Source organism: Schistocerca serialis, chromosome 8 (genome assembly GCF_023864345.2).
Source record: "Schistocerca serialis cubense isolate TAMUIC-IGC-003099 chromosome 8, iqSchSeri2.2, whole genome shotgun sequence".
Classification (NCBI taxonomy): domain Eukaryota; kingdom Metazoa; phylum Arthropoda; class Insecta; order Orthoptera; family Acrididae; genus Schistocerca; species Schistocerca serialis.
Genome location: NC_064645.1, coordinates 394,712,638 through 395,000,995, shown reverse-complemented (window position 1 = coordinate 395,000,995; position 288,358 = coordinate 394,712,638). Strand labels below are relative to the sequence as shown.

At 42.8% G+C, this 288,358-nt stretch overlaps 1 protein-coding gene across 1 annotated transcript; it reads right to left on the bottom strand.

Annotated features, from left to right (window-relative positions):
• Positions 1 to 49,270: 49,270 nt before the first annotated feature.
• On the bottom strand, positions 49,271 to 257,080 carry LOC126417031 (uncharacterized). Its single transcript, XM_050084922.1, has 7 exons — positions 257,014 to 257,080; positions 256,753 to 256,905; positions 250,807 to 251,012; positions 180,699 to 180,834; positions 112,665 to 112,798; positions 92,517 to 92,781; positions 49,271 to 50,595 (listed from the first exon to the last, which is right to left on the bottom strand). The coding sequence occupies exons 1-7, from the start codon at positions 257,078 to 257,080 to the stop codon at positions 50,489 to 50,491; spliced, it is 1,068 nt and encodes a 355-aa protein (XP_049940879.1). The 3' UTR covers positions 49,271 to 50,488.
• Positions 257,081 to 288,358: the final 31,278 nt, after the last annotated feature.

The following is a 288,358-nucleotide window of genomic DNA, read 5'->3' as shown; positions in this document are numbered from 1 at the left end:
CTTGTGGAATGGGTGTTGTACTTATTATCATTTCGTCCTCATCATCGGCTAAATGTCGTCCAATGAAATAAGACTTGCACTTGGCGGCCGAGCGCGAATAGGACATCCTGGCCAACTATGTCATACGATCATTTCATTTTTCATTTCAAATACTGTCATTGTTTAGAACTATACAAGTCGAAAGTTTCGCACGGGGCGCCTGGTGTGACCTTAATACAGAAGTGGTGCTTTCAACAGACCAACTTGCACTGTAGGTCTGTGCTACAAATCTTTTTGCAGACTCGGTAGGCGTCTCCAGTTGTCTGTTGCGTATTCCTTAGTGCCATCTATGTTTGTAGCCAATGGTATTCAGCGCTTACATATTTACTATTTGTTCATGAGCGCTGACTCTAATTACAACAAATTACGGATGTCCTGTCGTATAGGCATTCCATTGACATAGTCACTGTTATCACATTAAGCGAATATGCAAGCACGTGTTTCAATAATGTTTTGTATGAACATGTGGTTGCATAAGCAAGATCGATAAAATATCTTAAACAAGATCGTCAGGGACTGTGATGCACTATTTGTTGTAATTAGGATCAGCACGTATGAAGACCTAATAAATTTGTAAGTGATGAATACTATTGGCTACCGACGTTGACGGTGTACACGATTACGCGGTCGTCTCTCTTTTAACACATTTGTAGTACCGACCTTCAGTGTATACTGGTTCATTGAAAGTACCACTTCTATATCATGGTCATACCACATTTGTTATGTGGATCTGTGTTACATAGATATCGTGGAGATTTATCAATGGATCTGTACTCTGACACTTTAATTATTCTGTATTGGCACTACAACGGGCTGCACACATTGCTTATTGATAATTTTTGTAATATTTTTCATTCTGTGTCATTAATAATATTAAAACTTCTGTAGGCAGTAGTTTCAGAATGAACGTTAACATTCGAAAGCAGTCACCACCAAGAAAATATACAGAACTGAATAAACAATGATCAACTTTAAGTTGTGGTCCTTTGACAAAAAATTAAGTTGCTGGTCCTTTCTTTTAAAAAAATTTGAAATTTCATGCGAACGTCAAATTAACTTGAAATGGGCTACCAACACAACCATTCAAAGTAAATGGGAGTAATCCCATCTACATTCTGTGTACTGAATGTGCATAAACTGCTGCTGTCATTTCAGGTAATCATAAATATTATTACACATAGAGAGCTTTGTTTTGTTGAAAAACGTTAAAAACCGCTAAATTTTTTCCCTATGTTATTTGTTGTAGATTTGACTTGGAGTGCATGGACATAGCCACAAGCCAGGAAAAGGCGTAATGTGTCATTTGGTATGGAGAATCCAAAACTGTGACGACCCTATTCCAGAATTGTCGGTGCCAGAACGGCAGGGAACCAAGCGAAGAAAGAAGCTCGATAAGGTGGTTCAGAAACTTTAAAGATACAATAACTATGGAAGACATCCCTCGAAATGAAAGTCCCATGAGTTTCAAGCCATGATGACAAAGTGAAAGTTACATTCCAAGCCACATCCCAAAGTGAATTCGTTGTGCACCACGTAAATTGCAGGAAACAAAATAAACTGTGCATAATGTGTCACATACGTGATTACGTCTTTCACGTGGAAAGTGCCAGTGGTCCAAGCATTGGACTCAAAAGATCGACCTCTGCTGTATGCATTCACGTGTTCCATGCTAGTTCCGATAGATGGTGACAATGGCAATCTGAAAAAGTGTCTGTTCCACATGAAGCAACACCCACAGTTCTGGACATGCGAATCACCACAACATTAGGGTTTGGGGCTCCAAAAACCCTCAGACGACACGTGAAGACATACTTGATAGCCCGAAGCTTAATGTTTGATAAGGCCTAATGTGCGAGAGGGTAATAGGCCTATTTTCTTGGTAGACAAAACCGTAACGGAAAATGTTTACCTGGGCATGGTGGAACAGTTTCTCATGCTGTAGAGCGATTAACCGTAGTCGTTCAATAACGACGGTTCTGGAGTTCCAACATGCGGTATGTGCTGAAGGATATAGTTCCTGAGACGTGGATGGGTTATTTGAGCCCTTTATATGGCCCCCATGCACTCCCAATGTCATGTTATAAGACTTCTTTTTGTGCGGTTAGGTCAAGCACTGCATGTACACAACACCAGTCACAGACATTCCTACTCTTTTTGCACTAATCAAAGAAACCGTGATGTTGACATCATGGACATAATACGAATATCAACTTCATGTTCTACGAGCGGCGAATAAGGCATACAGTGAAATTCTTTCATAACAAAAGAAACCTCTGAAACCTGCTAAATGTTTCACAACAAAACAAGAAACTCTATCTCTAATAGTTCCCAAATTTACGAGTTTTTAAATGATATTGTTTCTTTTTTGACAATCTATAGAGGTAAACATTACTGTTAGGACTTCTCGTTAAGAAAGTTCACTTTAATGTAGAGTATATGAGAGATGGTCGTGTTATGTCTCTTTAAGAGCGAGGGACCTCTTTCTGCACGTATTGGTAATCGACAATGGCGTGACCGTGTCCCAGCAAGACTGAAGCTCACCCTCACACAATATTGCTTCTCTCCTTCCTCGGGATGCAACGACTCTCATGCGAGTATGATACAGATCGGTTCAGGAGTGCGATACGCGATGCTGGATTTCTTCAGCCCTACGCGACTAGCACCCGAGGGGAAAGACGTGTTGTTCTCTCAGCCATGCTGGACTGTAGAGACACGTCAAGTAACTTGAACCACGAAATGAGCTTGTTAAAAGTAAAGCCAGTATCCACCTGGATTGTCAGACTGGCGACCACTGTCTTGGTTTTTCTTGACGCAGGATCAGAGAGAGGCGCGCTGACATCTGTGCGGCGAACGACGTCTCTCAGCATGGCAGTAACACTACGTCACCATATCAGACGAGTGCCGGTTCTGCATGTCCGAAGGATATTGTAACGTGAAGATACGTGCGCCATATAAAAACAGACATTGTAACCATCCATAACAAAATGAAGTAAAATATTAGGCTCTCCCTCTACGGAGACCATGAAATGTGCGAGCATAAAGCTTGAGGACTTCGTGACATATCAAATTAAGGTCGGTCCTGGGGGCGAGCTCGGGTAGTCAAAGTGGTTAAGGAAACGGCTCGCGACAATCGGGAAATCCTCGTTTCGAGACACGGCCCATCACAAATTGTCATACATCGAGAACAGCTGACGTCAATCCAAGTTTGCAAAATGCGAATCCATTTCGTAATAGTTATTTGTAGGGAAAGCAGATGCAGTATGCTGCCAAAGAGACGCCTGGACACAGCACCCTTACATCCAAAGGGCCTTCATGCAATCACAGATATAGTCAACCCAACCGAATAATAAGGCTAAGATTACAAGCTAGTGGGGTATTAATTAATGGTGCCACCCGTGATATAGCAGGAACTACTTTCCTTCTCGCTGCATCGTTGCAACTATCGTAACACATTCAACACAGTCCTCTTTCTACTGACTAGAAAAACCATTTGAAGTACTACCAATCCAGAGTCCAGCTTACACAAACAACACCATGAAACCTGTAGTGACGTAACAAGACTGTTACGCCACTTGAGGTAGCCGCTAGCTAGGCACGCGTACACACACGCCGACTGGCGTCAATTCTGGAACAGGATAACTATTGAATGGTAGCAAGAAAAGTACGTAGCTGCTTTATACTTAACTTTTATTTTGTGATGAATACAGCGTTCTTCTTGAGACATTTATACTATAACTCTCAAAGTAGGTAAGGCTAATGGCGCCTTGCTAGGTCGTAGCCATGGACTAAGCAGAAGGCTATTCTAACTGTCTCTCGGCAAATGAAAGGAAGGCTTCGTCCGTATTGTCTCTAGCAATGTCGTCGTACAACTGGGGCGAGTGCTCTATCGTATCTCGAGACCTGCCTTGTGGTGGCGCTAGGTCTGCGATCACACAGTGGCGACACGCGGGTCCGACATGTACTAAATGGACCGCGGCCGATTTAAGCTACCACCTAGCAAGTGTGGTGTCTGGCGGTGACACCACAAAACCTGACTTTCATTCGCTGTAAGAACTAACACCTATACAAAAATAGCTAGTTAGCACTGAAGCGATGCTCCAGTATATAGGACAATACCATGATAAGTAACATGGTGCAGTCACAGCAATGAGTATCTTGGTTTCTAGAACTGCTGTGGTTCTGACTCACTTTTGTGTAACCTGTTGTAAGTAGGCTATTTAGGTTTTCTTATTGGTAACTCCACGTAGCGCTCTGTATGAAAATCACTGGCAGTGCTGTGTGCAGCCTGTGGCTAGTTTGCATTGTTGTCTGCCATTGTTGTGTTGGGCAGCTGGATGTGAACAGCGCGTAGCGTTGCGCAGTTGGAGGTGAGCCTCCAGCAGTGGTGGATGTGGGGAGTGAGATGGCGGAGTTTTGAAATTTGTAAGACTGAATGTCATGATCCGCTATGTATATTATGACTTTTCAACACTATTAAGGTAAATACATTGTTTGTTCTCTATCAAAATATTTCATTTGCTAACTATGCCTATCAGTAGTTAGAATCTTTTATTTAGTTGGCAGTAGTGGAGCTCGCTGTATTGCAGTAGTGCGAATAACGAAGATTTTTGGAAGAAAAATTTTTTCAAATCTGTATTGGCCACTGCCCAAAACAATTTGTAAAATTTTTTATGGGGAGCATGGGGGCTATGTTAGTAGGCTGTTTAGGTTTTCTTATTGGTAACTCCACGTAGCGCTCTGTATGAAAATCACTGGCTGTGCTGTGTGCAGTCTGTGGCTAGTTTGCATTGTTGTCTGCCATTGTTGTGTTGGGCAGCTGGATGTGAACAGCGCGTAGCGTTGCGCAGTTGGAGGTGAGCCGCCAGCAGAGGTGGATGTTGGGAGTGAGATGGTGGGGTTTTGAAATTTGTAAGACCGAATGTCATGATCCGCTATGTATATTATGATTTTTCAACACTTTTAAGGTAAATACATTGTTTCTTCTGTATCAAATTCTTTCATTTGCTAACTATGCCTATCAGTAGCTAGTGCCTTCAGTAGTTTGAATCTTTTATTTAGCTGGCAGTAGTGGAGCTCACTGTATTGCAGTAGTGCGAGTAACGAAGATTTTTGGTGAGGTAAGTGGTTTGTGAAACGCATAGGTTAATGTTAGTCAGGGCCATTTTTTTGTAGGGATTTTTGAAAGTCAGATTGCGTTGCGCTAAAAGTATTGTGTGTCAATTTAGGCCCAGTCACGTATATAATTTTTCAAAAGGGGACGTTTCACTGTAACTACTTTAGTTGTAAAACGCCCTAATCAGTTGCACTCTCAATGCCCCAGTTACCTACAGACTGGATTAGTCTTAGGAAACAGCATTTTACGTTAGTAAGCAGCCAATGCACCTTTTTTCGTTTTCTCTGAATTGGAGCATGAAGAGGTGAAGATTAGTTATGTCAACCATTGTAACATGTGTTAAGATTCTTTTTTTCAGCAATGGAAACAGTTCACCATCTGGAGATCGGATGTCTTGAAGGAGGGAGGAATACTGCACGATTGCTTTTCTGGGGTGACGAAATGCTCCTGCGCTCAATCAGCAGACTGACACTGTGGGAGGAGAAGCGCCCATCAACCTGACGGCCAGGCGCTATGGAGCAAGAGAGTGTGATCAAGAGGCACGAACACTCAAGCAGTACCCTGACACCTTGGAATATGCCTGTTAGTGAAATTTAAAGTCGAAGTTGTGACCTACTACAGCTCCAGCAGGACCTCTGAAAGAGCTGACCAGACGGGGAAACCAGGGAAAATGACAGCATTGTTGTCCAATGCTGACACCAGGCCTCTTCAGCATGTTAAGATTTCTGGGCTTGAAGTGCTACTGTTGGACAAATACTAGCCAGCGGGCTCACATATATACCTTCCAAATCAAGCCCACATTCTCATTGTGCCAAGTGGTGTCCAGGTGTGCACAATATTCCCAACGACGCGGTCTATGTCTGCTATTATCCACTAGAAGAAGACAGCTTGCAGTTACAGATGAAGCAGCCAGTCATCATCGACAGACTTTACTGTCAATAGCTGCACTCCTCCACCTAACTCCGTATGCACACTGTCCACCAGCCCACATAGGCCTATGTTGTTGCTATCTGACACCCAGAGTAGGTGCATTGCATCGTCAGAAGCTGTGGGTTAGCTCTGTTTGATACAGTGTTATGTATGCTGCCAAGCGGCCAAGCAACCAGGGCTGCCTTATGTCATGTGTGGCTGGTGACACGGCACCTCGTGTCTGTTCTCAACAGCTGCACTGACACCAGCCTGTGTCACTTTCCTACTGGGCCACCGCTGACGTCGGCACTCTCCAGCGACCATCGCCCACTACATCACAAAAACCACCGACCATCTGTCCAGCTACGATTCTGTCTCCGTAACTGTAATGAATGAAAGACTTCCTTTACCAGGAATATTTTAGTGATGGTCCACTGTTCTGTTCCAGTCCCCTACACCACTTTAGTCCACATCTCAGCAGGGGATCAGCAACCCAATTCAGCTGCCACAATAGACGTCACGTCCCGATCACTATAGTGCTGACGATTGCTCATGTACTTACATGCTTTGTTTGTCAACATTCATTAGAACTCGAGGGACAAAGGTTCAAATGTGTTTCTGATTCTACAATTTTATGATAAACAATATGGTTGTACTAATAGTAAATAGAATATCAAGTCCAAAAAAATGGCACTGAGCACTATGGGACTCAACTGCTGAGGTCATTAGTCCCCTAGAACTTAGAACTAGTTAAACTTAACTAACCCAAGGACATCACAAACATCCATGCCCGACGCAGGATTCGACTCTGCGACCGTAGCGGTCTTGCGGTTCCAGACTGCAGCGCCTTTTAACCGCACGGCCACTTCGGCCGGCAATATCAAGTCCAATTACAGAGTATTGTAGAAGATACAGAACAAAGATAGAAATAGTTGCTGAACATGTTTTAAATGTATTAGGCAACAGCAGAGTTTTTAACTGTCTCTAAATGTAACTGATAAAACCTGAGAAGTTCTTGATCCATCATTTATTTCTGTTCGTTTGTTCCCTAAACGTTAGCAATTCCGTGTGGGATCTTTCGTTGTCAGCGCTACTTAGTCACACAGGAATCATGGCTTCTTAAAGCACAGGGAATATCCACATCTACAGTAATATTGCCCTCAGTCTCATTATTCAGAGGACACAGTAACACAATATGATCTGATGTACCAATGTTATGCAGATAGGTAGGGCACTATCAATATCCCGTAAAGAAATGGAGCCAGCCGTTGTGACCGAGCGGTTCTAGGCGCTTCAGTCTGGAACCGCGCAACCGCTACGGTCGCAGGTTCGAATCCTGCCTCGGGTGTGGATGTGTGTGATGTCCTTAGGTTAGTTAGGTTTAAGTAGCCCTAAGTTCTAGGGGACTGATGACCTCAGATTTTAAGTCCCATAGTGCTCAGAGCCATTTGAATCATTTTTTGAATGAAATGGACCGTGCCCCTGAACTAGATTTTTCCTTTCGTCAATGTCTGGGAATGATTTTTTAGCATAACGGCCCATGTCCTTAGTGTCCCAAAACCTTTGGCACAAACTGTTTCTTCAGTAGTTAGAAATTTTATTTTTTTAGGGATATGGTGCCTCTTTCTGAATGTCCTCTTTCATTAATCAACAGAACCAAGCTCTATACCCGACGATCATATCGGCAGGATGAATTCCAAAATTTACAAACAGTGCTTGTGCTTTTGTATTAAATGGCCTTATCGCAAATACACGTCTTTGTATCATCTCGCCTGTTCTAAAGCGCGGTGACAGAAAACTGCTGGGCCCATACTTTTACTGCGAATCCTACAGTGCTAGTAAAAAGATACAATGATATTATCTTACAGCTGACAGTGGTAACGTAGCCACTTTGCTGACTCCTGATAATGAAAATGGATCTTTCGTCTCCTTCTTTATTATTGCTCTTTCTGTTTCCCAGGGAGTACTCTGGCTTAAGTAAGTCACTGTGAAACGATATGAAAGAAGACACTATAATGCAGAGCTGCTTGATCTCTGGGTAAATATTTACTGTATCAGGAGCTGTTTCTTTCTTCATCCCGTAGATGACTGAAGCTGCCTCTTTCTCTGCAGAAACAATACTCTTGATTGGATAACAAATATCGATTTAATTTCCAAGACGAGTGTGGTTCTTGTTCGTATACGAAAAGGAGGAAGTGTTACGCTGAATCCCCTAACCCACAGTCTTGGCTCCATCGTCTCTTCCAAAAATTTGAAACGGCTACATAAGATTTGATTTTTTTCTGAAAGCCGGTTGTGTTGATGTATTCAGGTACTGAACTGTGACTTGTTATGTAGTTCTTGACTGAGAATGATAATTTCTACCTTGCAATCCGTTTGTGTTCTGCTGTAATTCTCCATGTTTGTATATGTGTCTTTCGTCTTCCCAGTTATCATTGGTGAATACTCACGTTTCGTAACGTTCTTCCCAAATTAGCAAATTCTTAATTGAATGTGGTTTTTGAAGTATTTAATGATCTCTTGGTTGGTAATATTGCGAGTAACTTCACGCCTCTTGTAACAGTAGTGATAATTTTGCGCTCCCTAATCATCTTAATGCTGTGAGGCTAATTTCAGTTCAGAAGCCGTTCCCTTGGAGTTCGTTTGGTTCACTTAATACATGGAATAAGTAGATCACATTTAATGACAGTGGTCACACACGTAGTGACACTGTGGTTTATAGTTCAAACATGGGTCGCCGCCATGACCTATACGATCGCCAGCGTTACGTCACGACCTATAACTACGTCTGCCATTTTCCTTTAAATGTGCTGTTGACCAACTGTATTCCTTAGTTTAGCTCTCCTAAGTTTATTCGTTTAGGGATTCACTGTATTTAAAAAAAAACTGATGTATTTGAACATAACTATCCACCTTGCAACAGCCACCGTTGACGTCACGGTAACCATATATTCGAATCTAGATCACTGTAGCTGTAGTTTTGAAATTTTGTTTTCCCCATTTTTCTAATAAATTACATTTACGCATAACACATTCCCCTTAGCTCTACCAATTCGCTGTGTCCCACCATAACCAGCGAATTCATCTAGGCATTAAGTTGCATACGTTACATGCAGTTAAAGCTTCCTACAATGAATGACAGATTCAGGTAAGAGCTGTGAGGGGTCACAACATGTACGACCTTGCATCTTCACGAAGTCAGTTTTCTGCGTGCGACACCTCCCGCCTCCGATTGTATACCTGTCTGGACAGGTCGCAAAGATCTTCCTCGTCAGGAGGTAAATTGTGACACTGAAGTAAAATGCGATCTAAAATCTGAGTCGTAAGAAAAGTTATTGGAAAACCATTTCCGTTTACTAAACTTACAAGAGCACACAGTGCGGTTAATGTATAATATCGTCGTCGAGTCTACTGTATTTCACTGCTGGTGGAAATCTATTGGTTTAGACGAATCATATATAGAGTGATACAGCCTGGTATCCGTTGTTGAGAGTATGCTTTTGATGGGCTTCTTGCTTTTTCCTGGGTTTCGTAAGATTTTGAAGCTAGGCTTAATGTAATGCACATAGATAGTACATACTTACCGGAAGAGGAGGTCAATTCAGATTCTGACTGAGTATTCCGCGTCACGTGATCTTATCATCATGTTAATAGGAACGTGAGACGATTCTTCTTTAATGTTGTACTTTGGCTCTAAACTATGTCGCAGCTGGTATGTATTTCGGACAGATGCGAATGGCTACACAGCTGAAACTGCACCGTAGTAGAGAATCCCGAACACAGGGATATTTTAACACAACTGACGACAGTCAGGGCCACGGGTTGTTCTGATCGAGAAAAATTATTTCGGAGTACATTGCAATCGTTATTACTTCGTTCCTGCTTCCCTTAATCTAATCCCCCACATGTCCACATATACGCTGAAAGTGAAAACGTTCACTAGTACTTCATCTTATATTTTTATTTTATTTTACTTTCAGTTATGAATCATTCAGTTATAATGTATTCTGCTATATACGAGGATCATTCCACGAGTTGAGAGTGTTTGTTTCTCCAGACAGTGCTATTCACGACTATGAAGGAAAACTTGTTTTATAAAATGGTTTGATATTTAAGTTATTTTTCTACGTAGAAGCCATTCAACTTTAAAAATGTGTATTAGAGCTCTACGAACGTCCCCATGACTTCTGCGCACTTAGTTGCCAGCAATTACTTGAACCGTCACTAACGCCCTATTTCAGCTCGAGTGCTTTCCTTTTAAAAGTTCTTAAATTTCGGAAAAAAGATGGTAATCGCTCGGGACCAAGTGCCGATTATAATGTGGATATTCAAAAACTTCCCACATAAATTGCCGAGGCAAATTTTTTGACCAAAAAAATCGTTTGATTTCTTCACTCGCAATTGAAGCTAGGCATGATCGTTCTTCTTCATGAATGATCGTTAAATATGAAGCACCATTTTCGAGCTGAAGCCTCATCATTGCACCTGTACTACTTTCGGTTGTCAATCTGTAAATTTCGGTAGGACGCACCTGTTCTGCCCTGAAAAAATAGAGTCGTTCAGTCTTTTTAACTGTCTTCACCCAACAGAAACGATACAAATATAACTGTATTTAAAGAAATGAATCAATAGAAATAAGGCACTGTGGTGGAAAGAATTAGCACTCTAACCTTACCTCCAAAGTATCAACTCAACTGAAATCTTTTCATCATCTTGCTTTTATTTGGCCCAAATCGTTTTATTAATTACTCTGTCTTCTTCGTTCCTCTGACGCCCTACTGTTCAGATGTACGTGTCATGTAAGAAACTTTACGTTAACAAATACAGCATTTTGATTTAAATGTGTTGAAAGATAGTCATTGAAGAAACTCATTTTCTTCATTGCATGACAAATGTCCTGTTAATGTATTCAAAATTCTCGGCCGTGTTAAATATTGGGATCGGGTTGTTTAGTTGTCAAAAAGATCGTGTTCGAGTCGCGCACTATCGTAAAAAATCTCTTATTTTCATAATGAACACTAGGCAGGTTCGTTAATTTCTTTACCATTTTAAAATCATTCACATAATAGTAAACGACCGTTCCAGCCCTGACATGACGGCGGAGGTGGAGCGAGAAGTGCGTGTCACATCGAAACGTACCTTATTTTTAGAACGACCTTCGTACTAAGGATGTACTTCTGTTGTGCCCCGAGGGTGCACTTCTGTTGTGCCCCGAAGGTGCATTGCTAGTGGCGTCAGCTACTTACCAGTTCTCATTATTGTTTAAGTTCAAGCGGATATTCTATGAATGCGAGTTGCTCTACTCATGGCGCTCGCCACACACAGAAACAGTTTCCCCCATATTAAGCCAATGCAACAAATAAAAAAATGCAATTGCGTTTTATTGAGCAATTGGTTCCAAGAAGTGTACGTCTGGGTTACAGCAGTGCATGTAAATGAAAATCATCGGAGGTCCGGAGTCAAAGAAACTAGATGCATTTGAAATGTGCTGCTATCGAAGAATGTTAAAAAGTTAATAGATGAAGAAAATACGAAATGAAGTACCACATATAAGTAGTACCAACAACTAATAGATGAGGAAACAAGTTGGCAGTAACTATTATGCCACAAAAATTTCTGTTTGCATGTCTTGAGGGATCTTTTACTTCATTTTCTACTTAATCGACCCTTTAGTACCTTGTAAGTTCCTTCACCTACCCTCTACGGAGATAATGAGAGTGCTTTCTTTGAGAATATAAGTGTCAGTCAAATGAAAGCTAGACAGTTGACATAAAGGAAAGTAAACTTCTTATAATTTCAAAAGTAATTGCCATAACTGTAATGCATTTATCATATTTTGAGACAAAATCGTCAGTGCCTAGATACAAAAATGTTTACGGTTGCCTACGAAATTATGACTGCACCCAGCTGTACACCTTTTCGTCTGAAGCAAACTGACGACCACGAATCCCTTTTTTCGCCATCATCATCATTTTGTAGGGTCTTTGTCCCACTTCAACACTGGCGGCCTTTTTATTATGGATTTGGCGATGTTAGTGTCGCAGGGCGGCGTGATGCCCTTCCTGTCGCCACCCCATTCCCCCTGGAACGGAATTAATGTATCCCAGCTGTCTGCGTCTAGTGTAAGCGAACGTTTTCAAATGTCTGCGACTCGTGTAACTCAGGTGGGACATGGGTATCAGCTCAGTATTCACCTAGTGGGATGTGGAAAACCGTCTAAAAACCACAGCCAGGCTGGCTGGGCCACCGGCCCCGCCATTAATCCACCGATTCGAAGCCCAGGAGGGCGCGCCTACCCGAGTACAGGAAGCAGAGTATTAGCGCTCTCGGCTAATCTGGCGGGTAATGTCTTTTCTCACAGCTATAAACATATGGGCATCACGTGGGGAGTGATCGGGCTTGTAAGGAGGATGTGTAAGGGCTTCTCCACGAAATCTCTGCAGTTTAGTCGCCACATTTGTGGCGATTTGTTGCAGGCGGAGACGTGAACGCCTCGGTGCAGTCACGGCTCTGCTGGCAACGGCAAACATTTTACTTGAGGTCAACGATCGTCTTGTCTTACAGTGCGATAAATGCGTTAACAATTATGGTGATTATTTTTGAAATATTAAACAGACTACCTGCTTCTTCCAATATTTCTCGTTTTACTTCACTGATCCTTTTAGTTTGTGTGACATGCTTGAATATGTACGACAAAGCACGCACTTTACGATGGAGTTCAAGGACGCATCCCGTGAATGCAGTTGCCCCACATTCACCGCTTTTACTCCCAACGCTCCCTTTCCCGTCGAAAAACTAATCGTCGCAACTGAATTCAAATCGCGATCCGAAGACAGACAGACAGACGGTCGTATCAACTCTGTATCAGTTTGATGAAAATCGAAACAAATAGTGGGTCCTGACCAGCAGCAAATGTACCCAGAACCATCTATCGTGAAATCTCAAAATTAGACACCACGAAACTAATATGACTATCTCCTCCCTACCCTTTTTCTGTAACTCAGATCCTGGATACATACGCTATGTGATCAAAAGTATCCGGACACCTCCAAAAACATACGTTTTTCATATTTGGTGCATTGTACTGCCACCTACTGCCAGGTAGTCCATAACGCGACCCCAGTAGTCATTAGACATCGTGAGAGAGCAGATTGCGGCTCTCAGCGGAATTCACGAACCACGAACGTGGTCAGGTGTTTGGGTGTCACTTGTGTGAGACGTGTGTGCGCGAGATTTACACACTCCTAAACATCCCTTGGTCCACTGTTTCCGATGTGATTGTGAAGTGGAAACGTGAAGGGACACGTTCAACACATGGGCGTAGAGGCAGACCTCGTCTGTTGACTGACAGAGTCCGCCGACAATTGAAGAGGGTCGTAATATGTAATAGGCAGACATCTATCCAGACTATCACACAAGAATTGCAAACTGCATCAGCATCCACTACAATTACTATGACAATTAGGTGGAAGGTGAGAAAACTTGTATTTCATTATCGAGCGGCTGCTCATAAGCCACACATCACGCCGGTAAATGCCAAACGAAGACTCGCTTTGTGTAAGGAGCGTAAACATTGGACGATTGAAGAGTGTAAAAACGTTGTGTGGAGTGACGAATCACGGTACGCATTGTGGCGATCCGATGGCAGGATGTGGGTACTGGGACTGCCCGGTGAACGTCATTTGCCAACGTGTGTAGGGCCAACTATAAAATTCGGAGAGGACTTGCACTACATGCTTTTTGCGTGGCACTATCACAGCACAGGTCTACATTGATGTTTTAAGCACCTTCTTGCTTCCCACTGTAGAAGAGTAATTCGGGTATGGCGATTGAATCTTTCAACACGATCGAGCACCTGTTCATAATGCACGGAGTGTGGCGGAGTGGGTACACGACAATAACGTCCCCGTAATGAACTGGCCTGCAGAGAGAACTGATCTGAATCCTATAGAAGATCTTTGGGATGTTTCGGAACTCCTAGTTCGTGCCAGTTCTCGCCAACCGACATCGATGCCTCTCCTCAATGCAGCACTCCGTGGAGAATGGTCTGCCATCCCCCAAGAAAATGTTCAAATGTGTGTGAAATCTTATGGGACTTAATTGCTAAGGTCATCAGTCCCTAAGCTTACACACTACTTAACCTAAATTATCCTAAGGAGAAACACACACACCCATGCCCGAGGGAGGACTCGAACCTCCGCCAGGACCATTCCCCTAGAAATCTTCCAGCACCTGACTGAACGTATGCCTGCGACAGTGGAAGCTGTCATTAAGGCAAAGGGTGGGTCAATACTATACTGAATTCCAGCATTACCGATGCAGGGCGCCACGAATTTATAAGTCATTTTCAGCCAGGTGTCCGGATACTTTTGATCACAAAGTGTACGTGATTACCGCGTTAATGTCCTCCAGCCCGTTAATTTCCAGTTCTTAGGTGTATCGCCAGTGTTCTTAGAACCAGGGTTAAAGACCATCTAGGAGGACAGTCTCTCACATCTGCTAGAAGATGTGTTCTTGTAAGAGAAGAAAACGTATTTCATTCAGGGCGCTCTATTTCATTTCCGTGTCAACGATCACCGGGTACAGTATAAGATTCCGCTACAGATGAATAGTGAAAGATGGACTACTGCCTCTGCCTTCATGTTCTGCAGACTTTAACTCACAAAATTTTTATGTGTGGACCCATTTGGAAGCCACAACACTCAGAGAGAGTGGTTCTATGTGTCTGTAAACAAAACAATGCAGAGATATAGCAGCGCGTCCGGAAATCATTTTGAACATTTAATGTAAGAACGAGTTTTAGGAGATATGCTGGTACATTCTGTTACTGCATATTTCCCATGTTTAATGTAGTATGAAGAGTTGTAGGAAATTATGTACAACGTAGGACCCATGTCTTCGATCCATGTCTTCCATCATCTATTGAAGAGTAGATTTTGGCTGTGCAAACATATTTGTCTCTCTTCTGCAGAGCGTTTAAAGTCAGCGTACTGTCTGAATTTGTCTGTCCATCAAGGAATCCAAATGATTCTTTCGCGGTCTCCCCCTTCCTTTCTTCCCCCAGTCGTTTCCTTCCGATATGGTAGTCGGGAATTCGTTGTGGCTTAGCGTGTCTCCAGGGAATTTCGTTTTCCTCTTTTTTATGGTAGTAATCAATTCCCTTGTTTCCTTGAGAACCCACTCGATCGGATTCTTCTCTCTCCAGAATATTTTCAGCAGTCTTCTACAGATCCACATTTCGGTGGCTTGGAGCCGCTGTCATCCCGTTTCATTAGTTTCCACGTTTCACAGTCATATTAAAAACACATATTTCGATGAATTCATCACTAGTACGGACATATATGTGCCTCCTTGTCAGATGCTGCTTCTAGTTTCTGAGTGCCTGTCTAGCGAGAGCAGTTCTCCTTCTGATTTCAGTGTTACGCCTACTGTCTTAAATGATAATGCTCCTACGTAGCAGAACTGATTGTATTGTTGCATGGTTTGATTGTCTTGATATCTGCCTGTCTCTCTTCATTGGAGTTTTTGAAGTGTCATGTTCAAATTTTGCTTTCTCTAGTGCCGATGATAAAACTCGCCGCATTTCCCTAGGCCTTTCTCCGAGTCTGTACCTCATTCAGTGTCATCTGCAACCTTTGTTCAATGGATTTCCTGTCCGTTGAATTTGTTGTTTTTGCCTTTTGTTTATATTTGGATATGGCCTCCCCAATGAACGTGTCGAACAAGTACAGGAATATGGCTCTGAGCACTATGGGACTTAACTTCTGAGGTCATCAGTCCCCTAGAACTTAGAACTACTTAAACCTAACTAACCTAAGGACATCACACACATCCATGCCCGAGGCAGGATTCGAACCTGCGACCGTAGCGGTCGCGCGGTTCCAGACTGTAGCGCCTAGAACCGCTCGGCCACCGAAGCCGGCACAGGAATATAGCACAACCTTAACTCACTCTCCTTCTAGTGGATGCAGTCTTTACATTTACAACCACATATACTGCACTGGTTTGATGATTGTACAGAAATAGAATCAGTTTTCCATCTACCAGTCCAGTCCTATTTTCTTCATGATCTATATAACATTTGTCTCCTTGCGTATGTGAGGTGTATGCTGAAAGAGAAGCCGCCTCATTTTTTACAGCCTGTGAATCGGTCACCATGTGAAACGCTGATGCATTCAGGTCTAGGAAGAATATTCATGTTACATCATCAATGAATACGACGTGTCACGTGATTTTACACTTCGAGCTTACAGGTAAACTCGTGATTTTATTCATCGATACCAAGTTTATGATTTATAAGCCGTACAAGAGACTATGGACGAGAAGTACATGATAAGAAGTTTTCTCCCGCGCAGAAATGAAATGACCAGTTTAATTGCCAGAGCTTCACTGTAGCCTTCTTTCTGATATCTCTCGGTGCGTTGGAGATATGTTACAAGATTCCTTAGCGCGCTCTGACGGTGCGGCCGCCTTATCCATCACGCGACAAAGGCCGGCGAGCAGAGCGGAACTGAGCTTCGTCGTTTGTCACGTCGGGGCGGTCTTCTTGCTAACAGCCGCTAGCCTCGTTAAAGCCATTGTTCATCGGCGGTCGGCGAGCGCTGTTCTCACAAAAGGGCCCATTTATTTCTCCGCCAGAATTCCACCGATTATTTTGAGCTAAGACGTAACATTATCGCAATAAATCAAATCTTTCAGCTGATACACAGAGATGTACATTACTTTCAACTTACTGATATTTCTCACTGCTCAAAGGCTATGGAAGTTATTAATTATTGTTGACGAAGTTGATATCTAGAGAGACATGTATCTGAATTCAAGCCTCGTGTCCATAATGTACTACCGTACCGTTACAAGGACTTCGATTTTCTAAAAATTTAGTCTTGGTACGAATTGTCATTTTTGTGATCGGATGTTAGTGGCGCGTTTTAACGGAATGTACACTGATATTGGCCGATTGTAAGTGTATATTGAGCGAAGACTCAAACAAGAATATTAGATTTTGGAAAGGAAGACTTTCTCAGTTGCCGGCCGTAGTGGCCAAGAGGTTCTAGGTGCTACTGGTCGCAGGTTCGAATACTGCCTCGGGCATGGATGTGTGTGATGTCCTTAGGTTAGTTAGGTTTAACTAGTTCTAAGTTCTAGGGGACTGATGACCTCAGCAGTTAAGTCCCATAGTGCTCAGAGCCATTTGAACCATTTTTTGAACTTTGTCAGTTGAAGAAAAATGTTAAGGTTTCGTCGAGGGCAAGGTCATCTTCTTAAGCTCGGCTTTTCCCGCTACATCTGCCTTATTTCGTCGACAGATTTGCGAGAAAAAATTGTTAACCCCAGCTAGTGGGATTTCAAGCTTGTTAGATTCTCGTAGACAGTTATTTTCGTACCATAAATTTCTGTCGTCATCTAACTTGTATCTAATCAGTAAAGAGAAGAATAAAAAACATGTTACGACTAAATGTAAGTAATCCCCACGCCTTTATTGTCATCTAGCCTTCCAGGCCGAATTGCATCGACAAACACGCCACAAGTGCAGCTGCTCGAAATGTAGAAAAATGGCTACAACTTCTATGTTTGGCGTAGCGATGTCAGAAGAAAGGGATTACACTGCCTTACTCCTATATTCGCCGTACATAGATGAAACAGAAATGTAAATTTAAGGCTGTGCGCCGACGACATTCCAAACCGGAATGTTTGCAGAGATCACGGGTTTGAGTCCAGATCTGACTCACATTTTTAATCTCCTGGGTTGTGTCGTATCATTGCACACTGCGCTGCAAAGTGAAAAATTAACTGAACAGGCTAAAACTCTTTTTTTTTTCAAGTTTCATTCCTCCATCGGATGGGTGGTGCTGCCTTGTAGAGGGCTTAGCGTCACTTTGAAGCCTTAGTTCAGACTTAAATTTTACTGTGTTGCCACATTTTATTTTTCGTTTTGGGAAGAGATCTAATTTGTCATTTAGTTTTCTGCTGGTATTTTTGTATTCATTACACAAGGCAACTTTTTTTCTTTTTAATGAAACTCCATCTACGTCGTGTACCTGTTTGACGTTCTTCCAACAGCCTTCCCGTGTGCGTGTGTGTGTGTGAGAGAGAGAAAGTGGCAGTGCAAACTCGACATTTTATAAGAAAATATTAATAGTAAAACGCCTTTTTTGAGTTGGCAAGGCGTACCCAGTCTCTATATGTGATACACGCGAGTTGTCGTTGAAGACGCGCAAATCCGTCATATCTCGAGGTTTTCCTGAAATTCACTAACCTTACATCTTCATAGACGGCCCAATCGCTGCAGTGAAAATACTCAATTGCGCTCTCCTATGGACGTTAAGGATGTAGCGCTATAATGGTGATATTCGGAGGAAGTTCTTAGGTTCTTGGATTGCAATAAATAACAGAAAGCTTAGATTTTTCAAAAGATATCATTTAATGATTCTTGTGGCTTTAATCATAACATAGTTTACTGTACACTTACTACTTTGCACAAAACATTAATATAATTTTGCAGTTGTGGTCAGATAAGAGTTTAATTACTTCCAAAGCACGTGCGCGACCGCACAATGAAATTGTCTGGTACTATGCAATCATAAATAACATTTATAATGATATTTCTCAACAACTGACAAGAACCAATACCGATCTGACCGTCTACAGTGACCTCCTTTCCCAGGATGCAGTAATCACGAGCCACTACCATTACAACTATTCACTGTCGTGCCTGCTACCGATCTGACGCTACCAGCCCTTACCTACAAGTTCGTGATGACATAAAAGTAGCTTCAGTGTCAGTCGTTTCAGCAAATACCAGGCACGAAAATTCTGTGTTACTTCACATGCGGTGGCCTGACTAAGCCAATGGCAAGCTTCTGACATGGGTGGCACCATGACACCAGGCCATGTCACCCAGCTGCCACACTGGAAATCCTAAGTTATTCCTACTCCATATTGTCCATCTACGCAGACAGTAGGCTCTGCGCAGTCTCGCATAATTTTATTAAGTCGTAGAGACCAATTGTCTGGCATAAATGTTACAGCAGAAAGGCTAACTTCTTTTAACACACCAATTACTGTTTGGCGTACTGTATTCCATTACACGTGGGATGTTGTCTCAGAAAGAAATACTATGATCGCTAGGTAGCTGACTAGGAGCAACATAACTCGCTTTGGTGTGTGATTATCATCTTAAGCAAAATAATTGGACATAAATGGATTGATTCGTGCAGTTACATGTAATCGTTCAGCTCGTTGATTGGTTGAACGCTCTTAATGTCAATAAAAAAACCTACGTCGAGGAAAACAGAAGTACCGAACTTACTAGCGGCACAGTGCTGTTGCAGAATACATATTGCGTAAACATGTCTATCGATGTGTTTAGAACTTGAATACGTGTTAAGAGCACCTGCACTTATTAAACAACTATTCAGACTAAGTAGCTTACATTTTGAAGACAGATCGAAGTGGTTTAACTTTTGTTCAGCATCAGATTTTGATGTACTGTTTCTGAATGTGAAAAATTGGGTTAAAATAGTATGAGACAATTAGAAATATACAAATGTTAAGAGAACAATTCAGATATATGTCGATATGTTGTGGAACGCGACGAGTTAAACTAACTTGTTTAATGAAAAGAATCTGCACAAGTAATGTAACATCACAGACAATGTTTACATGATATGTACAAACATATTCAGAAAAAGGGCTGTATTTTCTGTTCGCGATTTATTATATTTCATCATTCAGCAAGTCTCTTTGATGAAAATCTACATCGCATGCACATACTTGCTTGAATGTTTGATTTCAGTAGAAACAGTCCTAGACTAAAACAGTCATCATGCAAAATTACTCTAGATTAACTCGCTTTGAAAGAATGTTATCATTTACGCCCTCTATGTGTAGCAAGTTAGGATAGTTGTGCTAGATTGCGTTATTTGTCTAAAATATCACCATTCAGAAATTTAGAATGTTTCCTAGAAGGGTACTTACAGGTAATTATTACAATAAAGTGACTACCAATAAGCATGGAATAACCGTGTCCGTCTGGTGTACAAAATCTCTTTTTCTGAATTTTATTGTTCATTTATTTACAAAATGTCACATTACAACATCTGTATTGTGTGTGTAGTGTATAGTGTTTCGTTTGTGTTGTACAATGATGATAAGAGAAGAGAGAGTATGAAACCTGGTGTCAAGCATGGCCTACTAACCTCTGGGGTAAGACCAACAGGCGTCCGAGCTTAACGTCCTTATCCGATGAACAGATAACCATCATCTACAGTATCACGTGCCCTCACCTCATGAGACACGGCTCAGAGGTTTGGTATTTAAACCACGGCATTGGTGCCTAGTCTGCTCATCAGGAACCTTACGGCACCGCTTCTCCTCTCCTTGCCGACTATATACTGGCAGGATTCAAAACAGATCGAACGCCGGGGCACAAGCGTTCGTTAGTGACCTCTACCACGGAGGCGGCTCTCTCTTTCTGTCTATATTATGTTTGAACGTAAGAGAAAGTTCTATGTGTGAAGTGGTAAAATTGAACCCCAACAAGATCATAGCTAAACAGAAACGCGAGAATATTTTGCAGCAAAAAAGTTCAAAGAAGTTTCCAATTATGTTGTTATTGCTTTTCTTGTTGTTTTCGTATGTGCAAGCCGTTTGGCCAGTCCCTTTTCCCTTACATTTGGTAAGGAATCCGACTGTTTAAGAATTGAGCTAGAAAGGGTACTGATTAACACGATTACAGTGAATGTATTTCATCTCCTCTAGTTAACGATATGTAATGTAATGTGAGCTATAAATTAAAGTGCGCTGGGATACGGTACAGGAGAGAAGAAAAGCCAAAACGGCCAACTGCGGGTGATGAGAACACATCCTTCACAGAATTGCTAGCTGGGAGGTAATCAGGTAGTTTCTGTCCTCTGTCTTGGGGAATGTCGCCCAGCCTATTGTGCAGTTGACTGAATGTATCCCCTTTGGATGGCTGAGCTGAAAGCATTTTTTCCGGTTGACTGAAATTTGCTGGCAAGAGGTGGGGGTCCGGGACTTGCTAAGAAAAGGACGTTCACTTGGGAAACTTCTACCAGCTGTCCAAAAAGCATTGAAAGGTAGCTGTTACCTATGTAGTGTTCCGAGGTTACTGCAGAGTTGCCTGGAAGCCACTAGCACAGCTTTCTAGCTTTTCCCACAGCCTGTGGTGTGGTGCTGGCTGCTGGCTGCGAAAGCATTGATTGGTGTAACTGTTGTGACGTCAAATGTTGGTAAGAAATTCTGGTTGAGCGCTTTGTCTCCTGTTGCGGGACATTTTGTTGCAAGGGAACAATTACGCCACTGGGGGACCTATGTAACTTTAAGATGGTTGCTTGCTGAGATTCTTGGCGGGAGTAAGTGAACAAATAACTGAACAATCAGTTCTTTACCGACTACAAATTAACGACATCGTCTCAGAACTCGGCGCTGAACATATCGATACTCGACTCACAACTGCACTCCATTTCCAGAGAGTGCACCATGCTGGAGTCCTCGGTAGTGGAGTTCTGGTGTAGTACTTTGTGGTAACCAGAGACGGAGTCACCGATCTGCTTATATGATACCGACGATAATGATGAGCGTAACTAGCACCTTCAGCATGTTAGTACCAACGCGAGCTAGAAATTCAGAATCGTGTTAGGATTCACTTTCCCACATTCTTCAGCACGTTCTCAGTTTCATGGGTTTCTTCATTGCCCCAATCAGACAAAAAATCTTTCTAAGTGATGCGTAGGACGGTTAGGATAAATGTAATCAACTGAAGTATATAGTTTTGAGCTAATTTCGACCCCCACTAAGTTTCTTTACCAAATATTAATTCACTTATCCACTTCTGATGGTTAATATCCTATGTAAGTAACATTCGCGATTTCATTATTTATTTAGATCCTTGTTCGTTCTTACGCTTTTTATGATAAACTGAAGAGTTTAGTTTAATCATGTCTTTTATTTGGGCAGTGTTGCCTCCCTGATCACAATTAATAATTTTCAGTTGTGAAGTATACAGGGTGAGTCACCTAACGTTACCGCTGGATACATTTCGTAAACCGCATCAAATACTGACGAACCGATTCCACAAACCGAACGTGAGGAGAAGGGCTAGTGTAATTGTTTAATACAAACCATACAAAAATGCACGGAAGTATGTTTTTTTAACACAAACCTACGTTTTTTTTAATGCAACCACGTTAGTTTTGTTAGCACATCTGAACATATAAACAAATACGTAATCAGTGCCATTTGTTGCATTGTAAAATGTTAATTACATCCGGAGATATTGTAACCTAAAGTTGACGCTTGAAACCTCCGACGTTCAGTTGCGTGTTGTAACAAGCACGGGCCACGGTCGGCGAGCAGCATCTGCAAGGACATGTTTACGATGACGAGCGTGTTTACGAGTGTGGCTGTAGTGCATCGTTGTGGTTTGGTGCTGCTGTCTTAGTGTCCGCATGTAGCGCTTGCTGCTATTGTTATTCTGCATTCGTCTCCGCACGCAGACCATCTGTGATACACTGTGTTATCAGACCTCTGTGATAGTTTAGTGTTGTAGGAACTGTGACCATGGTGTATTCGAACTCTGAAAAGGCGGAGATGATACTCATCTATGGCGAGTGTCGACGAAATGCAGCTGAAGCCTGCAGGGTGTATGCAGAACGGTACCCGGACAGAGAGCATCCAACGTGCCGCACATTGCAAAACACCTACCGTCAAGTGTATGCAACAGGTATGGTCGTAGCATGCAAACGGGTCCGTAACAGGCCCGTCACAGGAGAAGCGGGTGCAGTTGGTGTGTTAGCTGCTGTTGCCATGAACCCACACGTGAGTATACGGGACATTGAGAGAGCCGGTGGTCTGAGTCAAAGTAGTGTCATGCGCATACTGCATCGTCACCGCTTTCACCCGTTTCATGTGTCGCTACATCAGCAATTACATGGTGATGACTTTAATCATCGAGTGCAATTCTGTCAATGGGCATTAACAGAGAATGCGTTGCAGTTCTACCTGTTTACCAATGAAGCGGGTTTCACAAACCACGGGGCAGTGAATCTACGGAACATGCATTACTGGTCCGTGGACAATCCTCGCTGGCTCAGACAGGTAGAGCGACAGCGACCGTGTACTGTAAATGTATGGTGCGGAATCATTGGCGAGCACCTCATTCGTCCTCACTTCATTGCAGGGGCCCAAAAAGCTGCAACATACATCGCGTTTCTACAGAATGATCTGCCAACGTTGCTCGAAAATGTCCAACTGGAAACGCGTGGACGTATGTGGTATCAGCATGATGGTGCACCTGCACATTCCGCAATTAACACTAGGCTGACCCTTGACAGGATGTTCGACGGGCGTTTCATAGGACGTGGAGGACGCATAAATTGACCAGCCCGTTCTCTTGATCTTACACCTCTGGACTTCTTTCTGTGGGGTGCGTTAAAGGATAATGTGTACCGTGATGTGCCTACAACCCCAGAGGATATGAAACAACGTATTGTGGCAGCCTGCGGCGACATTACACCAGATGTACTGCGGCGTGTACGACATTCATTACGCCAGATATTGCAATTGTGTGCAGCAAATGATGGCCACCACATTGAACATCTATTGGCCTGGCATGTCGGGACACACTCTATTCCACTCCGTAATTGAAAACGGAAACCACGTGTGTACGTGTACCTCACCCCTCATGGTAATGTACATGTGCGTCAGTGTAAAAGACCAATAAAAAGGTGTTAGCATGTGGACGTAATGTGCTGTTTCAGTCTCTTCTGTACCTAAGGTCCATCACCGTTCCCTTTCGATCCCTACGTAATTCGGTGCTCTCCGATACACACGATGGAACAGCGGAGGAGTGGTACTCAAGCGTCAACTTTAGGTTACAATATCTCCGGATGTAATTAACATTTTACAATGCATCAAACGGCAATGATTACGTATTTGTTTATAAATTCAGATGTGCTAACAAAACTAACGGGGTTCCATTTAAGAAAACGTAGGTTTGTGTTAAAAAACATACTTCCGTGCATTTTTTTATGGTTTGTATTAACCAGTTACACTAGCCCCTCTCCCCACGTTCGGTCTGTGGAATCGATTCGTCAGTATTTGATGTGGTTTACGGAATACATCCAGCGGTAATGTTAGGTGACTCACCCTGTATATTGCTCACCTTAAGGTGCCAGGATCGTTCATAGCCTTAATGATTCCTTTGTGTATATTTATTCTGAATTAAGTCTTAAAGTGTGACTGCATCAGGATTATTTATCATTCAGTTAACTTTATTCACATGCGTGTGACGTTTCACGTAAGTTGGCCGACCCTGGCAAGACCGAATTGAAGTGTAGCCAGAGCTGAGAGGAGGTCTGCGCCTGTACTACGAGGGTAATCCCAAAGGTAAGGTCTCCTATTTTTTTTATAAGTAGATAGACCTGTTTATTTCTGCAATGGTTTACATCAGTTTACAGCTTGTACATTTAGCTATTTTTCGACATAATCACCATTTCTGTCCATGCATTTTTGTAGACGCTGTGGCAGTTTTTGTATGCCCATGTCATACTAGCTCCCCGCCATGCAGTTCAGGAAGTTATAAACCTCTTCTTTCACCTCGTCGTCGGAGCTGAATCGCTTTCCGGCCAAATGTCACCCGTGACAATTGAGTCCAGAAAGGTGTCCTGTTCAGTTGCAAGGCGGTGAAGAAATTGCGCGGGAAGCATCAACTCGTTGCCTCATGTGGTCTTCAGTCAACATGCGTGGCACCCATCTTGCGCACACCTTCCGGTAGTTCAAAGTTTCCGTTAAAATTCTGTGAGTGGTGCTTCGGGAAACCTCAGGACCCAACGTACAGAGATCATCCAGTGTGATCCGCCTATCTTCACGCATGCTTTGCTCAACCTTCAACACTCTCTCCTAAGAAATGACGGCTTCCCGCTCCTTTGTTCGTCGTGAATTTCGGTCCGACCAGCTGCAAACTCTCTACAGCACTTACGAACATTTTTGACATCCATGCACGACTCCCCATACACTTCCATCAATTGACTATGGATTTCAATCGGCGCAGTGCCCTTTGCGTTCAAAAACCGAATAACTACGCGCAGTTCGCACTTGGCGGTAACATCCAACGGGAGCTCCATTCTCAACGGCTGCCAAGCCAAGACCGAACGCCTCAGCGCGGCGTGCGCATGTTTACACAGAGCGCGCGAAGCACACTTCATAACAGTGTGACCAACTGCCACACAAACAGAGTTCTGTACTTGTAAAAAAATATAAGACCCTACTTTAGGGAGTACCCTCGTAGTTTGTCTGATACACAATAATATAGTTTAGTAACAGTCCCTTACGTATTTCCGTGACGAAGGGAACTGTATGTAATTTACTGTGTAGACTAGCATTTACAAACTTACTCTAAGATTTTTTTGCATAAATATTATTGAGTATCAGTGTGAGGCGACTGCTGTCTGTAAACCCATGTCGCGTGCCTCCGTTACATTTCATTACATTAATACTTGGACCATAGATCATGAGCACGATATTTCGTAATGATGTGCAAAGTGTCAGTTTAACGTAAGTTTTCTTTACACGATAAAATTATTATTTAATTACAGTTACTATTTCATATCTAAAAAGTCATCTATTGAGTATAGGGAGTTGTCATTCAAAATTTTTTAAATTTGTTTTTAAATGCTGGTTGGCTTTCTCTCAGGCTTTTAATGCTATCTGGTGAATGACTAAATATTTTTGTGGCAGCATAATTCACCGCTTTCTGTGCCAAGTCCAAATTTAACCCTGAATGGTAAAGATCATCCTTTCTTCTAGTGTTTTATCTACTTACTTTGCTATTGTTTTCGGATTGTGATGGGTTATTAACAACAAATTTCATAAGTTAATATTTGTATTGTGAAGGTACTGTGAATGTCCAGAGTTCTTTAATAAATGTGTGCAAAGTGATCTTGCATTGGCTCGAGGCATTATTTTAGTTTAACATTTTTGCGCAATGAATACTTTTTCTCTTAATGATGAATTACCACAAAATATGATGCCATATGAAAGCAGCGGATGAAAAGAGGCAGAGTACGCTAACTTACTGCTATGTTTATCACCAGAATTTGCAGTAATACTAATACGGAGAGACACCTGACTGTGTGCAGTATTGCCTTGCTGGACGTACGCCGTGTCGCTGACTTGCATCCTGTGCTTCTACCTTCACAACATCTGCCGTCCGTGGTAAGCCGTTGTTCCCCGCCAAGACCGCGCTCTTCCTTGAGAGTTCTGATGCTGTCAGCACTAGGTGCCGGTGAGTCGCGATGAACTGACACCTCCTACTCTCTCCCAACCACCTGCACGACACACCGCCGCTGGGTCCTTAGCAGCACTACGGCGACAACCGACGAAGCGTTGTGTCCGCACTCCTTGCCCCCCCTCCCCCAACCCCTCCATGACTGTGCGAAACAACATACCTCCCAACGCGCTGGAGAAGACTGACCGTACTGTAAATTATTCGTAATTAACAGTATTACAAACAAAGCTGTTTCACTGCAACATTACGGCTTATGACAACCATCCACATACGCTCTCAATTTCAGCCTCTTGCACCAGTAGCGTCACCTCCTCACCTGCTCATTTTCGATACCCACTAAAAATCCTGACCCGAGGGTTGACCTTTAGACTTTAATGGAAAAATATTTTATATTACCTACAGAACCATGATTGTACCCTGGCCTGCACCTCTTCATTTGAGGCAAATAGATGTCCACGAAAGTCTTTCCGCAGGGCTCCAAAAATGTGGAAATCGCATAGGGGGATATCGGAGCTGTATGGAAGATTTAGAAGCGTCGCCCATCGAAATTTCAGAAATATAGTCGAAACAGTCTTGGGCACATATGGCAGACATTATTCTGCAACATATGGTACCGCTCATCAACATATCTGGGCATTTGGACTTGATGGCGTGCTTAAAATTTCCAAATTATCCACTTGTACCTTACACATCCTCCATACACTTCCGATCCCTCCCCATGTAATTTCCACATTTTTGTAACCCTGAAGACAGTTATTCATCGTCGCAGACTAACTTCGGACGTAGACGTGCATACCTGAGTACAATTAAGGTTCCATAGATGCCCGCAAACATTTTTCCATGAGGACACTGATCGTCTTGTCTAATAATTACATATATATGTTAACAGTTATGCCGATTGCTTTTGAAATAATAAACAATTTACTTACTATTTTCCCGCTGTCTCGTTTACATTTAACTGCCCCTCATAGATAAAAATTTTTTTGTGCCTTTTATTTAACCATTATGTTCGTTTGTAGCAACCTGCAGCTAACCATTACCATTCGGTAACAGAGCGGGCTACCCTCTCGCCTTTGTAATTTTTCCAGACGCACATGTGCAAGATTTCAGGGATAGCAGATTGCTTGTGTGCTCCTTCCCCTCCAAACCACTTTATCCCAAATCTATCATACAACATGAACACATGTGAAGCTTTCTTTAATGATTTGTCTACAGCCGATAAATATTTGAAAGAAATCACTTTTTGTTTCAACTGATGTACAGTTTTATTTATTCTCTTTTCAGTACATCTTGGTGTATTGCTTAGTAACGTACATAAATCGGAGAGAATGGTGGCAAATGTGTACAGGAAAAAACCATTTTTGTGCCAACAGCTGTGCAGTTTTATTTAATACCTACCGGTTTCGGTACCTGCTATCATCCTCACATGAGACAATAATGCACATCAATTGAAAGAAAGTACAGCTGTGCCAAATACGGCAACATCAGGCATAAAATGTGACTGATCATCATGATTATTGTTTCACTGAAATTTCACTGCAGTAGATTGACGTAAACGATGTATGATAACAAGTACACGTTTAATATTTACATCAGATAACAAACACGGGCTCCATCACAAAATGATCTATACAAGAGAATGCTAATCCATCGCTATATAGTACACAGGTCATAACACAGTTCAAAGATAAAACTACAGTACTGAAAGAAGAAAGCCACCGTAAGGTGGCTCGCGGAGTATAGATGTAGATGTAGATGTAGATGTATTATATGTTGATCAAAGAACATGAGGCTATAGTTACGTACTGCAGGTATATGTACTGTAATGCAGTACATATATACCCAAAAGACATAACTATAGCTTGGTGGTCAACGTGTAATGTCTACTTCTTTCAGTACTGTAACATTATCTTTGAATTGTAATATGACCTGTGTACTATGCAGCGATGGATTAACGCCTTCTTGTACGGATCTTGTTCTGACTGAGCCTGTACTAGTTATTTGATGTGACGTTTAAGCGTGCGCATATTACCACACTTCGACTGTGTAAATGTACTACAGTGGAAATTCACTGAGACTGTTATCGTGATAATCGGTCATATTTTATACTTCATGTTTCCGTGTTTGGCACACATGTATTTTTTACCAATTGATGTACATTATCTCCTGTGAGGATGGTGGCCAGTACCGAAACCGATAAGGAACGAATAAAATTGCACAGCTGTTGAAATAAAATAAGTTTTTTTCCCTGCACACATGTGCCACCATTCTCACCGATTTACTTATGTTACTTGACAGTGCACCACGTGACTTATCGTGGCTAGGGTTTCCCGATGCTACGAGCCAGGTTTCTCTATTTTAATTGCCGATAAGTATACTTAATCTCCAGTTACGGAGCTTAAATGCACGAATTAACGCACAATAAATTCTGCGTAATACCTCAATGGAAGTGTGAGGTGTTTTCTAGGTACAGATCCCATAGTAGAAACTTCGTTTTCTCAGAATACTCAATTAATGATACAAATTACCTTGGACTTAAAGATGTATAAATGACGGACTTGTGATTCATTGGGGTGCGATGACTCCTGACAAATCCCTTTCCTGCAAGTTCGATTGATAGAAACGACCCAAGCTCCAGAACACCTACGTCACTGAACTTCTGTCTACATCTACATCCACATCCATACTCCGCAAGCCACCCGCCGGTGTGTAGCGGAGGGTACTTTGAGTACCTCTATCGGTTCTCCCTTCTATTCCAGTCTCGTATTGTTCATGGAAAGAAAGATTGTCGGTATGCCTCTGTGTGGGCTCTAATCTCTCTGATTTTATCCTCATGGTCTCTTCGCGAGATATACGTAGGAGGGAGCAATATACTGCTTGACTCCTCGGTGAAGGTATGTTCTCTTAACTTCGACAAAAGCCCGTATCTAGCTACTGAGCGTCTCTCCTGCAGAGTCTTCCACCGGAGTATATCTATAATCTCTGTAACGCTTTCGCGATTACTAAATGATCCTGTAACGAAGCGCGCTGCTCTCCGTTAGATCTTCTCTCTCTCTTCTATCTACCCTATCTGGTACGGATCCCACACTGGTGAGCAATATTCAAGCAGTGGGCGACCAAATGTACTGTAACCTACTTCCTTTGTTTTCGGATTGCATTTCCTTAGGATTCTTCCAATGAATCTCAGTCTGGCATCTGCTTTACCGATGATCAACTTTATATTATCATTCCATTTTAAATCACTCCTAATGCCTACTCCCAGATAATTTATGGAATTCTGCTTCCAGTTGCTGACCTGATATATTGTAGCAAAATGATAAAGGATCATTCTTTCTATGTATTCGCAGCACTTTACACTTGTCTCCATTAAGATTCAATTGCCATTCCCTGCACCATGCGTCAATTCGTTGCAGATCCTCCTGCAATGACACTAAAAGGATTGTTTGTGACATTCACTCAAAAAAGACCAATAATCTGACTGTCAGACTTACCTGTATTACGTCATTTTCCTCCGAGTATGGGTCAATTTAGAATACAAATAAAAGAAAACTAGTTGACATTGCAAGGGAAGTGCATTAAGACGTTCGAGTGAGTGATGTGAAAAATTTTGAGTTGATGGACCGTGCTTCATTATACCTCACTAACCTGAAAGCATATCACCACGTTCTGGAGCCGACAAAAATCCTTTCTGACTCCCTGAACAATGATTACGAACGACTGCGTGCTTTTGTTGGTCTCCGTATTAACAAAAAACACTGTCACCGATGTTTTTAGAGTGTAGACACGGCGGGTAGGTCATGATCGCGAATATCGAACAACAGGCGTTCCGGTTGCCACTGCACGGATCCCTAACGCTCTGGCGGGCTCCCGCTTCAGCAGACAGCTTAGCGGTCGTGCCGCCGTATCAAAAGGAATTCGAGATCAAAGGCCCCGTGGGGCCGCCAGGCCTCGAGTATCGCGTCGTCCCTTCAGCTGAGCAACTGTCGCGGCAAGTTGGCCGCGTCAACCATCGACCACTCGCCACCTCCTCTTCCGGTTGCGCCGCAGACGTGGACTGAAGCAGGTCGCCCACGTGGCACCGCCCCAGCGAGGGTCAGCTTCACCTCCGACGTACGTTTTCATTTTTTATCTTCAAGAGGGTACCACCTATAAACTTCTCTCTCTCTCTCCTCCCTTTCAATATAGTCGCCTGGGGACCTACTGCCAACTTCAGTTCCTCCATATTTCCTGCTGATTTTACTCCAAACTAAATCTTTATATTTCTTTCTTTCTTCTCGTCGAATGAGCCGACTAAGGATCACGTGACAGTTTCAAATTCCTTTTGGTTTTCTTTTCATCTGGTACCGTCTCATGTATTCACTATGTTTTTCTTCCTGTCTTCTCACCACTTAAGGGGGGGTAGGACGTCAAACGGGCCGACTTGGAGCAGAAGAGGTACCACAGGACATTTTATTTTCTATTGTCTATACTTTTACAAATAAATTCATAAAACTTTGTCAGCATGACCAGGAAAGATTCAGGATTCACACCATAGCACTGGAAGTGCAAAAGCATAACAAAATAATTTTTTTAGATATGAAATTTCATCATTTTTTCACTTACTGTGGGCTGCATTTGTTTCTATAGGTACATTTTTCTTCACAAGTAAGAGAGATTCTTTGATGAATTTTGCACGGCATACAAACCATAATCACAGGTGTATGAAAACCTAGAATTTTCCAAATCTATTAAAAACTGCGGAAAAAATTGAGATAATTAACTACAAATTTGATTTTTTTCTAAACAAAAAGTTTAAAACGTAACAACTCATTCATTTTTCATAAATTAAATAGATTCTAGAGTTTCAGTCACCTGTAAGTATGGTTTGTAAGCTGTGCAAAATTCATCGAACAGTCTATCTTACTTATGAAGAAAAGTACCTATAGCAACAAATGCAGCCAATAGTAAGTGAAAAAATGATGAAATTTCATATGTAAAAAAATTATTTTGTTATGTTTTTGAACTTCCGCTGCTACGAGTGTGAGTGTGAATCCTGAATCCTTCCTGGTCATGCTGACAAAGTTTTATGAATTTACTTATAAAAGTATAGGCAGTGGAAATTAAAATGTCCTGTGGTGCCTCTCCTGCTCCAAGTCGGCCCGTTTGACGTCCTACCCCTCTTAAGACAAGTTTTTTTCACTTTCCTACCTTGGCGTCCTCCCATAATGAATACTTACTTCTTAATCACTTCCCTGTAAGTTGTTCCTTCAGCGTAAGTATTGCTACTTTCTTGTAAATCATATATTACTTCGTGTAACCAAATTTTTGCTGACTTCTTGTCCCACTTTTTTTTATTCTTTTTGTTAACCTACAGTCTTGTAATTGATATCCGTGTCCAGAAAATACCAGTCTTCTTTTTCTCCTTACTTCAGACATGTTTCCTGCTTTCGATAAATTTCATCTTTAGTACAGAATTTCCAAACTTCCATAGTTTCTCGAGGGCCTAATTTTTTTCTAATGAATTGCCTTTTGAATATTTCTAATTAATCTATGTTATAGATTAATGCTATACATTCGCTTGCTTATTGACATTCAGCCTTTGCTGTTGCGTAGGGCATGTCAAAAAGGACATTTCAACGTCGAAAACTCGTATTGTCTATTCATTTAACGTACCGACATGGTTTTGGTGTCATTTTGTAGAAAAATAAATTTTTTTACCATATACCTAAATAGGTTAAAAGTGACTTCAGTTGTTTATGGGGCACACATCCCATTTAACGTCGATTTCTTGCCTAGCTCGCTGCATTGTGTCAGGTGTGACTTGCTCAATTGCAAGGCATATTGTAACTCTGAGCTCTGATACGGAAGCTGGTAATGGTGGAACAAACTACATACCCTTGATGATTCCCCCAGAAGAAAACGACAAGATGCATCACGTCCAGTGAAAGTTGAACGTGGGGCCCATGCCACTGGTGCACCTCAAAACTGTCACTTAGATGGAAAGTGGACTATTGGGAAATTCCGGACGTCTTACCAAACAGTATAAACTTGATCCATTTTCCTTCGAGATGACGGCAAGACTAATTCTGTAAGTCGTATGAATCATTTTCAACGAGTTTTCAAAGTTGTAAATTCCTTGTTGATACACCTTACAGTGTAAAGCTTTATTTTTACTTTTTTAGTCATTATTCCGTATGCCCTTCCTGTTTTATATTTCCTTTCATCTGTACTATCATTTTCAAACCACTTGCTTGGATTGTCTCCCCAAAGTATTTACATTTTTTTAAATTTCTGTATTTGGCCAATGGTTTCAGAAGTTTCGATGTGCTTTTAATGTTTGTTAATTTTTTTCTGTAGAATTCTTAATCTGGTCCTACTACATGTTTCCTCTAAAGGATTAATTTGTGTTAAAAAAGGTGTCACATATTCATAATGTATAGGAAAGTTTATTTGAACATTTTAGATTCATCTTCCCAGTCTTATTGCTGAAAGCTTACAATCACCCAGGTTTTCATTCAATGTTATTACTGTTAAACAGAATTAATAAAAACTGGGGCTAGGCTATCACCTTGCCGTATATCTGTGTCTACTTCGGGCGGCTATAATGTTCCACTTTAGATACTATCACTGTAAGTGCTTTACGAATTAAATTTACTAATCTAGGCTTCACACCAGCTCTCGGATTATTTTATCCATAGTTTCCCTATCAGCAGAGTGAAAGGCCGTTTTGAAATCAATAAACATCACTATAATATCTTGCGAATCCAGTTATCTGTGCTGCATGTCTGCCTTCCGATGAAATATATGTGCAGGACGTAATCAGCATTGCCATGTGAGAAGGAATCATTAATGTCAATGCTGAAATTCAGTCGACATCCACAGAAAACACATGGTCCGTCGACGAGTGCGGTAGCAGCAGTGTTCTTGACAGGAATCCTGTTCTTGCCAGCTGCTGTTGCGAATTCGATGTTTTCAATAGTCTTGTACACAGTCTGAGCATGTGTATATGCAATACATTTAATAAAGCATACCCATGGAAACCACACCACTGCTCATGGTAGCAACAGCCTGTTCCATGTTAAAGTTCTTATCGATTGGACTTTGACCCCCATCTTACGCAACGTGGCAGCGCGCCAGCGGGGGACTTAGCGCACATTACAAAATATTTTTCTTACATATTTCATTCTTAGACGAATTGCATCACAACTGATTTCCACATTCTATCTACTCATCCTTAGATAATTTTTCCAACTCAAGAAGCACAGAGAATTACTACGGAACGTACTAAAATTATCTGAGTAAGACTAGGTATTCAAAACCATTTCCTTATTTACACAATTAAAAACTACTTTGCCTTTTCAACAGTTTACTTCTGAAAACATGTCTTCTTCTTTTTTCGATCCAATTTCTTTCTTCAGTGCATATCGGTTTTGCTAGCCTATTGTCTTTCATTCCGTCACAAAAAAAAAATCCGTCTTCCTTTCACATTTATTTCAATTATATTTCGTATGTGTTTCATCATTACTTCCTCCTTTATGAACAACAGTCTAGATTACGGTGCATGTAGATGTTAAGACCGATTTCTGGCTAAATCAGCCGTTTTAATATTTAGTATTGTGACACAGGACTTCGAGGTATCAGTGTCAGTGGTTGTGCATCGTTAAAGCTTATTTCTCAATCTAAAGCCTCTTGTGCCTGGAGCTTAAATTTCCTTCACAATTACCTTTTCTAATACTTCCAGTCTGTGTAATTTCCGGATTGTGCTAAGTATGTACTTGTGTAGCATTCTCGTTTCACTACCCTGTTGTAACGGGTATTACACTTAATATTGGAGAGCAAAATGCACTGAAATTATTTGAAGTATTCAAACGCGATTTAGTTATGAGATCCAGAATATAATAACAAGAATTAGCTATACAGATACTTTTTTTTTCCATCACCGTATATACCTTACGATTACGAAACAATGCTTTTTAATTTGTATAAATTATGTAAGCTTACCAAACAAACTGTTAGTCAAGCACGTAACCCTAGATTACTCAATCCTTGTAAAATTTACGGTTTCAGTAGGCTATAAAACAGAACATTTCGTACTTAATTTTGCATGTAACATACCATTGGTGATCAAATAATGGTAATTAACTACTGCATAATCTATGAATAATTTGAAGTAGCAAAATTTACAGTAATTTTTTAGCTATGAAACGGTTTCCTCCCTTTAGTACTGTAGGGTGGAAGGAACCTACTGGTCCGTCGTAGCTCGGAGAACCTGCACGAATCGGTCACGCCACGTCACCTCCACCGACGACGTATGTCGTGGCAGTGAAATGGTTTTGTATATGCTAGTTGGTTGAATGGAATTAGCGCAGTGACGTGGGCCGGCGTGGAGTCGTGACGGATTACCAGAAAGGAGCTACCGTGTTGTGGAAGTTCCCATGGCAACATCACCAAAGAAGTTGCTCGATTTTTTGGTGCATCAACGGTCTACAAGGAATGGTGTATCTTTCACAGCATTGTAACACGGACTGAGAACAAAGGTAGGTAAAAGATGTTACAGGGCAGGAAATGAAGGAGTTTGTCACTGCATGTCAATGACAATCGGTTTGAAGCATGATAGGAAAAAATGTTGCTCTCAGTGAATGCTGATCTATCTCAACCAGTCCTCAAACGAACATAAAAGGAAGGCAGGAAGATGAAAGTTTAGCATTCCGTAGATATCGAGATAATTAGAGAGGCATGAGATTTAAACATGTCACACATAGTTCTGAAATGATGTTTCAGTATTTTGTCTTTGGGTAAAACCTTTTCGATTAGGTCCTACTGTAGCTCCAACTGAAGGTGAGGTCAATGACCGACACCAAAATGGCGAAACAATAAACTATTCCAACTGCGCAGACTCTCCCTGGTGGTCTAGTGGTAAAGCGCATGCTTGCAGACCGAAAGCACGTGAGATTGAATCCTAGTTTGACCACGGAATATGTGTCTGCTTTAGCCTAGCCTTCACCCCTCACTGGTATGAATGTTTGACAGGAACCACAAGTGGTTCGGATTCCACGTTGAACTGTTCGTCTCTCTTCCCTGTTAGGGTTACTAGGGTACGTTATGGATACTCAAGGCGATGGAGCGACGTCCAGTTGGGAGAGATATGCGGGGCCTCTTAGGCACGATGGATTACTATCATTTTCAGTCACTTTTAAGTAACTGCCTGTCGATACCCTGAACAACCACCTCTTGCAGCGCGGAAGAGGAAGTGGAAGAGGAAGAGGAAGAGGAAGATTAAGAGGAAGACGAAGAAGAACAGGAAGAGGAAGAGAGTGAGGTTCTGGAAGGTACCAACAGGGATGTGGAATCATGCCGACTACAGTGCCGCGGCAGGCTGCGCTGAGTTTCTCAGTTGAGGAGCCACGACGCAAACGCTACGATAAGGTGGTCCTACAGAAACTTTATTGCGTTTAAATCCAAGGAGTTTCGTGGCCAGGAGCTTACGCTGAACTCATCCTCGTGCTCTCTGAACCACGCACATACATTGCGAACTGGGTGATACGTTGAATTGTCCTGCTGGTAGATGCCATTGTGCCCAGGAGAAACAACCTGTGTGTGGCAGTGGACATTGTCCCCAAGGATAGATACATAATTCTGCCGAACCATCATGCCTTCCAGAATGATGAGTTCGTCCAGGAAATGCCACGAAAACATTCCCCGTACCAAAATGATCCCTCCTCCGACCTAGACCGTTCGGTAGCTGCATTTGTTTGTTTTCAGACGACCGTTTGTCCAGTATAGCTTAAAACGTGGTTCATCTGAAAAGCTACCTGTTACCACTTAGTGGACGTGCAGTTACTGAACTGGCGTGCAAATTCTAGCCTTCGTCGCTCATGAACAGCAGTCAGCATGGGTGCATGGAACCGGCGCCTGTTGCGGTGGCCCATATGCAGCAACGTTCGCTTATTGGTCGTTGGAGAGCCCCTTGGTTCATCTGGGTGCTCAGTTGTTCAGGAGCTGTATGTCTGTTCGCCAGTACACATCTCCGAAGCTATTGTTCACCCGTGCAACCTGTGGCCCGTGGCACCCCACAGCTACCTCGACACCGATTTTGGATAGCCCCATTTTCTCATGCTCGGTGTACTTTAACCATGGCGTTACGTGACCATATCACGAAAGTTTCGGAGGTGCTTTTATCCATGTCCCGACATCCAATAATCATCTACATCTACATGGTTACTCTGCAATTCAAACTTAAGTGCCTGGCAGAGGGTTCATCAAACCATTTTCATACTACTTCTCTACCGTTCCACTCTCGAATGGTACGTGGGAGAAAGGAACATCTAAATATTTCCGTTCGAGGTCTAATTTTCCCTTATTTTACTATGATAATCATGTCTCCCTACGTATTTGGGTGTCAACAAAATATTTACGCATTCGGAAGAGAAAGTTGGTGACTGAAATTTCGTAAATAGCTTTCGCCGCAAAGAAAACCGCCTTTATTTCATTGACTGCCACCCCAAATCGCTTATCATATCAGTGACACTCTCATCCCTATTGCCCGATAACACGAAACGAGCTCCCCTTCTTTGCACTTTTTTGATGTCCTCCGTCAATCCTGCATGGTAAGGATCCTATACTGCGCAGCAATATTCCAGCAGAGGACGGGCAAGTCTATTGTAGAGTGTCTAATGGGTTTGTCGCATCTTCTAAGTGTTCAGCCAACAAAGCGCAGTTTTTGTTTAGCCTTCAACACAATATTATCTGCGTGGTCTTTCCAGTTTAAGTTGCTCGCAATTGTAATTCCTACGTATTTAGTCGTATTGATAGCCCTTAGGTTTGTGCGATTTATCGTATACCCAAAATTTATCGGATTTCTTTCAGTACCCATGTGGATGACCTCGCACTTTTCTATGTTTAGTGCTAATTGCCACTTTTCGCCCCGTACAGAAATTCTCTCTAGATTATTTTGTAATTGGAATTGATCGTCTGATGATTTTACTAGACGGTAAATTACAGCGTCATCTGCAAACAATCTGAGGGGGCTGCTCAGGTAAATCATGAACAGCAGAGGGCCTATGACACTACCTTGCGGAACGCCAGATATCACTTATGTTCTACTCGGTGATTTACCCTCTGTCACTACAAACTGTGACCTCTCTGAGAGGAAATCACGAATCCAGTCACACAACTGAGACGATACTCCATATGCACGCAATTTGATTAATAGTCGCTTGTGAGGAACGGTATCAAAAGCCCTCTGGAAATCTAGGAATATGGAATTGATCTGAGATCCCTTGTCGACAGCACTCACTACTTCATGGGAATAAAGAGCTAGCTGTGTTGCATAAGAACGATATTTTCTGAATCCGTGTTCGTTACGCTCAATAAGTCATTTTCTTCAAGGCGATTCATAATGTTCGAGTACAGCATATGCTCCAAAATGATACTGCAATTTGACGTCAGTGATATGGGTCTGTAATCATGTCGTGCTGGACGTCAGATAAATCGTCCCGTTTCCGCATTACGACAACGACTGCATCGTTTTCAGTGTTTCCCCAACACGCTTTACATATCCTCCACTGGTATTGCTGCAAATGTCGTTTGTGAGTGGTTACTGTATGTTGACATCGAACGTAGGTCGTGGTCACATGAATGTAAGTAGACCGTGTATCATACCACATCTGATAAATATTTGCAGTTAAAATTTGCTTAAGGAAATATTTTCGGTTTCCCATAATATTTTGGCGAGCATCGGGGATGTTGTTATTTCTTGTTCTATATTCGCAAGTTGAGTGACTTTCCAGTTTTTAAAATCACTCCTTTCGAAAGTAAGGTCATATCGATAGCGAAATGAAAGCAACAGTGAAAATTTTTTACCCTCTGTAGTTAGCCAATCTTCCAGCTACCTCTCTAAATAGCGATCGCTCCAACTTAGCCATTTCTCGCGGCGATGCACAAACTTTCCAGTACCCTCGTCACAGGAAGCCGCGGCCTGTGCTATCCGCCATTTCTCTATCCTGGTCTGCCTTTCGTTGTTTGTGCCAAAATGTTGTCTTCGTACCCAGCGGTTCCTATGAGCAGAGATGAGCAACGGAGAGAGCTGTATTGTGGGTGATCAAATGCACTACTAGCCATTAAAATTGCTACAGCACGAAGATGACGTGCTACATACGCGAAATTTAACCGACAGGAAGAAGATGCTGTGATTTGCAAATGATTATCTTTTCAGAGCATTCACACAAGATTGGCGCCGGTGGCGACACCTACAACGTGCTGACATGAGGAAAGTTTCCAACCGATTTCCCATACACAAACTGCAGTTGACCGTCGTTGTCTGGTGAAACGTTGTTGTGATGCCTCGTGTAAGAAGGAGAAATGCGTTCCATAACGTTTCCGACAGGTGGGATTGTAGCCAATCGCGATTCCGGTTTATCGTATCGCGACATTGGTGCTCGCGTTCGTCGAGATCCAATGACTGTTAGCAGAATATGGAATCGGTGGATTCAGGAGGGTAATACGGAACGCCGTGCTGGATCCCAATGGCCTCGTATCACTAGCAGTCGAGATGACAGGCATCTTGTCCGCATGGCTGTAACGGATCGTGCAGCCACGTCTCGATCCCTGAGTTAACAGATGGGGACGTTTGCAGGACAACACCCATCTGCACGAACAGTTCGACGATGTTTGCAGCAGCATGCACTATCAGCTCGGAGACCATGGCTGCGGTTACCCTTGACGCTGCATCACAGACAGGAGCGCCTGCGATGGTGTACTTAACGACGAAGCTGGGTGCACGAATGGCAAAACGTCATTTTTTCGGATGAATGGAGATTCTGTTTACAGCATCATGACGGTCGCATCCGTGCTTGGCGACATCGCGATGAACGTCCATTGGAAGCGTGTATTCGTCATCGCCATACTGGCGTATCACCCGGCGAGATGGTATAGGGTGCCGTTGGTTACACATCTCGGTCACCTCTTGTTCGCATTGACGGCACTTTGAACAGCGGACGTTACATTTCAGATGTGTTACGGCCCGTAGCTCTACCCTTCATTCGATCCCTGCGAAACTCTACATTTCAGCACGATAAAGCACGACCGCATATTGCAGGTCCTGTACGGGCCTTTCTGGATACAGAATATGTTCGATTGCTGCCCTGGCCAGCACATTCTCCAGATCTTTCACCAATTGAAAACGTCTGGTCAATGGTGGCCGAGCAACTGGCTCGTCACAATACGCCAGTCACAACTCTTGGTGAACTGTGGTATCGTGTTGAAGCTGCATGGGCAGCTGTACCTGTACACGCCATCCAAGCTCTGTTTGACTCAATGCCCAGGCGTACCAAGGGCGTTATTACGGCCAGAGTTGGTTGTTCTGGGTACTGATTTCTCAGGATCTATGCACCCCAATTGCGTGAAAATGTAATCACATGTCAGTTCTAGTATATTTGTCCAATGAATACCAGTTTATCATCTGCATTTCTTCTTGGTGTAGCAGTTATAATGGCCAGTAGTGTACTTTCCATTGAAAACGCAGCAGGATCGTCTTCATTGCCCCTGCAGAATGCAGCGGAAAATTGTCGTGAAGAAAGGAACACATGACACATATTATGTGGACTGCATAGCTGCAGGCAAAATCTATCAACAGATCCACATACTTGGCGAGAGACATTGTCTTTTTAGGAATTTTTACGTGATCACTTTGCGCTCTGAACTGGAAAGAGCGACGAGAAGCGATCGACAGGCACACTAAAGACACTGCCCAACACATCTGGGCCACGTTCCATGGGTTGTTTACAGTGGTTTCCACTTCGAGACTAATCGGACCGTACTTTCCGAATACGCCTTTATTCTGTTGAGTAATGGTGCTTGCGTTAGAGATACCACTGTTGGTAACGAGCATGGAGGTGTGATAACACGAGAATCAGTCATAGAAAAAATTTTACGCTTATAAGAATAAAACAAAGCAAGAGCAGAGACAGTAAATCCACAATGAATACGAAGCATTGCGTGACAATGATCGCAAATGTTGAAATGCTATGCAGTGTAGACTTATAACAACACTCAAATTGCCTGTTGTCCATGATTTTTCGAGTTGGAAACCAATCCCTTCAGTTGATTAGGTTGTGTCCTAATTCTATTTCCACATATGGCTTGAGTACTGAATCCCAGTAGGACATGAGGGTGGTCAGTATCTTAATTTTCCCGTATACCATGGAATGGCCAGTGGAAACACTATGTTCAGTCACTGCAAGAGATTCACCTTGGGAATGGCTGGAAGTCTGTCAGCCAAAATATCGGAACAAAAATTAATTTCATCCCGAATGCAAGCCTAAAAGATGATGGAATATTCGGTCCGCCAGCGAAACTTCAGGAAATGTTTTCAGTATCTTTACTGATGACAGAAGGAAGACGGCTGACGTTGTCAATATGCCCACAAGTAGACATAATTTAGTAAACTTTAAGAAGGTAGAAAGAGGCTAACGACGATTTTTTTTAAAAGTAAATAGTGTACAGGTTCAATACAACCGCCAAACTGTACATATTTTGACTATTTTATTCTTATCAGATACAGATTATTCCTTTTAGAACAATTTATTAGTCAATATCTTGCATTTTCGATGGAAAACGTTATGCAACAAATTATATGTCGTTCAATTACACCGAAAAAAGATTTCAACCGTATCAACTCGCTTCAAAACATTTTAAAAAAGATTATCTAGGTGTTACTATGAAATCAGGAGAGACCAATGCAGAAAAAAATAAACTGTGTTCTGTTCTTTGCAGTGAGCGAGTCTCTGTATAACGGTATTACTCCTGACAGTTTTAAATATGCTGACATGAAGACACTTCACTAAAGAGAATGTAAAACAAGAGTGAAAAACTGACGTCTCATCCTATCACAGTAAAAACTTTAAATAATTCATGAAAAGAGTGCTAAAAATATTGTTTGTGAATACTTTATTCAGCAAAACGTTGTCAGTGGCATATCGTTTCTATTGTAGAAATAGGTAGCGGACAACTGGACAGAGTTCAAATGGTTCAAATGGCTCTGAGTACTATGGGACTTAACTGCTGTGATCATCAGTCCCCTAGAACTTTGTCAGTGGCATATCGTTTCTATTGTAGAAAAAATTGGCGGACAACTGGACAGAGTCCAAATGGTTCAAATGGCTCTGAATACTATGGGACTTAACTGCTGTGGTCATCAGTCCCCTAGAACTTTGTCAGTGGCATACCGTTTCTACTGTAGAAAAAGGTGGCGGACAACTAGACAGAGTTCAAATGGTTCAAATGGCTCTGAATACTATGGGACTTAACTGCTGTGGTCATCAGTCCCCTAGAACTTAGAACTACTTAAACCTAACTTAAGGATATCACACACATCCATGTCCGAGGCAGGATTCGAACCTGCGACCGGCGCGGTCGAGCGTTTCCAGACTGTAGCGCCTAGAACCGCTCGGCTACTCCGGCCGGCCAACTGGACAGAGTGTTTTCACCTAGACATGCAATGAATTGCTGCACGTAAACCAAAAACTTTTACAAATGGAAACAAATTATGGCTCAGGAAAGGTGTTTGGTTTTGTGAACCATACAACGGTTGAATTATTATGGGAACAAATTACGAGTACAGACATATAATCAAATTACAATGATTACGATATAATTAACTATTTGATTATTTTGTTTCTCTTGGTGCACCTGATGATGGGGTATGTCTGATCGCCGAAATATATTGCCCGCTGAATACCATCGGCAGTACAGCTGCGGACTGTTAGATATATGAAATCAAATTGCAGTGAAGGCATATATCCAGTCAAGGTTTAACACTATGTCTTAAAAGGGATATACATATGAGAAACAGACATTACATTAGGATTAACACTTTATCGCACCATCCGTTATGGATGAAACTAACATCCATGCGTAACTCTCAGACTAAGGAAAACATGACAGTTCACCATGAGACGGTGAATTAAGTAAAATGAATTTTCATCTTTAAAAATTAAAACTGTGTGTAGAGGTGCATCAACAAACTGAAAGCATGACTTGAAATAGATAACAACATGATACGGAGAATGAGCAGTATACGTACTAAATTAGTACAATGCACCTGCTTTTCCAGTATGTGTGATTAAAACTGTGAAGTCAAAATGAAAAGTAAGTCAATTCGGCATATTTATATCCACTAATGTGATATGAAATCAGTTTTTAGGGAAACTCAGTTACGGAGAAATCAGTTGTAAGTTATAGAACTCTGTAGGCTAGTGGTGTTGCGCTTAGATCGTCCTGTAAAACTTGTTTAAAAAATACTATTTTGATAACAGATTCACAACAGATACACTATCTAATGCGGTTAGTTGTTAACAATAGTTCTGTTTTCTGAAAAGATAGGTTAAAGAAAGACTAACTGCAAAATATTGTAAAAAGACTTTGAGGCATAACATTGGAGAAGAATGTGGTCTGCTATACGAATATGAGAATGTTCAACAACCTACTAAAGCATACTAACATTTTGTGGCTACTACAGAGGAGTTTTAAACTGATTCAGGATCCTTAATTCGGTGTCTCCTTATATGCTATGACGATGGTTCTCACATTCTCTTAAATTCCTTCAACAGATCCTAGCATCCTAGAAACCCTGCAGTAGCTTTTAGTATGATTCGTATAATGTGACATAATTATGTGAAATTGCGAGCCGTGCTGTGATTTGGTTTTTTCATTTAGTGGTTACTGTGGTTCGTTGACGCGAAAACTGTGTAAGCCTGCTTCATGATACAGGTGACTTCATCTTTACTGAAGAACTGATTTTCCTTATGGTAATGAATGAAAGTGACAAAGTAGCAACTAATATTGGGTTCATAAAGTAATTTATTACTTATTTACTTTCCATGGTTTCTTCAGGCGATTTGTGTACTATTTTCTGTGTTACTTTTGTTGTTGGTACTTAATTGTTCTGTGCCTTAAAAGTTTACAAAGAATTTATACGAAATAGTAACTAGTAGCTGCTTCGAGCATGCATGTAATATGCTCACCCACCGTTGAATGTTCTGTGAGCTTGAAACTATTTTCATTCCATGCTTTCGGTGAACAGTTTTACATCATATACTATCAGAAATTTAATACTTTAACTACGCATCTCTACATGGCACTTAACTGCTTGAGTTCTAGCTTGAAATGTTTATGGAAGGCAGCCCATTTCAACTTATCCTAAAGCTTTTTAGACTACAGCGTTTTGTGTTGTGTATGCACCATCTTATGAACTTTTTATTTTTGTGTTGTGTAGTGAGCTTATACTTCTCTCTCTCTCTCTCTTCGCTGTGTGTGTGTGTGTGGGGGGGGGGGGGGGGGTGTTGAAGCATTTCTTCGGCTGGAACACATCATAAGAAGAAATTTTGTGTTTTATTTGACGTTACTACTTCAAGTGTTTCTAAAATGATTACGTAAAAACTTGGAGCTGTTTCCATGCCATCAGCCTGCTAATGGTTTTAAATAGTCTACCAGAAATCTGTTACAGGTTGAAGTGAAAAGGTACAACGTTTCCTGGAAATATAGGTTCCGTTTCTATTGTCTCTTTTTCAAAATCCTAATCAGGAAATATAATTATTAAACCAAGAAAAGTAAAAGCAGGTCTTCCAGTTTCACTACAGGATGACTGCGATCTGTTTAAAGCTCTTTCCTTCCTCTCCAAGCATCAGCCTTGACGCTGCCATTCATTATTTTCTATCGTGTACTACCCTTTTCATCTCTGTGTACCGAATATTCTCAACATCCTACACATCCTACATAAACAGTTTTGCATATTCTGTTTTTTTTCTATCCCTGTTGTTCCCCTACCTCTTGTATTGTGATTCTTCAAGCACCTAGCAGACAGTTGCTTTGGTGCTGTAGCTGCTGTTCAGCTATCCTGGCCCTCTGTGGGATTCTGGGTATTAATGGCAGCAGAGCTCACATTCTTCATGCCACCGGCATTACTTTCCCAAGGATAGGTGTTATGGCACATGTAAATCCTCCGAGATCAGTAACGTGTAGCAGGGTACTGGCGCCAATCCTTGCCCGCCTGTCGTTACCCCTACGCTCACCACTGACGTTCCCACTCGTCGCGATTGAACCGACACCACTCTCTTCCTGCCGTTACCAGATTCGCTGTCTCCGTATTGTACATTAACTTTCACCTAGCTTCACTGTGGCTCAGTTCTTCCTTGTGTTACCATTGAGTACGTATTTGGTTGGTTCAAATGGCTCTGAGCACTATGCGACTTAACTTCTGAGGTCATCAGTCGCCTAGAACTTAGAACTAATTAAACCTAACTAACCTAAGGACATCACATACATCCATGCCCGAGGCAGGATTCGAACCTGCGACCGGAGCGGTCGCTCGGCTCCAGACTGTAGCGCCTAGAACCGCACGGCCACTCCGGCCGGCAGTACGTATTTGCATAGTGTACACAGATCCCATTTCGTTACGAGGGACACATATCTAGCACAATCACATTTTTTGATAGGCATAAGGACATTTTTTAGGCTTTGTAGTGTCAATAAAGGTCTTTCATTCGAAAACGCTTGTGTTTTTATAGTCGATTTGAAATATGAAAAACTGAAATGATCGTATGGCATGGTTGGCCGGGAGTCTCTTCCCCCACCCCCCCACCCTTGCCAGGTAAGCTCGGCCGCCGAGTGCCAGTCTTAGTTCTGTCGACGTCACATTGGGCGACCTGTGTGCCGGTGATGACAGTGAAATAGTATGAGGACAACCCAACACCAAGTCCACGAGAGGAGAAAATCTCCAATCGGGCCGCGAATGAAACACTGGCTCGCTGCATGGGAGGCAAGTGCGTTACTACTCAGCTAAACAGGCGGACGATATGAGATATGAGATCAGTTTAGTCAATAAGTAAAGCAGGGAAAAATCGACGAGGATAAGCAGAACTAATAATACGCGTGAAAATAGAGATACGGTGTTGTGAGAAAAACGTTGCACTAAATATGTGATCTAAATAAATAAAGTTACTAAGTGATTTAAATAAATAAAATCAGCAGCCGCATATGACTGAGAAGCTGTGACTTGTCCTACACGACGTTTCAACTAAATTTCATGGGTTTTACTGTACATGTTTAAATTAAGTCGAACAATAACTCTCTGTTTTGAGCTCATAGATCGGACACCCCGCCTAGTACGCGTCCACCGCAGCGTTCGGAGGCCACAGCACCAAGTTGCGAAACCCGAAGATGGACTTATAATACCCCGAAACCGGTCCTGTGACAATAAAAGAACATTACAACTGAGCCGGTATTTTCAACCTCTGATAGAACAATAAGTTTTTTTTTTCTTATTGAATTCATTACGAAGAACAAAACAGAATGGCGTTAACAATAGAAAAGCAGGGTGAGTGCAGTGTAAAAGGAGTGTCGAGTGAGAGTGTAAATTTGAATTATTATAACCATATGTTTACCTAACGAACAGAGCTGCAATAATTTAATTTTATCGTTCAGAAATGTGGATTATAGACTTTTCCCAAAATTTTACGATTTCAATTAAATGAATGATTTTCCAACAGTATTTAAAAGGAAACAAGTACGTGGGAAGAGTACCAGCCACAATGTGACAGATTTAAACTTCCTCTAGGTGATTTCTACCTTCCAAAGAACCAGCCTGGATAAAATTTATGACCTGTAACATTCTTCAAACATAAGACTATTGTGGTGATTCAAGCTTAAAAACTGTCTAGTGAATTTACCTCCAAATTCTATACGTTCCGAAAAATAATAGGCAGTGGGAACCATATTATGTCCAGAGGACTGAGATCACAGGATACACTGTTTTCCTACTTTTCCCTTTGCTATTCAGTCAGTTTGCGCTGTAAAATGGTGAAATAGATGTCCAAGTTATCCAAATCTTGGCCGATGATGCCGTTAATACTATTCTTGTTGCAGTTATCCAATTCCTACATCAGCATGAGAGACGGTCGCTGATTTTATGCCACCATCTCACAGACTAGTTTAACGTAGCCTGTTTCAGCTCAGTGTGGTGGACACTAGCTGGCACTCACCGTCGTGTCTCAGCACCAGTTACACGTGTCATAACGAATGTAAAGGTAAATCTTTCCTGAGTAATGAGTAATTAAATGCATAAATACCTCAAAGTCTCCTGGACCAATATTAGCAACAACTTGAATGAAAATGGATGAGAATGGAGAACCAAATAGATGTTGCCCAGAACCAATTTTAGTTCCGAAACTAATTCTCAGGCATCAAAATACTTCCGCTAAGAAAGTAATTTGTATCTACACTGAAATTAGAAGAGAGTGACGACTCAGTAATTACCTATACCATATTCTGAACCTACCAGGTCAGGACCCGAAATCCACTGCAATTATTAGTAAAATGCTAAACGTTGCGCAGTCTACTACCCAGTGGAGAAATTTCTGCACATTTTTAAATGGAAACAAGTGTGAGACAAGGTGATGGGCTGTCTCCATTGCTGTTCGAATTTGGCTAAGAAAAATTGATAGAGGAATGGCATAAACTAAAATCAGAGCTAAATATCGACGAACGAGTCACATTAGGAAGAACCAGTATTAGGATACACTTCTTAGCTCTTGCACATGACCTAGCATTTCTATGTCAGGCCATTCAAACAGCACAACAACATACGGAAATTCTTAAAGTCACAGCAGAGAGAGTGGGGCTTCTAATATCTTTTGAAGAAACAAAATACATGTTTAGAAATAATGTGACACAAAAATTCTAAAAACCATAAATGGAAAAATCGGAAGACTTTTCCAGTTTATACATTGAGGCAAAACTATTCAGGAAATTTGTCTGAAACTGATAGGGTTTAAAATTCGTTGTTGCAGAACGGAATCAGCTTTCAGACCTGTAAGAGACACCCACAACAAAAAATGCATTCTGAAATACAGCAAATGGAGGTATTACAGCACAAAAAGCGAAGCATAGTGTTTTTATGGGTTTGGGACGCTTATTTTAAAGAGACAGAGACCTTGAAGAAATACAAAAGAGAGAACAGAAAGTAATCAGCAAAATTTTATGCGCAAACTGTATGAGGAAGGACTGTACAGGCTTCGAGCAAATAAAGAAATTAAAAAGTGTAGCAACGTATATTCGAATATGAAAATTCCCGCTATTGCTTAATTGTGCCCATCAGAGAGTAATAAATGAATAAACGAATGGAACAAAAATGTGAAGTTTGGAATAAGACTATGTTGCCTAACTAGCTGAGTCAAAATCAACTTTGCAGGTGATTCGGTCGCGTTTGTTGAAACAATGGCGGCAGGAAAGAATCCAGGCCTTCAACTAGACACGCAAGCAGCTCAAATAGGTCTTAAGTCTTTCTTCTAAGGAAATGAAATAATGACAAACAATAAACAACCAAATAAACACCTAGAGATCCAAAACAGAAAATAGAAAAGATAAAAGAATATATCAGGGGGAATGGATTAATTGCAATGCTACAGAACGCAAGGCAATAGAATCCAGAAAAACATCTCAATTGGTCTTCCAGTTGACAAGAGACATACAAAAAGGAATCTCTTTCACGGGGGTCAAAAATTAAGCATTACGAAACAGTGATCAAGCTACAAATATAGTACGCGGCAGCAACCCTAACCATGAATCACAGTGGCTAAAAAGGACAATCAGTACTAAATGAAAGGTAAACAACATTTCAGGATAATCAAATAGGATACATTAAGAATGTAACTCTCTCCACAAATGCAAACGTCTCAGATGCTACGCGAAAGAGAAGACTAAATTTTTACGGACATCTTCTCAGAATGAACTCCAATAGACCAGTTAAACGTATTTTTGATTTCTTCCTCAACCGTATAACGAAGACTAATCGCACAAAACGGTTGAGGCTTTCGTGGTCACTTGTTGACAAATTTCCACTTGGCTTCTGTCTAGGGTTCTTCGGCCGACACTTGTTTAATATTTTTTCTGACATTTCGCCAGCGGGAATGGCTGGCATTTTTAAAGCTTCATCTTCCATTACTGGTGGTGGACTGGGATCGATCTCTCGGTTGCAGATTGTGTACTTGGCGCACCAATGACCAAGGGTTTTCTCCCGTGGTCATAACCTCTGCGGTTGCATGTATCAAGGGGAGAACCGCAGCGCAAATGGCCTGGAAAAACTCCTTGGACGTTGGTTCGCTAGGTACGCATAATCTGCGACCGTGAGGTCGATCCCAGTTCACCACCAGCAATTGCGGGTGAAGCTTTGAAAATGCCAAGCACCCCTGCTGGCGAAAGGTCAGAAAAATTATTAAACAAATATCGGCCGAAGAAACCCAGACAGAAGCCAAAAGGCAATTTCAAACCTACATTTTTTACGGAAACTGAAAAAGACGTAAGGGAATTAAACTATCAGGGAAGTCATTACTCGATTGAACAGTTCACATAAGTACTGAGGACGAAAAAATAAGTTTTCAAGACGAATATAAATTAAAGTCTAAATTCATCATCTCGGAGGAGGAGATAAGGAGGAGGTTAGAGAGAACGAAGAAATACCGTGCACAAAGGAGAGAACACCACTCCAAGAAATGACTAATTCAGCGTACTCCAAAGGCGGTGAAATGAAAGATGAAAAATAAATAAGTAAAAGTAAGGAACTTTTTAGCCACACTTTATATGTGGTAACAAAACAGTGTGTCGGGCAGAAAATACAACTTATCATAAGTTTAATATTGCTTGGAAGTGCTGCCTTTACACCTTACCTGATGCCGAAGAACTCAGAGAAAGGAGTGCTTCCTCAGAAATTTAAATTTCCGAGACACAGCATTTGAGAACTATTTCGCTGTAAGAAAGGTGGACCTCATTGTTGCTTTCAATTTTATTACAGCTCCCTTTCTTTAAAGTCACACCATTGTCTACATTCATATATATATTTTTATACTTTATCGTAATATCACAATGTAGGAAGTAATAGTTGTCGAAAAGAGACTTAAATAATAAGAACTAAGGGAATTAGTAACATCAAACAGGTGAACAAATAAAATAGTTTGTGCATTCGAATATATGCATATAATCACAATATCTGATAAATGACTAGTGGAACAATCTCACGAGTTAACTAAATATATTAGAAATTTAAATTTATTTACATTACAGTTCTCAGAAACTTTTTATCAGCGTCCTTTGCGCGCCAAACACTCGATTGAAACATAAATGAAGCTGTCCATCTTGGGAAAATGTTCACAGAGACCACCATTCGCGTATCATTAACCTATCAAGTAAACGATACTCTAACAGAAACCTTACTTCAGGCTATAATTGCGAATTACTTCACAAGCAAAAATATTTACGAGGCAGCGCTAGAAATGGGTACCTTCCAGAGGACTTCTGCTCTCCAAAATCAATTGCTTTGGCATATAAATATCACCATCATTATAAGCGACCTGGAATTGAATATTTTGTGGCTAGTAAACTTTTCGACCAGTTTTGAAAGATACACTTTTTCTTTGGTCTGTTTGCGAAGTCATGCATTTGTTTCTTCAGCGATTAACTGTAGGATCTTCACACCTTTTTTTTGTCAGTTTACAATTTACAATTCCATTTTTTTGTGTGACTGAAGAAATGGCTAGTACAGCATTATTACCGACAAACTAAAACTTGGATTCTATTTAAAATCTGTTCATTGACTCGTAGAAACTTTGGTATTGGTTTTGAGTTAGTGAACGCTTTTCTGTCGTGTGGATGTTTTAGTAGAGGCCTTATTGTGTTTTTCAGTCCTTCTCGTTAAACACTTTCACAGCAGTTATTTGAAACGACTAGGAGCAGTGGTAAATTTCCTTTAAGTCACATTCCTGTTGATTTCGGACAGAGCCAAGTAGACATTGGCAAGTACGCATGACTCGTCGTGTGATACCCGTCGCAACCTGCATTGGCGTCATCTTTGTAATAACGGTGCAAAGTAGGGTCCAGTGTTTACGTACAGAAAGGAAAATCAAAGTGGGAGGGTTCGCCGAACTGTTCCGCTTTTGCGCGTCGCCGCCTATGGAGTTCCCGCGACGCCGCCGCCGCCGCCGCTGCGCCGTAGTCGCTTCGCCGCTCAGCCGCGGACGTCGGGCTCGGCCGCCTCAGGGGCGGGGGGCGACAGCGCAGCGCCTTCTGGAGGCCTCGCCGGAGGCGGAAGGCCGCTACCTGCTGGAGGCTCCAGTGCCTACCGCCAGCGTCGACGTCGCCAGACACAGCGCTACCAGCAGCTGTAGGTTCGGAGGCCGTACTGCCGGACTGGCGCCTATGGCTGCAACACGTGAGGAACTCTGCGTTAGACTCGAAGGATAGCCCCAGCCTAAGACAGAAAATTCATCTCCTTCTCTCTCTCTCTATGTCTGTCTGTCTGTCTGTCTCTCTTTCTATCTACTGAGCTCATGGCCGTCAAAATATTTTTACAGTATCGTGCAAAAGGTTGAAGTAAAGCGGTCAAGGACTTACGGCCAAGAACGTTTGGAGATGATTTTAAAAATCATCGGTCAAGAACGTTTCGAGATGATTTTCAAAATCATCTCGAAACGTCTTAACCGAAAGTCATTGACCTCTTTACTTCAAATTTTCGCACGATACTTTAAAAATATTTTGACGGCGATGAACAAAATTTGAGCCGTGTATCTTGCTACACCTTGTGTTTAGATTTTATTGGTTTTCCTTGTCTTCCCCTGACATGTTTGTTTTATATGTTGTCTGTCATTAAGTGGCTGCTTGGTTGTCTTTTCGCTCTGCTATCGATGTCTGCATTTTGGCTCTCGGGAAACTGCTAGCGAGGAAGTGAGATCTTTGACCGGTGGTTACCTCGTGTGGTGGCGCGGAAGTGGGTTTGTGCGCTCAGAGAGTCTGGTGGACACGGGAGGGCAGTGTGGCTCGCCAGCGGGGACCAGGCGTGGTCGGTTGTACCGAGTCGCCTCGTGATGTATGTTGGTTGTATGTAACGTGCGGGAGGAGTTGATGGAAGAGCTCCCCTCGGATTGGTTGTAGACAGAATCGTCCCATGAGTAGTTGCTGTTCATTTCACTTTTGTGGGACGTTAACAAGCTTCTTTAAGTCCTCCGTTTCAACACTGTAGTTTAAACAGGAGACACTTAACATGAAGGAGCGGTCACTACCCGCCAACGTTGCAGAGAAGACGTGAACTCCGGTGACAGAGCGTGTTGTAGCGTGACCGTGGCGTGGTGGGTACACTGGCGACGCGTGCGCGGTCGGATGTGTGGATCCTTGCATTCGGAAGTCGTGTACTGCCTGTTCGAGCATAATTGCAAGTTAAGGTAGTCCAAAGTTTAATCATTAAATCATTAAGTAATAAGTTTGCGTAACCAATGTATCTTCTGCCTTGTGGCCTCCGACGATCGGGTTTCCTGTCCCCAGCACCGGTGTAATTGAAGACAGTGATCTTTCTTCCTACTCTCGTTACTGCCCGATCGGAGGTGTAGCTTTGGCAGTTTAATTGTTTCGCTATTCTGTCGTGTGTTATGAGTAAATTCATGCTTTTTGTTGGTTGATCATATGATCACTCATTCAGGACTGTGTGGAGTAATATTTCCTTGCACGAGGTTAACTCTAATTCTGTCAGAAAGTTAAGCCATCTTATTACAAGTTTTCGCTAGCTAAAAGTCGGTGCAGTGACCAGCCTGAGAGTGGCAATTGTGTTTACGGGCGTATTTAAATTGGTCAGTATTCTGCCTAGCCTGAGCATCCCTGAGTGGGTGATTTGTGGCCGCCCTTACACGGGTCCGTCATATCTGTTACGTTCTAATGATATTCCAGGACACTTTTGTTTAAAACCATTTTTTAAATTCCTCCATTCTTATTGCCATTAATCGTGTGTTTGCTGAGACCTTTGATTTTTTTTAAATGGCGGTGTTGGTAGCTACACTACCTCACAGTCCTTTATTAACAAAGTTCTGTTTTTACTTTAGCAGCCTGTTTACTAATGTTCTTTAAATCTTTTTAAAATTGTTGTATTGCTATAAATTACTTGATTGCCGTTAGCAGCGTGTTTTGAAAGGCTGTTATTGCCATACTGCTAGCTTCTGTTTTTATTTATAAAAAGATTTTTTTAAAAATTGTGGTATTGCTATAAATTACTTGATTGCCGTTAGTGGCTTGTTTTGAAAGGCTGTTATTGCCGTAATGGTAGCTTTGCGTTTTCCTTTAAAAAAATGTTTTAAACTGTTGTATTGCTATAAATGCCTTCATTGTTTTTAAAAGAAATTTTTAAACTGTTGCATTGCTGTTTATTACTTGATTGCCGTCATCGACGAATGAAGGTTCAGTACGGTGATGCATGTTTGTCACGGCAGCAAGTCTACGAATGTAATAGGAAGTTCGCAAATGGTGTGACTTCAGTGGAAGATGCTCCTCGTCCAGGTCAGGCACAACGAGTTGTGACTCTACAGAACACTGCTGCAGTTGAAGCCATAGTGAAGGAAAACCACCGAGTGACGCTGAATGACAATGCAGCATGTTTACAGATTAGTTATGGGTCAGCACACCACATTGTGGCCGGCTGGTGTGGCCGAGCGGTTCTAGACGCTTCAGTCTGGAACCGCGCGACCGCTACGGTTGCAGGTTCGAATCCTGCCTCGGGCATGGATGTGTGTGATGTCCTTAGGTTAGTTAGGTTGAAGTAGTTCTAAGTTCTAGGGGACTGATGACCTCAGAAGTTAAGTCCCATCGTGCTGAGAGCCATTTGAACCATTTTTGAACCACATTATGCATGATTTGCTCCAGTTTCACAAAGTGTCTGCAAATGGATGCCACTGCAGCTGACTCCTGAAATGAGACAGCGACGTGTTGATGCTTCTGAGAACTTCTTCGGCGATTTGAACGAGAAGGTGATGGCTTCCTTGCAAGGCCGCACACTGCCCCTACAACAGTTGCAACAATCACAGACCTGCATTTTAAGTGTCTTCCTCATCCACCATACTCACCAGACCTTGCCCCAAGTGATTTCCATATGTCTGGACCACTCAAAGACGCAATGGGAGGAAAGAAGTTCCGTTCTGATGAAGAGGTTCGCCACGCGGTGCATGAATGGTTGCGCGGACTACCAAAAGAATTTTTTTTCTTAACGTATTTATGCACTTTGTAAGCGCTGGAGGACTTTCATTGAGCGTGGGGGAGATTATGTTGAAAAGTGATACAGCTTTGTACCACTTCTGCACAACAAATAATATAAAAAAAAATTTAAGGTTTTCATTAGACTCACCCTCGTATATTCCTTCTCCTTATACGCAATTTAAAAAAAGTGTATACCTGTACACATTTATCGGCTCTTTTGTTTTCTGCCTCACACTCGGTGTTAACAAAAAAACTGGAAGAGTGGTAATTATGGATTATCGGTTTATGGTGAGAATACTGTTACGCAGTCTGAATCATCCGAAACTTTGTAACCCTACCCGTCTGCAGATGAAAACTATTCCAAATACTGGCACTGAAGCTACTATCCTGACACATTCAGTAGCAAGAGAGGTCTGTCATACCCCATACACCAATGAGTCCAACCGATTTTCCAATTTACTTTAAGCTACTTCAAATCCCAATCACTCTTTCGTTCGCTTTGAAAATAAACAAGATTGGAGGTCAGCGAAAGGGAGGGCGAAGGAGGAAGAGGAAATGGACAGAGATTGGATATGGACGTAGGGAGGAGGAGGGAGGAACTGGACAGAGAAACGGGGAGGATGAGATACGCGGAGAGAGGGGAGAGGTGGTGACGGACAGAGTGAGGGGAAGAAGGACAGAGGGAGAGAAGGAGAAGAAGATCAATACGTACGTCCAATTCTCATACGTATTTAAAATTGATCTAGTAATAATAGAATTACAAGCATAAGTGGAATCAAGTTGAATCACAAGCGGCCAAAGACACTACTAGCTAGGGCATAGCTATGGTAAACTAACATACACCAACAAGCGACAAACGTCGGCAAGCCCCAGCATATCAGCAACCTTGGTTGGAAATTACCAGCTGCTATTAGAGCCAACCAACAGGCCACAGCTGGGAAACCGAAGAGCTCGCCCACTGACGCACAAACAATTCGTCAACATCACCCTACACTGTGCATCGGATATATGACCTATCGGACACAAACACGATGATAAACCTAATTGTTGCAGGTTGCTGACACTGATCGAGAGCTTAACACCGGCACCCAGCGGCAGCCGCCGAGCAACACCACCGCACAACGTCCAAGGTATCGACATGCATGATATCCACTACTAACAAAACCTACCCTTGCACGACCTATCGCAGGCTACTGCTCTTACCACCCGACCTAACTATCGTAGAGGTTTTTTTCCCTTGGCTCTTGCCTTGGCGCTTTTATTCCTCTGCCCTTCAAACCACTACCCGTTATTTGACTTCGACGCAATCTATCTCCAGATGAGCGCTTATGATTGGTTAACCTTAACCAGACGTACGCAAACATCGCTGTACCCACATCCTGCGACAACTCACTTTAGTGAAAACTAACCCTTATGCAGAGATGGCAGTAGACCTTTTGAGCCGGCGGGTGTGGCCAAGTGGCTCTAGGCGCTTCACTCTGGAACCGCGCGGCCGCTACGGAGCAGGTTCGAATTCTGCCTCAGGCATGGATGTGTGTGATGTCCTTAGGTTAGTAAGGTTTAAGTAGTTCTAAGTTCTAGGAGACTGATGACCTCAGATGTTAAGTCCCATAGTGCTCAGAGCCATTTGAACCATTGAAGACCTTTTGAGTTGGCCATCACGCCGGTGTGAGCGTGGAGTGGCTCCTACTCTTTAAAAAAAAAGTAATAATGTATGTGGGATATGTTAATTAGAATCTCATCATAATACGAGCTTATATCCAGTATAGAAACATGTCACTCCTACAGATAAAATATGGTCTCGGTATATGACAGCTACTTTTAATGACACCATTAAATCAAGACACTAACATACATTCAACAAACACTTTTACAAAACATAGAGACTCAACATAAGTTAGTTTCTTTTGTGTGTCAATTTGATTTAATAATTCAGTCTCAAATAATTCGATGTGTATACAAATATTCTGTGAATGTAATCCGTTTGAGGCAGAGAGAATTATTTATGTAAAGATATTTACAGTTTTGTTCTGTGCAACGTTCAAATTTTCTTCAAAGTTATTTGTATGGTACTGAATAGTATTGGGGAGAAGAGGAATTTGTGGCACAATTCGACTAGAAGAAGGGATCGGTTGGTACGACATGTTCTGAGGCATCAAGGGATCAATCGTAGAGCGAGACCAAGAGATGAATACACTAAACAGATTCAGAAGGGTGTAGGCTGCAACAGTTATTCGGAGATGGAGAGGTTTACACAGGATACAGTAGAACGAGGAGCTGCATCAAACCAGTCCCTGGACTGAAGACCACAGCAGCAACAACAAAAACGTATGGAGCATTTCCATAGAATCTCAAATGACTTAGCGAAGGCAGAATATAAAGTGAGAAATGAAAGATATGTGTGAATAATTTTGTAAACCTGTCTAAGAGAACTCCATTGAGTAGACGTAAGAGTTAGTTCAAAAAAATGGTTCAAATGGCTCTGAGCACTATGGGACTTAACTTCTGAGGTCATCAGTCCCCTAGAACTTAGAACTACTTAAACCTAACTAACCTAAGGACATCACACACATCCATGCCCGGGGCAGGATTCGAACCTGCAAGAGTTTGTTGTTGTGTAAAGAGTAGGGTGTCTATAGCTGACAGTCGGCTTGTGAGAAAGAAGCAATGAGCTGGTACATTCAGTGTATATGTATATACTGTCCTGAAAACGGGTTGCGAATAGAGTTAGTAGCGAAGAGGTGATAAAATAAAACGCCATAACTGATGCTGAAATTTTACTGCATGAATAGCCAAAGTGTACAAGAGATATTCCGAAAGTAAGGTCCGATCGATCGCGAAATTGAAACCGCAGTGAAAATCCGATGAAACTTAAACAGATGTGTCGGACGGTGTCTCTAGTATGCCAGTCGATCGCGTCACGTCCCTCTTTTTAAGATCTGAGCGCTCAAGGAGCAAGTGAAGACGCCTATAAAATGGCATCTCCCGCCTTGAATGGGTGCCTGCGAGAGATTTCGCCTGATTTCACGCAGTCCACGCAACATAACTGACATGTATATCCTTCTTTATTACAATTGTCGGCCGCACACTGGAGGGGAACGGGAAGCCCAGCAATGCTTTTAACTACCATTCAATCCGAAACTGGTTCCCTTCCATTTTCATCTCTGGTCATATGAACCGCTGCCTATGAAGACATTTTGGCATAGACAACAAGCTACAGGTCAGCGTAGAGAATTGGCAAAAAACAGGCCTCTGCCTTCTATGACAAGGGTATTGGAAAGCTGGTGCAGTGTTACCAAAAATGCGTCACCCTGAGCGGCGAATATGTAGAGAAGCAGCAGGAAGATATAGCTGACTGCTACAAACGAAACATTTGCGATTTTCACGTGGTTTCCATTTCGCGACCATACTTTCCGAGTAGCCCTCTTACAAGGGAACCTCCCCATCGTACGCACCTCAGATTTAGTTGTAAGTTGGCACAGTGGATAGGCCTTGAAGAAAACTGAACACAGATCAATCGAGAAAACAGGAAGAAGTTGTGTGGAACTATGAAAAAATATGCAAAATATACAAACTGAGCAGTCCATGCCTAACATACGCAACATCAAGGACAATGTGTGATCAGGAGCGCCGTGGTCCCGTAGTTAGCGTGAGCCGCTGCGGAACGAGACGTCCATAGTTCAAGTCTTCCCTCGAGTGAAGAGTTTAATTTCTTTATTTTCGCAAAGTTATGATCTGTCCGTTCCTTCATTAACGTCTCTGTTCACTGTAATAAGTTTAGTGTCTGTGTTTTGCTACCGAACCGCAAAACCGTGCGATTAGTAGACGAAAGGACGTGCCTCTCCAATGGGAACCGAAAACATTTGATCGCAAGGTCATAGGTCAACCGATTCCTCCACAGCAAAACACGTCTCATTTATTCTATACGACACTGGTGACGGCATGTGCGTCACATGACAGGAATATGTTGTCGACCCACCTAACTTGTACACTTCGCGAATGGGTAAAAAGATTCTTCTACCTTGCCCGATTTAGCTGAGATCTCGAGCTGCCATGCATCGTTCACGGTCTGAAGCCTGAGTTAACTTAAACACTGAATGGTACTTATTGGTGTTCAGCAATGATTCTCGCTTCTTGGGGAAGTGGTGAGACCAATAGCAAAGTGTCTGTAGACGGTGAAAGGTCACAGGAAGCTGCAATTCATGACATCCAAGCCTCACCAGCTCCTGAAATCATGGCGTGGGCAGCTAGTGTATATGACAACAGGAGTTAGTTGGTAATTGTTGAACTGAGGCCGAATGACTACCAATTTATGACAAGACTGGTCAACCCTGAAGTCATACACTTGACGAACGTGCCAAATAGCATATTCCAGTTCACATTGCAGACGTGTCGAGAAATGTATCGACCCTACACGGATTTGCCTGGTTCTCTGTGTTGTCACCTATAGAGCATGTCTGGAACGCAGTGATAGGAACGTATGACCTCAACAGTTAGGTCCCTTAGGAATTCACAGACACATTTTTGAACGCAGTGAAAAGGCATATATTCTCATACTAGCCACCAGCTAGCAATCCTAATGGACTGACACTGCTTGAGTTTGAACCATGTCAATGAATTCCTTAAGATGACATTTGGAGAGTTTTAATCTCCATGCTACAACGAACAGAAAATTGTATTTCTTCAAAGGATTACATTTCATACTGATTTCAGTGATGGGCGTTAGTTGCAGATGGAATGAAAACTCGATCGTTTAAGACTAGTCATGCGACTCTACTCATAAACTGAAATTTCAAGCTACCGGCTCTCCAGAGGACGTACCTTGCAGCGAAAGGGCACAGGCAGCACCTAAACGACTGTTTCCGCAAACTGTGTTAGAACGGTTGGCAGACGGAGTGGAGCGGAATTAGGAACATCATCCAGATGCGAGCAATATGAAGATGAGATCTGTTCTTTCGGACAGATACCATCCGTGACCATGAAACGCTCTAGAATTAAATGATAATCAAAGAAAGACCCTACTCTGTCGACAGGCGTTGATATATATCAACGGGGACAGGTGAAAATGTGTGCTCCGACAGGGAGTCGAACCCGGGATCTCCTGCTTACATGGCAGACGCTCTATCCAGCTGAGCCACCGAGGGCACAGAGGATAGTGCGACTGCAGTTTTCCGAAATTCCTTCACCAGGGAAGACGAATGGAATATTCCAGAATTTGAAACACGAACAGCTGCTAGCATGAGTTTTTTAGAAGTGGATACCTTAGGGGTTGCGAAGCAACTGAAATCACTTGATATGGGCAAGTCTTCAGGTCCAGATTGTACACCGATTAGGTTCCTTTCAGATTACGCTAATACAATAGCTCCCTAGTTAGCAATCATATACAACCAATCGCTCACCGATAGATCTGTACCTACAGATTGGAAAATTGCGCAGGTCGCACCAGTGTTTAAGAAGGGTAGTAGGAGTAATCCATCGAACTACAGACCTACATCATTGACGTCGGTTTGCAGTAGGGTTTTGGAGCATATACTGTATTCAAACATTATGTATCTCCTCGAAGGGAACGATCTATTGATACGTAATCAGCATGGCTTCAGAAAACATCGTTCTTGTGCAACGCAGCTAGCTCTTTATTCGCACGAAGTAATGGCCGCTATCGACAGGGGATCTCAAATTGATTCCGTATTTCTAGATTTCCGGAAAGCATTTGACACCGTTCCTCACAAGCGACTTCTAATCAAGCTGCGGGCCTACGGGGTATCGTCTCAGTTGTGCGACTGGATTCGTGATTTCCTGTTAGGAAGGTCGCAGTTCGTAGTAATAGACGGCAAATCATCGAGTAAAACTGATGTGATATCAGGTGTTCCCCAGGGAAGCGTCCTGGGACCTCTGCTGTTCCTGATCTATATAAATGACCTGAGGGACAATCTGAGCAGTTCTGTTAGGTTGTTCATCTACATCTACATCTACATTTATACTCCGCAAGCCAACCAACGGTGTGTGGCGGAGGGCACTTTACGTGCCACTGTCATTATCTGCCTTTTCTGTTCCAGTCGCGTACGGTTCGCGGGAAGAACGACTGCCGGCAAGCCTCCGTGCGCGCTCGCATCTCTCTAATTTTACAATCGTGATCTCCTCGGGAGGGATAAGTAGGGGGAAGCAATATATTTGATACCTCATCCAGAAACGCACCCTCTCGAAACCTGGCGAGCAAGCTACACCGCGATGCAGAGCGCCTCTCTTGCAGAGTCTGCCATTTGAGTTTGCTAAACATTTCCGTAACGCTATCACGCTTACCAAATAACCCTGTGACGAAACGCGCCGCTCTTCTTTGGATCTTCTCTATCTCCTCCGTCAACCCGATCTGGTACGGATCCCACACTGATGAGCAATACTCAATTATAGGTCGAACGAGTGTTTTGTAAGCCACCTCCTTTGTGGATGGACTACATTTTCTAAGGACTCTCCCAATGAATCTCAACCTGGCACCCGCCGTACCAACAATTAATTTAATATGATCATTCCACTTCAAATCGATCCGCACGCATACTCCCAGATATTTTACAGAAGTAACTGCTACCAGTGTTTGTTCCGCTGTCATGTAATCATACAATAAAGGATCCTTCTTTCTATGTATTCGCAATACATTACATTCGTCTATGTTAAGGGTCAGTTGCCACTTCCTGCACCAGGCGCCTATCCGCTGCAGATCTTCCTGTATTTCGATACAATTTTCTAATGCTGCAACTTCGCTGTATACTACAGCACCATCCGCGAAAAGCCGCATGGGACTTCCGACACTATCTACTAGGTCATTTATATATATTGTGATAAGCAATGGACCCATAACACTCCCCTGTGGCACACCAGAGGTTACTTTAACGTCTGTAGACGTCTCTCTATTGATAACAACATGCTATGTTCTGTTTGCTAAAAACTCTTCAATCCAGCCACACAGCTGGTCTGACATTCCGTAGGCTCTTACTTTGTTTATCAGACAACAGTGCGGAACTGTATCGAACGCCTTCCAGAAGTCAAGGAAAATAGAATCTACCTGGGAGCCTGTATCTAATATTTTCTGGGTCTCATGAACAAATAAAGCGAGTTGGGTCTCACACGATCGCTGTTTTCGGAATCCATGTAGATTTCTACACAGTAGATTCTGGGTTTCCAAAAACGACATGATGCTAGAGAAAAAACATGTTCTAAAATTCTACAACAGATCGACGTCAGAGATATAGGTCTATAGTTTTGCGCATCTGCTCGACGACCCTTCTTGAAGACTGGGACTACCTGTGCTCTTTTCCAATCATTTGGAACCTTCCGTTCCTCTAGAGATTTGCGGTACACGGCTGTTAGAAGGGGGCCAAGTTCTTTCGCGTACTCTGTGCAGAATCGAATTGGTATCCCGTCAGGTCCAGTGGACTATCCTCTGATAAGTGATAACAGTTGCTTTTCTATTCCTTGGACAGTTATTTCGATGTCAGCTATTTTTTCGTTTGTGCGAGGATTTAGAGAAGGAACTCCAGTGCGGTCTTCCTCTGTGAAACAGCTTTGGAAAAAGGTGTTTAGTATTTCAGCTTTACGCTTGTCATCCTCTGTTTCAATGCCATCATCATCCCGGAGTGTCTGTATATGCTGTTTCGAGCCACTTACTGACTTAACGTAAGACCAGAACTTCCTAGGATTTTCTGTCAAGTCGGTAGATAGAATTTTACTTTCGAATTCACTGAACGCTTCACGCATAGCCCTTCTTACGCTAACTTTGACAACGTTTAGCTTCTGTTTGTCTGAGAGGTTTTGGCTGCGTTTAAACTTGGAGTGAAGCTCTCTTTGCTTTCGCAGTAGTTTCCGAACTTTGTTGTTGTACCACGGTGGGTTTTTCCCGTCCCTCACAATTTTACTCGGCACGTACCTGTCTAAAACGCAGTTTACGATTGCCTTGAAATTTTGTCCATAAACACCCAACATTGTCAGTGTCCGAAAAGAAATTTTCGTTTTGATCTGTTAGGTAGTCTGAAATCTGCCTTCTATTACTCTTGCTAAACAGATAAACTTTCCTCCCTTTTTTTATAATGCTATTAACTTCCATATTCAGGGATGCTGCAACGGCCTTATGATCACTGATTCCCTGTTCTGCAGTTAAAGAGTCGAAAAGTTCGGGTCTGTTTGTTATCAGTAGGTCCAAGATGTTATCTCCACGAGTCGGTTCTCTGTTTTTTGCTCGAGGTAATTTTCGGATAGTGCACTCAGTAGAATGTCACTCGATGCCCTGTCCCTACCACCCGTCCTAAACATTTGAGTGTCCCAGTCTATATCTGGTAAATTGAAATCTCCACCTAAGACTATAACATGCTGAGAAAATTTATGTGAAATGTATTCCAAATTTTCTCTCAGTTGTTCTGCCACTAATGCTGCTGAGTCGGGTGGTCGGTAAAAGGAGCCAATTATTAACCTAGCTCGGTTGTTGAGTGTAACCTCCACCCATAATAATTCACAGGAACTATCCACTTCTACTTCACTACAGGATAAACTACTACTAACAGCGACGAACACTCCACCACCGGTTGCATGCAATCTATCCTTTCTAAACACCGTCTGTACCTTTGTAAAAATTTCGGCAGAATTTATCTCTGGCTTCAGCCAGCTTTCTGCCAGATGATGCTGTAATTCACCGTCTAGTAAGGTCATCCAAAGACCAGTATCAGTTGCAAAGCGATGTAGAAAAGATTGCTGTATGGTGTGCCAGGTGGCAGTTGACACTAAATAACGAAAAGTGCTAGGTGATCCACATGAATTCCAAAAGAAATACGTTGTAATTCGATTACTCGATAAATAGTACAATTCTCAAGGCTGTCAATTCAACTAAGTACCCGGGTGTTCAAATTACGAACAACTTCAGTTGGAAAGACCACATAGAAAATACTGTGGGGAAGGCGAGCCAAAGGTTGCGTTTCATTGGCAGGACACTTAGAATATGCAACAAGTCCATTAAAGAGACATCTTACACTACACTCCTTCGTCCTCTGTTAGAATATTGCTGCGCGGTGTGGGATCCTTACCAGGTGGGATTGACGGAGGACATCGAAAGGGTGCAAAAAAGGGCAGCTCGTTTTGTATTATCACGTAATAGGGGAGAGAGTGTGGCAGATATGATGCGCGAGTTGGGATGGAAGTCATTAAAGCAAAGACGTTTTTCGTCGCGGCGAGATCTATTTACGAAATTTCAGTCACCAACTTTCTCTTCCGAATGCGAAAATATTTTGTTCAGCCCAACCTACGTAGGTAGGAATGATCATCAAAATAAAATAAGAGAAATCAGAGCTCGAACAGAAAGGTTTAGGTGTTTGTTTTTCCCGAGCGCTGTTCGGGAGTGGAATGTTAGAGAGTTACTATGATTGTGGTTCGATGAACCCTCTGCCAAGCACTTCAATGTGAATTGCAGAGTAATCATGTAGATGTAGATGTAAATGTAGACTTATCCATTGCACGCTCCGCGTGAGACTCACATTCCCAACTTAATGTCCACACACTACATTCGCAGTGCCCCTGCACTTTACACTCATTACTCGCGGCAGAAAATCTTACCGAGTCCCGTAAGAGTTCGGGTAATACGTGTGCATCCGTACAGAAGAAGAAGGTCAATGGCTGGTTAACCTTAACTATGCGAAGATGGTATCTGTTCTTTCGGACGTTTATCATTTCATTCTAAGATAGCTGCATGGTCACCGATGGTATCTGTTCTTTCGGACAAGATACCATCTTCATATTGTTAAGGCTAACCGGCCATTGACCTTCTGCTTCTGTTTGGATGCACACATATGGTTCCAACTCTCACAGGACTCGGTAAGATTGTCTGCCGTAAGTAATGAGTGTATAGGGCAGGGGCACTACGAATGTAGTGTGTAGACATTAAGTTGGGAATGTCAGCCTCACGGGGAGCGTGCAAGGGGTAAATCCCTGCAGTCGCGCTGTCCTCTGTGCCCTCGGTGGCGTATGCCATGTAAGCGGGAGATCCCGGGTCCGTGTCCCGGTCGGGGCACACATTTTCTACTGTTTCAGTTGATGTATATCAACTCCTGTCGACAGCGTAGGGGTTTTCATTTCATTATCATTTCATAAATGCGAGCCCACGAACCTACTATGCTGTCACAGTAGGAGGAGAGGTGATACTCCTACGTGGCGCGTCTCAGGTGGCGGATAGGGAAGTCCTCACCGGTTTACTGGCGGACTTGAATGAAATAAAATAGCTCTCGCGGACCAAACACATCCTCTGCGGTTAACAACCAGAGTTGTAAATCGGAGCTTGCTCCAACTAAGGTTGACAACCTTCGACAGTCAAAAATGGAAAGGTCTTTTAGGAAAAAAATTCCACCGTCCTGCTCAAAAAGGCAGGAAAAGGCTACATCGGATTCGGTGGGTAGTCAACTAGAAGACAACAACGAATCGGAGCGTTTGCAACCATCCAAATGCACACTAAAACACAAAAAGAAGATTAAACATGAGCAATTAAATTATATAGCAACACACAACATAAACTCACTACTTCAGACCGGAAAACTCAAGGAGCTCACAGATGAACTAAATAAACAAAAAATTTTAATAACAGGGATCCAAGAAATGAGAAACATCATACAGGACCCATTCGAATCACAAGGATACAGAATTTATAATGGGAAACCAGGACCGAGGGCAATGAAACAATGTCCCCAGTTTGGAACAGGGTTTTTAGTAAACATGAAAATAATAGATTCAGTAACGGATTTCCAAGCAGTATCACCAAGAATTGCGACTCTAAGCTTTAAAACAATGAATAAAACCAATACAATAATAAATGCTCATGCCCCAACAAATGAAAAAAATTGTCTAACAAAAACAAAGGAAGAGGTAGATAAATTTTGGAACCTTCTAGAACAAACTGTGAACAGAGTAAATAAAAAGAATGTAAAAATCTTATTGGGAGATTTCAATGCTCAGTTGGGAAAAGAAAGAAAATATAAAGATATAATTGGAAAATGGAGTTCACATAAATTTACAAACAAAAACGGTCAAAGACTTGTAGAACTCTGCAGAGAACACAACCTTATATCTAAATCAACATACTTTAAGAGGAAGCCAAGTAAACTTAAAACATGGAAACATCCAGACTGGAGGAAGGGTGAGTGGCAGCTAGACCATGTCTGTATGGACAAAAATTTTCATAAGGAGATCCACGATGTTAAAGTACTGAGAGGAGTAGACACAGGCTCAGACCATTATATGGTTAAAATTAAAATCAAATTCACACCGTTGAAGAAGAGGACCGGAAAAACTAATAAAATAAAAAGTAGGTTTGACCCACATCAGCTAATTAAAAATAATAAGTACCAACAAATAACACAAACCATCAAATTAACAGATGACCTAGAACAACTAGTGCCTAATCTTAAAAAAGAAGCAGAGAATCTAGCTCCCTTGAACTCACGAAGTAAACATTCATGGTGGACATCAGAATGTGACGAATTCCATGAAGATAGACACCAAGCATGGTTAATGTTTCAAACACATAAAACTGAAGAAAATGCCATCAACCTAAAGAATGAAAGAAAAAAATTCACTCAAAATATTAGAAGAATCAAGAGAGGATTTCATAACGATATTATAAAGTCTATAGCAGGTAATTATCATAAAACCAACTCCAGGAACTACTACAAAATCTTTGGGAAACAACTACAACAATATGAGGCCCCTACACTAATACTGAAAGATGAAGATGGAAGAATGACACACAGTAACAAGGAAAATGCAGAAATCATGGCAAAAGCATTTTACAAACTTCTGAATGCGAGGAACCCAAAGAACCCTTACAAATCAACATAAATAACCCAATAAAAACCAAACCTAACAAACTAGACCCTCCAACTTTCCAAGAAGTAGAAGAAATTCTTAAAGAACAAAAAAATTATAAGGCATGTGGAGAAGATCAGGTTTTTGTTGAAATGTGGAAATATGCAAGTGACACACAGTCTAGACCTCCTTACAGATGGCTCTAACAAAAATTTGGGTAACAGAACAATTTCCCGAACATTGGACCACAGCTATCATCCACCCACTCCGCAAAAAGGGAGATAAGAGCAACCCAGACAACTACAGAGGAATCTCTCTCCTTGATTGCACATATAAAATTCTATCCAAGATCCTATATGAAAGAATCAAGGAGCAATTAGAACAGGAGTTAGGGGAATATCAGGGAGGTTTCAGACCATGGAGAAGCTGTGCAGAGCAGATAATTAGTTTAAAATTGATTATGGCATACTACAAGAAACGGAACAAACCTTTGGCAATAACATTTGTAGATTTTAAGAAGGCATATGACTGTCTCCACAGACCTTCAGTATTAAAAATTTTAAGAAATCTAGGACTCCATCCAAAACTAATTAAAATATTACAACTCACTCTATCCAACACCAAATCAAAAGTGAAGTTTAGAGGAGAAATTTCAGAACCATTCCTCATAAAAACAGGCTTAAGACAAGGTGACTGCCTATCACCATTACTTTTCAACGGTGCACTGGAATACATAATGAGAGAATGGTACAAGGACAATCCAAAGAGGATAAGAATTGGAAGTGCCAAAAATGATGTTAGCTTAAACTGCTCGGGATTCGCTGATGATCTTGCTCTCCTAGCCAACACCGTTCAAGAAGCCAGGCAACAAGTGAAATCACTACAAGAAATAGCAGAGAAAGTAGGCCATAGAATATCATTTGAAAAAACGGAGATTATGCTAACTGATCCACCACTTGCAAACAAAATTACAATAGGAGAACAGGAAATCAAAGTTGTTGATAAATTTAAATATTTAGGTGAAATAATAACATACAATCTAAATGAGAAGCCATCATGGAAAAATAGAATAAAAAAACTGAACTATGCAAATTACATTACCAAAACTACATACAACAAAAAAGCCTATCTATAGATGCAAAATTAAAACACTATAAAACAGTTACACAACCAGAAATAACGTATGCAGCTGAAACTATCTTCAAAACAACTAATACAGCAGGAATTGACAGAATACTAGAAATAGAAAGAAGAATAACTAGGACATGTATAAATAAACAGTATAAAATAAATGGACATTGGAGAATAGCATCAAATGAAACAGTATATAAGAAAATAGAACCAGTCATGAGCACAATCAGGAAGAAACGCATCTCATTCTTTGGACATCTGATGAGAACTCCAGAAAACAGAATTAGTAAAAAAAAAATACAAAAATTGTGGAATAGCAAGAGCGACATTAAATGGATCACAGAAATTAAGGACGATATAAAACAACTTCAAATTACAGTAGATGACCTAAAAAACAAGACAGAGAAAACCAGAATACTGCAGGACCTGCAAACCAGACTACAAATGAAAATCAATAAAAGGAGTACAGGAAGAGTTGTCTCAGATGAAGAAAGAAAGAAAATATCTGAAAGAATGAAGAAATATTGGGCAGACAGAAGTGCAAAACACCTTTCATATAAGAATAGCCTCTAATAATTATATTACCTAAACATATTAAGTTATTGTCGAACCAAATTGTATCCATGTGTAACAACTCGTTTAGAACTTTGTATTTTTGACTACAATGGTCCAATGAAGGCCATAAAATAAATAATAATAATAGTAATAATAATAAATATGGGCAAAGTTGCCACATGCGGAAGGGGATGACATTACAGCCGTGCGTCACTGGGATCCGAGCATCGGCAGCGTGGCTATGGTGGTTTAAAATGAGCGGGCTGGCCCAGCATATGCCAAGTTGGAGCTAGTCCACAATACAGAGCGAAAGTGGCGATCTTAGTCTGAACCAGCACCCGAGACCTGTGTGGGCAGTAGGTAACAAGTCATGGGTGGAAACAGCGCCTTGTTTGGTGAATGTCCCAAGGTGATGTCCAGTGGGGAAAGGGGGGGGGGGGGGGGTTTACTTCAGTGTAAAGGAGCAGGCGCGAAGTTCATTGACAGCCACCAACGAAAGCAGACCTCGGAGAAGAGTGCGCCGTTGAGCCAAGAGCAGCGTGAAAGCACAAATAGTACACTGCAACAGCCAGCGCAGAGCCGGGTATCTTTCTTCCTGCGTCCAGAACATGATGACAGGTCATAGAGAGGGAGCAGAGTTTTGTTTACGGGGACACACTGCAGAACATAAGGCGACGTATGCTTCTCGTGTGCCGTAATTGTAGTTATCGTGTATTAGTAGTTACCAGAGTTTTGACCACCACACATACAGTGAGGTGGCATGCACTGGGTTCGGTAAAGTAGCCCCGGTATTGTTTGTTGTTGTTAAGGATCACGACGAGGCAATGAGGAATCTGATTGCACCATATCTGTACTTAAGTGTACTTGCAAGGTTCGGCGAGCTGTTTTCGGAGTGTACCACTACTATTTTGAATTTGCAAATATGACATAGCCGTTGTGAGAGAATTGTGTATTTGCGATGAGTCATTGTAGACACTATAGTAGGTTACACGTCTGTGTAGACCGTCTTGCCTTCTCTGTTGCCCCTCTGCGAAACGTCCTAGGTGTTAGTGGTTGTCGAGTTTACATCATTTTAGCGAGCTTTTCTTCTTCTCGCTATTTTGTTTAGGTGTTCTCTTGTTAAGTCATATCAGGACAGAATCAGTGTTGTTTTATGTATATAATGTAATTCTATGTCAGCGAAAGTTTTTGCCATACATTTCTGTTACCCACTTTAGAAATCAGTATATTTTATTTTTGTGGGGCAAATAACTGTTTCTTTTACACTCCATTTACTACCTGAAGTTAATTGTTGCAAGGGATTAAATGTAAATCTCTCCCTATTCGTATGTGCTCTGGTATTGTGAATGGTCCATTAGTAAAACAAAGATTGATCAAAAGCCCAGGTTTGTACAACCCACAACCAAACTCCACTACTGCCCAAACCCTGTGTCACACGACAAACGCCTCTCAAAGCTCTGATAATCATAGGATCTGTGTGTAACAGTGTAGCACTTTCCAGTCAGTGTACTTGTTAGTTAATTTTCCAAGTTCTGGGACTTCGATCCCTCTGCGGGACACGCGAGCTGCTTGCCATTACCGATACATTACAGCAGAGTGTCGGTTCACTAGCGGTCCTCAAGTAGTGCTGTATACATGTGTTCAATTGTGGCCGGTCACTTTCTGCTCCAGTTGGCTGCGCACTCCCTGTTGTCCGAATTATAAATGAGGCGCAGCTGACACAAGCTGGCAATGCTGCAGCACCACATGACAAACGTCTAGGAGCAAAATTAATTTAATCAAAGTGTCGGTATGACAATTCAGCGTAGCTCAACTCCGCCCATCCCAGTATACCCATATATGAAACCGTCAGTCTGCTAATAGAGAGCCCGAAACAGGCATCAACAGGAAAAAGTCTCGCGATTGACTCAAGGAAAACCTACGACAATCGCAGTTGTCTTGGAACTAAGATGGGCAAGCGCTGAGCTTCAACATACCAAAGATTTATCATACCAATGCTTGCCTGTATAACAAGTTATGTAAACAAGATTTCCAGAAATTGGGGAGCACATGCAATCGGATTCGTCATTTCATCTCTAGCTCTCACTTCTTCTGAGTCGGCGTTATGGATTCGTAACTACACTATTGGCCATTACACCACGAAGATGACGTGCTACAGACGCGAAATTTAACCGTCAGGAAGAAGATGCTGCAATATGCAAATGATTAGCTTTTCAGAGCATTCACGCAAGATTGGCGCCGGTGGCGACACCGACAACGTGCTGACATGAGGAAAGTTTCCAACCGATTTCTCATACACAAACAGCAGTTGACCGGCGTTGCCTGGTGAAACGTTGTTGTGATGCCTCGTGTAAGGAGGAGAAATGCGTACCATCACGTTTCCGACTTTGATAAAGGTCGGATTGTAATCTATCGCGATTGCAGTTTGTCGTATCGCGACATTGCTGCTCGCGTTGGTCGAAATCCAATGACTGTTAGCAGAATATGGAATCGGCGGGTTCAGGAGGGTAAACGGACCGCAGTGCTGGATCCCAACGGCCTCGTATCACTAGCAGTCGAAATGACAGGCATCTTACCTGCACGACTGTAGCGGATCGTGCAGCCATGTCTCGATTCCTGAGTCAACAGATGGGGACGTTTGCAAGACAACAACCATCTGCACGAACAGTTCGACGACGTTTGCAGCAGCATGGAATATCTGCTCGGAGACCGTGGTTGCGGTTACCCTTGGGAAGCGTGTATTCGTCATCGCCATACTGGCGTATCACCCGGTGTCATATTATGGGGTGCCACTGGTTACACGTCTCGGTCACCTCTTGTTTGCACTGATGGCACTTTGAAAGTGGACGCTATATTTCAGATGTGTTACGACCTGTGGCTCTACCCTTCATTCGATCCCTACGAAACCCTACATTTCAGCAGGATAATGCACGACCGCATGTTGCAAGTCCTGTACAGACCTTTCGGGATACAGAAAATGTTCGACTGCTGTCCTGGCCAGCACATTCTCCAGTACTATCAGCAATTGAAAAGTCTGGTCAATGGTGGCCGAGCAACTGGCTCGTCACATAACGCCAATCACTATTCTTGATGAACTGTGATATCGTGTTGAAGCTGCATGGGCAGCTGTACCTGTACACGCCATCCAAGTTCTGTTTGAGAACGAAGTTTTTCGCGGCGGCACTTTAACCGCGATAGCGGATACCATCTGAGCTGTGCGTGGAAACGAGCGCTTGATGCAGAGAAGCAGCAGAGACGTTCCTTCCAAGGTTTACGTTTAAACGGAAGCGGTGGCGCCACCGGCGCACACAGTGACACCGTCTGAGACAGCAGCACGTAATCGCCGACCAATCAGAATCCGACCAATTAGAAGCCGTCTTCGGGCTATATAGAGGCTACCATAGCAGCAGTAGAGACAGTCAGCTCCTGACGATGACGATGGAGGTAATCGTCGAAAGCTCGAGATTTTATCTAGAACTGACGCGGCAAGAATACCGAGAATATTTTATACACAAGTTCTGTTTGACTGAATGCCCAGGCGTATCAAGGCCGTTTTTACGGCCAGAGGTGGTAGTTCTGGGTACTGATTTCTCAGGATCTAGGCACCAAGTTGCGTGAGAATGTAATCACATGTTCTGTTTACAGCATCATGATGGTGGCATCCGAAGCAGAAAGGTTTGTCAGAAAAAAAAACACTAGTGCCTTAGGAGTCGTGAAATTCTGTAGCAAGCCACTGTCCACAGGACGGTAGTAATAGAATCGTGAATGTGGTTATTGCAGGCAGAGATGAAGACGAAATGTGAGCATGAGTTACCCTGCTGACGAGTAAATTAGCAGCCGAGTGCTACAGCGTGTCTAGTATTAGTGTAGGTTAGGAAGCAACTGCAGTATACAGTAGTGTAGATGATGACGAAGTACTTATTAGAACAGTTCGATTTGGGTCGGCTAATACTTTTGGTTCATATTACCTGAATTAGGATTCCCGCAAGATTGGCATAACGCATATGGCGAAGGGTATGCGAAATACGAAATTCATTTCCCTCCCTACCTCTTCCACACCCGAATTTCTGGATAGAAACATTCGTGTTTGGTGAGATGGAAACTCAGGAAGGGTGGAGCTCTTTTTTGGATGATCTCTATTTCTTCAGTTAAACTCGTTTGATAACGATCCCAACCGTTGTACAACACTCACTTAGTAATTGGATGCACGGGATTCTGGACAGCGACTTCAGCCCTACCTGGTGATTAATCCTATAAATTTTACTCTCGTCTACATTTATGAGACTGTTAGATGACTCGGGAAAATTGCTCCAAGTTTTTAACTGATTATTGATTCCAGTGAGTGATCGCCGATCTCACAGTCATATGTCTTCATTTACTCACGCTCCTTATATTCCCTCTCTTTAAGCTGAGTGTCAGCTGCCAGTCTCTACATCAAGTACTGATATCTTCAAATCTTCCTGAAAATCGTAATAATTTTCAAATGGCAGGCTCTCTTGTCAAAAACTGTGACAGCCTCGGTGAGAACACTGACTGTGAGTTCACACTGTTGGTAAAAATAATAATAAAAAATAACTTTAAATGCGAACATTTTTAGGTTAGGCTTTACCGTGACTGTTACTGACATTAAATGAAACAACAATTTCACTGTTACCAGTCACGGTGACTGGTAACAGTGAAATTGTTGTTTCATTTAATAAAAAATAAAAAAAATACTACGTTAGGAAGAATACTAAATTAAGAAATTATTTTTACAACACAAAGGAATCACAGACATCGGCTGCCAGTGAGCATTGATTCAAATCAACGGGGAAAGCTGAAAATTTCTGCCAAACCAGGATTAGAACCAGGTTCTCCTGCTTAATAGGCAGATGTGCTGACAACTGCGCCATCCGGAGACAGTGGATATCGCAACTGCACGGACTACTAGGACGTCTCCCTTTATACTGAAATTCTCAACTCATCCGAACACTACTAATGCACTTCCCCTGTTCATTATTTTCATTATTCCCTCCATTCTACCGATTCCTGTAAGGGTTCGAGCCTAGCGTGCAACCGCACTGAAGAGATGAATGGCCGATGTGTGTGTGTGATGTCCGTTCTTTAGGATAAATCAGGAAGACCAGACACCACATGTTTATGAAATTATACTTGTTGTGTCTACACAGCACAGTAGGAAGACTATGTTATTAAGTTTGTAGGTGATGTGGGGATACACAGGATGAGAGATACAGTGCACGTGGCTGACAGCTGTGGTAGCAACGATAGCTCTAAGCTAGCTGGGCATAGAGTGCAACTGAGCTGGGAGGACCTATACCGGTACGTTATTCCGTGCTCTTTTCTCTCCATGCAATAGTTCATTAATCGTAGTAGCTGGTGAGCAGTGGTGTGACAGTCTTTACAACAAATGAAGAGATGATTTCACTTATTGAGAGATCTGGAAAACGTGTTTTCCAGTCGAACAGCCATTCAACGTGCTGCTGTTAGCACACCAGGACTAGTCTGTAAAGGTGACTTGGTGCCTCTCCTGCGTCCATTGTCGTCGTGCACACCATCGTCGGTGCGTATCCCACTGCTGCCCCGTCAAGGAGTGCCGCCACATTGGTAGACATGCCGACCGTCCATGACGCTCCAGAAGCAGTCGAACAGTTTATGGGAACAGGAGCTCCAGAGGTTGTCGGACAGCTTAGGTGAATACTGGACTTGTTGCAGTCAAACTCATTTCCCGACTCGAGGTAAGTGATGTGGATATGCGATCCTGTCCAGACGGCGAACAATATGTCGTTCCACTCGGGCGCTAGTCGCGTGGGGCTTTTGAATCTGGCATAGCGTTGTGTCTGGCGCTCTTGAAATCATTGTGTCCATATTTGAATACGAATGGTGATATCTCGACCAACGAGGACAGCAATAACGCACAACGCCAATTTGCAGCCTCAATACTCCATGACCCCTCTGCATTCGAACTGCTGTACATCCTGAAAGACAGCTCTTCTTGCACGTGGCATAACAGAATCTCGTTATTTCTGAACGAGATAGCCACAGTCAAAAAATGGCTCTAAGCACTATGGGACTTAACATCTGAGGTGATCAATCACCTAGACATAGAACTTCTTAAACCTAACTAACCTAAGGACATCACACACATCCATGCCCGAGGCAGGATTCGAACCTGCGACCGTAGCAGCAGCGCGGTTCCGGACTGAAGCATCTAGAACCTCTCGACCACAGCGATAGCTACAGTCTAAAGCTTCGTTGTAGATGGTGTCCCGGGAGGGAAGGTCAATATTTACGGATTAATATGCACAGTTTCACAGACAGAACACATTTAATGCAAATTGTTATTTACTTTCTATGTCACTCAGTACATTGTCATGTTTACACTGGCACACAAATGCCACGGTTAGCTAACCTTACAGCGTGCGTTATAAAGGGATAAATTGAAAAATACGTTCTTTTAACGCACTGAACTCTAAGTATTGTCCTACACGTCGTAATACAGCGGTCGTACAGTTCACACTAAATATTTTAATATCCCACCGTCAATTTCAATAAACTTGTGCACTCTTTGGAGAACGTGTTGTGTTACTCGTCCAAGTACCTCTGTACGTTCCCTAATGAGGGCAGCAGCATCGGTGAAGCTACCAAGAAATTCATTTCGCGTATTCACGTTTCGTTTTTACATCTCTGCCTACATGAAACACACTACACAAAAATTTAATTGTGCAATGTCTGGCAAACTCAGTGGCCGGATAACTGCACCATTACGACCCATCCGACAATCAGAGCCAGTTTGGTTGAGACGTCCCCTCACACGGCCGGTAAAATGTGGCGGGTCTCCGTCTAGCTGGAACTACACTGCACCTAACTAACCTAAGGACATCACACACATCCATGCCCGAGGCAGGATTCGAACCTGCAACCGTAGCAGCACCGCGGTTCAGAACTGAAGAGCCTTGAACCGGTCGGCCACAGCGGCCGACTAGGTAGATTGAGGCAGAATAAAACGTTAAAGAGGTTGGGTGGGTTAGTGGCATATGTACGCGCCACCAAACCAGAAACGAAAGTGCAGTAAATGAATTCTATCTCGGAAAGAATCAGATATAGGGCAAATATTCGTAATAAGTGTTTTGCTTCAAATGAGCGTGACATGTTGGTGCAGTCCGCCTGTACTGTCGGCAATCCATCTGGCACAACAACGGCGTGGGTTGCCTAAATCCCACGCAGCCGCCCTTCACCAGGAAACAGTTTTGCAGCAGTTCTACTAGGTGGCCCTAGCAGCACCTCCAGCGGTCACCGACCGGGTTTTGTTTTTCTGGTAGTGTTGTTTGTACATTAATAGCTGTGTGGAAGGGTTTAATGATTGAGAGTTGGCCGACTTGTACCTCGCGCAGAGGATCACTGAATGCAATGGGAGAGCGCCACAACGACAATTTGCCGAGGTGTCCCAACAGCGACAACAGCCACAGACCACATCACAGGAGAGTGTTTCGTCCGACGGTTCTCGCATTACCCTGTGTTGGTGTTGTGCGGATTACGTTCTGAGTATTGCATATTCCAGGCTTCTTCGCTGTAGTGAAGGTAATTTCACAAAAACAGGAGTGAAAGCGATAACATTCAGAACCACATTATTTTTTGTACAATGTAATGAGCAGCCGAAGACCGTGGGTCTCTTGTAACTGAATACTCAGAAGGTATCCTTGAACAACATCTAGCTCACGCTGTATACTTTGAATATTAACGATCATAGTGAAATGTCCCCTTAGAAAAATTTATGAATTACTGTGCTGATAAACCTCTTACGTGATTTGATTTTCAAACAGCTGAGCAGAACTGAACGTACTCAGACATTTCTCGCTTTACTTATTCTGATCGACACTAAACTGACACACAACATTTTTTGCGCAACGCAATCTGACTTTCAATAATCCCTACCAAAGAATGGCACCGACTAACAATAACCTATACCTTTCATGAATCACTTACCTCACAAAAATCTTCGTTACTCAAACTACTGCAATACAGGGAGCGCCAATACTTCCAGCTAAATAAAATAATCTAACTACTGAAGGCACTAACTACTGATAGGCATAGTTAGCAAATGAAAGATTTTGATAGAGAACCAAACAATGTGTTTACCTGAATAGTGTTCAAAAGTCATAATATATATATCAGTTCATGACATCCAGTCTTACAAATGTGCTCTGTCTGATGGACACACGTCCAGATCATCCGCTCACAAAACTCCGCCATCTCTCTCCCCACATCCACCACTGCTAGCGGCTCACCTCCAACTGTGCAACGCTACGCGCTGTTCACATCCAACTGCCCAACACTACAATAGCAAATTACAACAATCAAAACCAGCCACAGACTGCACACAGCACAGTCAGTGATTTTCATACAGAGGGCTACGTTGCATTACCAACATAAAAATCTAAACTGCCTACTTACATAGCACCCACGCTCCTCACAAACAAATTTACAAGTTGTTTTGGGCAGTGGCCAATACAGATTTGAAATTTTTTTTCATAATTGAGCCGCCAGCTGTGGTGGATGTGGGGAGAGAGATGGCGGAGTTTTGAGAGCGGATGATCTGGACGTGTGTCCATGAGAGAGAGTAAATTTGTAAGGCTGGATGTCATGAACTGATATATATATTATGACTTTTGAACTCTATTAAAGTAAATACATTGTTTGTTCTCTACCAAAATCTTTCATTTGCTAACTATGCCTATCAGTAGTTAGTACCTTCAGTAGTTAGAATCTTTTACTTAGCTGGAAGTATTGGCACTCGTTGTATTGCAGTAGTTCGAGTAACGATGATTATTGTCAGTTAAGTGATTCATGAAAGGTATAGGTTATTGTTAGTCGGGGCCATTCTTTTGTAGCGATTATTGAAAGTCAGACTGCTTTGCTCTAAAAATGTTGTGTGTCAGTTTAGTGTTGATCAGAATAAGTAAAGAGAAAATTGTCTGAGTACGTTCAGTTCTGCTCAGCTGTTTGAGAATCAAATAACTTAAGGGATTTATCAGTACAGTCATTCATAAATTTTTCTAAGGGGACGTTTCAATAGCTCGAACATAAACGTGTACGGTTACTGTGGGTGAAATGATATTTCAGCATCGCACAAAACGAGATGGCAGACCAATCGGTGAGTGAGAATGCGATTGCACATTTGCGTTTCTATACTAGATTACGTATTGCAGATGTCGAAACCTTGGCTACGTACACATTTACATGGGTAAATTGTGCCACGCAGAGGCCGGATAAATCATACACCTTTACATACACCGTGCACCTGTGTCCCATCTGAAGATAACTGCTTATTTTTGAGAATTTCGCGAGAAACTACCCACTCTTCTTCTTAGTGGTGTCCCAATATAGTATCAGAAACGTGTAGCTTTGCATGAGCTCTTCAGCCTGGCAGAAAATACTGTCGCCCACTTACAGGAACGCTTCCTGTTACCTATACGCACTCCATAACTTTCGGAACACATTTACAAAGCACGCGAAATGTGTTGTGCGCTCACTAATTCTTCTGAATCTCCAGTAATGTGATGTAATTCAGCACGGCAGGAGTAGTGAAAACTCTCGACAGTAAGAGTTAACTGTGAATGCTTGTGAACGTCACAACCACAACATCGTTGCATTTCGCCTTGTGAGGGTTTCATGCATCCTCTTAGGATGGTAGTGACCTGACAAGCTAAATGACTACCATACGCTGTGTTTACTTCATCGGCTCCTCAGTTCCTACACACCCCAGGCACCTCACAGTAGGCATTACGTATCTGTCGTCTCGTCATAACCGAAACACAAAATCTCACTTATCGAGCATCTTGACTGGGAAACAAAATCATCCGCAAACATCTCCTCCGTTACTTCTATCCGGCTCCAGAACAAGCTATCCAGCACTCTGCACTGTTCATCCCCCTATTCCATTTAAGAAACAGCTGAAAAGTTTCTCTCTACCAAAACCGTAGAACTAATATTCCGACGTTATCACAGTAACGAATGCTTCTCTTTTCATTTCTGTATGTCACATCCCCTATCATCATTAGTTGTCTTTCACTGCGTTTATCTTCCTTCGTTGCACCTTTCTTCTGATGTCCACTTACACCTGATTGTTATTTGGATTTATTGTTTTGGTCGCCATGAATTAACATAAGCTGTGTTATCCTACATTATTTATATCATAATTACTTAATTAATTATAATTAATTTTTTATTCTGTATTAAATTGAATATTTAACAAGCCTGTCTTAACGCAGTTAATATGAAATACCTAGACTGCCTGATAAAAGTGTGCCTGATGGCTGTACTACTTCCACGTTACATAAATAAAAAATACACTAATTAATAATGCTGTACCGAAGCTGTCTCATCTTCAGTTTTGTAGCATTCCTGTTTACATTCTCAGTAAGTGTGTATTTTATTTGCTAGGTGACTGTACATGACTATAACGATGTCTTTCCCTATCTCAAGAAGCAAGAGAAGAAATTCGTTCTCAAGAACTCAAGCCGCTGAGCGTTTCACGGTCTGTAATTGCGGCGCTTTTTGTCTCCGAAAACATAGATGAACACGAAATCTCTACTATTTACAGAAATTTGAAGGCAGTGTAACAGACTTAACTCCTATCCATGATATCGTTCTTGGTTTCTCGACGAATCTGGAAGGAGATAGATAGATAGACAGAGAGAGGGAGAGAGAGAGAGAGAGAGAGAGAGAGACAGACAGAGACAGAGAGAGAGAGAGACAGAGAGATGCGGTAATATTCTGTGAAAAAACTCTTGCCACCTTTAGAATCGTGAGACTATGTGATTGAAAGCTCATTTGTTAACGTTGCCTGGATACTAATTACGCAGTTGATGTACATTTTTTGAGATCTACTCATCCGTGGAGCGGGCCTACAACCAATAAGCCCCTAAGCACCTGTCACTCACTCTGGCGAACATGAATACACTGTAATTGATAACTCTAACGATGCATTTCACGGTATTTTGATGCCTTTATATGTCGGTATTCAGTGGACATGAGGATATTATATGTGACTGACTCAGCTAAAATTGTATTATCTTTCCACGAACGAAGTTTTAGTGATAACATGTTTTTGAATACAGCGCTCATCTAGACTGTACAATGACTTTGAAAAAGATGGAGAATAAGGAGGAAAGGGAAACGGTATTAGCAACTTTGGTAATAAAGATAATACAATTTTGTTCGTAAATAAGTAGCAACAACAGCATGACTTGTTAATATAATACAGTTGCGTATGGTGTTCCCACAGTAATGCTGGACGAAACATCACGTAAAAACTAGAGTAACTCACTATTTGCCTTAGCAGGTTTCGACTTCCTTTGGTAGTTTATTCTGCTCCATAGAGTTCCTGTTTACTTGTTCATTGAAATACAACTGGAACACCAAGTTAGGTCCTGTGTAAACTGTTGAATCTGTTTTTCACTTTTGATTTATGGCTACAATGAGCAATATGCCAAGTGCACTCCATGTTAAAACTCGGTTCTCTTCAGCCAAATCCCAACAAGCGGAGATTGAGCAGAGGGTTTCCAAATCGGGAACACTGGCTTGTAGCTATCGAAAAACTTGATCAGAACTGGAGGTTTGGATAAGCTTTTAACTTGTTTGTATTCGTCAAAAATGTGAAACCATGTGTATGTACACGTGTCTGTTAGTTTGTGCGTGTGTGCAACCAAGCCAATGAGCTGCTTGACGTAAGCTACACCTATTTCACGTGTGCTTTTTTTTTTAATTTGTGAACGTACATCGAAACATTGTTTTGCGTTTCATTAACTTTCTCGAAGGACTGAGTTTATGATCTGAGTTCTATTGTTTTCAGTCACATCTCAAAGTGCTTTGAATGCGGAAGGTGTTTCCAGTCGCAAATATTTTGGAGAGCAACATAAGTTACGGCATTTGCCTCCCAAAACAGGGGAACCTACAGAAAATCACGCTCAGAACTGGGATACGAGAATTAACTCTAAATTGTTTATCGGGTAATGTTTCCATTGTCATAGATAAAAATAGTTGTGTGTGTGTGTCTACTGAATACTGTAAGTAGAAAGCAACAATATACATTGCCGGAAAAAAAATAGTACTCCCTTTTAGAGGTTTCCAAATCACCCAAGATTTAGTGTAGCAACAGCGCATGAAATTGTTACATTTGCAGATCAATAAAGCAAGTGGTTCTGAGGTACCACGTATCGATCCATGCTGAAACATCCGTGTTAGAACGTGATGCAGCCTTTACAGGTGGCAATGCAGACGCTGGTTCCAGCATCCAGTCGATCATACAGATGGGGAGTACTGTCCTGGGATACGATAGCCAGGCCTGCTAGATCTATACACGTAGTTCTGTAAGAACCATTGCTTCACAAGACGCACGAGTCACTTCGCGTCCCAACATATCCCACACGTGGTCGATTCGAGCCAAGTCCGGAGATCGTGCTGTACAGGGAAGGTGCTGCATGACTTGCAGAGCACTTTGGGTTCCACGGGCAGTGTGTGGGCCATCAGTATCCTGTTGGAGCAATACACCACCTTCTTGTTGCAAGAACGGATAAAGAATGAGTCTAACTACATTCTGCACGTAGAGAGCGCTTGCTAGCGTCCCCTCCAGAAACATTCAAGGTGAACGAGGGTTGTAGCTTACCGCGTCCCAGACCGTAAGGTCTGGGATGGGACTGTGTACCTCGGACGTACGTACTGTAAAAAACAGCATTTACCAGGTATACGCCGTACTAACAAACGACCATCACTTGCATACCTGCAGAATATGCTTTGACCGCTGAAGACCGCGGCAAGCAATTTCATCTTCCAAGTGAAATTCTGACGTCACCAGTCGAGACGTGCACGTCAGTTCTGCAGCGTGAGTGCATGAAGGGCTACAGGTGGTCGTACCCGTTGCTCCAACGCCAAAAATGGCTTCGCAGCAGTTCGTGTTGACACACGAGGACTCACAAGCCCTCTTCTCTGCGCTGTGGTAGCTGTATGATCCGCCACTGCTGCCCTTATAATGAAACGATCTTGTCGGGCGTTTGTGCTGTGTGGAAGTGCAGAAGCTTGTCTACAAAAAAAAAAAAAAAAAAAAAAATGGTTCAAATGGCTCTGAGCACTATGGGACTCAACTGCTGAGGTCATTAGTCCCCTAGAACTTAGAACTAGTTAAACCTAACTAACCTAAGGACATCACAAACATCCATGCCCGTGGCAGGCTTCGAACCTGCGACCGTAGCGGTCTCGCGGTTCCAGACTGCAGCGCCTTTAACCGCACGGCCACTTCGGCCGGCGCTTGTCTGCAGATGTGGGTATGTTCACGTGACCTCTGATACCTGCACCGTTGCGCAAATGGCGCAACACGTCCAACTTCTGTGGCAGTACTCCGAAAGGGCCATCCCGCCACTCGTGAGACCTAATTTGATCCCTGTCAAACTCGCTCAGTTGCCTGTTGCAAGGACTAGTGCGTCTGCGTTGCGTGGTTGCCTGCTTGCTTCACACGTTTGCGTCACAACTAGGCTTCCTGCTGTTTACATTCCATACTAAAGGGTAGATAGAGATAGCGCTCTAGTAGCTATGCTACTAGGCTATCTGTTGGAGGGTGACGTTTAAACCATTATAAATACGTCTACCACGCCCCAGGCGCCACATTCCGTCATCGGATTGAAATCGGCGTCGTGTTTCCAGATGTACTAATTCTTTTCCAACTGTGTATTTTAAAGTAATTTTATAGTTATTACTGACAGAAAAAATGCTGATAACCTCAGTTTAATGAACTGACAGGTGATCAGTGGTGAATAGCCGGCGGATGAAAATCAAAGGCCGACGTGGCCTACTAATTAATTTGTTCTTCTTCTTCTTCTTCTTCTTCTTCTACAGGACTACTCTGCAATTCAGACCTAAGTGTTAATCAAAGGATTCATTGAACCACCTTCAGACTATTTCCCTACCGTTACACTCTCGGACAGCACATGGGAAATACGAAAACTTAACGTTTTCATTGTGACCTCGATTTCTGTTGTCGTATTACGATGATCATTTTTTCACTATACAGGTAGGAGTCAACAGAATGTTTTCGCAATCGGTCGAGAAAGTTGTCGATTGAAAGTTCTTGAAAAGATCTAACGAGACGAAAAACGAATCCGTTCTAACGATTACATAACACAATTCGCGTATCATATCTATGACACTCGCTCTCCTTTTTCCCAATAATACAAAATGAGTTGCCCTCTTCTGCCTATTACGGTGTCCTCCGTCAGTCAGATTTGGTAAGGGTGCCATACCGTGCTGCGATAATGCAGAAGAAGACAGACAAGGGTAACACAGGCAGTCTGTTTGGAAGATTTGTTGTGGCTTCTAAGTAATCCGCCAATAAATCGCGGCGTTTGGTTCACCAACCGCACGACATTTTTCGTATTGTGGTTTCTTATGTGTTTAGTTGATTTGACAGCCTTTCAATCTGTGTGATTTATTGTGTAAACTAAGTTTAAAAGACTCATCTTAGAACTCTTGTGGATGACGTCACTTTTCGCGTCATACAGATACCATGCCTAATAAAATGTTGCGAATGGTTTTGATCCTCTGATAATTTTACTAAGCAGTAAACGACAACCTCAGCAGTAAATAATCTTAAATGGGTATTCTTACTGTCTCCTAGACCTATTATGTAGATTTACAAGAGCAGAGGGTCCATATTTCCTTGGGGAACGACAGATACCACTTCTCTTGTGTTCGATAACCTTCCGCCAGTTACTACTAACTGCGAGATTTTTGACTGGAAATCACAAATACAATAACACAACCGCCTCGATGCTCCATAGGCATGGAATCTGATTAGAAGCTGCTTGCGAGAAACGCTATCAAGAGTCTTCGGGGAGTCTAAAAATATTGAATAAACCTGAGATCACTTCTTTATGTCACTCATTACTTAGAATTAATAAAGAGACAGTTGTAGTTCACAAATACGATATTTTCTAAATCCATGATGAGTATAAATGAATAAGCGTTTTCTTCGAGGTAGTTCATAATGTCAGAACACATTATACATTCCAAAACTGATGCCGCGCGTGGTAGCCACGTGGTCAGTGGCGCCTTGCCACGGTTCGCACGGCTCCCCCCGTCGGAGGTTCAAATCCTCGTGCATTGGTGTGTGTTGTCATTAAGGTAAGTTAGTTTAAGTTAGATTAAGTAGTGTGTAAGCCTAGGGACTGATGACCTCAGCAGTTTGGTCCCCTAGGAACTTACCACAAATTTCCATTTTTTTTCTAAAATTGAAAATCCAAAATGTTCCACAATCCTACTGCAAACTATGTCTGTGATATGGCTCAGTAATTAGGCAGATTACTTCTACTTCTTTTTTGTGTTCTGATGTGACCTGTAAAACTTTCCAATCCTTCGGTATGTATCTTTCTTAGAGCGACTTCCTCTATATAATTGCTAAATATGGAGCTATTACATCATAACATGTCACTCGAAAAGACGTTTCGAGAGTAGGTTAGTAAAAGATGAAGTTAACATTATGGTTTTAATACATCGTATCCCTCCTCATCATACTAGAATACAACGCACACGTAATTCATATAACCATGTGAAACTGTTTTTGGTTTTTTTTTTTAACTCACGCGTCGCGGTTCGTTCTTCTTTGATCTTCACATATTCACTAATCAACAGACACTGATTCTGCACATTGTCGTTTTGTGGTAAGTTCGTGTAAAACCAGATCTATCAACGTATCATTTATGATTATTTTTTCCACAAAAGAATTGCCAGCGCTTTTAAAATTTTTTTTTAATAGTCAAGTCACGGCAGACGTCTACAAGACGTTAATTTTGTTCAGGAGTCAAGGTGTGTGGGACAGACTGGACCAACAGTTTTCTTTCAAAATATTCTGGAGACTATCTTGGACACTTCATTTAGACAAGTTCAGTTCGTTGCTCCTTTATGATTTATAAACACAACAACGTTGACGCTAAACGGCCACGTGTCCAGTACTCTAACGTATCTGGTCACTACTGACCAGTCTAACACACATGTGTTGTTTACAGTTACTAGGTCAGGCTGCCAGCGCACTTCCTGCGCTGATGTTTTTATGCCAAGAATAAAATCAGTCTGTAAACTTTTTGGACGGATGGTGCTCTCTCTCCTATTTGTTACACCATAATGACAAGAAGTCTTGCTTGTGTTACGTGATTTAAGTTTCTCCGCTACATTGTGAGTATCTACACTACCGGACATTAAATTTGCTACACCAAGAAGAAATGCTGATGATAAACGGGTATTCATTGGACAAATTTGTACTAGAACTGACATGTGATTACATTTTCAGGCAATTTGGATGCATAGATACTGAGAAATCAGTACCCAGAAAAACCACCTCTGGCCGTAATAACGGCCTTGATACGCCTGGGCATTCAGTCATACAGAGCTTGGATGGCGTGTACAGGTACCGCTGCCCATGCAGCTTCGACACGATACCACAGTTCATCAAGGGTAGTGACTGGCGTATTGTGACGAGCCAGTTGCTCGGCCACCATTGACTAGACTTTTCAATTGGTGAGAGATCTGGAGAATGTGCTGGCTAGGGCAGCAGTCGAACATTTTCTGTATCCAGAAAGGCTCGTACAGGACCTGCAACATGCGGTCGTGCATTATCCTACTGAAATGTAGGGTTTCGCAGGGATCGAATGAAGGGTAGAGCCACGGTTCGTAACACATTTGAAATGTAACGTCCACTGTTCATAGTGCCGTCACTAAGAAAAAGAGGTACCGCAACGTGTAACCAATGGCAACCCATACCATCACGACGGGTGATACGCCAGTATAGCGATGATGAATAGACGCTTCCAATGTGCGTTCACCGCGATGTCGTCAAACACGGATGCGACCATCATGATGGTGTAAACAGAACTTGGATTCATCCGAAAAAATGACGTTTTGCCGTACGTGCACCCAGGTTCGTCGTTGAGTGCACCATCGCAGGCGCTCCTGTCTGTGATGCAGCGTCAAGGGTAGCCGCAGCCATGGTCTCCGAGCTGACAGTCCATGCTGCAGCAAACGTCGTGGAACTGTTCGTGTAAATGGTTGTTGTCTTGCAAACGTCCCCATCTGTTGACTCAGGGATCGAGACGTGGCTGCACAATCCGTTAGAGCCATGTGGATAAGATGCCTGTCATCTCGACTGCTAGCGATACGAGGCCGTTGGCATCCGGAACGGCGTTCCGTAATACCCTCCCGAACCCACCGATTTCGTATTCTGCTAACAGTCATTGGATCTCGACCAACGCGAGCAGCAATGTCGCGATACGATAAACCGCAATCGCGATAGGCTACAATCCGACCTTTATCAAAGTCGGAAACGTGATGGTATGCATTTCTCCTCCTTATACGAGGCATCACAACAACGTTTCAGCAGGCAACGCCGGTCGACTGCTGTTTGTGTATGAGAAATCGGTTGGAAACTTTCGTCATGTCAGCACGTTGTAGATATCGCCACTGGCGCCAACCTTGTGTGAATGCTCTGAAAAGCTAATCATTTGCATATCACAGCATCTTCTACCTGTCTGTTAAATTTCGGGTCTGTAGCACGTCATCTTCGGGGGCGTAGCAATTTTAATGCCTAGTAGTGTTGTTCCAAGTTTGTCACGTCCATAGCTGTTCTTGATCCGAATTCTCGCATATTTAATGAATTTCTTCGTATTGGCACTGCCATCAGTACTATAACCGTTGCCATCATGCATTTACTGCCACATACTTCCACAAACCCACCAGAAAACTCTTGGACCCCTGGTACGCAGAATCTGTGATGTATGTCGTTCCAGAGACAGACAAAAAAGCCATTAAGCAAGTGGTCATAATATTTTGGCTCGTAAGTGTATCTCTTTTAATATAAGCCACAACTTATCTATACTTAAACAATTTGTTAGGAAAGAATGCAAACATACACTTAGGAAATTTTTTCTGATGTTATTAGAGATGCCTTGAGTTTATTTTCGGTTCTGATGGCCGTTTCAGATCATTATAAACTGATTCCACAAAACGTAAGCATATAATAATCAGTGCAATCTTACCAGCTGAAGACCATCTGGGTTATAATAGTTCCAATGCGAAGTTTGTTCAAGACGTCGGAGGTTTAGCGGTAAAAGTAGCCCACGAAGGCGGAAAGGTTGGCTACAAACTTAATTCAGAAGTGCTGGACAGTACAAAGAGAATGTAACGCAAACTTTAAATAATTAACAAGGAATGAGAAAAGTTAGCTCAAAGTTTCTGCATTAAGGAACGCACATTACTCTTCCCATTAAGCACTGTCTGCTTCGAGAGAGAAATCTAGTAGCAAGGAAACTGTTTTGTTTCCAAGGAATGGCCGCAGACAGTGCACTTCACAAAAATAAAATAATAATGGCATCCTTTTACCGACCTCCTAATTCAGATGATACAGATGCTGAAAATTCAAAGAAAACTTGAGTTTGATTTCAGACACGTACGATAATAGTTGGTGGTGACTTTAATTTACCCTAGATATGTTGGCGAAAATACATGTTTCATTCTGGAGTTGCGCATAAAATATTATCCGAAATTGTGCTAAACGCATTCTCTGAAAATTATTTCGAGCAGTTAGTTCATGAGCCTACGCGATTAGTAAACGGTTGTGAAAACACACTTGACCTCTTAGCAACAAATTATCCTGAGTTAATAACGTGCATCAAAACCGATTCAGGGATTAGTGAACACAGGATTGTCGTAGCGAGATTGAATATTGTAATCCTCAAATCCTCGAAAAATGAGCGAGACTTATACCCATTCAAAAAAGCAGATAAAAATTCACTTGACGCCTTCCTGAGAGACAATCTCCACTCATTCCAAATTGATAATATAAGTGTAGACCAGATGTGGCTTAGATTTAAAGAAATAGTATCTGCAGCAATTGAGAGATTTATACCAAATAAATTAACAAACGACGGAGCTGATCCTCCTTGGTACACAAAATGGGCTAGAACACTGTTGCAGAAACAACGAAACAAACATGCCAAATTTAAACAGACGCAAAATCCCCAAGACTGGCGATCTTTTACAGAGGCTCGAAATGAAACGCGGACTTCAATGCGAGATGCTTATAACAGTTTCCACAACGAAACTTTGTCTCGAAACCTGGCATAAATCCAAAGAGATTCTGGTCTTATGTGAAGTACGTTAGCGGCAAGAAACAATCAATGCCTTCTCTGTGCGATAGCAATGGAGATACTATCGAAGACAGTACTGCCAAAGCAGAGTTACTAAACACAGCCTTCCGAAATGCCTCTACAGAAGAAGATGAAGTAAATATTCCAGAATTCGAATCGAGGACAGCTGCCAACATGACTAACGTAAAAGTAAGAATCCACGGAGTAGTGAAGCAACCTAAATCACTTAATAAAAGCAAGTCTTCTGGTCCAGACTATATGCCAATTAGGTTCCTTTCGGAGATGCTGATGGATTAGCTCCATACTTAAGGATCATATACAACCGTTCGCTCGACGAAAGATCCGTACCCAAAGACTGGAAAGTTGCATAGGTCACATCAACATTCAAGAATCGTAGTAGAAGTAATCCACTAAATTACAGGCTCATATCGTTAATGTCGATGTTCAGCAGGACTTTGGAACATATATTGTGTTCCAATATTATGAATTTCCTCGAAGAAAAAGGCTATTGTGACACAGTGAACATGGGTTTAGAAAACATCGTTCATGTGAAACACAACTAACTCCTTATTCACATGGGTTTAGAAAACATCGTTCCTGTGAAACACAACTAGCTCCTTATTCACATGAAGTGTTGAGTGCTATTGACAGGGCACCTCAGATCGATTTCGTATTTCTGGATTTCCGGAAGGCTTTCGACACTGTACCACACAAGCGGCTAATAGTGAAATTGCGTGCTTATGGAATATCGTCTCAGTTATGTGACTGGATTTGTGATTACCTGTCAGAGAAGTCACAGTTCGTAGTAATTGATGTAAAGTCATGGAGTAAAATAGAAGTGATTTCTGGCGGTCCCCAAGGTAGTGTTATAGGCCCTTGGCTGTTCCTTATGTATATAAACGATTTGGGAGACAATCTGAGCACCCGTCTTCGGTTGTTTGTAGATGTCGCTGTACTTTATCGAGTAATAAAGTCATCAGAAGATCAAAACAAACTGCAAAACGATTTAGAAAAAAATATCTGAATGGTGCGAAAGGGAACAGTTGACCTTCAAAAACGAAAAGTTTGAGGTCATCCACATGAGTGCAAGAATTACGAACAACTTAAATTGGAAGGTTCAGTCTGGAACCGCGCGACCGCTACGGTCACAGCTTCGAATCCTGTCTCGGGCATGGATGTGTGCGATGTCCTTCGGTTAGTTAGGTTTAAGTAGTTCTAAGTTCTAGGGGACTGATGACCTCAGAAGTTAAGTCCCACATTGCTTAGAGCCATTTTTGAACCTACTATATCTAAAGAAGCCGTCCGTTTGACAATAATTCGCAATGGATAGCTCAAAGTGGATAGCTCAGAGCTGTGACCGTGGGGATATCAAAATATTTTTCGCCGAATAGGACACAGGAGTAATATACTGGCATTATTCTGGACTGCTATGCATAATCAACATTTTTGGAAAGCACGTGTTACTTTTAGTGTGGGAAAGAAAAACGTTATGCAAAAGCAACGGAAGTCGCCAATAGTTAATTTGACTTACGAAATAATGGACCTTAGTCGGAGAATTGAAAGTAAGCAAATGCCCAGAGCGTATTTTACAGAGCGACAGTGGGGAGAACAGATATATATGCTGCACCTGTGGGTTCACTTTTGTTCTGCGTCACTGTAGACCAATCATGTGTTTGAGCAGTTTCTGTCAGCCAGATTATTGCTGGAAAGTACTGCACCCAATCTAGCAGTTGTCTTCGTCTACACAATGTGTATTGCTCAGATATATCACACATGCCGCTTCATGTAAACATACCATCTACACATTGTCAGTCATTTAAGTTCATTACCAGTTAAGTATCCATCTGCTAATTCTTAATCTGTCCCAAAGTAATAACTAACACAAAGAAAATGTCACTTATATAGTTATTATTAAATTGGATGTGGTGTTGTTTTCTTTTCAATAATGGAAAGATACCAGTTGTTTTAGGACAAGTTATGAAGTAAATTTGTAAAATGTAAATATAATCAATGTGTGTGATCCAAAATAGGCAACTTTGAAGGAATGAAAACAATTATGGAATATATAACCCTATTACAGTCAGTAGCATATCTAATTCTTTTATTTGCTTCTGTTTTTAAATGCTGCTCATGAGTATATCGTTGATACACAGAAATAAAAATGTAAACGTGCACTTGCTCAGGCTCGTGTATCTCCAAAAGTTCTTTACCGTCTGCTGCAAAATTTGGACATTGCATTTTACTACATACGTGCTTTAGGTCTTATTTCATTAATACTACAGGTGTAAAAATTACCGCAATATTAGTTTGATAAGTCAAGGTTGCAAAATATTAACATGAATTCGTTACAGTCGCATGGAAAAAATAGTAGGAGCCAACCTCGGGGAAGATCATTTAGGATTCCGCAGAAATGTGGAAACACGGGAGATAATACTGACCCTACGACGTACCTTAGAAGGCAGGTTAAGGAAAGGCAAACCTATGTTTCTAGCATTTGTAGACGTAGAGGAAGCTTTGGAAATGGTGTCTGGAATACTCTCTTTCAAATTCCGAAGGTGACAAGCGTAATATATAGGGAGCGAAAGGCTATTTACAATTTGTACGAAACCAGATAGCAGTTATAAAAGTCGAGGGGCACGAAAGGGAAGCAGTACTTAAGAAGGGCATTAGGCATTTTGTAGCCTATTCCCGAAGTTGTTCAATCTGTATATTGAACAAGCAGCAAAGGAAAGAAAAGAAAAATTCGGAGTAGGAATTAAAATCCATGGTGAAGAAATAAAAAATTTGAAGTTTGCCGACGACACTGTAATTCTGTCAGAGACAGCAAAGGACTTGGAAGAGCAGTTGAACGGGATAAACAGTGTCTTGAAAGGAGGATATAAGATGAACTATAACGAAAGCAAAACGAGTATAATGGAAAACTGTTGAATTAAATCAGGTGATTCTGAGGGAATTAGATTAGGAAATGAGATACTTAAAGTACTAGATGAGTTTTTCTATTTGGGCAGCAAGACAATTGATGATGGTCGAATTAGAGAGGATACAAAATGTAGACTGTCAATGGCAAGAAAAGCATTTCTGCAGAAGAGAAATTGGTCAACATCGAGTATTGATTTAAGTGTCAGAAAGACTTTTCTGAAGTTATTTGTATGGAGTCAGCTAGGTATGGATGTGAAGCATGGACGATAAATAGTTTAGACAAGAAGAGTAGCTTTTGAAATGTGGCGCCACAGAAGAATGCTGAAAATCAGATTGGTATATCATGTAACTAATGACGGGATTCTGAATACAATTGGGGAGAAGAGAAATTTGTGCCACAACTTGACTAGAAGAAAGAATCGGCTGATAGGACACGTTCTAAGGTATCATGGGATCACCAACTTGATATTGGAAGGATGCATGGAGGGTAAAAATCGTAGCAGGAGACCAAGAGGCCTCCACACGATAGAGTAGCATGGAGAGCTGCAACAAAGCAGTCTCCGAACTGCAGACCACAATATACAGGGTGGTCCATTGATCGTGACCGGGCCAAAAATCTCACGAAATAAGCGTCAAACGAAAAAACTACAACGAAGCAAACTTGTCTAGCTTGAAGGGGGAAACCAGATGGCGCAATGGTTAGCCCGCTAGATGGCGGTGCCATAGGTCAAACGGATATCAACTGCGATTTTTTTAAATAGGAACCCCAATTTTCATTACTTATTCGTGTGGTTCGTAAAGAAATATGAATGTTTTAGTCGGACCACTTTTTTCGCTTTTTGATAGATGGCGCTGTAATAGTCACAAAACATGTGGCTCACAATTTTAGACGAATAGTTGTAAGAGGCAGGTTTTTTAAATTAAAATACAGAACGTAGGTACGTTTGAACATTTTATTTCGGTTGTTCCAGTGTGATACATGTACCTTTGTGAACGTATCATTTCTGAGAACGCATGCTGTTACAGCCTGATTACCTGTAAATACCACATTAATGCAATAAATGATTAAAATGATGTCCGTCAACCTCAATGCATTTGGCAATAGGAGTAACGAAATTCCTCTCAACAGCGAGTAGTTCGCCTTCCGTAATGTTCGCACATGCATTGACAATGCGCTGACGCATGTTGTCAGGCGTTGTCGGTGGATCACGATAGCAAATATCCTTCAACTTTCCTCACAGAAAGAAATCCGGGGACGTCAGATCCGGTGATCGTGCGGGCCACGGTGTGGTGCTTCGACGACCAATCCACCTGTCATGAAATATGCTATTCAATACCGCTTCAACCGCAAGCGAGCTATGTGCCGGACATCCATGATGTTGGAAGTACATCGCCATTCTGTCATGCAGTGAAATATCTTGTAGTAACATCGGTAGAACATTACGTAGGAAATCAGCATATATTGCACCATTTAGATTGCTTTCGATAAAATAGGGGTCAATAGTCCTTCCTTCCATAATACCGCACCATACATTAACCCGCCAAGGTCGTTGATATTCCACTTGTCGCAGCCATCGTGGATTTTCCGTTGCCCAATAGTACAAATTATGCAGGTTTCCGTTACCGCTGTTGGTGAATGACGCTTCGTCGCTAAATAGAGCGCGTGCAAAAATTCTGTCATCGTCCCGTAATTTCTCTTGTTTGGCAGATCCTCCCAGTGGCAGAATTTTACACGACGTTCAAAGTCGTCGCCATGCAATTTCTGGTGCATAGAAATATGGTACGGGTGCAATCGAGGTTGATGTAGCATTCTCAACACCGACGTATTTGAGATTTCTGATTCTCGCGCAATTTGTCTGGTACTGATGTGCGGATTAGCCACTACAGCAGCTAAAACACCTACTTGGGAATCATCATTTGTTTCGGGTCGTGGTTGACGTTTCACGTGTGGCTGAATAATTCCTGTTTCCTTAAATAACGTAACTATCCGGCGAACGGTCCGGACACTTGGATGATGTCGTCCAGGATACCGAGCAGCATACATAGTAAACGCCCGTTGGGCATTTTGATCACAATAGCCACAGATCAACACGATATCGACCTTTTCCGCAATTCGTAAACGGTCCATTTTAACACGGGTAATGCATCACGAAGCAAATACCGTCCGCACTGGCGGAATGTTACGTGATACCACGTATTTATACGTTTGTGACGATTACAGCGCCATCTATCACAAAGCGAAAAAAGTGGTCCAGCTAAAACGTTCATATTTCTTTACGTACTACACGAATATGTAATAAAAATGGGGTTTGCTATTTAAAAGAAAAAACCAGTTGATTTCCGTTTGACCGATGGCAGCGCCATCTAGCGGGCAAACCATAGCGTGTAGCGCCTTCTGGTTCCCCCTTCAATCTAGACAAGTTTAGTTCTTTGTAGTTTTTTGGTTTGATGCTTATTTCGTGCGACATTTGACCCAGTCACTATCAATGGACCATCCTATATATATTAAAAAGGCTGTACTTCTAAACATATATCGGATATACAACAGTGAAACGTCGTCAGCAAATGGAAAAAGGTGTATTTATAGCTAATTGGTTTACGATTAGAATACTACCACAGAATTTAAATTTATAAATAACAAGAAACAAGGCTTCAGGTCAGAGAGAGGGGAAAGAAGAGATGATCAGATTGGTGCGTGGAAATGGATATAGAAAACGGGAAAGAGGAGGTGGAGAGAGAGGAGGAGGGATGAAGCTGGACAGAGAAAGGGGGAGGAGGTGATGGACTGAAAAGTGGGAGGGGGAGGGAGGGGAGGCTAGAGGAGTTGAGAGGGAAGAGGGAGCAGCAGATGTACAGAGAGAGAGGAAGGAGGTGATTGTCAGAGAGTGGGAAGAAGGAGAAGATGGATAAACGAAGGGGGAGGGTGAGATGAACAGAGACAGGGGAGAGAAGCAGATTAGGACGCAGTATATCCAATTCCTATACACATTAGGGTCGTGCTTTCTCTTTTCTTTCTTTTCCATTTAAGTTGACTGAGCGAGCCGTACAGAAAGTAATTGAAAAATATGATTAGTTTGCTGGATATAAGGTCCGCCCCTATTATGAAAATAACCGTTTCTCTTTAAAACATAATATAGTTTAGTTATTTTGTGCCACCATCAGAGGTTATTCTTTATCAAATCCTATTTTCTAAATTATTATGTTGTGTGGGACCATCTTCACAACTGAATAACGCAAAAGTTATCAATTAAGTGAAGGATACACACTGATGACGGCAGAAAGGTGCTGAAGCATGTTTGGTTTTTAGTGTAAAACTTTTGTTTCCATAACAGGTGGATCTTTTATCGAGTAATTCTGGACAGCATGAACATGACTCACTACATAAATAAATTTCACAAATAGCTCAAAAAAAGCACTCGACGTAAAATAGTTCCCAGCGCGGAACAAAAAAATAACGCTACAGAATCTGTGATACTGAGGAGGCCACACTCACCTTGAACCTTGTCGGCTCTGGAGTTGCTGGTCTGCACGGTAGCCCTGCTCTCCAGCACGGGCGCCTTCTGGAGGCGGTCGCTCTCGACGCTCTCCTCGTTGCTCCTCCAGTAGACTGTCGCGATGGTGGCCAGGCACTTGAGCTTCATGTCACCCCGCCGGAAGTGGCGCGGCCGCACCTTGAACTCCAGCCCGAGTATGGACGTCTCCAGATCGTCCAGTGGCGAGACAATTATGTCAGGACCTTTCAGCAAACTTTGGTCAGCCTGCACAAAGGAAAACCCTCAGTTGCTTCAATCTTCTTGCAGCATTCTGTCGCCAGTAAGTAATTCAGAACATAACACGTGAAAAGAATATCAGTTTAAGTGTAAGTTCCCAAATTCTACACGACCAAGACCAAGCTCATGCTAAACGAGACATCGATATTTAGTTTCAAGATTTTACTACTGGTTATATCAGTAGTATTCCACAAACCAGCATGCCCTATGGGTAGTACTAAATGACAAGCACTTTATATCTGTCTAGTAGTGGGCCTGCAACGGCTATTCCCTATTGCTGTGGACTCTTACAACCCATCAGTGACTACTACTAGTTGTGGCAATGGACTATTTTGTGGTTCACATGGCAAACATCTTGAATGAATCGTCAATGAAGTAAGGATAACGCGAAACCAGTATAATGAAGCACTCTAAAAGGCTCGCTATGTGACATAAAACGAACTTGATATGACAGAAATTTTGTTTCTGTTACATTTGTATATTTTGAGTTATAAAATATTTCAAGTACCAACTTTACTTTTATTTGCAAAGTTTTAAAATTGGTTGTGTTGAATATCTGTTTTATCCAAACATACGAGCTGAAATACATTGTTGCAAAGAAAAAAATAATTATATTGTGAGATTCTTCGCCGTCTGAAATACATTAGTAATTGTTGGACTTCTTTGAGGCCTGTTCCATCATTCTGTGAGTCAAAAAAGTACAGTTTAATTTGTATGCCATGCATTTCATGTATGATTCTCAGGAAGAACTGACTCCACTAAGTTACCAAAAGTACATTTAACATACTTTCTCAGGTTTCTTAATAAATGTGTACCTTTACATATTGTTCTTATCTCCACTGGCGTTAAAACAAAGTCAGCTACTGAAATGATAAAATCACTCTACTCACATTCGGCGGAATTGGGTTTCTAATCCCCATCTGACCATCTATAGGTTTACTTTGTGTTTGTTATTCCCTTAAACAAAATGTGATCTTGTTTCTTAGAAAAGGCCCTATCAAGTTTCATGTGGTATCCAAATCCTTACAGTGTATGCAGAATGTCTTGCTTCATTATAAAAAGTGAAAAACCACAGTGATAATATCATTTTCATTTAATTGTGTTGTATATAATAAGTAATCATAATTATGTGATTTTGCTCCTTGTATTTATTAGTCTACCACAATCACTCCATTTGTATCTATATTCCCATTATCATGTAATAATGGTTGATATCAGATGATGCTGGTAGACAAAGGAATCCAGCCTAATTAAATATGGATGATGGAAATTACCAATTTTATACAGGCTCTAGATCGCAGTTCTTAGGAATTACTGTGTATTGTGAAATGATTACTGATTATAGTAGTCGTTAAAGAGCTCCTTCCACGACAGTGCATGACTAAAACCGACATACTTCTTGTAACCTGTTAGTGCATTTTGAAGACTATTACTATTTTATTTCACAAGAAGCTGGTGCAGTTTGTAGACTATTACCATTTTATTTTATTTCCATTCTTGTTTGATGTGATCAAAATTTACGTCGTAACAGGGAAAACTGGACGACTATTAATATATACTAAAACATTGAGGACCCAAGATAAACCCCTGTTGTTTAGAATTTCCTTTGCTTCGACAGCCTGCTTTTCTTTGAATGGGCATAACAGCAAAATGTTTGACTTTGTCTCATAAAGTATCACTATGAAGAGATTCACTACATATGCTATGGTATAATAAGGCTTTAAAATGCCACTATCTCGTAACTGAATTCTCAATGATAACTTAGAAATGTTTTTAGGGAAGTTGAGTAGAATGAAATTTTCTATTGGAGATTTAGGATGTAGCACAATTGTGTCAAACGACGTTCATGAAGCTCTTCTGTGACATAATGGGTCACTGAATAATGCTCTCTTCGTATCTAAATTGCGTAGCACTTTTAGAAAAAGACATTGAATATATCTGCAATCTAGCACTGGTTTATAATTAATCTTCCATGTAATTCTTTCATGTCGCTAATTTTTTGAGTGCCTTTGCTCTAAATAGTTATTTTTTCTTGCCAGATGAACCTTTTTGTTCATCAAGCTATACAATTTTTGCAGATAGAGAATTTAGTTAGAATTTCCTGTCTGTAGTTTCACTCTTTCATTAATTATTTCCATATTAACAGCATGATACACACATGTCTGTCACGTTCTGGAAAAGGGTTAATCATAACATTGATACATGCCATTTTCAGTATGGTTCTTGTTATTGAACTTTTATGAATAACACTGTTGAATATTGTCATCAGTATTATTTCCCATTGGATGAGGGAATTTATATTATATGAATTAGAAGGAATCCCACAGCACCTGTTGCACAGCTGTAAGAAATTTAAAATTAAGTCGCCTTCAGATATCTTCAGACGTTAAATACCATTCTAGATCTTTAAACTGTTTTATGAATAACTCAAAATTACCAACTGCGGTCTTATCTATTGCAATTTTCGCTTACAATCTGCATATGGGTTTCAGCTAATATGGAGAACAATATTCAAGATTATGATCTTGCAAAGTCTTAAGGACATCAAAAGATTAATATTTGATCAACATCCTACTGTAAATGATATCTCTGAATAGAAACTTAGAACTATTACTACTTGCTTCTTTTTCTTTTATTCATTTCGTTACAGGTATGCCAAAATTATTCTTAGTTCTGTCATTATCTATATCGTTTCCTGCATATTTGATTAGGTCACCTACTCATTTCATATTTTCCAAACAATATTTCCTTATACTCTTCTCAGTGTTTCACTTCTCTAACAGATATTTTGCTCTACATACATTAAAATTTATTCATCTGTAATGAAGCATGTTCACAGCCAAATCTTAATGTTGTTGAAGTATGTGATTCTAAACATAAAATTCTTATTATAAATATTTTAAGATAGGTCCAAGATAATTAACATTTTAGTACTCTTTGTATATTCTGATGATCATTATAACCTAGTGATATGTATGTTTTTTCAAAGTGTTTAAACTGATTAACTCCTTCTCTTTTACCTGTCTGTGTCTCTCTGTATTCAAGTTCATTTTCAACTTTCACTACTAATTTTGTTCTATCATTGAAGAATCTGGAACCAAGCTATTCTATATTTTCTCAAAATCTTTGCTTCAGTAATTACTGCAAATATTGCAAAATAGTCTAGAAATTATAAAGTTTCCCACTATCATTTAGAAATTTACAATTTTTTTGTTTTGTTGACCCAATATTTTTCCATTAATTGTGCCAATTTAATCTCAATCAAATAGCATAGGTACTGGAAAGCCAATCCTAAACTAGTGTTATTTGCATATGGCTACGTTACCAATAATTGTCTCTACTGATGTGGTACATTGTAGGTAGTGAGCTGATTTTAATGCAGTTATTTACAGTTCATTAAATTCTTTTGTGAACTGCTTATCTAGAAAGAAAGATAGAAAAATTATAAATTACTCCCAAAATAATTATCTGCTGCAAAGGCGGAGAGTAATATCATATTTTCTCCATAAAAACAAAACAAAACCAAAGTATCTAAGGATGTCTTTGTCATATATGGTGCGAGGAATGTCTTTCGTTAATTACACTCATATGGTCAATTTTAGTGAACAGCATCACATATCTGTTAATATGGTAAATAAATAGATAAGCATCAGTGATCTGTTCTTCGATAATGCATTAAGCTACATTTGCAAATGTGCAGAACGAAAGGCTCAAAAATATTTGTTCTGTAAATACAAACCGCCATTTCTCGCTGCACTGTACTTTATTTCTCCCTGACGCCTTTCTCCTTTATGATTAAGGCAGCTTCAGTGGGAGCTAGAATGATGCAGTTTGATATGTGATATTTGTTGATTATAAAACAGTTCACGTCTCATTTTTTACGTAGATAAATTTTACAGTTCTTTGTGTTTTTGGTTGTCATCTGCGCTTCCTGTCATCTATCACACGCTGTAGATCACACTTTAAGTTTACTTATTCAACATAAGCACGTCTTCATGTTCATAACATTTTTCTTCACAATTTTCATATTCTTTGCCCTTATTTCTGCGGAGTATTAATGGTTTTCTGTAACTAGTTATAGATATTTCATAGGAAACTGTGATTTGAAGTCTGTCTACTGTATAAAAGGGAACATGGATTACAGGCCACTGATGATGCTTCCCAAATAAAAGGAGCTAAATGCGTATGTCAATAAACAAACTGGCTTCAATTAGTTGCATAGACAGCACATACATCCAAGAATTTAAAGCAACTAAGGGAAAGACGGAAAACTGAAAAAAAGACGACATCTGCTGTGGGTGCACTATATGTCTCATCCTGTTTGGTCTGTTTATGTGCATACATTAGTTTTCAGCATATACTTCGTTAGATTACGAAGTATATGCTGAAAACTAACGTCTATTCATTTCTGTTATGTTTATATTTCACAATATATGTAAATGACCTAGTAGATAGTGTCGGAAGTTCCATGCGGCTTTTCGCGGATGATGTTGTAATATACAGAGAAGTTGCAGCATTAGAAAATTGCAGTGAAGTGCAGGAAGATCTGCAGCGGATAGGCACTTGGTGCAGGGAGTGGCAACTGACACTTAACATAGACAAATGTAATGTATTGCGAATACATAGAAAGAAGGATCCCTTATTGTATGATTATATGATAGCGGAACAAACACTGGTAGAAGCTACATCTGTAAAATATTTGGGAATATGCGTTCGGAACGATTTGAAGTGGAATGATCATATAAAATTAATTTTTGGTACGGCGGGTGCCAGGTTGGGATTCATTGGGAGAGTCCTTAGAAAATGTAGTTCACCAACAAAGGAAGTGGCTTACAAAACACTCGTTCAGCCTATACTTGAGCTCCCGTCCGCGACACCGTGTCAGAAACTATCATAACAAGTCGAGCGCAATTACATGCTGCCAAACCCCGAAAGCGCGGCAACTCGCGGGAGCGTCACACAACACACCTGCTCCACTGCACTACTCCAGCCAGACTCCGCTCTGCTTGCGCTCCGCGCGGCAGAGTTAACACTACCAAAGATCCTAAACACTTTGGTTCTCCACACGACCTATCGATGTATTAGTTCGTATTGCTCATCAGTGTGGGATCCGTACCAGGTCAGGTTGACAGAGGAGATAGAGAGGATCCAAAGAAGAGCGGCGCGTTTCGTCACAGGGTTATTTGGTAAGCGTGATACCGTTACGGAAATGTTTAGCAAACCCAAGTGACAGACTCTGCAAGAGAGGCGCTCTGCATCGCGGTGTAGCTTGCTGTCCAGGTTTCGTGAGGGTGCGTTTCTGGATGAGGTATCGAATATATAGCTACCTCCTACTTATACCTCCCAAGGAGATCACGAATGTAAAATTAGAGATTCGAGCGCGCAGTCGTTCTACCCGCGAACCATACGCGACTGGAACAGGAAAGGAGTGTAAAGACAGTGGCACGTAAAGTGCCCTCCACCACACACCGTTGGGTGGCTTGCGGAGTATAAATGTAGATGTAGATCTCTCTCTCCCTGTACCTGTGTGTTTGTACGAATGTGAGTGTGCAGGTGTGTCGGTGGCTATTCACACCAAGACTTTAAACCAGGCTCTGATAGCTATTACATTCATATTCAACATACTGCAAGTGGCACTGAATATCCACCGACACACCCACGCACACACACACACACACACATACACAAATGATAATGCATAAACGTGCACACACTTAATCTTTTAGACGTACAGAGAGAGATATAAACACAACAGAAATTAGTAGACGTTAGTTTTCAGCACATATTTTGTTAGGTTGGCAACACGTACGTAAACCAGACACGATGACACATATAGTGAACTAACAGTGGCTACATGTTTAAATCACAGTTTTCGATCAAATATGTGAAACTACTGAGATAAGAGTACTAGTGCTCCACAGTAATAAGGTCAGACAATATGAAAACTGTGAAGAAAAAGTTCGGAACTTGAAAACGTGCTTATATTTCGTAAATGAGTTTATACTGTGACCTCCAGCATGTGACCAGATGAGAGGAGACGTAGATGCTAACCAGAAACGTGAAGAAGTGACTTATTTATGCAAGAAACGAGACGTGAACTGTTTCATAATCTAAAAATATTACACAACAAAACTAAACTGCATCACTTTAAATCCCACAGAAAATGCTTTAAAGTAAAAGGCGAAACGGGTCTGGGAGGAACAAAATACGTTGCAGCAAGAAAAGGCGCTTTTATATCCAAAACAAATATTTCTGTGCTTGCTTCTGGTGACGGCCACACAAACTTGTTATAAGCTCAGATTTGTCAAGAGGCATGCGTATGATAAATCATGCCTATTTTAAATAATGAAACTGGAATCAAGTCATTTTTGCGACAGCTTGAAATGTAAGTTCAGAGGCTATAAATTTTTGGATATGAATATAGACACGTGCTTATGTTTTGTGTAACTGCATAGGAGCGGAATTGTCACAGATATCACGCATGCGAGGAGCTTTCATTACGGTTGCCGTTTGCCGCAGGTCCCCATTATGTGCGAGCACAGCTGCCCCTCGGTCGGCACAGGGCCGTGCTTTCCGGCCAACTTTTATTCCGGACAGGCTAATTAATGCCTGTGACTGCGCTTATGATTAAAATATTGCCGGCATTGCGGCGGACTCAGTCCTTTTAGGGACTCTAAAATTTTCACACCGGTGTTAAATCTGTAAAATGCTCCAAATTAGCACGTGGAACTAATCTCTCGTGGGGTTGTTAGCACTTGGTATTGTGGTTTCTGTCGCTACAAAATTTCTGCTTCTGCAGCTTCTCCGTTTTATGTCACAATACTAAACTGACGATGTGAAAGGAACGTATATGGTAGAATTACTCGATCTCCATAGTTTTTCTGTGTATAGGTCGACGCACAAAAACCGACCTAGAGTGTAGACTGATCACCAGTTACTCACGAATTGTTTCCCGCCACGAGCAGATATGACAACAAATAGATAAACATGTAACATTTAGATAATAAAGAAATAACAAATAAGCTAATGCAAGGAACAGCTTCGAAATAGGAGAAGACATTAGGCGAGTGACTATGAGCAGTCTAATACTCGGGGCCGATTCTTTGTTCTCCACAATTCGTTAGTCTGTGTACCATAAAAATTTAGTCAGACACAATGATAGTTGATTATGATATAATGATATTGCTCGAGTGATTCTAAACGTGTTTCATAAAGCGGTTTGAGCCAGGAAGACAAGAAAGAAGTCTTGAGATGATCATGTTTCCAATAGGAGTTCTTAAAGCCTGAAAGAAGTACATTTGATGTCGCAGGAACGCGAATAAAAGAGCTCATTCAAACTGTTCTACGACTGTCCTACTTCACCAGAAAGGTAACTGACAAGACGTTTCTGTTTCTGTAGAGACGTTCATTAAAAGATCACCAGTGGTTGGCTAAAAGTTAATCAACCACATCAGTCAAAATATTTCTTATCAAAATTACTTAAGGGTTGCAAAGCGAAAAGTGTCTCAGTTGCTGTAGCCTTTATAATTTGTGGTATTTTCAATTTTTTTCTCCACTCGCCGCATCGCTGCAATGATAGAACCAATCAATTCCCAAGATCCAAATAGAGGTACACACAACACTCACGAAAAGAAAGCACAAATCTGGTAACATATATCGGCAACAAGCGAATGTGAGCGCGAGAAAATCATGATTAGCTGCTGTGTATAAAATCAGAATAGCATTAAGAACAAAGCAGGTCCCGAGTTCTGAGTCGTCTGCTACGCTAACTGTGGTTGAAATCTTCTTCCTCGCTACAACCTGGCATCCTATTTAAATAAGAAGTCAGACTTACATTTTTACTGTCCTCTTTTGCAAAAACATTCTCAGATACGAAAGAACGAATCAAAGCCATACGTTCAGTACGCTATTAGGTCTCTGAATTAATGATCTAATATGGTACCAGGTGTCTTAACCGAACTCATGACCCTACGCGTACTCTGCAGATCGGTAGAACAACGTTCACAAGCTATTTCCCTTAATCCATAACGCAGAATGATAGCTGGAACCAGTGACTGTGACAATAACGGCACATATCGAAGAATTAAGGTCTCAAAACTGGGTGAATTCAATTATTAATTTTTGTACCTGATTTCTTATTGAGATTTTGAGGGTCATACAAATGGCATAATCTGTATTCCGAAAGTGAACTCAAGTTCACTAACAAAACATGGAACTGAATGTCTTCCATAAATAACTCCGAAATTTCGCAAAATCAGAACCAGATAATATTACCATTGAACTGAAGGCAAGAGCTATAAGTGAGAAGTCACAGAAGCAAATGCATGTAATAATCATTTCTTGAATATAGTAGAAAGCATGGGGACAAACAGTTCAAAAGGAAAATCACGGCAACATGTTGACAAAAGGAACTCTCATACAATTCAGTCATATGAATATATCATCAACTTCCCCTTCCGAAATTAAGAAAATTATAGATCCTCTCAAAAGTAAAAGATCATCTGGTTTTGATGGTGTTTCCAACAGAGTACCAAGGGTTTGTTACCAAAGAATAATCTCGATCCTATCCGCAATATCTAAGACATCACTAAGTGAAGTCATTTTTCCAGAGACACTGAAGTACGCCGTTGTTAAACACCTCCTTAAGAAAGGTAATAAGAGAGATGTCAATAACTACCAACATGTCGCAATGTACACATGATTTTCCACCCTAGCAGAATAATATCCTCTGCAAATCACAGTTTGTGTTTCAGAAGGTTTGTTCTCTTCAGAATGCCATTTACATGTTCAGTCACCAGATCTTACAAGCATTAAATAATAAAGTAGCGACGTTTTGTGTGTTATGCGGCGTATCTAAGGCATTTCAGTTTGTGAATCACAATATTCTTCTATATAAATTGAAGTTTTATGAACTTGATGGTATAGCAAATCAATGGGTAATGTCATATGTAAGCACAAGAACTTAGAAAGTTATACTTAATAATTCAACAAATGTAATCTGTGGACATAATTTCGACTGAAGTGAAATGACCTATGGGGTTACCGAAGGCTCACTCTTAGAAATATTAGTGTTCCTTGTATATGTAAATGATTTTCCGTCTAATATAAAACAAGCAGAAGTAGTTCTTTTTGCGGATGACAGTAGTAATGTAATCGACCCAAGCATGCATACAGAAACAGAAGAAATAGTAAACAAAGTTCTTAAAGCTAACATTGACTGGATTTCTGTGAATAGTCTCAACCTCAGTTTCATAAAGATACAATATATCCAGTTCAGCACATGTAGGTTACTACATCAATGATAAGTGTACCACGTGGTGAGGAAATAATGTACAGGGTGGAAACACAAAATTCGAACCTGTCCACATTGATGACAATTTAACCTGAAAAAAAAAAACATTTGGAACTTCCAAAACAACTTAGTTCAGCCACATTTGCATTTGAAGTCACTGCATTTCTTTCAATAATACCATATGGAACGATGTTCTGGGGTAACTCATCGTTAATGAAGAAAGTCGGGATTACTCAAAAATATACTGTAAGAATAATATGTCACTATACCAACCACGATCATCTTGTAAACATCTGTGTAACGATTTGGGCATTCTGACTACTGCTTCACAGTATATATATTCCCTCATGAAGTTTGTTGTACATAATCGTTTACAGTTGAAAAGGAACAATGTACACAATTACAATATCAGAAGGAAAAATGACAGTCATTACTCCACGTTAAGGTTGTCTTTAGCACATACAGGGGTGCACAACGCTTCAACGAAAATTTTTGATCACTTACCTAGTGTATAAATTGTCTGACAGAAACAAGTCAAAATTTGAAAACTGGCTGACAAAATTTCTGGTTGACAACTCTTTCTATTGTGCAGAAGAATTTCTATTTTAACGTAAAGGGTGGTGAGAAGGAATTACTAACTCATATCTGCATATTTAAAAAAGTTACAGAGTTATAAATTTCCAGCAAGCAACCATGTTTAAAAATTAATTTGCGAAGTGAATGTAAGAAAGACTCATTCCATATCGTTACGATTTATCGCACAAAACGATCCATGGAATATGAAACTAACTAACTAACTTACTAACTAATCGTAGGACTATTTGTAATCATCAGTTGATTGTCCTTATACACAGATTACAAATTACAGACTGAGACCTGTATTTCGGCAGCTTATGACTCGGATGTATCACTATGAGCTGCCGTAGTGGCTACGAGATCATCCGATGTATTGTAAGAAAACCCATACACACCTGAACACTGACTGTAGATGGTGGAAAAAGAAATCTTATCCACGCAGACTCTCCAACGATGGCCAACTATCAGTTCCAAATATTATTGCGCGATGTAGCAGTTACTTCTTCAAAGTATTTAATACAACACAGTCACAATGTTCAATAATCTGAATGGTGTAAGACTACTGAGTCCATTACATCAATATTCTGTGGTGTACAACCGAGAGAATTTGGTAGCACCGACGTGCGTTCCTCTTTTGGGCATTGTAGTGTGGGCAACAATGCCGTGGTAAAGTTAACAGGTTGTGGAGCGGTGTGCTGAAAGTATCTAGCTGGATCAGTCAAGCTGGTCGTACGCGTCAGTTTATATACGGCCCAGTTAGTGCCTAGTCTGCGTTTAAGTGACTTACGTATGGATTCGGAAATTCTGGAGACGAATCAGAGCAGGAACTCGAGATTTGCGAGGGCTGCTACGAAACACTGCATTTACATGCTACTTTAGTACGTCAGTGATCCGTGCGACAACGCCTATTCCAGGCATTGCTTGACGTGGTGACAAATCGCGAGAGACTTTAGTGTGATGTAGACTGCAATACCCCTCATTTCACAAATGGAAGGCAGTGGTTTATTTAGAAGTAGGCGTTAGAAAATGTGAATACGTAGATGAATGACAACTTACAAGAGCACGTCGATGAACTTAACTCACAATACCCACAGTGTGCTTATATTTCATTTTGTGATTTAACACCACAAACCAACAAAATCTCGAGTAAGTAGTAGCTTATCTGCAGGAATATTCCTGGGGTAAGTTAAGACACGGTACATTTCGTTTATTACGTACAGAGCTTGGAACTTTGCCTAATATAACTGCCAAGATGCCTGAATAGTTCGGTAGTTGCTGTAGTTAGCGGCTGCTTCGGTCACAGGTTCGAATCCTGCCTCGGGCATGGATGTGTGTGATGTCCCTAGGTTAGTTAGGTTTAAGTAGTTCTGAGTCTATGGGACAGATGACCTCAGATGTTAAGTCCCATAGTGCTTAGAGCTATTAATCCAAATGCTTTAGTCAGTCCAAACCCCAAGATAAGGAAGGGCGTTGACGCTGGAGGAAAGGCACGAAAGAGCAGCAAAAATTGGGCACCAAATTTCACACAGGAAGACACTGTTGTAATTCCACAGTCAATTTAAAACTCTTGATTCAGGAAAATATCTTATCTGAATAAACAAAAATGTTTAGGTGATGTTATTGAACCGAATATACTGAAACCAGACGCCAACAAAGAAAGAATTGGAAAACTAGAAAAGTATATTAAATGTGTATCAAGAAAACCATAATTATGAAATTATAACACAATTGTCAAAACAAAAATACTTTACACTCTTGATGACACGTCAATTGGTGGTAGATGTCAAACACTGGAAAGCAAAGAACAATAACTGCAGACAAAATTTTTGAAAAGAAATGTGAAAGTGAAATTTAAATGAAGAAGATATCAAATATAATCTATCAGTCTCTGAAAAATATTACATATACAAAAAGGAAAGCGACTGCAATTGTACAGTCACTAATATCAACAAGCATAGATATTATGTATGTTAATTAAGAATCGAAACACTTGCTGTTGTTGTTGTGGTCTTCAGTCGCAAGACTGGTCTGATGCAGCACCCCATGCTACTCTACCCTGTACGTGGCTGATCATTTCTGAATAACTACTGCAAACAACATCAATCTGGATCTGCTTGCTTTATTCATCTCTTGGTCTCCCTCTACAATTATTACTCCGGACACTTCAATACAGTACTAAAATGTGATGCCTTGACGTCTCAGAACGTGTTCTGTCAACCTATTCTTTCTTCCATCCTTTCTTCTTTTCTCCCCCATTTCTGTTCAGTTCCTCCTCATTAGTTACGTGATATACCCGCCTAACATTAAGCATTCTTCTATAGCACACTTTAAAAGCTTATATCCTCTTCTTATCTAATCCGTTTATCGACATTGTTTCACTTTCATACATGACTACACTCCGTAAAAATGCTGTCAGAAAAGCCTGACACTTAGTTCTGGATCTAATCTTAACAAATTTCTCTTCTTTCGAAAGGCTTCTCTTGATATTGCCAGTCTACATTTTCTATCCTTTCTACTTTGGACATCATTAATTATTTTACTGCCCAGATAGCAAAACTCATCTGCTACTTTAAACATCTCATTTCTTAATCTATTTCTCTCTCTCACCTTCACTTGATTTCATTCACCCATATTCAGTTATCCTTATATTGCTTTTGGTGATGTTCATCTTGTATCCCCTCTTCAAGGCACTGAACATTTCGTTCAGCTGCTCATCTAGGTCCTTTGCTTTCTTTGAGAGAATTTCTATATCACTGGCAAACCTCCAAGTTTTTATTTCTTCTAACTGGACTTTAACTTCTACTCGAAATTTTTGTTTGAACTCTGTACTGTACGTTCAATGTACAGACCCAATGACATCGAAGACAGGCTAAAAGGCTGTTTAACTCTGATATGAGCTACTGCTCCTGTTTCCGCAGAAGTTGTAAGTAGCTTTTTGCTTCCTGTACTTCATACCTGCTACCTTCATAATTACAAAGAGAGAATTCCAGTCATCATTGTCTAAAGCATTCTCTAAGTCTACAAACCCCATAAACGTAGGTTGGCTTTCTTTAACCTACCTCCGTAGGTCGCAGGATCAGTATTGGTGGCATATTCTTACATTTTTCGGAAATCGAAACTGATCTTCTGTGGATGGTTTAAATCCAGTTTTTCCATTCTTGTATAGAGAACTAACGTTGGTATTTTGAAGTCTTGAGATTTTAAAATGATACACTGATGAGCCAAAGAAACTAGTGCCCCTGCCTAATATACTGTAGGGCCCCTGCGAGCACGCTGAAGTGCCACAACACGGAGTAGCATGGACTCGGCTACTGTCTTAAGTAGTGCTGGGGCGAACTGACACCATGACTCCTGGAGTGCTCTCCATGAATCCGTAAGAATACGAGGGTATGGAGATCTCTTCTGAACAGTACGTTGCAAAGTATCCCAGATATGCTCAATAACGTTCATGTCTTGGGAGTTCGGTGGCCAGCGGAAGTGTTTCAACTCAGAAGAGTGTTCCTGGAGCCACTCTGTACCAATTCTGAACGTGTGAAGTGTCGCATCGTCCAGCTGGAATTGCCCAAGTCCGTCGGAATGCATAATGGGCACGAATGGATGTGGGTGATCAGACAGTATTCTTACATACGTGTCACCTGTCAGAGTCGTATCTAGACGTACCAGGGGTCCTATATCACTTCATCCGCACGCTCCCCACACAATTACCGATTCCTCCAACAGGTTGAACAGTCCTCTGGTGAGATGCAGGTTCCATGGATGTCCGTACACGTCCATCCACTCGATACAATTTGAAACGAGTCTCGTCCGACCAGGCAATATGTTTCCAGTCAACAGCAGTCCACTGCCGGTGTTAACGGGCCCAGAAGAGGCGTAAAGCTTTGTGTCGTGCAGTCATCAACGGTACACGAGTTGGCTTTCGCCTCCGAAAACCGATGTCGATAATGTTTCGTTGAATGGTTCGCACGCTGACACTTGTTGACGGCCCAGCACTGAATTCATAGCAATTTGCGGATGAGTTCCACTTGTGTCACTTTGAATGGTTTTCTTCCGTCATCGATGGTCCTTTTCTTGCAGGATCTTTTTCCGGTAGCAGCGATGTTGGAGATCTGATGTGTAACAGGATTCCTCATATTCACGGTACATCCGTGAAAAGGCCCTACGCGAAAATCCCCACTTCGTAACTACCTCGGTGATGCTGAGCCCCATCGCTATGGCGCTGACTATAACACCACGTTCAAATTTACCTAAATCTTGATAGTCTGCATTTTAGCAGCAGTAACCCGTATAGCAACAGCGCCAGACACTTGCCGTCTTATGTTGGCGCTGCCGACCGCAGCGCCGTATTCTGCCTGTTTACATATCTCTGTATTTGAATACGCTTGCCTATATCAATTTCTTTGGCGCTTGAGTGTAGTTTGGTAATTTCAAGGCTGTCAGCAACTGTTTTCTTTGCAAATGGAATTATTACATTCTTCTTGATGCTTGTGGGTGTTTCGCATGTCTCATATATCTTGTATACCAGATGGAAGAATTTTGTCATAGCTCGTGCTCCCAATGGTATCAGTAGTTCTGACGTAATGTCGCCCGCCTACTCTGGGGGCCTTGTTTCGACTTAGCTTCTTCAGTGCTCTGCCAAATTCTTTTCGCAGTATCATGTCTCCCATCTCATCTTCATCTACGTTCTCTTTTGTTTCCACTACCTTGCCTGAAAGGTCATTTCCCTTGTACAGACCTTCTATAAACTGCTTCCATCTTTCAGCTTTTGCGTTTTTGCGTAAGATTGATTTCCCATCTGAGTTCTTGATTTTCTAACAGCTACTTCTCTTTTCTCCAAAGGATTCTGCAATTTTCCTATAGGCTCTGTCTTCTTTTCCATCGTGATATATGCTTATAAATCATTACATTTGTCCTCTACCCAACCCTGTTTAACAATTTTGCTCTTACTGCCAATCTCATTTTTTAGATATTTGTTATCCCTTTGGCCTACAGAATTTACTGCATTTTTATGTTTTCTGCTGTCATCAATTAAATTATATATCTCCTGAATTATCCATGAATTTCTAATTTGCCTATTCTTTTTACATACTCGATCCTCTGCTGCCTTCTCTATTTCATCTCTCCAAAGCTACCTTTTCGTCTTCTACTGTATTCCTTTCCTTTGTTTTTATCAATCGTTGCTGAATGCTCCCTCTGAAACTCTCTGCAACCTCTGATTCTTTCAACGTATCCTCTCCCCATCTTCTTAATTTCCTACCTTTTTGCAGTTTCATCAGTTTTAATGTCATAATAAATACATCGTGGTCAGAGTCCACTTCTACTCCTCTAGATGTCTTACAATGTAAAATGTGATTAGTGAATCTCTGTCTTACCATTATATCATCAATCTTAAATCTTCTTGTGTCTCTGGTCTCCTGCACGTATACATCCATCTTTCATGATTCTTAAATCGGGTGTTAGCGATATTTAAATTGTGCCCTGCGCAGAATTCTACTAGTAGACTTCCTATTTCATTCCTTTCGCCAAGTCCATACTTACCTACAATTTCTCCCTCCCTTCCTTTTCCTAATATGGAATTCCAGTCACTCATCACTATCAATTTTTCGTCTCCTTTAACTATGTTAATAATTTCTTTATTCTCATCATACAGTTCCTTATCTCTTCATCATTTGTGGAGCCAGTTGGTATACAAACTTGTGCTGCTATGGTGAGTCTCGGCTTCACGTCTATCTTGTCTACAACAATGTATTCACTGTGATATTCATAACAACTTACTCGCATTCCTGTTGTCTTATTTATTATTAAACCTACACCTGCATTACCGCTATTTGATTTTTTACTTATAAAGCTATATTCATCTGACCGGAAGTCCTGTTCCATATGGCACCAAACTTAACCAACTGCCACAATAACTGACTGTAACCTACCCATTTCCCTTTTCAAATTTTCTAATCGACTTGCCCGAGTAAAGGATCTAACATTCCACCCTCTGATCTATAGATGGCACTTTTGTTTCTCCTGATGACGACATTGCCCTGAGTAGTCCCCATCCGGAGATCCAAATATGGGACTATTTTACCTCTGAAATATTTTACCCAAGCGGATGCCAACATCATCTAATTATATGGTAAAGGTGTATGCCATTGGGAAAAATTGCAGCTGCAGTTTCCGCTTGCTTTCAGCTGTTTGCAGTACCAGCACAGCAAGGCCGTTTTGGTTAATGTTACAAGGCGAGATCGGTCAATCATCCAGACTGGTACCCCTGCAACTACTGAGAAAGCTACAGCTCCTTTTCGGGGAACGTATGTTTTCTGGCCTCTTATCAATTGCCCTCTGTCATGGTTGCACTTACAGTACAGCCAACCAAATGAAGGTCTAAGTTATGTGAAAGAGGACTTGGGGTCTTTATGTAAGGACTTTACAGAAGAGGACCATGTAGTGATAGTGGTTGGGCCGGAAAAAACAGTTTGGACAGGGATGGGACATATGAAGTAGGTGGAGACCTGGAAAAATAGCTTCCGTGACTCGTGGCAGCAACGTACACTTCGTTGAGCTGTTCCAGCGTCATGATCTACCACACCTTGGAGTTGTGAGGCGAATCAATGTAGGGTTAGGGATGGTTCTGAGGGCAGCGAACTTTGCACATGTTTCCCTGGTGCCTGTCAGGACTATCAACAGAAGGGCTTTCACTAGGCATGTCCTACACCTAAATAGGACTGGGAAGGGAAGATTGGTACAGCTGATTCATGAAAGTATACCTGTTGTCATTGTTAGGAAAAGTAAGTCTTTTTTAGGATAAATCCAGATAACAGGGTCTCCTGCATAAAGTTTAAAAAATACTGAAACAATCACTCACAAGGCCGATTTTAGCACTCCAAATATCACACATACCAGGTGTCACAAAGAATAGCAAACCATTCGAAAGAGTAACATGGGGCATTTCACAGACTTAAATATCCACCATCAAAACATGCAATCAATAAAAAAATACAAGTATTAGAAGTTGAGCTCCAGTCTTTGAACGGCATAGTAGTTTGTATTACTGAGCACTGATGTATAGGCACAGAAATCCTTCATGTAGTATTATCATTCTATGAAAGGGCAAACTTTTACTGCAGAAATGCTCCAAGGGGTGGAGGATTATGCACTTCTGTCCGAAAAGGAAGGTGCTGTTTGCTGCAAAGAAATTCATTTAATGGCAAAATAATATATAATGCATAGAATGAAAGCAAAGAAGTCCCGTATGTTATAAAAAGAAATCGGCGAGAGGCAAACAAAAGCAGAATAACATACAGCTAAGGGAGTGGATGAGGTAAAAAATGATCCACAACACCTACCAAACAATGTAAAGGAGCATTTTTCAAGTATTGCAGAATGTTACAGCAATAATTCCCCAAAACAGATATTACACGTATAAGTAATACAATGATGTTGCTTCCAACCATAGAGAATGACATCAATAAAACTGTTCAAAAATTAAAAAATAACATGTCAGTAGGCATAGTTTAAGTACCAATGAGTGTACTGAAACAATCCATGGAGATTCTACAAGGCCCTTTAAGAAATATAATAAATGAATCCTTCACATCAGAGACATTTGCAGAGCAGTTAAATCAGGCAAGAGTTATACCTTTGCTTAGGAAAGGTAGTGCAGAAGACATATTAAACTACTTGCCCATTTCCCTGCTGTCACCATTCTCAAAAATAATAGAAGCAATTATGAAAAACAGATTGATGAATTACCTGAATAAATACAATTTTAAGTTAATGACAGTTCGGTTTCTGAAGTGGCAGAAATACTGAGTCAGCCATAGTAGAATCCTTAAAAGTTGTACTTGATGCTCTTGACAAAAATGATGGTGTCACAGGCATATTTTTCATATTCCTAAGGCCTTTGATACAGTCGACCACAAAATTCTATGAAATTAAGAGCATTAGGAATAACAGGGGTAGCTAATGACTGGTTTCGATCATACCTAGCAGATAAGGTACAAAGAGCAGAGATAACACACACTTCAAATATATCGAAGCGCTTAGTAAAACACATATCAGAATCAAAATACATTAATATAGGGTTTCTACAACGTAGCATTTTAGGACCAATACTATTCCTGATGAACATCAATGACTTTCCCAGTAGTGTTAATCATGGTGAAAAAATTCTCTTCGCTGATGACAGCAATACTATAGTCACTGGGAAAGCAAGAGAACTCCTTGCAGAGAAAGCAAATGAAGCTCTCAAGGAAGTTTACAGTTGGTCAATAAGAAGAGGGAAAATGACAATGTTAAATTAAATGTAGATGGCACATCTGCAGACTGTATAACAAATGCTAAATTTCTAGGAATGAATATTGATTCTTAGTTGAAGTGGTGTGAACTCACAAAGGTACTTATAAACAGAATGTCATCAGCATGTTATGCCTTTAGAATTCTACCATCAGTGTGTAACACGCAGTGTCTGTTAATTACATACCATTAATACGTACACTTAGTTCTTCGCTACATCATTCTTTATTGGGGATCAAATGCACAAAATATGAACACAATTTTTAAACTCCAAAAAGGAGCCATAAAAATAATAACGAAAATTAGTAGTCGTACTCATTGTAGAGATCTGCTCAAAATACTGGAGATTTTGATTGCTCGGTGTACATACACTTACCAGTCAGTTGTACACATTAAAAATAACTATGGTAATTAGTGCACAGACAGCTCTGTCCCGTCCCTGACCATGAAACAAGAACTAGACTCAACTTACATTTACCAAGAAATAATTAACATTAAACTCAGAACAGGAGTTCCTACCAAGGCATTAAACAGTACAATAATTTAACAAAAGAGGTTAAGGAAATTGCAAAAATACACTTGTTTAAAAAGGCAGCTATAAAGTACTTGTTATCCAATACATTTAATACACCGATGTATTACTTAGTTAAAACAGAGTAGTGGTTTCGTAAAAAAAAATGTTATTCAAATAAACAACAATAATTATTATAAAACATCCAACATTCCACATAAAACCTTCACACTATGTTTTCTCTTCTTTTTTTAGTTTTCTAGAAAAACTTACCCCCAAGCTACTCATAGCACAATACTAACACCTCTTCCTGTTTCTGAGCTCAACATCTCACTCATCGTAGAGGGATACTGATTCGATACTGATTCAGTTTTTCAGGATAGCAAAAAGGTAGTTGCAGTACAGAAATCACCAGAGATCACCAGTATGTGTGGGTGTGAGTTTTTATGCTCGCTATGAGTGAAGTGTTATGATACAATGTGTGTATAGTTTGTGCAGTGACTGATAGTGAGATATGAGAGAAAAGTGTGGCATTGCATTATTTAATCAGTTATTTGTAAAGGGTTCGGTTGGGTTGGGTTGTTTGGGGGAAGAGACCAAACAGCGAGGTCATCGGTCTCATCGGATTAGAGAAGGACGAGGACGGAAGTCGGCCATGCCGTTTCGAAGGAACCATCCTGGCATTTGCCTGGAGCCATTTAGGGAAATCACGGAAAACCTAAATCAGGACGGCCGGACGCGGGATTGAACCGTCGTCCTCCAGATTGGTTATTTGTAAAAAAGTGTATTGTAAACCAGGAGTAAATCTAATGACTACCTCTAACTAGAAGTCCGTAAATGTATATAGCAGTAGCTTATTTTAAATGGGTCTGAACTTGTAAATACTTTGACATGTTCTATATCCTTCTAAAAAGATATCTACAGATGAATAAAGCTACTGCTACTGCTACTACTACTACTGCTACTACTACTGCTACTACTACTACTACTACTATCTGTATCGCTAGAGATGGAAGCCTCTCCACCAACGGCAAGGTCAATTTTTTATGGTTCATGGTTAGATAACACAAATTCATAATATTGTAAAGTAAAGACAAAAGAGTTTCTTACCACAATTAGCAGTCACATATTTACTGAGAAGCCCCATCGAGAAACTGTGACAATCAGTATGTAGCACCTGGGGATGAGACAGACAGAAGGAGGACTCACCTGCTCCCCGTTGATGAACCAGGCGAGCTGCGCGGCTGGCTTGGACCTGCCCGAGGTGCAGTTGACCCTGACGGTGTCGCCCACCTGGTAGCGGGGTCGGCCGCCCGTGATCCGAGGACCTTCGTCCGGCAGGGCTGTAAAAGAGCAAGTGTCCACATTACACCACACATGCAAATACCTGGACCACGTTTCCTCTTGTGAAAGTAGGCACACCAGACACTGATATTAGTCATCCTCAGATGTCATGCCAACATAGTCTAATGCAACCTCCAGGCTTTATAACAGCTTTAGTAAGGCCTAGGAACCCACACTCTCAATGCAACACTCCAAAATGTAAGTAAACGATCTGAATTAAACTTGACAGGTGTGTAGGGGGGTCAAAATAACGTAATATGTATTGTTTCGTTTTTGGCTAGTTTCACTTTTAAGGGATAAAACACGTTCCAATATGTTTGAAACCATGATTTAAAAAAATGTGTTTGATATAAAACTTGAAAAGTAGCTAATGTTCCTGGAAGCTGTATATCAACTTTTATAATAATTTGAAATTTTGGAAAATACTCCACCACCATTAAACAATTTTGAAAAATGAAGCTGCGCGGCATGGCCACGTGGTTAGAGGCGCCCTCTCACTAAGCACGGCCACTCCCGCCAGAGGTTCGAGTCTTCTCTCGGGCATGAGTGTGTGTCTTGTCCTTAGCATAAGTTAAAGTAAGTTGAAGTAGTGTGTAAATCTAGGGACCGACGACCTCAGCAGTTTGGTCACTTGCGAATTCACACAAACACATTTTTTTTTTGAAAAATGAAAACTTTTGTTACAACATAAATTAAAATAGCTTTCATACCACATACATCCAGCTGCAATAAAGCTTGTTTCTGAAATACCATTATAGGAAAGTAAGCTGTACACAATGTGCTGTCAAAGTATTTTCAAGATATTTAATTAAAATAACTCATCAATCCTTTTTATTCTAATTATTTGTTTCAGTTAGTCTTTTTATGTTTTATACTGTTCTTGTACATTTACAAGTCATGATTTTCTGTTTTGTTTCTTAGTTTCCCAATTCATATATGTACCTAAGTTTATTTAAAACAATGCATAACACATTATCCTGAGAAAAATTATGACAGCAGTGATTATCCATTAACAAATGTTTAAAATGTAATGTCCTTTTACACACTGCACATGAAAGGAACAATTTTTCTTCACGTAGTACACATGATGGACTACAATATGAAACAGGGATCAGCAGGATTCTCAAATTGTGGTGGATGATCTTCTAAACGGTCTGAATTATATCGAGTGTATTTCAGGACATTGGAAAACCTTGGTGAAGGATCTTGATTATGTGCCTACTATAACACAGTATAGTTACACATGGATGGATGTGGCATGAAAACTTGTTTGTTTTCATAAAGGTTTTCACTTTTCAAAACTAATTAATGAGGGTAGGTTATTTTGCAAAATTTCAATGTATTGTATCATACATATATTACATTATACAGGTTTCAGGAATGTTAATTAAATTTCAACATTTATTTTTTATATTCATTATTTGTAAGATATGCCCTCTAAATCTATTATACTAAATTATCTTTGGGTTGTGTTTGGCCCCCTGACAGTGAAACCGGGCAGAAACGAAATAAATATGTACTTAGTTAGTTTTATCCTTCTACATACCTGCCAAATTTCATAAAGATCGTTTACTTACCCGTGGGAATGTTCCCTTGTTAGTCTGATTAAGAAGAGGATGGGTATATCCCACAATTAAGCGATGCCCTTGCAGGCAGCAGTGGACACACGTACGTGATCGTGAACCGTGGTCACATCAACGAGCCGGGAGTCGGCCAGAAGGGGAGAGTGGGAGGGGAAAGGAGATGCTGGGCGCCGACCACGCACGATGTGGCATGTAGGGAGGGATGGGGGGGGGGGGGGAAACGATGAAAGTGCTGCAGCAGCCTAGACGCTCTCGCTTCATCGGGGTACTTGATTATGGCCACGTGATAGTTGGCCGGAAAATTATGCCCGTTGGACACTAACATACAGCGATTCAGCAGTGAATTACTTCTTCAAATCACTTAGGATTAGATCCCACAGAGCAATAACATGATGCAGATGGACCGACTGCCATGTTTCGCCTTCTGTTCTAAACAGTACCAGACATTTTAAAGGGATTAAGATAGGGGGATTTCACCGTTCCAGTCAAGGTGTGGTAGGGTGCCTGAAAATTTGTCAAATAATAAATGTATGATTTCTGCTTTGTGAAGAACGCTGTTGTAGTCTTTTCCATACAAAGCATATTCACCACCAAGCTGTTCAATGAAGGTCACCATCCTCGATAAAGTTCATGGCAGCCTGAATGAGTGGCCAGAATTCATGGTACAGAAACCACCCCAGGACGCCATAGAATCACCTCTGGCCTGAATTAACCTGATACATACTGTGTGTTAAACGCTCAGTTAGGCTATACGTTCGCTCATCGTATTCTACCACCTGATGAGAGCAAAAATACTGACTTTTCAGACCACACTAATTGCGTCCAGTCACCAACTGTCAAGTTTCTGTATTGTTTGAACGATATTAGACGTGCATCTTTAACGGTCACAGTCAGCAATGGACGTCAGATGACCGGGATTTCATTTTTTTTTAGTTTTTTTCTTTTTTTCCACGGGATAAGTAACACACACAACTGATGAAAACCTTAGAACACACTATAAAATGAAACTAATATAGCGATTTACTTCTGTCCTTTACGCCTCCAATCTGCGTTTGCAGTGCCTTCTCCACCACTTACAGATAAATACACACACGTATTATAGACAAAACGTGATTTTTCGCTTGTGAGGTTATATTGTTCATAGTTTCTTTATAATTATTCAAAGTAGTTTAAGTGCGTTAAGAAAGTTTAACCATGAGTCTGTTTATTTCGGGACCACTAGCCAACATCTTCATGAATCATGCATAAAACTTAATGTTTGAAGCTACACTATTAGCTGCTACAGGTACGGGGTTGAGGTAATAAGAATGGTAGAAGCACTTCACAGCACAATGCTATAATTTCACAGTGACGTAAAAAGTCTACACAAGAACATGAAGTTAACAATCGGAGTAGAACAAGAAAACCCATTACGTTTTCTAGACGTAACCATAAGAATAGTTCTTCACAACCACACTTTTGATGTATACAGAGAACCCGCAATAGGCACAATAATAAATGCAACCTCAAACCACCCACAGAATGAGCTGCAGTCCAATCCGTGCTAAACACTTCTGATGACCAAAAGGAGCTAACCACTATAAAACAGATAACATTAAAAATGGATACAAAGAAACGATAACATAAACTATATTAATCAAGATACAATCACTAGAAAATGGCACACAAAAACCAATCACAATAACTTGAAGTAGAAAATAGGCAATATAGTTAAGACACGAAGTATAAACACTGCGTACGAAACAAATAACTCAAGACAAAAACACATCCCTGAAACAACACCAGTATCAGGTAGACATCTGATATCTACCACCTCATTTGCAGAGACTTAGAAAAAATCTACAGTGGAATGAGTGGCAGGACATTTGACACAAGGTATAATGTGCATATCAAAGCTTGGAATTACAGTACAAAGCACACAACACTCACGGAATGTCGTAAATAGGAATACCGTAGGAAGAGCACAACAGAAAAAAATCATAAAAATCAGTAAAGACAGACATCTTCATTTTCAAGGGAGCTTCAGTATCTACAAACATTGATGCACAGCAAAGAGCTCATTACCAGATAATTAATGGAAACCAGTCGACATATAGAACAATAGAAAATCACGTAATAACAAAGAAACCAATTTCTTTTCCCATCCCTCACTCTCTCTCACCACATTTCCCGCGCCCCCTTTCATTTTACCTCGTAGTCCTCATCACTTTCCTGCAGACCACTGTCGAATCCACTACTTTGCGTTCAATGTTCAACAATCTACCCACCTCTCCTCCTCGCCAATTAGGTGTTCAGATCCTACTACTCTTTCATTTCTTTTACATAATAAATAAGTAAATAGTAACCAAAAACAAACCTCACAACACGCATGTGACGAATTGCGGAGATAGAGAATCTTTTTAGGACAAACGGAACACTGTACAAAACACATGAAACGCATTTATCCAGAAAGCTACAAAAAACATTAGCAGTGCAGCATTGTGATGCGTTTGACATCAAGAATCTCACAGTTCTACAAAGCAGTGTGGGATCAGGCCTGAATCAACAGCGTCAAACGAAGGAATACCTCAAAAACGTGCAAGCAAACGTAGTTTCCTGACGTGAATGAAATCCAGGCATAAGATAACGTAACTCTGTCTTTTGGTCTAAAACGCAAGTATCTTTCATTAGACACGACTAACGCAGTTTCATCTCAGTAAAACGAAAAGCATTTTCTTGTAGTTGTAAATATAGGCTTAAAATGCCTTCACTGAAAGTGATGTTTTTCTCACAACGACAACACAAATAAAACGTAGCAGGAGGGCATCCACGATGTTTCGCTGCGGCTCAGAGAACGGGCGTTAGCAAACGTGGACATGAAACGAGAAATAAAAAATTCTGAAATGTGGACGCAAGTGGTGGTGATACTGAACCATATTGGACTGATCTACACTGTGGTACGAATCAAAAGGAGACGCATAGCACGCCGGGACGGAGCGATTGTGCTGTCCTCAACATTTCATCTATCGTCATCACCATCATCATCATCGACGTGCACGTTGCCTAGTCAAACAGAAAAAAATTTTATTAGGCGGCCGAACTATCCGAGACGAAGCCTTGCTGCCAATAAAACCACACGATCATTTCGTTTCCTTTTTACCATCAAGTTTCATGGTCACAGCTTCTTTTATAGAGGTCGCTATTAATTCGTTAATGATTGTCGCTTTCACATCACATACATGATTAAAATATTAGTACACACTCTACAAAGTTTTTTTATTAATTGCTGAGAGTGCTCATCATCCATCTAGAAGGGTACTGACTGCTGCGATGACGGCGAGTGCTTCAATCAACAGGACTGTAATAGAATAGTTGAGTCTTCATTGACGGCAAATGACCATCATTGATGACCCTTCCACGACTATGATTAAGAGGGGGGAATCCAAAAACTGGAAGCAAGATGAGGTCTTCTTGCTTTTTATATGCTTGTCAATGTTAGGTGTTAGATTCCTACTTCACGTTTTGCTACTGACATACCAAACGTATTACTCTTTCGAGAAAGCAATGTACCCAATGCAGACGCATTTCCTCAGCAGCAGGAATGTTCTCACACACATAAATCTGCGTGAATGCACAGGTCCTCATTCCGAGAGCTACTCAAATGCTTCAAATATCGTGCCGGAAATTACGATCCTGCCGGTGCGCAGCCCGTAGATTCACGGACAATGGCATTGGTATTCTGAAAGCACGGTTCCATTCATCTAGCGTCTTGTGCAGGACGGAGGTGCTAATGGCAAATTGATATTGTCTTCATTTATATGTGTTCATTATTACCTTAGTTCCTGAATGGGTAATGAGTATTTTATTTGTATCTGGAATCCATGGCCTCAATTACATCAGTTTCTTGCCTGTCATATGTGTTTCATTATTCAGGAAGCATCAGTAGCGTTTCTAAACGAGGTTTTGAATCCTTTATAGATATGTGGCTACATAATTCAAGCTTTTCGCTGTATAAAGCATACTTATTATTATGTTAGATTCGTACTGTTATTGATTGCTGTGTCACACAGCTTCATTTTCAAACACCTGTTAGAGGTACAAGTTGTGATCAACATCGGTGATATACGTATATTGTCTCGGCCTTTCCGGAATCCTGCACTAAACGTGCTGCGGTTTCTAATCAAGAATAGTGATCTCTCTGTTATAATCGAGAGAAGTACGATCCTTGGAATTCTTTAGCTCAAGCAAATGCCTCATCGGACAAAAGAGGAAACTGGTCGAAATAACCTAGTTCGAACCAGCTCACTTTCATTAGTTTAGCAGACTTTCTGTTTCTTGAGTATGAACCTATTAATATTTTTATTAGAATCCAGAAAACCCGAGAAAGTATTTTTATTAATGTTTCTTACACAATACAAGTGTAGCAAGTCTTAGTCGTGCAGTCATTTGAACCTGAAGTCGGTACCATTAACACACGAACAGAAAACAGACTTTAGCTTTGAGAAAAGTTATTTATACAGAGAAATAGCTAAGAGCTAACAAACTGCTGAGTACACCTTCCACAGTGGGTCACACAGGGTTCTTCTATACTGAATAGTTTTATTTCAATACATACAATAGAAATAGTCGATGAAGGCTTGAAAATTTTGATACAGTATTTCGTCTTATATAGAAACTGCCTGCCGTCAGTCACAGTTTTCTCTTGTTCCCAGAACAATGTCTTTCGGGAAATAATTGCCATTCACAGGTGTGTTTTCTGTCTATTACGTCAATTATTCGTAATGTTTGCGATGTGTATGTATAAACACACATAATTTTGTTATTAATGACGGACCTTTCCATAACGTTAATGGCGAAAACTGAATAACAGTTATAGTTACTTTTTTTTTTGCAATTCTCTTACACACTTACTCAACATATTAAACATTACCTGCACAACACACACAGTGCATAGCATATGTTAAAACGAGAAACACAAAAGATTCCTTACAAGCATGCTTATTATTATGTTAGATTCGTACTGTTACTGAGTACTGCATCATATAGCCTAAAAAGTCAAAAAGGATATTTCTCCAAGGTATCAAGCTACAGACGGTTAACACAGTATGGAAACTACACTTTAGCGCTCAGTGTCTTTTTGGTGCGTACGCATAAACATTATTTGCTTATGTATTATTTAGAAGTGCGCTTCCTTCAATGCAGCATTACTTTAATAGCTTATTTAACGATCCAATCGAAGTACCTGAAGGAATTCACTGAGTAATTCCCAGTTCTTCATTTACTACAAAAGAACTACGGGAAAATGTTAACACAAGTGTAAAAATGTGAAGACAAATTATTGAATGAAATACTGGAAAGTTACTCATTGTCAATCATTTTCTATAAAAATTTCGATACTTCCCTTAAATAAGCAATAAAAATAGCGGTTCGCAGAAATTAGTGCCTCATAACTAATATGTGAGAAAATAATGATTCAGAATACTGCTGTCCATAACGATACTATGTGGGTGACCGATACCAAATATCTCCGTGCCTGTAGCCTATAGCCTACGCCTATACCCTATAGCATGTTTCCCGTTTTAACATGTACTATGCACTTTGTGGTCTATAAGCCATGGAAACAAGCGTGTGGTTTTGCATAAGAGGACTACAAGAATATCGTAAGTAAAACTTTCATTAAATATTTCTTATTAATCTCATAGAGTGATCTGTCATTAACTACAAAATAGGGCTTGTTTGTACATCATAATAAAAAAATAATTTTATGAAGAAGAAAATAGTAAAATTTTTAACACTGCTTAGTTCCACTAATGACTTTGTGAAGATTCTAATAACATAGGCCCCAAAATGTTTCCAAGCTGAGAACAGGAGCATCGTATAAAAAAGGTGGTGAAATAAAATTATTTATGTTTTGTCCAGAAATATCTAGTATGTAAAGGGGGTTTCATTACTGCATTCAGCAGCGATATATACGCGGTCCGTCACATTCATGTTACCACCTCCTATGTTCCAAGTCAACGAGCAACAACCGCTCACGTACGGCAGGCGGCAGCACTAGCAGTGGAGGGTACAGAAAGTGTGTCGGGTGGCTTGGAAACCAACGTCGTTGTCGTAATGCGGAAACGGAGGCATTTATCTGACGTCCAAAAGGACATGAACATTGGCTTTTGGGCCAAGCGAGGAAGCATGTCCACAACGGCTAAGTCTCTAAACTCTTCGCATTTCGCTGTAGTTAAAATATATTTAGCCGGCCGGAGTGGCCGTGCGGTTCTAGGCGCTATAGTCTGGAACCGAGCGACCGCTACGGTTGCAGGTTCGCATCCTGCCTCGGGGAGGGATGTGTGTGATGTCCTTAGGTTAGTTGGGTTTAATTACTTCTAAGTTCTAGGCGACTGATGACCTCAGAAGTTAAGTCGCATAGTGCTCAGTGCCATTTCTTTGAAAGTATACCTGGCCTGGCAAAATGATGCTATCGAAAACAGGCACCGATGTAGCTGTGGTGCGCCACGGGCCACAGATGAGAGGGGTGACCGACCGATACTGAGATGTGCACGGGCGAATAGACATGCAACTGTTGAGCCACTGGCTGTCCAGATGAACCAAGGGGCTACCAGCAAGTACTCTTACAAAGACAATCCAGCGAACATTGCTGCGTGTGGGCCTCTGCAGCTGGCCCCTGGTTCTTGCACCCATGCTGACTGTTGTTCCTCGGTAGTGAAGGCTGGAATTGGCACGCCAGTACAGCAGTTGGGCTTCCAGTGAGTGGCGACTGGTGGCCTTCTCAGAGGAATCACATTTATGCTCCGTCATACAAATGGCCGTTGGCTTGTACGGCGTGAAACGTCTGAAAGCAAAAACCCTGCAGCAATCATCGGAAGGGTCCAGGCCGGAGTGCATTTTGAGTGATCTCGTCATTCTGGAAGTCACAATGGGTCAACACAAGTATGTGTCTATCCTTGGGGACCATGTCTGCCTCTAGATGTATTTTGTTTTTCCCCCGCGCGATGGCATCTACCAACAGGAAAACGCAAAGTGCTAGGCAATCCGTAGTGTACGTGCGTGGTTCTAAGAGCAACAGGATGAGCTCACCCCACTCCCATGGCCAACAAACACCCCAGATTTAAACCCAATCGAAAATCAGTGGGGCCATCTCGACTGGGGTGTTCGTACTATGGATGCACAACCAAAGAAGGTGGTTATTCAGCCTTTCGGCAGGAGGTCATATTAATGTGATTGAACTGTGTATACACAAGGACCGAGACTGAACAGTAAGAATGGACACAAACAAGGAGACCACAAGGCCATCGAGTTTATGTAATTTTTTATATTTATGGTACGTGAGGTGCAGAGCTCAAATATCAGTCAGCCAAAACATGTCGATGCAACTCAGAAACTGTCGAGGAGATGTACTTTGAAGTTCTGCGAGCGCTTAATACCTCACATTTAGCTCCATTTTTCGACTGGCACGGTGACTGTGTGGTAGAATACTCATCTGCAATGTAGAAGGGCACGGGTTCGCTTCCTAGCGGCTGCAAATTTTTAGAGTGAGTGCTTGGAGAACATTTAATTGAAACGAAAATACATAAAGATGAAAAAAATCGGTAGCTCTCAAGGCTGGTAATCGATAACTGGTTCATTTAAATGCAAAGGTACCTCAGATGTACGCTAATTAACAAATATCTGACTGTAGTTCTTATGAAAAATGGACTCTTTATTTCTAGTCACATGTCGAGCCCAAAAATCCAATTTTAATTGTAAATATAAATTCTTAATTACCTATCATCTATAAGAGAATGTTAATAAAGAACGCTTATGTTTAAAAAAATTATTTCACATCCACGGAAATGCTTGTAGAACACAAACCTTTGTTTAAAATTTTTTTCATCAGCCAAGAATCTACACCAGCCCCCCCCCCCCCCCTTCCACCCAACACCCTCCCTGACAGGTGAGCATTCTACCTCAGAGCCACAGTAGAACTTGCTGAAGAATATTTAATAAGGGTTCAGGACTTCATGTACGATGAATATAAAATATTACAAAATTCCGTTTGCCGTGTTGTTTTAACTGTAAGAGAAGTGCTCAAGATGAAAGCACATCAGTAATAAGATGTACTAATGGTGTTGCTATCAGCAGTAAAAGTGAGTAAGGATTATTGTACACGTTGAAAGGAATGGACACAGAATATGAACCAAGAATGTAGGAAACAAAGATGAAAACAATCAACCGCAAAAGTGAGATTTTCAACAAATATATCATAAAATTAAGTGCCACGTAATAGGAGAAGTGAGCAAGAACTTGCTACCTTCACAGGAAAACAATGCGTGAGAGGTGCAGCAAAGAATTGCACAGGCAAAGCGGACATATCTCGATAGAAGAAATCTACTTGTGCCAAAGGTAGACTTTACTAGAGGGCAAAACACCTGGAAAACAGCCAACTTGGGAAAATCTCAAAAGAATTGACTCTCAGTGTCTGAGGTGTAATGTTACACAACGGTTCTGAAAATCAATTGGACTGATAAGGTACAAAATCAGGCTGTTACCCACAGACATAACACAGAAAAGTATATGTGAAAAACACTGACCAAACAAAGGCACAGTGTTACGGTGTAAAGTCAAGAGCCGACATGCCAGTCGGGAAGGAGAGAACAGAGAGGGCTGTGGAGAAGACGTCAGTCAACTGCTCACTGACCGACCCCTCTCCAGGACGACAACGCGACAGCAGCGTCCTCTACGCAAAGAGAACATATGCGCCTCGCCTGCCTGGCCACGGCGCAGTTCAACAATAGCTTCAATACCACTTGTACTAAGTAGCATTCATTGTCTATTCTGAAGAAACTTACTTATTTTTCTTGTCACCTTTCGCTTGCGATATTTCAATGTAATTCTCAAAGTTCAGTATAGTCATGTACTTTTCGTAATAAAACTCATTAATAGGATTTGCTTGAATTGTTGTCTAGCGATCTAGTATTCAACAGACAGGATGCTAGAAATTTTGTTAAGACGTCATGGAAAATCCTCCATTAGCCATGCGCACAACATGAAGGCTACTTACCGATTTCTTAATATATTTGCTACCATTCCGCCCCTTCCTCTAGTCACTGTGTTCCACATATAATACACAAGGTTACTAAAATCATGGAAGAGTGATATTCACATATACAGATGGCGGTAGTATCACGTACGTAATTTAAAAAAGAGCAGTGTATTATCGGAGTTGTCATTTGTACTCAGGGGATTCACGTGAAAACGTTTCGACGTGATTATGGTGGGACGACGCGAATTAACACACTTTCAACCAGGAATGATAATTGAAGCTAGATGCATGGGACATTCCATTTCGGGATTCTTTAGGGAATTCAATATTGTGAGATTTACAGTGTCAACAGCGTGCCGAAAATATCAAATTTCAGGCATTACCTCTCACCACGGATAGCGCAGTGGCCGACGGATTTCACTTAACAACCGAGGGTAGCAACGTTTGCGTAGTGTTGTCGTTGATGACAGGCAAGCAACAATGAGTGATATAAAATCAGAAATCAATGTGGGATGTAAGACGAACATATCCTCTAGGACAGAGCGCCAAAATTGGCACTAATGGGCTATGGCAGCAGACGGCCGACATGATTGCCTTTACTAACCCCAGGGCTCATGACCACACTGGATGGTACGTAGACGACTGGTAAACCGTGACCTGGTGAGAGGAGTCACGATTTCAGTTGGTAATACACTGAAGAGCCAAAGAAACTGGTAAACGTGACCAGTATCGTGTAGAGCCCACGGGAGCAGGCAAAATTGCCGCAACACGATGTAGATTGGACTCGACGATCGTCTGAAGTAGTGCTGGAGGGTATTGCCACCATGAATCCTGCAGGGCTGTCCATAAATGAGTAAGAGTACGAGGGGTGGATACCTCTTCTGGATAGCATGTTGCAAGGCATCCCAGATATGCTGAATAAGATTCATGTCTGTGGAGTTTGGTGGCCAGCGGTAGTGTTTAAACTCAAAAGAGTGTTACTGGAGCCTCTCTGTAGCAATTGTGGACGTGTGGGGTGTCGCGTTGTGCTGCCCAAATTGCCCAAGTCCGTCGGAATGCAGAATGTACATGAATGGATGCAGGTGATAGACATGATGCTTACGTACGTGTCACCTGTCAAAGTCGTATCTAGACGTATCAGGTGTCACTTCAACTGCACACACCCCACACCATTACAGAGCCTCGACCAGCTTGAACAGCACCCCACTGACATGCGGGGACCATGGATTCATGAGGTTGTCCCCATACCCGTAAACGCCTATCCGCTCGATAAAATTTAAAACGCGACTCGTTCGACCCGGCAACATGTTTCCACCCATCAACAGTCCAATGTCGATGTTGACTGACCCAGGCAAGGCAAAAGCTCTGTGTCGTGCAGTCACGATTGGCCTTTGACTCCGAAAGCTCATATCGATGATGTTTCGTTGAATGGTTCGCACGTTGACACTTGTTGATGGTCCAGTACTGAAATTGCCGCAAATTGCGGAAGGGTTGCACTTGTGTCACGTTAAACGATTCTCTTCAGTCGGCTTTGGTCCTGGTCTTGCAGGATCTTTCTCCGGCCTCAGTGATGTCGGAGATTTGATGTTTTACCGGATTCCTGTTATTCACGGTACACTCGTGGAATGGTCGTACGGGGAAATTGCCACTTCAAAGCTACCTCGGAAATTCTGCGTCCCATCACTCGTGGGTCGACTACAACACCACGTCCATACTCACTTAAATCTTGATAACCTGACATTGTAGCAGTAGTAACCGATCTAACAACTGCGCCAGACACTTGTTAGCTTGTATATGCGAATCCGTCCGCAGAGCCTTATTCTGCTTGTTTACGTATCTCTGTATTTCAATGCGCATGCCTGTGCCAATTTCTTTGGCGCTCCAGTGTATAGCCTCTTGAACCTCTGTACTGCAGTCAAATAATGTTCTCATTGTACAATTTTACGACACCAGATCTTCACCTGTTACTAAAAATCACGATTCTGTGATTCGTCATGTCAACCAATTCCTACATTTACTCAAGCTGCATCACAAAAGATTTTTCTTTTCTTTTGCATCCCGTACCTATTGATTTGTTATCCATTCCATCCATCTAATGATTAGCATTCTTCGACGGCTCTGTATTTTAAAAGCTTCTATTGTCTTCTTGTCTGAACTGTTTTCGTGTAAGTGTCCCTTATGTACAAGGTTACGCTCCAGACAAAAATCTTCAGAAATCACTTCCTAACATTCAAATTCGGGGCTTCGTAAATTTGAGCGTACTACATAATGTATAAACACACGTGGGGAGGCCTCAGCGGCTGTGTAGTCCAGTCTCTTACAAAGACAAGGCTGTTAATCATGGCTTTATATAGAAGCGTAAATTACGAATCTAATCATAATAATCACACATTTATTACGTAATTAAATAAAAAGTCAGAAAACTTACTAGGGGTATTTTGTCATATTATCTGTTTTTCTCGACCTTCTCGACCCATCAATATGTTGCTTAGGTACTGGACCATCGGATGGTGGGATCGAATTAATTTGAATGTCAATCAATCAAGTAATTTTAGAATATCACAACCAGGTGTAAATTAGTTACTTATGGGATTGTTGTGTTCACATCTTGGCCTCAGCCACGCCAATGTATGATGAGATGTTTCTCATGTGGGAGTCACCCTGTAGGTTCCACCATAGTGTGCCCAGTCTGAACCTCACAGTGCCCCTCAGTAGGGCTGGCTGCAGGAACTACCTATTCTCAGAGGGCGTCCTCCACTTTACTTTCTCGAAGACCGAATAACTTCGCAGAATCACTCTATAACTCCTCTCTGGTTGTAAATATCAAATAGTGTTCGAACGTATGCAGGTTCACGGTGTTGTTACAGAACAGTTGGCCACCTTATTTAACATGAACCGGCTTCCACAACAGCGGAACCAGTTTGATGACAGCCGTATCAGTTGAGCTCCAGTCACGCCGCGAGAGAAGGCATGAACCTACTTCACCTCCAGATTGCACTGACAGGTGCTCCCTTATGCACGATGCTGATCAGGTAAGAATTTCGGCATTCTCAGCCCTTACCATCCACGTGTCGTATTCCTCCTGACCAGGGACGATCTGTTCTGTGTGACACTTCTTATACTTCATCACGTTTCACTATATAGGGCTCTCAAGGGACTCGACCTACAATTTCAATTGATTTTCTTGTGTCATTCTGGAGGACAATGGTTCAGAACCGCGTACGGCCATCTTGATTTAAGTTCTCCGTCATTTCCCTAAATCGATTGTGTCAATTTCCGGGGTGGTTCCTTTGAAAATGGCACGGCCGACTTCCTTCCCCATTCTTTTCTAACCCGATGGGACCATTGACCTCGCTGTTTAGTCCCTTCCACCACCCCAAATCAACCAACCAAACTTGTGTTATTTGTATTCTGCATAGGGGAATGACTTACAGACGAATAATACTGAACTGCAGTTTTGTGTCATCCGATGCTGTATCAAGTCTATCTCGCATTTAATCCTGTTTCTTAATAATCAATATACAGTTTTGTGTCATCCAATGCTGGATCAAGTCTACCGCGCATTTAATATTGTTTCTTAATCATCAATATAATATAGGAGAGCTATTTTCTTTTTTCAAGGTCGGATCAGCCTTGGAATGGCAGCCACAGTGAAAGTCAAAAATGTTTTGTTTGCAACGTTTAGCACAACTTCGAAATACTTCTTTACATTGCCACTGATCGGACTTACACATTCGTCATAGTGTTTTACCAACTTTCCAATACATCCATTACAGAAGGCACCAACCTGTGCTTTTCACCAATTCTCTATGCTGGTCTGCAGCTTTATCATTGTGCCGGAATGCTCTCCTCATAAACAGCGGTTCTTCTGAGCAAAGAAATAAAACTCATTGGGAGTCAAGTCCTGGCTACACTCCTGGAAATGGAAAAAAGAGCACATTGACACCGGTGTGTCAGACCCACCATACTTGCTCCGGACACTGCGAGAGGGCTGTACAAGCAATGATCACACGCACGGCACAGCGGACACACCAGGAACCGCGGTGTTGGCAGTCGAATGGCGCTAGCTGCGCAGCATTTGTGCACCGCCGCCGTCAGTGTCAGCCAGTTTGCCGTGGCATACGGAGCTCCATCGCAGTCTTTAACACTGGTAGCATGCCGCGACAGCGTGGACGTGAACCGTATGTGCAGTTGACGGACTTTGAGCGAGGGCGTATAGTGGGCATGCGGGAGGCCGGGTGGACGTACCGCCGAATTGCTCAACACGTGGGGCGTGAGGTCTCCACAGTACATCGATGTTGTCGCCAGTGGTCGGCGGAAGGTGCACGTGCCCGTCGACCTGGGACCGGACCGCAGCGACGCACGGATGCACGCCAAGACCGTAGGATCCTACGCAGTGCCGTAGGGGACCGCACCGTCACTTCCCAGCAAATTAGGGACACTGTTGCTCCTGGGGTATCGGCGAGGACCATTCGCAACCGTCTCCATGAAGCTGGGCTACGGTCCCGCACACCGTTAGGCCGTCTTCCGCTCACGCCCCAACATCGTGCAGCCCGCCTCTAGTGGTGTCGCGACAGGCGTGAATGGAGGGACGAATGGAGACGTGTCGTCTTCAGCGATGAGAGTCGCTTCTGCCTTGGTGCCAATGATGGTCGTATGCGTGTTTGGCGCCGTGCAGGTGAGCGCCACAATCAGGACTGCATACGACCGAGGCACACAGGGCCAACACCCGGCATCATGGTGTGGGGAGCGATCTCCTACACTGGCCGTACACCACTGGTGATCGTCGAGGGGACACTGAATAGTGCACGGTACATCCAAACCGTCATCGAACCCATCGTTCTACCATTCCTAGACCGGCAAGGGAACTTGCTGTTCCAACAGGACAATGCACGTCCGCATGTATCCCGTGCCACCCAACGTGCTCTAGAAGGTGTAAGTCAACTACCCTGGCCAGCAAGATCTCCGGATCTGTCCCCCATTGAGCATGTTTGGGACTGGATGAAGCGTCGTCTCACGCGGTCTGCACGTCCAGCACGAACGCTGGTCCAACTGAGGCGCCAGGTGGAAATGGCATGGCAAGCCGTTCCACAGGACTACATCCAGCATCTCTACGATCGTCTCCATGGGAGAATAGCAGCCTGCATTGCTGCGAAAGGTGGATATACACTGTACTAGTGCCGACATTGTGCATGCTCTGTTGCCTGTGTCTATGTGCCTGTGGTTCTGTCAGTGTGATCATGTGATGTATCTGACCCCAGGAATGTGTCAATAAAGTTTCCCCTTCCTGGGACAATGAATTCTTGGTGTTCTTATTTCAATTTCCAGGAGTGTATATAGTGGGTGATCAAACACTTGCCATTGATAACACTGTAATAGAGTTTTCGTTGCAGCCGTAGTGAGCGACCGATAACTGTCACGAATGCCAATGCCTGAATACAATATTCCTCTTTGTTTGTTCTTAATTGTCCTATGTAGACTATTTTCTCAAATCACGTAGTCCATCCGCTGAATAAAAACATCTGTTGACTCTTTTATCCCTCTCTAACTGTCGGCATCATGAAAGCTTTTATATCTTGCTTCCAAGTTCAAATCAAATGGTTCCAAGCACTATGGGACTTAACATCTGAGGTCATTAGTGCTCTAGACTTAGAAATACTTAAACCTAACTAGCCTAAGGACATCTCACACATCTATGCCCGAGGCATGATTCCAACCTGCAACCGTAGCAGCCGTGCGGTTCTGAACTGAAGCGCCTAGAGGCGCTCGGCCACAGCGGCCGCCTGCTTCCAAGTTCCAACACCGTCGATGCACTTGGCTGTTAAGCACGACAGTGACGTAATGTGGGCTGCCTGAAATCAGGCGGTCCTCTTCAGTACGATGATGCTGGATAGGAGAACGCACTTCAAACCTGGCAGTGAATAATATTGTAATAGGCTTCTTAAACTGCTCACTGCACGCTCACAACGGAAATATGCAACGTAACGCGATCGACAGGCTTATTACAGACAATGTGCAGCACATATGTGCAAAGCTTTGTCGAGTTTTCACAGTGGTTTTAATTTCGCGACAGATTGGAGCTTGAGAAAGAAAATAGTCGTCGTATATTTATTCTATTACTTTGCTGCTTGTACTCTACTTGTTTGCAGCCTTCCCCCCGTCGCTTATTATATCATTTAATCTGAGAAAGGGGCTCTAGTAGGGCAGAATTCCCTTGCCTCAGCGATCAAGGAACAGAATACGTGCAGGTAAATTTTCTTTTATATGCCAATACGGAAGTGGTATCAGACTGAACATTTAATTCACTTAATTCATTCTGCTCATCTCATCTAACAAGGAGGACAGATTCAGAGAAACTTTTCTTGCTGTTGCCATTCTGCTTTCTATACCCTTTCTGCCTCACTGGTAGTATGTATGAGGTATACATATGCTTTTCAGTAGGATCCTCCTTTTGTAAAACACAATTTTGTTTTTTAACCCAAACATGTTTCACTGCAGTTTCAGCAACTTCAGTGGGCTTTTATTTTTCATCTGTTAAAGATAAAGAGTGTTTTTTGCTGTTTGTATACATGTAGCTATTCGTTTATAAATATTAGTTACTGATATTTGAAAAAAACACAAATCGTGAAAAAAATCCCACACACACACACACACACGCAAATACACACAGACACAAAAGAATTCCTGAAACCTACTGCCACTCTCTCTGTCTGTCTCTCTCTCTCTCCCTTTTTCACACACACACACACACACACACACACACACACAAACACAAATATCACAGACACCTCTGAAAGATTCAGAACAACCGCCAGGAACTCCTTCAACTGTTACACTGTCAACCATATTGTTTTTACACCTTTAACTGTTCCACTGCCCGCCATGTTCCTTTCTACAGCTAGTAAACTGTGAAACAGTCACAGTGGCAGTGACGGTGGCAACTCAATATATAGTGTTTGACAGTGATGAAGATGAATAAAAAGAAAATGTAATTGAAACATTATGTAAATAGACACACACACACACACACACACACACACACACACACACATACACAGACACACATAGAATTAAATAATTTCAGGCATAGAAATAACAAGTTTTCAAATCGTAATTTTTGGCTTAAAGAATTTATCTACTTTAAGATATAAGTGATTGGAGATGACCAACTGTGGAACAAAACGGTCACTGTAGAAACAGAACACATCAGTAAAACCACACCATGTGGTAAAAAATTATGAATTCATAATTTATGTGTTTTTTCAAATATCTGTAACTACGATTTAAAAACTAATAGCTACATGTATACAAACAGCAAAAAAACATTATTTATCTTTAACAGATGAAAGATAAAAGCCGACTGAAGATGCTGCAACTGCAGTGAAATATGTTTGGGTTAAAAAACAAAATTGTGTTAACTGCAGTGAAACTTGTTTAGGTTAAAAAACAAAATTGTGTTTTGCTAAAGGTGGACCCTATCCAAAAAAATACGTATTGTTAAAGCAAACACAAAAAAGAGGTTTAACCCCAAGGTGATTATGTATGAGGGATGTTTAAAGGAAAAGGTACGAAACAACGCTGTGGGTATAACTGAGGTCTTTATTCAAAAGTAATCACCAGAGGCCTAAGCACAGCTATTCCACTGTTTCAGAGCCTAAGGATTCCCTGTTACCTCAATTCCTAGGACTGTAAGAGGAGGCAGTGTCCTCCACTGCGTCCTTCAGTCCGTCGTATGAGTTAAAGTGCTTACTTTAGAGATGTTGTTCTTCAGTCATTGCACTTTGTGTGACCTTGGAGACGTGTGGGCGCGCCTCGTCGGGAGCATAATCACTCCTTCTGTGAGCAAGCCAGGCCGTTTGCTGTTCATGGACTTGAGTAGGCTACGGAGTGCCTGACAATTCACGTCACTGTTAATGGGTTTCCCCTGCTCGAGGAAGTCGATAACTATTGAACCTCGGACGTCGATTAAGATCGTGAGCGTTGCCTTGTCTACCGAGGACACAACTTTGAACTCAAAAAGTAGGGTGTGAGGTAACGGCCGAGTTGTGGCGCCCTGGAAATATTACATGTTCGGAATTGGGGCGGCCGCACAGGACGCTCGTCAAAGCCGGGGCCCGGCAGCGAACACGTGGTGGCAAACGTTAGCCGGACGAGAGGGGTAGACCCACACATGGTCCAGCGGCGTGGCTGGGAATTCCGCTGTGACGAGGACGGTGCTTTGTGTCATTGAAGGAGATGTTTATGCCGGGGAGTGCCAAAGATGGCGGACTTTGTGAAACCTTAATGCAGACATTTCACAGTTCGTACAGAAATTAATAGTAGCCACATGAATCATGATACCTCAAAAGAACATATAGTTTACCATTATTTGCACGACGATTCTGATGGTATAATCAGATTTTCAATATCTTTATTAGTTTAAAGTTTAGTATCTGACGGTAAATTATACAAGTAACACCCAGCAACGAATTTCCAAAATATAAACGCATCATCCGATTTTGTCGATCGCCGTATGTTTAGAAAGCTATTAGTGTAAACCTAAATTGGTAAGAATTACAGGCACGTAACTTAAGTAGTACATGAGTTATTGGAGGTCAAAGTGGCCGATTACTATCGATCACGTCACGCCATAAGTACTCCACAGTAACACGAAAAAACGGTAGCAGCATGCATATAAATATATTGATTCATTTATGCCTTTGTTAATATCCGATAAATGCTATTCATGAAGAAACTGGTCAATTATTTACTGTGTTTTAGAAAGCACAGAGACATTAGGCTCCTGGCCTACCTTTCGCTTCTTTTCTTTTGATATATGTGTATTTAAGTGTGTATGTATTTAAGAATGTGTCTTAGAGCGTGTTTATAGTCCAGTCGTAGGAATATTTATTTAATTTCAGTTATTTAAATGTAACTGCAGTATTCCATATGTATTTAAATATGTTTGTGAGTGTACGTTGGATTGAAGACATGGCGCGAGCGCTCTAGCCAATCACAGCGCTCTTGAATGGAGAGACTGGATGGAAGCGAGTTCCGGTGAGTGGACACGGGGGCAGCTCGGGACAGCACGGCACTGGACGGAAAGTGCTGGACGCGACGGCGCGGAGAGACTTGGAGAGTGTGGAGCGGCTTGCGCGTGGTCGTCAGTGATAGAAGCACTTCACCGTGTGGACTTTGAACTTGTGAGATTTCCGAGGTTTCTACAGTGGAGACGTAGTGTGCGTTTAGAAGTCATTACCTCGCGAGCTATGTTGTTGTTCATAACTAATTACGTGCAGTAGGAATCTTTTGTTTCCCTGTTATTCAACTTATATTTTATTTAATTGCTGGATCATCGACACCAATAAGTGTTTTGCAGAAATATACCGCATTCTCAAAAGTACTTCTACTGTCGTACCCATCATTTAAAGTCATTAAGATAGTACCTGCAGATTTTATTTAATTGCAATCTCTCATTTATAAATTTATTATCTACTTTCATAATTCGCAATTGCCGAGTGATAGAACCTTCGGCCATTCGATTCATGTGTGTATTCTTATCGTATACTGTATACTCAGCAGTGTTTGGCATGTAATGCGGCAATTACGTATCCCAGGCCGTAGGCAACGAAACCAGCTAAAACCTTTAATATTGCAACGTCGAATCGGAGGGTGCGTAGTTATATGAAAGCCTTCAAGGGTAACTGGACACTACATTCGCGTCCCTGTGTATCTCAACACGTTATCCCAATGCGAGCCGGTCGTGGTGGCCGAGCGGTTCTAGGCGCTTCAGTTCGGAACCGCGCGACTGCAACGGTCGCAGGTTCGAATCCTGCCTCGGGCATGGATGTGTGTCAAGTCATTAGGTTAGTAAGGTTTAAGTAGTTCTAAGTTCTAGAGGAATGATGACCTCAGCTGTTAAGTCCCATAGTGCTCAGAGCCATTTGAACCATTTATGCCAATGCGGTAGATGCAAATTTCAACCCGTTTCATACCTCTTACATTTTGGTTCCAAAATAGCAAAACTTACCTCCCACTTTACCCACCTCATTTTCTTGTGTAAGTCTCCAGGCTTCCCTGTTAGCCTCTAGGAGTACCTGCTTGTCACTGAAATTACTGAGTGACGGAGCAACCCCCACGCAGTCTGCAGGACGACGTAATGGTGGGAGCGTGACTGCGCCACTTGCCACTGGCCCCCACTCCAGCGGGCTACCTGGCGCGTGTGGGCGCCCGTGTTGCGTTTGCTCCGGCGCTTGTACCGTGTCACGCTGTGTCAGCGGCTAGCGCTATATCTAGTGTAGCGGGCGGTGCGCGACACGCGACCAGGCGCTGTCAGACAGCCGCCGCCCCCACACGCGCGTTGCGGTCCGCGTCTGATGTGCAGCGGCTCCGCTGCCCGGCCGTCGGGCCCGCCTTTGTGGCGGGTCCCCACTCGGCGGCCGTCTGTGCTGCAAGACGGGGATTATTACTTGCCGCACTGTGCAGAGCACCCTCCGCTTGTACACTGACATCGAGGAGGACAGCACAACCATGCAGAACCGTACGTGTGATCCATCAAGCTTCGGTTGTTATCTTGTAATAACGAAGTTCCACGATTACTATGCCGGCCGGGGTGGCCGAGCGGTTCTAGGCACTACAGTGTGGAACCGCGCGACCGCTACGGTCGCAGGTTCGAATCCTGCCTCGGATGTTGATGTGTGTGACGTCCTTAGGTTAGTTAGGTTTAAGTAGTTCTAAGTTCTAGGGGACCGATGACCTCAGCAGTTAAGTCCCATAGCGCTCAGAGTAATTTTAACCATCTGAACTGATGACCTCAGCAGTTAAGTCCCATAGTGCTCAGAGCCATTTGAACCACGATTACTATTTAGACTTACGCAGGAACTTCTCTGCAATCATGCTCCGCATGGTAACCCTCTAGCCACAGTACCACATCACGCCTCCAGAGCAGCCATAACAAGACAGTGCACATCACTGATGAAGTGGAGTATTCTACATTTTTCTGCTTTATAATGGGGCCAGCAGTCTAACATCTATATATGCATCAAACATGTGCGTCTCCAGCCATACTCGGTACTCTCCGAACCACTGGAATGCTCGTGGCTGAGAGTAAAGCGCGGTCCAGTTATGTTAACGTGACCATCGTCTTGTAAGGAATCCGTGATCCCACCAACATAGATGCTAGTAGCCGACACTAAGGTCAACAGTGCACAGGAGTCGATTGTCGAGCGCTGCAGGAGGCAGTGAGACGAGTGTCGAGTTAGTAGTAGTACTGGAGAGTGTCGAGTGAGAAGTGCGGGAGAGACGGGCAAGAATAGTGGCCGAGTGAGTTGTAAACGGTAAAATTCACCGCAGTATGACGAGTGAGCGCGTCCCCCTGATCGTCGTGGGGTTGACCCTCACTAATACCGATTCGCGAGTGGTATGAAACAGAAAGTGACAAGTGCCGAATTACGTGTTTCGCGTCAACCGCGTCGGCCAGCAACAACCATGGATTGCAATGAGGATTGTTGTGAATGTTAACCATCAGCAATGCGTGTGACGAAGTACTGAAAATCAACAACCAATAAAAAGATGTAACTGTGATTAGACGTGTAAGGCGAAGGTAGCAACTGCCTCAGCATTTGTGTGTTAGTAGGAAATATATATCAGTTTGTACATCGCAACTTTTGTGGTCCTTAACAATAGACAAACTTTCTATCATTTCCACTATTCAATCTCAGAACAGCAGCACTCGGTTGAAATACCCCCGAAACCACAGCAGAAAAACGATAGCCTTTCATCCATTCAGCACACGGTCATACAATTATATTAATTAAATATTTGGCGGCTTCGGTAATCACTCAAAACCCAATAAAGAAATTTAAAAGGGGGTGTTTCAGTCTCTGTTCGACGTCAATTTGGAATATTCGCCCACAGAAGGCAGGTGGCACCTCTGGCACTGGAGGGTAACAAAGCGTATCTGGGAGACGAAGAGTGCAATCGTTGTAATAATGAGGAGACGGAACGATTTATCTGACGTTCAAAAAGGAATGATCACTGGCTTTCGTGCCGAAGGTGAAAACATTTTTGAAACGGTTAAGTTTGTAACCTGTACGTGTGCCGCCGTCGTTATAGTACACCGTGCATGGAGAAATGGTGCTATCCTTAATGGCGACGAGGCAACTGTTGAACAACTGACCGCCTAGATGAACGAAGCGGCTGTCACCAGTGGTGATAGTTCAGCCTAAGGGCTTCCGCAGCAGGCATCTGGTACGTGCATCCACACTCGTTGCTGTTCACCAGCGACGAAGGCTGGAATTTGCACGCCAGTACCGCAACTGGATGTCCAGATTGGTGACATTTTCAGACGAATCACTTTTTATGCTGCTTACGACGGACGGTTGTTGACGTCTAAGGCGTGAACCGTCTAAAAGCAAATATCCTGCAACAATCATCGGAAGGGGCCAAACCGGAGGAGGGAGCGTTATGGTCTGAGGAATGTTTTCGTGGCATACCCTGAATGACTCCGCCATTCTGGATAGAACAATGGATCAACACAAGTATGAATGTCTTCTTTGGAACCACCTCCAGCACTACATGCAGTTTGTTTCTCCTCGACATGAAGACATCTACCAGCAGGACAATGCAACGTATCACATAGCTCGTAGTGTACGTGCGTGGTCCAAAGAGCCACAGGATGAGGTTACCGCACTTCCAGTATTTTAAATCTAATTGAGAATTAGTGTGACCAACTAGATTAGGCTCTTCACGCTTTGGATCTTCAACCGAGAAACCTAGCGCAGCTGGGCACCGCACTGAAGTCGGAATGGCTCCACATCCATGTCCATGCCTTCCAGAGCCTAAGAGTCTCTCTTCCTGCACGTCTCGTAGCGGTCTGCGCTGCGAAAATGGTTACTCAGGCTTTTAACAGTTGATTGAGCTGTGCATGCATCGTGTTCATGCCATTTATTGTTTGTCATCTTCTATTACGGTACTGCCGCCTCGTTTTCTTATTTCATTTCCTGGCATCACTAACTTGCTGCCTCACTTGCCCATGAGCAGCAGCAGCAGCGCGTATCGATAAGTGCACTGTAGTACCATCTCTGGAGTGACCGATAGTATTTCCGGGTCGTCGTGCGTCTGGCAGTTGGAGATGGACCAGCAGTGCAGTCGGGACGCAGCAGCAGTCAAGTCGGGGACGGAGCGCCGGTGAGGGGCCGATAGACAGTGCTCGCCGACCACTGGCGATACACATGAACTGTCCGACGGAGGGAGACTGGAGCAGGACAACCGTTGTTGACTCGTTCGGTTGGTCGTCTCATCGGCCGATATATATTTAGTCCTTTCACCATTTCCGGGCCTGAGCAGTTGGTTGGTTGGCGTGCAGCAGCGAGGAAGTCTCCGTTGCGCGTGTCTGGCCGGGCATGCTGGCGGCGTCGACGTGCGGTCGGAGTGTGAGGGGCTGTTCCAAACGATACAAGGTCCGTGGCTCATCGATCCCGGACACGAAAGTTGAGTCTTTACTTAATCTACCAGCCAACCCCAACTGTTCACATTGTGTCGTTTGAATTTCGTTGAGGGCTGTTGTGACATTCCCATTTCAAGTTGGCGAAATTCTAACCACCCTCCTGTGGAGTTTAACTAAGTTGATTATTTTGAATTGAAGTGCACCAGCGGAATCTTCTGCCTTGTTGCCGTTAACGTTCCGGTTACCTGCCCTGGCTAGTGACATAACTTCAGGCAGTATATTTTCCTTGTCGTGTTGTTGCTGTCCAGCACGGCGTGTAGTTTGACAGCCGAATGTGCAATTCTTTGTGGACGTCGAAACCTTCTGCGTTGTTCCATTGAACTCCCTGTTATGTGCTGTTCAGGTGGAGCTGAAGGTATCCTGTCGCTTGGTCCGTTGACTGTCTGTTGGTTGGGTTGCCGTCGGATTGAGAAATGTTGGGCCGATTGCCTGTCTTACCTAAGTGAGCGTTAGTGTTTTGTTTCCACGCCGGCCCTTGGAAACTTCAGAGCGCCGATTGATAGCTGCCTTTTCTTATTTATCCTTGTTGTTTGTTTATGTATTGCTTCTAGCCGATTTTAAATTAAAGATGTTTCGCCCTTAAGGCGTGAGATTGTTTGGGCCTTCAGCCTAATTTAGAGAAATGTCTTAAGATAAGGCCTTCTGCCTATTAAATTCAAATTCCTGTATTTGAGCCTTAAGTTATTAGCCTTCAGCCGATTTTAAATCAATGTTGTTTTGCCCTTGAGGCGTGAGATTGAATGGCGCATTTAGTCGGGAATTAAATTCTAAAATTAATGTTTGGCTTGCTCTGTTTTTAATGTTTTATGTACTCTTGTAATGTTTGTCAAATGAATGAAGTAGTAGGTTCGAGTGCAGCTGAGAGGCCCTCATTTTGGCCCATTTCCACAAATTAAACTACCTGTCCTGTCCTGAGGGTTCTCAGGGGATCTCAGGTCACATTAATGTGACAGGACAGTGCATTTCCCATTGTACCAGTATAAGTGTGTCTAGTCCACGGATAAAGAGCGGGAAGAATGCTTGAAAGCGTTGTCCACTCTGTAATCAGTTTAACCTTGTCTTCCCAGTACCTAAAGAGCGACACGTAGGGTATTGCAATATATCTCTAGATTCATTACGTAGGTTGGCCATTGAAACATATTAACTAGGTTTTCAAGAGACAGATTGCTTCTATCTTCAAGGCTTTGGTGTTTCAGTTCTTTCAACATCTCTGTCACTCTCTCCCATGGGTCATACAAACATGTAACTATTCACGCTGTCCGTATTTGTATCCTTTCAGTATCCCATATTAGTCTTATTCGGCATGGGTCTCACACATTTGAGCTCTGTTATGAGGTGCGTAAGCAATTTCCATTAAAGAGTTACTCAATTTTCTTAATATTCTACCAATGACTGTGTGAAATGGCGCAGTTTTTAGCACAATAGACTAATATTCGGGAGAGTGACTGTTCTAATCGACTTCCAGCTATCCAGATCTAGGTTTTTCGTAATTTCCCTAAATCACTCCAGGCAGATGCAGGGATCGTTCCTTTGAATTGGCACGGCCGATTTCCTTCACCCTCTAAAACACATCCCAAACCTGTGCTCCGTCTGTAATAGCCCCGATGTCGATTTCACGTTGACCCTTAATCTTCTTCCCGTCCATACTTCTACCAGTGAACCGATGTGTACCACCTGCTTCATCTATCACTGAGACTATGTGATTGTTCCATTACATATACGTATAAATTATTACACGCATGTATTTCTATTACCTGACCAACTCTAACAGTGACTCATCGACGTTGTAGATATGGGACACTACGGCTTTTCGTTTTGTTAAGTGTAAAGTTTTACATTTCTGAACATTTAAGGCTGGTTGACAATCTTCGCACCACTTTGAAATTTTAGTAAGATCTGACTGAATAATTGTGCAAATTTCCTCAAATAGCGTTTCACTATAAATAACTGCATAGCCTGCAAAAAGTCTGGGGAGAGCATTAATATTGTCTACAAGGTCGTTAATACACAACATGAACGAAAAAGATCCCAACACTCTTCTCGGCAGCACACTCTATGTTACTTCTACATCTGTCGGTGACCATGCATACAAGGTAAGATGCTGCGTCCTCTCTAACATGAAATCCTCAGTCAACACGAAAATTTAACTTGATTCTCCCTACTGTTATACCGGAGCCAAGGTAGCCCCTGAGGGCCGGCAACCCATAGTACACCACAAAGGACGAGGTTGTCTATGTCCAAGGCGTACCAAAAACACCATGGTAAACATCGGCTATTTACATACGAGGCCTGTTCAGAAAGTAAGATCCGATTGATTGCCAAATTGAAACCACAGTGAACATCAGAAATGTTTTACTTGTAACAATTAGCTACACCTTTCAGCTACTTCTCTACATAGTCGCCGTTCTGACTTAGACTTTTGTCATAGCGTTGTACCAACTTTTCAATAGCCTCATCATAGAAGGCAGCCGCCAGTGCTTTCCGCCAGTTCTCCACGCTGGCCTACACCTCGTTGTGTGTGTCAAAATGTTGTCTTCAAAGACAGCGGTTCATGTGACCAGAGATGAAAATCAGGGGGAGACAATTGTGGACTGTATTGTGGGTAATCTAACATTTCGATTTGAAAACGATGCAGGAGCATTTTCATTGCCCCTGCAGAATGCGGCTGAGAATTGTCGTGAAGACGAAACAGCACGACAGTTATGTAATGTTAGCTGCATAGCTTCAGGCGAAATTTCTCACCAGGCCCTCGTACTTGGCGGCAGACACTATTTTCTAGGCATCTTTACGCACTCACTGCGAGCTCAGAAATGAGAAGAGCGACGTGATGCTAACTGGGGTTATACTAGAGACACTACCCAACACATCTGTGCAAAGCTTTATCGGAATTTCATAGTCGTTTCCATTTCGCGACCGATCGCAGCTTACTTTCTGAACGCCCCTCGTACAAGATAATGGAAACAGATATTCCGAGCACTACTTCCTGCAGGGAAGCTCGAGCGACGGCCTGCAGGAAGTATCACTACGCCAAAACCTGATTGGCTGGAGACAGTTATCTAGGGGCTAGAACCAGCCCTGAATTTCATTTCACGCCGGATGCCGACCTCGTGTACTGCGACCGTTGAAGATTACGTCTTCGTCTCGGCATTGGACTGTTACTAGTGTGTGAGTGTGTTACCGTGAACCTTTGTGGAAAATTAGAAGTGAACTTTTGTTTGCCTCAATTAGGAGACTTTTACTGGCATCGTTATTGTTACCTTTCGTTTGTATGTTCAATCATCAACCTTGTGAACTTACATCAATGAAAGTTGTGTCTGTGAAAAATTGCGAATTGTCAGTCACAACACTTACTATCGTATTTTAGATAACGAACTTACTTAAGGTACTGAGACGAATGAGTTTCGGAAACTAAGAAATGCTGCATCAACCTAACTGCCTTGGTCTATGACATTCAGGACGTCATATGGAAAATGGCGAATTACATTGTACATCATCGATGTTTTCAGATTCGATGTTGACTGGTATGGTAAACGTCACTCTAATGAAGATCTGGAGGTCAAAAATTTTTAAAATTCTGCAACTAGTGGATACCAAGGATGCTGAACGGTATTTTCTGGATCATTTTAGTTGTCCTTCTTGTAGACAGGTGTGACCCCAGTTTGCTTCGAACCTCTGGACAGTTTTTTTTTTCTTGAGGGATCAGCACTAGATAGCCAAGCGCATTTCATTCAATTTCTCTCTGTCTATAGCCCTATACTCTCTTCTAAGCTTTCATACATATGTTACTCTGGTTTCTCTAGAAATTTCCTTACAGCTACTGTATGCTATGGAAGTTCCTTGTTATACGAGGTACGTAACGAACCAGTGGAAGGTCAACTACTCTTTAAGACTCGAGGCATAGATTTTCTACGTGCTGCTGTCGACAGTTAAATGTTCCAGGTTCCGCACCATGATATAACACTATTACCCCTTTATACAGATACCTGAACATATAAAACTTTCTACGTGCTTTAGTTACCTTTTGTGCTATTGCTGCTACTACAGTCTCATGGTCAGAGATATCACTTTCAGTGGAGATATCCTTAAAGAGATAAAGCGTATTTGTTGCCATTAGATCCAACATGATTCCATCTCGAGTGAGGTTTCGACTACCTGTTCTAGGTAATTTTCAATGAAAGTATTTAGCAATGTTTCATAGGATGCTTGTCAAGCCCACCAGTAACTGCACTGTAAGCATCCCAATTGACAGCTGGATGATTAAAGTCTCCTCTGATGATTACAGTCTCTCCTCATGATTACAGCGGGAGAGCGAAACTTACGTAATAGCCAAGTGAGAATTACCCAAAAGGTTTCCTGTTGCGTCTAGAGTTGAGCCAGGCGGTCGATGGAAGGATCCAATCATAATTCCATATAATTTCATTCCCACCACTAAAACTGTTTCTTGCTCAGACTGTCTCACTTTAAGATTCAGTTTCTGTCTAGGTGGTTTTGGGATTTTTTCCGCTACGATGAATATACTATGCCCATTTCTCATTAACTTATCATTCCGAAATATAGTTTGATTTAAACGAAAAATCAATGTGCTGTAAATTTTGAGTTTGAACCAGCCGTGTGTACCTAGTATTTTGTGAACTCCACTGCACTCCAAATTCTATCACCTCCTTTTGATAGGCATCCACTACGATTTTAACACTTTCGCCTGTGGGGGACATTGCTTTGGATTTTAAGCTGAGACTCCAAAGCCCCTTACATCTGTCGACACCTGAACTTCATGGAGAGTCCCTAATCTATGGAAAAGAACACACAATTAGCCGACTTGGTATCCGATTCAGAACGGTAATGCACAACTGAACATTTCTGGGGGACTCTACAGTTCTCAACCTTTGTTATGAATCTGAGAAATTGCAGCCCAGCTTGTCGCATAACCTTCAAAGTCTCTGGTTGAACCAGAGGGTCCACGATCAGGTCTGGGGACAAAGCTAAAGACTGTGATCTTCCATGATGTTCTGTGAACAAATATTATAGTCTCAACATACTCTGCCAGTAGCTGGAACTATCCAAGTATGTCTTCGGCGCCAGACGATAGGTACAGTTTATTTTAACTCGCGCAGCTGTCTGTAGCTGATTTCACTTCTTCCCTCAGTGGTTTACCGAAAGGGCTCTTCAACATGTTGAATGATACCTCCGAGCACACGCAATGAGAGCACATGGCGTTATTTCCGAACCCTTGTTGTCGTTTCTCTAAGGGGTGCCATTTGATCCACTGATGAATAATAGACTTGCGTTTTCCTCGCCTTGAGGTGGGTTGAAGTACGTTTCCCAATCAGTGAAGTGAGTCTCACTGGCTGAGGCCGAATTTCATTTCCAGTAGCAGACAGGATCTATGACCTGTTGGTTACGGAGAGTGGTATAAGAACATCAATTCTTTGTAAGGCCTGATATCATCGGATGAAGGAGTAACATATGTTAAAAAATTTTGATAGTCTTAATCGCAATAAAATATAGCTACAGGTTGCTGATTTCCGTTCTTAGATCATGCTTAGTAAAGAATCTATACTGATGTACAATATTGGCCAAAATTCCATGAAATACAATTAGTAGCATTCTAACCAGGCACTGATTCTTTAAGAAGCTTGATCCAAGGGCGGTTGCTAATCGACTAAAACCTATAATCTACAAGTAATTAATTTTACAGTGATCAATACTATCAAAATACTGACAGTGTATTCTTGCTGGTCCCGGTCCCCCCATACAGTGCTTATAGATATACCATCGATACCCCATTCACTGTGAAGTGGACGAATAGTCAACTGAAAGTAGCAATCAGCAAGTTGTAACTATATTTTATTCTGACCAAGACTATTAATTTATATATCACACCCTCTGTTCTCCCCTGTTCAGGGCATCTAGACTGATTTGCGAGAACATAAGGAACACTTACGTAATAGCTGTTATGTCCAACTTTGGCACAGGTAACAGTGGCAAAACGTCGTGACATCGAAGCATTGAGGCCTTGGAAGGTCACTGGAGGGGGTTTGCACAACATCTACACATAGATCATCCAATTCCTGTTAATTCAGGAGAGAGGAGCAATGAGCATTGACGCCACGTCCAATCACATCCCAGATGTGTTCGATCGGGTTCAAATCTGGTGAGTTGTTGTGTCAGCACAGCAACTGGAGTTAGCCGTCGTGTTCGTCGAACCATTCCGTCACACTCCTGGCCTTGTGACATGGCGCATTATCTTGCTAAAAAATGCCACTGCCGTCAAGAAACATGATAGTCGCGAAGGGGTGTCCTTGGTCTGTCGCCAGAGTAGGATGTTTCTTCACCGTTGTGGTGCCTTGGAAGACGACGAATTCGCGCCTTCCCATCGGCATGATGAAGATGGTATCAGGATTGATCAGACCTTACGACAATTTGCTACTGCGCCAACATGAAGTGCTGCTGGTTACGTGCCCATTTCAGTCGTAGCTGCTGATGCAGTGGTGTTAACATTGGCACATGTATGGGATCTCGGATGTGGAGGCCCATCATTAGGAGTTTCTGGTGCACTGTTTATTAAGAACACTTATAATCTGCCCAGTGTTAAAGTCTGATGTTAATTTTGCCACGGTTCGCTATCTGTTCTGTTTTTCCAGTCTGCCCAGCCTACACCGTCCGACATCTGTAATGAGGGGTGGCAACCTAACCTAACGGCTGCAGTACGTGGTTTTACCTTGGTTTCGTCATATGTTGAAGACACTCACCATAACACTCCTCGAACACGCGACATGTAGTCAAATTTCGAAATGCTCGTGCTGTGTCTGTGGGCCATCACAATCTGGCCTCGGTCAGACTTAGATAGATCGCGCGACTTCTCCATGCTACACATTGACAGCATGCTCACTGATACTACATGCACCGTGCGTGAGCCTGACTAGCAGTCATTCATGACCAAGTGACGCTGCTGTGATCTGGACGGGTTTATGTCGATAGTAGGTCGGCGGTCATAATGTTCTGGCCGATCAGTGTAGCCCTATCGCTGATACACCACTCAGAATCTCGTGGACGAATAGTAATAAATGGTGTACTTGCGGTAGAAATTACTTTGCGACTTGAGGGAAGTTAAATTAGTTTAATGGGTGTCAGGATATCAGAGTGATTTTATGCGCTGATTTTACATCCTCTCCTTAACCTTTGTAATATGTCATGGTATGGGGTACACCAGTTTTCTTTATGAGCGAGATTTGGAGGTGAGGTGTACTGTGAGTATAGATAGGCGACATGTAGTGAGGCCTGACGAAACGAGCCAAGGGAAGCTGCAGGCACACTGGCCTTCGCTGAAACATAGGACAGAGAGGTGTAGGTATAGCTTCCTCACAATGTGTGCATGTGGTGGTGGTGGAGGTGGGGGGTGGGGGGGCGGGTTTGAAGGTATCTTTGCTGAGAGGCCACAACCTCATTTATGGCACAGCCTGTGGGATGGCTGAGATAAAAGCCTTCATTCAAGAAGACGGAACTCTGTCTGCAGGTGGTAGACGCTAGGAAATGAGAGAACAAATACTTGAACAGGTATGCATCTCATAGCTTTCCAAGAACCATTAAACAATAGCTCTGACCTTTGTAACTTTCAGAAATTGCAGCAACGTTGGCGACTAGCCTCATGGATCGTTTTTAATATTTTAACAGAACCTGTAGTTCTAGGATAGCTGGTGGCTAAATGAGCACTGATTGGAGTATTGGAAGCAATGTCATGGGGACATAACACTCTCTAGGAAGTATTTTACAAAAGATGGGAAGAAATTAAGTTCGTTGGCTTGTTGATGTTTCGCTTTCTCTTGATGCAATACTTTGTCGAAGAAACAATTACGCCAATGGTGGGCTGTAGTAATTTTTGAGAGGATTGGTGGGCGCAGTTTGTTGACGGAAGAAGGTGGAAGCTGCTTTTTGGAGACTTAGAAAATATCAGATCAAGACAAGTCGCGGACTCGCGGTTGCGCTTTCAAATGGTGGAGTGGTCTGGGGTCCCATGTTCGAGTTCTCAGATGCCTGATCGTAGAGGTGAACTTCAGATCGGGGAGTCACTGTGTCTCAACTCTGCTCACATTGGACATTTGGTAGGTATCTGGCAAAACTAGGGCAAATGAGTGAATGGTAACTGAAATTCAAAGTAGGTTGCACTGTTACACATTCATGAGTGCTTCTCAGACCATTTGGATTCATAGATTATAGGTTCAGACAAACAATGTCTGTGATCTCCAAACTCAGACTGCAAACCAGTTAGTAGCGTCATACATGAGATTATTAAGCAACTCCAACTCTTTAGCAACTTTCCCACTTCAGTGTTCAGTTTGCAGTTATTATCAGAAAGTACATTACTATAATGTTCATATTCACGTATTTCCTTTTTTAATGCTTTATAACTCCAACTGTCATTCGTGATAAACCAAAGAGTATACTTATATCCTTAGTTTACCTTCACATTCGTTCCCTTTCAAAGATAAATATTATGTCAATCTCCCAACCTTCTTGTTCACTGCTATGGTATAAATAAATGACAGCGTTAGTAAATCTATGCTTACCTTAAAAACAACGCTAAATCTTAAGGGTGTGCGTGATTCATGATTAATTGATATTCAATTAAATGTCTCTTTCACCCAAGTTGGGTTTCGCAAGAGAAAACTGAAAGCAACACAATGTATTAGATACAATGACTGCTACAAGAACTGAAAATCCGAAACAATATTTTAATAAATATGTCATGCACAACACTAGTAATTTATGAAAATTCTCAAAGGTATCCGTTTATTCACCTAGACATGGACTGAAATCCATCCTGAGCTTGTACTCAAGTGTGTGGCAACAATGGACCCTGATATCACACAGTGGTTAGTTACCTCTAAAGCTTCCATTGTGGCCAAACCATACTGAAGGACCAATAGCAAAGTGGCAGACCCGTTTCTCCGTACAAAACTGGAAATCGCCAGGTGTGTCCTGGTTCACGGACATCGATGTGTTACAGTAGAGGAGGTAGCAGAAAAAGTCAAAATCAGTCCTGAGTTCCGCGACTGCTTACAGCCGTTCGGAAGCCCATTGAACAGAGACAGAAGCGGAATTTTTTATCGCGTGTCAAAGCAATCCAGGTGACTTCTTCAGACATCTGACCACTATGAGTGAAGGATCTGTGTATCACAAAGACCCACAGACAAAGCAGCAGAGCAAGCAGTGGAGACATGTAAATTCACCACCGCTTAAAATGGTGACACCTGAATATCAAAGGGCAAGGTGATGTTGAGTGTTGTTTGGACCCACTAAGGTGCGGTGCTCATATGGGGTCATCTGCCACAGAAGCACCTTGCGATAGCCGTCTAACGTGGTTACCGGAAGCTGTCAAGACGATGGCGTCGAGGTAAGCTGTCTGATGCGGTGTTCTGGATTTCTGACAATGCCGCAGCTCATTCTACACATGACACAATCAAACAAGCAGTATCATCTTTGAGCTATCTGCCCATGCACGTCAGTGCACAGTACCAATACAAGGTGTTAGGGGTACAGGTACAGGTACTGTGGTCATTCGTACCTGAATATGTACCGTCTTCAGTTCGTAAGTTATTTTTTCTCTGTGCCTAACCGACTTCCCGCTAACACAGCACTGAATTTACCAGACGTTTTCTGCTTGTTGTTAACTGTGCCTTGAATTTGACTACGCTTGTCAGTATATCGTATCCTTTTGCCTTCACGTACCAACACTTCAATACCAGACCTGCTGCCCAGGGGGTAATACACTTTTAACGGCTTGCTTGTCATGCGGACTTGGAGGTACTGAAACGTCCCCTTAGAACAACTTATACACGAGACTGTGCTTAAACTGACACACAATATTTTGTTAGCGCAACGCAATCTGACTTTCAAAATTCCCTACAAAAGAATGGCCCTGACTAACATTAAACTATACCTTTCACAAATCACTTACCTCACAAAAATCTTCGCTGCTCAAGCTACTGCAATACAGGAGCGCCACTACTGCCAGCTAAATAAAAGATTCAAACTATGGAAGGCACTAACTACTGATAGAGATAGTTAGCAAATGAAAGATATTAATAGAGAACAAACAATGTATTTACATTGATATCATCATATATAAATATAGCAGTTCATGTCAAATTTCAAAACTCCGCCATCTCTCTCCCCACATCCACCACTGCTGGCGGTTCACCTCCAACTGCGCAACGCTACGCGCTGTTCACAGCCAGCTGCCTAACACTACAATGGCGAGTATTACAACAATGCAAAGCAGCCACAGACTGCACACAGCACAGCCAGTGATTTTCATACAGAGGTGGCGTTACCAATAAAAAAACCTAAACAGCCTACTTACATAGAGAAAACATGAGGTGGCGTTACCAATAAAAAAACCTAAACAGCCTACTTACATAGAGAAAACATAAACAGCCTACTTACATAGAGAAAACATAAACAGCCTACTTACATAGAGAAAACATAAACAGCCTACTTACATAGAGAAAACATAAACAGCCTACTTACAGTACTAACCTACTTACAGACATGCTATGCATTCTTTCGATACCATCATCTCTTACCGAGATCCAGAGAGTCAAAGTTACCATACGTATGAACTTTAAATATGCTAGTAATATCTCGTCTGCGGAGTAAATGCTGTCATAACTGAAGTAATTAACACACGGCAAGGTTTCTGGAGCCATCTCAAAGTTTCTAACGTCACCAAATTATGTTTTTAATCGCCGTTTGTGCACCATTAAAAACTGATGACGGGCACTTTACGCCTGTACAGAGCTGTCTTAACCTGTAAATTATCCGATGGTGCCCCTGGTGGCGTAAGCACGTGACAAATTATTAATTTGCCATAAAAAATTCTTTGTACGTCAAATGAGACACTGAATTTTTTGGTATACTGTAGATGTAGACAAAAATGTTGTGTACAGTGAACTTGTGTAGGAATGGAGACGATTTTATGTTAACATTATATTATGCATTCTTATTTGTTGTTTATATGGGTGAAGTATATAAATGTCTCGAAGTGCTTAACTAAACAGCTGAAAACTTTACTCACCTTCAGAATTCGTTTTACGTATACAGTGAATCCTGTTATAACAGGGAGAAGAAGTCCAGAAAAGCGAATATCTTTCTCTTTAAAGGACTTTGACAGAGAAGTGGGGAACCAGCTGTCTCAATCCTCTTTTCGCCCTCATCAACAAAAATTTTGTTATGCAAACATATTAGACTTTTTCTGTGCTGAAAGAGAGTAGCAGAGAGACTGTGACGGCAGGAGAGAGAGGATACAGTTCCAGTGGGACAGAAATAAAGAGGAGACATTCATGGTGGGAGAGAGAAAGTAGCAGTGAATGAGAAATAGAGATAGATGAAGACAGTAGCAGTGGGAGCCATAGAGAGGGGAGACAGTGATGGTCTGCGAGAGGTATTCGCAGGAAAAAAGAGAGATGGATGAAAATAGTAGCAGTGGGAGAAAAAGAGAGAGGAGACCAGTAAACCTGAATACGAAAATATTTGCTTAATTTCCCCCATCCGCTATACCCTCATTTTAAAGGTACTGGACTAGGAGTCAAAACTCCAAGAAATCCATCCCAAATGACATGTATAGAGAGGGGACAATGGCGGTTTAAGAGAAACACAACAGGCTGTAAGCGAGAAAGAGAGAAACAGAGGAAACGAGAGGAAATAAGAATGGGACAAAGTCAATGGCAGTGGTAGAGAGAGACAGTGAAAGTGTCAGAGAAGACAGAGAGAGGGAGGAAGGGATAGAGACCATGACAGTGGGAGAGACTGAAAGGAGAATATGCCAACTGGAGGAAGAGGAGACACTGGAACGGAGATATATGTAGATAGTGGCAGTGAGACGGAGATGTTGAGTATGGAGGAAATTTGGAAATTTGTGGCAAGTTCTATGGGACCAAACTGCTGAGGTCATCGGTTCCTAAGCTTACACACTACTTAATCTAACTTAAACTGACTTACTCTAAGGACAACACACACACCCATGCCCGAGGAAGGATTCGAACTGTGACAAGACGCCCTAGACCGCGCGGCTACCCCGCTTGGCTTGAGTATGGAGGCTTCACTAGAAATACAGACTAGGTAAAAGAATTTAGAACTGTATTAAACAAGCACAAATCTGTTAGCATGCCAACATTTTTATCAGTCTTTTAATAAGTCCATATTCGCTATTGGTGTGCTCCGGCAAGAGCATTTTTCAGCTGCTCAAATTTGCCGGAGACCAGTATTCTCCTGAAACATCGCCGACTGACATCCTTCACTTTCCTCTTATGAAAAGAAGTCATTGAGTGGCGGGAATGTCAAAAACGCCGATGGGGTAGTGGTATGTGGAAAATTTGCTGACCAGCCGAAATGCAGACTTCTGAGGTCTCCGCTGAGTCATCCATGACTCGGAAAACTGTGAGACACTGAAAATTGCACATATACAGAAGGACTGGCAGGACGCTAAGTTTCTTGTTCACTACTTGACTACTTCGAGGTGATAGATAAAACTCTCCCTAGTATGGATCGGTTGCACCAGTGCTACATTGTCGTAGGTTTCTGACGGATACATATACATATTCACTGTGCGGGATACCATTCCTTTCTCTTCTTTCTAGAGAATATAGTGCTATGACACGCCATGACTCTTAAACAATAGCTTACCATATGGTGCCAAATTACATTTTACATGAATAATTTTCGCATACGTCATCATAGGTGATAAGCGAACGCAAATTACTGACAAGTATCCTGGTGTAGCTACACTGAAATATAAGCCTTTTACAGGAACCGTTGTTGTTCCAAATAATTAAAACTGATTGCGTGGACCGATCCATGTGTTGGGCATTTAATACCCTTTCAAAACTCATTCGTTATTAAAGCGCTGGCTGGAAAATAATTCGTTAATTAAAACACTTTAATGGAACTCAAAAATTTTTTCGCTATTGATTACATGCATGGCGCCAGTTTGGAACGTAGATTTTCATATTTATTTTATTAAATTAAACGCACAACACTGTTTCAATGATATTAATTCAAGAGCGATAGCAGAATTTGTAGAGGCAGAAGCAAAAACAAACATACAGTTTTGTCTGATACCTTCACTTGTTTTCTGACACAAGGAGACTGAGTGCACACTATCAGACAGCACTGTTTTAACGATCAAAATACTGTTCAATTTATTAGAAAGACTTCTGCAACACTCTTTGTTCCAGTAGAGTGGGTTTACTTGAGGTAGAAGCAAGTGTGTGAAAGAAGTCATCTGAAAGAGTAGAAGAACGAAAAGTATTAAGGAGAGGTTTGTAATATGATCCGAAATTGAAAATAAATAAGTAATGGATCCCATATTAACTAAGAACTGATAAACTTCTGAAACATCAGATGTTCTTTCTACAGGAAATCGAGCTTAATTGAAAATTCCTCCCTATGATTTGGCAACGGAACGCCACGAGTGGCCCACATCTACATCTAGTTCTACATAATTATGGAAGGTAAACCAGAACTCCACCGCCAAGAAGGGAAAAACGTCTTGTAAACATTGGATTTAAATTATATACCTTAGGAGCTATGAGCACTTGTTCAGTATAAGAGATTTGTTTCAGAGTAGTGAAGATGAACAGGCGCTCAGATCCCTTACGCTATGCGTTTTAAAGCACTTGTTTACCAGTAATTTTTTCCTGTTTTGAGCCATACTTCTACGTCTCAAAACAATGGAAAGCAAGACATTTCCATGGAAGAGATGTGTCTCTTCCTGCTTTGGTCCGTACTATCACCTCTGAAAATTTGTCGCTGGAGGTATCGTTCACTGAGTATACTCCACAAGCTGCTGTAGACCATGTGTACTTCATACCGGGATCAGCGATATCCTACAGCACCCGAATACTGAACGAAAGCTATGTCTTATTTCTTTTATGGATTTTCATTTCTATTCCCCGAGCATTTCTGTCTCACTTTGATATGGGTTACATCACCCTGTTATGTATCGAAGACTATTATCATCGATACTTGTTACGCACTCGAGACGCTAAAGCAGTACTGTAGAATTCCTCGCATTGCGATCTTGTATGCACTTTTCTTTACATAAGCACTTCACTTTCCTGGGGCACTTCCAACACAGCCATGTCTTCCATTTGCCTTGCCTAGTAGTGATTTTGAGTTACTGTCCCATTTAACAACTGTTCTTACTTCTACCTCTGAATCCTTGTACGATGAGACATGCACTCAACATGTTCTCTATTAATCTTGTAATAGGATAACATCGTGTTCTTTCTCTTGTCATGGACATTACCTTGGATGTACCCACATTTGAATAGGCATAACATCCATTACACCAAATGGAAGACATTAGGCATTTCCTTGTGTTCCTCCATTGTTCAGTGTCGACAGCGAAGGCATACAAAAGGAGTCTACCCTCAATAAATCTTATGGTGCTGCTGATTCTACATTAAGTAAGTGTATATATGAGGGAGAGCGTATGTATGTGTGTTGTCTGGGAACTCCTACCAGACCCATTTATAGATCTCAGAAACAGCATGCCTTACCAGTATCAGCACTGTGGAGTTTATAACCTTGTAGCTCCAATAGGATTGGGGATATGGCCAAAAACGATTTTTTTTAGCCCCTGGCACAGATGTGTATAGGCTGCCTTGCACAACAGGCAGACTGCATGTGAATAGTATTGGCCTACTTTACCACCCTCCTTTGCAGGCAGTACAACCTACAAAACAGGGGCAAGAAATTGTTTCCCAGATCCCACCATTGAGGCTGCCCTGCATGTCTGGTGTGTTGGGTGGGTGTAGATCATCCATCATCCTGCTTTATCTTATCTCCTTTCAAGGCGCTGCACATGCAGCTGGGCACAGCTGAGATATTGGGGGGGGGGGGGGGGGAGACATGGAGGGTCAGAGAGTGGGAGGATGAGATTGACAGAGAAAAGGGGAGGAGGAGATTAACAGAAAGGGTTTGAGTGGAGGATAGAGAGAGGGTGGGGGGGGGGGTAGAATGAGCTGGACAGAAAGTGTGGGGAGGAGGATATAGACAGAGTGAGATAGAAGGGAAGTGGCATGTTGTGTGGGAAGCATGCCTTGCAGAAGCATCATCTGTGGTGGACATGGTTGAGGAAACAGAGGGAGAGGGGGGATATGGATAGTGAGAGAAGGGCAGAATCAGGTGGACAGAGATAGGGGAATGGAGGAGATGGATATAGAAAGGGGGCACACGAGATGGCCAAAGAGCTGGGAAAATGCGGGTTGGACAGATTGAGAGACAGAAGGAGATGTACATTGAGGGTTGAGGGGGGGGGGGGGGGAAGATGCATGGGGCTGTTGAAGAGTTAGAGGGGTAGTGGGCAGGTGGAAAGGTAAGAGCGGCAAGAAGCTATGGACAGAGGGAGGGGAGGATATGCATATATCACGGTTTCCTCAGCCCCTCGAGGTATTAATCTCGTCTCTGTGAATCGTTTGCCATCCAGTAAAATGAGTTGGATTCCACCAGTCAAATATTTCTAGAGCCAGTCATATGTTTGCAAGCATACTTTTTGAGGTTGTACTGGTTATTTATAGTAGATGTTGCGTTACAGCAGCCGTCAAGGTTGGAGATCCCAGTATCTTCTACAATTTCTCCATTTCTCTTCGGGGATTATTGGGAATAATGATCCAGGACTAACTAATTTTCTTGAAGTAAGCGTAGCTTCTCTGCAAGGGAACAGCAAATAACTTAAGCAATAAAATATTTTTAAACTTTTACTCGTTATTTTCCATAAAACATTCTATTCAGATCCTTTTCTCCTCCCACAGAGAAGTTAGTATTTTCTAACTAGGTTTTAACACACACTTTTTCTTTTCTCAAATATCTTACGAAAATGCAGCCAGTTACTTCTTCGACATCCGCCGAAATTGTTGTTTATCTTAAAAATGACGAGGTGTTTGCCTGGCGAAATTTTGACCTTTGCATTCCCGTAAGTTATTTGAACATTGGATGTGTCATGGAAGGCTCAACTTTCTTACTTATTTTCTTCTTTTTTTTGAAGAATGACAATATGTCGTAAGTCTGCCAATGAGAATTTGCTATACCACTGATGATCCAACACGTGACGTGGTGAGAAAGGAATATTTGCGGAATGGTGGGGAATGGGAAATCTTTCTACTGCTGTTACGGGATGCAAATGGAGATATCCACTGCCATAAGCAACGTTGACTATAGGGAGATTATTTGCCTCTGCTCCTGGGAACATACATCTTGGGCACGGTGAAGCTAGTCGGAGTTCGCGTGCTACTGTCCTGGGCATCTACTAATAGCGTTTGAATGATGGTGAAACTACGAGTGGTCGGCGAGGTTTTGGTCGTCCAAGCCTTATCAGCGAACTTGAAGATCGGAGGTTCTCCGCTCTGTAAAATAGGATGGCTGATGTGACGACAGAATACAGTACTGGTGCAGATAAAAGTGTTTCGTAACACATCGTTCCACGCAGATTGTAGAACATGTTGCTTCGAAGCAGATACCCCACACGTGTTACCCAGTCTTTCTCGATGACGATGCACCTTCTAACACCTTCCATGTTTGCCGATGAGAGACACTTCTGCGAATTATCCAATCCTTGACCATCGCTGGTGACGCCATACGGGGTCGTAAAGGAAATGAGTTCGCAGGCAGTATGAAATCAAGTGATGGAGAGACATGCGGGAACACAGAGACGTCCGGGTATACGAATACTGCTGGCTTGTTAAAGTAACTGTCTGGTGAATAACAATGACTTGAATTTTGGACTATGTCAATGCTTACCAGAATTGGTGGTTTACTCTGCATTTGGAGATGTGTTAGTGTGATGAATTTGGGGGAGGGGGGGGCGAAGTATGTAGATTACTGAGTTTCCATGCATGAGTGATACGATACTGTATGCATAGCCAGCAAAGGATTGATTTGTTTATGTAAATAAATATCTGACTTATGAGTTGTTGGATGGTCACTGGAGGTCCAGTAAATGTTTGGCGTTGAAATAATTCGGTGTCAATTGGTAATGACAGTGGAGCATGGGCTGTTAGCAATACGATTGTGTTGACCGATGTACGGTCACAGGAAACGGCGTTACTTGGGTGGAATCTTGTATTTTACTATGGTTTCAGTCATTGTCATTTCATTTATTTTATCATACGTTTGGAATATTTACTTGCTTTCAAACTGCGTAAATGGTCTCTTAAGAATTTGTTGTCTAATGCTAATGGATTACTCATGCTGTTTGTTAAAACGATTATCCTACTAGTCAAAAAAGAGGAGGGTACCTTCACCAAAGTCCCATAAGAATACAGAAATTTTACAAAGGAGTTTTTGTCGTATGACTGTACGTTCTTTTGATGACTTCGAGCAATTAGAAGTAGTGATTCTCATGATACACTTTGATTGCACGTTTTCAACTCTTCTACCTGGACGTAAAAATTGGAAAATTGTTATTAATGTCTATTTTTAGTGAATGTTTGAAAGTTTTAGTCTGACACCCAGTCCTTACTCCACTGCCACCTGCTACAGAAAGTCAGTAGCAGAGTGAAAAGATTGAATAGGGTAGGGCAGGGTAACACAATGTTGTTTAGACCTCTGTTCCTGCTGTTCTGTTTCAGTTTGGCTATGGCGACAGTGAGAGACACTACATGCTTGCGGAGAGATGAGCTCTTGTACGAAATTGGATGCAGGGGTATGGATTCACGATAAACAGTCGATGAATTGGTGCGGAAATTATGACAAAGTAGGGAAAATCCGATCATTATTAAATTTCACCGGAGCGAAGCAGAGAAATTTGTTAACATTAAGTATAGATTTAAGTGTCAGTAAGTCCTTTCCGAAAGTATTTGTATGAAGTGTAGCCATGTATGGAACTGAAATTGGACGATAAACAGTTTACACAAGAAGAGAATAGAAGCTACTGAAACGTGGTGCTACAGAGGAATACTGAATATTAGGAGGGTGGATCACGTAATTAATGAGGAGGTACTGAAGAGAATTGGAGAGAAGAGAAATTTGTGGCACAACCTGATTAAAAGAATGAATCCATTGGAAGGACTCATTCCGAGGAATCGAGGGATCACCAGTTTAGTCCTGGAGGGAACGGTTGGGCGTTGAAAAAGCGTAGAGGGACCAAGAGATGAATACGGTAAGAAGATTCAGAGGACGTAATTTGCAGTAATTGCACGGAGATGAAGAAGACTGAGCAGGACAGAGTAGATGAAGAGCTGCATTAAACCAGTGTTTGGACTGAAGACCACAATAACAACAGGTAGCAGAATTCCTTAACTTCATTTATTTGGTGATCACCAACTATGTTGTTAAGTTTCTCGCTGTGGTCATTTTTGCTACTTCTCATTACTTTCGTATTTTTTCGATTTACTCTCAACGCTAACACTGTACTCATTACATTCCTCATTTCATTCAACAGATCCCGTTATTCTTCTTCACTTTCACTGAGGATAATAATGTGATAAGTAAATCTTAACAATGATATTGTTATATCTTGAATTTTAGTTCCACTCTTGAACGTTTCTTTCATTTTCATCATTGCCTGTTCGACATACAGATTGAACAGCTGGGGCGAAAGACTACATCCCTGTATCATACCCTTTTTAACCCGAGCACTCTGTTCTTGGTCTCTCACTCCTATTGTTCCCCATTGATTCTTGTACATATTGAATACTACTCGCCTTACCCTAAAGCCTACCTCTATTTTTCTCAGGGTTTCGAACATCTCGCACCATTTTACGTTGTCGTACGCTTTCTTCACGTCGACGAATCATATGAATATACGTATCTTGGTTTATCTTCAGTCTTGCTCCCATTATCAACGGCATCGTCAGAAATGCCTCCCTGGTGCCTTCACCTTTCCGAAAACAAAACTGATGACCATCTAATAGATCCTCTATTTTCCTTTCTATTATTCTATATACTACACAGGGGTCCAAAGAAATGTATCCACGGTTTAAAAGTCCATAACTGGCAAACTAATTGACGCAGTTGTCTCATCTTTGGTAGTGTAATAGTTTGTAGTTCCGGCAATCGCCACAGAAGCGTTGTATTGGGTTGTTCTGTTTTGTCAGATGACAGTCGCCAGATAGTCAGTGTTTTGTTCTTAGCTCCAACTAGTTACTCGAGTAAACATGGGTGGCGCAAGGTTTACATTCGATGTAAAGAAGTCAGTTTTGAAGTGGTATTTTAAGTACCAAAACAATAATGAGGTTCAAAGGCAATGGCGAAATGAGTATCAATCAGAGCCACCGACACGTTTAACGATTCGTCGCATTCGAGACTAATTTCAAGCCGAAGGCTGTGTTAAAGATGTACACAAACAACGATCTGGACGATCTGTAACAGTAACAAGTCCAGCTAACTCCCGTTGTGTGTTACAACAATTCACTCGCTCACCACGGAAGTCTGTGAGACAGTTTGCCCGTGAAACTGGAGTGAGTCGCTCAAGTGTTCGGCGAATTTTGAAGACAGCAAAGTGGAAGTGCTACATCCCACGATTGCTACACGCAATGAACGACGATGACCCAGATCGTAAAATGGAGTACTGCGAGTGGTTTACTAACATGGTGAGCAGCGATGAAGAGTTTGCAGAGACGATTATCTGGTCTGATGAGGCTCAGTTCAAACTCAATGGTACAGTAAATTCCCACAATTGCATCTACTGGGCCGCCGAAACTCCGAACGTCCATGTTGACAAAGCCGTGAAATTGCCAGGAGTAAATGTGTGGCGTGGGTTGTCTTACCGGGGCTTGATTGGGCAATTCTTCTTTGACGGCACAGTTACCGGTGAGGTGTACCTTCAGAAGCTTTATGCGTCCATTTTACCTGCCATCTGAGATTTGTATGGAGACGGAACAGTTTACTTTCAACAAGATGGTGCCCAAGCCCACTATCAAAATCGTGTTAGGATGCCTCTCGACGAAAATCTACCACGAAGATGGATAGGCCGTAGAGGTACTGTGGAGTATCCACCACGTTCCCCAGACCTAACTCCTCTGGACTTTTACCGGTGGGGAACACTAAAGCACGTCGTTTATCGACAAAAGCCACGCACATTGGATGTACTTCGAGAATCCATCATACATTCATGTGCAAATATCCAACTGAACACGTTGCAGTCAGTAGTTCGTGCTGCAGTTCGGCGGCATCGTTTGTGTGTGGATGTTAATGGTGTCAATTTCGAAAACCTACAGCGATATTTATAAGTTGTACTTTAAGCTACACTTTCACCAAATATGAGACAACTCGGTCAATTTCTTTGCAATTTATGGACTTTTAAAAAGTGGATACATTTTTTTGGACCCCTCTGCATTCTTGTCAGCAACTTGGATGCATGAGCTGTTAAGCTGACTAGGAGATAATTCCCGTACTTGTTGGATCTTTCAATTTTGGGAATTTTGTGGATGATGCGTTTCCGAAAGTCTGATGGTATATCAGCAGTCCCATACATTCTACAAACCAACGCAAATAGTGTAACTCAAGAGAAACGGTAACGCTGTGGAAATATGCCAAAAAATTTCCTTACGTACCCACAATGAAATTCAGTGCTACATCTTGGATTTCATATGTTACTGAAGTCACCGACAATTCTCCTGTAGGGAAACCAACTTATCGATTTTCCCCGCCCCGTATGAAAATACTAAAACATTTAATGCAGGAAATGTTGGAAAAAGAGGTAAGACATTCGAACTGACCATTTGTACCGCAACGTAATGGTGAAAGCAGACCGGTGTAAGATTATAGAGACTTAAAGAAAAAAAACTGCAGTCTGCTCAGTTCCACTTCGAGATTTACATTAGAGTTTTGGCTGGCTCCAACAAGCTCATTTTCATTACATAAGACCTTAATCACGCATCCAGCCAAATTCCATTAAATGAGAAATCCAAACTTCTTACTGTGTTCAATACGGGCAGGAACATATATAAACTTAAGATATTACCGTTTGGACTACCGACAGGAGTCACAGTTCTTTCTCTATTGATGGATCTTATAGACCATTATACCAAATTTACTTGTGTATATAACTGTTTAGATAATTTGGTGATCTACAGTATGGATATTTCCGCATTTACGACAAACGGGCCTAACTGTAAATCCGGATAAAATGAAAACAGCCCGTTCCACCATACAACCCATGGGTCATGTAATCTCCCCCGAGTGGACAACATGGACCCTGAAAGAATAAAAATTATGTGAGACTTTTCACTTCCTGACACTGTTAAACAAGTAGTACGTTTTTTCGGAATAGCGAAACTTTTAGTACAATTAGTTTGGGCCTTTTAATGGAGCAGCATGACTAGATAACCTATGAGAGAAAGGACGTAAATTTAAATGGAGTGAAGCGCAAAGCGCAGCGTTCAAGGACGTCAGAAACAGCACTGGGTACGACACAAGTTTAGATGCCCCTGATTTCAATAAACAATTCATTTTATAAACGGATGCCTTAATGTATGGTATTAGAGTGATGCTTCTGCAAGATAATGAAGAAGGACGTCGACCTATAGCTTACACATCGAGGACACTTTATGATCTTGAAAAGAAATATTCCATTTGCGAAGAAGAAGCATTAGTAATTCTCTTACGACCAGAAAAATTTCGACATTACTTAGAATACACACATGTCCGTCAAGAGGCAGACAAGAGGGCATTGAGCAGGATATTCGGTAGATTAAGGAAAACTTGACGCATAGCAGGATGTGCCATAGGTATACTTGCATTTAATTTCGGCACTGTCAATATTGGCGGAAGGAATAATAAGGTAGCAGATACCCTTAGCCGGATGTTTTAGACAGACTGTGACGGGGAGCAACAAAGATAAAAAGAGATTATCTTGATATTAACTGGTGTGCCACAGTTTTTTATGGGAATTCTGGAGTACCAGGACAGGGACATGGAAATCTGTAGTACTAAAGAAAAAATAAAAAGGGATGAAATACGTCATTTCCATTTTCTCATTTACATTTTTTTTTACTTCCAAAGTGGTCTTGAGTAAACTTATATCGCATATGTCCAAGAATGTTATATAGGGTTAGAGATATTCTGTAACACTACTACCACCTCCCCCCCTCCCTCCAGAACCACTACCTTAATTCGTCTTTTGCTTGCACATTCATCCTTGATCGCTTACCATAACCACGATAACACCTTATGGAAACGATGTCCACCATGGTTGATGCTAGCCTTAGTGCAGCTCCCCACGAGTGTGCCACCGGGCCACGCCTTCCGAACTCTTCTTTGCCTTTAAGCTGCTACCACACTAAGGAACCCGTGGGCCTCTGACGACTGCATGCCTGACAAAGTTCTGCCAGAGAATTTGGTTGTGCAGAGGAGGTAGGCACACAATAATATTTGAAACGCTTATCGGTGCGAAGCAAAAAGTTGGAATAAAGGTCGACGGCCTAGGACTTACTACCTGGGAGATATGGTCGTGGTGTAGAATTTTGGTGACTACTAAATCTGTAAATAAGGTGACTAAAAAGTTTCTGACATGGTTTCATGGTGCTTGAGAGGTGGTGGATTTTATTACTCCCGTCATCTTATGGCTATTTGATGCCGGAGGCAAATGAACTCCAAGACCTCATCTAACTAAATGCAGGCCAGTAGCAAAGGGGTTCGATTAGTAAGCTGAAATAGTTTAAGCTGTTTAGCGATGGGGCACCGTTGGTGGGGATGCTGGGAAGAGTATGTGTCGAAGAGTGGCACATGTGTAAACTAACCCCTCCTTGACCCGCACCGTAGGGAGTCATGAAGGGAAGGAGTTCGCAAGCAGGGCGAAGTCGAGTGGTGGTGGCCTGTGCTGCAACACACTGATGTCCCGGCATACGAGCAGAGATGGTTTGTTAAAGTAATAGCTTGGCCAATAGCACAGGTTTGGATTTTGGACTATATCAGTGCTTACTTGGACCGGTGGCTTAATCTTTATATGAAGATGTCTTACAATTGTGAACTGTGACGCAGAAAATTGAAGACTATTGAGCTTCCTTACGCGAGTAATACGATACTGTAGTCGTAGCAGGAAAAGGATTCATTTGATTGTGTAAAGACATGTCTGACTGATGAGGTGTTGGACGGGCACTGGAGGACCTGTAAATTTTTGGCTGTGCAATGATCTGATGACAGTTGGCACCGACAGAGAAACCACGGCTGTTAGCAATACCGGGCTCACATCAGACGGGGGCTGCTTGACTGTGCTGAACGTCTTTCGGTCATTGGAAACTACCTTACTTGGGTGGAGCATTGTATTTCATAATACTCTAAAATATTGCCATTGTATTTTATTCTGTCTTAAGTTTTGAATATTATTTACTTTAACTTGTGTAAATGGTTCCTTAAAAATTATTGATAAATATAAGTACTGATGCATTACTCACGAAATGTGTTAAAATAATCAGCCTATGATTCGTAAAAGGAAATGGTACCTTTACTACAGCGTCTTACGAAGGTAGAGATTTTACAAGGAGCTATTGCCGTACGAGCGTATGGTTCTTGTGATTGATTTTTAAATTCAACTGTTTGGATTTACTGGTTCTTGTGATAGATTTTGATTTCATGTTTTTTAATTCGGCCACTTAGATGTAAAAATTCAAGAACGTGTACTTAATGTTTAGTTTTAATAAATGTATGGAAGTGTTAGTCTGCCTTTTGACACCCATTCATCGCTCCACTGCCCATTTCACACATATGTCACTAGATCGTGCTACAGTTATTTGACGAGCATGGTAGTGAACTGACGTTAATATCTTACCCACTGTATCCGCCTTATCCGAGCCAGGTGGTTCACACCTGAGACGCTGTCGAGCGCCAGCTACGCACCCACAAAACACACACCATAATTAATGGGAACTGCGTGACGTGTGCAGTAACACCTGGTGCAATATACCTCGGGAAACTTACCACGGTCTTGTCGAACCTATGCTACGAAGAATCGCCTCTGTATTTGTTCCAAATGTGCAATAATACGTCGTTGAGCTGGTAATCATAACGATCTGGCTCATCAGGGTGTTTTCCAATTTAACACACGTATAAATAAATAATAATGATTGTTTGAAAATAAAATCAAGACCGCATCCTATTTGTGAAAAACCGGCTGGAGTGGCCGAGCGGTTCTAGTCGCTACAGTCGGGAATCGCGCGACCGCTACGGTCGCAGGTTCGAATCCTACCTCGGGCATGGATGTGTGTGATGTCCTTAGGTTAGTTAGGTTTAAGTAGTTCTAAATTCTAGGGGACTGATGACCTCAGAAGTTAAGTCCCATAGTGCTCAGAGCCATTTGAACCATTTGTGGAAACAGTATGACCCACTGGAGTCAACTTAATAACGAAACAACTTCTCAGAATGTAGACCCATGTGCCTTCTATGTCATTAGCTATACTTTGCCGGAATGTATAATGAATGTTTTTGGAACGGACCACCGTATACTTCGTCAGGTTACGTTATTGGGCGATATTCATAGTCGAGGTTTGACTGTACGACAAGCTCCTCACAACTATTTTTACACGTCTGCAGAACAGAACTAGCTGTTGTTAAGGGGAGGCATGTCACGGATTACGGTGCCTTCCCTCCGGAGGTTCGCGTCCTTCCAATGGCATGGGTGTGTGTGTGTTGTTCTTAGCATAAGTTAGTGTAAGTAGTGTATAAGTCTAGCAACGGATGACCTCAGCAGTTTGGTCCCTTAGAAATTGACACGCATTTGAACATAAATGTTGTGTTCTGAAAAATTTGGATTTATAACGTACCTAAAATGTCCTGAGTACCAAAGTTGGATCAAAAAAGGAGGAGGTCGGCAGCACATCTACAAACAATGTATCCTGGAAGGTCACCAGATCAAAATTAACAAATATAAAGCAACATGAAGCCGAAGCCCTGAAATTTCGAAGAAAAAACGGTAACATTAACAAGAAACATCCAAGACGAAATGTGAAGAATGCAAAGAATTCTCGGACATTACTACGGATAATCATGATAATCTAAATTTAAAATGTTCACAACAATAGCTTTTCCAGTGAGAAGCAGCTGACACAATATATATTGACGTAACCGCGAAAGCAAAATCTACTAATCAAAACTGGACCCATATTGATATTTTATACAATACCATTGACTATGCCAGTAGTTCCTTGCTTTTTTTCCATTGATTAAGCAATGAATTTGTTGGTCTACATCTACATTTACATGATTACTCCGTAATTCACATTTAAGTGCCTGGCAGAGTGATCAACGAACCACCTTCAGGTTGCTTGTCCATCGTTCCACTCTCGAAGAGGGCACAGGAAAAACCAACACTCAAATTTTTCAGTGCGAACTCTGATTTCTCTTTTTTTATTATGATGATCATTTCTCCCCTTGAGGGTGGGCGCCAACAAAATGGAGAGAACTTGTGATCGAAATTTCAAAAGAAGGTCATGCCGCGGGGAAACCCCTTTGTGTTAATGACTGCCACCCGAATTCGTATATCATGTCCTTACTTCGCGATAATACAAAACATGCTGCCTTCTTTGAATGTTTTCAATGTCTTCCGTCAATTCCGTGTGATGAGATGCCACGCCGTTCAGCATTACACCCGAAGAAGGCGGAGGAGCTTAGTGTAAGCAGCCTCTTTAGTAGACTCGTTACATTTTCTAAGTGAACTGTAAATGAAACATCCTGACAGATTAAAACTGTGGGCCGGAACGAGACTCGATCTCGGGACCTCTGCCTTTCGCGGGCAAGTGCTCTACCATTTGAGCTACCCAAGCATGACCCACGCCCCGTCCTCACAGCTGTACTTCTGCCAGTAACTCGTCTCCTACCTTCCAAACTTTCCAGAAGCTCTCCTGCGAACCTTGCAGAACTAGCACCCCTGAAAGAAAGCTCAGATGGTAGAGCACTTGCCCGCGAAAGGCAAAAGTCCCGAGTTCGAGTCCCTGTCCGGCACACAGTTTTAACATGTCAGGAAGTTTCATATCAGTGCACACTCCGCTGCAGAGTGAAAATCTCATTCTGGAACTGTCCATATATCGCAGTCTTTTGATATTTTGCCGCATGAAATTGACTATTTTCCAATTTAGGTTATCCGTAATTGTAATCCCTAAGTATTTAGTTGAGTTTACTGGCTTCAGATTTGTGCAATTCATCTTGAAACACAAATTCAGCTAATTCCTTTTAGTAACCAGGTGAATGACATCCTATTTTTCATTATTTGGTGTCAATTGCTACTTATTGCATCACACAGATACCTAGTCTAAACCATCTGGTAATTCTTTTTGATCATATGATGACTTTATAACACGGTAAATGAGTAAATGACAGAATAATGTGCAAACAATTTAAGAGAGCTCCTCAGATCGTCTCCTAAATATTTCGTGTATATGAAGCATAGCACAGGCCCTATAACACTTCCTTGGGGAATTCGGGATATTACTTTGTTTTCTTCGAAGACATTCTGTCAGTTATCGCGAACTGTGTATTTTCAGACAGGAAATCACAAATCCAGCCAACCAACTGAGACCACACTCCAACGGCATCCGTTCTGGCTATTTTTCAACGAATCGTTTACTTCGAGGTAGTTCATAAGGTTTGAGTACAGTCAGAAAATCATTTCGATATTTTCCGAAGTCCATTGCTCATTTCTATAAGCTCTCTACTGTGTCATAGTGTCAGATAGCACGGTGTCCAGGAAATCATAAAAGATACTGTTACTATTCCCTCTTGCAATTTAGATGTTAGCATAATTGAGATACATACAGAGACGTAAAAGATTGACGTTGAGAGAGAGAGATAGAGGACGAGGAAGGAATGTTTTCATAGAAGTGAAGGATTTTATAAAATCTTGCTCTCTTCAGAGCCAGTAAGGCCGGAGGTGTGTACAGGGTTGTGAATGCTCTCGTTTGTCCCTCACGGCTGCGTACAACGGCGGCGGCGGCGGCGGCGGCAGTTCCGAGATAAGCCAATCGCCAGAAGGAGGCGGCAGGGAGGGAACTGCCGGATGGAACAAAACTCGTCGGAAGGCGCAAGCGGCAATTTGTCGGCGACCGCGCGGCGCTCACACACAAAAGGAAAACTAGGGCGAGAGTAAGAGAGAGAGAGAGAGAGAGAGAGAGAGAGAGAGAGAGGGAGAGGGAGAGAGACAGACAGACGGAGAGAGGAAAAAAAGATAGGAGACAGCGCAGCGTCCGAGCCGTGGGGCGTGGGGCCGGCGAGTAATGAGCCGCGTCGGCTGGTTAGGCTCCATTAGCGACGCGTTATCTGGGAGGCGGGGGCGGCAAGCGGGGGCGGGACAGACTGCTGCCGCCTGCTCGAGACGCAGCACCACCGCAGGGCGGCCAACAACGGCGACCGCTGCTCAGTGCTCAGGAGGCGAGGTGGCGGCGTGTGAATCTTTAACGGTGGGCACGGAAACGCTTTTAGCGGCTGCGCGGTCTCGCCCGGCATGTTTGAGAAGGAGCTATGCGGTGCGTAAGGGCGGCGGCAGTGGGGGAGGGGGGGAGTCTGGCGGGAAGGGGGGCACAGGGAGCGTGTCGCACTGCTAGAGTAGCCGTAAGGGAATATTAGATGCGGACACGTGCAGAAGAGAGATGGCACAGGTCCTGTACAAGGTTATTACCGGTTGCCAGGAGGAAACATGCCCGGTGCTTCACAATACCTTACAACAAGACTGAGGAAAAACAAAATCCAAAATAGAGTCCCTCTGGTGAGTCTTGTATCGACTCGTGCTACACCTTGTGTTTAGATTGCATTGGTTTTCCTTTTCTTCCCCTGACATGTTTGTTTGATATATTGTCCGTCATTAAGTGGCTGCTTGGTTGTCTTTTCGCTCTGCTATCGATATCTGCGTTTTGGCTTCCGGGAAACTGCTACGGAGGAAGTGAGATATTTGAGCGATTGTAACCTCGTGTGGCGGCGCGGAAGTAGGGGCGTTGCGCGCAGAGAGTGTGGTGGACACGGGAGGAAGTGTGGCTCTCCAGCGCGAAGCAGGCGTGGTCGGTTGTGCCGAGTCACCACGTGATGCACGTCGGTTGTGTGTAACGAGCGGGTAGAGTTGACGGAAGAGCTCCCCGCGTGTTTGTTGCACACAGAATCGCCCCACGCGTAGTTGCTGTTCATTTCGCCTTGGTGGAGCGGTTAAAGGCGCTACAGTCTGGAACCGCACGACCACTACGGTCGCAGGTTCGAATCCTGCCTCGGGCGTGGATGTGTGTGATGTCCTTAGGTTAGTTAGGTTTAAGTAGTTCTAAGTTCTAGGGGACTTATGACCACAGCAGTTGAGTCCCATAATGCTCAGAGCCATTTGAACCATTTTTTTCGCCTTGGTGGGATGTTAACAAGCTTCTTTAATTCCTCCGTTTCAACATTGGAGTTTAAAAGGAGACACCTGACATGAAGGAGCGGGCACTACCCGTCAACGTTGCAGAGAAGACGTGAACTCCGGTGACAGAGCGTGTTGTCGCGTGACCATGGCGTGTTGAGTACGCTGGCGACGCGTGCGGGATCGGATGTGTGGATCCTTGCCATCGGAGGTCGTGTACTGCCTGTTCGAACATAATTGCAAGTTGAGTTCGTGGAAGGTTTAATCGTTAAGTAATAATTTTGTGTAACCAGCGTCTCTTCTGCCTTGTGGCCTCTGGCGACCGGGTTTCCTATCCCTGGCACCGGTGTAATTGAAGACAGTGATCTTTCCTCCTCCTCTCGTTACTGTCCGATGGGACGTGTAGTTTTGGCAGTTTAATTGTTTCGCTGTTCTGTCGTGGGTTATGAGTAAATTCTTGCTTCTTGTTGGTTCATCATATGGTCACTCATTCAGGACTGTGTGGTGTAATGTTTCCATGCACGAGGTTAGCTCTAATTCTGTCAGCAAGTTAAGCCATCTTATAACAAGTTTTCGCTGGCTAAAAGTCGGTGCAGTGACCAGCCTGAGAGTGGCAATTGTGTTTACAGGCGTATTTAAATTGGTCAGTATTCTGTCTAGCCTGAGCATCCCTGAGTGGGTGATATGTGGCCGCCTTACATGGGTCCGTCATATCTGTTATGTTCTAATGATATTCCAGGACACTTTTGTTCCAAATATTTTTGAATTCCTCCAAGTTTGTAAATTCCTTTTATTGCCATTAATCATGTGTTTGCTGAGACCAGTTTAAGATTTTTAATGGCAGTGTTGGTAGCTTCACTACCTCACCGTACTTTATTAACAAAGTTCTGTATTTACTGTAGTGGCCTGTTTACTAATGTTCTTTAAAATTTTTAGAAAATTGTTGTATTGCTATAAATTACTTTGATTGGCGTTAGCGGCGTGTTTTAAAAGATAGTTTATTGCTGTACCGCTAGCTTTTGTGTTTTTTTTTATTTTTAAATTGTTGTATTGCTATAAATTACTTGATTGCCATTAGCGGCGTGTTTAAAAGGCTGTTTATTGCCGTACTGCTAGTTTCTGTAAGATACGAATAAAACATTTGAGAAAATCTCAACTCGACAGTAAACTACTAGAAATTTGGCCCCGTTTTCCAACTTGTGGTGTGGCTTGTAGTAACCTAACCACTGTGTGTGTCAACTGGGTTCAATTTTGGGTCCACATCCATTTCTTACACACTTTAGGACAGGAAAAGAAGTACCACCACGAAGGAATTAAGGAATTATCCGAATGGGACAGAAATCTGTAGATGCGACGTACATGTACAGACAAATAAATCATGACAATTCAGGATAACTTTGTTATTTATTCAAGAGAAAGAGCTTCACTAACTGAGCAAGTCAATAACGCGTTGATCTATTGCGACGTGCAGGGGTGGAGAAGAGTTTGCACCTCTTTAATTCAGACGAATTCTGCATGAGAACAAGACATGCATTCGACCCCCTCCTTATCTACCACCTAATTAATTAGGCCCCCAACGGTAACGGAAGTAAAAGATGATAGACACTGCTAGTTGGTAAAATAAGGAGTGGACACTCACAATAATTTAACAAAAATCGTAATCTACTCAGAAAAAAAGAGAACTTTATCATAATAAACAACAGGAAATTAGATTCTGCATATATCTATGAAATGATATGCGGATTAAATATTACAATGAGATTTATTATACATCAGAACACAAATGCATATGAATGTCGACACACACAGTAGGTTAAAGGATAGGGTACACTGAACTATTATGAGAACAAGAGTTGACTCGAGAACAAGGGGCTCCTACTCTCTGTGATGCAATAGATCGCCGATAATGGCTGGAGGTCCTAATGAATCAAATATTAATCTTACGACTATATAGCAGTATCGCAATTTGTAGTGAAAGCTCAAATGGGATCACATGGAGAAACAAGCAAGGTGGACTTGTATGTAGCAAAGTGAGCGCGCATGCTGCTGAGGGATTCAGTATAAAATTAATAAGGTCCTACAATGCCGGAGCCACCAAATACTGTACCAGTACTGAAATCTGCAGCACGTCATCGGTAGGCAGCGTCCTGATGATGTAGGTGCCGACTTCTGCAGTGCAGCGACTCTGTGTCATCCCCTAACCGCGAAGGCTGTCCGAGAATTCTAAGTTCTTCCGAAAACGATCGACCAAGTCGCAAGACTGTCCGACTCCGAGGAAGATCAGATCCCGAATCTACTGCCCACACAACGCAAGAGCGAAGCGAACATTGCTCTACTCCCTCCTCTCCTCGAAAACTGCGAATCAGCATTGATTCCAAAATTCCTCCACACTGTCTCAGAACTTTATTCGCGCCAATAGCGAGCGTTCCCTCCAATTTCGAGCAGGCCTTTATGACGTCAACTAGCCTCAGTTTAAGTTGACCAATCACGCCTCTGCTATTCAGCTGAGGGCACTGAACTTGCCGTTTGCCCGACTAAGAAAACAACCTGCCTAGACCACCGGCCATCCGGCGCCAGACAGTCGCACCCAGCAGGGCACACTCCACAAGTATTCTCAGAATCAAGAGGACAATGCAGTCAGTCGGTGCCAGGAATCTTCGTTCCGGACGGTAAACTGCAGCGACACTCAGACGTCTCGCAGGTAGTTTTGCCCTGCATACAATAAGCGAAACTCGAGCGACGTCAGTCGTTCCGCCAGGCGCTTAAGCCTATTGTACGAACCCCTCAGAATTCAGATTGTGTAACGCTGTGTGCCGCGTCCTCCGATGCTCGCCTCGCACAGGCCACCCAGGGAAGTAACCCAACATGTTTAGGAATCAAGTGAAAGTATTTTTTGAACTCTCAGTACAAATACTCTCATTACAATAACCTTATTCGGTCTGTTACTACCATGCTATGGCACAGAACATTCATAAAATCGATGAAAATGAGAGGAGACATGAAAAAGAGGGCATGGAACCTCTCACTATCTCTGGCCCTTGTGCAAGCCGTTATTCGGCTTGGCCCTAATTGATAGTTGTTGGAGGTCGTGCTGAGGGATATCGTGCAAAATTCTATCCAATTAGCGCGTTATATTGTCACAATCCCGAGTTGGTCGAGGGCCCTGTGCATAAAGCTGCAAGCAACCTCAATAAGGAAGGGATCCAGCGACACTGCTAGCCAAGTTAGGGTCCGCTTGGAACTGAGCTCCAATGACCATCGAAGATGTGTATGGAAACCCCCCAACAATGGTGGGATATCAACCTGAACGTCACCCGCTATACGGCCCGCCAACCAGCAGTCATGCTCTCGGGTGCCACCTCTTTTCATAGCATGACCCCTTTGTTGTCATTCGTGGCACCTTTGCAGTACAACGCTTCGTCGACGATATTCTACGGACCCTGTATTTTGCCCCACATGACATATCACCCTGGTTTTTCATCACAGCGAGAAAATGCTCACCCGCATATGGCGAGAATTTGTACTGCTTGTCTTCGTGTTTGCCAAACCTGGCCAGCAAGGTCGCCACATCTCTCCCCAACTGAGAACGTTTAGAGTATAATGTGGAGGTCCCTCCCACCACCTTGGAATTCTGGCGATCTAACGTGTCAACTGGAAAGAATTTGGCACGGCATCTCTCAGGACGACATCCAACAACTCTGCCAATCAATGCCAAACCGAATAACTGCTTGCATAAGGGCCGTAGGTGAACCAACGTGTTACTTATTTGCTCAATTTGTGAAGCTCTTTCTGTTGAATAAATCATCCACTTTTACAGAAGCTTGTCTGTCTTTACGCTCACATCACATCTATCGATTTCCATCCCATGCAAATAATACCTTCACATCGCGCGGCTATTTTTTGTTGTTGTGTATGAATTCCTAAGGGACCAAACTTCTGAGGTCATCGGTCCCTAGACTGACACACTACTTAAACTAACTTAACGCTAAGGGCAACACACACACCCATGCCCGAGGGAGGACTCGAACCTCCGGCGGGATGGGCCGCACGATTAGTGACATGGCGCCTCTAACCACGCGGCCACTCCACGTGGCTTTTTTTTTGTCTTAGAGTATATATGTAAATAACATTTCACTTAAAATGCATCCAGCTCTTCTCGTACATTTTGCAGACGATACGGAAATATGTGGTACAGGTGGCATAAAGTGGCCTTACTTTATTTTCGTGTAATTACTGCCACAACCTCTTCTTTATAAACATTCAATCTCGCTGAGCACATACTAAGCAATATCTTTCGTTTATTTAACCTAGAGAAGTTTTCAGATATTATGCGTCACAGAATTAATTAATCTGCCTTATCTAACCTTACGCAGTCTGCGAAAAAAGTCGTGCTTGCATACAAAATGCTCCAAGCAAGACACTTTCAAGTATTGCTATAAGACTGCGCAATGTATAAATATTCTTAAAGCCGTCCTCGTATTTTTCTGCCTTTTATAGACACATTTTTTGCTCAAGAGTGACATTATAGTTCTTACCGCCTCTTGTTTATCCCGTCTTTTCTTTTTCTCCTAGGCATTAACTCTCTACGAGGATTCTGCAACACAAAACTGAACAAAAGTACTGAGTGATTACACTCTGAGCCGTTTTATATTGGGGACAGATCTGTCACCACCTTTATAAACGACAGTTTATCATCGTCTAATGTTAAGTATGAAGTACAACGATTGTAATAGTACAACGTTACCCCTGATATGTGAGTAACACAAAGAAAATATCATAATGAATATCTACACCAGCATAGCTGTAGTAATACTGAAACAAACCGCTACTACTCAAAGTTTTTGTCGGCGATGAAAACAAAAGAATCTCATTGCTGACTGGTAAAACTAGCCACTGCCTCAGGGCACTCTACAGTTGTAACTACGAACTAGTACTTGTAACTGATACAACCATCATCAGAATGCGTTTATTAGATACTGAGGAGGCCCAAATCACTAGCAGAGGCCGACTTACCATCCTGATTCCTACTGGTGTTATAATAAGTTCCATCACGGAAAATATGTAACGGATGGAATTTTAAAGATATTTTGCAAAGAGCTATTAAGTGGTTCTCTGGAAAAGGACTCCTCCTAAAGTACGAGAAAACACGATATAATCTCTTCTGCTTAACAAATAAAATCTAACTACGAACAGGAGTCATTAAACCGGATAGACTGCTCCAAATTTTTGGGTGTACATGTTGATGAAAACTTAGAGAAGCATAGTCTTGATATGCTCAAAAAAAGGTGTTCAGACACTTCTCATCTTTGTATAATTGCCACTTCTGCTATATTATAGGTTTGGATGCACGAGTATCTTGAAAGCAATATCGTTTATAGACTGACTGCATTTTCCCAGTATTCTACCAATGAACCGAACTCTGCCGCCTGCTTATTTACGTACAGGCCTATGTGATCGTTCCATTCCGTGTCACTACTAATTGTATTTGCGCGAATCGAATAATTCCAGTTGTGATTCGATATTGTAATATGTCGGAGACAAAGTGTTTTCGTATTCTGAAGCGATAATTTACATTTACAGACATTTAAAATTACTTATAAATCTTTACACCACACATAAACCATACGAAGATCCGCCTCAACATTAGCGCAGCTTTTTTCAGACACTATCTCACTGCAGGTAACTGAATCATCTGCGAAAAGTCCGAGGCTATTATTAATATAGTCTCTAAGGTCATTACATTACAACATGAACAGCAAAGTTCTCAACACGTTTTCCTGGGGCACAACTGAAGTTACTTTTATATCTTCCGTTGACTACAAGATAACTTTCTGCGTTCTCCCGATCAAGGAATCCACAATTCAGTCATAAATTACGCTTGATGCTACTGGCAAATGCGGAGATCCGCTTGTCAAAATGCTTAATTACCTGTCAGTATGTGGGGCTTAGTGAGATTAATGACTAATTAAGAGGCAGTATTGATCGCTTGCCTTTCTGTACCTGGAGGGGAGACACGGCTGGAGTGATTTCGTTCTCACAGTTGAAGGCGCTTTATTGAGTGCCGCTGTGAGAGCGAGTATCGAGGCCGGTCGTGGTGGCCGAGCGGTTCTAGGCGCTACAGTCTGGAACCACGCGACTACTACGGTCGCAGCTTCGAATTCTGCCTCGGGCATGGATGTGTGTGATGTCCTTGGGTTAGTTAGGTTTAAGTAGTTCTAAGTTCTAGGGGACTGATGACCTCAGCAGTAAAGTCCCATAGTGCTCAGAGCCACTTTTTTGAGTATCGGGTCGCTAAATTACGCACCAGACTGGTCGGTTAGTTGTTAATGATCCAGTATACCGATTGAAATAACATTTACCCAACAATTTGAAGTTGTGATACTAGATCGTCATTGAGTTCTCATGTTGACAACTTCAGTGATTGCCGCGACAGAAAAAATTGACTTAATACACTAAATTTTCATGCTTGCATGAAAAAGTAGCTGCTATGTTCACTAATTTGTCAGCGAATACTTATCACAGAAGCAATGTAGATAAACATTTCAGTCTCAAGTAATCATAAACCGCTGATACCCCGACAACAGGGCTTATGTTATCGTAAATATTTCGAAACATTCATTCCCACTTTAAGCTATTTTTCCATTAATGATATACATTTGGCACGTTCCAGAATATCTTGTAGAGCAAATTAAAAGCATACATGAAAAATTAATCTTAAATTTCTAAGTAAACAAAAATTAAATACGATGTACTGTGACATATGATAGTGCATCACGTACATTGTATACAATTACTTGTGTAAAACAGTCAGTTTTTATGTCGATGAGTAATACGCTCGTATTTTTAGTTGTTTAGAAATGTAAATATATCTTTATTTAAGGTTGGTCTGCCTTTGTTAGAGGCCTTAAGTTTTCGGAAAACATAACGTTGACTAATGATTTGTCCCAAAAGGGACGTTTATAAGTATGCGTGGTCACAGCAGTGCATATTGAAGATAGTGTATCATAGAATCAGGATAGAGCGGGGACCCGCGTTTCAGAAGTGATAGATTTATTTCGTGGACAAATTTTCGTGATAAATGGATATACCTTTCTTAGCGGCAGGATGCATTTCCCATGTCTATGGTATTTTTAAGAAAATTCTTAGTCACGTATTTGTGCATATACAAGTGAGATAGAGGAGAGAGCAAAGTGAGCGTAATCATGAAAATCCTGTTTTGGATGGTTTTGTTGCGGGTGTCTGAAAGCTAAATCGAAAATTACCTTTCGTCATTAAAGTAGCACGTTATAAAACATGTGCTTAGAGATTCAAGCTAACTGCGAAGTAAGGATGTTTGTAGTACTTTGGAGAGTATCTTATCACTGAGTAATTACTGAACAATTTTCAGAGCAGTCTGAATTTCATCCCCTCAAAGTGTGGAAATGTCTTGGTTATATTCTGTAATTATCTAGAACAAAGTAAGAGACGCCAGTTAGGGTAAAAACAAACGATAAATCGTCGTCAAGATATTAAAAAAAATTAATACTATCTTTATGTAGATTTGCGGGCGACCGAGATATGATGATGATAGTATAATGATATTCTATAAGTACGGTAATATTTTTTCCTGATTTTGGGACTTGATAGCTAATATGTCGTTTGCAAGTTGCAAATAATTTCCAAGATGATTTCCGTCCAAACCTTGCTTGAAAAAAGACCTTATTTTCACACTCCCACCATCTGAACATGGACAGGAGAACCAAACTACTCACGAGAAATCAAAACCCTATATAAGATAGGTACAGTCTGCCTCCAGACCACATGGACCTGCAGCTTAGGCGTCATGCCTGTGTGGAATTCTCAAAAGCTTCAGGAAAGCAATCACTTCAGTCATCTTGCTATAGCCTAAGTGTCCTGCTGCCACTGTATCTTTATTTGACCATATGTCTACATCACGGTAAACAGTCTTTTTGAGCAGGTGCTGCCACCTGTTGCGAACATGCAGATACGGCAGCAATAGATGTATTGAAAGCACGCGGTGTATAGTAAAAGCTACAATTAGGCACAGCGATTTTACTTTATAATGTGAGCTAGAAAGCAAATTGGTTATAACCCAAAGTGCTGAGGAGATTAACAGAGTGTGGTGTTCGTGTTCTTTGATGTCTTTTAGTTCTGTTCTTCGAATTTCATCTGAATATACTCTGCCACATCCACACCATACTTTACAGATTTCTGCGTCGAGTGTGGTGGCCTAGAGGTAAAGCGCTTGCTTGGAAACCGACAAGTGGTGGATCGAATCCCGGTGGAAACGCGCCGAGCGAAATGGCGGATGGTTACCACACTGGACTAGCACTTGAGAAGAAGACCATCAAGATTTAGGCTTTCCCTGATTTCCCTAAATCGCTCAGGGGAAATGTCGGGATGGTTCCTTTGAAAGGGCACGACAGATTTACTTCCAAATCCTTGAAACAGTCCGAGTTCCTCCTACGAATCTATTGACCTAGATGTCGACGGGAAGTTAAACCCTAATCGTCCTTCGTTGCGGTCGAACCACAGAAATTTTTAGTCTGCCTTTAATTTATCCTTCAGCTCTCGACGATTTGAAGTGTCGCCAGGAACGACATGTGGTTCGGATTCCACTTTAAATTATACGTTTTCTTTCCCCTGAGGTAGATTAGGAACACACAAGTCTCTGAAATTGCATCCAATTGAAAAAATTGCGCCTGGCCATTGAGCCGCACGAAATTATAGAACCCCACAGAGTGGAGGTCATCAGAGGCGTCAGTTTTCCGTCGGAACTATCTTTCATTTTGTTGCCACTGAGAAAGGTGTCTATGTAATTTTTACGAAGAATTTTGATTACGCGGCTAGTAACTGTAGAAACAAACGGTAACCTAAAGGAGTGAAAAGGCGGTTCCTCGTCCTCCTTGGTAGCCGAATTAATAATATTTCGTTTGAAAGCGCTCTCTGTGGCAAAAACCACCACAGTCGTCGTCTTTCAGTGTATCTTTTAAGAAATTCATCAGTTATTTTCATTTATACGGAAGGCACGTGAATACAGAGTGAAGAGCACTGCTTGCTTCTGGACTAAATAGTGGTGCAAAGTGGAATCTAAATACGTAGTTGTTTTTGAAGGTTTTCTGTACACTCTGCGTCCTACAGTACTGTCGGATCTGCTATACACCAAGAGATCTAGAAACTGCAAACCAGCTTGAGACTACTTGCAAAATGAAGCCGATTTTGGGATGAATGTTATTTAAGTGACACTGTAATCTTCTTAATTGTGTGACTATACAACAAATGTGACATTCACATGGTAGGAGACAATAATTTTACCTTCAGCAGCTGGTCACTCGCGAGTGGATTATAGCGGCTGGCTATGAATATTTCAGATGTATTCTGAAAAGCTGGCAGGCACCGCCTATGCGTTATTGGATACACGACCTTCATGTCAGTATCTATCGATGCGAGAACCGGCGGATCCCGGGCCGTATTCAGGGGCTTCATGAGTTTATCTATTAGTTACATGTCACAGCATCTTTCAGATGTTTCAGGTATGGTGAAGCAGTGGACAATGATCACACCGAGAAACTTACTGTACAGCAAGCGACCTCGAATGTGAAAACTGATCCAAGCTCATTACACAGACAAGAATTTAGTAAATGCAACGTTCGCAGAGATGGGTGAAACGTCTCTAGACAATATTGCAACTATGGAACAATTTGTATGAAAACATATACTACAAAATTTGAGATCAAGTTGCAGAAGATAGCTCTTAAAGGTGCGGCTTCTGAAAGAAGCGGAAAATGGGGGAAAGGAAGAATAGTAGAAAACAACACTACGGTGAACGTCGATAAAAAGTTTTTTGTACTATGTTTATTACTGTAGGAACTGTAAATGTGTTATGTCCATTCTTTTACCGGTAGTACCTGCTACAGTACTTCACAAATTATGAAGAACACTATCTTTTAAGGTATCCAGCCTCCTCGGTACTCAGAACAGTGCCCACTATTCTGAATCAAACCCATATGGCTGAAATGTTGTCATCTGGCAATCCATATTTACATAAACTATTTGCGATTTCTTTTTCAACACATACATGAGTACATGGTGTATAAGCCGCAAACGAAAGCCACAATTCTCCTCCTACTATTGTCGATACTAACTTCCTCTCGAAGATATAAACGTGTATCGTAACTGTACTATGGAAAAACAGTGCCACAAACGCAGCACTGTACAACGTACTTCCGGCGAGAAAGTGCTACAAATACTGAAACTCGTCGGCTGTGTCCTCTGGTCTGTCGAACATGTATCACAGCATTGGTCTACAGATAAAGCATCATACAAAATTTAAAAAAGAGGCAGATGTTTCGTGTAAACGCAACAAGTAAAATAGGTTAAAGAAAGGTTTGACGGGTTTTTGAATGATGCTAGAAATTGTGTACTTTTTCTGTGGTGTCACCGCCAGACACCACACTTGCTAGGTGGTAGCTTTAAATCGGCCGCGGTCCATTAGTACATGTCGGACCCGCGTGTCGCCACTGTCAGTGATCGCAGACGGAGCGCCACCACAAGGCAGGTCTCGAGATACGGACTAGCACTCGCCCCAGTTGTAAGGACGACTTTGCTAGCGACTACACTGACGAAGCCTCGCTCCTTTGCCGAGCAGATAGTTAGAATAGCCTTCAGCTAAGTCCATGGCTACGACCTAGCAAGGCGCCATTAGCCTTACATAGCAATTGATACTTATCGTATAAAGCATGTCTCATCAAGAACGATGTATACAACAAGGATGGATTAAAGTTAAGTATTCCAAAAGCTACGTACTTTTCTTTATAGCATTCATTACGTATCCTGTTTCAGACCTCACGCCATCCTTCGTGTGTTTATAGCGTGCATTGCGGTCCCCTCAAATCACACTGTGTCGGCACTTCTGTCGACACATCATTTTCTATCAGCAAAATTGAGTGAACAATAACAATTATGATGACAGCACTTATAGGGGAGAAACTGGTTCTTGCGCCATACGCACTTTATTTCTAAGTACTTGCAGCTCTTTATCTATTGAAACATTTGGAGACTAAATATTTGGCGGAAATTTTTTACATCTTCTGCCAGGGAGGATAGAAATACGTGAAGGCCACAGAACAGCATACTGCATGCTTCACATAAAACATCAGAAAAATAACCTCTACTGCTATTTAAAATTCAAAATTACACCCAACATTGCACTTTAAATCTTCAATCAACACCTCATTTTTCTTCATTTTCTGTAGTCTTCTTTATTTCTTAATTTTAGGGAAACGATTACACAAAAGATTCGCGCATTTTTTTATAACTATTCTTTATATTTTCAAGTTCAGTTAAAAAGCTTAAAATACAACATATTTCAATACTGATCGGTATTCTTCAATTACCAAACGAATCTAGATCAAGGAAAAGGATAGAGTTTCCATTTATGCTGTAATTTGACATTTATTTCTTTTTAATTTAAGAAATCCACTATTTCGAATCTGATGGGAAGTGAACTTGTGATAACTTCTTCAGCTCTTCATCCTCACTATGAGCATCGTGAATGAGCAATTCCATCGTAGTTGTAGGAATTACGTCCGTTTTAAGGCGCTGCTTTTTGTCAAATAGTGGAAGGCCTCTCAAACATGCATTCTCTTCGATAATATCTGGTGAGTTGAGTCACAGAACAGTCTATCTCGGTCAGTATCATCCAAAACGAAAAACAAACGAAGTCCAAAGATTTAAATCTGCTCTACATGGCATAGAACTGACCAGTAACGAATATTAACCTGCCTAAACAGATGACTGCTGAAGACATAGTAAGGCCTAACGACTTGAAGCAATTATTACCCAGTACATTCTATAGCCGAGTCTGCTGTGTCCGTGGCTGTGCACCTACGAGACAGCAACCAGTCGCACACCACCATTATGTGGGTAGCGATGCATCAGGCGTCATCCACTGCAGCCAGCTAACATGCCGCCAAGCCGATCACTGGCGACAGATTGCCTTGAATGTTCGTAAATATCCCAGGCAGTTTCCAAAAAGACTGGTTTATTGTCCACAGAATCTTCGGTAGCCACCACGAAAGGCACCAGCCATGCCGACAGCAGCGCACGTATCCACGCCAGTGGCACTGCTTTTGTGGGTGCAATTTCAGCCCCACGTGCCACGTGCAAGCAAGTAGGTTGCAACCATTTTCTGCACCTCGACTTTAGTAATTCCAGTGCACAACCACGGAGTGCCAGTTCAGATCGAGCTCTCCAAGGGCGAATTATCTAGGCTTTAAGTCGACTGCTGTCATAACCCATATATCGGAATCTCTCTTGCAACCTCCCACAGCTTGATCTCCTTCATAACCCATATATCGGAATCTCTCCTACAACCTCTCACAGCTTGATCTCCTTTCCCTCTGAGTCTATCGACCTCGGCCCTCCACCTCGTTGTGCTGCGTCTACCACGGGCGAGCTCTAGGACGTTTTGGTATTATGGCAAGTCGTCGTTCCCGTGCAAGAAGAGACAATTAGTGCACCATGTGGATCATTAAGTGACTTTAACAACAGCGATTATGTGTCCCATGACGAGACGTACCTATTCTCTCCCAGTTCAGGACAGAGCAGAGACATGATTAAGAGCTACGTGTTTTTGTAACTAAGCTCTTAAAAACGAGAAGGAATATTTTAAAAATTCTACCTGAGCATCAGGGTCCAACCCAATGTGAGCCTTACACAGAGTCGGCCTAAGACGATCCCTGACAGCTATAGTCCCATCCACAAACGATGGCGGTTCGCGCATGTCGAGGCACGGACGGGAATGACATTACTGATAATTCCAATCGATAGCTGCGATACGCGCATGCGCGTGCTTTGCGCTTGAAGGAAGCAAATTATGTCTCTCGCTTGCTTATGCAGAATTTATCACTTACCACCACCATCAGCATTGACAACTCGGAACAAATGAAAGAGAAATTCAGTAAGCAACTCGCTTCGATCACGTTTAATGCTCGTATTTGCTGCGGCATTCAGAGCAGAGCGAACACTATTGAACGCTCATTGGCTGTCGGAGTACGCGTGACATAAGTGCGCAGAACAAGCCAAACTTGACCGGCATCGTTCGTGACTCCAGCTATAGCACTGTAGTTGCCTGATTTCTGCCGTGAAGCGCTAACGACAGCAGAAGAAACAATAGCCAGCCACACAGCTGCGAAAAAACTGAGTTGTTACCATAAAGCCGATTACAAAATCGATGCCTAGTGCCCTACGTTCTTGAAACGTCCTTAGTTTAGTACCTGATTCAGAGAAAGCTATTGTGACAGTTAAAAAAAAAGTTCAAATGTGTGAAATCTTATGGGACTAAACTGCTAAGGTCATCAGTCCCTAAGCTTACACACAACTTAACCTAAATTATCCTAAGGACAAACACACACATCCATGCCGGAGGGAGGACTCGAACCTCCGCTGGGACCAGCCGCACAGTCCATGACTGCAGTGCCTTAGACAGTTAAACATCTGACCAATGCAATAAAAAAAAGTCGTGTGACGAGCCGTCGGGTAGACCGTTCGCCTGGTGCAAGTCTTTCGATTTGACGCCACTTCGGCGACTTGCGCGTCGATGGGGATGAAATGATGATGATTGGGACAACACAACACCCAGTCCCTGAGCGGAGAAAATCTCCGACCCAGCCGGGAATCGGATCCGGCCCTTAGGATTGACAGTCTGTCGTGCTGACCACTCAGCTACCGGGGGCGGACACCAATGCAATTACTCTACAATATGTCTTGTCATTGAAAAGCTGAAAATTTTTGACACTTCATTTAACCAGGTAGCAGCAGCTGTTTGTAAAATATTTCAGTTTTGCTTCAGACGACACATTCAAGTTTTCTTCTTTACCCTGATTCCTTTGAAGCGATTAAATCTTTGCAAAAGTGTACCTTACAAATGTCAATTTGATACTCCATTTGTCAATTTTGCTTCAGATGACTCATTCAAGTTTTCTTCTTTACCCTGATCCCTTTGAAGCGATTAAATCTTTGCAAAAGTGTACCTTACAAATGTCAATTTGATACTCCATTTGTCCATTTTGCAGCCTACATTTCGCTATTAAAATTCGGAGAAACTCCAGATTATAGTTACTCAAGTTTTCATTACACTGAAACATCTGACCAAAAGGGGGCAAGGGGGCCCGAGTTTGATTCCCGCAGGCGATAAAAAGACTTGCAATACGGCGACCGAACCCCGAAGGGGAAACCCCGGCCAATAATAACATACGATCAGGAAATTGTACTGAAATGCAGGAGGATCTGCTGCGAATTGACGCATGGTGCAGGGAATAGCTACTGAATCTCATTGTAGACAAGTGTAATGTGCTGCGAATACACAGAAAGATAGTTCCCTTATCATTTAGCTACAAAATAGCAGATCAGCAACTGGAAGCAGTTAATTCCATAAATTATCTGGGAGTGCGCATTAGGAGTGATTTAAAATGGAATGGAATGGTCATATAAAATTGATCGTCGGTAAAGCAGATGCCAGACTGAGATTCATTGGAAGAATCCTAAGGAAATGCAATCCGAAAACAAAAGAAGTGGGTTACAGTACGCTTGTTCGCCCACTGCTTGAATACTGCTCAGCAGTGTGGGATCCGTACCAGATAGGGTTGATAGAAGAGATAGAGAAGATCCAACGGAGAGGAGCGCACTTCGTTACAGGATCATTTAGTAATCGCGAAAGCGTTACGGAGATGATAGATAAACTCCAGTGGAAGACTCTGCAGGAGAGACGCTCAGTAGCTCGGTACGGGCTTTTGTTAAAATTTCGAGCACATACCTTCACCGAAGAGTCAAGCAGTATATTGCTCCCTCCTACGCATATCTCGCGAAGAGACCATGAGGATAAAATCAGAGATATTAGAGCCCAAACAGAAGCATACCGACAATCCTTCTTTCCAAGAACAATACGAGACTGGAATAGAAGGGAGAACCGATAGAGGTAGTCAAGGTACCCTCCGCCACACACCGTCAGGTGGCTTCCGGAGTATGGATGTAGATGTAAATGTAGATGTAGACTATTTTATCTGCTGGATACAAACGTTCCAAAGAGTGAAGGGAACTTAGTGAATCGGAACAGACAAGAAATTTAGGACAGGAAGAATGTCTCATCTGCTCCAGTGCCCGCAAGATCGCAGACAATTCTGCATCAAAGACTGTAAAATTCTGAGGCAGTCGGACCTTGAGGACACGATCCGGAAAAACAACAGAGAAACCAACGGAATCCCCTTGTTCATTTCATTTCCAGTTTTGCACCGCACACGAAGAGGTCTCGCCGTAGGGCAGATCTTAAAAGACGAGCGGGACCTGCACAACAGTGGTAACTGACGGGCGTGAGATTGGTGGGGCGGATCGGCCAAAAATACCTACGGATCTGACCTCCAGTTGTGACCCGTCACAGAAACCCATTCGTCTGCGGCCAGCTAATAGGGCGCGGCACGCACCCGGCTGCCATCCACCATGCTGGGCTACTTACCGACCACGGTCATGTCGCCGTGCTCGGAGACGGTCTGGAAAGAGGGCGCCTCCCCGGAGACCTCGCAGCGGTAGCGGCCGGAGCTGCTCAGCGTCACGTCCTTCAGCTCCACCTGACTCGCCGTCGAGTTGTTCATCTGCGAACAGAAACGAGCCGGTTACCGTCTGCCAAACGGCCTCCGCGCTCAGCACCTTAACCGATCAAGCACAGCAGATGACCGTTTTATTCTAGAAAAATTTTAACCATTAAAGAGCACTTCCAGCCTCAACTCATGAGGTGTCCCATCAGACAACTCAGCGGACTCATTAAAGGGGGTAGGGCGTCAGCGCATATAACTTTGACGCTCTGTAGCGTCGTTGGATGACGTTTACGGTCAGGGGTTCCTGTTCAAAATATTATGTACTCAATCCACTGAACAAGTTCTAGAAGATTGTAACGGGATTTTTGAACATCCTGTATGGGCAGAACACAGTGACCACCCCTGTGGTCAGTGATTTCTAACTACTGATGGCGATGACGGAGACAGGCACCGAAAGCTCCAATGGTTGATTCGAAGTGATGCTTTTTGTAAACCGAGGTCAGAATGTAAGAATTGTCCCTATTAGTGATAAACTGAGAATAAGTTACCAAGTACTGCGATCACAAAAAGTGGAGTAACACCGGGAGACGCATTATCCTGCCTTCTGTGTAATGTACCTTGGAAAAGATTTAAGAGTTGCGGGCATCAATACAAGAGGGACTATCTTGTATACATCAGTCCAGTTTTTGGCATATGCGGATGATATTCATATAACCTCAAGAAAGCCAAGAGCAGTGAAAGAAGCCTCTACAAGTCTTGAAAGAGCTGCTAGAAAGACAAATCTAAAGATAAATTAAGGCAAAAGTAAGTAAGTAACTAAGAAAGATTATGCAAGTGAGCCTCCATCCATTGAAATTGTTTCCTCTAAGTTTGGTGTCATGCGTTGTCTCATTTATGTTGGATGAGAGGTAAACTGTAGGAACAATGTTAGCTCTGAAATCCAAATATGTAATGTTCAAATTCTTACATTATACTGTAGGAGAGTTATAATAAAACTATTCTTTTTCTGGCCATACAAATGGTCTATCTAAAACATTTGACCCTACCTTTGTGTCAGCAAAAGAACTCGAGGTTCGAGCCCCAGAAATATCCGTTTCTTATGAGCAGCGTTTTGGAATGTATTGGTTGCGCATACTTTAGCTTTCGTCCCGATAGCAAAGAAAATTACGAATGGTATCGAAATACAAGATAAGCGTTAAAGGGGGGTAGGACGTCAAACTGGCCGACTTGGAGCAGGAGAGGCACTTCACGACATTTTAATTTCCACTGTCTATACTTTTACAAATAAATTCTTAAAACTTTGTCAACACGACCAGGAAGGATTCTGGATTCAAACTCATAGAAATTTAAGTTCAAAAGTATGACAAAATAATTTTTTTTTACGTGTGAAATTTCATCATTTTTTCACTTACTATTGGCTGCTACTGTTGCTATACGTACACTTTCCTTCACAAGTAAGAGAGATTCTTCGATGAATTTTGCACAGCGTACAAACCTTACTTATAGGTGTATGAATCTCTAGAATTTAAGTAATTAATGAAAAAAGTGAATGAGCTGTTGTATTTTAAACTTATGTGTAAGTGAAAAAATTGATGATATTTCACATGTAAAAAAAATTATATATTTTGTTATATTTTTGAGCTTCCACTGCTATGAGCATGAATCCTGAACCCTTCTTGGTCATGCTGACAAAGTTTTATGAATTTATTTGTAAAAGTATAGACAGTGGTAATTAAAATGTCCTGTGGTGCCTCTCCTGCTCCAAGTCGGCCAGTTTGACGTCCTAACCCCCTTAAACGGTTATTTTGTATTTGGATACTATTCGTAATTTTCTTTTCTATCGGTACGAAAGCTAAAGTATGCGCAACCAATATATTCCAAAACGCCGCTCATAAGAACGGATATTCCCGAGGCACGTACCTCGTGTTCTATTGGTGACAGAAAGGTAGGGTTAAATGTTTCAGATAGACCATTTGTACGGCCAACAAAAGAATCGTTTTATTATAACTCTCCTACAGTATAATGTCAAAATTTCAACATTACACATTTTCTCCACCTTAGGCTAACAGAGCAAATCAGTTGATGTTTTCTGCAGTGGATGTGAGTTACGGTGTACCTTATGGAGGTTATGGAGGCATCATTCACTTCGTGGGCGATTCCTGCGCAAACCCGAGAAAAGCAATTTCCACTATGTTTTCGCCGTCAGCCCTGGATGTCTAAGTAACTAACAGCACCAAATTTTAACAATATATTCTCTAGGCCAATATCTATAAATGACATCTTCCCATATAGAAATATCTTTATACATTATCGAGAAACACTCCAAAAACATCACTTCCGGGTACCAAAACCGTGCCGCGGTTTCCAAGACGACCATGCGCGGAAAATGTCTGATAGGTTTACGATCTATTTCTAAGACGACTGCCGGCCGGGGTGGCCGAGCGGTTCTAGACGCTACAATCTGGAACCGCGTGACCGCTACGGTCGCAGGTTTGAATCCTGCCTCGGTCATGAATGTGTGTGATGTCCTTAGGTTAGTTACGTTTAAGTAGGTTTAAGTAGTTCTAAGTTCTAGGGGACTGATGACTTCAGCAGTTAAGTCCCATAGTGCTCAGAGCCATTTGAACCATCTAAGGGGACTATCTCGAACAAAGGTGAAAACTGCCTTCATATCTTTACCCATTTTAGAGATACAGAGATTCGAATTTACCCTATTTGTATACGTAAAATACGCACGTAAAATCGAGTTTGATGCGAAAACGTAGTTTATAATCTGACGTAGCATGGATAAATACCCTGTGAAGTCTCTCTGTTATCATCAGATAGTTTTGAGAACCCCAGGTTGCAGTACTGAAGCAGAAGGAAAATTTTTGTGAACCTGATATCCGATCTTAGTTTAAATAAATTAATTTTTCGTTATTTCAGTTTCACTTAAGTAAACTACCGAAATTTCACTCGCCCATAAAGTTCATTTCATGTGAGTGAAAGCCCTCTTTTACCAGGGAGAACAAAGGGACCAGTGGAAAAATGCTGCTATAGTAGCACAAGGAAGACGAATATGCTCCTGTTCAATATGTTCAGACTGAAAAGTCGGACATCCGTAAGAATTTTCGCAACAACTTTAGCGTGGCGCGCTTTTTAATACTGAGAGTAAAGGAGACAGTGGTAGCGAGAAAGAGACGGAAAATTAATAGATACTGGAAGGTAGTAGACAGTAGTTTTGGTATAGAAAGAACGAAGGAGACGATGGCAGTGTTAGAGAAAGCAGAACACAGTGGCAGTGGAACACAGTCTACAGTGACAGAATAATTCTATAAAAGTGTGAAGAAAACAATGCCAGTCTGAGAGGAATAAAAAAAAGGAGAATATGGAAATGTATCAGAACCAGTGATAATGAGAGACAGAGTATCTGGGAATAACAACGATGAACAGAGAGACAGTTACAGAGAGAAGAGGCATCAGCAGTGGGAAGGAAGGAAGAGGGAGCAAGAGGGATACAGTGACTGTGGGAAGAGACAGTAATAGTCACAAGAGTAGCAGAAGTAGTAGAACAGAACGAAGGAGACCGTGATTGTGAGACAGGAGACAGTGACAGAGAGACACAAAGAGGTAATGACAACGAGTTGGGCTGAATGAGTGAGTGAGATTGGGCAATTGAAAGTGGATGAGTATGGGAGTCTTACAGCGATGGACTAGTGGTTGTGGGCAAGTTACAGTTAGGTTAGCTTTTGAGAGCGAGGGGCAATTTCCACGTTAAAAAGAGCTTGAATACGTTCTCCTGCCAAAACGTTTGGGGAAAACTTGTAAAGGAGCGGAGGAAGATTGAATAAGTTAGTTGGTACCCCACTCTTCAGTCAGAGTATTTAAACAGGACCATATTCACCTTTCTTGTGCTCCAATAGGAGCATGTTCCCTCTGTGTGAGTTTACGAGCATTGCGCTCTCATTTAAATATATGGCTGAAAGAGTCAACCTACAGGAATTTTGAAACGAATCCTGTCGACCAGGACCGTGTGCCACAAAGGCCGCAGATTCACCACGAGAAGGGGAACTCACAGGCGTCTGTTGTCTATTGAGGCCTAAGCGCTGTAGTGTGCGTGTGAGGCAGACAAGAACCTACGTCATAGGGAAACCCAGTAGAAGCCATTTGTGGCCAAGGAGACGTAGCAGTGTTAAATATGGTGGACCTAAGATAGGCCATAAGGGGAAACATTTATGAAAACTATTTAATTCTGTAGTAATGCAGGGAATGAAGCCACAGTAATTTTAATCTACCATGCTTCATAAATGTTCGAGGTGATCCCAATAAAACTTGAATATTGATCATATCTATAATAGCTTAGGATTTACTGTGAAAGTGAAATTAATAAGTTTCGTAACAAACACTTGAATGGGAGACTTGAGTTTCTCCTGGCGTATACAACTTTCAAATAACTTCCGGGAATTCAGCCAGGTAACACTTTCAGCGACCGCCGATATTTCGGCGGGAGGTCACCCCGCCATTTTCAAGGCAAACTGCAACGGACAGGCGACGTACATGCAAATTTAAAATCTCGGTTTTCGGACAGAAGCAGGAAAGATAACACACACACTGAACACTAGTGCTACCAAAGATGACCAAAGTCAGATATATCAATAGTGAGACTACGAACTCGCAAGAGTGGTAGCATTGACTCTGTCCCTCTGTTTTTTGACGAGGGAGAGAGCCGGATTCCAAACAGAATTTAAACAAAAACCTCCATCCCTGTTAACGAGATTGCTCGCTAATTTAATCTCAACTGCCTCCTTAATAACACTGCCCCAATAGCTGGACGTGCATGCCAATATCTCGGTGTAATTATACAACATGGGGTGACCAGTCTCCAAGCAATGTTCGGCGATAGCAAATCTACTTGGCTGGTGTAATCATATGTGCCGTTTATGCTCAGTACATCGGTTCTCCACGGTCCTGCATGTACGTCGCCCGGCGGTTGCAGTTTGCCTTGAAAATGGCAGGGTGTTCTCCCGCCGAAATGTCGGCGGTCGCTGGAAGTGTTACCTGGCTGAATTCCCGGAGGTTATTTGAAAGACTTGAATGCTAAAATCTGAACGCTTTTGTCGATCTTAACGATCGACATTTCATGTAGACGCGCATCATTAAAATGAGAAACGTAAATATCAACTCTGTAACTTTATTTGTTTAAAGGATATAGTAAATTTAAATTATCAGTATTTTCAGTTAAGTATCAGATCATCATTTCCTCCACACAAAAACACACTGAACGATGACGGCATGACACCTTATTGAATCATTAGGTAGTAGAATATTTGTTGTAAAGTTTAGTACATAATAGTTACTATTGTTCTTTATTTATTTATCAGAAAGCACACTGGTGCAAGGCTACTGGCCGTGACCTTCAAAGCTAAGAAGGAAAGAGTATTGGTTTTATGTAAAAGAATTTATTATTGTTACTTTATTTAGAATGTGAAAGTGGTGAAGCTTTGATTATTTAAATATGTGAAAATGTGAAATAATGTGGAGTAAGCTGTAGGCAATCGGATGGACGGCTTCAGGAAAGGGAACTGCCCTAGTCAGCTGAGCGAGGATATTTGGCGCGAGGGAAACGCGGCCGGGGGCGGGCAGAGACACAGTGCTGGTGCAGACGCGAAAGCGGACAGTTCGGCTGGGGACACCAAAGGGTACTGTTCGGATTGAGACGCGAAAGCGGGCAGTCGATCTTTAGGCAGATAGGAAGTGAAACAGAATATTTCGCGTTGTGTCGTACCGCAGGACTTAGTGTCTGAGCGGTGAGCAGCCGCGCGCCTGGTGAGAACTCTTTTATCGTAATTAACGAGGTGGAGTATTGGACTTGCAATTTGCGATGAGATTGTGAATGATCGAACTCTGTCAAATGGATATGGGCTCAAGTGTAACAGTAACTCTAAATACGACCACATTCGCTGTAAGTTTTCTTTCTGAATGAATGTTATTCTAACCAAAAATGCAACTGCCTGGACTACATCATTTATGGTTCGTTAATTCAGCTCCCGATATTATTATTACCGTTATTATATGTTACATTACCTTTGTTTCATACAATTTCGCAAACTTGCCATCAGCCAGACAAGTTAACCAAAGGGTTACAAGTGTCTAATTTAGGGCGTGTAATGCAACAATTGGTGTTCAACACCTAGACGAGTTTGAGCCAAGACATTTCGACAAAGAGGAACCACATGTGAGCCCGAACATCTTTGAGATGTTACCTCGCAGTTGGTGTGCATTACCTTAAATTTATGGACTTTTAAGAACGCCGCTCATTACATCAATGCTTTCTGAGTTCTCTTGTGACCAGCCAACTATGATACAGTTCTGTAGACTACAATAACATCATCAGAAAACATTCTGCTACTGCTACTGACCCTGACTCAAAAAATGATTTATGTTTATCGAAAACTTTAGTGGCCCTGTTAAGTTTTCTTGGAACACGCGCAATGATACTTACTTTTCTGTTGAAGACTCCGCATCAATATTATGAAAACCACTATGAAAAGCATGGCAAATGATACTTCTCATAGAACCTTACTTTAGAGTTTCTTCTCGGTTCCTTCGTGTATGAAGCATGGGGAGAGCAACTCCTTCAATATATCTATGTGCGCTGTAATTAATCTATTATTTTCATTCCAGTCGCTACGGGAGTAATACTCAGGGGACCTTAATGTATTCCTTGATTACTAATAGTTTTTTAAACCTAGCAAGTAGGCATTCACAGGATCTTTTGGTGGTACTAGTTCTTGAACGTTAGCGTGTAGGCTTCCACACTATCGTTTGGATCTACGTTTAAGTATGTGCCCGTTCAGATCCTTCAGCATCTCCGTTACACCCACCAGTGTGTCATTTAAATCAGTCACATTATTGCGCTGTACATTTTATACGCTCGGTATCATCTGACCTTACAGATATTGCTTCCACACATTTGAGCAGCATCCAGAGTTGGATCGCATTAGTGTTCTGTAAGAAATCTCCTTTGTAGACTCTTCGCATTTTTCCAGTATACCAGCAGATAACCATAATCTGCCACCTGCTTTCCGTATTACTGAGTTTACGAGATCGTTCCATTCCATATCGCTAACAAACGTGTTCACTCGGGAACTTGTACGAGTTGACTGATTCTACTTTCGACCATTTGCATGTAATCATAGCTTACTAGTAGGCCTACAAATTTCGCTTAGCCATTTTGCAATAGAGGGCAGAACCGGCAAGTGTTGGTGCAAGTGACACGTCGCCTAAGTGTCGTAGAGTGAGCTTAGGCAGTTGAGAAGGCAATTACATCAAAATATTAGTCGATTTGTTATTACTTCATAAAGTTATTCTCGATTGAATATGTCAGGTTAAAAAGCTTAGCTCTCGTCATTTGCAGGAAGTATCAATTTTCAGTGGCTAAAGCTCATAAAATGCTGGATAAGACCTATGGTTGGGCACCTGTTAGTGAAAGTACGTGCAGAGAATAGTCCCAGCGCTTAACGAACCAATATTCTGACGTTGAAGACTGGCATGATGGTGAAAGTGAGAAGGTTTCCGAAGCTACTGAAACTGACGGAAACAATGACAGGAGATCGTTATCAAAGGAAATAATGCGTCTGAGCCGATCACGGAAAGGCAGTCAGCCACAACCCAGCGATATACATGAAAAGGCGATTTTCCAGCATGATGATGCTCGATGCCGTGTCGCAAAACCCATCAAAACGTACTTGGAGAAGCTGAAATGCAAAGTTCTACCCTACCTGCCGTATTCTCCAGACATTGTTCCATCTAACTACCAATATTTTCGATCATTGGCACACGGCCTGGCTGACCAGCACTTCCGGTCATATGGACAACGGCAAAATTGGATCGATTTATGGATCGTCTCAAAAGACGCCCGGTTATTCTGCCACGAGATTCGTATGGCGCATGAAAGATGGGAGAAAATACTGGCCAGCAAGAGCCAATACTTTGAATCCTAAGTTTTTTGTAAGGTTTTCATAATAAAGCCTCGAATATCGAGAAAAAGCGCCGGAAGCAAAACTGTAGATCTAATATACTATGGCGTTTTGAACAATGCATGATATTACACTTTTGAATATTTCAGGTACGTTCCCAGTGTTTGCAAGTTTTTTGTAAACTTATTAAGATCCCAACATACTTCTCTGGGGTGCGCCTGAAGTTCCTTGTACGTCTGTCGATGACTGTGTGTGTAACATAACTTTTTTGTCCCCATTACCAACCCACTCATCAGTTTCGTTTCGTTCGCCAAATGCTCGTACTTTAGTTAACAAGCATTGAGATCAGGTACTGATATATCTTTCTTTCTTTCGCTTGCACCTTGTCCCGCAGGTACGCAGCATGGTTAGTCGGATTTGCCAATGTTAGATTAAGGGGTGGATGGATGTCTTTCCTGCCGCCACCGTACCCCCCAGGACGGAATTAGTGGACCCCAAACTGTCTGCGACTAATGTAATCCATGGAATAATGCAAAAGTGTTCAGATGTCTGCGAGCCATGTAACTGAGGCGGGACGTGGGGACCAGCCCGGTATTCACCTAGAGGGATGTGGAAAACCGCCTAAAAACCACATCCAGGCTAACCGGCACAATGACCGTCGTCGTTAATCCGCCAGGCGGATTCGATCGGGGGCCGGCGCGCCTACCCGAGTCCACGAAGCAGCGCATTAGCGCTCACGGCTAACGTGGCGGTTAGATCAGGTACGGAGATATACGCTTCTCGAAAGGCAAAAAATACTTCATCTGCTTTGACCCATAGCTCTCAGGTTGTCATACGAGAAAAGCCAGAGTCATGTTTCGCACGACTAATACCGTCGGAATCCACGTTTCTTGGCACGGAGAAGCTCTTCTACAGTTCAATATAATGCACTGGACCCTGTTAGCCAAATTCACAGAGCCAATCTCACATATGTTGATAGTCTCCGTATGTCCTTATCTTTATCATTAGTTTGTAACGCGGTACTTTGTCGAATGCATTACGATAATCGTATCAAGACGAAACCTTCATATTCGCATGCATCTACTGATTGCAAGATATCGTGCATGAATAAGGGAAGGTCTGTTTCACAAAATTGGCTTGTCCTGAGTTAGTCCCGATTCACCGAAAAAGGCTTTCTGTCCTCCAGAAATATCATGATGTTAAGAATCTCGAAACTTTCCCGCCATATCGTATACTCAATGATGTCGAATCAATTTACAGGAATACAGCCGCCTGACGTCCCGATAACCGTCGACAATTTGACTGGTGCACGCTCTGTCACTCATGAATTTGTGCCTTGAATATGAATATTTGACCACCTGTCGAAATGTCTGCGGTTGTCGAAGGCGTCACCCAACTGCGTTACCGTAAATTGCCCGACATTTTATACGATAGGAGATACTCAGGTTTCACATTACAACGGGGAGAGATCACGTGACGATTTCTACCACGTACCAAGATGGAATGTAGTACGTGGCAGTAAAGGACGACTGGCTGCAGTTCCGAAACATCAAGTATCATAATGTTTTGGTTCAAAATTTGCTGTACTGTCCATTACGTACGGTCCCTTCTTTGTGTTCCACAGCGAACCCGGCAACTTGGACAGCTTGGCTACCGACCCCTGTTGAGAATTTTGCCCCACAGGCGGGGGAATGGAACGCATTTACCGCGGCATAGCTAGCGTGCGCCCGTTGCCAAGGAGACAGTAGCGAGGTGTTGGGCACTGCAGACGAGGGTAGGCACCCGCCAGAAATTGTTGGTGGCGTGCGGACCATTTGTCGCGAGGCATCAGCCGAGTAGGCAGCTCACGTTCCCGGGGAAAGGAAACAGGCGCGGGTGACGTGGGTGGTGGGGGTGGTAGCGGGGAAAGGGCAGCGGGGTGGGTAGGGGGCAGAAGGAAACGGCGCCGAGAGAAAAAGGCCGTCAGCCAGCATCGCCGTCTCTGGCCGCTGCGCACTTCCTCGCTCCTAATTCTGCTCTCTGGGAAAGGCGACGTGGCGCAGGTAAACCTTTTAGGCTGCTTTTAGAGCGAAAATTGTTGTGGAAAAGGAATCTGTTGTAGCGCGCCGGCGCCAGGCGGAATGAATGATTTCTGTAGTCGGGGAACAGGACCCTAGCGAGAAATGCAGTTGCCCTGGGGGCACACTCAGTGAAGAATTCCGCCATTGGCGTGGCTTTTCTCACTCCGTGGATTACGTAGATCGGTTAATTTAATACTCCCATTAATAAGAAGGCCTCTGTCTCTTGATTTTAGACACAGTTTTAACGAACACAGGAAATCACTGCTACAAAGAATTTCAAAACATTCAAATCACAGTTTATTTCATTTAGTAACATGGGTTGGTTGTACAACCACCTTCAACAGAATATCTGTGGTGAGGCAGCAGCTTCGAAACAATAATATCTTGTGGAGCCAACATGTCAACAACTGATGCCTATAGGAAGGTAATCGTAACTGTTACACCATGAAGCACCAGTCCCATATTTGTCATACTTCACGGATATGTTCATCATATAATGGGTATTAAATTATTGGACTTGCATTCCATTCGGAACTCATGGCTATCATCCACACCAATATGATTTGTGACCGCCATGGAAAAATATACTCTTTGTGGCATGCGATAAACAGGCCACGAATATCGTCTTGAAGAATTTCTTTCCATACCCGAAATACGCGCGTATCATTTCATGAATAATGCTGGCTGGAGGCTGGTGTGAAGGTATACATTTTCTTACCGCATCCCAAGCGTGCTCTGTCGGTGAGAATGACGTATTTCGCGACAGCACCCTTGTATAAGACATTCCTCGGACTTCTTACCGCGTCAGTTCAGAATAAAACCTGGAGCTTTCGACGACTGCCTCCATCGTCTTCCTCAGGAGCAACTGACTGTTAAAATTGCTTCTAGTGTGGCCTTATATAGACCGCAGACGGTTCGCAACTGGTTGGCAACTACGCAATGCTGTGACACAATCTGCGCCGACCCATAGATGGCTTCAGATTGGTCAGTAACAATGTAGTGCTGTGATACCATCTGTGACAGGGGTACGTAATTAACAACCAGTATTGATCCGTCTATGGGCTGTATAAGGCCACAACAGCAGCAGTTCAGAGGGTGCCTCCTGACGATAAAGATGTAGATTATCGTCGATATCTGGAGGTTCTACGATCAATTGACGTGCGAGAAGACCAAGAACGTTTCGTACATGCTCAATAAGTGACATACCACAGGACCAGTAAAGTTGATAATGGGGCCCTGCACTCCTAAAAGTGTTTGTCATATGTATTGCAGTTTGAGGTCCTGTATTATCCTCATAAAATATGCTATTAGGTCCTCTGGTCATAAAGGATAAGACAGAAGGGCTTGTAATTCTTGTCCCCCACTGATGGGCCCTATAGCCTCCCTTCAAACACTACTAAAAAATTCCTTATACCGTAACTGTGACCTTTCATGAAGTCGTCTACGACCACGTTGGAGTCAATCTCATCGCTGTGTGCCACAGAATACCACTCTGTGTCTCAGTTGTCTCTGGCTCGACACCATCTAAGTCTCTATCTGTAATGCCGCAGACCAGCTTCGAGTAATCGGTCCTGAGAGTTTTTGGCGAAACTCTGCTTGGACCATCTATCCAGCAGCCTGCTGTTTGCTTCCATCAGAGCCAATCGGACAATACTACAATCTTCTCAAGGTGCAGTTTTTCGGAAAGGAACCATGCCTACTCTGCTTGCCACACTGTTGTCATTAGTCCTTATCGTCTCAACTAACAGACATTATACTAAAGCAAATAATTTGCGCGTTCTGCAACTATGGTGCTCCCCTGTTCCTCAGGCCAATGATTCGAACATTCTCAAAGTCAGAAAGCTGCGCTGCACTTCCTCTGGACACACTGTTTTACAACCACCACCTGAAAAGTAATTAATTAGGCATACAATTATCATCACGTACTTAAACCATTGTTCTTCTGCAATGTAGCGCACTGACTATATTTTGTCAGAAATGCGCAGTATAGGAAGTAGATTGTAGTAATGTCTGCTGCAGGCTAGAGTTGGTGTTATGTCTTGCAAAGTACAACACAATATTCCCATTGTTGCGAGACGAATCGACCTGGTCAGCTGTTGAAACAGTTGCCACACGAGTAGCTACGTGGAAAAGGGTGGAAGATATACCATACCGACAGTCAATGAAATGTTTGCCCTATGTGCTGCAATGCACAGAAAAGCCCAAGCAAACACAGTCAGAAAGCTTACAAACTCCTAACCACTTTATACTAACATCAACTGCGCTGGTAGCACAGCTCTACTACCATAGGGCTGTGACGCCTGGGCGAACCGACATTGCTGTTTGTGGAGCGCAGTTTGGCTCTGCGACAGGACAGTCTGCTCTGAAACCAACGGAGCTGGAACTGCTGCCACATCAGGCCAGCACTGGCCCTGGGCAGTAGCTTGCCAGCCATCAATTTGAGGCAGTACGTCACTGCCATTACGTCACCTGCCTGCCGCCTGCTGGACAGTACTGCAGGTGCGAGTGATGCCAACACACTCATGGCTGTTGTCAGTGAAATCTGTCAAGATTTTAGTCACCACTGACACTGAAAGAGGCAGCTGCATCACGAGTAGCTGCTCGGCTGATGCTGCACTCTGTCAGCACTGCTGGACGACAACGTGGAGCAGGATGGTGGATGCCTCAGCCACATCGCTGCTTCCTGCATTAAACCTTGGTGGGGAGCTGTAATAAAGAAACCTGGAAACTTCTGGCTGTTTGACTGACAATGCTCTGCGTTTCTCTGCACCTCAGATACACCTGGCGTCTTTAGGACAAAGATACTCGTACTACACAGTATGCTGTGACAACTCTGTCATCAGATGTGCAAATTATTTTCATCTCGTGGTCTGTTGTTACTGTCAGACAATAATCTGTAAGATATGGCACAGCCCTCACTAGAGAAGCAAATAACTGAAATGATAAAGTAAAAAATATCATCAAAACTGCCATAGTCAATGTGTGGGGATAGTAAAATGGTTACGCTAGGTCATCAGTTTTGCAGCATTCAGTCAAGCAGTACATTGTGTAACACTTTCAGTTTCTGTCAATGCAGATAGTTCATAAGCGCCCACGATTTTGTCTCGTCATGGATATTAAATCAGTCTGAAAATGGGCTGTATCATTGAAACTGGATACCAAATGACATAAATGTCTATTTAAAATGTTTTAAAACAATTTCTTGTACTTTTTAATGCAGCTGTGGGACATTCTTGCCATAAGAAAGAGACCCATCCAGGACAGCCTCTGTGAAAGGCCTATTTCTTCATGATTCTCTTCTTTGAGATGCGTCTAGAACGCTGACAGATTACTTTTCACTATTATTCATTTGTTCTCGGATCCCGTTTTAAAATATCTCCCTGTTTGACCGACGTATACTTTTTAACAATCCTTACATTTAAGTTCATATACTCCAGATGGAGAAAATTTTATGCATTGTCCCTCTGAATGGCATATGTGAGTTCTTATTGTATTTTGTGACCCAAATCGGATACTACGGTCTTTTCTTTTTGGACACGCTGTTTGATCGACGTATATTTTTTCACAATCCTTACATTTAAGTTCATAAGCTACAGATGGAGAAAATTTTGTGCATCCTCCCTGTGAGCGGCATGTGTGTGCTCTTACTGTATTTTGTGACCTAAATCCATGGGATTTTTTGTGTTAGACATGCTATATTTTATCTGACACTCGTCTGCAAGCTCATTTAATATACAACATGAACAGCAAGAGTCCCAACATACTTCTCTGTGGACACAACTGAAGCGACCTGCACGTCTGGAAAATAGCTGTGGATGGCCTATGGTTCAAATGGCTCTGAACACTATGGGACTTAACATCTGAGGTCATCAGTCCCCTAGAACTAAGAACTACTTAAACCTAATTAACCTAAGGACATCACACGCATCCATGCCCGAGGCAGGATTCGAACCTGCGACCGTAGTGGTCGCGCGGCTCCAGACTGTAGCGTCTAGAACCACTCGGCCACTCCGGGATGGCCTATGTTGAGGCGATATAAAATGTAGGCTCTACATAGCAAGCACAGCGTTTATAAACAAGAGAAAATTATTGACATCTAATGTAATCTTAAATGCTGGAATGGGTTTTCTGATGGTATGGGCAGTGGGTGAAGCATTGTAAGAACGTGAAACATGGACAATAAAACGTGGACGGTTAGCTGTGCAGACAAGTGGGGAATATTATGTTTTAAAATATGGTGCTACAGAAAAATGTTGAAAACAAAATCGGTAGATCGAATAAGTATATCAAATGGGGAAAATTTGTAGCACAATTTAACTAATAGACAAAGTCGGAATTGTCAATTTGGTAATGAAAGTAAATGCGGGAGGGACCAGGGAGGGGCGGTGGAAGTGTTATTATTCTAGAGTGGTTAATACCAACAACATGCTCATACATCCCCTGGTAATGAAATACACTGATGAATCCAGATAATAGACTCTGCCGACATTTTGTGTCTTAAATAACAGCTTGAACTCAGGAAAGTAATTGTTACATTTACATTACCAAAATAGCTGTTATTATTTTATTTTTAATTTCAGTCTGTGATACACAGATTTTTTTGGAATATGTTATTAGCTAATCAATTTAGCCATCGTCCGAAAGAGATGAAGTTTTTGAAAAAAAAAACAGTAACGATGTACTTGAGTTATATCCCCGCAGAGTGTATGCTTATTATGTTTATTTGTCGTTGATTGCAATCTATAAATCGAAGGAAACTCATTAATGAAACGTGATTAACTGTAATTAGCTTATCAGGCTCCATAACATAAATATTTAATTTCCACACAAAATAGCTGCCCCCAGTACACATAAAAACTAATACTACATACTGTTAGCTTCCCAGAGTGGGCTGACAAATTGCGCACCACAAACACTTTTGGTATTCTAATAAATTGCTGCAAATGGTAAGGAATTTTATACGATTCTTTCCCCGCATTTTCAACATTCATCATAACTGTCACAATTGCACTCTACAGGAAAATATCCATTTTAAAAGGTATTCTGTATTCTGAGAAGTGATATTATCGATCAAAACAAGACAAAAATGAGCAGGAAACGTGGGTTCTAAAATGTGTACTTTAGGGGTTATGAGTACTTACTCATGTGCGCTGCTACGAAACACATACCTTCTACTGAACAAGTGCTCTTTGCTCTTAAGTTATGCATTGATGAGCGCATATTCACTGGACTTTCTTTCTTGTTTTGATCCGTACTACTGTGTCTCAAAATGTGGAATTATTTTTTAGACACCTTGAAAACACCTCTATGACCGATTTGACATCGTGAATGACATCTTCAGACGCCCTCGAAGAAAAGGTGTAACTAACTATCTAAGCAAATATTTACACATTACTTGTCAAATCAATGTGTTAATATTAGTCTAATAATCACATTAAGCTCCCCCGAAAGTATCTTTGTAAGGTAATACTTTCCAAAATTGACACTGTAGTGTAGTGTGTTACCTCATACAGATACTTAAGAGGTGATATGGGCGCTATAAAACAATAATAATACTACCGTACAAAGCTGTGTAGTTTCAATGCTGAAGCTATTATCAATTACACCTTATCAGTAATTGTAGCGATCACTGGCTCACTAGTAGGTTCTGTTTCGTTTGGAAAGGAGATGTTCGACAACAGTCAAAACTAAAAGTGAATGAGAAATGTTACGAATGCTAATGCGAGTGATAAACAACAATGAACTAGTTTTTGTCGCACAGTAGGTGCATGAAGTGGTGGGATCCAATGAAGTTCATCATTAAAAGAAATATGTTTGAAAACCGATAAAAACTACAAATGAACTAAACGCTGCTTTTCCGAGCTTAATCATGCCAAAAATACTCAGCACTGCTTTCAGATAGCGCAGAGTCTCTATAATGTGAAAATACAGACGTTGTTCAACTCAGAGAGACGCTCGTCTCTTCAGTAGCCTGTCAAAGATGGCAGAAATGTTCGTTTGCCTTTGTTCGTTGTGATCGTATGCATGATGAGCGAAATATAGTATCAAGAAACTTGCATTTAGCTCTGACTTACTGACATTTAATGCTGTCAGATGTTTCACGTATTGTCGCGCATGTTATTTCGTATAAATGAAAACTTTCCTTAGTAGCCGCAGCACGAGCGGAATAACGTCCATTCTAAGTGGAAACCTCTTAGTATTATCTATTTTTCTTTATCCCCGTGGCTCTCTGCAGGACAGATATGTTTTGTCGATGACCACTGAGCCGAACAAGGGAGCGAGGGAAACATTTTATATTTTCGTTTAGCAATATATCCGCGCCGACAGCCGCTCTCCGGGGAAATAAATGTTCTGTACAAGAGGAACATATCCCTCCACATTTGCTAGATATAAGAACACGCTACTGAGGGAGACGCCGGAGTAGATAAACTAATGCCGAGGGGACACCCCAGCATATATGGCTGGGGGATAACTACCGTACAGTCCCTTCCGGAAATAATGACGCATTCACTGACTCTATACGCTTCGTTAGGTGACTACGTAGAGGTGAAAGCTGGACCTAATATGTGAACCTCACTAGGAGCCCTCGACAACTCATTTGGAACTATCTGTTGGGGAACCATGCGACTATTGAAACGCAGAAACACTGAATACGTTACAAAAATGTGTTATTTTAAAATGAGAACACAGTGGCCGACTGAGAGAAACAGGAGATACAGAAACCATGAGCACTGTCTTTGCCTTTTTAAACTTTCGATACGTGTTTCGAATCACTTGCTCCACCTTCAGGTAATATAGAACTGAAACACGTTGTGATTTAAGCAGGTGTACTCCAGAAAGATCTGAAGATGTATGAAAGGATTCGAAAAACAATGAAATTTATTAAGACAGTGATAAAACTGAATAGTTGCTCATTTTCTTTCTGACTTCATATCGTCAGCTATTCGCAGCTGAACGGAGATTTTTTGCATCAGATCACTAATGAAAAATCAAGGTTCCTGGTAAGCTTCTTATCATAATTCGTGATAGAAGTGAGACTATGAATGGTACTGATATTGTTAAACAAAACGGTTTCCATTTACGGACGTCAATTGCAAGTAAAATCTCCAGATGATGTCAGGCCACGTATGATTTAAGCTGTACAATATTTAACCGATGAGCGTTAAGCAAATAATTTCGTAAAGGTTGGATGTATTTTGATTATCGATTAACTATCCAAAAAGGAGAATTCTACTACTACTGCACGGAGTACCTGTTCATTCACTTGCAGAAACCAGGAATAAGTGTTACTTTTAAATTTGCTTGCATTGAACCTTTACCAATATTATCGTATAACGCTTACCAAAGTAATAAAATTAAAATTTAACTTGTATCGAAGTTTTTTGTGCCACGCCGTTGTCCTTGTCAAGTTCTTGACTCATTGTTTTTTGTTGTGGCCTTTAGACCGATGACAGATATAACGTAGCTTTTCACACTAGTCCTTTATGTGCGAGTTTCTTCATACATGCGTAAGTACTACAACCGACATGCATTTGAAACTGCTTACTGTGCTCAAGCCTAGATCTTACTACACGGTTCTTATTCCTTACACTTCCTTCACCGAATAAATCATTCCTTGAGGCCCCTTCTTTGCGCCTGTCGAGTAATCCCCGCTTCTAGTGAAGTGTGCTATAAACCGCTTTTCTCTCCCATTCGGATCAGCATCGTTTCATTAGTTACCCAATCTAACCATTCAAACTTTAGCCTTCTAATGAAGCTCCGTATTCTATAATTTTCTATTCTCTTATTGCCTAAACAGTTTTTCGTTCGCTTCTCAATCCCATTAAAGTGAAGCTACAGACAGGTTAAAATATGCCATTGCCAGGCCTCTCTACGAAAAGGGTGAAACACCAGATGTCAATAATTACCGGCCAGTATCCTTGCTTACAGCATTTTCAAACATATTTGAGAAAGTAATGTACTCAAGAGTGGTTTGCCATCTCAACAGTAATGGGATACTTAGCAAATCCCAGTTCGGATTTCAAAAATGCTGTTCCACTGAGACAGCGGTATACAATTTCACTGTCCACATAATAGGGTCTTTAAATAGTAAAATGTCGCCAGTAGGAATATTATGTGACTTATCCAAAGCATTTGATTGTGTGAACCATGACATTATGTTAGAGAAATTGCAATTCTATGGTATAAATGGAACAGCATATGAGTAGCTTAAGTCATATCTACAGAACATGAAACAAAAAGTCTCTTTATATGCTTCAAGTGATTCAAAGGAGTTTGCCACTTAATCTAACTGGGGTGAAATTACATTAGGTGTTCCACAAGATTCGATCATGGGTCCCCTTCTGTCCTTCATGTATGTGAATGACCTTCCTTCTTACGTGAAACAAGATGCCGAACTGACACTGTTTGCTGATGATACAAGCATAATTATTAATCCAGTAAAAGAAAGTTCAATAGAAAATGATACAAATAAGGTCTTCGGAAAAGTTACTAATTTGTTTTCTGCGAATGGGCTTGCTCTGAACTTCGAAAAAACGCAGTACATCCAATTTTCTGTTGCAAAAAGTATAATTCCTTCAATAAACATAACACATCAAAAGAAGTTAGTAGCCCGGGTAAAGCATACTAAGTTTTTGGGTGTACATATAGATGGGAATCTAAATTGGAAAAGTCATATTTTGGATCTCCTAAAGCGACTAGGTTCAGCAACTTTTGCAATCAGAATAATTGCCAATTTTGAGGACGTAGAAATTAGTAAGCTAACATACTTTGCGTACTTCCACTCTCTGATGTCATATGGAATAATATTCTGAGGCAACTCAACACTTAGGCAAAAGGTATTCACTGATCAAAAGAAAGTAGTTAGAATAATGTGTGGGGTTCATAGTCGCACATCTTGTAGGCATCTGTTTAAAAGGTTAGGAATTCTTACAACTGCTTCACAGTACATTTTCTCAGTAATGCAATTTTATCTCAACAACATGGACCAGTTTAAAATCAACAGCGACATTCGTGATTACAATACCAGAAAAAAGGAAGACCTACACTATCCTTTACTTAACCTATCTTCGGCACAGAAAGCGGTAAAATATGCTGGTGTAAAACTTTTTGGTAAATTACCAGATGAAATAAAATGTCTGACAGACAGCAGTAATCGTTTCAAAAACAAATTGAAATCATACCTCCTTGACAACTCGTTCTATACCATAGATGAATTCTTGAATATGAATAAATAAATCTGGAGATATAATATATGCATTTTGTGCCATTTAAGGGAATGGGATAGATAATAGAAATATTTACGTATAACACTATAATGAAAAAAAAGAAAAAGAAAGGGAAAAAACTTGTTTCCTGTGCGCATTTCTTCTGCATTTGACACGTTCCGCATCATAAAGGTTTTTCCGTGCTATTGATCAATGGAACACTTAACTAACTAACTAACTAACTTCAAACATATATCTTCAGTAAAAGCTTCTTGACACATAAATTTAAATTACATGTCGTTATAGTTCTCCTTTTGAGGAAATATTTTCTTTATATTGCCTGAGTGCTTTATATCATCTTTATTCTTGTCCTTGTCAGTTATTTACTTGCCCGAATATCAAAATTTTCTGCTACATTTAGCGTTTAATTTCCCTATCATATTCAACAGGGATCATATGACAAGACGACTACACTCCATTACCGCTGTTTCACTATTATTTATGTTGATCTGACAATCTCCTCTCAGGACACTATTAAAGACTTTCGCATGATCTCCCGGGTTATTATCAGTCTCTGACAAAATTAGGTTACCAACGGTTCCTAAAGTTTCTATTCCTATCTCTGAGTTAAAAGTCCTTTCACCAATTACTCTTTAGTCCCCTTCATAGCTTGCTAAATATACAAATTAAATGTCAAGGGCTTGACCTCCGCCTCACTCCATAGTGAGCTGCTACCAGCCATTCACGTCTCTCGAATGTTTCAATTGCCATTCCGTTTGTATACACGACGAAGATGGTTTAATACATTTAGAAAAAGTCAGAAGTGCAACAGCATCCATCTGTGCATTGTTTTAAAAAATTATCAGTACTGATGTTTTATATTGTTGATAAGGAAGAATATTGATCGTCTTTTAAAACTGAAATGTTTTTTTTCATTCTAGTCAGAAAATGTGTTACAAAATTAATAATATCAAAAAGTAAGTAGTTCCTAACATTATGCAAAATTATCTGCAGATGGCCTAAGAAGCCGAAAGCCTGTTTATGACCGAATAAATGTAATTTGACAGAACATTATGAAATGTTTCCTTTTTAATATTGCAATCATGTTCTGCTTAACACTAATAGAAACTTGAATTAATTTTTTACATAACTTTTAAGAGTCTTCATTTGTCTAACTCACATGGTTAAGGAACAGCTATAAAATTCAGATTTAAACTGGAATAAATATTATCTACAATATTAACAGCTAGTTTCTCTCAGATTAAATAATTAACTGAATGAAGTATTCAACTTACTAATTCTTTATGTTCTAAAGAATACGATGGTGCATAAACTTCCTTAAAACTAACATAGCTAACATGTTTTAAAGTAATTTAGTTGTGGCAAATAAATTGCTTAATCAAGTTACCTAATAAACAGGAATAGCAGACACATGATGGTACACAAGAGAGCTTAGCAACAACAGTCCTTTCCGTCTAAGTGGTTCTACTTGTAAACACCACTACCTAAGTAATGAGTTATTTCATAAGATAGTTTACATAAAAACATTATTGACTAATAGACAGGCTTAAATATAAGAAAATATATTATGATTTCAAATACTATTGTTCTCACAGTACTAATTCGTTCAGTATTTAATCACTACGTATAATTCGATTACTCTTATTCTTGGAATGAAATGGGCAATATAGGTATCACGTAAAAATAAAAATAACAATTTTGCCCCAAATTAATAATATTAGAATAATGTAGAGAAGTGTGTAAAGGAAGTTACTGCAATTACAATAGTCCTATTGTGTATATGCTTCATGTAATTAACGTTTTAATGTAGTTACATTAATTAATACAGTGTTAAACATAAGCCAGCCTCTTACTTGTATTATACTGCCGATACTGACGTAGCTTGACGCAGTACATCGGCTGTAATAGTACAATTCTTCTGATATGTGTTGTAATGAAAGTGATCCAATTCGACGTATGCAAGTGCTCACGTATCAGTTGTAATGGATCAAATTAACGAAGCAGCCCTCAACAAATTGTGTGATGAAACTTCCTGGCAGATTAAAACTGTGTGCCCGACCGAGACTCGAACTTGGGACCTTTGCCTTTCGCGGTCAAGTGCTCTACCATCTGAGCTACCGAAGCACGACTCACGCCCGGTGCTCACAGCTTTACTTCTGCCAGTATCTCGTCCCCTACCTTCCAAACTTTACAGAAGCTCTCCTGCGAACCTTGCAGAACTAGCACTCCTGAAACAAAGGATATTGCGGAGACATGGCTTAGCCACAGCCTGGAGGACGTTTCCAGAATGAGATTTTCACTCTGCAGCGGAGTGTGCGCTGATATGAAACTTCCTGGCAGATTAAAACTGTGTGCCCGACCGAGACTCGAGGAATCATCCTCTGAGGCCATGTGTCCTCGTCCATACGGCATACATGCCCATACCATCTGAGTCGTTTTACTTCGATTTTGTCCATTACAATGGTTTCAAGGTCGATTATCGTAAGTGTGTCTATATTTTTAACCATATATCGTAGTCTGTGCACCGACGTTACTATCCCCAAATGAACGCCAAAGTTTGACCATTCCTCCAGTAACTAATTCACCGTTTTCCGTAAATTAACGATTTAACGATCGTTTCCGATATTCTCTGTCCACCTTTGCGGCCACGTAGTTCCTGTCATTCTCATCCTCCGCATAAATGACATAGTCATCAACAAAATGGAATGTGAATAGTTTCTCATCATTTATAGAAGCACTCATACTACGACAGGTGCCTTACGGCAGAATTCAAGCACATTTTTAAACTGGTTTAGCGCCTTATGCTTCTCTCACTCAGACTTTATGATCTGCACAGACTTTTTTTGTTTTTCTTTGATCAAATTCTTAGTTGTTCACAAATTGCAACGTCTTCCGAACTTTTCACTCCAGTATGGCCACAGAAGCATGGTCTTCCCTGTATGTACTTCTGACCAAAGAGCGATCCTGGTAACTGGACCGTTTGAGTTCTTGTGGGGAAACTTCCATAGAAATTTTCATTCTCTAACGCATATGTGTTTAGAATTGAAATACTGATTTATTATAACGGAACATTTTCACAAAAATTGTCATCGCTGGTTTTGCCCACTTAGGGGTTGAATTCCAAAAAACAATGAAACACATATTTTTTATTTACACCCTAGAAGCTAAATAAAAATCTTGAGAGATTTAGTTTCAAACTGCTTTCGCAATGAAAAGTTTCGTTAATAACTTTCATCCCCGTCGCACGCTTAGGGGCTGAATTTACAAAAACAATCAAACACTTTGTTTTATTTCCAAACGATATACCAAATTCAAATTTCCTTAGATTTATCTTTGAGAATGATTTCATAGTGAAATGTTTTCATAACAATTTTCATTCCCTATTTCACCACCTTAGCAGCTGAATTTAGAAACACACTGACAAGCATATTATTTATTTCTAACCGACAAGTCAAACACTAATTTTCGTGGATGTAGCTTTAAAAACGCTATGGTAGTTCTTTAATAATGATTTCTGACCGAGCAACTAAACACCAATTTTCGTACTTCTAACTTCAAAACTGTCTTTATAGCGACATACTCGTATTTTCACCCCCTAGCGGAGAAATTTCCAACATTTCCTTCTTAAACGATTCCTACACTATGAGATTCACAACCTTTCGTAATTTCAAGTCTCTATAATTAATAGCCTGGATGATGATTAGTCAGTGAGTCAATCAGTCAGTGAGTCAGGACATTTGCTTTTCCACTAGGAGCGCTCAGAAAGTAATGCAACGTATTTCTTTTCTCAGCCGATTTCGGTTGAAAAAAGGCAGATTTTGTTGTGGGACATAAAGCTCGCGGCTCTTTACGTAGCCGGCCAAATGGCTTCCGTAACGGAGGTACGTTGCAAGCAGAGAGCTGTATTTCAGTTTCTTTTGACGGAAAACCAGATCATGGCAGATACTCAAATAGTTCACAGAATGAGCACGGGGACCAGGCAGTGAACAAAAGCAGGATGACTCCCTGGCGAGGCGTCTGTCATCATCGCTACAAGGTCGTACAAACCTGTCTGATCTCCTGCGTGATGGCCGCCGATACGCAGCTGTGACTCCCGCAATGTTGGAACGTGACGACACTTCATTTGAGATGGTCGACGGATCACAATCAGACACCTCGTTGCTCAACTGGACGCCTCTGTTGGTAGTGCTGACACATTCGTCCACCGGTTGGGGTACTCAAACGTGTGTGTTCGCTGAGTTTATCGTCGAAGATGACCATACAGAGCAACGAGGTAATGTCTGTGCGGAATTACGTGCGCGTTACGAAGCCGATCGTGACAGTGTTTTGTCGAACATCGTCGCAGGCAATGAAACATGGGTTCATCACTTCGAACCGGAAACAAAATAACAGTCCATGGAGGAGCACTGGACCACCTCTCCTCCAAAGAAAATGTTCAGAGCCGCACGCTTAGCAGGTAAAGTCATGGTGACGGTCTTCTGGGAGTCATGAGGATTTAATCTGTTCGATATCCGCCTTCAAAGTGCAACGACCAGCTCTGAAATGTATTATGCTACCCCCAGGAAACTGAAGATACGATTTCATCATGCTGATGGCCACAAAAATCGAAATTAACTTGTCCTTCTCTTATGACAACACAAGACCTCATATAAGTTCGCAGACACAGAAGGAGGTCACAAAACGTCATAGGGCTTGTTGTTCCGCATCCACCCTACAGCCCGTTTCGCACACCATCCTACTTAGATCTGTCTATCCCGGTGAAGAATGCACTCCACGGGGAGCAGTACTTGGATAATTGGGGGGTTTCTGATCCAAGAAGAGCCGGCCCCGGTGGCCTAGCGATTCTAAGCTCTTCAGTCCGGAACCGCGTGACTGCTACGGTCGCAAGTTCGAATCCTGCCTCGGGCATGGATGTGTGTGATGTCCTTAGGTTAGTTAGGCGTAAGTAGCTATAAGTTATAGGGGACCGATGACCTCAGCTGTTAAGTCCCATGGTGCTCAGAGCCATTTGATGCAAGAAGATGTTGGCGTCGCACTGAATGGTGATTATGTTGTAAAATAGAGTTTGTAGCCAAAAGTGTTGGGTATAATATGGTGTACTGGAATTCTGAACAACACAAACCTGTTTTCAAAGTAATGTAACATGTGTTGCATTACTTATTGAGCGCCCCTTGCATACAGAGATAATTTAGGTGCTCTCGCGCATTCTTGTCGTAACACTTCCGTCACTGGAATCTCTCCAGATATTTTTGTACCTATTTCATTCGACAACTTGTGCCACCATATTTTAAATCAGTGAAATAGCAAGTAAATGTAGGTTATAAACCAAATACATTCCACCGTGGAGGAGTCTGTGAGCTATGGACATTCTACATACGAGGGTGAGTCAAATGAATATTTTTAAATATTATTTATTTCAACATAATCTCCCCCGCGCTCAATGCAAGTCCTCCAGGGCTTACTAAGTTCATAAATTCCTTTAGAAAGAAATTCTTTTGGTAATCTGCGCGACCTCTCATGCACCGTGTGGCGTACGTCTCCATCATCCTCCCATTGCGTTTTTGAGTGGTCCAAACATATGGAAATCACTTGGGGCAAGGTCTGGTGAGTATGGTGGACGAGGAAGACACTCAAAATGCAGGTCTGTGATTGTTGCAACTGTTGTATGGGCAGTGTGGGGCCTTGCATTGTCATGTTGCAAAAGTGCACCTCCTGACAGCAATCCACGTCGCTTTGATTCGATTGTAGGCAGCAGATGATTTTTTAGGAGATCTGTGTATGATGCACTGGTGACAATGCTCCCTCTAGGCATGTAATGCTCCAAAATGATGCCTTTTTCGTCCCAAAAGAGAGTCAGCATAACCTTCCCTGCTGATGGTTCTGTTAGAAACTTCTTCGGTTTTAGTAATGAGGAAGGGCGCCATTCCTTGCTCTCTTCGTTTCCGGTTGGTGGAAGTGAACCCAGGTTTCGCCCCCAGTAACGATTCTTGCAAGGAAGCCATCACCTTCTCGTTCAAGGCGCCGAAGAAGTTCTTCACAAGCATCAACACCTTGTTTTCTCATTTCAGGAGTCAGCTGCCATGGCACCCATCTTGCAGACACTTTGTGAAACTGGAGCACATCATGCACAGTGTTGTGTGCTGACCGATAACTTGTCTGCAAACATGCTGCAATGTGATTCAGTGTCACTCGACGGTTTTCGAATGGTTCGAATGACTATGAGCACTATGGGACTTAACATCTGACGTAATCAGTCCCCTAGAACTTAGAACTGCTTAAACCTAACTAACCTAAGGACATCACACACATCCATGCCCGAGGCAGGATTCGAACCGGCGACCGTAGCAGTCGCGCGGTTCCAAACTGAAGCGCCTAGAACCGCTCGGCCATAGCGGCCGGTCCGGCAGTTTTCCTTCACTATGGATTCAACTGCTGCAATGTTCTGTAGAGTCACAACTCGTTGTGCCTGACCTGGACGAGGAGCACCTTCCACTGAAGTCACACCATTTGCGAACTTCCTACTCCATTCGTAGACTTGCTGTTGCGACAAACATGCATCACCGTCGATGAATTTCAATAGGTTTCACACCTTCACTACGCAAAAACCGAATTACAGAACGCTGTTCTTCCCTGGTGCAAGTCGTAGGTGGGGCGGCCATCTTTATACTGATACTGCGATGGTATGTGCGCATCTGCACTATACTGCCACCTACAGGCCATTCTGCACGCTGTTTGTAGCACGCTTACCAACTTACAGGATAACGGCGTGAAATTTCGATTTGTTATTACAAATTTAAGGTTTTCATTTGGCTCACCCTGGTATTATAGATAATTCACTGATGGAAGTCAATAGATAACTGGAGCTGTATCACACGCTACTAATATACACAGTAGTCTAGTAGGCAGCGCTTGATGCTGCTGTACGAATTCAACCTCGACCCTTTCTGCAGTATTTCGGCCAGCTCTGGGTACAATTTTGGCGCTGTCAGACACTGGTGTGCTTCCAGGCGTGACGCCGATCCTGCGAAATCTCCCGGCAAGGCACGAGCTGACCGCAGGGGAGGCGGCAAGTCCCAGGTGTAACGCCAGCCGAACACGGCAGGCGAACACGGGAACACGGTGTTAATGCCGCGTTTACAATTCATCGGCGCTGGCCAGGCCGGACGGCGGCGGTAATCCCGGGCCGTTAAAGAGTGTTTACATATTGAAATCAGCCGGCCAACTCTGTAACAGCGTATTAGGACGGCCATAAGCACCGGCGTGAGCCTGTGGAATTGTGCGTGTGTGTGTGTGTGTGTGTGTGTGTGTGTGTGTGTGTGTGTGCAGGGTGGGGGTGGGGGGGGGGATAGGCGGTGCCTCTTGGGATGGGGGTAGGCAACGCCGGGCTTCATGCGTAATGAAAATTTTATGCAATACGAAACGCGTCTGTGGTCGATCGTTACTGCTCCCCGCACCAACTTTTCGGTGGCGACCGCTTGCTATGTCACCCCACGTGCCAGCTGCCGTCGCCTGTGCGTCCAAGGCTGGTGAAGCCTCTCCGTGAGTTTCACTGAAATCGTTTTTCCTCCCTTTATTTTCCGTACATCTCTCCGTCGTTGGCACAAATGCGAATGAAAACAGCTCGGTGCTGTGTCACGGGAGCATAGGGTAGTGTTCTTGTAGAGGGGAGACTGTAGGAGTTATCTGTACATCATTTTGTGTGTGACCCAATCTGCTCACTGGTTTGATACTATCCCTCCTGAATCCCTCTCCTGCGTCAGTTATCTCAGTGCAGCACTTGGCACAACGCCCTCAATTATTTGTTTATACATCCCAATCTTCTGTCTTCCCCTGTAGCTCTTATTTTCTGCACCCCCACCTCCCCCCCCCCTCCCCCACCCGAGTTCCGTAGAACGTATTCCTTCATGTCTTACGAGTCATCCTATCATCCTGTCCCTTCTTCTTACACTGTTTTCCACATTGTATCCTCCTCACCTATTCTGCATAGAACCTCCTTGTTTCTTACGTTAACGGTCCACCTAATCTTGTGCATCCACTGTAACTTGCTGTGCTGATACTGCAAACGGCTGAAAGAAAAGGGAAACTACAGCCGTAATTTTTCCCGAGGGCATGCAGCTTTACTGTATGGTTAAATCATGATAGCGTCCTCTCGGGTACAATATTTCAGAGGCAAAATAATTCCCCATTCGGATCTCCGGGCGGTGACTACTCAGGAGGACGTCACTACCAGGAGAAAGAAAACTGGCGTTCTACGGATCGGAGCGTGGAATGTTAGATCCCTTAATCGGCAGGTAGGTTAGAAAATTTAAAAAGGGAAATGGATAGTTTAAAATTAGATATAGTGGGCATTAGTGAAGTGCGGTGGCAGGAGGAACAAGACTCCTAGTCAGATAAATAAAGGGTTACATATACAAAATGAAATACGGTATGCGAGAGTGGGTTAAGTGATGAATAAAAAAATAGGAGCGTAGGTAAGCTACTACGAACAACATAGTGAACACATTATTGCAGCCAAGGTAGACACGAAGCCCATGCCAACCACGTCTCAAAAATGAGATCGACAGGAAGTGCAAAATGGCTAAGCAGGGATGGATAGAGGACAAATGTAAGGATGTAGAAGCATGTATCACTAGGGGTAAGATAGATACTGCCTTACTGCCTACAGGAAAATGAAAGAGACATTTGGAGAAAAGAGAACCACTAGTATGAATATCAAGAGCTCAGACGGAAAACGAGTTAAGCAAAGAAGGGAAAGCGGAAAGGTGGAAGGAATATATAGAGGGTCTATACAAGGGCGATGTACTTGAGGGCCGTATTACGGAAATGGAAGAGGACGCGGTTGAAGATGAAATGGAAGACATGATACTGCATGAAGAATTTGACAGAGCACTGGAAGACCTAAGACGAAACAAGACCCCTGGATTGGACAGCACTCTGATGATGGTCGAAGTAGAGTGGATATAAAACGTAGATTGGCAATGGCAAGGAAAGCGTTTCTGAAGAAGAGAAATTCGTTAACATCGAGTATAATCTTAAGTGTCAGGAAGTCGTTTCTGGAAGTATTTGCACGAAATGTAGCCATTTATGGAAGTGAAACATGGGCGATAAATAGTTTAGACAAGAAGAGAATAGAAGCTTTCGAAATGTGGTTCTGCAGAAGAATGCTGAAGATTAGATGGGTACATAATGTAACTAATGAGGAGGTGTTGAACAGAATTGGGTAGAAGAGAAATTTGTGGCACAACTTGACTAGAAGAAGGGACCGGTTGGTAGGGCATGTTCTGAGGCATCAAGGGATCACCAATTTAGTATTCGAAGATAGCGTGGAGGGTAAAAATCGTAGAGGGAGATCAAGAGATGAATACACTAAGTAGATTCAGAAGGAAGTAGGGACTAGGAGATGAAGACGCTTGCACAGGATACAGCAACAAGGAGAGTTGCATCAAACCAGTCTCTGGACTGAAGACCACAACAACAACAAACAACATGAAGCCACAGGTGAATCGCTTCATTAGTCTTCTTTTACGGTTTCCTCACAGTGCACGGAGAACTTTCATAAAATTCTGTGCTCCAGTTTTTGATTCTCGGTAATTTGTTTCCCCAAGTAAAAGCTCGTGTTTCATACTACTACCCGTCTTTTGGATAGTCCGCTCTATTCTACTTTTTATGAACACTTTGCCTCTCTGTTTTGTCCACAGAATAGTATTTTGCTTCCAACGTAGCAGAATTCCTTCACTTCATCTACTTCGTGGTTCCCAGATTGGATATTAAGTTTACTTCTAATCTTACTTCTGCTACTCTTCATTTTTACCTCTTTTTTCTGTTTGCTCTCAGTTCCTAGTGAGATCTCATTAGAATGTTCATTTCATTCAAAAGATCCTGTAATTCGTCTTCACTTTCACTGATGATAGCAGTGTCATTAGCGAATCTTACATTGACATTCTTTCCCCTTGGACATTTTCTTTATTTCCGTCATTCCTCATTCGAAATTTAAACCGAGCGAGATTGCACCGTGGTCAGTACACTGTACCCGCATTCTGGAGGACGATGATTCAAATTCGCGACCTGCCATCCACATTAAGGTTTTACATGCCTTCTCTAAATCACTCGAGGCAAATGCCGGAATGGTTCCTTTGAAAACGGCACCGCCGATTTCCTTCCCAATCCTTTCGTAATACAACACTGTGCTCTGTCTCTAATGACATCGCTATCGACGGGAAGTAGAATTTTAATCTTCTTTCGTTCCTTTTCTATATTTCGAGTAAATAGCAGAGGCGAAAGATTGCATCTCCGATTATACCCCATACAATCCGAGAATTTCATACGCGATCTTTCATTCTTATTTTCACCTCCTCATCGTTGTACATACTATATAACGTCAGTCTTTCCCTATAGTTTATATCAGTTTCTCCGAGAATTTCTAACATCTTGTACAATTCTACGTTGTCGAAATCTTCCTCCAGGTCCACAACTTCCATGACTGTATCTTGTGATTTCTTCTCTTATCTCCGTTATATAAAGCAAAGTCGGAGCTGATAATCTCTCATGGCTTAACCTTTCCTAAAGACACTCTGATCATCATAGCAAATGGTAAATCGAAGACTGTTGGCAATCACGTTCAAGTTGCTTCAGACCTTTCGTATAGGCATTATTTTTCGGAATCGGTGCCTCCTATCCTTTCCAGATTAAATAAGTTTCACCTTAACGAATAAGAACAACTAGAAGGTGAAAACTACTTTATATGGAAGCTACTGGAAACTCCGCTTCTAAATTTCAAACAATAACATGAGAAAAAATTAGTGTAGTTAAAAAAGCTCTCAAAACTGAATATTTCTTCTCTAAAAAATCTATGTGTCAATTGTTCTCAAACATCTCAATTTTCCGCCATGCACTGAAACTCCAGAACATGACGTCTATCGTGATGTTACAACCGAAAAAGTGTAATGTATTGGAATATCATATTCCGGAGGTAAAATAGTCCCCCACTCGGATCTCTGGGTGGGGACTACTCAAGAGGACGTCGTTATCAGCAGAAACAAAACTGGCGTTCTACGGATAGGAACTAGGAATGTCAGATCCCTTAATCGGGCAGGTGGGCAAGAAAATTTAAAAAGGGAAATGGATAAGTTAAAATTAGATATTGTGAGAATTAGTGAAGTTCGTTGACAGGAGGAACAGGACTTCTGGTCAGGTGAATACAGAACTATAAATAAAAACTCAAATAGGGGTAATGCTGAAGTAGTGTTAATAAAAAATTTAAAAACAAAACAACAGGAAAGCAGATAACCCACTACGAACAGCACAGTGAACGCATTATTGTAGTCAAAACAGACAGGAAGCCCACGCCTACCACAGTACTACAAGTTTATATGGCAGCTAGGTTCGCAGATGATGAAGAGATTAAAGAAATGTATGATGGGATAAAAGAAATTACTCAGATAGATAAGGGAGACGAAAATTTAGTAGTCATGGGGGATTGAAACTCGACAGTAAGAAAAGAAAGAGAAGGAAAAGTAGTAGGTGAATATCACTGGGGGTTTGGAATGAAAGTGGAAGCCGCCTGGTGGAATTTTGGACAGAGCATAATTTAATCATCGGAATAACTTGGTATAGGAATCATGAAAGTAGTTTCTGTACCTGGAAGAATCCTGGAGACACCGGAAGGTTTCAGATTGATTATGCAATGGTAACCCAGAGATTTAGAAACAAGGTTTTAAACTGTAAAACATTTCCAGGGGCAGATGTGGACTCCGAGCACAATTTATTGGTTATGAACTTTAGATTCAAACTGAAGTAACTGCAAAAAGGTAGGAATTTAAGGAAATAGGATCTGGATAAACTGAAAGAACCAGATGTTGTAGAGTTTCAGAGGGGCATTAGGAAACGATTGACAAGAACAAGGGAAAGGAATACGGTAGAAGAAGGCAGCAGAGGATGAAGTAGACAAAAAGACGAGGGATTGTAGAAATCCTTGGGTAGCACAAGGGCTACTGAATTTAATTGATGAAAGGAGAAAATACAAAAATGAGTATATGAATAAGGCGAAAATGAATACAAACTTCTCAAAAATGAGATGTACAGGAAGTGGAAAATGGCTAAGCGGGAATGGCTAGAAGACAAATGTAAGGATGTAGAAGCATATATCACTAGGGATAAGGTAGATTCCTACAGGAAAATTAAAAAGACCTTTGGATAGAAGAGAAACATCTGTATGAATATCAACAGTCCAAATGGAAAACCAGACGTAAGCAAAAGAGGGAAAGTAGGAAGTTGGAAGTAGTATATAGAAGGTCTGTAAAGGAAGATGAATCTGCAGACAATGCAGTGGAAACAAAATAGAACGTAGATGAAGATGAGATGGGAGACATGATACTGCGTGAAGAATTTGACAGAGCTCTAAAAGACCTAAGCCGACAACATTCCGTTAGAGGTACTGGTAGCCCTGGGAGAGCCAGCCGTGACAAAAATCTTCCATTTCGTGAGCAAGATGTATGAGACAAAGGAATTACCCTCAGATTTCAAGAAGAATATAATAATTCCAATTGCAAAGAAAGCAGGTGCTGACAGGTGCGGAAATTACCGAACTATCGGTATAATAAGTCACGGTTGCAACATACTAACATGAATTCCTTAGAAACGAATGGAAAGGCTGCAAGAAGCCGACATCGGGAAGATCTGTTTGGATTCCGTAGAAATGTAGGACCACGTGAGGCATTATTGACTCTGTGATATCTTAGAACATACGTTCAGAAAATACAAACCTACGTTCGTACCATTTGTAGACTTACGGAAAGCTTTTGAAAATTTGGACGGGAATACTCTCATTCAAATTCTGAAGGGGGCAGGGATAAAATACACTCCTGGAAATGGAAAAAAGAACACATTGACACCGGTGTGTCAGACCCACCATACTTGCTCCGGACACTGCGAGAGGGCTGTACAAGCAATGATCACACGCACGGCACAGCGGACACACCAGGAACCGCGGTGTTGGCCGTCGAATGGCGCTAGCTGCGCAGCATTTGTGCACCGCCGCCGTCAGTGTCAGCCAGTTTGCCGTGGCATACGGAGCTCCATCGCAGTCTTTAACACTGGTAGCATGCCGCGACAGCGTGGACGTGAACCGTATGTGCAGTTGACGGACTTTGAGCGAGGGCGTATAGTGGACATGCGGGAGGCCGGGTGGACGTACCGCCGAATTGCTCAACACGTGGGAAGAGAGGTCTCCACAGTACATCGATGTTGTCGCCAGTGGTCGGCGGAAGGTGCACGTGCCCGTCGACCTGGGACCGGACCGCAGCGACGCACGGATGCACGCCAAGACCGTAGGATCCTACGCAGTGCCGTAGGGGACCGCACCGCCACTTCCCAGCAAATTAGGGACACTGTTGCTCCTGGGGTATCGGCGAGGACCATTCGCAACCGTCTCCATGAAGCTGGGCTACGGTCCCGCACACCGTTAGGCCGTCTTCCGCTCACGCCCCAACATCGTGCAGCCCGCCTCCAGTGGTGTCGCGACAGGCGTGAATGGAGGGACGAATGGAGACGTGTCGTCTTCAGCGATGAGAGTCGCTTCTGCCTTGGTGCCAATGATGGTCGTATGCGTGTTTGGCGCCGTGCAGGTGAGCGCCACAATCAGGACTGCATACGAGCGAGGCACACAGGGCCAACACCCGGCATCATGGTGTGGGGAGCGATCTCCTACACTGGCCGTACACCACTGGTGATCGTCGAGGGGACACTGAATAGTGCACGGTACATCCAAACCGTCATCGAACCCATCGTTCTACCATTCCTAGACCGGCAAGGGAACTTGCTGTTCCAACAGGACAATGCACGTCCGCATGTATCCCATGCCACCCAACGTGCTCTAGAAGGTGTAAGTCAACTACCCTGGCCAGCAAGATCTCCGGATCTGTCCCCCATTGAGCATGTTTGGGACTGGATGAAGCGTCGTCTCACGCGGTCTGCACGTCCAGCACGAACGCTGGTCCAACTGAGGCGCCAGGTGGAAATGGCATGGCAAGCCGTTCCACAGGACTACATCCAGCATCTCTACGATCGTCTCCATGGGAGAATAGCAGCCTGCATTGCTGCGAAAGGTGGATATACACTGTACTAGTGCCGACATTGTGCATGCTCTGTTGCCTGTGTCTATGTGCCTGTGGTTCTGTCAGTGTGATCATGTGATGTATCTGACCCCAGGAATGTGTCAATAAAGTTTCCCCTTCCTGAGACAATGAATTCACGGTGTTCTTATTTCAATTTCCAGGAGTGTACATGGAGAAAAAGGTCATTTACAACTTGTACAAAAACCAGATGGCAGTTATAAGAGTCAACTGGGAGCAAAGGGCAGCAGTGGTTGAGAAGGGGAAGAGAGAGGGTGGTAGCGTATCCCCCATGTTATGCAATCTATATATTGAGCAAACAGTAAAGGAATCAAAAGAAAAATTTGGAGTAGGAATTAAAATGTAGGGAGAAGAAATAAAAACTTTGATGTTTGTGGATGACATTGTAATTTTGTCAGAGAAAGCAAAGGACGTGGGAGAACAGCTGAACGGAATGGACAGTGTCTTGAAAGGAGGATGCAGAATGAACATCAACAAAAGCAAAACGAGGATAATGGAATGTAGTAGAATTAAATAGGGTGATGCTGAGGGAATTACATTAGGAAATAGGACATTTAAAGTAGTAGGTGAGTTTTGCTATTTGGGGAGAAACATAAATGATGATGGTTGAAGTAGACAGGATATAAAATGTAGACTGGCGATGACAAGGAAAACGTTTCTGAAGAAAATAACATTGTTAACATCGAGTATTGATTTTAGTGTCAGTAAGTCCTTTCTGAGTGTATTTGTATGGAGTGTAGCCATGTAGGAAAGCGAAACATGGACGATAAACAGTTCAGACAAGAAGAGAATAGAAGCTTTCGACATGTGGTGCTACAGAAGAATGCAGAAGATTAGATGGGTAGATCACATAACTAATGATGCGGTACTGAATAGAATTGGGGAGAAGGAGGATTTGTGGCACAACTTTACTTGAAGAGCGATCGGATGGTAGAATACGTTCTGAGGCATGAAGGGATCTCCAATGTAATAGTGGAAGGAAGAGTGGGGGTAAAAATCGTAGAGGGAGACCAAGAGATGAATACACTAAGCAGATTGAGAAAGACGTACGTTGCCGTAAATGCTGGGAGATGGAGGCTTGCACAGAATTGAGTATTATGAGGAGCTGCATCAAACCAGTCTTTGGACAGAAGCTTACAACAAAAACAACATTATTAGAATACGGCAGTTTGCTCTTTGTAAAGACGATCTCTGTGAAGTTTTTATGCAGTTTTTTCAGTCGTATAAATTGGCACGCTTTAATATCCAAAGTAATTTTGTTGATATACATACTGGTATTCAAAGCGTTTGGATTTACATCCATTCTAATTGCACTATATAAACTTACAAATATTTCTGTTTCCATCATTTAGTATTTCGTAGCTTACGCGTTAATCCTTACCACTTTCCTTATCGCTGAAATGCTCTACATTTAGCTTTCTCTGCGTTACTGTAAATTTTACGTGAAATACCGGACAAAACATTTGTGGTATAAAACGACATTAATATGAATTCTAATCGAATTTCTGGAATCTTCACTGATACTTTGAAATACTGTACACGCTACTGGCGTTGGAGGTGAACGTCTTCAGCGATGGTGCTTCAAGCTCAACTGATCTATGGCATTCGAAGACACGTAGTCTAACTAACACACTGCGCAAACAGACTGTTGTGTACCTCAAGAGTTCAGTGACCTGAGAAGGATGCATAGTCTGAACCTGATGGATATTGTGACCACATAGTAGTCAGCGCTGAGGTCAGTACATCGACGGAAAACATAATCTCATCGCAGTTTCTAAGCCATACTATTGCCCGTCGCTACAGAGTACCCTTCTCGGATGAGCAACGTTTTGTGTTCAGTGGACATATTGACGTCAGGCATAGGGCAAAAAGTGAAGAAAAACGAAATTTCCGCAACCGCTGCTGGCAGAACATGGCGCAAAATCAATGTTCAGTGGTAGAGGACGATTCTATTTTCTGGGATTAATGACCCATTTGGAAGTGATTCCTGATGTCTAAGATCAGAATTATTGTCCCTCGGAAGAATGAATGTTTTGCGCAATTAAACGCATTATGGCGTAAAGCGAAATGTACAGAAGCGTATGGTTGTAAAGGATGCAGGCCTAAATATATTCAATGGCTCCCATATTCAGCAGTTATTCACACAATCGATCATTTGGCCCTTCGTCGTCCTTATCCTATCTGTCAACGGCTGTAGTAGTCGTTACAGACATCCGTCGGGACTTGTGAGTACGTGAACGTGTAACCTCTTATAATTTGATGTTCTTGTGGAGTCACAATGAGTATTAACCATAATTCACTGAAAATGTTTTTCTCCTGCAACTGCATCAGTACAGGAAGAGGAAGGAGCGTCTGGATTTAATGTTCTGTCCGACGTGACGACAAGTTTGCTACGGAGGAAGTATACACTCTGATCAGACGAAGTTGGGGAAGGAAATCGTTCGCGTCCTAAAAAGCGTCCTGTCATTCGTGATTTAGGGAAATCACAGCAAAGCTAAATAAGGATGAGCGGAAGACTTTGATTCTGTTCCTCCCTGTTGCGAATCCAGTGTCTTAACAACTACAGTAATAAGATATCCGAGAGAATCTTATGAATTATTTCAGAGTATTGGAGATATTAGCAGTAGTTTAGTTAGGACAAGGAAAAAGTAACTTATTGGAGAATTCCAGTGGTAGGTGCTGACGTTTGGGGGGAGCAACAGAAGGCAATAAAGTGGTCGTTGGGTGCCTGAGGGTGGAATGCAGAGGGAGATAACAACCAGAGGGGAGCCATGGCTGAGGAGGAAGACAATCTGTTTACATTTGATAGGAGTGTTAGGCGGATACGAGTGTACTGGGAGGTGGAGTTTTTTGAGGGGAGTATATGGAACTTCGTAAATCTACACTCCTGGAAATGGAAAAAAGAACACATTGACACCGGTGTGTCAGACCCACCATACTTGCTCCGGACACTGCGAGAGGGCTGTACAAGCAATGATCACACGCACGGCACAGCGGACACACCAGGAACCGCAGTGTTGGCCGTCGAATGGCGCTAGCTGCGCAGCATTTGTGCACCGCCGCCGTCAGTGTCAGCCAGTTTGCCGTGGCATACGGAGCTCCATCGCAATCTTTAACACTGGTAGCATGCCGCGACAGCGTGGACGTGAACCGTATGTGCAGTTGACGGACTTTGAGCGAGGGCGTATAGTGGGCATGCGGGAGGCCGGGTGGACGTACCGCCGAATTGCTCAACACGTGGGGCGTGAGGTCTCCACAGTACATCGATGTTGTCGCCAGTGGTCGGCGGAAGGTGCACGTGCCCGTCGACCTGGGACCGGACCGCAGCGACTCACGGATGCACGCCAAGACCGTAGGATCCTACGCAGTGCTGTACGGGACCGCACCGCCACTTCCCAGCAAATTAGGGACACTGTTGCTCCTGGGGTATCGGCGAGGACCATTCGCAACCGTCTCCATGAAGCTGGGCTACGGTCCCGCACACCGTTAGGCCGTCTTCCGCTCACGCCCCAACATCGTGCAGCCCGCCTCCAGTGGTGTCGCGACAGGCGTGAATGGAGGGACGAATGGAGACGCGTCGTCTTCAGCGATGAGAGTCGCTTCTGCCTTGGTGCCAATGATGGTCGTATGCGTGTTTGGCGCCGTGCAGGTGAGCGCCACAATCAGGACTGCATACGAGCGAGGCACACAGGGCCAACACCCGGCATCATGGTGTGGGGAGCGATCTCCTACACTGGCCGTACACCACTGGTGATCGTCGAGGGGACACTGAATAGTGCACGGTACATCCAAACCGTCATCGAACCCATCGTTCTACCATTCCTAGACCGGCTAGGGAACTTGCTGTTCCAACAGGACAATGCACGTCCGCATGTATCCCGTGCCACCCAACGTGCTCTAGAAGGTGTAAGTCAACTACCCTGGCCAGCAAGATCTCCGGATCTGTCCCCCATTGAGCATGTTTGGGACTGGATGAAGCGTCGTCTCACGCGGTCTGCACGTCCAGCACGAACGCTGGTCCAACTGAGGCGCCAGGTGGAAATGGCATGGCAAGCCGTTCCACAGGACTACATCCAGCATCTCTACGATCGTCTCCATGGGAGAATAGCAGCCTGCATTGCTGCGAAAGGTGGATATACACTGTACTAGTGCCGACATTGTGCATGCTCTGTTGCCTGTGTCTATGTGCCTGTGGTTCTGTCAGTGTGATCATGTGATGTATCTGACCCCAGGAATGTGTCAATAAAGTTTCCCCTTCCTGGGACAATGAATTCATGGTGTTCTTATTTCAATTTCCAGGAGTGTATATGAATAGGGAAGTATAGTCGTATTAGCACGATAAAGTATCAAAATGGCACTTAAGGACGGGAAGCCGAAGAGACAGGCGTCAGTAGAATGTCACTGTGGAGGACGAGGATGAACAGGGAACAGTTTAATGTTATGTGTAGATAATACAGTTAGCCGGGAGGGGGATGAGAAAACAGTTGATGTCGCCTATATAGAAGTATTCCAGTATTCAACTGAAAGGCTATAGAAAAACATATTTTAAATTCTACATATCCTTTATGTACACTCCTGGAAATTGAAATAAGAACACCATGAATTCATTGTCCCAGGAAGGGGAAACTTTATTGACACATTCCTGGGGTCAGATACATCACATGTTCACACTGACAGAACCACAGGCACATAGACACAGGCAACAGAGCATGCACAATGTCGGCACTAGTACAGTGTATATCCACCTTTCGCAGCAATGCAGGCTGCTATTCTCCCATGGAGACGATCGTAGAGATGCTGGATGTAGTCCTGTGGAACGGCTTGCCATGCCATTTCCACCTGGCGCCTCAGTTGGACCAGCGTTCGTGCTGGACGTGCAGACCGCGTGAGACGACGCTTCATCCAGTCCCAAACATGCTCAATGGGGGACAGATCCGGCGATCTTGCTGGCCAGGATAGTTGACTTACACCTTCTAGAGCACGTTGGGTGGCACGGGATACATGCGGACGTGCATTGTCCTGTTGGAACAGCAAGTTCCCTTGCCGGCCTAGGAATGGTAGAACGATGGGTTCGATGACGGTTTGGATGTACCGTGCACTATTCAGTGTCCCCTCGACGATCACCAGTGGTGTACGGCCAGTGTAGGAGATCGCTCCCCACACCATGATGCCGGGTGTTGGCCCTGTGTGCCTCGCTCGTATGCAGTCCTGATTGTGGCGCTCACCTGGACGGCGCCAAACACGCATACGACCATCATTGGCACCAAGGCAGAAGCGACTCTCATCGCTGAAGACGACACGTCTCCATTCGTCCCTCCATTCACGCCTGTCGCGACACCACTGGAGGCGGGCTGCACGATGTTGGGGCGTGAGCGGAAGACGGCCTAACGGTGTGCGGGACCGTAGCCCAGCTTCATGGAGACGGTTGCGAATGGTCCTCGCCGATACCCCAGGAGCAACAGTGTCCCTAATTTGCTGGGAAGTGGCGGTGCGGTCCCCTACGGCACTGCGTAGGATCCTACGGTCTTGGCGTGCATCCGTGCGTCGCTGCGGTCCGGTCCCAGGTCGACGGGCACGTGCACCTTCCGCCGACCACTGGCGACAACATCGATGTACTGTGGAGACCTCACGTCCCACGTGTTGAGCAATTCGGCGGTACGTCCACCCGGCCTCCCGCATGCCCACTATACGCCCTCGCTCAAAGTCCGTCAACTGCACATACGGTTCACGTCCACGCTGTCGCGGCATGCTACCAGTGTTAAAGACTGCGATGGAGCTCCGTATGCCACGGCAAACTGGCTGACACTGACGGCGGCGGTGCACAAATGCTGCGCAGCTAGCGCCATTCGACGGCCAACACCGCGGTTCCTGGTGTGTCCGCTGTGCCGTGCGTTTGATCATTGCTTGTACAGCCCTCTCGCAGTGTCCGGAGCAAGTATGGTGGGTCTGACACACCGGTGACAAAGTGTTCTTTTTTCCATGTCCAGGAGTGTAGAATGCGACTCACTTCATGCCGTCAACGAGAAATTTGCTTTCGATGAGTAACAGAGGAAATACACTCCTGGACATGGAAAAAAGAACACTTTGTCACCGGTGTGTCAGACCCACCATACTTGCTCCGGACACTGCGAGAGGGCTGTACAAGCAATGATCAAACGCACGGCACAGCGGACACACCAGGAACCGCGGTGTTGGCCGTCGAATGGCGCTAGCTGCGCAGCATTTGTGCACCGCCGCCGTCAGTGTCAGCCAGTTTGCCGTGGCATACGGAGCTCCATCGCAGTCTTTAACACTGGTAGCATGCCGCGACAGCGTGGACGTGAACCGTATGTGCAGTTGACGGACTTTGAGCGAGGGCATATAGTGGGCATGCGGGAGGCCGGGTGGACGTACCGCCGAATTGCTCAACACGTGGGACGTGAGGTCTCCACAGTACATCGATGTTGTCGCCAGTGGTCGGCGGAAGGTGCACGTGCCCGTCGACCTGGGACCGGACCGCAGCGACGCACGGATGCACGCCAAGACCGTAGGATCCTACGCAGTGCCGTAGGGGACCGCACCGCCACTTCCCAGCAAATTAGGGACACTGTTACTCCTGGGGTATCGGCGAGGACCATTCGCAACCGTCTCCATGAAGCTGGGCTACGGTCCCGCACACCGTTAGGCCGTCTTCCGCTCACGCCCCAACATCGTGCAGCCCGCCTCCAGTGGTGTCGCGACAGGCGTGAATGGAGGGACGAATGGAGACGTGTCGTCTTCAGCGATGAGAGTCGCTTCTGCCTTGGTGCCAATGATGGTCGTATGCGTGTTTGGCGCCGTCCAGGTGAGCGCCACAATCAGGACTGCATACGAGTGAGGCACACAGGGCCAACACCCGGCATCATGGTGTGGGGAGCGATCTCCTACACTGGCCGTACACCACTGGTGATCGTCGAGGGGACACTGAATAGTGCACGGTACATCCAAACCGTCATCGAACCCATCGTTCTACCATTCCTAGGCCGGCAAGGGAACTTGCTGTTCCAACAGGACAATGCACGTCCGCATGTATCCCGTGCCACCCAACGTGCTCTAGAAGGTGTAAGTCAACTATCCTGGCCAGCAAGATCGCCGGATCTGTCCCCCATTGAGCATGTTTGGGACTGGATGAAGCGTCGTCTCACGCGGTCTGCACGTCCAGCACGAACGCTGGTCCAACTGAGGCGCCAGGTGGAAATGGCATGGCAAGCCGTTCCACAGGACTACATCCAGCATCTCTACGATCGTCTCCATGGGAGAATAGCAGCCTGCATTGCTGCGAAAGGTGGATATACACTGTACTAGTGCCGACATTGTGCATGCTCTGTTGCTGGTGTCTATGTGCCTGTGGTTCTGTCAGTGTGATCATGTGATGTATCTGACCCCAGGAATGTGTCAATAAAGTTTCCCCTTCCTGGGACAAAGACTTCACGGTGTTCTTATTTCAATTTTCAGGAGTGTATTTATACGAAAAAAATTGTAAATTCTTTTCTGAAGAATTTCTCATTGCGTTCATGTATTTAAGTTATAGACGGAAATAATAAAGTCTATATGATCTTTTTCACATCTGTTACATTTTTAGAAGAATGTGAACCACACATTTAATTTCACTTTTCACTAAACAGAATTAAGTGATTTACGAGGAGAATTACGAAAGTGGGAATATCTCTTTAAACAAACGCTGGCTAGTACTTACATTGCTAACGGAACCTTGCCTTTAAAATTCTGTGACATCTTCCTTCCATGTATCATTTACTGTATATTGACGCTAACCTTTAATTAGAAATTGTCTTCGTTATATTATTTAGTATATACTTACTCAGATCTTTGTTTTGGGAGTTCGAAGTTTGGGTTAAAAGATAGCAAGAGCTGAAACGTGTCAAATGAAGATAGACAGCGTATCCTAGCAGGATCTTGACGGCATTGTTCGTAATGTTCATTATGGTTGTGAGCTCATACCCATAATTTCTTTCCTTCGTTATTAAATAAACTAAATGCTTGGAAATTATGTTTCTAATGATGAGACGCCTGAAACCTTACCGAGTGGAAGAGACTGTTCAGAGAAACCACAGAAAATAGACTGACAACGAGAGAAAACTACTGGATTTCCTCTGGCACCATGGAAGCTGGCTAAAAAACATGTTCTTCGTGCACTTCTACCATTTTTCTTCTCCTGTCTAATGAGTGGAATATCAGAACCAACTCTGGTGGAACTAACATCAGACTTTATTGCTGGGCAGAGTACAATCGTGCCTGAACACACAGTGCACCGAACACTCCCAATGTTGGGTCTCCACAGGCATGTGCCTGAGTTAACACCATGATATCGACGACTCCGACTGAAATGGGCACGTGACCATCGAAATTAGACGTTGGTGCAACGACAGAGCGTTGCATGGACAGATGAATCCCGTTACCTTCTTCATCATGCCGATGGGAGAGCGCAAATCCATCGTCTTCCAGGGCAACAGCTACTTGGCACTTGTACTACGGGACAGAGACAAGCTGGGGGTGACTCCATTACGCTCTGGGAAACAGTCATGTGGGAATCCATGAGTCTAATGGAGCTCGTGAAAGGCACTATGACGGCCAAGGAGTATCGTACACTGCTTACAGACCACGCACTCCCCTCCATGATGATAATGTTAACCGACGGCAGTAGCATTTTTCAGCAAAATAATGCACCATGTTACAAGGGCAGGAGTGTGATGGAGTAGTTCTACGAACACAGTGTCGAGTTCCGATTGATGTGATGGAGTGGTTCTAGAAACCCAGTATCGAGTTCCGATTGATGTGCTGGCTGCCACACCAGATTTGAACAGGACAGACACATCTGGGATGTTATTGTACGTGACGTCAGAGCTCATCAACCCTCTCCCCGGAATTTACGCGAATTAGGTGACTTTTGTGTGCAGATGTGGTGCTAATTGCCTCCAGTGGCCTATCAAGGCCTCACTGCTTCCATGCCGCTATCCGTGCAAGAGTTGGACATACCGGCTATTAGGTATGTGGTCATAAATTTCTTAGCGCATGAGTGTATATTCATACTACTTTGCTCCACTCAGCTGCGTTTATTGTTTTTTCTGTTTATTTAATAATAAATAAATATACTAAACGTAACTGAGTGAAGATAAAATAGCAAGAGGGCAGTATTTTATGTTCACAATAAACCCATCAATAAAGGACACCAGTTCCCGCCTACTAACTCGTACTATCCAACTAAAGAAACCATTTTCAATTACATTTTTGGCAAACGGACGCTGACAGTAGGACGAAATAGAGTAGTATGAATGGCGCTACTTATAATTACGAAACATATTTAGAACTTTGTGTACGTTCCTGAACCAGTTATTTCACTATAAGAGAAGTATACGACTATGAAAAAATTCATTTTCTCCTGCAGTTACTTCTGTCCCTTCATTTTGGCTATTGGTCAGTAATTACGTCTCTGCTCATTCCAGTTACGGCTCTTGAACCTTCGGTGCATTTCGCTCGTTGTTTGCGCGACCGTATTTCCTGCGAGCACGCCACTCACCTCTCTACGCCAGTTCAAGTGATGTGCTCTAAAGCTTATCGCACAATTCCTATGAACGTCGCTAGTTACATCTGTTTCATGAAATGTATTTGCGGATGTGCATGTATTACAGTAATAGTTGCTTCACTATAAGAGAAGTATACAATTTTTCCCACGTTTCCTCTCATTCGCAGTTTCTTTCTGGCCTTCACATTAGCTACTGACTGAGTATTGTTCCTCCATTTGCTCCTATTACAACTTAACACCTTGTTTTTGCTAACAGAAGTAGGCAGAAAGCAGCCAGAAAGCTATGCCTGCGGTCAAAGTTATGGCAGGCACAAAAGAAAGAAATGAAGATGCTTGGACTGATTCCGAATCCGACATCTCTTTGAAGAGCGATGACAGCATTGATATCGATGAGAGATACAGCAGATGTAGATGGAGGAGATTATATCTTGGCTATATTTTGAGGTTGAAAGAGGAATTCATACAACTATGGATAAGTCTGCACCATACAATAACTACTAGAAAATAACCTAGGACGTAGTCTCTAAAGTCTATGGACAAGGGCGAAACAGTTTTTTAATTAAATGAGAAAGGCATTTCCCTTGCTAAGAAGAGCGACGTGGGTAATGTCAAACGAATAATCTGTTTTGTGATTAATGGTCCTTTTAACGTCAATGTGATCCTCTCTTCCTAGCTCTTATTTTGGTGTTAGTGTCATTATATCAAGTATAATCATAAATAGGTTCTACATACTGCTGGTTGACATTCTAGTACTAAAAATAGGAAAAACCAAAATGATATTTCTGTAGTTCACTGTGATATACGTTTAATGCTACTAATGTCCTAGAAATATTCCCCACTGAAAAACCCAAGTTATGCTTAAGTATCGTTTTCTGTGTTATTTATCTCATTTTTAAGACCTCAACCCTCTATCTTCTGTGCGCATAACAATATAATAGGTTTCATTAAACTAACAAAAAAATGGTTCAAATGGCTCTGAGCACTATGGGACTTAACTTGTGAGGTCATCAGTCCCCTAGAACTTAGACCGACTTAAACCTAACTAACCTAAGGATATCACAAACATCCATGCCCGAGGCAGGATTCGAACCTGCGACCGTACCAGTCGCGCGGTTACAGACTGTAGCGCCTAGAACCGCTCGGCCACACCGGCCGGTGGTAAACTAACATACCTGTATTGAAATTTTATATGCAAATTTAATATGAGTTCCAGTTTCGAGACATGGGCCTTTAACGCGAAAAATATTCAGCGAACTATAAACAGATACATTCTGAAGTTACAGGAGATCGGAAAACAAAGTAATGGATCAGGTAAGAAACTGAAATGGAACACTAAATTAGGACCGTGTTGAATATAAAGCGAATAGTGGGGAGCAGGGAATGTAGCCAGGCAAACTGACGATAGATGAACCAAGAAAGATTTTAGGTGGATCTCAAAAGCTACGGGAAAGCTAAGATGATGGCGTAATGGGCACGGAGCAGATAACTTTGGAGGTATCGAGCCATTTCCGAGTTGACGCTTCCCATTTTTAATAATCAGACTCAATTAATTATCGATGAAAGTAATGTTTAGACTGATCAACTTACATATTACTCCAGATACGAGTTTAATAACAGTCAATGTAATGGTAGTGTCATCTCTTAATATTCCTCTCTATATTCTAATTGGGTTTCTGCTCATGTGATGATAGATTTTTCTACCCCTGTTGGTGGAGATTTTGGAAGGCCAGAATTTAGGGAGACCAGGGTACAAAATCCGAGATGCCCCACTTTGTTACTCTCTACCGACCAGGGTGACTTGTGAAGAAATCCCTGACTGGGAGAAGGTGGTGACTCAGCCTGACGTGTCCAATATGCCACCAGCCCATTTACTTTTGACTCAGGTGTTAGTGTGGCGTTCACATTAAATTCTTCCCTCGTGCTTTAGGGAACAGAGAAGAACGCAAGATTCTAGCAGCACCCTAAAAATGGTGACCAGTGAAGACATGGCCCAGCACGTAAATGGTCGTTTTACAGCTGGGCCCTTACATCAATGTAGTTGCAGCTGAGGACATTGGAACTTGCCAGTGAGTTCTTACAAAACAGGACATGGGCTCCATTTGAAGAGATGCTATTGCCTGCCTCTCCTGAAAGCTGTCAGACTATTCGGGCTCTTGGGTTTTTCCAGAGTTTGATTAAATTGCACTACGACAGACAGACGCCAAGTACTGATTACGTAGGCTTTCCCGGCGTAATAAGTCATGAAAGTCTCTTCAGGTTTGCTGCCGGATCCTAAAATCAACTTGACTTGCTATTTCGGCGATCCAGCTGGTCGCCATCTTCAGGAAAATGCTGCTTCTGCTGATGAGTCCCGCTGAGAACTGACGCCAGGTTGCAAATCGACGACCTATATAGGCCACCGTTCAGTACACAGCGCATTCGCCGCCCATCACGGTTTCTGCCTTCAGAGACAGGGAGGTGGTGCCGCCCTTGGTGGAACACTGTTGACAACGATATATTGTTCTTAGGGCCGCACCGAAGAACGTTCAATTTTGATGCGAGATAATGCAGGATTCCACGTCTTACTGAGAGGAAACCCATTGTCCTGTTGATTACATTATCCGCCAACCTAATTTCCATCACCTCTTTATACAGGGTGTTACAAAAAGGTACGGCCAAACTTTCAGGAAACATTCCTCACACACAAATAAAGAAAAGATGTTACGTGGACATGTGTCCGGAAACGCTTAATTTCCATGTTAGAGCTCATTTTAGTTTCGTCAGTATGTACTGTACTTCCTCGATTCACCGCCACTTGGCCCAAATGAAGGAAGGTCATGTTGAATTCGGTGCTTGTGTTGACATGCGACTCATTGCTCATAGTACTAGCATCAAGCACATCAGTACGTAGCATCAACAGGTTAGTGTTCATCACGGACGTGGTTTTGCAGTCAGTGCAATGTTTACAAATGCGGAGTTGGCAGATGCCCGTTTGATGTGTGGATTAGCACGGGGCAATAGCCGTGGCGCGGTAAGTTTGTATCGAGATAGATTTCCAGAACGAAGGTGACCCGACAGGAAGACGTTCGAAGCAATTGATCGGCGTCTAAGGGAACACGGAACATTCCAGCCTATGACTCGCGACTGGGGAAGACCTAGAACGACGAGGACACCTGCAATGGACGAGGCAATTCTTCGTGCAGTTGACGATAACCCTAATGTCAGCGTCAGAGAAGTTGCTGCTGTACAAGGTAACGTTGACCACGTCACTGTATGGTGAGTGCTACGGGAGAACCAGTTGTTTCCGTACCATGTACAGCGTGTGCAGGCACTATCAGCAGCTGATTGGCCTCCACGGGTACACTTCTGCGAATGGTTCATCCAACAATGTGTCAATCCTCATTTCAGTCCAAATGTTCTCTTTACGGATGAGGCTTCATTCCAATGTGATCAAATTGTAAATTTTCACAATCAACATGTGTGGTCTGACGAGAATCCGCACGCACGTGTGCAATCACGTCATCAACACAGATTATCTGTGAACGTTTGGGCAGGCATTGTTGGTGATGTCTTGATTGGGCCCCATGTTCTTCCACCTACGCTCAATGGAGCACGTTATCATGATTTCATACGGGATACTCTACCTGTGCTGCTAGAACATGTGCCTTTACAAGTACGACACAACATGTGGTTCATGCACGATGAAGCTCCTGCACATTTCAGTCGAAGTGTTCGTACGCTTCTCTACAACAGATTGGGTGACCGATGAATTGGTAGAGGGGGACCAATTCCATGGCCTCCACGCTCTCCTGACCTCAACCCTCTTGACTTTCATTTATGGGGACATTTGAAAGCTCTTGTCTACGCTACCCCGGTACCAAATGTAGAGACTCTTCGTGCTCGTATTGTGGACGGCTGTGATACAATACGCCATTCTCCAGGGCTGCATCAGCGCATCAGGGATTCCAGGCGACGGAGGGTGGATGCGTGTATCCTCGCTAACGGAGGACATTTTGAACATTTCCTGTAACAAAGTGTTTGAAGTCACGCTGGTACGTTGTGTTGCTGTGTGTTTCCATTCCAAGATTCATGTGATTTGAAGAGAAGTAATAAAATGAGCTCTAACATGAAAGTAAGCGTTTCCGGACACATGTCCACATAACATCTTTTCTTTATTTGTGTGTGAGGAATGTTTCCTGAAAGTTTGGCCGTACCTTTTTGTAACACCCTGTAGACACTGTTCCAAAAACCGGAAATGTTGGCAACTATCACAGTTTCATCAAATTTCATACTATATCACTCATTTAAGCAGTGTTCTGCTACTGCCAATTTTTCCGGCTGTTGTAGCCTCGTATGACGGCGATGTTCCACATACTTGTCATGCACTGTGCGAATCGAACGGCCAATGTAAGCTTTCCCACATTGACACGGAATTTTGTACACTCCGGGTTTCTTAAGGCCCAACTCATCTTTCACAGAGCTGTGTAGTGCCCTAGTCTTAGAAGTTGGATGGAATTCACTCTTAATGTTAAAATTCCTTAAAATTCGTCCAATCTTAAACGATAAGCGTCCAGCATAAGGAAGAAAGGCCACCGATCTATGTTCCTCTTCATGCACTTCCATAGATGGTCCAAGCTCCATAGCCCGGCGAATCTGCTTCTCGGAGTATCCATTTCCCTTAAAAACAGCCATCAAATGCGCAAGTTCTTGGGTTAAGCTGTCCGCGTCGGAAATGGCATATGCTCTCCGCACCAAAGTCCTAAGAACGCCACTGCGTTGGTGGGGTTGGATGACAGCTCTTGGGATGGAAATACCAATCTGTGTGCGTCGGCTTTCGGTGAACACTGTGTCCCAAAGTACCATCCGGTTTTTTATAAACCATAACGTTGGAAAAATGTCTAAAAGTAAGTAACAGTTAACTGAAATACACAAATATAAAAAATAATCACGTTGTTTTGAGACATGAAGTAGTAATGGAACCAGAGGAATAATCGAGCAAAAATACGAGGGCCTGTAGAAATATTTAAACAATAGTAGAGACATTAAATTTTGTTGATGTCAGGAGAATACATATTATTGCAGCGTATGAGGCAGCTAAAAGGCAAAAACTACATAATGTGTGGTACGACACTACACAGCACACGAACACAACTAGATAATACACACTAGGGAATTTGAAGTGCGGTTTTAAAAATTTTTTATATAATACCATTGTTCTGATGTATATTATAACTATGTTTATAGAATTATATGTTTTCACATTATTTAACGTTATAAGGAGTGAAACATGAGTATCTCCCTGCGTATGAAAGGTTAAAATAACAGAAATTCAACCGGGTAACGTGTTCGACACAACGCTTGCTCTCTGCATTTGTGCACTGAAAATGACAAGGTGTGCAGCGGATGTCGAAGACTTCACCCAGCTGCGTTCCGTCAGTTATTTGAATGGCTATGTGAGGTACTCTCACAATTTCTGTTACAGGATTCTAGAGGTTGTAAAGCGGAAATCGTACATAAAATTTTGATAAGGAATCCATATCTGGAAACGTACATGTGGAACGTAAACTATGTTCACAGATCGGATCACTTTCGAAGCTCCCTCCTCTCGGTAGGCACTCAGCGCAGACAACGAGCCCTGAGTTATGAGCTCTACACGATGTGCTGCACGCGGCTATTCCACTGTTAGCTGCCCAAGCTGCACCTTGGAGGCTCGCTCTCATACAAAGCCTGTAGCGCTTCCGTGGAGCACCACAGTCAACCCTCCTAGTTGCGAACCTACCCGCCACTCCATCCGATGTTGAAGAAGGACGATATTGGTCTGTGTTGTACTGAAGCGACTCGAAGACGTTCCCGACCAGTTCTTTTTTCAGCTCTACAAATACGTATAGTACCGCGAAGCGGGCGATTTGTAAACAATCAGACTTTCAGACTTATTTTCAGCGCAAATGGTATTCTTCCGGACATGGTTTCCTTGTCAAAACGTTATCTACTAAGATCCCTCTAAAGCCCCTTGAAGCCCGCAATCAAAACTGTGAAACATAATTCGCAATCATGGACTGTTTGCTTCTAAGTAAGTACCCTTATCGAAATGCTACTATTACAGTATTATATACATTCTACTGCACACTCGGCTTAATCTTGTGCACCCAAGCTGTCGACAAGAAAAGCATAGAGAACAATTGAAAAGAAAATTGAAGATCTGTTAAATGACTGCCAGTTTGGCTTCAGGAAGGCTAAAGGTACCAGGGAGGCAGTTCTGAGATTGCGGTTCATTATGGAAGTAAGACTGAAGAAAAACAAAGTCACGTTTATAGGATTTGGTTATCTAAAGAAAAACGTTCGACAATGTGAAATAGTTCAAGATGTTTGACATTATGAGAAAAACTTGATTTAGCGACAAGGAAAGAAGGTTGATGTACAATATGTACAAAAAACAACAGGGTAATATTAAGGGTGGAAGACCATGAACGAAGTACTCGAATTAAAAGAGTATAAGAAAGGGATTTAGTCTTTCGCTCCCACCGTTCAGTCTACACCTCGAAGAGGCAATGACGGAAATAAAAGGAAGGTTCAAGAATGGGATTAAAATTCAAGGTCAAAGAATATATATGATGAGATTCGCTGATGACATTACTACATGCAGCGAAAATGAAGAAGAAACTCTCTACAAGAAAACTGAAAAACTTTCAGGTACTATGCGAAAAAGGAGGATAAATTTTTATGGTCATCTTCTCAGAGTAAATTCCAAAAGATTAACCAAACAAATCCTTGACTTTTTCCGTAACCGAAAAACGAAACCCAACTCGGTTAAAGAAACTTAGAAAGGCCTAGAAGAACTAAAGATTTCAAAAAATTAACTTATATACTAAATTTATTATCTATATATTAAGTTAATTACTAAAGATGAAAACATAAGGTTCCAAAACAAATCTACACAAAAGTCCAAACCCTTCATGTCGGAAGAAGAGAGGAAAAGAAGATCAGAAAGAATGAAGATATACTAAGCCCAAAGGAAAGAATAACGCACAAAGAAATGATTGATCCAGCGTACGCCAAAGAGGGTGAAATAAAAGAGGAAGAAAAGGAATGAAAATTCTGAAATCTAAAGAACTTTTACTGACAGTAAATCGCAGAAAGACGAAAGTAATTAGAAGTAACATAAATGAGAATAGCAGAAAGCATAACATCAGAATTGTTGATCACGAAGAAGTTAAGGAATACTGCTACTAGGTAGCAAAATAACCTATAATAGCTGGAGCAAGGCTGGCACAAAAAGTAGATTAGTACTGGTGAAGAGGGCATCGTCGGCAAGTAAAGTCTGTTAGGATCAAACATAGGCCTTAACGCGAGGAAGAAGTTTCTGAGAATGTACGTTTGGAGTACAGGATGGTGTGGTTATGAATCATGGACGGCGGGAAAACTAGAACAGAAGAGAAACCGAAGTGTTTCAGCTGTGCTACAGAAGAACTTTGGAAATCAGGTGGTTTGATAGGGAATGAGGAGATTGTCAACCGAATCAATGAAGAAAGCAAATGTGGAAAACTGACGAGGCGAAGGGACTAGATCACAGGACATGTGTTAAGGCATCCTTGGTACTAAAGTGAAATAAAGAAGGTAAAAACTGTAGTGGAATACTGAGCTTAGAATGCATTCACATAAAAAATGAGGACGGAGGGTGTAAGTGCTACTCTGAAATGAAGAACTGGCGTAGTAGACGATTTACTGGCAGGCCACATAAAACCAATCAAGAGACTAATGACTCAAAAATAAATAAATAAATAAAATTTAAATAATCAGGTCTTTCCCGTCGAAAAAAATTGTATGCTCTGGTCTGCCACAAAATGATGAAATCAGGAGACTGGTCGTAGAAAAATAAAGATTTATAACAGCTTTTTAGTGATGGATATACTTTTGTATTTTATCAGAGCTGTGGAGCACGGCGTTTAGAAGATTTGAGGCCAGTTTTCATTGCTTAAAATCAATGATGCCTTCGACAGCTAATAGGCTAACTATGACGTACTGAGAGAGAAAACATAATATCCTCGAAGGAGGAGCGGTTCAGCCTATCTTACGGTGACGGACGCATAACTATTGTTGCTCACCATCCCGGAGACCTCAAACAAGTAGCGTCTGTTGCTCAACTGCAAGTGTAATGGTTCAGGGCTTCGTTTGGCACTCCGGAAAGATCAATTGTCTGCCCACGGATGTTTCGCCAATACTTCAAAAGAAGGCTCTGAGCACTATGGGACTAAACATCTGAGGTCATCAGTCCCCTAGAACTTAGAACTACTTAAACCTAACTAACCTAAGGACACCACACACATCTATGCCCGAGGCAGGATTCGAACCTACGACCGTAGCGGTCGCGCGGTTCCAGACTGTAGCGCCTAGCAATGCTAGGCCACTCCGGCAGGCAATACTTCAAACACTGCACAATTTTTTATCTGATTGTCTCATAATGACCAATAACAAGTGTCTGAACACAGGACAGATGTGATAGTTACTAAGATCTGATTAGCAGTTTAGTTTCAAAGAAGGCTTCATATTGACACTTAGGTTTTTTATTGTACGAAACCTGCTCTGACCCTGCGTAGCGACTACAGGGTGAAGTGAAACGAGATGGACTCGTGACACTGGACGCGGTGTAGCCTATTGGCTGGCGCTTCGGCACCCGCCAGTCGCTGTGATTGATGAACCAAAGCGGAGAGCTGAGGCAGCGTGGAATGACATACCCGTATCTGTCATGCAAGCGCAGTTGGACTCAGTGCACAGCGCATTAGAGCCATCGTTACTGTCGCAGGTGGGACAGCTCAGTCTACTACTTTCGCACCGTATTTAGCACCAAGTCACCCACAATCTCTTACAAATTTCATCAGGCATTCTCCCTACTGTACTGTACATGCACAGTAAGTTTAATTTCTTTACTTCTTATTCTACTTCGTGTTGTAATTTCAATGGCCAACAATGTCCATTGAACGCTATTCGCTCAACCACTGAAGATAATACAAAGGTTATGAAATTGCATGGCTATTCAACGTACATGTCACTATGTTATAAAGTTATCCATAAATTTGCGCGCGGCTACTGATTCAAGACAAGTCAAACCCTAGCTGAATGAAGCGAAAATGAGCGTAAGGAGAGCAATGAGACAAGCACTCAATGATTTAGAAAGAAACATTTTTCCAGGCGATCGGGGTAAAAGCCCTAAGACGTTTTGGTCTTACGTAAAATCATGAAGCGATTCAAAATCCTCTCTTCTTTCACCCAGCGTCTACACAGACACAGAAACGAAAGACAACAGAGAGAAGGACGAAATGCAAAATTCGGTCTTCCGAAATTGTTTCACCGTGGAAGGTTGTAACACTGTCCCTCTTTTCAGTCATCGCACGAAGGTCTAAATGGCAGATAGTGAGATAACCGATCGGGGAAAGGCATCAGGACCATATGATATACCTACAAGACTCTACAAAGATTATGCGAAAGAACTTGCTTCCTTTCTAACAGCAGTTTGTCATAGACAAAATCGACCGACGCAGAGGTACTTTCCGGAGTATCCCAAGGAAGTGTGACAGTACCATTACTGTTTACAGTGCATGTACATGATCTAGAAGAAAGAGTAGGAAGATCATTAAGACTTTGTAATAAAAGTGAGCATCTACAGCCTTCCTTACGATATTATTTATTATATTGCTACCAGTTTTAGTGCTTCAGTACGCCATCTTCTGGCCTTAACTGACGCTGAGGGGGTTAACACCAATCGTATACACGATTCCTCGGTGGCCAACATCTATGAACTGATTTTCGCAGACTACCTCTACTGCACTTTGTCTCCAACCATCAACTACGATCAATTACCATCAGATGGTAGTCGATAGCTGGAGACCAAATATCAATTCCAGTAGGTGTATCTTCAAAACAGGTTTAGTAGCGACATATTTCCACAAAAAAGAGTTTAATCCTCTATTTCACCCCCTTAGTGGTGGATTTTTAAAAAATCCTTTCTTAAACGACGCCTACAGTATAAGGTCACCACCCTCTGCAGATTTCAAGTTTCTATCCAGAGTGGTTTGTGCTGGGCGATGAAGAGTCAGTGAGTGAGTGGCTCGCTCGCCACTATTCCTTTTATACACTGTGGTCGGACAAAACATTATAACCACAGCCCAACGCGACGTTTGATGCATCCTGGTGACGTTGCGGGCACGTGACGTGGTAAGAAAAGACAGTAAGCTGAGCAGGCACGGTCGAGGGATCATCCTAGCAAAGGTATGGGCTGCAGTGGGGAAATCCACTGAGATGAGGGCATTTGACAAGGGGCAGATTATTATTGCGAAGAGCTGGTAAACGAGTATCTCTCTAAAACGGCGAAGCTGTCGAATGTTCACATGCTACTGCCTTAAGCATCTACGAAAAGAGGTAGCAGGACAGTGAAACTACCACTAGGTGCTAAATAGTTTGACGTCCACGACTCTTCAAAGAACGTGGAGTTCGGAGGCTTGTCTGCTGTGTAAAGTAGGATACATGATTACATGTGGCGTCTCCGCTGAAAGAGCACAATACTGGTGAACGTACAAGTGTTTCGGAGCACACGTTTCATCGCACATTGTCGAACATGGAGCTCTCCGCAGTAGACCCACTTTACACGTTCGCATATTGAACCAACGACATTGTCAATTACGATTGCCGTAGGCAACGGACCATCGGGATTCGACGGTCGATCATTGGAAACGTGTCGGCTCATCGGGTGAATCACATTTTTGCTAGACTATATCGTCTCCACAGACGCCGTCATCGAGGTGAACAGTGTCGAAACGTGCTGCGCGCCACGGACGTAGGTTGGTGGGAGCAGTATTACGCTACGGGAGACATTCTCCCACGCTTGCATGGTACCTGTGGTACCAATCGAAGATACGCTAAAAGCTGCCAATCACCTGCATCCTGCCAAGCTTGATGTCTTGCCCAAAGCCTGATGTCATCTTCCAGCAGTATAACTGTCCGTGTCTTGGAGCCAGAACCGTGCATGAGAAGCATTATAATGAACTCACGCTGATGTCTCGGTGACCAAATTCGCCTGGTCTAAATATCATGGAATTCATATGGGTCGCTATTGGGTGCCATTACCGCACGTGCAAATCAGCGACCCGTTATTTACTCGAATTGCATGACCCATGCGTAGACATTTAATGCCACATACACTACTAACGAACTGTAGAGTCCTTGATACGCAGAACCAGTGACGTATTTCGTTCCAAAGACGGACAAACAAGCTATTAAGCAGATGGTCATAAAAATTTGGCTCATCAGTGTATAGAGACTGCAAACGCACGAACGGGTTGCCACCATTCGCTACGACGGAAAGTCAAAATGCCAATATAAAATCATTCTTATCATAGAATAGAATATTACGATAAATAATTAAAAACTGAAGATGTATTTCTTGGGGTTATGCTAGTTAACACAAAACTTAAACCTCATATACGCATCTTATGATTAGCTAACCAACGTTTATCGCACTCATCTTACAGTCCGTGTAGTCTTCACTTATTATAACAGAAAAGGATCCAGAATGAGGACGGGGCGTGAGTCGTGCTTGGGTAGCTCAGTTGGTAGAGCACTTGCCCGCGAAAGGCAAAGGTCCCGAGTTCGAGTCTCAGTCCGGCACACAGTTTTAATCTACCAGGAAGTTTCAAGTTTCAACAGAAAAGGATGTTTAAATGCGACCTGAAATACAACATTCGAAGTTATTTCAGACCTTGATTCTCTATTTTTGCTTGACGTCATACGTAAGCAAGCCAATACCTGGCCACATGCACTAAAGCATGTGTACACGTTCTTCAGCGGACAACGGCTACTGCTGCCCAACTGACCTGCATGTGACTTGTCATGTCACCCTTCGGTCATGTCTAAGCTGTACGGAATGAATGTTTCACTCTGAATCAGAATATAAAACTATGTACCGCGCGAGTTTTCTCTCAGTTCGGTCCTATTTATTTGCCATTTTTCCTGTTATACTTCAACGTTACGTGTAAGGTAGATATATTTTTATCGTGAGCAGTAATATCGACGTGCTACTGCACGCAGGTGAGGTGATGATGTGAGAGCGTATCTAGCAAGGCATTTGTAGACGCCAGCCGGAGACAACCCAAAAGTCAGGCTTGAAACAGCTACCTTTTCTGTACGAAATACAGACTACTAGAATCAATTTTTAACGTAACAAATACCAGAGGCGGTCTAAAAGCTATTAAAGTTTCTGTACTGTTATTACAGTACGCAGAAAATTAATTGGAGAAAGGAAAAAATGCCAGTGGAGACAATACCGACAGAGTACGAATCCTCCCTATGTCGTATGAAGTTTGCTAGTGATTCTTATTGGACGCCAAGTAATTCAATCGGCTTAGGACGTACTCCTTGACTGCACTCCGTGTCAATCATGCTCTCGGTTTTCAGTATTATACAAAATCGTGTGTGTTAAAATGAGTAACTGTGTATTACTTTACGGCGTTTATTAGTACACGCAACATAATGACGTCCTAAACTATCATTTAACGTAGATTTACTATCCGCACTTCCATCTATAGCCACACAATTTGTTTCCATGTCAGAACTTCTCCAGAGGCACAATTTTATCTTCTGCGAGAGACGATACCAAAGAGTGGAGCACACAGAACTAACAGGAGACTGTTCTATGTGTCAATTCACAGAGTTAATTTAAGTATGGGTAATCTTTTCCATGGAGTCTCTGTTGAAAAGGGACGCTCAGTTTAACCGTACAGCTCCTATGCCACCGTCTACGGACTCGCGAGTACTCTGAAAAAACACAGTGAGGTTTATATCGTGAGGGAATCTCGCAACGGGACCGGGATTCATCCACGAAACCTTCTTTTGGGCGGTTACGCTTTTGTCTGTGCTATCCACAGATGACTCAAGTTTCGCTTCTGTCAGTACTTCAGCACCAATTTTCCAAACTTTACATGAACTTTCCAAAATACCTCACGTGGTCCCTTTCGTCCAAGAGATCTTTATACAACATCGTATCACACATTCCAGATCAGACGATAAGCTGAGCTGTCGAAACTGCCGGTTAATAAATACACTCCTGGAAATTGAAATAAGAACACCGTGAATTCATTGTCCCAGGAAGGGGAAACTTTATTGACACATTCCTGGGGTCAGATACATCACATGATCACACTGACAGAACCACAGGCACATAGACACAGGCAATAGAGCATGCACAATGTCGGCACTAGTACAGTGTATATCCACCTTTCGCAGCAATGCAGGCTGCTATTCTCCCATGGAGATGATCGTAGAGATGCTGGATGTAGTCCTGTGGAACGGCTTGCCATGCCATTTCCACCTGGCGGCTCAGTTGGACCAGCGTTCGTGCTGGACGTGCAGACCGCGTGAGACGACGCTTCATCCAGTCCCAAACATGCTCAATGGGGGACAGATCCGGAGATCTTGATGGCCAGGGTAGTTGACTTACACCTTCTAGAGCACGTTGGGTGGCACGGGATACATGTGGACGTGCATTGTCCTGTTGGAACAGCAAGTTCCCTTGCCGGTCTAGGAATGGTAGAACGATGGATTCGATGACGGTTTGGATGTACCGTGCACTATTCAGTGTCCCCTCGACGATCACCAGTGGTGTACGGCCAGTGTAGGAGATCGCTCCCCACGCCATGATGCCGGGTGTTGGCCCTGTGTGCCTCGGCCGTATGCAGTCCTGATTGTGGCGCTCACATGCACGGCGCCAAACACGCATACGACCATAATTGGCACCAAGGCAGAAGCGACTCTCATCGCTGAAGACGACACGTCTCCATTCGTCCCTCCATTCACGCCTGTCGCGACACCACTGGAGGCGGGCTGCACGATGTTGGGGCGTGAGCGGAAGACGGCCTAACGGTGTGCGGGACCGTAGCCCAGCTTCATGGAGACGGTTGCGAATGGTCCTCGCCGATACCCCAGGAGCAACAGTGTCCCTAATTTGCTGGGAAGTGGCGGTGCGGTCCCCTACGGCACTGCGTAGGATCCTACGGTCTTGGCGTGCATCCGTGCGTCGCTGCGGTCAGGTCCCAGGTCGACGGGCACGTGCACCTTCCGCCGACCACTGGCGACAACATCGATGTACTGTGGAGACCTCACGCCCCACTTGTTGAGCAATTCGGCGGTACGTCCACCCGGCCTCCCGCATGCCCACTATACGCCCTCGCTCAAAGTCCGTCAACTGCACATACGGTTAACGTCCACGCTGTCGCGGCATGCTACCAGTGTTAAAGACTGCGATGGAGCTCCGTATGCCACGGCAAACTGGCTGACACTGACGGCGGCGGTGCACAAATGCTGCGCAGCTAGCGCCATTCGACGGCCAACACCGCGGTTCCTGGTGTGTCCGCTGTGCCGTGCGTGTGATCATTGCTTCTACAGCCCTCTCGCAGTGTCCCGAGCAAGTATGGTGGGTCTGACACACCGGTGTCAATGTGTCCTTTTTTCCATTTCCAGGAGTGTATGTCGATTCACCTATAGCTACGGTTGCCAGGCTCAAAAATAGAAAAAACAACCTTATTATCATCATCATGGCCTACCGAGACGTTACTTCAGGTATATTCTACGTTCACCCATGTCTCGTACAAATAGTAAATGAGGTCCTTACATCTCTTCATAATTTAATGGTTCGCAGATAACGCCGTCTCCATAAAACGACGTCATCCTTGTCTATCAGGATGCTATTGGGTCCACGTCGAACGCATTTAACATACATTTCTTTTAATTTACGTATGTTAAAGGTATTGTCCCGACTGAATAACTCACTCACTGGCTCATCATCGTCCAGCCCAAAGCACTAAAGAATAGAAAGATGAAATTTGCAGAAGATGTGAACCATACACTGCAGACATCGTTTAAGTAGGGATTTTTCGAATTTCCACCACTAAGGGAGTGAAATAAGGTACGACATGTTTTTTGAAAACTGTCCCTATTAAGTCAATTTTGAAAATAGAACTACGGAAATTGGTATTCGGTTCCTCAGTGAGAAATAAAAAAAGTACGTGTTTCAGCATTTTTGGAAATTCAATCACTATGGGGGAAGATTAGGGGATGGATATTTTTAAGAAAACATTTCGTTACATTAAAAAAAATTAAAGGTAAATCGATGAAAATTAATATTTCACTTTGCAGATCATACACTCTAGGCGAACGAAGTAGCGGGCGCTAAGCAAGTATTTTATAAAATTTAATTCTCCGAAAATTGCCCAAATCTGGATCTTCGTTCACGACAGCAAGCACTTTGTCAATACATTTTTGACGATTCGTTACATAAATGCATGTACGTTCCTTCGTATCAGATTTCAGTCGAAGTCATCTACACTTTCTGAAATCTTCTGTCGCAATTTTTCTTTCTCGGGAGACTTTGAAGACTGTGTGTCATTATACCCATTTAGCACATGTTACACTGAAGAGCGAAGAACGCCTGTAGATGTAACTGTTTTCAAAGCAATATCGGCCATTGATTGCTGTGGACTCAACCGCGGACACAACAGCTCCGTTTTATACACGTTAGGAACCCCGGATTTCTCTGAAAAATTTTACGATTTCTTCTTTGATCGCTTCTTTTGTGGGTTCAGAATTGATATGATGACTTTGCTCGCTGTTCCTGCGGAGGCTGATGTAATGGGTTTCCTCTTACGTTACACTAATGAAAAAAATGCGTTGCTATTAGACGACACAGAAACAATGAATGCTGAATCTGATTACAAACAACATTGAGTCACAACTAGTGTTTCAAATGTTTCTGCAGATGAACTTCTCAATCTGATGCTAAAATCACCGCTGCATAAAAACACAGTCACACTGACGTCCTTATGTCTGCTACGGACGCGGCCACACCGACGGGAACAAGTGCCCTTTCTAGATCACCCCTCGAAGGCAGCGCTGTGATCACATGCCTTGACGTGTTTAAAGGCCGTCCCTCGTCTCGGTCGATTGACCATATATCACTGATTATCTCAATGTTTGTGTTTGTACAGTAGCCATACGTTACATTATAGTGTCCTTCAGACACGCATGTGCGTCTGGACAACATTGTAATTTAAGACTGAAGTAATCCGTGACATTCTACACTTGTCTCGCTCGCTTTGCGCATGGCGTGGTTGTGACATTGTGTGTTAAGCTCGCTCGGCCTACGAAGAAAAACATAGGGCACTGTTTAACACGTCTATACATCCTTATGATGCATCTCCTAATTTCTCCTTATGGTTATTCCCCACACTTACGTCATTAGCTTGGAATTGCCGTAGTTGGGTGTTCTCTTCATCGTCGTTAAAAAGAATAACAGAAGGCGAACAGCCCAGACTTGTTGATATTTGGGTAGACACGAACGTAAAAATCCTCACACGTCCGGTTAATTATAAAATATTTCCGATAATTAGAGAAAACTAACGTTTTATGGATGTAATTGTATGCCGTAAATCGAAAGAAGGTTTCTCCCTGTGTCTACTCTACTAGTAGATGCGTCCGTTTTGCCAGGTTATTACCTGGTAGCCTCTTCGTCTTTGATCACAACGTCACCTTGAAACCATCCACCTCCGTTAATGAGTGATGAGCATTGCTGATCACCGTGTGGAAAACCTGGTTTCAGTTCTTGCTACTGCCATGGACTTTACCATGGTGGCAGGATAGAATGGAGAACATTCAGCTTAGTGATGCCAACTGAGTGACAACTTGAAAGAGGAATAGTGGTCTGAAAAAACGACAACCGACGGGACACCATTGTGCTGACCCCACGCCCCACTTATCACATCTAAATGACGTCATTGGCTGAGGATGACACGGTGATCGGTCGGTCCTGATTGAACACTCTTTAGTGAGACGGCTGAGATTTTGTTCTTTCTCTTCAAACAAGTTCCATCCAATTTTATTGTGTTCTGTGTTATTATGGATTAATAACCAGCCTAATCCCCCACCATGAATCTTGGACCAAGCCGTTGGGGGTTGGGGGGGGGGGGGGGCTTGCGTGCTTCAGCGACACAGATAGCCGTACCGTAGGTTGAGGCGCCAGACAAAAATAGTCCCCCATTCGTATCTCCGGGAGGGTACTAATTAGAAGGACGTCGTTATCATGAGAAATAAAACTGTCGTTCTACGGATGGGAACGAGGAATGTCAGATCCCTTAATCGGGTTGGTAGGTTAGAAAATTTTAAAAGGTAAGGGGATAGGTTAAAGTTAGACATAGTGGGAATTAATGAAGTTCGTTGACAGGAGGAGCAGGACTTCTGGTCTGGTGAATACAGGGTTATTAACACAAAATCAAATAACGTTAATGCAGGAGTAGATTTAATAATGAATAGAAAGATAGGAAGGCGGATAAGCTACTACGATCAGCATTTTGAACGCATTATTGTAGCCAAATAGACACGGAGGCCACGCCTACCACAGTAGTACAAGTTTATATGAAAACTAGCTCAGCACATGATGAAGAGATTGAAGAAAAGTATGACACGATAAATTAAATTATCCGGATAGTTTAGGGGGACGAAAATTTAACTGCCACGGGGGACTGGAATTCGATGTTAGGAGAAGGAAGAGAAGGAAAAATAGTAGATGAATATGGATTGGGGGTAAGGAATGAAAGAGGAAGTCGTCCAGTAGAATTCTGGACAGCGCATAAGTCAGTCGTAGCTAACACTTGGTTTAAGAATCACGAAACAAAGTTGTATACGTGGAAGAGGCCTGGAGACACTGGAGGGTTTTAGATAGATTAGATAATGGTAAGACAGATATTTAGGAACCAGGTTTTAATTTGTAAGACATTTGCAGGGCCATATGTGGGCTCTGACCACAATTTATTGGTTATGAACTGTAGATTAAAACTGAAGAAATTGCAAATGATAGGAATTTATGGCGATGGGATCTGGATAAACTGAAACAGCCAGAGGTTGTAGAGAGTTTCAGATAGAGCATTAGGGAACGGTTGACAAGAACAGGGGAAAGAAACGCAGTAGTAGAGGAATGGGTAGCTTTGAGAGATGAAATAGTGAAGGCAGCAGGGGATCAAGTAGGTCAAAAGAGAAGAGCTAGTGAAATACTGAATTTAAGTGATGAAAGGAGAAATATAACAATGCAGTAAATGAAGCAGGCGGAAAGGAATATAAACGTCTCAAAAACGAGATCGACAGGAAGTGCAAAATGGCTAAGCAGGGATAGCTAGAGGACAAATGTAAGGATGTACAGGCTCATCTCACTAGGGGTAAGAAAGATACTGCCCACAGGAAAATTAAACAGACCTTTGGAGAAAGGAGAAGCACCTGTATGAATATCAAGAGCTCAGATGGAAACCCAGTTCTAAGCAAAGAAGAGAAAGCAGAAAGATGGAAGGAGTATATAGAGGGTCTATACAAGGGCGATGTACTTGAGGGCAATATTACGAAAATGGAAGAAGACGTGGTTGAAGATCAAATGGAAAACATGATACTGCATGAAGAGTTTGACAGAGAACTGAAAGACCTAAGTCGAAATAAGACCCCGGAGTAGACAGCACTCCATTAGAACTACTGATAGCCTCGGAAGAGACAGTCATGACAGAACTCTTCTATCTGGTGAGCAAGATGTATGAGACAGGCAAAATACCTTCAGACTTTAAGAAGAATATAATAATTCCAATCCCAAAAAAATCAGGTGTTGACAGGTGTGAAAATTAACGAACTATCAGTTTAATAAGTCATGGTTGCAAAATACTGACACAAATTCTTTAGAAACGAATGGACAAACTGGTAGAAGCCGACCTCGGGAAAGATCATTTAGGATTCCATAGGAATGTTGGAACACGCGAGGCAGTACTGACCCTACGACGTATCTTAGAACATAGGTTAAGTAAAGGCAAACCTACGTTTCTAGTATTTGTAGACTTAGATAAAAGTTTTGACAATATTGACTGTAATATTCTCTTTCAAATTCTGAAGGTGACAGTTGTAAAATATTGGGACCGGAAGGCTGTTTATAATTTGTACAGAGACCAGATGTCAATTATAACAGTCTAGGGGCATGAAGCGGAAGCAGTGATTGAGAAGGGAATGACATAGTGTTGTAGGCTATTCCTGATGTTATTCAGTGTGTATATTGAACAAGCAGTAAAGAAAACAAAAGAAAATTTTTGAGTAGGTATTAAAATCCATGGAGAAGAAATAAAAATTTCAGATATGCTGACGACATTGTAATACTCTCAGAGACAGTCAGAGCAGCTGAACGGAATGGACAGCGCCTTGAAAGGAGGATATAAGATAAACATCAACAAAAGCAAAACGAAGGTAACGGAATTTAATCGAATTAAATCAGGTGATGCTGAGGGAATAAGGTTAGGAAATGAGACACTTAAAGTACTAAATGAGTTTCGCTATCTGGGGAGCTAAATAACTGATGATGGTCGAAGTAGAGAAGATATAAAATATAGCCTGGCAATGGCAAGGAAAGCGTTTCTGAAGAAGATATATTTGTTAGCATCGAGTATAGATTTTAGTGTCAGGAAGCCATATATGGAAGTGAAACATAAACGATAAATAGTTTGGACATGAAGAGAGTAGAAGCTTTCGAAATGTGGTGTTACAGAAGAATGCTGAAGATTAGATGGGTAGATGATGTAACTAATGAGGAGATACTGAAGAGAATTGGGGAGAAGAGGAATTTGTTGCACAACTTGACTAGAAGAAGGAATCGTTTGGATGGTTTTGGGGAAGGAGACCAGACAGCGAGGTCATCGGTCTCATCGGATTAGGGAAGGACGGGGAAGGAAGTCAGCCGTGCCCTTTGAAAGGAACCATCCCGGCATTTGCCTGGAGTGATTTCGGGAAATCACGGAAAACCTAAATTAGGATGGCCGGACGCGGGATTGAACCGTCGTCCTCCCCAATGCGAGTCAAGTGTCTAAGCACTGCGCCACCTTGCTCGGTAAGAAGGAATCGGGTGGTAGGACACGTTCTGAGGCACCAAGGGATCACCAATTAAGCGTTGGAGGGAAGCGTGGAGGGTAAAAATCGTAGACGGAGAACAAGAGGTTAATACACTAAGCCGATTCAGAAGCATGTAGGTTGCTGTAGTTATTCGGAGGTAAAGAGGCTTGCGCAGGATAGAATAGCATGGAGAGCTGCATCTAACCAGTTTCTGCACTAAAGACCACAGCTACAATCAACCTAAACATCCCCTTGCAGATGCTGTATGAATACTGAATAAATACGCTAAATCAAAGTTGAGAACGGTAGTTGAACTTCTGTTTTTTTTTTTTTTTTTTTTCCTGTTAGAACACTAGTGAAATATTCTAGATGTCCCCTCTGATGTGAGCTCTTTAAAATGTCGAACAGATACAAAATGAAGAATGATAAATTGATTCCGTAATGATTCATTATGTTCACTAGGTGGCATACTAACAATAATAAAATAAATTTTTTAGTTTAACATATGCTGTACTCCTAAGTTTTAAAAATTCAGTGCTGCTCAGTACGAGTAGGAGAATTGCAGGAACCATCCCTTGGCTGTATGAGAATCCGTCCTGTTATTCATCAGAAGTGATACTTATATGAGAAGGTATAAAAGTAAATCAGAGCTCCGTTCTTTCGAGATGCAGGATAATGTGTAATCTCTTTTAATAAAGGACACTGTTACTAGGTTTACTGTGTAGACCGTTGACAGTTTTCTTTCGAAGAAATAACATGACAAAAACAAAAACTATAGAAAAATATTGTTTTATTGTTTACGATGGTTTTAGTGAGATATTTCACAACACAAATTTTAATTATGTCTGTGATTTAACCAACTATTGGGGACAATAAAGCATAATAAATGAGTATAAAATCTCACGAGCCACGGAGATTTATTAGTGGTCTAAAACGGGATGGAAATTCGTTGCGTTGTGAGTGACAAACAGTTTGACAGACCCCGGAGCGAGAAGTTTTATCGCGCTGGCGGAGGCAGCTTCATTATTCGGAATAGAATATTGAATTATTTCATTTATTAGCTGGCACAAAGCTGATTTATTGGACACATCTGTTATTTTACAAGACATTAATTACTGGTTTATAAACATTCATTGCACGTCTACTAACATACAGCTGCCGCTAAATGACCACAACAGTGGATACAGAAAAACGTGCGATATTTCACCAGATATTCTATTTCCTAGCTGTAGAATAGTCTTACTGCAGATCCTCAACATGCGTCACATTAGGCTACTGAAGACAATAAGACAATAACCTTGGCTGGCAGATAGTGTTCATGTTGTTCCCCTTTTGTTCTGCATTTAACGGAAGTGGCTGACTTTCGTTCTTGATCCGCTGGAGAGTACGTCAATGGTGGAGTAGCGTCCTATTCTTATAGTTGATTCCGCTTCCCTTTCCCATATTTAACTTCAAAAAACAATGTTGGAGTAAAACACTGAATTAGTATTGTGTTTCAAGACGTGTTTCATCTTTCAGTGTCACTTATAACCAGTGCTGACATTGTAGATATATCTCCAGTAGCAAGCTTGCTTCGTTAGAAGTCAGTAGTGTGAGGTAATTTATGGGAACTCTTTCCAGCTGTAAAATACTTACTGGGGCATTGAGTAGCTTTTTAGCATTGCTGGATGTTTAAAGACTACTTATCATGTTTATTCCCTCGTTAAAGAATTTCGCTTTATTAAAATTGCCATCAGTAAACGTGAACATAAACATCACTCACGAATAAGCCCTTTGTCCTGTTTCGACTGGCCAACTTCTGCCTGCAAGGCAGTACGAGCAAAGATCCATAATGGTGCGATATGTGATCAGTATATGGCCAACCCTTCCTACCGCTATTGCTAAGTCACATACTAGCGTAACTGAAAAAGGCTCAAACATTGTTCGGACATTACAGTTCTGACGCGTTTCTGACACTACGTTAACTGCCGCGGCACCCAATTAGCAAATATTATTCCCATACCCAGCGCACTATTAAAATGTGGTGTTCCTTCACATGACTTCCATAAGGCTTCAGCAATATCTCGCACTTTCAATCGGCGATTCTCCAAAGCTATTTCATGCACTTTTGCAATTAATTCTGGGGTAGTGGCACATCTTGGCCAACCACTACGCGGATCAACATCTAACGTGTCCTTACCAGATCTAAACTCATCTGTCCACTTGGCAGCAGTTGTGTACTAAAGAATAAAGTGGCCTAATGTGCTCTGGATATCGGCATGGATCTCCTTTGCTTTCATGCATTCCTTCACAAAGTACTTAATTCATGCTAGAATCTCTATTTTTTCCAGCTCGACAAATTACTACATGGGAACAACAGGGAGACATCCGCACCGCAGATGTTTTATATAGAGCGTTGAGGCCTCATGTGTTTACTCATACAGAACGACCCGTGGAAAAGTCGTTCCACCAAAGCTGACATTTGGTAGTGATGCCGCAAACTTTTCTAAGCATTCTCGTGTCTTGTGATATGTGTGTATTAACATGTAACAAAACAATGTTATGTCAGCTGATGTTATGTTTGAGCTACAGTAACATTTGCAGTCTGCCTGTGTATATTGTCCACGTACTTCATCAGAAAAAAATATGACATCTGTGGAAAGGTCTTACCAACGCAAGAGAGAGACAGGTGATGATGCGAATTTTGTTCAAATAGTGGATTGGGATGTGTTAAGACGGGGAGTCGCGAGTGGGAGTAATTTTGAATAAATTTGTTAACTTGTGAAAGGAAGAGTTATTTTAGCAATCCGAGAATATGAACGTTTTGGGGAATTCTATTTCATTATATTCAATATTAAAAACAAAACTGTCACGGTTACAAAGTTATTTCAAAAAAACGCGTTTCACCGTTGTTACGTTACGCACGAAATCCGATCGTCGGAATACCTAAAAGGAACTGCGGGAACCTAGACAGAAGTTTTGGGAAATCAACCCACGGCAACAACGGAAATTAAATCTGGCAAGCTAATAAAGGAGACTGTGGTGTCACCGCCAGACACCACACTTGCTAGGTGGTAGCCTTTAAATCGGCCGCGGTCCGGTAGTATACGTCGGACCCGCGTGTCGCCACTGTTAGTGATTGCAGACCGAGCGCCACCACACGGCAGGTCTAGAGAGACTTACTAGCACTCGCCCCAGTTGTACAGCCGACTTTGCTAGCGATGCTACACTGACAAATACGCTCTCATTTGCCGAGATGATAGTTAGCATAGCCTTCAGCTACGTCATTTGCTACGACCTAGCTAGGCGCCATTACCAGTTAATATTGAGATTATAAAACATGTACCGTCAAGAGCGATGTACAACAATTATGGATTAAAGTTAAGTATTACATCAACTACGTACTTTATTTGCTACTATTAATTCCCTTAACTGTTCCAGACCTCACGCCAATCTGCGTGAGCTTAAAAGCGTGCATTTCGGCCTCCTCTAGCAACACGGTGTAGGCTCTTCTGCCAACACTTCAGAGACCAACGAATAATTACTGCTGTAAGAGTTCAAAGGTATTTCTAGTTCTTCACTGGTTTTCTATTTCCGAACATTTCTATCAAGGTTCCGGCAGTTACGTTTACTTGTTCGAGGACCGGGATTTTCATCCAGACAGTTTGATGTCTATGTTGCTGCAGTAGAGGTTGGGTGCCGGCGCAGTGAACTTCACTTAACAGTATATGGCAGCGTTGTTTGCGGTTTTTGCGAAAATTTTTTTTGAGCCTCTTACAACCGTGTCTTGTGGTGTTAACAGGTTAGTTATTTGTTCTCGGAGTCTTTCGCGGCGGCATACCGGAATAAAACGTTCTCGGTTTTCAAGCCGCGTCAGTTCGAATAAAATCCTCGAACTTTCGGTGACCATCTCCGCCATCGTCGTCAGGAGTTCACTGACTGCAGGGACTGCTACGGCTTCTCGCTTATATAGGCATGATGACATCATCAGCAGCCAATCACACAGACCAAATGTGGCGCGAGCGCGAAGTCGACCCGGGCAGCTAGCGGAGCTATTGCTCGTGGCGGTATCGGTGACATCAGGTGGCGCCAGGGGCAGGCCCCACATTTGCCACTCCAGCGTCGCGCATCTGTCTTTGCTTTCTTTCGATGTCCAACACCCGCCCCCATGCCCTGCTGAGTGTGTAACCCTGGTCTCTGTTGAAATTGTTGTTGTTTAAACGAGTCTCGGCCGCTTCCTTTATAACAGAGTCCCTATATATAGATGCATGACCCAACACTTTTGTATTTTCGAACTGTATTTTATGTCCGTTTTCTAGGCAATGCTCCGCTATGGCCGACTTGTCAAGCTACCTTTGTTTTATATGGCGCTTGTGCTAAGTACAACACTCCGCAACCGTGCGAATTGTTTGTCCGATATACATACTACCACATTCACAGGGTACACCGTACACGCCGGGCACTCGTAGAGCAATGTCGTCTTTAACAGGGTGCAACATATCTCGTATCTGGGGGGCGCGCCCATGTTTCTGCAGCAGACGTTCTAACTTGCTGCTAGTTACTCCACAGTATGGCAGGAATGCAGTCTGTTTCGCCTCTTCTACTGATTCACCAGGTGTCTTTCGTCGGCAGCCCTTGAAAGTAAAAGAGACATCGCAATGTACGAAACATTTGTCTTCTAGTAGCTGGTAATAACAGATTCTCTGTTGAAGAACGCCTTCTTCTTAGTGGTATAGGCGCGTGAAAAGCAACGAACGGGTGGGACATACCACAAAGTTATGGAAAACACTTTTGAACGCTTAAAGAAAGAAAGCCCTAATGGAGCTTACTCCCCTGAAACTGGAAAGAAAGGCCTCTTCCGCTGGGTCTGTGACTGACCCAAGATAGCCGGCCTAAGTGGCCGTGCGGTTAAAGGCGCTGCAGTCTGGAACCGCAAGACCGCTACGGTCGCAGGTTCGAATCCTGCCTCGGGCATGGATGTTTGTGATGTCCTTAGGTTAGTTAGGTTTAACTAGTTCTAAATTCTAGGGGACTAATGACCTCAGCAGTTGACCGCTAGGGTCGCAGATTCGAATCCTGCCTCGGGCATGAATGTTTGTGATGTCCTTAGGTTAGTTAGGTTTAACTAGTTCTAAGTTCTAGGGGACTAATGACCTCAGCAGTTGAGTCCCATAGTGCTCAGAGCCATTTTGAACCTCAGCAGTTGAGTCCCATAGTGCTCAGAGCCCTTTGAACCATTTGACCCAAGAAATATGACACAGAAAATCAAGTTACTGAACGCTTAAATGCATCATCGCTTCTTTCTCCAGCAGATTCGACAAGAAAATGGTCAGCGGGGATGAACGTTCCGAGAAGCTCCATGCGTCGTAGGATGAAGAAAGAAGGAAAAGGACTTTAAGTGATCATAATATGAATATGAAGAATTGAGAACACTCTTACTGAAGGTGAAAGACGAAAGTGAAAAGGCCGGTCTTATGCTGAATGTGAAGAAAAAGAAAATTATGGCAACTACACCTACCAATTCGTGGGATATAGCAGGAGAAACCATGGAGGTTGTAACCACATTCAGTTATCTCGGTTCCCAGATCTCTGCTGATGGCGACTGCAGCCATGAAATCCGGAGACGCCTGTTGCTCGGTAGACAGGCGATGTCAAACCTTGACAAGGTTATAAGGTCTCGAGATATAACACTAGCAACAAAGATCCCTATTGTGAGGGCTATGGTCTTTCCAGTTGTGATGTATGGATGTGAGACCTGGACCATTAGAAAGGCTGAACGGCGTAGAATTGACTCCTTCGAATTGTGGTGTTGGAGGAAACTTCTTAGAGTTCCATGGACTGCAAAGAGAACCAACAGATCAATATTTGAGCAAATAAAACCAGATTTCTCCCTTGAAGGTCTAATGTTAGAACAAAAGCTGACCTACTTTGGACACACAATGCGAAGGCATGCCTCGCTGGAAAAAACATTAATGCTGGGGAAGATTGAAGGAACTAGAAGAAGAGGACGTCAGAGGATGAGATGGATCAATGGCATCACAGAAGCAATGTGTTCCAACCTGGAAGGTCTACGGGAGAAAGCGCAAGACAGGAAAAAGTGACGTGATTTGGTTCATGGTGTCACGAAGAGTCGGAACCGACTAAACGAATAGAGAGAGAGAGAGAGAATATGAATACGCGACATGGTTCGAGCGAACAGTTACTTGCAGCTTTCCCAAAATTAGCGCTTTTTCCGTAAGGTTATCTTAACAAATGAATGTGCTGTGTGTCTTACCTTCCGGTCGCGAAATGTTTACGTCTCGGCGCAAGATAACGCTCACTGTTACGGAGAAATTACCCCGCACCACTCCTCGTGCTACGAGCCGGTGTTACCATTGACCTCATCATCGAGCAGTATTTCTTCGATGAGTCTGTGACAGAGGCATCGTACCTCCAGATGTTGTCCCGCTGGATCTCATCTGAACTAGACAAAGTTGGCTTGGAGATCGACGTTGTTATGCAATAGGCTGGTGCGCATGGTCACTATTGGACTGTACGAAACTGGCCGAACAACCAGTTTCCGTTAAGGATTGGACGTGGAAGGTCCGTTACATGGCCGCCCAGTAGCCTGGAATTAACTAGGTGCTATAATTCACTGTGGTTCTTCTTAAAGAAAATTATATTCTCAACTTTTATAGCTGCAGTTGAAGACCTGAAAGGTGAGATTACCCGTAGCCTGAGAATGATCACTCCCGAGATGCTATGCCGGGTAAGCAGACGCAAGTGGCAGCGAATCCAGCTGTAAGAATTATGCTCAGCACGCAGACAGGGCTCGAAATTTGCAAGAGGTATGTGAGTATATTAGTTTCTGTGTTATTCCATTCTTACATATATCTTTCCCTGTTAAATACAAATTCTGACAGAGCTAGGAAGTCATTTCATGTTGCTGCTTGCCTTCCACGTTGCTCCTTGTTTCAGCACAACAACGTTAAACATCCAGTACAGAATGTAGGTGGCATTACTCTCACCTATTTTGTTTGGCTGAACAGTAATTTTAGTCATTTGCACATCCAAGCATATAGTGTGCTTCATGCCTATTAATTTGGTTGCATGCCACTTCCATGGGACTGCAGGCGGCCAGCAGGATATCAGGAATAGTGGAGAAAAGGCATGCACCAGAATAAGAGACAAAATGGCAGTCGATCTTGTACTCACATCGACGACGACTCCCGGCAACTGGAAGATCTGCGCCGGCGGCGTGTCCCTGGGCACGAAGCGGTAGAACTCGCGGCCGTCCTTGTACCACTTGACCGAGTAGAGCGACTCGCCCTCCAGGTCGTAGTGGCACTCGAGGCGCGCGTTCTGGTGCAGCACCGTGTGCATCGGGATTCGCACCTCCACCAGCTGCAGGCCCCGCGTCCCTGTAATAGCCGCGTCCAAAAATGTTACCTCATATTCAGCAAGTTACCTTAGGTAACTATGGAACTAACTACAGGTCATGGAAAATACACTCCAAGACAAAAAAATAAATAAAAAAAGAACGGTATTCACCACGAAGGAATTATCCAAAGTGGACCGAAATCGATACACATGATGTACAAACTAACGATTCCACTTTCAGGAAAAATTATAGAAATTATTCAGAAGAAAGAGCTTAACAAATTGAGTAAATAAATGACGCGTTGGTCCACCTCTGGCTCTTACGCATGCAGTTATCGGTTTGGCATTGTTTGTTAGAGTTATAGGACGTCCTGATGAGGGATAGTGCGCTAGATTCTATCCAACTGGAGCAGTAAATCATCAAAATCCCGAGCTGGTCGAAGGACCTCCTATAATGCTCCAAACGTTCCATTTGACAGTGCCAAACTGCGTATGTTCCACGAAGAAATGCTTCACAGGGTCACTGCCGCGACAAGTTTCTGTCTGGAATTCCTCCGTCGTCATCCTTAGGACGTATTTCAGTAGCCCGTTCTGAACTTCAGCTGGCCAAATTACGTCATTGAGACGTCACGTACTCATGGAACCTCAAAATGTTATCGGGGGTCTGTGACTGACGATGACTGGCAGCGATACTTATCTCGTTAGATGTTGGATGACCTTCTTATTTCTCTACTATCTTTCAGAATCAGGCACCCATTTCTATGCACGACTTAAGGTATATGTACTGGCCCGGTTAAAACTGTTGTTGATGACATAATCCCAAAAGGTAGATGCATCGGATAACACACTCAGGCGACAAAGGTCATGTACCAGAGACATGTACATATTCAGATGGCAGCAGTGTCGCATGCCCAAGGTATAAAGGGACAGAGCATTGGCAGAGCTGTCATTTGTTCTCATTTGATTCGTGTGAAAAGGTTTCCGGCGTGATCATGAACATACGACGGGAATAAACAAACATTGAATGCGGAATGGTAGTAAGAGCTGGAAACATGGGATAGTCCATTTCGGAAATCGTTTGGGAATTCAGTATTCCGAGATTCACAGTGTCATGAGTGCGTCGAGAATACAAGATTTCAGTCAGTGCCCCACGCCACGGACCACGCAGTGGCCGATGGCTTTCATTTAACGAGCGAGAGTAGTGGCGTTTGGGTAGTATTGTTGTTGCTAACATACAAGCAACACTGCGTGATATAACCGCATACATCAATGTGGGACGTACGTCGAATGTGACCTTTAGGATCGTGCGGCAAAATCTAGGGTAGTTGGCTATGACCACAAAAGACTGACGGGAATGCCATTGCTTACCGTACGACATCGCCAGCAACACCTCTCCTGGGCTCATGGTCATATCGGTTGGAGCCAAGACGACTGGAAAACCATGGCCTCGTCAGATGAGTTCCAATTTCAATTGGTAAGGTGGTAGGGTTCGAGTATGCCTAAGACCCCAGGAAGCCACGGACCCAAATTGTAAACAAGGCACTGTGAAGCTCGTGGTGGTTCCATATTGCTATGAGCTGTGTTTACATGGAATGGACTTCATCCTCTGGTCTAACTGAAGTGATCATTGACTGGAGACCATTTGCAGCCATTCAGTGATTTCATGTTCCAAGACATAGATGGACTTCTTATGGATGACAGTGTGCCATGTCACCTGACCACAATTGTTCGCGATTGGTCTGAAGAACATTCTGGACAAGTCGAGCGAATTACTTGGCTACCTAGATCGTCAGACATGAATCCTATCGAACACATATGGGACATAACCGAAAGGTCCGTTCGTGCATAAAATTCTACAACAGCTACACTTCCGCAATGATCGACGACTATGAGGGCAGCATGGCTCAATATTTCTGCAGGGGACTTCGAACGAGCTGTTGAGACCGTACCACGCAGAGCTGGTGCATTACGCCGGGAAACGGGAAGCCCGACACGGTGTCAGAAGATACGTCATGCCATTCGTCACCTCCGTGTAACAAATAGGGCTTTAAAATGATCGTTGTTTCATTCAATAGGTTGACGAACTCCTTACCTTCATAATCTTTTTGAGTTACAGCGCCCACGTTTCTTTTGTGCTAGGGCCACCATTGTTAATTAACTTAATTGCCAAGTTATCCATCGCAAAGCAGCTGTAATTAAATTCACGTGATCGTTGGGGCAGCGATCTATTTATCGGTTCATTCAGACATCCACAGTGGCATGTCGTTGCTCAGATGTAACGTCAGATGGCCAATGTATCTAGTATCACATTCTCAAGTTACTTTATAAATTTCAGAAACACCGAGACCAAGGCTGTCTTTTACTGGTCACAGCATCTCTTTGATTCTCCTGGAATTTATAAAATATACACGTTTTTTCGAGGATCGCTGAAAGACGACAGTAACATCCAGATATATATGGGCCCCACAGTATTACAGCAGATAACTTCTGGTAATTAAAAAGATCTGATACACAGAAGCCGATAGGGAAAGGAAGGCGCCTTATGTCCCATGGTAAAGGCACGCTGCACTGCCTCTTTGACAATATGCGGGGGTGTGAGGCGTCTGAAGGAAGTGTGACGTGCAGCCAAACAGGCGGCGCGGCTGTGTAGCTTATTACGGGAAGCGGCCATCGATCGGTTCGAGCCCCGCCTGTCATCGTGACCTTAACAACGCGGCCCTGCTTCCCTTCCCTTCCTTTCCGCCTTCCCGTCTGCCTGACGGGATAAATTTGAGGCCCGCCGCCGCCCTGTCACCTCGGCGACCGCAGCTGGTGAATCTGCCCACCCAAGCACGTCGCCATGGAGACGCACTATAGCCGCCGCTACATGCCAGCACTGGTTGTTCGCAAGAGCTGAACTAGGGGATCCTATATTCAGCTTTCTTGGTATCTTTCTACCATCCGCGCTTAAATCCCAAAAGTAAGAGTTGATTTGATCCTCTACCATCCAAGCTTAAATCCAAAAAGTAAGAGTTGATTTTTCTCTGGTTTTGTAAAACTTCAGCTGGGTTCTTTTCGGTGTCCGTTCTGCAACTATTTTTTTTAATCGTTCCAAATACAGAAATGAATTTACTTAATTTTTGATCCACGTCATGGTTATATACAAAAATGACGTCGCAGCCTAGATATTTATTGAAGCTATCTGTGTTGCATCTGAAGGTCATCTACATTTTCTGACATCTGTGTTAGACAATCAGCATATAGGATTGTATTGCTTCATTTAGGATTGCATTTAGCAGTTTCATTATCTAAAAATACTCCTTTTTACCCACCATTTCCCATCTACTGCTCACTTCACATATAGTGAAGAGCGTTCGGAAACTACAGCATTCGTTATTATTAACCAAAATAAGTTTCGGTGGAGGTGGAATCAGGCTTCCAGTCTCCAACAATTATTGTCAGTAGTGGAACTCCGCAGTAAGAGTTTAAACAGTGCACTGACACCAGCCAGCCGAAGCTGATTCAGGTAAGTTACACTCGCTACTTATTTGTTTTCACAGATTAGGGATCCGGAAACTTTCTCAGCGAATGGTGACAACCGTTTTTGGGGTATACTCGTAATACCCTTGTCCCACTTCTCTCTCAGTTTTGAATTTTTTACTTTTCTGATGAAGTCTGAATGCAGCTGCAGCACTGATATACACAGCCTCACTTTACTAACATTTCCTGAAACAATGCCTTCTTTGTCAACGGCTCTCAGTACACTTAGAGTTCAGATCTTCAACATAAATGGAGTGACGACATTTTCTGTCTTGAGTCTCGTTAAATGTAATTATTTGCTGTCACGGCTTCGAGTTTTGTGCCGTTCTAGAGTAATGGGCCCTCAAGAAGTGCGTCAGTACGTTTTCATTTCCCTTATGAGGATATATAAACATGGCTAACATGACCAACATTGCTAAGGCATCTTCTTAGGAGCGATGAATATACACTGACGCACATTATAGTGACCTGCTTCTTGAAAATAGCCTAAAGAACGATTATAAGTAAATATATGTTTCATCCGAATGGAAAACATGTTGCATAACGCCGGTGCATAAGGAAAAGTTACGTAACGGCCCAAGTAGTTACAGGAAATCAGCAACGATCCCTTTGGTTGAAGACTGTACTCGAAAGCACTTCGTGGTCTCGCGGTTGCGTTCTCGCTTCCCGAGCACGGGGTCCCGGCTTCGATTCCCGGCGGGGTCAGGAATTTTCACCTGCCTCGAGATGACTGGGTGTTTGTGTTGTCCTCATCATTTCATCATCATCCAGGAAAGTGGCGAAATTGGGCTGAGTAGAGGTTGGGACATTGTACGGGCGCTGATAACCGCGCCGTTGAGCGCCCTACAAACCAAAACATCATCATCATTATCATCGAAAGCACTTAAATATCCGAGGGCGAGAGAAACAAGTCACAAACAGCGTCAAGAGCAAGCAGGATACCGAGCAGGAAGGCCGATAATGGTCAGTATCTTCGCAATGAAACTAATATCAGAAATTCCGGGAGGAAAGGAGCGCCTGGTCCCCGGCAGGAATCCGCCCGGCGGATTTGTGTCGAGGTCCAGTGAACCGGCCAGTCTGTGGATGGGTTTTAGGCGGTTTTCCATCTGCCTCGGCGAATGCCTTAAACCTAACTAACCTAAGGACATCACACACATCCATGCCCGAGGCAGGATTCGAATCTGCGACCGTAGCGGTAGTGGGCTTCCAGACTGAAGCGCCAAGAACCGCTCGGCCACACGGCCGGCCGTAACTCGACGAAGCATGAAAGGGGACAGGGGTATCTGTGACAGCATCCAACAAACACGTCTGCTTTGGTTTGGACATGTGAGTACGAGGAATGAAGACAGCCTACGAGATAGGGTGCAACGATGGATGCTACCCCAGCGGAAGAAAGATGGTAGTGATGGGCCGGGGAAAGGAGGGGAGGGGAGGGGGAGGGCAAGGGCGCGACTGCCAAGACGATGTGGGGAGCCAATGGAAGCCATGAACATGAAAACTGCTCAAAGTAAAGAGAGAAGAAAATGGTTGCTGTGGGCTGAAAAGTGGCGCCAGCCGTGGGTAGTCAGGAGACATATAATAGCCGGCCAAAGTGGCCCGAGCGGCTCTAGGCGCTTCAGTCTGGAACCGCGCGACTTCTACGGTCGCAGGTTCGAATCCTGCCTCGAGCATGGACGTGTGTGATGTCCTTAGGTTAGTTAGGTTTAAGTAGTTCTACGTTCTAGGGGACTGATGACCTCAGATGCTAAGTCCCAAAGTGCTCAGAGCCATTTGAACCATTTTGAGACATAATATACAGTCCAGACAACAAAACAGGTCGGATTGCGGAGACAAGTAAACACAAAATCATATTCCTTGTAAGTAACTCGAAATCCCTCCTCCGACACCCCCCCTCCCTTTCCCCAGTGAAAAGATATCCCTGAAGGCAGGAACTGTAGGGAGGAATAGGGCGCGCGTGCGCACAAAATGGCGTCCTGTGGAGAGCGCGTCCGTGGCGCTACTTCAAAGTCGTTAGTCAAACAGGCCAGCAGAGGGAACGAGTAATCCAAGTGAGTTGACAGAACACTGCCTGGTCTCCACGCACAACCCGTCCTTAATTCCACCTCTCTCTCTCTCTCTCTCTCTCTCTCTCTCTCTCTCTCTCTCTCTCTCCCTCCCTCTTCCTCTCTCTCTTTCTCCCTCTTCCTCTCTCTCTTTGTCTCTCTCGCTCGCTCGGCACACGCGTCGGCCGCTTCTCCACCTCACTCCCGCTAAAGCACAAACGAGTCCTCACCGTCCGGTGCCCGGTGGCCGGGCGAGTGCCCTCTGCCCGGCAGGAGTTGCAGGAAAGGAAGGCTGTGTCGCCTCGCCGGCGCAGTGCTACCAACACTCCCCCGTGGGCCGTGGCAGAGTCCGCCGCGCCTCCCCCGGCCACAGCTGAAACAGCGGCGCGCCGGACACAACCGCAGCGTAACGAAGGCCTAACGTCGTTAATCCAGATTGCTCTTCGCGGTCCGGCCACTAATTAACGCACGCAGCCCTAACAACTCGCTGCGACCGAGCACTTGGCGCGCGCCCCCGATAGGCCTACGGCACTCCCCGCCGCCCCCATACCCCCGCCACTCGGGCGTGTTTTTATCATGGTAATATTATGGTGATGACGCACTCGTAGTTCCATGGCGGTGTTAATGAGTGCTGTGCTCTGATGAGGCGGAACTTGCGGGCACCCAGCCACCTGCCGGGCCGTCCGGTTGCGCAGAGCGACTGGAGGGCACAATTAACGGCAATTTGTCGTGCAGCACCCGCCCGGGCGGGGCGTCACGTTCCTGCTGAGAGCTCCCCCACACCCCACCCCTACACCCCCTCGGAGCCCCACCCATTTCCCCCCTTACACCGTGCGATCGGCTCAAATTTGCGGCGTTTACACGAGCAGTCGTTTGATCGCGTTACAGTTTTCGCACGATCGCTGTTACAGCCACCTGCGCAGTCCGAGTCAAATTACTCGTGACGACAAATATTGACCGGTCCTCATCGCCGGAGAGCAAATTCATGTCTAAATTAAAAACCGAATAAAAGCTACCACAGTGGAAAGCAAATTTGGAAACCACCAGCACGAGAAATATCTCTCTTAATAACACCGGAAGATCAGACCAATTCTGATAGAGTCTGTTGAGATCGGCGATAAAAATCCTGCAGTATTTACCCTCTCTACTATAAACGTGACACCACCAACCTAACCTGAATGCTTCTTTGATGCATTTTTCATCCATTTCCTTTTTCCAATCATGCGAAGCAGTTGTTGCGTCAAAATTAAAACTGAATAAATGTTAAAAACTGAATAAATATTACAGCAGTGAAAAGTAATTGACCTCTCTTATAGAAGATCAAATCAGTTCTAACAAATTCCCTTCTGATCGGCATTAAAATTCTCACAGTGTTTCGGTGTATCATCCAGCAAAAATGTGGAAACGTCATAAAAAAAAACGTTATTTACGTGATTGCACGTTTACTTTATTGACGCTGCTTCAGCTTTATTCTATCGTCCGCCAATGCACTGCCCTTTTATGTCTTGTGTATGCGATACTACCGCCTTCTGTATAAGTGCGTATCGCTATCCCATGACTTCTCAGTGTATTGTACTGAAATGTACTTAAGAAATTTCTCTAACTCTGCAAGTGTATACAACCACAACGAGGCTTCTAAAGCGTCTAAGTTGTCAACTAGTAGCCGCGCGGGATTAGGCGCTGCAGTCATGGACTGTGAGGCTGGTCCCGGCGGATGTTCGAGTCCTCTCTCGGGCATGGGTGTGTGTGTGTTTGTCCTTAGGATGATTTAGGTTAAGTAGTGTGTAAGCTTAGGGACTGATGTCCTTAGCAGTTAAGTCCCATAAGATTTCACACACGTTTGAACATTTTGATTTTGTCAACTAGTACTGTGCTAAAGTTTTGTATAGTATTTAAATAAGCGGACATCATTATTCGAATGCATTTCATAATAGAATAAACTATGCCACTCGATAAGGTAAGATCAGAATAAGTCGAACGAGCTTTACTGTAACGCAAAACAGTGATACAAACACTAATATTAAAACCGCATGCATTGAGAAGTTCAGAGACACGTAATTAAGAAATGTTCTGTGTAACATTCTGAAAAAAATCAGAACTGTGAAGGAACAGTGTGTTGAAGTAAACTGTATGGCGTTTCCAGAGTATTTGTCTGCAATTTCTCTAAATCTAGTATATTCATAAATATATAACAGTCTCATGGAACTAATAGTCAGTAGAGCAGGTTAAAGATTATCCTTAGAAAAAAACAGATTTAATGCTTACATGAGAATTGTGCCAAAAATTACACATAGAGTAATCAAACAGGAAAGGTCAGAATGTTAAAGTACCTACAGAGGTTTTTCAAGAAAAATGGATTTCCAAGTTTCGCCATAAATGTAAGTATACGCAAAATGGAGAGCGTTTTGGAAAAACTTAGAATATTTGCAAACCAACTAATTCTCGAGAAATGCAAAAGTAATGCGCTTTGAAATCAGAATGCCTGTATGGAAAGGACTACCTACGAAGGAATTATAAATTAGGCTCACTATAAATATTGAAGAGAAGAATCATGACACTTTTAAGTCCACTAATAAGCAAACAAATGGTTCAAATGGCTCTGAGCACTATGGGACTTAACATCTGAGGTCATCAGTCCTCTAGAACTTAGAACTACTTAAACCTAACTACCCTAAGGACATCACACACATCCATGCCCGAGGCAAGATTCGAACCAGCGGCCGTAGCGGTCGCGCAGTTCCAGACTGAAACGCCTAGAACCGCTCGGCCACCCGGCCGTCAATAAGCAAACAACTGGAACATAAGCAACAATGACATCAGTAACATTATACAACAATAAATTAAAGAAAATCGATTATTTTTTGAATATTTATACAGGATGAACGACAATAGGCTGCCCAAACAGATCTTCAAATTTCTACAGGAAATTAAATTAGACGCAAGCTGCACCCGTTTTATGTATACAATATGAAACAGACGAAGCAACAGATAGTGATATTTTCAGAAGGAAAGTGCTAAATTTAGAAATCTTGCATGGCATAACTACTAAGGAAACAGTGGTGAACAATCTTGAAAAAAGAAAAGGACGTAGCGGAAGGATGAACCCCTTTTGAAAGATAGCTATATCAAATGAGAACGGACACGTTGTACTTCCTAGCATATTACTGCTTAGTCATCATCTTAAAACTGTATGCACAAATCACGCGATCCAGCTAATTTGTGGATGTTAAGTGTGAGAACACCTGAAGCGAAAAAATGAAAAAAAATCTATTCAGAATGCCAAATTATCGTTGAAATTAGTTGCAGGATAACGAACAAAATAGTTTTAAAATACGTCTCACACTTTCATGAATTATTTAAATCATTTTCCCTACACTCCGAGTCAATTTGTAGCCTTCGGCAACAGTTATAAAACCGTCCACATCGAGCGTGTTCCAGCTGTTTCACACACATATATCTCCTCGTCTCTGTAGAAGTATTCCAAAATCTTAACCACTCTCTCTAGCTGTGCTGACGCTCAAGAATTCCTTCCCTGCCAAGCCCTCGGAAAACAATAGTTGCTGCAGCCCACAAGATCCACTTACCCTGCTGTGAAAGCTGTTCCACCGTGTTACGTCAGAGCCCTATGGTCGGCAGTAGTAGCATTTTGTTGCCAAATCGATACAGATCATTCCCGTTTGCTACCGCACTCACAAAAACTGTGGTTACTGTTGCCATTAGGCGCTCTAATTGGTGTCCGGTCATGGAACACTAAACTGCACCCATTAGTACCAGTCTGATGTTAAAAAGCTACTCACTTGACTATTTAAGTAGGCATTAGCTTTCTTTACTACAGCTCTACTCCGCAAGCCATGTTTCGGTGCACAGTGGAGGGCACTTAAGGTACTGCAACGATTTATCTGCTTTCCGTGACGCTCGTCTTTTTCTCTGTTTTGTGACGGCCCCAAATAGACAAGCAGTGGTGTATAGTCGGATGAATAAGGATTTTTATGCTTGATCTTTTATAGGTCAATTACATTTTCTTAGAATTTTTCCAGTAAATGCTAGGCAAGCTTCCACTACTATTGTGGGATGGATTCAGTTTAGGGTTTCTCCTGCAGCAGCTTACGCCCAGATATTTAACAGCTGCTCCCGTTTCCGTTAGTTTATAATTATATTAGGTCGGTGCATAAAGCCGGCCGGAGTGGCCGTGCGGTTCTAAGCGCTACAGTCTGGAACCGAGCGACCGCTACGGTCGCAGGTTCGAATCCTGCCTCGGACATGGATGTGTGTGATGTCCTTAGGTTAGTTAAGTTTTATTAGTTCTAAGTTCTAGGCGACTGATGACCTCAGAAGTTAAGTCGCATAGTGCTCAGAGCCATTTCGGTGCATAAGCTCGTAGCGTTTTTCCGTGAGTTTAACAGATACACATTACAGAGACTTTAATCAACAATAATAATTGCCCTGCACAACTTACAACAGTCTGCCAATACTGGGATAACTTTCCGATTTCAAGATAGTATAAATCACGTGGTTTTGAGGCGAAGAACTCGTCGAGCCATTCTAGGAACGCATTTTCATCTGGAAAGTAAGTTCACTGAAGACTGTTCGTTAGAGAGCGGAAAAGGTCAAAATCCGAGGGCGCAAGATCAGGTGAATAAGGTGGGTGAAGAATGACTCCCCAACCCAACTCCTGTACAATGTTTTTTGGTCAATCTAGAAGAATGCGAGTGGGCGTTATCGTGGAGTAGCTTCACTTCACGCAGTGCTCCTGGTTGTTGTTGTTTGGCTGCGTCTGCAAGACTTTTCAGTGGTTGTCAGTAAGTGTCAGTAGTGATGGTTACACCTCTAGGGTGACAGTTCGTAGCGTACCGCACCGTTGCTGTTCCACCTGATGCATTACTGTATCTCTTTTGGATCACGCATGTCTTTCTACGGGCAATTTCTGCTTTGTTTGGGTCAACCATTCCTTTCTTTTCCTTATGTTATTACAAAGACGTCATTTATTGTCACCAGGAATGGTCGGTGTTTTTACGAGCCAACTGATGACGAGCAAGCATACATATACGGCCACCTGTTGGTTTTTGTGATTTTGGCTTGGAGAATGCGGTACCAATACATCCGATTTTTGAAATTTCCTGCTTGCATCAGAATGTCGCACGATGGCCCAATGATCACAGTTCATCACATTTGCCAGTTTTCAAGAACACTGAAGGTGATCATTGTGGATTAACGGGGTTTACCCCATCTTCGTCGAACCCCGAAGGGCTTCCTAAACGTGAAGAGTCACTAACGTCAAAATTATCCACTTTTAAACGAGAAAACCACTTTCTTGTCGTGTTCTGTTCAGTGCCATTATCTGCATACACGATGCCAACGTTTCTGACAGCCTCCGCTGCTCTCTTCCTTCCGTAGCACTCAGATGAATATGTCGTAATGTTTCGATTTCTCCGCTTTAGCGTCCACAGCTCCACTTACTGTCTCCAAATAGCAGCTATGAACTACAAATAAAAATGAGAGTTGATAAATAAACCCATGTCAACCGCAATACCAATATGAAAAACAAAAACGCTGCGAGCCCATGCAGCTACCGAACAGTTTAGTCATAATTAGACATTTGTACCTATTAAAGATGAATAAGATGACTGATAAAGCTCAACCTGGGGGAAGATTAGTCTGGGTTCCATAGAAATGTAGGAATATATGAACCAATATTGATTTTACTACATGTCCTACAAGACTGACTGACAAATTGCTAACCTACATTAATAGCGTTTGTAGAGTTAGAGAAAACTTTTGATAGTACACTCATTGACATTCTTAGGTAGCAGGAATAAAATAGAGGGAGATTATCTCCAACGTGTACGGGAATCATACTTCGCTTATGAGAGTCGAAGATACGTTGGTAAGCAGTAATTGAGAAGGGAATGAGACATAGCTGTAACCTGCACCCGATCTTATTTAATCTTGAATTTTCAGTAAAGAAAACCAAAGAAAAGTACGGAAAGGGAATTAAAGTTTAGGGAGGAGAAGCCTAACCTTATATTTCATGATAACACTAAAATTTGCTCAGAGATGACGAACTTCCTCGAAGCTGAACGGAAGGCATAATGTCTTTGAAACAGGCTACGGAAAATTGGAAATTTGTGGTAAGGACTATGGGACCAAACTGCTAAGGTTATCGGTCCCTAGGCTTACGCATTAAGTAAACTAGACACACATAACCACGCCCGAGGGAGGACTCGAACCTCCGACGGGGGCGAGAGGCAAAAACATGTTATACAATGAACATCAGTAAAAGTGAGGCAGGCCTAATGGAGTGTTTTATAAGTAAGTGAGGTTTTCCTGAAGAAATTACGTTATGAAATGAGTGAGAGTAGTAGACGTGGAACTTGTTGAGGCAGAGATAGTTGGTACACCATATTTTTCGGAAGGTTTCACCTTTTCAGCGAGAATTTTTTCCCTTTTACTTCTTCATAAAACTTCATGCAAGCCTGGTTGTGCTGCAACTGACACTGTAAGATTGATTCCACATTCACTGGCAGTAGTCGATTTCTTCCATCAGTCCCATGGGCCGCCATCAGCGAAAGTACTCTTGCCACAGTGGCGTTGTGTGCGGGAATAGACAACATATGCTCGGAAGAACGTAGCTGGTGGCATTTGCGTTAAGGATTTTCTGTTTCCTTAAGAAAGCAAATACATCTCTCTTCCAAGGCGTATTTAGGCTCCCATTCTTCCGAGTCATAATTAGTTTCTAAAAACCTCTTCAGGTACGCAAATTCCTAAACACAATTGTGGCCTGAAATCGCCACGCCTTTCTAGTCATGCATATAGTAGTGTTTTCAATAATCACCCAACCTGGGGTCCCAGACAGCGTCATCCAATCACATAATTGATATTTATTAAAAGAAATAGTCCATTTTTCTAAGTTATCATGGGCTATTGCATAAAAGCTATTGTTTCTTCCTTGTTTCTGAGTGACATCAACATATAAGCAGAACTCTTTCAGGTTCTCTGTCCTTATGGTCAGTATTGAAGAGTAATTTAAATTTTCATGACGATTACTTTAATGTCGACAGTTAAGACTCCATCAGCGCTTGAAATAGTATTGCGGAGAATATGGTCAGGGCATCCAATTGATACTACATTTTTTTCCTTAGTTCTTCTTCAATTTGGTGAAACACATCCCGCTGGCCGCGTCGATGAAGCTCGCCGAAGTTGGTATCGGTGTTGTCTCCACAAAAAGAGATTAATTTATTTAATGGAATTTGTAAATGTTTTAAAGTGTCTAGACAAAACTTTTCACTAGCCTCTGATGGTTCGTTATTCAGCGAGCCAGCCCTCAACAGCTTCTATTGGATTCTGTCAGGTTCAGTAAAGTATTGAATACCTAAAGGAAACATCTTTCCAGCCTTGTGGTCGTATACAACGGTGCCCATGCCGTTTGGAATTGTTTTATGCATTCGGACACGGAGTGTGGTGCGAGAATATTTTTGGCAACAGCTCTAGCTTTGATTCTGGCTGTAGACTGCTTAGCCTCAACTTTGGAGTCAGGATACTTTGCGGCATTCAGTTCTACAGTTTAACCAAGGGAACTGAATGACTGATAAAGCTTGACAATTTTATGAGCTGTTGTTAGTACAGCAGTAGCAACGAGCAATTCTTCCTGGTATCTTCTTTAAATAATGAATATAGAAATAGGCTTTGATGACCTGCTGCCGCGAATCTGTTTACATGATTCTTCGTAGAAATATAATGTCTCACATCTGCCTTACCTCCGTGAGTTACTAAGTTGAAACAACTACAAATCTCACAAAACGCTTCCCGATCCTTACGTCCTTCCTCGACAAAAGACCTCTCTTTTGTGTAATCATCTTAAAAGTGACACTTCCTCTTTCATTCGTTAGGCATTTTCGTAAGCTATTATAAGACAAGTACATTAGACGGGGAACAGTCGACAACATCACTTTAGTCATCGAAATATACGTCAATGCACACTTCACGCCATATATTCCCGCAGTAATATTACTAACTTAAACTCGTTTAAAATATTACGTTTAGAAAGAATCGTCGTATCAGATCACTGTTCAAATGGGAACTGTCCGATTCTTCCACGTGGTGCTGCTTAAATAGTTCCAGCCCCATACTGCTGGAGAGGTCTGGAAATGACGGCGCTAGATCTAGAAGGTGCTTGCATCGCCAGCACAGGATACGCAGCATGCAACGCCTTCCGTGTGACCCTGTCAGCATAAACTTGTTGACGTAAATAAAACTAACTTACGCTGCACTTACATGTTGCGTTAACAGATGGCGTAACTTCAGTACTTGAGCAAAGCTCGTAACAGTATTTTGCAAAATCGCGACAAAATTGGGTCCTGTCAGGATGTCGGGACAAGAAGGTCCTTAAGGGTGACGTCTCCAATATATATAGGGACGGACTGCCAATCCAGACTCACAGTAGCATTAAAAATAGTAACCTGCTGACATTAAATATAAACTTAAGTGTTTGTACGACGTTTATGAAAGTATTGGTCTATAATGTTGCCTTGCGCGCAAGTAAGGCATTGGCGAAGACCAGTATAGACACGAACAGAGCAGAGGGTCTTAAATTGTAGTCCAACTGATGAAAACTGAGCTATAATTTACAGTTCAAAGACCTGATTTAGAGGTAAGGACTCGAATAAGGGAGAAAGTGTCTGTATGAAAATACTTTGAAAATATAAGGTATAAGATATGATATCAGAGCTAGGGGGGAGATTTTGGTAGATCGAGGATAGGTTAATTTGGCAACAGAGGTAAATGTGGGGAGAGGAAGGTGCAAAAGTTGTACAGGGAGACCAAAGTAGACTACTGTAAGCAGCTTCAACTGGATGTAGGTTGCAGTATTTAAGCAAAGATGAAGGGTCCTGGACAGGAGTGAACAGCGCGGAGAGCTGCACATCAGCATCATCTGAGTGAAATCCATAACAACAGTATTTATGCACAACATGTAAGATTTATTAACGTCTGGGATTACCTGTTTGTCCTTGTACCAAGCCTATGCACGTTGCCCTGCTTTTGTGTTTCCTCTATGTACATATTTGTACACACACACGCACACACACACACACACACACACACACACACACACACACACACACGAAAGGAATTATCCGATCCCAATGGGACGGAATTTGGTAGATGTGACGTACGTGAACAGACGAACAAATGGTTACAATTTCAGAGAAAATGGACGATTTATTCAAGAGAAAGAGTTTCACTAATTGAGCAACACGTCGACCGTTACGCAAGCAGATATTAAGCTTGTCATTGACTGACAGTGCTGTTGTATGTCCTCCTGAGGGATCTCGTGACAGATTCAGTCCAATTGGCTCGTTAGACGGACAGTATCCGGAGTTGGTGAGACGGCCCTGCCCTCAGTGCTCCACAGTTTCTCAGTGGGGAAGAGATCTGGCAACCTTGCTGGGCAAGGTAGGGTTTGGCAAGCATGAAGACCAGCTGTAAAAACTCCCGCGGTGTGTGTGTGGGGTAGGGTGGAAGGGGCTTTATCTGGTTGAAATGTAAGCCCAGGATGGTTTGCCATGAAGGAAAAACAAAACCAGGTGTAGAACACCGTCGACGTACCGCTGGCAGTATGGGGCTTCGTATGACGACCAAACGGGTCCTGCTATGTAAAGAAGTGGCGCCTCAGACCATTATTCCAGGCTGCTGGGCTGTATGGTGGGTGACGCCCAGGTTGGTATCCCAATGCTGAACGGAGTGTCTTTGGACACGTCTTCGTTTATCACCTGGATTCGACTGGAAGAGAGACCGATCACTGAAGACAATTTTACGCCAGTCGAATAGATCCCAAGCTGAAGACGTGTCTTGGGACCCGACAGACAGGGCAGGACCCCTTTGGTTTAATCCCTGGCACCTTGACAGCACAGCCCTTCGTCGACAATATTCAACGTCCCATTTTGTTGCCCTTCATGGCGGGCCATCTTGGGCTTACATTTCAGCAACACAAACCGCGTCCGCACTTGACGAGAGATTATATTACTTCTCTTTGCGCTTGCCAAATCCCAAATTGGCTAGCTAGGCCGCCGGATCTGTCCCAAGCTGAGAATGTTTGGAACCATCTCCGTATTTTGACGATCTAACGCGTTAGTTGTCGATAATTTCGAACTATATACCTCAGGAAGACAACTCTATCAATCAATGCCAAGCCGAATAACCGCTTGCATAAAGGCCAGAGGTGGACTACCTTGTTATTAACTTGATCAATTTGTGAAGCTCTTTATCTTGAATAAATCATACAAAGTGTAATCATTTGTTTGTCTCCACATATACGTTAAAACTATCGAGTTCTGTCACATTCGGAAAATTCCTTCGTTGTGCGTCTTTTCTTGTATGTTAGAGTTATATATCCTCTACAGTACTCCTGAAATTAATGTCGCATCTTCGGAATACAACACGTTAAGAATGACACAATGTTAGGTCCAAAAAAGTGGTTCAAATGGCTCTGAGCGCTATGGGACTTAACTTCGGAGGTCATCAGTCCCCTAGAACTTATAACTACTTAAACCTAACTAACCTATGGACACTAAGGACATCACACATATCCATGCCCGAGGCAGGATTCGAACCTGCGACCGTAGCGGTCGCGAGGTTCCAGACTGAAGCGCCTAGAACCGCTCGGCCACACCGGCCGGCTGTTAGCTCCAGCTGACCCCATAGTGATTCCAGGCAAGCACCTCAAACCAAAACGACAATTGTTACACATCTCCTACGGCTCTTATAGTGTATCTATATATACTTTTTTTTTTGGACTGAAACATGATCTTATGGTGTGTAAGATGAAGCTAATTCAGCGGCATGTTAGTGTTCGTTCTATAGTATTCTGAGATACTATGCTTAAACTTTATATAATACACAAAGTTTCAACTAGGCTATGTGAGGATACGTTTTTGGAAGCGCCTTCCATTTCAGTAAGATTCTTCTGCGTCTGTGACCTATTTTTCAGTGTATGACTGCACTCGCATGATATAATTGGACTGAATCAAACGTAAACAGCCACCGTCCACTTCGTATGTGACGTAACAAATGGAATAAATTGTGAAATTCCATTTGGCGGTCTCTATTAGATTACAGATATCAAGCGCATTTCCTGTTCTTTATCAGAGTGAATTTCTAAAAGTTAACAAAAAGGATTCTTTTCGCTGCCAGACAAGTTATGTCCGCCAAAAGACATGCGATTGATCGGTCTATATCTCAAGCATGAAGGAAAAAGACGTGGCGAGTTTCAGCAAAAGACGAGTTACGGGTAGACGTTTCCTCATTTTCATTTCAACTAATTTTGGGTGGAATCTATACTGCTGTTTCTCTTACCAGTATTTCTGATGAACTGATTGTTTTACTAGGTCGTCGTGATCGTGGTAGATCCTTATTGTTACCTGTTGTCCTCTGGCGGTGAAGATCGTACTGCACTCCCACAATAGACTCACCACACTGTTTCGCATTTGCGGCATAGATAAATCTACCACTCTGAGTACAGCTCCTATGTCCGTTGACACCTCCAATCTTGGAGCCACAATAACGATGTGGTGTCGGACCTCCTTTTTCCCCCTGGAGTGCAGGAACTGGACGTGTAATGAACTCAACAAGTCGTTGGAAGCCGCTTCAGAAATATTGAGCCATGCTGCCTATATAACCGTTCATAATCTCAAAGTGTTGCCGGTGAACCATTTTGCATATGAACTGACCCCTCGAAAATGTCTCACAAATGTACGGCGGGGTTCACGTCGGGCGATGAAGGTGGACAAATTATTCGCTCGAACTGTTCTTCAAACCGGTCGCGAAAACTGTGGCCAGGTGACATGGCGCATTGTCATCCAAAAAACATTAAGTTTATGAATAAGTGCAAATGGTTTCCCAGTAGCCGAACATAAGCAGCACTCCATTCCACGTAAACACAGCCCACACCATAATGGAGCCACCACCATCTTGCTCAATACCCCGCTGACAAATTCGTTCCACGGCTTTGTAGTGTCTGTGGCTCACTCGAACCTTACCGTCAGTTATTACCAACTGAAATCTGGACTTATCTGACCAGACCATGGTTTTATAGTCATCTAAGGTCCAACCGATATCGTCACCAGACGAGGACAGGTGCTGAAGGCATTGTTGTGCTATTAGCGAAGGCACGTCGACCTCTACTGTCACTGCGCATTACCTTTTGCGTCACTGTCCTAAAGGATTGTTCCTGCGGCTATTCCAAGCAGTGTTGCTTGCCTGTTGGCACTGACAACTGTACCGCTCTTGGTCGTTAAGTGAAATCTGATATTCTCGACACATTATTGAGACTGTCGATCTCGGAATATTGAATAACCTAAAGAATTCCGAAATGGAAATGTCCCATGCGTCTAGCTCGAACTACGATTCAGTGACCAAGGTTTGTTCATTCGGGTCGTGCGGCCGTAATCACTTCGGATACCATTTAACATCAATCAAAAAAATGTCCGTGAGCACTATGGGACTTAACATCTCAGGTCATCAGTCCCCTAGACTTAGAACTACTTAAACCTAATTAACCTAAGGACATTACACACATCCATGCCCGAGGCAGGATTGGAACCTGCGACGGTAGCGGTCGCGCCGTTCCAGACTGGAGCGCCTAGAACCGCTCGGCCACCAGGGAACGGCCTAATATGAATCACCTGAGTATAAATGACAGCTCCACCAATGCCCTGCCCTTTTGTACCTTCTTTGAGCGATTAGACCACCATCACTGTTATGCGAAGGGCTATCCCATGACTTCTGTCACCTAAGTGATGTGACCAGAGTCTGTCCATTCCCGTCGTGCAGCCGTAATCACGTCGGAAAACCTTTAACATGAATCACCTGAGTATAAATGACAGCTCCACCAATGCTTTGCCCTTTTGTACCTTATTTGAGCGATTAGACCACCATCACTGTTATGCATAGGGCAATCACATGATTTTTCTCACTTCAGTGATTTGACAAGAGTCTGTCCATTCCCGTCGTGCGGACGCAATCCCTTCGGAAACCCTTTAACATGAATCACCTGAGTATAAATGACAGCTCCAACAATGCCCTGACGTTTTGTACCTTCTTTGAGCGATTAACCCACCATCACTGTTACGCGTATTGCTATCCCATGACTTCTGTCACCTCACTGGTGTGACCAGAGTCAGTTCATTCCCGTCGTGTGGCCATAATCACTTCGGAAACCTTATAACATGAATCACCTGAGTATAACTAACAGATTCACCAATGTACTGCTCTTTTGTACCCTATTTGATTGATTGTACCACCATCACAGTTATGCGTATTGCTATTCCATGACATCTGTCACCTTAGTGGTGTGACCAGAGTCTGCTCATTCGCGTCGTGCTGCCGTAATACCTTCGGAAACCTTTTAATATGAATCACCTGACTATAAATGAAAGCTCCGCCTATGTCCTGCCCTTTTGTACCTTATTTGAGTGATTGGACCACCATCACTGTTATGGGTATGGCTATCCCATGACTTCTGTCACATCAGTGGTGTGACCAGAGTCTGTTCAATCCCGTCGTGCAGCCGTAATCCCTTCGGAAACCTTTTAACATGAATACCCTGAGTATAACTGACAGCTCAACCAACAAACTCCTCTTTTGTACGCTCTTTGAGCGATTATACCACCATCACTGTTATGCGTATAGCTATCCCATGACTTCTGTCACCTCAGTGGTGTGACAAGAAATTGTTCATTCCCGTCGTGCGGCCGCAATCACTTCGGAAACCCTTTAACATGAAACATCCGAGTATAAATGACAGCTCCACCAATGCCCTTCCCTTTTGTACCTAATTTGAGCGATTAGACCACCATCACTGTTATGGATGTAGCTATCCCATTACTGCTGTCACCTCAGTGGTGTGACCAGAGCCTGTTCATTCCCGTCGTGCGGCCGTTATCACTTTGGAAACCCTTTAACATGAATCACCTGAGTATAAATGGCAGATCCACCAATGCCCTGCCGTTTTGTACCTTATTTGAGCGATTAGACCACCATCACAGTTATGCGTATGGCTCTCCCATGCCTTCTGTCACCTCAGTGGTGTGACCAGAGTCTGTTCGTTCCCGTTGTACGGCCGTTATCACTTCAGAAACCCTTTAACATGAATCACCTGAGTATAAATTACAGCTCCACCGATGCCCTCCCCTTTTGTACCTTATTTGATCGATTAGACCACCATCACTGTTATGCATATAAATATCCCATGACGCCTTTCTGCTCTGTGGTGTGACCAGAGACCGTTCATTTCCGTCTAGCGGCCGTTATCACTTCGGAAACCCTTTAACATGAATCACCTGAATAAAAATGATAGCTCCACCAATGCACTGCTCTTTTGTACCTTATTTGAGCAATTACACCAGCATCCCTGTTATGCATCTGGCTATCGCATGACTACTTTCACCCCAGTGATGTGACCAGAGCGTCCATTCCTGTCGTGCGGCCATAATCCCTTCGGTAACCATTTAACATGAATCCCCTGAGTACAAATGACAGCTCCACCAAAGCCCTGACGTTTTGTACCTTACTTGAGCGATTAGATCACCATCACTGTTATGCGTATGGCTATCCCATGACTTCTGTCAACTCAGTGGTGTGACCAGAATCTGTTCATTCCCGTCGTGCGGCCGTTATCACTTCGGAAACCCTTTAACATGAATCACCTGCGTATAAATGACAGCTCCACCAATGCCCTGCCGTTTTGTACCTTATTTGAGTGATTAGACCACCATCACAGTTATGCGTATGGCTCTCCCATGCCTTCTGTCACCTCAGTGGTTTGACCAGAGTCTGTTCGTTCCCGTCATGTGACTGTAATCCGTTCGGAAACCTTTTAACATGGATCACCTGAGTATAAATGACAGCGCCACCATTGCCCTGCCATTTTGTACCTTATTTGAGCGATTAGACCACCATCACTGTTATGCGTATAGCTATTCAATGACTTCTGTCTGCTCAGTGGTGTGAGCAGAGTCACTTCATTGCCGTCGTTCGGTCGTAATCGCTTCGGAAACCTTTTAATATGCAACAACCGAGTATAAATGACAGCCCCACCAATGCCCTGCCCTTTTGTACCTTATTTGAACGATTAGACCACCATCACTGTTATGCGTATGGCTATCGCATGACTTCTGTCACCTCAGTGGTGTGAGCAGAGTCAGTTCATTCCCGTCGTGCGGCCGTTAACACTTCGGAAACCTTCTAACATGAATCACCTGAGTATAAATGACAGCTCCACCAATGCCCTGCCCTTTTGTACCTTATTTGAGCGATTAGACCACCATCACTGCTACGCGTATGCCTACCCCATGACTTCTGTAACCTCAGTGGTGTGAGCAGAGTCTGTTCCTTCCCGTCCTGCGGTCGTAATCCCTTTGGAATCCTTTAAACATGAATCACCGATGGTAAACGACAGCTCCAACAATGGCCTGCCGTTTTGTACCTTATTTGAGCCATGAGATCACAATCACTGTTATGCGTATGGCTATCGCTTGACTTCTCTCACCTCAGTGGTGTGACCACAGTCTGCACAGTCTGTTCATTCCCGTCATACGGTCGTAATCCCATCGGAAACCTTTTAACATGAATCACCTGACTATAAATGACAGCTCCACCAATGCCTTGCCCTTTTGTACCTTATTTGATCGATTAGACCACCATCACTGTTATGCGTATAAATATCCCATGACGCCTTTCTGCTCTGTGGTGTGACCAGAGACCGATCATTTCCGTCTAGCGGCCGTTATCACTTCGGAAACCCTTTAACATGAATCACCTGAATAAAAATGACAGCTCTACCAATGCACTGCTCTTTTGTACCTTATTTGAGCGATTACAACAGCATCACTGTTATGCATCAGGCTATCGCATGACTACTTTCACCCCAGTGATGTGACCAGAGCGTCCATACCTGTCGTGCAGCCATAATCCCTTCGGTAACCATTTAACATGAATCACCTGAGTACAAATGACAGCTCCACCAATGCCCTGACATTTTGTACCTTACTTGAGCGATTAGACACCATCACTGTTATGCGTATGGCTATCCCATGACTTCTGTCACCTCAGTAGTGTGACCAGAGTCTGTTCATTCCAGTCGTGTGTCCGTAATCCCTTCGGAAACCTATTAACATGAATCACCCAGAAGGAAATTGCCCTTTTCTACCATCAGTGTTATGCATATGGCTATCCCATGACTTCTGTCACCTCAGTGACCGTAATCATGTCGGAAACCCTTTAACATGAATCAACTGAGTATAAATGACAGCTCCACCAATGCATTGCCCTTTTGTACCTTATTTGAGCGATTAGATCACCATCACTGTCTTGCATAGGGCTATCCCATGACTTCTTTCACCACAGTGATGTGACCAGTGTCTGTCCATACCCATAATGCGGCCGTAATCTCTTCGGGAAACCTTTTAACAAGAATCACACGAATAAAAATGACAGCTCTACCAATGCCTTGCCCTTCTGTACCAAAATTGAGCGATTAGACCACCATCACTGTTAAGCGTGAGGCTATCCCATGACTTCTGTCACCTCAGTGGTGTGACCAGAGTCTCTTCATTGCCGTCGTTTGGTCGTAATCGCTTCGGAAACTTCTTAACATGAATCATCCGTGTATAAATGACAGCCCCACCAATGACCTGCCCTTTTGTTCCTTATTTTAACGATTAGACCACCATCGATGTTATGCGTATGGCTATCCCATGACTTCTGTCACCCCAGTGGTGTGACCAGTGTTTGTTCGTTCCCGTCGTGCAGCCGCAATCACTTCGGAAACCCTTTAATATGATTTCACCTGGGTATAAATGACAGCTCCACCAATGCCCTGCCCTTTTGTACCTTATTTGCGCGATGAGGCCACCATCACTGTTACGCGTATGGCTATCCCACATTTTCTGTCACATCAGTGGCGTGACCACAGTCTGTTCATTCCGGTCGTGCGGCCGTAATCACTTCGGAAACCTTTTAACATGTATCACCCGAGTATAAATGACAGCTGCACCAATGCCCTGCTCTTTTCTACCTTATTTGAGCGATTGGACCACCATCACTGTTATGTGTATAGCTATCCCATGACTTCTGTCACCTCAGTGGTGTGACCAGAATCTGTTCATTTCCGTCGGACGGCCGTAATCCCTTCGGAAACTTTTAACATGAATCACCTGTGTATAAATGACAGCTCCACCAATGCCCTGCCCTTTTGTACCTTATTCGAGCGATTAGACCACCATCACTGTTATGCGTATGGCTATCCCATGACTTCTGTCAACTCAGTGGTGTGACCGGAGTCTGTTCATTCCCATCGTGCTGCCGTTATCACTTCGGAAACCCTTTAACAGGAATCACCTGCGTATAAATGACAGCTCCACCAATGCCCTGCCCGTTTTTAACTTATTTGAGCGCATAGACCACCATCACTGTTATGCATATGGTTAACCCATGACTTCTGTCACCTCATTGGTGTGACCAGAGTCTGTTAATTCCCGTCGTGAGGCCACAATCGCATCGGAAACCTTTTAACATGAATCATCCGAGTATAAATGACAGCTCCACCAATGCCTTTCCCTTTTGTACCTAATTTGAGCGATTAGACCACCATCACTGTTATGCGTATGGCTATCCCATGACTGGTGCCACCTCAGTGGTGTGACCAGAGTCTGTTCATTCCCATTGTGCGGACGTTAACACTTCGGAAACGCTTTAACATGAATCACCTGAGTATAAATGGCAGATCCACCAATGCCCTGCCGTTTTGTACCTTATTTGAGTTTTAGACCACCATCACAGTTATGCGTATGGCTCTCCCATGCCTTCTGTCACCTCAGTGATTTGACCAGAGTCTGTTCGTTCCCGTCATGTGACCGTAATCCCTTCGGAAACCTTTTAACATGAATCTCCTGAGTATAAATGACAGCGCCACCATTGCCCTGCCATTTTGTTCCTTATTTGAGCGATTAGACCACCATCACTGTTATGCGAATAGCTATCCAATGACTTCTGTCTGCTCAGTGGTGTGAGCAGAGTCACTTCATTGCCGTCGTTCGGTCGTAATCGCTTCGGAAACCCTTTAACATGAAACAACCGAGTATAAATGACAGCCCCACCAATGCCCTGCACTTTTGTACCTTATTTGAGCGATTAGACCACCATCACTGTTATGTGTATGGCTATCGCATGAATTCTGTCACCTCAGTGGTGTGAGGAAAGTCAGTTCATTCCCGTCGTGCGGCCGTTAACACTTCGGAAACCTTCTAACATGAATCACCTGACTATAAATGACAGCTCCACCAATGCCCTGCCCTTTTGTACCTTATTTGAGCGATTAGATCACCATCACTGCTACGCGTATGCCTACCCCATGACTTCTGTAACCTCAGTGGTGTGACCAGAGTCTGTTCCTTCGCGCCCTGCGCTCGTAATCCCTTTGGAATCTTTTAAACATGAATCACCGATGGTAAATGACAGCTCCAACAATGGCCTGCCGTTTTGTACCTTATCTGAGCCATTGGACCACAATCACTGTTATGCGTATATCTATCGCTTGACTTCTCTCACCTCAGTGGTGTGACCACAGACTGCACAGTCTGTTCATTCGAGTCATACGGTCGTAATCCCATCGGAAACCTTTTAACATGAATCACCTGACTATAAATGACAACTCTACCAATGCCATGCCCTTTTGTACCTTTTTTCAGCCTTCAGACCACCATCACTGTAATGCGTGTGGCTATCCCAAGTTTTCAGTCACCACAGTTGTGTGACCAGAGGCTGTTCATTCCCATCCTTCGGGCGTAATCACTTCATAAACCCTTTAACATGAATCACCTGAGTATAAATGACAGCCACACCAATGCCCTGCATTTCTGTACCTTATTTGAGCGTTGAGACCACCATCACTGTTATGCATATGGCTATCCCATTACTTCTGTCACCTCAGTGTAGTGACCAGAATCTGTTCATTCCCCTCTTGCGGCCGTAATCACTTCGGAACCTTTTAACATGAATCACCTGACTATAAATGACAGTTCCACCAATTCCCTGCCCTTTTGTACCTTATTTGAGCGATTAGAAGACCACCACTGTTATGCCTATGGCTATCCCATGACTTCTGTCACCTCAGTGGTGTGACCAGAGTCTGTTCGTTCCCGTGGTGCGGCCGTTATCACTTCGGAATCCGTTCAACATGAATCACCTGAGTATAAATGACAGCTCCACCAATGCACTGCTCTTTTGTACCTTATTTGAGCGATTAGACCACCATCACTGTTACGCTTATGGCTATCCCACGACATCTGGCACCTATGTGGTGTGACCATAGTCTGTTCTATCCCGTCGTGCGGTTGTTAACACTTCCGAAACCATTTAACATGAAACACTTGAGTATAAATGGCAGCTGCAATAATGCCCTGCCGTTTTGTACCCTATTTGAGCGATTAGAACACCATCACTGTTATGCGTATGGCTATCCCATGCCTTCTGTCATCTCAGTGGTGTGACCAGAGTCTGTTCATTTTCGTCGTGCGGCCGTAATCCCTTCGGAAACCTTTTAACATTATATTACCTGAGTATAAATGACAGTTCCACCATTGCCCTGCCCTTTTGTACCTTATTTGAGCGATTAGACCACCATCACTGTTATGCGTATGGCTATCCCATGACTTCTGTCACCTCAGTGGTGTGACCAGAGTCTGTTCATTCCCGTCGTGCCGACGTTTACACTTCGAAACTATTTAACATGAATCACCTGAGTGTCAATGGCAGCTCCAACAATGCCCTGCCGTTTTGTACCTTATTTGAGCGATTAGACCACCATCACTGTCACGCGTATGGCTATCCCATGACTTCCGTCAAATGAATGGTGTGACCAGAATCAGTTCATTCCCGTCGTGCAGTCGTAATCACTTTGGAAACATTTTAACATGAATCATCAGATAATAAATGGCAGCTCCACCAATAGCCTGCCATTTTGTACCTTATTTGAGCAAATAGACCACCATTACTGTTATGCGTATGGCTATCCCATGACTTCTGTCACCTCAGTGGTGTGACCAGAGTCTGTTCATTCCCGTCGTGCGGACGTTTACACTTCGAAACCCTTTGACATGAATCACCTGAGTGTAAATGGCAGCTCCAACAATGCCCTGCCCTTTTGTACCTTATTTGAGTGATTAGACCACCATCACTGTTACGCGTATGGCTATCCCATGACTTCCGTCAAATGAATGGTGTGACCAAAATCTGTTCATTCCCATCGTGCAGTCGTAATCACTTTGGAAACATTTTAACATGAATCATCAGATAATAAATGGCAGCTCCACCAATAGCCTGCCATTTTGGACATTATTGGAGTGATTATACCAGCATCACTGTTACGCATATAGCTATCCCATGACTTCTGTCACCTCAGTGGTGTGACTAGAGGCTGTTCATTCACGTCGTGTGCCCGTAATCACCTCTGAAATCTTTTAACATGAATCACCTGAGTATATATGACAGCTCCACCAATGTCCTGCCCTTTTGTACCTTATTTCAGCGATAATACCACCATCGCTGTTATGCGTATAGCTACCCAATGACTGCTGTCACCTCAGCGGTGCGACCAGGGCGTGTTCATTCCCCTCGTGCAGTCGTAATCACTTCGGAAACCTTTTAACATGAATCACCCGATAATAAATGACAGCTCCACCAATGCCCTGACCTTGTGTACCTTATTTGAGCGGTTATACCACCATCACTGTTGTGCGTATGGCTATCCGATGACTTCTGTCACGTCAGTGCAGTGACCAGAGTCTTTCCATTCCCGTCGTGCGGCCGTAATCCCTTCGGAAACCCTTTAACATGAATCACCTGAGTATAAATGACAGCTCCACCAATGCCATGCCCTTTTGTACCTTATTTGAGCGATTACACCACCAACAATGTTATGCGTGTGGCTATCCCCTGACTTCTGTCACCTCAGTGGTGTGACCAGGGTCTGTTCAATCCCGTTGTGCAGCCAAAATCCCTTCGGAAATCTTTTAACATGAATCACCTGAGTGTAAATGACAGCTCCACCAGTGCCCTGCCCTTTTGTACCTTATTTGAGCGATTATACCACCATCACTGTTATGCGTATAGCCATCCCATGACTTCTGTCACCTCAGTGGTGTGACCAGGGTCTGTTCGTTCCCGTCGTGCGGCCGTATTCCCCTAGGAAACCCATGAACATGAATCACCTGAGTATAAATGACATCTCCACCAATGCCCTGCCCTTTTGTACCTTATTTGAGCGATTAGACCACCATCACTGTTATGTGTACGGCTATCCCATGACTTCTGTCACTTCAGTGGTGTGACTAGAGTCTGTTCAATCCCGTCTTGCGGCCGTAATCCGTTCGGAAACCCTTTATCATGGATCACCTGAGTGTAAATGACAGCTCCACCCAAGCCCTGCCCTTTTGTACCGTATTTGAGCGATTATACCATCGTCACTGTTATGCGTATTCATAGAAAGAAGGATCCTTTATTGTATGATTATATGATAGCGGAACAAACACTGGCAGCAGTTACTTCTGTAAAATATCTGGGAGTATGCGTGCGGAACGATTTGAAGTGGAATGATCATATAAAATTAATTGTTGGTAAGGCGGGTACCAGGTTGAGATTCATTGGAAAAGTGCTTAGAAAATGTAGTCCATCAACAAAGGAGGTAGCTTACAAAACTCTCGGTCCACCTATACTTGAGTATTGCTCATCAGTGTGGGATCTGTACCAGATCGGTTTGACGGAGGAGATAGAGAAGATCCAAAGAAGAGCGGCGCGTTTCGTCACTGGGTTATTTGGTAACTGTGATAGCGTTACAGAGATGTTTAATAAACTCAAGTGGCAGACTCTGCAAGAGAGGCGCTCTGAATCGTGGTGTAGATTGCTCGCCAGGTTTCGAGAGTGTGCGTTTCTGGATGAGGTATAAAATATATTGCTTCCCCTTACTTATACCTCCCGAGGAGATCACGAATGTAAAATTAGACAGAGTAGAGCGCGTACCGAGGCTTTCAGACAGTCATTTTTCCCGGGAACCATACGCGACTGGAACAGGAAAGGGAGGTAATGACAGTGGCACGAAAAATGCCCTCCGCCACACACCTTTGGGTGGCATGCGAAGTATAAATTTACATGTAGATGTAGATGTATCATATGACTTCTCTCACCTCAGTGGTGTGACCAGAATCTGTTCGTTCCCGTCGTGCGGCCGTTATCAATTCGGAAACCCTTTGACATGATTCGAATGAGTATAAACGACAGCTCCATCAATGCCATGCCCTTTCGTACCTTATTTGAGCGATTATACAGTCATCACTGTTATGCTGTTAGCTATCCCATGTCTTCTGTCACCTCAGTGGTGTGACCACAGTCTGTTCATTCACGTTGTGCAGCCGTTATCTTTTCGGATACCCTTTAACATGGATCATCTGAGTATAAATGACAGCTCCACCAATGCCCTGCCCTATTGTACGTTATTTGAGCGATTAGACCACCATCACTGTTATGCATATGGCTATACCATGACTTCTGTTACCTCAGTGGTGTGACCAGAGTCTGTTCATTTCCGTCGTGCGGCCGTAATCACTTCGGAAACCCTTTAACATGAATCGCCTGAGTATAACTGACAGCTCCTCCAATGCCCTGCGCTTTTGAACGTTATTTGAGCGATGAGCTCACAATCACAGTTATGCGTATGGCTATCCCATGACTTCTGTCACCTCATTGGGGTGACCTGAGTCTGTTCATTCCCGTCTTGCGGCCGTTATAACTTCGGAAACCCTTTAACATGAATCGCCTGAGTATAACTGACAGCTCCTCCAATGCCCTGCGCTTTTGTACGTTACTTGAGCGATGAGCTCACAATCACAGTTATGCGTATCGCTATCCCATGACTTCTGTCACCTCTGTGGTGTGTCCAGAGACTGTTCATTTCCGTCGTGAGGGTTTAATCACTTCGGAAACCCTTTAACTAGAATCACGTGAGTATAAATGACAGCTCCACCAATGCCCTGCACTTTCGTACCATATTTGAGCGATTAGACCACCATCAGTGTTATGCGTATCGCTATCCCATGACTTCTGTCACGTCAGTGGTGTGACCAGAGTCTGTTCATTTCCGTCGTGAGGGTTTAATCACTTCGGAAACCCTCTAACTAGAATCACCTGAAGACAAATGACAGCTCCACCAATGCCCTGCACTTTCGTACCATATTTGAGCGATTAGACCACCATCACTGTTATGCGTACCGCTATCCCATGACTTCTGTCACGTCAGTGGTGTGACCAGAGTCTGTTCATTCCCGTCGTGCAGCCATAATCCCATAGGAAACCTTTTAACAAGAATCACCCGATATTAAATGACAGCTCCACCAATGCCCTGCCCTTTTGTACATTATTTGAGCGATTAGACCACCATCACTGTTATGCGTATGGCTATCCCATGACTTCTGTCACCTCATTGGGGTGACCAGAGTCTGTTCACTCCCGTCGTGCGGACGTTAACACTTCAGAACCCCTTTAACATTAACCACCTGAGTATAAATGGCAGCTCCACCAATGCCCTGCCTTTTTGGACCTTATTTGAGCGATTAGACCACCATCACTGTTATGCGTATGGCTATCCCATGACTTCTGTCACCTCATTGGAGTGACCAGAGACTGTTCATTCCCGTCGTGCAGTCGTAATCACTTCGGAAACCTTTTAACATGAATCACCCGACTACAAATGACAGCTCCACCAAGCCCTGCCCTTTCGTACCTTATTTGTGCGATTAGACCACCATCACTGTTATGCGTATCGCTATCCCGTGACTTCTGTCATCTCATTGGTGTGACCAGAGTCTGTTCATTCCCGTAGTGCGGTCGTTAACACTTCGGGAACCCTTTAACATGAAACACCTGAGTATAAATGGCAGCTCCACCAATGCCCTGCCGTTTTGTACCTTATTTGAGCGATTAGACCACCATCACTGTTATGTGTATCGCTATCCCATGTCTTCTGTCACCTCAGTGGTGTGACCAGAGTCTGTTCATTCCCGTCGTGCGGTCGTAATCACTTCGGAAACCCTTTAACATGAATCACCGGAGTATAAATGCTAGCTCTACCAATGCCCTGCCATTTTGTACCTTATTCGAGCGATTAGACCACCATCACTGTTATGCGTATGGCTATCCCATGACTTCTGTCACCTCAGTGGTGTGACCAGAGTCTGTTCATTCCCGTCGTGCGGCCGTAACCACTTCGGAAACCCTTTAACATGAATCACCGGAATATAAATGACAGGTCTACCAATGCCCTGCCATTTCGTACCTTATTTGAGCGATTAGACCACCATTACTGCTATGCGTATGGCTATCCCATGACTTCTGTCACCTCAGTGGGGTGACCAGAATCTATTCATTACCGTCGTTCGGTCGTAATCACTTCGGAAACCTTTTAACATGAATCACCCGATAATAAATAACAGCTCCACCAATGCCCTGCCCTGTTGTACCATATTTGAGCGATTAGACCACCATCACTGTTATGCGTATGGCTATCCCATGACTTCTGTCACCTCAGTGGTGTGACCAGAGTCTGTTCATTCCCGTCGTGCGGACTTTGACACTTTGAAACCCTTTAACATGAATCACATGAGTATAAATGGCAGCTCCAACAATGCCCTGCGCTTTTATACCTTATTTGAGGGATTAGACCACCATCACTGTTATGCGTATGGCTATCCCATGACCTCTGTCAAATCATTGATGTGACCAGAATCTGTATATTCCTGTCGTGCAGTCGTAATCACTTTGGAAACCTTTTAACATGAATCACCCTATAATAAATGGGAGCTCCACCAATAGCCTGCCCTTTTGTACCTTATTTGAATGATTAGACCACCATCACTGTTATGCTTAAGGCTATCCAATGACTTTTGTCACCTCAGTGGTTTGATCAGAGTCTGTTCATTCCTGTCGTGCGGTCGTAATCGCTTCAGAAACCTTTTTACATGAATCACCCGAGTATATAAGACAGCCCCACCAATGCCCTGCCATTTTGTACCTTATTTGAGCGATTAGAACGCCATCACTGTTATGCGTATGGCTATCCCATGACTTCTGTCACCTAATTGGTGTGAGCAGAGACTGTTCATTCTCGTCGTGCGGCTGTTAACACTTCGGAAACACTTTAACATGAATCAGCTGAGTATAAATGACAGCTCTAACAATGCCCTGAACTTTTGTACCTTATTTCAGTGATTAGACCACCATCGCTATTATGCGTGTGGCTATCCCATGTTTTCTGTCACCTCAGTTGTGTGACCAGAGGCGTTTCATGGCCGTCGCGTGGCCATAATCACTTGGTAAACCCTTTAACATGCATCATCTGAGTATAAAAGACTGCTCCAACAATTTCCTGCCCTTTTGTACCTTATTTGAGGGATTATACCACCATCACTGTTATGCATATAGCTATCCTATGACTTCTGTCACTTCAGTGGTTTGCCCACAGTCTGTTGATTCCCGTCGTGCGGTCGTAATTCCATCGGAAAGCCTTTAACATGAATCACCTGACTATAAATGACTGCTCCACCAATGCCCTGCCTTTTCTACCTTATTTGAGCGATTATACCACCATAACTGTTATGCATATTGCTATCCCATGACTTCTGTCACCTCAGTGGCGTGACCTGTGTCCGTTCATTCACGTCGTGAGGCCGTATTCCCCTCAGAAACCCTTTAATATGTATCACATGGGTATAAATGACAGCTCCACCAATGCCCTGTGCCTTTGTATTTTATATGCGCGATTATACCTCCGTCACTATTATGCGTATAGCTATCCCATGACTTCTGTCTCCTCAGTGGCGGGACCAGCGTCTGTTCATTCCTGTCGTGTGGCCGTAATCACCTCTGATACCTTTTAACATGAATCACCTGAGTATAAATGACAGCTCCACCAATGCCCTGACCTTGTGTACCTTATTTGAGCCGTTATACCAGCATCACAGTTATGTGTATGGCTATCCCATGACTTCTGTCAATTGAGTGGTGTGACCAGAGTCTGTTCATTCCCATCGTGCGGACGTTAACACTTTGGAAACCCTTTAACATGGATCACCTGACTATAAATTACAGCTCCACCAATGCCCTGCCCTTTTGTACCTTATGTGAGACATTAGACCACCATCACTGTTATGCGTATGGCTATCCCATGACTTCTGTCACCTCAGTGGTGTGACCAGAGTCAATTAGTTCGCGTCGTGAGGCCATAATCACTTCAGCAACTTTTTAACACGAATCACCTGTGTATAAATGACAGCTCCACCAACGCCATGCCCTTTTCTACCTTATTTGAGCGATTATACCAACATCTGTTTTATGCGTATAGCTATCCCATGACTTCTGTCACCTCAGTGGTGTGACCAGAGTCTATTCATTCCAGTCGTGCGGCCGTAATCACCTCGGAAAGCTTTTAAAATGAATCATCTGAATATAAATGGCAGTTCCATCAGTGCCCTGCCCTTTTATACCTTATTCGATCCATTAGACCACCATCACTGTTATGCGTATGGCTATCCCATGACTTCAGTCACCTCAGTGGTGTGCCCACAGTCTGTTCATTCCCGTCGTGTGGTGGTAATCCCAGCGGAATCCCTTTAACATGAATCACCTGAATATAAATGACAGCTCCACCAATGCCATGCCCTTTTGTACCTTATTTGAGCGATTAGACCACCATCACTGTTATGCGTGTGGCTATCCCATGTTTTGTGTCACCTGAGTTGTGTGACCAGAGGCTTTTCATATCCGTCGTTCGGCCATAATCACTTCAGAAACCCTTTAACATGAATCATCCGATTATAAAAAACTGCTCCAACAAAGTCCTGCCCTTTTGTACCTTATTTGAGCAATTATACCACCATCACTGTTATGCATATAGCTATCCCATGACTTCTGTCACTTCAGTGGTGTGACCAGAGTCTGTTCGTTCCCGTCGTGCGGCCGTAATTACTTCGGAAACCCTTTAACATGAATCACCTGTGTATAAATGACAGCTCCACGAACGCCCTGCCCTTTTGTACCTTATTTGAGCAATTATACCACCATCACTGTTATGCATATAGCTATCTCATGACTTCTGTCTCCTCAGTGGCGTGACCTGTGTCAGATCATTCACGTCGAGCGGCCGTAATCCCTTCATAAACCATTTAACATGATTCACATGCGTATAAATGACAGCTCCACCAATGCCCTGCGAGTTTATACCTTGTTTGAGCGATTATACCACCATCACTTTTATGCGTATAGCTATTCCATTATTCCTGTCACTTCAGCGTTGTGACCAGGGTGTGTTCATACACGTCGTGTTGCTGTAATCCATTGGGAAACCCTATAACATGAATCACCTGAGTATAAATGACAGCTCCACCAATGCCCAGACCTTGTGTAACGTATTTGAGCGGTTATACCACCATCCCTGTTATGTATATGGCTATCCCTTGACTTCCGTCACGTCAGTGGAGTGACCAGAGTCTTTCTATTCCCGTCGTGCGGCCGAAATCCAACGCCTTGCCCTTTTGTACCTTATTTAAGCGATTACACCAACATCACTGTTATGCGTATAGTTATCCCATGACTTATGTCACCTCAGTGGTGTGACCAGAGTCTGTTCAATCACGTCGTGCGGCCGTAATCCCTTCAAAAACCCTTTAACATGAATCACCTGAGTATAAATGACAGCTCCACCAATGCCCTGCTTTTTTGTACCTTATTTGAGCGATTATACCACCATCACCGTATTGCGCATAGCTATCCCATGATTTCTGTCACCTCAGTGGTGTGACTAGAGTCTGTTTCTTCCCGTCGTGCTGCCGTAATCACTTCGGAAAACCTTTAACATGAGTCACTTGAGTTTAAATGACATCTCCACCAATGCCGTGCCCTTTTGTACATTATTTGAGCGATTAGACCACCATCACTGTTATGTGTACGGCTATCCCATGACTTCTGTCACCTCAGTGGTGTGACTAGAGTCTGTTCATTCCCGTCGTGAGGCTGTAATCCCTTCAGAAACCCTTTATCACGAATCACGTGTGTCTAAATGACAGCTTCACCAAAGCCCTGCCCTTTTGTACCTTATTTGAGCGATTATACCACCGTCACTATTATGCGTATAGTTATCCCATGACTTCTCTCACCTCAGTGCTGTCACCAGAATCTGTTCGTTCCCGTCGTGCGGCCGTTATGATTTCGGAAACCCTTTAACATGATTCTAATGCGTATAAACGACAGCTCTACCAACGCCCTGCCCTTTTGTACCTTATTTGAGCGATTACACCAACATCACTGTTATGCGTATAGCTATCCCATGACTTATGTCACCTCAGTGGTGTGACCAGAGTCTGTTCATGCACGTCGTGCGGCCGTAATCCCTTCAAAAACCCTTAAACATGAATCACCATAGTATAAATGACAGCTCCACCAATGGCCTGCCTTTTTATACCATATTTGAGCAATTATACTACCATCACTGTTATGCGTATAGCTATCGCAGGACTTCTGTCACCTCTATGATGTACCAGAGTCTGTTCGTTCCTATTGTGCACCGTAGTCCCTCCGGAAATCCTTTAACATTAATCACCTGAGTATAAATGACAGCGCCACCAATGCCCTGCCCTTCTGTACCTTATTTCAGCGATTACACCACCATCACTGTTATGCGTATGGCTATCCCATTACTTCTGTCACCTCATTGGGGTGACCAGAATCTGTTCAATCCCGTCGTGCAGTCGTAATCACCTCGGAAACCTTTAAACGTGAATCACCCGACTATAATTGACTGCTCCACCAATGCACTGCCCTTTTGTACCTTATTTGAGTGATTAGACAACCATCACTGTTATGCGTATGGCTATCCCATGACTTCTGTCACCTCAATGGTGGGACCAGAGTCTGTTCCTTCCCATCGTACAGCAGTAATCACTTCGGAATCCCTTTAACATGAATCACATGAGTATAAATGACAGCTCCACCAATTCAATTCCCGTTTGTACCTTATTTGAGCAATTATACCACCATCACTGTTATGCGTATGCCTATCCCATGACTGCTGTCAACTCAGTGGCGTGACCTGAGTCCGTTCATTCACGTCGTGCGGCCGTAATCCCTTCGGAAACCCTTTAACATGAATCACATGCGTATAAATGACAGCTCCACCACTGCCCTGTTCTTTTGTACCTTATATGCGCGATTATACCACCATCCTATTATGCGTATAGCTATCCCATGACTTCTGTCACCTCAGTGGTGTGACCAGCGTCCGTTCGTTGGCGTCGTGCGGCCGTAATCATTTCGGAAACCCTTTTACATGAACGACCTAACGATTCTAATGCGTATAAACGACAGCTCTACCAACGCCCTGCCCTTTTGTACCTTATTTGAGCGATTACACCAACATCACTGTTATGCGTATAGCTATCCTATGACTTATGTCACCTCAGTGGTGTGACCAGAGTCTGTTCATTCACGTCGTGCGGCCATAATCCCATAAGAAACCCTTTAATATGAATCACCTGAGTATAAATGACACCTCAAAAAATGCCTGCCTTTTTGTACCTTATTTGAGCGATTATATCATCACTGTTATGCGCATAGCTATCCCAAGACTTCTGTCACCTCAGTGGTGTGACCAGAGTTTGTTCACTCACGTCGTGCGGCCGTAATCCCTTCGGAATCACTTTAACATGAATCACCTGAGTATAAATGATAGCTCAACCAATGCCCTGCCCTTTTGTCCCTTATTTGGGCGATTATACCTCCGTCACTGTTATTCGTATAGCTATCCCTTGACTTCTCTCACCTGAGTGGTATGATCAGAATCTGTTCGTTCCCGTCGTGCGGCCGTTATCATTTCGGAAACCCTTTAACATGAATCACCTGAGTATAAACGACAGCTCCATCAATGCCATGCCCTTTTGTACCTTATTTGAGAGATTATACCACCATCACTGTTGTGCGGTTAGCTATCCCATAACTTCAGTCACCTCAGTGGTGTGACCACAGTCTGTTCATTCATGTCGTGTGGGGCTTATCTTTTCGAAAACTCTTTAACATGAATCACCTGAGTATAAATGACAGCTCCACCAATGCCCTGCCATTTTGTAACTCATTTGAGCGATAAGACCTACTTCACTGTTATGCGTATGGCTATCCCCTGACTTCTGTCACCTCAGTGGTGTGACCAGAGTCTGTTCATTCCCGTCGTGCGGCCGTAATCCCTTCGGAAACCCTTTAACATGAATCAGCTGAGTATAAATAACAGCTCCACCAATGCCCTGCCCTTTTGTACCTTATTTGAGGGATTACACCACCATCACTGTTATGCGTATAGCTATCCCATGACTTCTATCACTTCAGTGGTGTGACCAGGGTCTGTTGATTCCCGTCGTGCTTCCGTAATCCCTTTGGAAACCCTTTATCTTGAATCACCTGAGTATAAATCAGCTCCACCAATGCCCTACCCTTTCTTACCTTATTTGAGCGATGAGACCACCGTCAGTGTTGTGCTTATGGCTATCTGATGACTTCTGTCACCTCAGTGGTGTGTCCAGAGTCTGTTCATTCCCGTCGTGCGGCCGTAATCACTTCGGAAACCTTTAACATGAATCACCTGAGTATAAATTACAACTCCACCAATACCCTGCCCTTTTGTATCTTTTTTGAGCGATTAGACCCCCATCACTGTTATGCGTATGGCTATCCCATGAATTCTGTCACCTCAGTGCACAGCACTTACCGTACTATTGAATGAAGTTGTGCTGCAGATGATACTACAAGGAACAGAAGCGCTGTATGAAATAAGAAGAAAAGAAAGCAATTAGCAGCTGAGGTATTACACGCCTACATTATTATTACACCTGCGATAGAGTGTATGTTAGTCCGCCTGTGAGTTTGTGTTGTGATATATGACGAGGACACGCTGAACCACTTGACAGAATATCTAGAGCTGTCCTGAAAGCATTCAGAAGGCGATATGCTTTCCTTACACACCTCTGTTCTTGTTTACTGTCGTATCACCGCATGGTTTCCGTAACGGCCATGGGAGGTCAAAGGCTATAATAACCAGGTATGATAGTAACTATTTTGTATGTACGAAACACTCCTCTGGTTAGTCAACGGTGGTCATGGTATTATATACGTACAGCGAATTACATGTCTGTCATAAGGCTTAATGAAATTAATGAGTGATGGTTTATAACAATTTTACAGACGGTTAACAATAGCTGATAGTCAGGTAAGATACGGATGTACAGCCAACATAGAACACGTGAAGTATGCCTTTCGTGTATTTGCATTTGATTATCCGCGTACTGGTGCTGAGAACGCAGCAGTGCCTGCATTTCCCTCTCGACGGTGAAATTCTCGGCGTCAGCGACTCCTATTCCAGACACGCGCCGGCAGAAGCTCTTTCGCCGGTCTCCGATCCATTATATGTGATTTCATGCTGCACGGTAGCTTCTCATGGCGGTGCGGTCCACAAATTGATAAAGCTGATTAAGTCTGCGCAGAGAGGGAAATTATTGAGACGCTTCTGCGCCTCTCCCATCTGAGATGCCACGGATGGCTTTTCGATTTTGAAAGCCTTACCACCGTCTCGCTCTCGCCTCTGCCGTCTAAGTCACTGATATCCCGTTCTGTACATCAGTGCTTTTTTTTGTGCATAAGCAGTCAAATTAAAAGAAGATTGCTTTTATTATTAATATTCACGGAACAGA

Bases quoted from the DNA above. Each gene is read 5' to 3' on its own strand.
- LOC126417031 (XM_050084922.1), bottom strand. From the start codon at position 257,080: ATGGGGGCGGCGGGGAGTGCCGTAGGCCTATCGGGGGCGCGCGCCAAG. The intron at 251,013-256,752 runs GTTTGTGCTTTA...CGGCTATTACAG, and splicing joins GCACCGGACGGTGAGGACTC to GGACGCGGGGCCTGCAGCTG. The intron at 92,782-112,664 runs GTGAGTCCTCCT...TCCTTTGTGCAG, and splicing joins GGTTCATCAACGGGGAGCAG to GCTGACCAAAGTTTGCTGAA.